The following is a 288,358-nucleotide window of genomic DNA, read 5'->3' on the forward strand; positions in this document are numbered from 1 at the left end:
CTATTTAAAATATGACTGTTATGGCCCGTCAAGGCGAGGCCAGACCACGACATAAAGGGTGATCCATCCCCGTCCAACCCCAAGCAGCACGTCACACACTTAATACTTTGACAGTGATTTATTTACAATGAGTGCAGTTAAACAAAGGAAGGGAGCATATCATAACTTCAGGGTGAACCCAAGGCCAAAACAACAAACAAAAGGTAGCCTAGCTCAGAAATAAATACAACTTACCTACTCAAAAGAACTAAATCAAACGACAATCACTTTCCTCCCTGCCTAACAAAAACAGGAGAAAACTGATCAAACGAAAAGGCGGTCCACCCCTACATGCTCTTACATTAACCAACATAGTGACACAGTGAACAGTCTGCCGGTTGGGTTGGGCCAAGGATTAATGACCTGGCAGTCCCTGGCGGTGTCTTCTTATCCGCTGCCTCCCGGTCCTTAGCCAATCGGTGCGATCCATCCACCCTGGATACACCAATCACGGAGGAGCACCTGCACACTCAAATTTACATATGATAATTACGACAACAGTCGTAACAATGACAAAAGGCTGATTTTTACAGCAGCAAAATGATTGTATCTCTATAGTTTAAACATTTAATAAGCTTTCTGCCTGCACACAGTGGATAGTCAAACAAACTGAATCATCACTAATACATTATTTTATATTTATTACATAATTTTTTTTATTCTCATTGCTTTATTATTATAGCATTAGGAATAAATCATAAGGGAAAGATTCAGGATCAGCACCATGATGCAAACTTGTGGCCATAGTATTCTGGAGAAGGTATAAAATGTCATTGTATGTGTGTGTGTATAGATTTTTTGTGTTACAGTCTTACCCTACCATGACCACCCCTTTCTTTTGCCCTACTTATATTTCAGTTTCAGTTTATTTCCCGCAGTTTTTTTAATCTGTTGCCTTATGGTTCCAAGCGCTGTCACCGATCTTTGGATTTTATTATTACCTCTGATGTCCATCTTTTTTACTATGCATTTGGCAAATACACCTGTAAAATGGAGGCACGCTACAGTTTCTAATGAGTTCAAAGGTACAAGGACCATCTAGCAAAAATAGTCAACTGCAGCCACAAGATGGCAGTAATGTAAAGCATGGGTCCAAACAGCTGAGGAGCTTCATGACAGAGCAATGCCTGAGATAAAAGTAAAGAGATTGATTTACTTTAATACTTCTTAATTAATCAAGGTCTGTTTTTAGATTTGACTCGGCAAGCACTGCCTGCCTTGCTTGTCCTGATGGAAAACCACTGGGTGATGAAGACATGTTACTTATTGGATGACCTCTGATGAATGTGGTCCAGACATTAATGTTCTCCTATGATGACTCTACTTTTTACATTTAATGCCATCATCAATTGAGTATATTTTTTTTTTTTTTGCATTTTTTGTAGCTCATTTTAATTGGCAGCATCAATTAAAGAAGTCCAGACGCTTTTCTTTCCAAGCTTCTTAAACATCATAAATTGAATATTTCTTTTTAATATTTTAGCTAATGATAAGAAGACTGTGTGATTTTAAAAAATAATTAACAAAGTGAGCAAACTGGATTTGCACTGGCATCTTTGTAATGTTATGTTTCATTAGACATAAAACCATCAGAAATATAAAACTGCTAAAGAGCAGAAACTGGCAGGACTGTACAAAAAAATATCACTTTGTGATTGGTGTCAGAACACACAGCTGTTAATCAGATGCAGTGTGGTAACTTATTTTATTTGTTCAGGTGTTACAGAGCGCAGTAATAAACTACACATTAAAAGCCTTCAAGGCCTTGTCATTTCAGAATGTGCATGCATGTGAATCTGAGGATTAAAATGAACTACAAAAAAATGCATAAATTAATAAAATTACACACATTTCACACTAAAACAGCCCAACTACACGTTTCTGTTAAAGCGACTGTGGTGTTGCAGGAAAACACAATGCAACAGTGCCATCTAGTGACTCCTCAGGTTAACAGCACAGTAAAGGGGTCACGTTCAAAGAGTCACTGGCCACTTCTTTACGTACACCTGTTCAACTGCTCATTAATGCAAGTCTCTGATCAGCCAATCACATGGCAGCAACTGAAATCATTTATGCAACTGAACATAGACTCAGCTGTTATTGTCATACATTGTTAGACATGAGTTTAACCAGTGAATGAATGCCACACAGTGCACAGGGACAGTCTACTCAGATAAACCTCCTGAAAGCTTTCATTACTGCTATATATTATTTACTGTTCACAGTTACCGCGTGCTATTTTAGGAGTAACCTGTCTACCTGAGCAGTCATACTTAATTTAAGACGCCCACATGGACCCTGGCAGGTGTCCTGCTGATGACACTGAATACAAACCAAGACCCTTTAGTTTGTTCTGTACACTCCTCTAAAAAGTGAGGCGTTCGCTGTTTGTAATTACAAGTTGGTGTTTGTTGTTTTGTTGGGTGGTAGCAGCATGTGACCTTTTTATTATAGTTCATTAATCCATTTGAAGAGTAAATGAGTAATTTCAGTCTGACGTGTCTGACGTGGTCCAATAGTTCCACAACATCACTACTAATACATGTCACATATTAGTGTTTTAAACAGTAATAATTAAATATATTTGCTGCTGTTACGGATTCAAATATTGGGGATGGATACAAGAGGAAAAACCACAATAACCACACTGGTCCGGCCGGGTTGAGTCAAACGATGATTTTAATGATCACACGCGTGGGAGATGGACACCGTACGCAGACAGCATCAGATCTCAAAATGGTGCAGCATTGATCAACCTCTTATAGCCTCTAGTGGCCCCCACCTTATCATAAAAGCCTAAACATTCACATGCTTTCTCTCACACGGCGCCTAAGCTACGACCTTGGCTCCCTGTTTATCTGCTCCTGCTGAGATGGGGCAGAAAACTCCAGTATGTTCTGTTCTCTTCTAATCAGACAAATAAGGCGATGACTTTCTGCGAACAGTATTTCTTATAACTCAGCAGTATAATGCATCATAAAACAATATCATTCATTCACAATAAATCAGCAGTCTAATGTAATGCAAATCAGTTTAACAAATGCAATAGTTATCAGCTTCTTCTAATTCAGGAGAATAATGCAAACTAAAACTACATAATAATTCACAATCTTTAATTAGGGGTATAACATGGCGTAAAATAATATTATAATCCCACACTCCCCCTGTTGAGCTCTTTAGAATAATGAGCTCACCTACACCCTGTAATCCAGTGTGTTCGGGTTCATTTCTTCTCACTCCTGAGGCCCTTTGTCCCCCTGTTGGGCGAACCATATGTGAGATGACCTCTGTGTTCGCGCAGTTCAGGTGCAAGAAAAACTATTATTACAACACTAGCAGGTACAGATGACACTCTCCAGTTCTCCCACAGCTTTATTTTGGTGCTACCTTATACCTTTCAGACGTACTCAGACTAGAACCTCTGTCCAAGGAGCTATTAGCCTTTATTTTATTGCAGCAGCCACCAGTGTCGTTCAGTTGGGTGATCCTCTGCTCTCCTTTCTTCAACCTCAGGGGTTACACAACCCTTCAGTCGTGGCACAGATCAGGGGATTATTCTGCCCCGATTTCAAACAACGATCTGTGTATCCTCGGGTCCTGTGTGTCCTGTGTATCCTCCAGAAAAAGGAACAGGAACGTGTCCCCCTCTTGCCCAAGAGCCTCTCGAACCTCGTTGGTCTGGTGTTCCTGGATTTCCGCCAATCCCTTCATGGTTATTGCTGTGTTTATGGGATCCATCCTTTAAGGTGACTAATTGGAGCCCAAACACCATGACACCTGGACCCAGTTGGTGTCTCGGCAGTCACCGTGTCTGTCTCCGCTGCAAAGGATCGCTGTATATCTGTGACCTCGTCTGGTGTCTGTTCCTTTCTCTGTAAGAGACAGAAAACCAAAACACCTCTCTGCCTAGCTCTAATAATCTAATGTTGTTATCTACTGACCTTCTAGTGATTCAGAATTGGTTTAGAATATTCAGAATGTCCCAGGGACTTATTCTAATCATACCCTATGTGTGTGTAAGCGTGTATGCATTTAGCCCTCTGCACTCAAAGTCAATACCTGCAATATATCAGTCCGGACCATCACGCCGAACGAAGCTTATGACCTTCAAAAGACCAAGTGCCAACTCATTATAAGCACATTCGCAAGGTGTGTCTGAAAATTATTAAAACCACTCATATTAAGAAAAGACATCAAAAACAAATTAGCCATTTTTAATCCTAACATTTGCCCCCCAAAAATCATGTGTTTGCTTCCGCCTACTGTCCCCCGGTTTCCTCTCCAGTGTGGTACTCAGCTTCTCGTGAACACAGGCATTTTATCTTCTAAACGCTATTCAGTTCATTTCAATGATTAATGCTTAAACATGGAAATAATGATTTATGCTTCTCACTGATTCTCTAAAAAAGTCCGGAAACCTCTTGGGTCACTATTAGCTTAAGTTTTACCATACCTAAGTTATTAAAACACAAATGAAGTCATAAAAATGTTCATATAATCCTTGTTTGATGTTAAAACTCAACTTCCCCCCTTTTTTGACACATTCCCATGTGTCAAATCAACGGAGCTAGAAAAAACAAAAAGTTAGTGACCTCATATCTTAGAAAGTATGAGACCTTCTCCTATCCAGTGTCGGTGCTCCAGTCCTGTCATCCTGTGCCAGGGAATGAAATCAATTTAATTGTCATGTTAGATCTGTTCAACTCCTGGCTCCGCCCAGAGCCTGCGTCCGCAGAATTGCCAAGAAACAAAACCTGTAATAATATGAACTTCACTTCAATATGAACCTGTTGACTACTTCTGAGACAGCAAAGGAAGATTCGCTCCTTCTCGAGGACAGGCACTGACTCCCACTTATCCCCTGGAGCCAACTGTCCCTTATGGAGACACAATATTGCAGCTACAAGGTTTTGCAGATTGTTAAGTTGATCGGTGTGTAAAGCTCTGACTCAGGTATGTAATATTAAATGAATGTTGTGTAATCAACTGCCACTACTTAAACTTAGCAAAAGACATAACTGAATAAAAGATCACAAACAATAGCATATCAGTGTTATGTAAGCGCGTGCGGCCTTCTATGCTCGAAGTCACTCCAGTCCATAGATCAGCCAAACATCGCGCTGACTGTAGCTTTTAACCCTTATTAACTTGAGCACAACTCTATAATGAGCAACAAACTGCAATATGTATAAAAATGATCATGGTTACACCTGCAATGAAAGATCATATGATTATCCTGACACCTGTAAATAGAAGATTAATCTGGGGTTATAACAATCACTGGAACACAAATGTTAGTATAATGTCAAAAGCTTCAATAAATGATTAATTCAATGCTTGTTATATGATTCTGATGCAATAATAATGCTGATGCTAAAATAACAGTAAAACATCCCCTTTTATCCCGTTTATAAACTTCACACATAAATGTTTATAAATGCCTCTTTTAAATTTTACTTCCCCCTGTTTTTCCCTCACTGACCACAGCAGGGGAAACTCTGTTTTGATTCAGCCATGAATGCAGCTCACCTGATTCATCACTGAGCCCCACCTTGACTGGCATCTGACAGGGTGGCGCTGCATACTTTTCCTTTAATGTCACTATTTTCAATCTGTTAATTAGAGTGCTTGAACATGAAGTAGACTGCGTCCACAACAAGTCAATATAGCTGTAAATGTGGCCAATTATCAATCTATTACCAATCAATAACGAAAAATAGCTTTTATTTTATGCATGCTTTTAGTCAACCACTCACCCAGAGGATCTCCAATCTCAGGAAATTCCTTCTCCTCATTTAATGAGTCTGTCCTCCTTCCATGCCCTGGTAACTGGTCCATCCAGAGCTGTATCATCTTGAAATATACATACGACAAGCCAAACCACACCTTGGTCACACCAACCCTTCTCCGCCCTGAAGATGTCCAACGCCATCTTAGTCTGGACTGTCAAAGGTGATTTTAACGCTGACTGTTCCGACAATCCATTTTATAACATTTCCTGGTCAGATTAGCCAATCTCTGCACCAGGGTTTTAACCATTTTGCAATTTTCATTAGTTTTTATTTTTATTTAGTTTCGACATCAGATTTTCAATTTTATATCAGTTGTAATTAGTTTTTACCAATTGTTTGCTAGTTTAGTCTAGTTTTTATTTTCTGAAAATCCTCAGTTTCAGTTTAGTTTTGATTAGTGTCAGTTATAGTTTTAGTTGTGTTTTACAAAAATTAAGTGTAATAAAATCCCAGTTTCATCATATCAGTCATGCTCTTGTGCTTATCCTTGGGTGTTGAGACTATTAACTATTAACTCTTGCAGCACTGTGTGTTCGTAATTTTGGTTCAAGTGAATTGATAAACCTTTTGAAGGCAATTGACTCACACAGTTATGTAGATGTCCCAGTCCTGTTGTCTCGGGATGCATCACGCTGCCTTGTCTGGGGTTAGCTGTTTTCTGGGGATGCGGGTTGAGTGGGGGAGCTCTTTGAGGAGGGGGAGTATGCTCCCCCTTACCTCTTCAAGGTAAGCTTGGTTAGCCTTCTGGTGTAAACTTTTCAAGTGCACTTTAAGGTTTGTGGGTTTTTTCCCTTTAGAAATGTCCTCTTATCCAAAACACAGTCCTATTCAAAGTAATCCCAAATTGGACTCTGGCGCTCTCTCCCGACTTTTCCTGACATGATTCTGCGCGTGGACGGAGCAGCAACACAGACGACTCGACTAACGTACTGCCACCTGCTGGCATAATGAGACGGCAAGAAAAACCTGGAAACTAAACTTCATTTTCACCCTTGACTATTGTAGGACACGCACACATCAATGAAAACTAAACACATTTTGCTATAAATTCAGTTAATTTTAGTTAGTTTTGTGAACACTCATTACAGTTTTAGTTAGTTTTCCTTTTTTGTTTTGATTTTATTTCCGTTAACGAAAATGTTTTTTTCACTTCTAATTTTCATTATTTGATTTGTTTTCCTTAATAATAGTAACCTTGCTCTGCACACTGGAATAAACATAATCAACATGATCAACATTTTACTGCGTGTTAATTCACCATCTTATCGATTCAAATGCTCCATCCTTATGTGGTTTGCGACATTATGTTTATCCACTCTGTCTCTAAATGTTTGAACAATTTTCAAGTTTGGGGTCAAACTTCTTTTACAGGCTGGGTGAATTGTTTGTGGACATTTACTAATCCTAAAGTCAGTACCGTTTTGTCTCAGTATCAAGTCAGTTAAAACTTTTAGTCGTCAGTCCGTCACAGTCCAGTCACATGCATACATCCACACACATTCATACCAGATATTGCTGATAATGGAGTCTCACGCGCAACCTATTCGAGCCTCCCTCACCAGCAAGATGACGTCATCATTTCAAAGGAAAACAGTTCCTTGTTTTTTTGACTGGATTGACTCGCTGCAATCCTTTTAGGCTCAGGACTTCTCATGTGATCAATGTCCCATATAAGTGAATTTCTCCCAAGCCCATTATAATCATGGAGAAAAAATTTGCGACTGTTTTCAGTAAGAATATTTTATAGCGCTTTAAAGTTCAATCTCTCAGGCCTGGATTAAAGAGCTGATTTGTTAAATCAGGAACTCACAAAATACCAAAATATCACCACCGGTGGATCACACCTCTCAGATGTTCTTATTTCAGTGCACTGTAACAAAAGCAAAAACAAATGTAACCAATAAAATACTCATATAATAACAAATACTGGGGCCCATTGCAAACATGTCCAAGCATAAAACCATCTTTCTCTCTCTTAGAGAAAGAAAACAATCCAAACCTCACTGATAAAATCAACCTAGTGTCAAGCAAAACCCAAAAATCAACCAAAACTTCACCAGAAAGTTTTTCTCGCTCCCGGGACAATATTGTGTAGGCATACAGGTATCGTAACTCCTTTTTGCACTGACAAAAACATGTTGGACTTACTTGATTCAATAGTGGACACTGGTTGCACACAAATGTTTTGCTTTGGCAGAAACTTAAACAACTGAGTTAAATCAACACAACCTTTTCATATTCAGTAAACCTGGGCATTTTGTGTTCATAAAACACGATTGAAACATTTCCAGATGGAGTAAGTTGAGTTCCCGGAATATTTTAATCCTTCAATTCTGTCATTTTATTTCAACACTATTCAGAAACTTTTATCCAAATACTACTTGGTCACTTAAATACCACATGTTGTCTTCATATTGCATGCGGTTCAACAAAGTCTAGATCCTGGTTACCATAAAAATTGAAAGGGTCTACAACAACTACCATCCTCCTTCAATTAAATCTCACTCACAACAATGTGGCGCTCCGAAATAAAACTCACACCGTTAATTCATCCTTTTCACTATGTACCACTGCTCCTTATCAGGCTGTGTGAAGCACAGTAAACAATTCAGTGGAGGCCTTGAGCCATAAACAGACATCACGCACAGACATTGTTTTCATAACCAAACTGCTTTAGACCTTGTCCCCCAAATCTACACAAATGCCCTCTGGGTGACATGAAATGCATTTAACCAATAAACAATCAATGGCTTCTTGTTGTTGTAACAGATTCTGTATTTGGATGTTTGTGTGCAGCATTTGTTAGTAAAGCATTCTTCATTGCACAAGCGTGTGCATGTGTGTGGGTGTGGATCACTTCTCAGTGAATTGACTCAGCGCGTGTGTGTGTGTCAATTCTGACTCAATCAACGAGTGCATATGTGTTCATATATGTGTTTCTCTTCATTCTGAGTCAGTGCATGTAGATGTGTGTGTTTGTGTTCATCACTTTCCTGTTCTGGTGTTCTGGGTAAACCACGGCCTGAAGTGTGCCCTGGGGTCCTGCCCTCCTCCATTTCAGTCTGTTTGCATCCATTGGTGCTGCTGCTCAAAGTTCTGTCCATACTGGTTCTGGCCCCAATTGAGGCAGTCCTTTTCTCCAGTGTCCTACCTCTTCTCCTTGTCCAGCTCCTCCTTAACTTGACCCTTTTGCTTCTGTAGCTCCTTCAGGGCTTGCTCCTGCTGTTGGAGCTTTTTCGTCAGGTTTGGCAACCTCTTGCTCCAGCAAGCTCCGGCCTGATTTCAAGTCCTGTGTCTGGGACTCCAAGCCTGACTGATGGGTTCGATTATCAGCCAGCTCCTCCTGAGCCATGCTCAGTTTCTGCTCTGATGCCTTGAGCTCTTACTGAGGGCAGAAACCTCAGAGTCTTTTCCGTACACGTCAGATTGAAGTTTATTGATGTTTCCCTTGCTTTGCTCCACGGCCTTCTGCAGCTCTGCTGTTTGGCTCTTCTCAGAGGTCAGCTCCTGGCCGAGCCCCAACACCTGTGCCTTCAGCTTATTTTCTTCTTGTGCTTTTGTCCATTCTGAGGTGCCTCCTGACCTCAGTTACTCCTCCTGTCTCTGGCACGCCCTTTTTGCTGCCCGATCATCCGTGTTGGTCCGTCACTGTCCTGCACAGTTTTAATGCAGAGTTGTTAAGGTCAGCATTCTTTTGCTCGGCCTCACTTTTCATCCGGGCTTAATGGGCGTCTCGTCACAGCTCTGTCAGCTGAAGCTGTCTGGAAATCTCCCCCGTGTAGTGAAACGGGCCTTGGGTTTAACGCTCTCCGTCTCCGCTGCATGAGATCGTTTTTCCCGCAGCACTGTTGGCATTTGCAGGTTGTTGTTGTGGGTCCAGCTGCTGTAGCACTTGGTCAGGGTCACATCAAAGATGGTAGAGGAGAGAGCAAAGATGGTAGAGGGGAGAGCAGGAGTCCAGGTCAGCCTCGGCCGACAAAGCAGCCTGTAATCAAGCATAAAGAGAAAAAACAAAACAAAAACGGACGAACAGGAAAATGATGTTGTGTTGGCTGTGTTATTCAGAGAGGGGAGAAACAACGGGGCCAAGCCCTGTGTCAGCCTTCTCTCCCCCTTTTTTGTTTTTTCTCACCATATAATCAACTCATAACCCACCAAGCTGACAGGACAACACAGGTACATGTTAAAATTCTTAAGATCATGATTAAAAACCCAAAAATGGAATTTTCTTTCATTCAGTAATCACTTGTATTAATCAATCAGCAGAAAACATGTCACAATTTGACTTTTTCAACCACTAAATTTGTCGTGTCCTCACTGGTTGGTCAGACCAGTGTCTTTTTTTTTTTTTGAAGTTAAGTTGTTGTCCTGCAACCCAGAGAGTTTATTTGTTAGTAGTGGATAAACTTTATCATTTAACAACAGGTGTATGTTAAGTTTCGCTGCTTTAACCTTGCTGGAAAATCTTCACGTGTTTATGAATGTAAGCTGTTTCTTCATTGCGTGTGTATGCGTTTGTAGGTGGGTTAATTTAACTTTTTCTCAAACAAGGCATTTGTTAGGTTTTGTATTGTTGATTCTTGCTTGCGTGTAATTATATTGTCCTCAACGTTCCAGCGAATAGGTTCAAGCTACAAACCTATCAGCATTCCTCTAACACGTGCCTTTCTCATACATTTCTCTACTTGTGTGTGTTTTTGTTTCACCTTTTGTTGTGATGCTCCGGACGCCTTCCCAACCTCCACAAGTCTGTTGGCCCCAATTTTATGTGTTAAAAACTTCCCTTAATTTGTCCTCTAATTCTCTCCTAGCTGCTGTCTTTTCCACAGCTGCTGATTCTTGCTGAGTTTGGTTTCCATTACTATAATTTTGCTTCGGTCGCTGTGCTTGCGGGGGGCAGTTGGTCCAGGCCCGTAGCCACCTGTATTAACACACTGAGAGATTTATTTAATATCATTTGCATCACTGTTAAATAGACCAGCAGGCAACACGCCCACCTTTAGAGTGCAGACTACATGTAGGGCTGGGTATCGTCACTGATTTCTAGAATCGATTCAATTCCGATTCACAAGGTCCCGAATCGATTCGATCCACGATTCGATTTAATTCGATTCGATTCGATTTAAATCTGGGAAATTTTGACAGTCAGAAATATTATGATTCAGATCAGTACATTTACATATTTTCGTATCAATAAAACGGAAGCTGACACACGCAAGACTTTATCAAAGGTGTGAGCATCACAGCAGATGCCTTTGTGTCAAAGTAGCTGAAGATAAAACACAGAAAAACATGAAGGTGATTTTCCTGGCCTGGGATTTTATAAAAATATTCTGTAGTACATCAAAAACGAAAGAAAACCATTAATCAACATATAAACATTACCTCTGACGTTACAGCGGTTTTATTAGAGACACGGCTGAGCGTTTTGCATTTTGAATAATTTTAAAAAGTTTAAATTTGTTCAGTATTGAACAGCAGAAATGAGGTTTTCTTTTCGGAAGAATGTAAAAGGGAAAAAAACAGCGGCCGACAGCGCTGTAAGCAACAGTAGACTTGTGCGTAACAAGCAAGCGAATAATGAAGAAAGGGAAACTGTTCTTGAAGTACAGAGAGAGAGGGAGAGAGAGAGAGAGAGAGAACTGTGCATCGCCGTGGAAGCAAAACAGTAAAAGTCAGAGTGAATTCATGACGATGTTTATGTGAAGCGTTTGGATCTTCTTTTGCTGCTGGTAAGGTCAATATTGTTTGGAGAGACATCAAACTAACAGCTTTAGAATCGGCTCATAAAGGGCGTGAACACAAAGCGCGGACCCGCCGACAGATCAGAATCAGCGAGCTGTCGGCTTTCAGCCCCGACCGTGAGAAAGGCGACATCTCACTGATTCTGATCCGCGGGTCGCGCTGTGTGTTAAAGTCTATGTGCAGAATCCGTCTACCTGCTTTCATTTACTGTCTTAACTGTTTGGTGGTTCTTGAAATTTTGTGAGATGTCACCAGAGATTCTGGCATTTCGGGCAAAATAAATTTATATTAAAAAATCGATTCAGGATTTTAATGAATCGATTTTACGTTATCCAAGCCAGAATCGATTTTAATCGATGAATCGATTATAAAAACCCACCCCTAAATGCAACTGTCATGGTCCTGGGTCGGTGACCCAGCGCTTTTAGTTTGTTATCATTTTCTAGATGATGATGATGATGATGATTGTTTAAGTTCTATGTGTTATATTCGGTCTGCCTCTGAGTCTGCGTCTGTATCTGTCTGTCTATGGTGTCACCCCATCTGTTTGTGAATCTGTCTGTTTAGTTCAATGTCTTGTCTGGTTCCATGTGTCTGAGTTTCCAGTTTTATTGTGAAGGTCTGTGTCGTATGTGAGTGTGCTCAATTTACGTTTCCCCTGTCCCGTCAGCTCAGATTCCTCCCAACTGTGTTGCCCTCCTGTCTCTCATCCCCTGATTACTGGTGTGTGTATTTAAGCCCTGTGTGTTCACCTGCCTGTTGAGAGGGCCAATGTGCTGTTTGTCATCTTGCATATTGAGTTGGTTGGTTCAGCTGCCCATCACCAGATCAACTGCTCATTTGATTCTACTTGGACAAACTGCCCGAAATGTGTTGACAGAGACATTCCAGGGATTTTGAGTCATTCTGCTCTTCAGATGGGTTAACTGCGTTAAAAATGTTAATCAGATTAATCATGATGATGGATTAATCTGCATTAATGAGTTAATTTAGACAGCCCTAGTTCAAATGCATTCATCACAGAAGTTTCTACTTTTATTGTTGTTGATACATTTAATTGATTCCTTAGAAGAAAAGAACATTTGATTCTGATGGTTTTTAAATACTCCTGTTGGGCTGACACTGTTTTCTTGAACCAGTTGTAGCACTGATGTTGCTGTAAAATAGATATATAAGCTGCTGGACTAGTTCATGGTTCTGAGGAGTGATGGAGCAAAGCACAGTGAAGAGACCAGAGCCAGAAACGTTTCAAATGAAAAGCAGCCATCTTTAATAAAACAGAAAAACATCAACACGATCAGTTGAGGTTAAGTAGCTCACACTTATCCTTACATTTGTTCTAAACCCCACAGCTAGGTTGTTTCTTTAAGATTTAGTTTTTTATTTAAGATTCAGAAATCTTCATAATTTACTTGTTTAAGAGATTTTAAGAGAATTCAAGACCAGTCTGTTCTGTGCAGGACTAATAAAGCTAATTTAGTGTTATAAGCTCATCTAACTTGTGCTCATTATTAATCATCCTGACTAATTTCTGTCTTGCACGAGCAATCAAATCTTATCAAAACCCTTTTTGGTGCATTGACCCTTTAACACAAAGTTCCTGTAGAGAAATAAAAATAAATTTACTCGCGTGAGCAGGATTTCTCTCCGAGCACAGAGAGCTACCTGCGAGAGCGTGAAACTGTCAGAGCATGTGTAAAGCAGACACTGCTCTACAAAAAGGTCAAAACCACACAAAAGTGGCATCAACACATAACCCAGTGTTTTTAACAATCGTAGCTCTGGTGTCCAGCCTGCCACCACAAACACTCTGTTCACACTAGGGCAGGGTATCGATTTCCATTTCTATAGCTGATTCGATTCTGATTCACGAGGTCCCGATTCGAGTCGATTCAAGCTCGACTCAAGCTCAATTCAATTTTGACTCCAACCGTCAGAAATATTATAATTATGATCATTTATCAGTACATTTATCCATATTTTTATATCTGTGTATTAAAACAAAGCTGACACTTGCGAGACTTTATCAAAGGTGTAACTGAGGATAAAACACAGAAAAATATGAAGGAGATTTTCCTGGCCTGGCTTTCTACAGCACACAACACTCTTAAAATATTCTGCAGTACAAAAACACAAGAACACCATGAATCAAAATATGAACATTACCTGATGTTGCTGAAGTGAAGCAGAGCAAAGTTACAGAGGTTTTATTAGAGACACATTTTTGTAATTTGGCATAATCTGTAAGAGTTTATATTTCTTCAGTATTGAACAGCAGAAATGAAACTTTCTTGTCAGAGGCCAATTTTGAAAAAACAAAAGCACTGAACACAACTGAAGACTGGTGCGTAATAAACAAGCGAATAATGCAGAAAACAGATTTTTCATGGGAAACTGGTCTCTGAGTTACTGAGAGAATTCGGTTCAATTCATTTTTTATATAGTGTCAAATCACAAAAACAGTCACCTCAAGTAAGTTTTTGGGAGTCCCAACAACTCTAACCAAGTATAACACCATAGTTACTGTCTTAATTCACATGTCATGGTCTGAATAAAGCCCGTGTTTTGTGTGGATAGTTATGCTGCAATCATGGCCAATAATCAGTATACCATACACACATTGCTCCACGTTACGTAAAATATTTTATTTGGTGAAAGTAACGAGGTTAGGATTGTAACAACAAAAAAAACAAAATAAAAAATGAATATTTCTTAAATTCAGTTTATACAACCTTTTTTTTTTTTTTTTTTTTTTGTCCCGTTTGGATCTTTAGCCATCAGAATTGTTGTCTTAAGGCCAAGAAAGATGCCAAGCGGATTTATTTTACCAAGTGGATCATCATGGCCTTGCCATATTGGTCCATTTGATTGACCTTTATTATAATTATGAATTGATTTTATTTTCAGTTGCTACAAACGGGACAGACATGACTGGGGGATAGGACAGGGAGAAAGAATGAAAGAAAGAGAGGGAGAGAAAGAAAACCAAAGGGGAGAAGAGACGGTGAGAAGGGGGGGAAGAAAGAGAAAAAAAAACAAAAAAACCTGGGTCACCTGTATGGAGAAAAAAAAACAGAAGAGAAAGCAAACAACAAAGAGCAACATAATAAATAAAAAACAGCACCATCACAATAAACTAGCTAGCAGTAGGTATCAGTAGATACTAAATAATAAACGATATTGTGCAGCACGCAAGATAAACAGCGCACAATGTGCTTTGAGGCAGCAGCCAAGAAAGCTGTAGTCCGCGTCTGTGAATACCCGTGTGTACACCTGTGTGCATACCTGTGTGGATCAGCATGCTTGCATTCCAAAGGTTTCTCCATGTAACGATCTGCTAGGGAGTGTGGGGAGCCACAGCCCCGTTCTCCAGGGTATGAAGCAGGTATGGAGGAGATCAAAACTCCAGACATCCAGAGGCCCCCAGAGCACAAGAGACCAAGGAAGACCAACAGAGGGGCAGCCGCGCCACTGTCCCAGTAAGAGCTGAGGAGAGTCCCAGATGAGGGCTCACTCAGCAGCCGCGGAGCAGAAGCCAGGGGGAGTTGCAGTGACGCGCCCATGAGCTCCGCCGGCAGCCAGCTGTGCCTGAGTGACCGAGCCCCAAGCTGAGAGGCCGGGGGCACCCCACCTCCGAAGTGGCCCGAGCGAGCCCCAGGCTCCAGGCCCCGATAAGCGGCCGCCAAGGAGTGAGCCGGTGTGTACCCGGACGCCCACCCCCAGACACAAAGAACCACCAACGCACCGACACCTGAGGGAGTCCGCCACTGGCAGGGGAAGTGGTGGTGGGTGGAGATAGGCCTCCAAACCTTGGAGGGCCTGAGATTAGGGCTGAACGATTATGGAAAATAATCTAATTGCGATTTTTTGCCCCAATATTGCGATTGCGATGCGATTATTTTTTAAGGTCTTTGTCTTCTGTATTATTAAACAAAGACAAGCAATACATCATATAGTATGGCCAATACTATATTACATTAATTTTAAACTGTTCTTTCCTGGAAGACAGACCTCTGTTATGATGACATGAGGTGATGCATGAATTGATGACTGACATTTTTATTTAACTTCTTCAATCACAACAGTATATTTGAACATACACAATAGTTTATTTTTAGCTTACAAACATCTGAGCATAAAGTGCTGACAAGGAACCCTGGTGTAAACATTAAAATGAAAGTCAGTACAATGTGCAGATTGCAGAAATATAAATAAAATAAATCAGTGGCTTTACCACACTCAGTTTTTCGACATCTGTGAACTACTAGACAGTCATTAAATTAAAAAATAATATTAAATAAATAAAACTAATAAATAAAAAATACACACATCTTACTGATCTCTGCAGTCAGTAACATTACACATAAGGTGCAAACATAATAACAATTGTGTAAACACACACACAAACACGCCTTTAAATTAAAACTGGCTGAACATCTTGATTATCTGCAGTAAGTAACAGCAACACAGCACAAACTAAAGTGCACAATGAGTATGGCTCAGCTAGCCATAATCATCCTAGCTCACAGGTTTTTTGCTAGGAAGACTAGCATATCTACTTTTGCTGGCTTTAAGGATGAGCGAGTGCAGGTCACTATATTCCCTCCAGTGCTGAACAGACGCTCTGAGGGGGCACTTGTGGCTGGCACACACAGATATTTGCGGGCCATCTTGCACAGTCGTGGAAAGTGAATGTTGTGCACCTTCCACCAGGCTAAGGGATCATCCTCTCCGTCAATGACAGGGGTCAACAGGTAACTATTCAACTCTGCCTCCACGACATCTTCAAGTGGCAGAGGCAAAGCTGAAGAGGCCGCACTGGTTTTAAAAAGACTACCAATAGTCTTCTTTGCCTTTCCCCCAGAGGCCTGTGCACTTGGAGAATTTTGAGCAGTTTCAGTGCGAGACCTCTTCTCCTGCCAGATGGGAAGAGAGACATTAGTTTTGCAGTTAGCTTATTTTTAAATATTATGTGTTTGTGGAAATATAATTTTCAAGGATTTACCTGATTATGTGTACGTCTAGCCGATTCCACCATTTCTGTCTTCAGTCGGGCCTTAATGGCAGGAAGGTTGTCTGCGCTGATGTATTGCGTTTTGAACCTAGGGTCCATGAACGACGCAACATCCAAAAGCTCCTGGGTGTTGAGGTCACTATACTTGTCGTTGAGGTATGCCAGGACCTTGGTTTTAATTGATCTAGTCAGATCAGTGTCCGCAGCATCTTCAGCCAAGACTGATGTTGCCAGAAGATGGAGAACTGGCTTGAGGTAGGAGATGCTCACATACTCTTCTCCAGAAAGAGCATCAGTAAATTCGGAGAGAGGATGCAGTGCCTTATGAATGGACTCCAACACTTCAGCATCCTGCCAGGTTGGGATGAGGGAGCGTGCATGTCGGTCACCTGTCAATACCTGCGATATGGCTTTCATCTGTTCCAGCACTCTGGCAATCATTTTCTCTTTGGACCCCCATCTTGTAGGGCACTCAGTAATGAGAGAGTGCTCAGGAAGCTTAAGCTCCTTCTGTGCCTCAGTGAGAGCTGCCTTTTTCTTCCAACTGTGCGAGAAGTGCCCCACCAACTTCTTGCACAGCCCAATTGCTCTTGATACTCTACCATCTTTGATTGCATTTTCTGGAGGGAAAAAAAATAAAGTAAAAAGTAAAATTAGTGTTAGACATACAATTGCAGTTATGATGCAAGGTTTCACCATTTCTCTCTCTCTCTCTCAAATTCAAAGTTGCTTTATTAGCATGACTATGGGAACAGTGTTGCCAAAGCTATTGTTACATACATCATGACATACAAGAACATAAGACAAAAACAAAAAAGAAAATACATAAGAAGAGGTGGGTACATCAGGGTGGGGTTGACATAACATATCTAGAATTAACAGCAGTAAAGAACAAGATAAATAATAGTGTGGTGTGTTTGTAGGAGAGAGTGATACACAGGCTCGCACATACATGCATGCACACGCACACTCTCTCTCTCTCTCTCTCTCTCTCTCTCACGGCAGTAACTTACCAATAGCAAGATGTAATCTGTGTCCGAAACACTGGAGCCTGGTCCATTCGTTCAGCTGTGCTGCTTTCACCATATTTGACGCGTTGTCCGTCGTTATGCAGACAAGGTTGTCTTCAGGGAGATCCCAACACGCAAGCCCCTCTCTCAGGCCAGCAGCAATGTTTTCCCCTGTGTGGTCTTCGGGGAAGTAGGCCGTTTGTAGGCTGCGAGCTTCGAGGTGGAGGTCTTCGGTAATGTAATGCACCGTCAGACTTTGATAGGGCTCTGCTGTACGGCTTGACCACATGTCTGTTGTCGCCGCAAAAAACTCAACAGCCTTTAACTCCGCTGCGACCCTCCGCCTACATTGCATATGTAGCTCGGGTATTGCAGTCTGACTGAAATACGTGCGGGAGGGCATTCTGTACCTCTTATCCAGTGTAGTTACCAAATTATTGAACCCAGGCTTGGTCACCGTATTGACGGGCATCATGTCTTTCGCGATGCAGTGGATTACTGCTTTGGTGATTTCCACGTGCCGTTTTGAAGTGCGTTCATATGGCGTAACACCGTCAAACAGTTCGGTCAGTGATCCTTGCCGAGTAACGTTACTAGGTTTATTCTGCACACTACTAGATTTTTTAGCCATACATCTACCATACTCTGTTTTGTGCCGAGTCTTAAGGTGCTGGTACAAATTCGTAGTGTTTCCGCGAGATGTAGAAACTCTACCAAGACAGGTTTTACACAGTACCTGACTCTGTGCGACATCATCTGTTTTAAACCCAAAATATTCCCACACGGCTGATGTTCCATTCCTCTTTGGTACTAGCATCCCCGCAGGCTCTGGTTCTGTTGAACCTGAGGCCATTGTGTAGGCTACAGCTTTGCTTGCTAGTTCACTCTCGGTAGACTGTTTCAAAACTTTGCTCCCCGTGTCACGTGACCAGAGTGCAGCCTCTGTGGTTAGACAATCTCGTTTGATCATATCACATGTTTTACTCGCGCATGTCACGTAAACGGAGTATAATCGCAGCGTATAATCGCAGCCTTTGCGGTTAGAAAATTGCACTTGATCATGTCGCGATATTATCGCAAATGCGATATATCGTTCAGCCCTACCTGAGATGTCCCCAGAGATGTCCCCAGAGAGGTGGCGTCTGATACCCAACCTGACATATAGACACAGACGTACAGGCACACACAGGCAAGGCAAGGCAAATTTATTTGTATAGCACAATTCAACAACAAGGTGATTCAAAGTGCTTTACAGAGACATTAGAAACAAAAACAAATAAAAAGCATGATTTAAAATTGATTAAAACAAGCAAACAAACAAACTAACTAAACACACACATTTCACACCTGTTCGCGCGATCTGAACCCTTATTGTAAGGGGAGCTACCAGTCCTTCTGTGGACGAGCTACTTTCTATTTTAAATTCCCTGAATTTAAAACACTCTCTAGACCCAGTCTAGACCCAGTTGGGGAGCTACCCAGAGCTCTAATCCCACACCTGTTCGCGCGATCTGAACCCTTATCGTAAGGGGAGCTACCAGTCCTTCTGTGGACGAGCTACTTTCTATTTTAAATTCCCTGAATTTAAAATACTCTCTAGACCCAGTCTAGACCCAGCTGGGGAGCTACTCAGAGCTCTAAACCCACTTAACAAACAAACAAACAAACAAACAAAACAGTATATAAGATCAAAACAGATAAAATCAGAAATAGATAAGATCAGTAGTTAGTGTAAGTTTTGAAATTTAAGCTTAAAAGTGTGGATTTGGTGCTTTATTCAAATGCAGCTGAGAATAGGTGAGTCTTCAACCTGGATTTAAATAAACTGAGACAGACACAAACATCCATTCCCACCCTCATGCTCTCATATGCACTTACTTACAGTTTATACAACCTGATTGGATCCCTCCATCCTGATGACTGCTGCTGTGGATAATGGACCCAAATCATCCTCTGCATCTCCTACTGGACCTGCAGATAAACACTTCCTTCAACAACTGTTTCAGCTTCACTGACACAAGGATACAGAAAATCTACACCTCACACCACAATCCCTGTACTCAGTTTAGACATAAGATCCTTATTGTGTCATATTATGTATTGATTTATTGAACACTTCACTCTTTGTATTTTTTCTTTCAATGGCTTCATTTAATGTATTTATAAGAGCTCTACAATGTTGTTGTTGTTTTTTGTCTTTTTAATTATTTTTCAAGAAAGTGGACATGATTGACAACTTCGAGGCAGTAGTACCTTAAACATGACTTTGACCAGAATCTGATTTGTGACATGTGACTGTAAATTCTTCTGTGTTGTCACAGTTCAGTGTCATATTATGTCATATCAACAGTTTATATCAGTTTTATTTTTTGATTATTAGCATTTCTGGTCTGTTCGCTGTGATTTTTCTCTTTATTTTTCATTATAATTTCGGTGACATCTCTAACACTGGTCAGCTCATCACATTTCAGTTCATGACAAACTTGAAAGTTGGAGTCTAAAGGTCTAAACTCTTATGCAGGTTTGAGGCCACAGCCCAGGTAGTAAAAGCAGATATCGTGTTTGGTGGTTATTAATTAACTAGAACACCATGACAACATGTGAGCTCTCTAAAAGAACTTTGCTTTCTTGAAGGACTGTAAGGTACAAGCTGTAAAGATGTGACATTTGATGAGTGTAGAAACTTTGCTGAACTGTAACGTGTTCAGAGACATTCAGAGATCCTGTGTCCCTGAACTCGAACTACTTACAGGATGTAGTCAGTTTACAGTAATACAGTCATCTTTGATTGAATCTGGTCAAAGGAAATTAACTTCACTGGTATACATTTAGTTCATAACAACCATATTTTAATGATGTATTATTTGAAAAAATTAAACTTTTGACTTCATGTATTTCAGCTGCATTTTACTCAGAATTATACCCTCATGTTCATGACGGTCAAGAATTTTTCTTTGTTTTGAGTGTGAGAGCAGAGGTCTGGCAGGTTGACAATCTAAACCCTGTGATGAACTTCTGAAACACCACAGCTTCACCTTATTTGTGTCATTTTTATGTTCTATTTAGGTTTCGTTTTTTTTAAAATGAGAAGTCAAAATTTTCTACATTTTTCACTTTGGTGTCGTTTTAAGGAGCACAAACTGAAAACTATCTGAATGACACAGACAGCGCCCTCTGACGGACACAAGTGTTATATGCGTGTTTCAGTTTAACACGTGATCGTGATTCATGAAAATGAAAGTAAATTCCGACACTTTTGAACTGAGCTGAGACGCCATTACAGGGAGTCAGATCTCTGCTGAAAAACACACGTTTGGAGGATTTTAATCAGAAAGTTCAAGAGACACTAATTTGGTGAGTTAAAAATACTTAAAGATCAAATGGCTGAGAGAGCTCTTCTTGAAAATTTCCTGAGCTGCCATGTGTGTTCAGAGACTTTCAGAGATCCTGTGTCTCTGAGCTGCAACCACAGCTTCTGTTCAAGCTGCCTGCAGAAATTCTGGGAACAAACTAAAAACAAAAACTGTCCCATTTGTAAAAGAAAATCTTCAAAGGATGAACCAGGTGTCAACTTTACACTGAAAGAACTTGCTGATTCAGTTGCTGGGAGACAGAAATCTGGATCATCTGAGACAGAAAAGGGAGAGAAGAAATTAACAGTGGTGTGCAGTAAACATGAGGAAGTGCCTAAACTGTTCTGTGTGGACGAGCAGAGAGCTGTGTGTCCTGTGTGTGACTTTTCTCTCCACCAGAGTCACAAAGTGGTTCCTGTAGAAGAAGCAGTCAGTGACCTGAAGGAGCAGCTGAAATCTGACTTAAAGTCTCTGCAGGACAAGAGGAACAAATACAAACAAGTGGAGGAAAAATACAATGAAGTGATTCAACACTCCAAGAAGCAGCTGTTGTCCACAGAGAGGCAGATCAGAGCAGAGTTCAACAAGCTCCAGCAGTTCCTGAAAGAGGAAGAGGAGTCCAGACTGGCAGCTCTGAGGGAGGAAGAGGAGCAGAAGGGGAGGACTATCAGCAGAGAGATGAAGATGATTGAGGAGCAGATCTCCTCTCTGTCAGACAGCATCTCTGCTGTTGAAGAAGAGCTGCAGAAACACAGCGTGCCATTCCTCAGCAGTTATAAAGACACTCAGAGCAGAGCCAGAGCCCAGAGCTCAGTGTCAGATCCACAGCTGGTCTCAGGAGCACTGATAGATGTGGCCAAACACCTGGGCAACCTGTCCTTCAGAGTGTGGGAGAAGATGAAGGAGAAGGTCCACTTCAGTCCTGTCATTCTGGACCCAAACACTGCAAGTCGCTGGCTCTATCTGTCTGATGATCTGACCAGTGTGAGACGTGGAGACACATGGCAGAAGCTTCCTGATAATCCAGAGAGAAACACTAATTATACCAATGTTTTTGGCTCTGAGGGCTTCAGCTCAGGGAAACACAGCTGGGAGGTGGAGGTGGGAGACCATCCTGACTGGGCTTTGGGTTTAGTTAAAGAGTCAGTTGACAGGAAGGGAGAGTGTTCTGCTTCACCAAAATATGGAATCTGGTGTTTAAATCATGGCAGTGGAAAATACACTAATGGTGATGGTCAGACTGTGACAGTGAAGAAGAGTCTCCAGAGGATCAGAGTCCAGCTGGACTATGACAGGGGGGAGGTGTCCTTCTATGACCCTGAAGACATGACTCACATCTACACTCACAGAGACACTTTCACTGAGAAACTCTTCCCACATTTCAGTATTGCAAAGGCAGGAGACGCCAAAACCTCTGATATCAAAATCTGTCAGACTGAGATTTGATTGTAAAGTGATTCTTTATTTTAACTGTTTTTTCAGTACAGCAACAGGGTTAATTTTGGGGAAATTATTAATCACACTGTCTAACTTCATTATCAGGTTTTATTTCATTTTGTTGTTCTAGTGGAACTATTAGCAATTCAATGAAACCAAAGCAAGTTTTTCATGTGAAAATCTTGTGACCCACTCGAGTTTCTGTAAGAAACTTTTACATTTTTTTTCTTGTTTCTTTTAAATTAATATTTTCAGAATATTTCTCATGTTGTTCGTGTAAATATTTTTGATAGTTTTAAAATCTGAATGATGATTTCTTTGCTTTTCAAAGTTGTTGAGTGTGAACAGCAAACTGTGACACTTCTTAAAAGAAGGATTCATGATTAAACATCAGCAAGAGTCAACTTTACAACTACAAGATTTAAATGTCCTGATTATCAGCATCTTGTTTTCAGTTAAATAACATTTGAAAGTAACACGTCTTCTTTAAAGTTTTCCAAATTCAAAGAAATGACTTCTAAGTTGTGACGCTGTCTCATCAGTGTATCTACACTTGATTGAGTTCATTAAAAATGTTATTTCTTGTGTTGTTTTTAACCTTAATCAGAAGCTGACATCTCTCACAGTTTGAAAGATTTCTGGATCTTCTCATGTTTCATAATTAGGTTTTAATTTGATTTTCAAACTTCACTCTCAGCCTCAGTGTTTCAGTGAATCACCTACCTTTGATTTGTACTTCAATGTTATTCTTTAACTGCTCTCTTTGATTATTGAGATCACAAAATGTTTCTGTGAAGTGAAATAAATAAATTCAGTGATTCTGTTGTTGTTGTGTTTGACAGTAAATCAGCTTTTCAGACACAGTCATTAGTTCAGATTCATTTAACTTGGAAACTCACTTTGATTGTTGTGTTTACATTTAACTGACTCCTTAGAATAAAATATTATTTGCTTCTATTAGTTTGTAAATATTCTTGTTGTGCTGAAGCTGTTTTATTGAAACAATCAGCAGATTTTATCAAATCAAGAATTTATTTTAAGCAGCTACATTTTAAATCTTTTTTTCAGACCAACATTCACATTTAACTCCAGACAGAAATCAAATGTGATCATTGATAAACTTTACATTCTCACAGCTAATCTGTATGTTAACTCAGAAAATAGTTTGAATGAACAAAGCTGCAGAGATTTCAGATGAAGGTGCAGCTTTATAATAGTGATGTTTTATTTGTATATTATATTTACGCACAAGATGGAGACAAAGTTCAGATTTTCTTCTCTAGTAAAAATGTTTACACTGTAAACATTTACACTTATCCTATTTTTAAATGTAAATCATTAAATGTTAGAAATGACTTCACTTAACAGATAAACAGAACACTAAGACTGAGCCAAGTTCATCTGTAAATATTTTAAATAAACAAATAAAATGTCTAATCACACTTTCACCTCAGGTCAGTGTCAGTCTGATCAGCTCAAATCCAGAATCCTGCTGCGATAAAGCAAATTGTCTCTTTAGGATCAAATCAAACTGATGCTGCTGATGTGGTCGCTGTAGTGTCTGTAAGTTTGAGTCTTGTGTGTCATCTGCAACACCACACATTCAGAGGGGGAGAGAGGGCAGTACAGGCCTCGACCAACACCCACAAAGCTCTCCTGCGGGGAAAGAATCTGGCCAAAACTCCACTGGTTAAAATGTCTCTGCTCTCTGGTGTCACTGTAGTGCAGAGGCTTCAGAACTAGAATCCTCTGGTTTAAAGATTTCTTCAGCATTAAATAATCCAGTGACAGTTGTCTGTATTTCCACCGCTGCACGCAAACAATAACTGTTAACAATGAATTCAGCAAACTTTATTTTTCAAATTGTAAACAAATACAGTTTAAAACAGCATTTCTGTCGCTGCCACAGAGTAACTCACATTAGGACCCCGTCCTCGTTTGGGCTGTTAAAAGTCAATTTACTCGCGTGAGCAGGATTTCTCTCCAAGCTCAGGGAGCTGCCCGCCAGAGCGTGAAACTGGGTGGGTGTAAAGGAGACACTGCTCTTGTCTGTGATCTCTGGTCTCCCACTCAGAGACACAGGTTCCTGAGTGTCTAGCATTCCTACTGCTATGGGAGGCGCTGAGAACACTCTTCGTGTGAGAGAAAATCTCCTCACGCAAATATGTAGAACCAAATACTGTCAATAATGCAATGTTCTTAAGACTTGTCAGGTAGTCGAGCTTTTTAGTTCAATCAGCTGCATTTCGATGTCTTCTGTGTCCAGCCAGTTTAAGAGAGACACATCCAGCTGCTCATTAAAGCTTTCTGACTTGATCAGAAAAGAAAACATTGGTCCATACACCCGAAAGTCCTGAACATGCACAGTGATTTCTGTCTTGAGTCTTCGGATGTACCCGTGTATTTCCGTGGTGTTAATGCTGCGCTGAGTGGGCAGCACCTGAAGCATGAAGCGCCTCTGTCAGTGCGCCCCAGGGTGGCTGTGGCTACAATGTAGCTGCCATCACCAGTGTGTGAATGTGTGTGTGAATTGGTGGATGACTGGATGTGTAAAGTGCTTTGGGGTCCTTAGGGACTAGTAAAGCGCTATACAAATACAGGCCATTTACTATTTACCTTGGCAGCAAACACAACTTCTGTTAAAGCTGCCTATCTGAAAACAAGCTGACTTGTGATACGTGAACTTGTGAAACACCACAGCTTCATCTTCTTTGTGTCATTTTTTATATTCTGTTTAGCATAAAAACTGGACAGCTGAACATTTTTTACGTTTTGGCTTTTTATGTTTTCGAATGAAGCACAAACTGGAAAACTATCTGAACACTAACAGCGTCCTCTGGTGGACACAAATAATATGTTCGTCTTTCAGCTCAACACGTGACTCCAACTTTATAATATTGGTGTTTTATTCGTATATTATTTTTACTCACAACATGGACACAAAGTTTGTATTTTCATTTACGGAAAAACGGTTTTTTAAACATTTTATTTCCACTTTCTTACATTTTTAAATGTAAATCGTTAAATGTTAGGAATGACTTACCAGGTAAAAAAGAGCATTAAGACTGAGCCGAGTTCATCTGTAAATATTTTTAAATAGACAAATAAAACATCTTTTTCTTGTATTTCCATAAACAGTGGGTCTAAATAAATATTTTGTCAGGAGTTATTAAGAAATGTTGAGTTACTATAATTATCAGAGAAAGATGAGTGATTAACTAAAAGTCAGTAAAACTTCATTTATTCTTTTTGTCAATTGAATCTTTTTTTACCCTGCAGACATGCAAAAACCTGCGATATCAAGTCAGACTGAGATTTCATTATAAAGTCAACATTTTCTTATGAGGGAAAAGTTACAGTGGCAAAGCTTTATCGTAAAAATGTGGTTGTTGTTTTTTTATTTTCTTCTTGTTAGCAAACATATTGTCTATGGTTGATTAATATTTTAATCATCAGCACCTGCAGTGATTTTATTGCTTGTTTGTTTGTTTTTCCTGAAAATCATCTTTCAGACATTTAACCCAGCATGTAGTTTTATTTATTTCAAACTAGTGATGTCAAACGATTCAAATTTGTAATCAGATTAATCACAGGATTGCTGTGGATTAATTTTGATTAATCACAATTAAATATCATTCATTTTTGGTCATGGTCCTTGTGCCTGCCCGGCCAGCCCAGCGCGGCCGCAAGTATTTTTGTTTTATTTTTGTCTCTCTCTTCTCTCCTGCTCTCCCGCCCTTGGCCCACGCACCTGCAGCTGATTACCGATGATTCCTCACAATGTTTGCTGACTCTTCATAAGGCAGGGGCGCTGAGCTACTCCTCGCTGGAATATTGAGTAACTCTACTTAGTATTGACTGGCTCTGTAGAAAGCAATCATTTCCTGTGCGTGCCTACGAGTAACTTTCGTGTTTGTGTGTAGATTTCCCGGAGCTGTGACCCGGGACCCCTGAGTGTGAGTGGAGCTGTTCAGCGTGGAGTTGTGTGTGCGAGGAGCGTGAAGAGTGGAGCGGGTGTGAGGACCTTGTGTTTCCCTACCCTGTGGACCCTTCCCCCCTCGTGTATATAGAGCACCCGGTGTGGTTAATAAAGCTCAGTTAAACTGTGTTTCTCAGTCTGCGCCCGAGTCTGTTCCATTCATCCTGAAATTTTTAGTCGGTATTAATCGCATTTCATTTTGCATGAGCAAACAGACTCAAGAAAAAAGGGAATACATATGCACTTAACATGCTTATTGAACATCTTGAACATTCATGTTAACAAATAACTCTAAACATTTATCAACATCAATGTGGCCCTGTTACTAAGACTAACTTGTTGATAATGTCCGAGAGGAGAGCTGACCGCTTCTTTACAATGTTGCCTGCAACTGAGAACAGTCTACAGTTGTGATTTTTCCCTCAGTTTCCCACTCATGTGCCACTGTTAACAAATGTTCAGCACATGCCTCTGCAAAGTGACGCTCCTCTGTCTTCATTATTCTCAATGCAAATGACTTTAATTCCTATGCAGCAGTAGGTAGATATGCAGTAACACCAAGATAGTTACTGTTACTCACAGAAGTCCAGTAGTCACCTGTCAGGGCGACATGTTTGGCTACAGCTAAACCCTCGTGCTTTTTTTCCTTTTCAGTTTCATAGAGCCCATGAATTTTTGACACTATTGTGCTTCTTGTTGGAGCTTTTTACAAAGCAACTTGCAAAACCTTTGTAAAGCCTGTGTCCTCGGCGATATTAATAGGTCTGCAATTTGTTGCAATCCACTTGGCAATTGTGTCAGTCAAATTGTCCAAGGTAGGTTCACTGAGTCCCGATGCTTCGTGAGTGGTTTGTTGCAAGCTGGGCAACAAAGTGCAGCATCCCCAACTAACGTATGCTTCGGGTTAATGTGATATTTTGAGCTGGAAGTGCTTTGGAGAAAACAAAATTCTTTCCTGCACAAAGCGCATAATACTTTATGTCGCTCGACTGTTCAGTCTTGTTGTTTTTATACTCAGATTTCCCATTGAGAGGGCCAACGTGCTGTTTGTCATCTTGCATATTGAGTTGGTTGGTTCAGCTGCCCGTCACCAGATCAACTGCTCATTTGACTCTACTTGGACAAACTGCCCGAAATGTGTTGACAGAGACATTCCAGGGATTTTGAGTCATTCTGCTCTTCAGATGGGTTAACTGCGTTAAAAATGTTAATCAGATTAATCATGATGATGGATTAACCTGCATTAATGAGTTAATTTAGACAGTTCTAGTTCAAATGCATTCATCACAGAAGTTTCTACTTTTATTGTTGTTTTTACATTTAATTGATTCCTTAGAAGAAAAGAACATTTGATTCTGATGGTTTTTAAATACTCCTGTTGGGCTGACACTGTTTTCTTGAACCAGTTGTAGCACTGATGTTGCTGTAAAATAGATATATAAGCTACTGGACTAGTTCTAGGTTCTGAGGAGTGATGGAGCAAAGCACAGTGAAGAGACCAGAGCCAGAAACGTTTCAAATGAAAAGCAGCCATCTTTAATAAAAACAGAAAAACATCAACATGATCAGTTGATGTTAAGTAGCTCACACTTATCCTTACATTTGTTCTAAACCCCACAGCTAGGTTGTTTCTTTAAGATTTAGTTTTTTATTTAAGAATCAGAAATCTTCATTTTCATAATTTACTTCTTTAAGAGACTTTAAGAGAATTCAAGATCAGTCTGTTCTGTGCAGGACTAATAAAGCTAATTTAGTGTTATAAGCTCATTTAACTTGTGCTCATTATTAATCACCCTGACTAGTTTCTCTCTTGCACGAGCAATCAAATCTTATCAAAACCCTTTTTGGTGCGTTGACCCTTTAACACAAAGTTCCTGTAGAGAAATAAAAATAAATTTACTCGCGTGAGCAGGATGTCTCTCCGAGCACAGAGAGCTACCTGCGAGAGCGTGAAACTGTCACAGCGCGTGTAAAGCAGACACTGCTCTACAAAAAGGTCAAAACCACACAAAAGTGGCATCAACACATAACCCAGTGTTTTTAACAATTGTAGCTCTGGTGTCCAGCCGGCCACCACAAACACTCTGTTCACACTAGGGCAGGGTATCGATTTCTGTTTCTATAACTGATTCGATGCTGATTCACGAGGTCCCGATTTGAGTCGATTCAAGCTCAATTCAATTTTGACTCCAACCGTCAGAAATATTATAATTATGATCATTTATCAGTACATTTATCCATATTTTTATATCTGTGTATTAAAACAAAGCTGACACTTGCGAGACTTTATCAAAGGTGTAACTGAGGATAAAACACAGGAAAATATGAAGGAGATTTTCCTGGCAGTATTCTGCAGTTGAACAAAAACACAAGAACATCATGAATCAAAATATGAACATTACCTGATGTTGCTGAAGTGAAGCAGAGCAAAGTTACAGAGGTTTTATTAGAGACACATTTTTGTAATTTGGCATAATTTGTAAGAGTTTATATTTCTTCAGTATTGAACAACAGAAATGAAACTTTCTTGTCAGAGGCCAATTTTGAAAAAACAAAAGCACTGAACACAACTGAAGACTGGTGCGTAATAAACAAGCGAATAATGCAGAAAACTGATTTTTCATGGGAAACTGGTCTCTGAGTTACTGAGAGAGAGAATTCAGTTCAATTCATTTTTTATATAGTGTCAAATCACAAAAACGGTCACCTCAAGGAAGTTTTTGGGAGTCCCAACAACTCTAACCAAGTATAACACCATAGTTATTGTCTTAATTCACATGTCATGGTCTGAATAAAGCTCGTGTTTTGTGTGGATAGTTATGCTACAATCATGGCCAATAATCGGTATACCATCCTCACGTTGCTCCACGTTACGTAAAATATTTTAATTGGTGAAAGTAACGAGGTTAGGATTGTAAAAAAAGAAAACTGAATATTTTATTAATTCGGTTTATACAACCTGATTGGATCCCTCCATCCTGATGACTGCTGCTGTGGATAATGGACCCAAACCATCCTCTGCATCTCCTACTGGACCTGCAGATAAACACTTCCTTCAACAACTGTTTCAGCTTCACTGACACAAAGATACAGAAAATCTACACCTCACACCACAATCCCTGTACTCAGTTTAGACATAAGATCTTTATTGTGTCATACATGCATTTATAAGACTGCTACAATGTTTTGTTTTGGGGTTTTTTTGTCTTTTTAATTATTTTTCAAGAAAGTGGACGTGATTGACAACTTCGAGGCAGTAGTACCTTAAACATGACTTTGACCAGAATCTGATTTGTGACATGTGACAGTAAATTCTTCTGTGTTGTCACAGTTCAGTGTCATATTATGTCATATCAACAGTTTATATCAGTTTGTTTATTTTTTGATTATTAGCATTTCTGGTCTGTTCGCTGTGATTTTTCTCTTTATTTTTCATTATAATTTCGGTGACATCTCTAACACTGGTCAGTTCATCACATTTCAGTTCATGACAAACTTGAAAATTGGAGTCTAAAGGTCTAAACTCTTATGCAGGTTTGAGGCCACAGACCAGGTAGTAAAAGCAGATATTGTGTTTGGTGGTTATTAATTATCTAGAACACCATGACAACATGTGAATTCTCTAAAAGAACTTTGCTTTTTTGAAGGACTGTAAGGTTCAAGCTGTAAAGATGTGACATTTGATGAGTGTAGAAACTTTCCTGAACTGTAACGTGTTCAGAGACATTCAGAGATCCTGTGTCCCTGAACTCGAACTACTTACAGGATGTAGTCAGTTTACAGTAATACAGTCATCTTTGATTGAATCTGGTCAAAGAAAATTAACTTCACTGGTATACATTTAGTTTATAACAAGCATATTTTAATGATGTATTATTTGAAAAAATAAACTTTTGACTTCATGTATTTCAGCTGCATTTTACTCAGAATTATTGCTTCATGTTCATGAGGGTCAAGAATTTTTCTTTGTTTTGAGTGTGAGAGCAGAGGTCTGGCAGGTTGACAATCTAAACCCTGTGATGAATCCAAATTTATGTCTTTGGCTGCAACGACAACTTTAGTTCAAACTGCAGATAAAAACTCTGAGAACAAGCTGACTTTTCCTACTTGAACTTCTGAAACACCACAGCTTCACCTCCTTTGTGTCATTTTATGTTCTATTTAGGTTTCGTTTTGTTAAAAGGAGAAGTCAAGATTTTCTACATTTTTCACTTTGGTGTCGTTTTAAGGAGCACAAACTGAAAACTATCTGAATGACACACACAGCGCCCTCTGATGGACACAAGTGTTATGTGCGTGTTTCAGTTTAACACGTGATCGTGATTCATGAAAATGAAAGTAAATTCAGACACTTTTGAACTGAGCTGAGACGCCATTACAGAGAGTCAGATCTCTGCTGCAAAACAAACGTTTGGAGGATTTTAATCAGAAAGTTCAAGAGACACTAATTTGGTGAGTTAAAAATACTTAAAGATCAAATGGCTGAGAAACTCGGACTTGTTGAAAATTACCTGAGCTGCCATGTGTGTTCAGAGACTTTCAGTGATCCTGTGTCTCTGAGCTGCAACCACAGCTTCTGTTCAAGCTGCCTGCAGAAATTCTGGAAACAAACTAAAAACAAAAACTGTCCCATTTGTAAAAGAAAATCTTCAAAGGATTGTCCTCATGTCAACTTTGCGCTGAAAGAACTTGCTGATTTGTTTGCTGGGAGACAAAAATCTGGATCATCAACAGTGGTGTGCAGTAAACATGAGGAAGTGCCTAAACTGTTCTGTGTGGATGAGCAGAGAGCTGTGTGTCCTGTGTGTGACTTTCCTCACCACCAGAGTCACAAAGTGGTTCCTGTAGAAGAAGCAGTCAGTGACCTGAAGGAGCAGCTGAAATCTGACTTAAAGTCTCTGCAGGACAAGAGGAACAAATACAAACAAGTGGAGGAAACATACAATGAAATGAGGGAACACATGAAGAAGCAGCTGTTGTCCACAGAGAGGCAGATCAGAGCAGAGTTCAACAAGCTCCAGCAGTTCCTGAAAGAGGAAGAGGAGTCCAGACTGGCAGCTCTGAGGGAGGAAGAGGAGCAGAAGGGGAGGACTATCAGCAGAGAGATGAAGATGATTGAGGAGCAGATCTCCTCTCTGTCAGGCAGCATCTCTGCTGTTGAAGAAGAGCTGCAGAAACACAGCGTGCCATTCCTCAGCAGTTATAAAGACACTCAGAGCAGAGCCAGAGCCCAGAGCTCAGTGTCAGATCCACAGCTGGTCTCAGGAGCACTGATAGATGTGGCCAAACACCTGGGCAACCTGTCCTTCAGAGTGTGGGAGAAGATGAAGGAGAAGGTCCACTTCAGTCCTGTCATTCTGGACCCAAACACTGCAAGTGGCTGTCTCTATCTGTCTGATGATCTGACCAGTGTGAGACATGGAGACACAAAGCAGCAGCTTCCTGATAATCCAGAGAGAAACATTAAGTATTACACTGTTTTTGGCTCTGGAGGCTTGAGCTCAGGGAAACACAGCTGGGAGGTGGAGGTGGGAGACCATCCTGAGTGGACTGTAGGTTTAAGTAAAGAGTCAGTTGACAGGAAGGGAGAGCGTTTTGCTTCACCAACATGTGGAATCTGGTGTTTAATGCATCGCAGTGGAAAATACACTAATAGTGCTGGTCAGACTGTGACAGTGAAGAAGAGTCTCCAGAGGATCAAAGTCCTGCTGGACTATGACAGGGGGGAGGTGTCCTTCTATGACCCTGAAGACATGACTCACATCTACACTCACAGACACACTTTCACTGAGAAACTCTTCCCATATTTTAGTGTTGGAAAGGCAGGAGACGCCAAAACCTCTGATATCAAAATCTGTCAGACTGAGATTTGATTGTAAAGTGATTCTTTATTTTAACTGTTTGGGGGTTTTTTTGTTTCTTTTTGTCTTGTTTTGTTTTTGGGTTTGTTTGTTTTTTTTTTCAGTCCAGCAGCTTAAGTTTAGTGAAATTATTAATCAAACTGTTTAACTTCATTATGAGTTTATTTTATTTTATTTATTAAATGGAACTATCAGCAATTCAATGAAACCAAAGGAACTTTTTCTTGTGAAAATCTGACCCACTCGAGGTTCTGTAAGAAATTTTTGCTTTTAATATTCTTCTTTCTTTTAAATTAATATTTTCACAATATTTTTCATGTTGTTTATGTAAATATTTTATTAATTTTAAAATCTAAATGATGATGATTTCTTTGCTTTTCAAAGTTGTTGAGTGTGAACAGTAAACTGTGACACTTCTTTAAAGAAGGATTAATGATTAAACTTGTGTCACTTCATCAAGAGTCAACTTTAAAACTACAAGATCTAAATTATCCTGAATATCAGCATCTTGTTTTCAGTTAAATAACATTTTATAGTAACATGTCTACTTTACAGTTTTCCAAATTCAAAGAAATGACTTCTAAGTTCTGAAACTGTCTCATCAGCAGGTTAAAAATGTTTAAACAGATAAAATTACAATATGTTTACTGCAGCAGCATCTTCATTTCAGCCGTTTCAGTTGATTATTGAAAATCACAAAATGTCTCTGTGAAGTGAAATAAATCAAATTCAGTGATTCTGTTGTTGTTGTGTTTGACTGTAAATCAGCTTTCAGACACATTCAGTCATTGGTTCAGATTTATTTAACATGAAACTTCACTTTGATTGTTGTGTAAACATTTACTGACTCCTTAGAATAAATGATCATTTACTTCTGTTGGTTTGTAAATACAAACATTCACATGTAACCTCAGCTCTCTTAAACTGCATATCAGAGAAGACTTGTGCAGTTTGCTTTGATGGAGTCACTGATTCTCACTTTGGTCTGATCCTCACAGAAATCAAATGCAAATGTTGATAACGTTTACATTCTCACACCTGTATGTTTATAAACTCTAACATATGTTGTTTAAGAGTAAAAATAAAATTCAGACGTATCCTACAGAAATATTTACACACCGACAGCTGAAAATAGTTTGTATGAACAAAGCTGCAGAGATGTCAGCTGAAGGTCAGATTTTATAATATTTCTTTAAAAACATTTAACGCCTAAACAGGACTGCAAAGCAAATTTTCCTGACATGCTGCCATGTATGTTGTTGTGAGACTTTCGGAGATCCTGTGTCTCTGAGATGCCATCATAGCTTCTGTTTAAGCTGCCTGTGAAGATTCAGGGAAGAAGCTAAAAACAAATTCTGCCCCACTAGCAGCAGGCAGCCACCTCTGATAGTTTGATCTTCTGATGTTTTATAATAAGGCTTTAATTTTATTTTTTACACTTCACTCTGAGTTTCAGTGTTTCAGTGAATCAAAAGTTATTATAACTCTCATTTCTATTTTATTTTTAGCTGACATGTTAGAATATTGATCACAGAACTGTTCAGCAAGTTGCCTCTGTAACGTGAAACAAAAATCAATTTAGGTGATTTTTTGTTGTTGTGGTCCACACTGCACAGAGACAAGCATAAAACACGAGTAGTTTATGGAACAACTTTAGTATTTGACAGGAGAAGTTCACCTTTTGTTCCACCATTCCTGCCTACTGCACACAGTACATGACAAAGAAAACTTATTAGAGCAACTTAGAGGTTTCTGTTTGCCTCATCCGGTGTCACAGAGATCCACTAGCAGACATATTTGAAAGGAATAGAAAAATAGGATTAATAAATAAACACAGTAAGACCAGGGTAAATAACACAGAGGCTTCAATAAGAAGCCAAAACAGTAAGTTCAGATTAAGTGCCGTAACTGGCTATTTATTAAAAACATTACTAAAACTGTATGAAAAATGGGAAAAACATGAGAAGACATATCTGACAACTGCGGGAAGCCAACCAACCCCACTAAACAAACATGTAAACAAATTCTATCACCAGACAAAGTGAGTGAATTCCCAGCATGCCAATAGAATCAAAACATTTCAGAGAATAAAACTATGAATCACTAAGTAAAACAATATATCAGTACAGAAACAATAAAACATTACAATATCTAAAACAACTAATAATAAGTCCAACATTTTGTTGGTCACTTCAAACTACATGAGGAACCCAGCACAGTCAAAGGAAATGGCTACAGGTAGTTTTCACCTATTTATCCACTTGTGCTCTACTTGGTTATTCTTCTGTCTGGAGTGGCTTTGCTACAATCTGGCCCATGACGTCCCAGGCACTATGAAACACTGGGAGGGAGTGTGACTTGATTTATGCAGGGGACAGTGGATCTGAAGTGGTGATTTTCTGTTTTCCTTTAATAACTTTGTCTACCCTGCTAGGCCTTTCCCAGCATGTTGTGAGGTGATTCCAAAATTCCAAAAATTAAAAAATAAATTAAAATAAAAATCTGAAACTGAGATTTCTCTTTAATGTTCAGAAAAAAATGTTGTTGCTTAATAATTATCTCATCCTGCCAATGGACAGCACAACCTTCATGCACACTACTTATAATTTCACCAAAGACTGACTCCTGATGTACTGCAATGAAACCTGATCATGTGGACGCAACTGTGAACAGTTTTGTTCCTGCAAAAACCACAAGATGGAGACAAAGTTGATATTTTCTCAACAGAATCAGAATCAGAATTGCGTTTATTGAACAAGTATATGCTCAAACACATACAAGGAATTTGTTTCCGGTAGATGGTGTCTCTACTGGATCACAACAATATGTAAATGACTCAATACACACACACATCTATTGCAGTCTAGCAGTGTGAAGCAGTGTGAGACTTAGGAGGGAGATGGTGAGGGGAAAGAACATGTTACTGTGTCGGGTGGTCCTGGTCTGCAGGCTTCTATACCGTCTGTCAGAGGGCAGCAGGTCAAAAAGTCTGTGTCCAGGGTGTGAGGGGTCTGTGATGATTTTCCCTGCGTGTTTCCTGGTTCTTGAGAGGTGCAGGTCCTGGGTGGAGGGCAGGGGGCGCCGATGATCTTTTCAGCTGCCTGTACAGTCTGCTGCAGTCTGCACCTCTCCTGTTTAGTGGCTGCACCATACCAGACTGTGATGGAAGAGCACAGGACAGACTCAGTGACTGCAGTGTAGAACTGGATCAGCAGCTCATGTGGAAGACTGTACTTCCCCACTTGTCTGAGGAAGTACATCCTTTGCTGGGTCTTTTTAAGATGTTGGTCTCCCACTTCACCTCCTGGGAGATGGTGGTACCCAGGAACTTGACAAACAGTATTATAACACAATTTAGTTTCACATTTTCATATGTAATATGATTTGCTTCAGTAACCTTAGTTCACAAGTAAAACAAAAAAATCAAGACTAATCTCTGAAAATATTGCAGATACATTCATTAAAACCTTGTACTGTGTCTGAATATGGTAGCGTGGTGGCAAGAAGCAAGAAAGTCCTGAGTTCGAATCCACAAACTGGCTTTTTGTTTGCCTGGGTTTCCACCAACTACTCCCACAGTTAACTGATGATTTCAAATTGCCCGTGGGTGTGAATGAGGGTGAAAACGGTCATTTGTCTCCTTGTGTTGGCCCTGGGGCAGACTAGACTGTCTTGATATGACAGCTGGGATAGGTATTTTGTAACAATCTGTCTGTTTCTGACTTTTATATCACCTTGATTAAAACATGACTGCTCTTTTTTTTTTTTTTTTTTTTTTTTAGCATTTTACACTTTCTCTTTTGGTTCAGTCTTGATTTGGATTTGATCAAAAATGTAAAAAGATTTCTTTATTTTCTATGCATGTTGATGTTGTTGTTAAAGTCATGCTGGGAAAGTGTTTCCTGTGGCAGTTGCTGAAAAACAAAAATGTTGTAAAACTGGTTTAGTATCTGTCAGTTGAAATCCTCCTCAGCAGACTAAAACAACTCAGATTTCTCCATCTTTCTGTCATTTTTATACTTTATTTAAGTAAAAGCAAATCCTGAGAACAACCTAAAAACAAAAACTGTCCAGTTTGTAAAAGAAAATCTTCAAAAGATGTTCTATTTGTCAACTTTGCACTGAAACAACTTGCTGACTCCTTTGCACTGAGACAGAAATCTGAATCATATCTGACAGAAAAAGAAAAAGAAGTGGCGGTGGTTTGCAACATACATCAAAAGGACCAAAACTGTTCTGTGTGGATGAGAAGAGTACTCTGTGTCCTGGCTGTGAGTTTTTGCTCCACCAGAGTCACAAAGTGGTTCCTATAGAAGAAGCAGTCAGTGACCTGAAGGAGCAGCTGAAATCTGACTCTCTCTCTCTGAAGTCTCTGCAGGACAAGAGGAACAAATACAAACAAGTGGAGAAAACATACAATAAAGTGATTCAACACTCCAAGAAGCAGCTGTTGTCCACAGAGAGGCAGATCAGAGCAGAGTTCAACAAGCTCCAGCAGTTCCTGAAAGAGGAAGAGGAGTCCAGACTGGAGGCTCTGAGGGAGGAAGAGCAGCAGAAGGGGAGGACTATCAGCAGAGAGATGAAGATGATTGAGGAGCAGATCTCCTCTCTGTCAGACAGCATCTGTGCTGTTGAAAAAGAGCTGCAGAAACACAGCGTGCCATTCCTCAGCAGTTATAAAGACACTCAGAGCAGAGCCAGAGCCCAGAGCTCAGTGTCAGATCCACAGCTGGTCTCAGGAGCACTGATAGATGTGGCCAAACACCTGGGCAACCTGTCCTTCAGAGTGTGGGAGAAGATGAAGGAGAAGGTCCACTTCAGTCCTGTCATTCTGGACCCAAACACTGCAAGCCCCCGTCTCTATCTGTCTGATGATCTGACCAGTGTGAGATTTGGAGACACAAAGCAGCAGCTTCTCAACAATCCAGAGAGAAACACTCAGTATTTTAATGTTTTTGGCTCTGAGGTTTTTAGCTCAGGGAAACATGGCTGGGATGTGGAGGTGGGAGACCATACTCGCTGGAATATTGGTTTGACTAAAGATTCATCTAACGGGAAGGGAGAGCATTCTGCTTCACCTGAATTTGGAGTCTGGTGTTTGCTATATGGCAGTGGAAAATGCTGTAATGGTTTTGGTCAAGCTATGACAGTGAAGAAGAGTCTCCAAAGGATAAGAATCCAGCTGGACTATGACAGAGGAGAGGTGTCCTTCTATGATGTTGATGGCATGGCTCACATATACACCTACAAAGACACTTTCACTGAGAAACTCTTTCCATATTTGCATATTGGAGAGCCTGGAAGCATAAAAGTCTGTCAGACTGATATTTCCCCCATAGTGAGAAAGATTTTGTAGTATAGTCAGTGTATCATGCTTCTGTGTACTGTATGCACTCATGACAAGTGTACTTAACTGTATGTTTATACACTACATGGACTGCATTAAATACATTTTAAGATGACTGTATGGAGATGGGTTACATTTGTGACTTTTTATATTGAAAATAGTCCGTGACTGATTATATTTTCTTTCATCCCACAAAAGAAATGATTCGTTGCTTTGATTGCTTTTACCCGAAATACTTGAGAAATTAGATATATTTTTGTTTTTTGTTTTTTAAAAAATGTGTTAATGACAATAACTGTAAACAAAAGGAAACTTTCTGTTTATGAAATATACTGAATGTATTTTGATGAGATTTATTACCAGTAGGGGGCTGTCTATGGGGAAATGGTCAGCCAACAAACTGATCTTAGGTTGATAAGTTGGAACAGCACATATCAGATGCTGTCATGGCTACATGATGAGAAAGAACCAGTCTGGGTATCTCTTGCTTCTCTTCCAACAGATTTAACGCCACTTACGGCTGATGAATGTGACATCGCAAGGAAGGATGCGGTAACATTAATTTAAAAAATGACCTATGTTTGCTCGTTATTGAGCTTTTACAGCGTGGCAGGAATTATTTTTAAATAAATACAATTTCTTCCACCTTTGGCTCATTAAATTTTTTTTAAGTAAAAGTCCAATTTATTTCATAATTGTAGAACTGTATCTTATTTTGGAAAAAATAGACGGAAGTTTTACTTTCTCAGTGATGCTGTGATGTAAACAACGACCATTACTTCCGGTTATGGCCGCAGGTATGGTTTTTCCTGATTTCTAAAGCGGTTTGCGGGAAATTAAATTGATTTTTTTGCACACTCTGTTTATTTCATATCACTAATTTTAGAACTAGTATCAGTTTCACGGATATTTTTATGGTTTTTGGTCCTGAGCGCGCTAACAGCTAGTTAAAAAAAACTGACTTGATAGCACATTGTTAAGCTAGTTACGTTTTTCTCGTTTCGACCGTATTTGCAGCAGTTTAAACGCAACTGTCCATTTCTCGCTGTAAACATCAATGCCCAGTAAGTATTCCTTTTTAAAAAATATCCTGCAGAGACTGATATGTTATTTGGTGCGGTGCAGCTTCAAGGGTCGGTGACCCACTCAGCTAAAACACATTTTGGTGCTAAGCTGACCTGTTTTTCGTAAAGCGAAAGGCTGATTTCAGTTACTACATTTTCCCTTCTTGCATGTTCTTACGTGTGCGTTTTCCAAAATGTTTTGGTATTGATTCATTATTTTATGATTTTTCTATTGTCTTCTGCCCGTTTTCAGCTTTGAAAACCTGAATTAAAAATTAAAAACACACCACAGAAAAGTAATGAAATTCTGGTATTATAATGTTCTATTTCTGTTAGGACCTCTACTCAAGGAAGTAAAGGAGACTTTCAAGCAGTGAACTTTGATGGTGATGGATAACCCGACAGCAAATAAGAGCCACATTCCCTGTCCGTCTTGGATGGCCCAGAATGGCTGGTCAGCAGCTTCATCTCAGAACCCGCTCGTCAGCCTTCTCCCCACCTCCTATGAGCACATGCAGGCACCCAATCAGAGTTGTACTAACAACTTGAACACTGTATCTTCCAGAAACAACCCTCATGCTGACATGTATAAAACCTCTCATATTGGCAGCATTCCATCATCCAGCTCGCTGTTTGCCACAGATATCCCAAATCTCTCTCAAGGTATTTCTTTTAATCAGCAAAGCTCTAACCTTTCATCGATCATGGTATCAGCGAACCAAGGAAAAAATGTTACCCCACCAGCTCTTCGACAGTCAAACCAAGGACTTCAACTTTGTGGGCCCCAGGATTTATCTGTTCTCTCATCCCACAATGCCTTCAAGACATTTCAAAATCCAGTATCCAGTCAGGGTTTGTCAAGTGGGATTCAAGGTCTACCCCCCCGCCTGCCGTCATGCAGACAGCATCAAGCTGCTTTTGACGGAGAAAATGTGGAGTCCGCTCATGGTGCAGGAAACACTCAAAGCTATACCTCATCCACCTCTCAGGAGCAGCGTGAGTGGTTACCTTCATCACATTGCAGAGGTAAGCTGTAGCTGCATTACATGCATGTTACAATGTATTTTTTCACATCATATTAATGTAGGTGCACATGCAAGGTTGGATTTAAACTCGGTCCAAAGCAGTGTTTAATATTTTAGTTGGTGCATTAGTTAAGCGGCTTACATAAATGCAAATAGTTGATTAAGTGTTAGGGTTTTGAGGGGTGTTGAATCATATTCTAGCTATCACAGGACAAGAGAACAACACTGTATGACAAAACTAACAAATTAAATTCTTGATTATCTGATATTTAAGGAAAGCATAAAATTCAGAGATTAGGATTAAAAATTAAAGAGTTCAGTTTTGACTAAATCTTCAATTAATTTTTAGGTTTCAGACATATATAGCAGTTGGGGGTCTAATAGATCCACCTGTTTTGTTTTTTGTTTTTGTTTTTTTGGAAGTGTAGATGTTTTTTAAAGTCTTTTAGCTCTTCCTCACTCAGTCTTTAAAAATGTAGCCAAAATGTAGATTATGTTACGTTAGACTGATCTAATTTGTCTGTTGTGGATTGTTATAAAAATTTCAACTAAAAAGTTGACTTTGTTTCGCCTGTCTAAACAAGTGTTTGCAGAACTGTTTAACACTTTGTGTGTTTGTTTTTAACTTTACTGTCTTCTCTTCAGGAGCTGTGAATGACCCTGTCCCAAAAGCAGCTGTTCAAAACACAAATAGATCTACTACGGTGAGGAAAATAACAGCAAATGCAGATGAAACTTCTGCTGTTTGATGGATGATTTGAAGATTTTTGCATTTTTCCACACCTTTTTGCTTTTACAGAGGTTTATATTTTAAGTCACTTTTAACTGTAGCACTGCAGTATGAATCTTGCCTTTTAACCAACATCACGTTAAAGAGCCTTGGAGATTTTAGATGATTACTACTATAACTATTATATTTTGTCCTGTAAAGGTTTTATTATGTCTGCTTTCAGGCCAGCAGTGAAAAGCGGCGTTCAGATGTTTTACAGCAGCGCGCTGAGCTGCTTAAACAACTGGCAGAGATGGATAAACTTGTAAGTGTGTTATGGCATTTTTTTAAATAAAGAAGGTAATTGATGCTTTTAAATAGTTCCCAACAAACATAGTTGAAACCCTGATAGCACATCTCTGGTCAAAATTGTGCGCAGTACAACAACAAAAACAGAACTGTGAAGTGGTGGACATACCGATTCATTTGTTAACTAAGTAGTCACAAACAGATGGGGACACGTTTTCTCCATGTACAATAAGTAGAATTACGAGAGTCTGTTATTGCTATTTGTGTTAACATACATCAGTTTTGTCTCATGTTGCAATATGAACTTAAGTTAGTTCCCCCTGCCCATAATGTCGGTGTCTCCCAGACTGAAAGACGTGGTGTTTAATTTTCTTTCTTGCTAGAAAGTGTAATGATGAAGTTGACATTTTCTCAAAGTCAAAATGTTTGCTGGGTTGTTATCTAGTATTAATACTTTAAAATTATTAAAGAAAATTCTACACAGTTGCTCCCTGCTTACTTCACTTTCCTCCTGTTAAGCTGAAAGCATTGCCATCAGATAACAGCAGCGATGGGCAGTCGTCAGATGATGAGCCACCTCAGTGTGAACAGACTGCTGCAAATTCAAAGGTAACTGCACAATAAATTATGCCTGCACATTCTTTGGGCTTTTCATATGCTGTGTGATTGTCAAGGTTGTTATCACATCATATCACCTTTTAATTATTTCTATTACAGTCGCGTAATTCAGCAAATGGTTCTTCACCTTCATACTATGACGAGGAAAATGATGCTTGTGATACGCCAGAGTCACCTGCAGAATCGCTGGTATTTACCTGCATTTTTCACTTTGTTTATGATATTAAATTTTGCATGCTGATTACAGCATGTTGGATTTTATTATTGTATTACATTATAAATTGTAAATTATCATTAATAATAAAAAGTGAACATAAACCCATGTTTTGGGAAACCGAAAAGGACTTTTATGAAGGGAAAAATGTTAGAGGTTTTTAATTTGTTTATCTTTGTTTTTCGTTGTTGTTTTTGTTTAATCTTAAGTCAAGGAAAAAAAGATTTCTTTTATTTCTTTCAGAAAAAGGAAGTTGTTTCAGACATGTCAGGGGAGGACAATGATGAGGATTACTCACCAGGGAGTGATGAAGAGTTCAAAGAAGGTTCTTCAGATGAATCCAGTCATAGCGATCCAGAGTCCCCCATGAGTGAAGAACCGCACCAAGAAGAGCAGAACTCAAAATCAGAAAATTCTTCTGGAAAGGATAAAGGAGTCACTCCTGTAAAAAGGAAACCTATGATTAGTCAGGCAGAAGCGTCACAAACGCCAGTGTTGCCAGCTGTAAAACGACCAAATTCAAAAGCTCGATTTTATGACAAGAAGAATTACTGCTTGTTTTGCTCCAAGCCGGTGTTAAAACTGTCACGGCATTTTGAGTCAATTCACAGTGACAAACCAGAGGTTGCAGCTGCATTTCAGTATCCCAAACACTCCAAAGAAAGACAAAATATATGGAAAAAATTAACAAATGAAGGAAACTTTGCACATAATAAAAATGTTTTGAAAACAGGAGAGGGAACTCTTGTCGTACGACAAAGACCGAAAGTGCTTGGACAGGCCCGTGACTTTCTTCCTTGTCTTCACTGTCATGGTCTTTTTGTGAAGAGAAACCTGTTCAAACACATGAGGACGTGCCCAGCGAAAAGCAAGATTGAAAAGGATTCAGGTATTGGAAAAAAGCGTATTGCATCAATGTGTGTGCTGGCAACTGTGGACTGTGAAGACCGTGGCATAAGTGATGTCGCTAGGAGCATTCTGAATGAAATGATATATGATGATGTGACGCGAGCTGTCATGGATGACAGGATTCTCTTGCAGTTTGGGGAATACATGTACAATCATTATGGCCGTGATGCGAAAAAGCACCCATATATAAGACAAAACCTTCGTCAGATAGCAAGACTTGTGCTTGAGGCTCAAAAAACGACCCCAATGAAGAAGCTGGAGGACTTCTTTCACCCTTCAAACTTCCAGCGTGTGGTGTCTGCAGTGAACGTCCTGGCAGGCTATGATTCAGAAACCAAAATTTACGCCGCTCCTTCCGTTGCAATCAAGCTTGGCCACAGCCTGCAGAAGACCTGCAGTATTGTTAAGGATAACGCGGTAAAGTCTGGTGATACAAAACAGGCAGAGGCTGCTAAAAACTTCCTCTCTGTGTACCAAAAGAAGTGGACTAAGCTTGTTTCTTCGGCCGCATTAAGAAGTCTCAGAGAAATTAAATCAAAACGAGCAAAGCAGATACCACTTGTTCAAGATATGAAGCGCTTGCATTTCCACTTGGAGAAGGTTCATACTACAGCTGAGAAGAATCTACGAGACAGTCTTTCTACAGAAAATTTTGTCGCTCTGGCCAGAGTCATGCTTTCCCGGATAATCCTCTTCAACAAGAGAAAGCCTCGAGAGGTTGCAACGATTCAGCTGACGGAATTCATGTCACGAACAAAGTCAGATCCGCCTGATGACTTGGACCCGTCTGTCACAGAGTTGGAAAAAACCATGTGTAGGTTCTTCACCAGAGTTGACGTACGTGGGGACTGCGGGAGAAAAGTCCCTGTTTTACTGAAGCCCTCATTTGAGTCAGCTCTGGAGCTTCTAGTGGATTCTCGTGAGGCATGTGGGATCACCAGTAAGAATCCCTTCGTCTTTGCCCGACCAAATGCTCTGTCTAACTACAGGGGGACAGATTGTCTTCAAGGATTTATCAAAGAATGTGGAGCTCAAAACTCTGAAGGTCTGACATCAAAAAATGTCCGCAAACATTTTGCAAAAATGTTACAACTGATGAACCTGGATGAAAATGAAGCCAACCAAATTTTTGGGCCTAATAACAAAATCCAGATCCTGCGGCAGTGCAATGACTCCACACTGGATGATATTGAAATGGATTCTGAAGGTAATAAGGCTTATAAAAAGTAGGCCTACACTACTTTAGACTAATTGGCACTGATTCCTGACTCCCATCACTAGCTAGAAATATAAGAAAAAAGTAAGAAAGTTGGATATTTTTAACTGGTTAAAAAAAACGTACGCCATGAGCTACTCAGTTGTGATTGTTTGCAGAAGGCAACATGCTGAGTGAAGTTATAAAGCTGGAGTCACTCAGTTAAGTTAAAAAAAACAAGTGTGTGTAAATCCTGCAATTTATTTGAAGAAATGTGTGTATACGTGCGAGGATTGCTGAGAGAAAACATCTTTTTGTCTTTAATCCAGCTGACTCGTGGGATCAAAGTGAAGGCAGACCAGCATCTCTTAATCAACAAAAACATGGAGGAAAAAGTGCCAACAAATCTATCAGAGGTAATCATGGTGAACTTTAACAGACTTTCTCTTGTTTCTTTTTCAAAACAGGACAGAAAAAAATAATAAATGGCAGCTAAGTCATTAAAAAATAGCAGGTAATGAAACAGTAAAAGAAGCAAAACATTTGTTAAGCTGTTGTGTTCAAAATGTTCCAAAAGAGGTGCGCTCGTTGGCTTTTTTGCTGTTGATAAACCTGAACCTACAAAACATTCTCACTGTCATCATCTGTCAGATGATTCTGTCCTCGATTATGCTCTCTGCATCCGTGAGTCCGCTCGTGTCCAAGTGACTTAATATTCATGATAAGTTAAAAGGGTCTGTGCAGACGTCCGTGTGCTTTGTGTTTTGTGACTGTGTAGACTCGTCCACAGGGAATTTCCGTTACAGTGCAACAGTAACTTGACACAGAAAAAATCCAGATTACAACAAGCGAAAGTGAAAATGCATTTGGCAAAAAAAAAAAAAGAAAGAAAGTGAAAATGCACAAAACACAGTTTATGTTTGGAGGTTTTACATTTTCAGTGGAAAACAAGTTCTCAGGTTCAAAATGTTAATTAGAATCATTTTACTACTATATTTAAATGTGCAAACATGTTTCAACACATGGCTGAAATATGTTGGAGGTCACTAGAAAGATTTTAACGTGAAATGCATTCAGAAAAAGATTGTCTTACAGGGAATTGCAAACCTTTCTGAAACCCTACACCGTAACCTGATGTCCACCTCCCTTGAAATGTAACTGTAGTCTGGGTCAGTGCAGCCCACAACTCTTCTGATTGGCCAGCTCAGTACTGTTGATTCTTTCTATGCATTTACTGCTTAATATCTAAGCACGTTTGTAAATATGAAAATGTGGGCAAATTGCTCCAATATGAGATTTGACATCGACTGTATCAATAAATAAGTGAGAACTGAGTGATGGTGGAGGCGTAGCAGGAGAGGGTGAGATTCAGAGAGAATCTGTGGAAGAAAACCTGCCACCAAGCAGGTTGATTTCAGTCTGTTACCCCAGTAATTGTCAGAGAGTTTAACTTGGTTCTGTTTCTAGAACAGAAACTCCAGACATTTCCTCTTCTCAGGATTAATGTGAGTTCTCTTTTTTTTTTTTATTCTGTTAGGCTCTAAATGTACACCCAAACACGTATGGGGGGATGCTGAGGTTCGTGCTGTAGAAACACACATGATGCGCTTCATTCAGGAGCACAAAGTGCCCCAGAAGGACGACTGCGTCAAGTGTCTTGAAGCTGAGGCAAAAGCACTGAGGAACCGCACGTGGAAAGGTCTAAAGAACTACGTCCGAAACAGGATCACAACTCTGAAAAGACAAAATGACTCTTCGCAGGATTCTCCGACCAGCTGCAAAAGGCCCAGAGAAGCAGAACCACAGCAAAGTACTGCACATTACCTACAGCTATAGATGTGATATGTTGCTGAAGGCCAAACCTGTTTTTTTGGTTTTTTGTAAATGTCTTCAGCAACCCTCTTTCCTTATTCTTTGCTATTCTTCCTTTGCTTATTCTTTACCTCCTTCTCTCACTCTTCGATCTCTCTGTTCAGCTTTTTTTTTGTATCTGTCTCTTTCACAAAGCCATGAGTGTCTTCCTCTATTAGAATGGCCAACAAAAGCTAATAATTGCCCACCACTTTAACAATACCAGTCTGTTCTTTTTATGAGCACAGCAGTTTTCATCGTGGTGTTGTTTCAAATAATCCAGCTGATTTTTTGAATACTCACAGTTTTATGCTGTACCCTTAAATGCTGTTTTAGGGTACAGATTAGAATCATAGTTGTTGTAAATATTGTATTTGCATGTCTGTGTATATGTGCTGGGATTTCTAAGGTGAACATAGACTTAATTACTTAATTACTTATTTATTTATAGCGAGACAGCCTTCGAGTGGACGACAAGCTGACTCACAGGATCACGATGAAGGTTCTACTGCAGACAGTGGAGAGGCACCTTTTAATCATCAAAAAGCACATGGAGAAACAAGAAGCTCCAGCAAGACTACACGTCCCAAATCTGTCAAATCAGGTGGACATGGTAATAATGGTAGTATTTAAGACTGACACGGTATTTTTAGGTAATATCATGTCATGCTAGCTACTTCCTGAGATGTTTTCATTACCAGACTGTCAGACTTAATTTTACTTACAGTATTTTACGTATTTTACGTACATTAGTAGAATTCAGTTGATCTTTTAGACCTCCATGGTTCTTACTCTGTCATTGCGTGGCTAGCATTTTAGCCCAGGTTTTAGGGATACCTGCTTTTTATCAGTGCAAATTAAATAATTAGATTTTATTTTTGGTTCTGGTCTTGCACACAGATCACAAGGAAGTTCTCAGAAAAATATTCCTATACTCTCTGCCCAAGATGAATTTTAATGTCAGGATCATTGATTTTTTTTCTTTTCTGCATGACAGGTTCCCTTCATAAAACTAAACACACGTGGGAGGAGGCAGAGGTCCACGCTGTAGAAAGACACATGATGAGTTTCATTCAAGGCCACAAGGTGCCTCAGAAAGACGACTGCATAAAGTGTCTTGATGCTGAGCCAAGAGTGCTGAGAAACCGCACGTGGAAAGGTGTAAAGGACTACGTCAGAAACAGGATCACAACCCTACAAAGACAAAGCGGCTTCTCCCTGGATTCACCGAAAAGCAGGAAAAGGCCCAGAAAATCAGCAGAGCCACAGCAGAGTACTGCATATTACTAACCGCTGTAGATTTGATATGATGTTGTTTTCTTCAACATTCCCTCTTAATTGACTTATCTCTCCCCCTACTCTCCCCATTAAGATTCCCAGTAAAAAGTAATAAAGTAATAATTTTCCTTATACGTATATATTTTTTGTCTTCAATACAGTGAGACAGTCTGCAGGTGGAGAACAAGCCAGTTCATGGGATCACAATGACTCCTATGCAGGTGGTGGAACAGAAATGTTTTATGATCAACAAGAAGATGAAGAAACAACAAGCTCCAGCAAAACGAGCAGATCTGTCAAATCCAGTGAGAAAGGTAATAATGGTCACCTTTAATATACTTCCTGTCTATTCATTTCTGTTTGCCTTTGGTTTAGATTGCCTTCATCACAATAATGGGACCGTCACACAAACTTATAATAAATTAATAAAAATACAAGAGTCAAATTAGTAGGCCAACCACCTTTTATGTGTTGCTGAAGGTTCAGGACACCTTACATCTTTCTTCATCTGCCTCGTTCATCTTTGCAATTTTTTGGAATGTTAGCTTTTTACCACGATGAATGAAATAATCACATATTTTGTCAAATAAGATTCAAACTATTTCACAAGTAAACCCACCAGCCTCTAGCAGCACAGTATATTAACACAATCTAGATATGGCGGTCCTACGTGCAGCATTTTAGGTGAAAAGAGCTCATGGAAAATAAACAAATAGTATCCAAAATGGAACAAAGTCTGTGTGTGGAGGATTTTACTTATAGCCCTTCCAGTTCAATATTATATATTTCATAAAAAGTAAAGTAGTCATTTATATTTAACATCTAAAAATAAACGGAATAGGTGTACCCACTTCTTTGTTGGGCATGATGGATGCACTTTCTCAACAAGCAGTCATTAGCATCCGAATGAAACAGTAATCTGGTATTATCTATAAAAACAAGGTGGGCACAAATACAGCAAATAATACATTCAGTTGCATGATAGAAGCATCTACAGATGGCCCCTGACAAAATCATAAAAAGAAATAACCATGAAAAAATAATATATTGTTATGGGTTTTTTTTTCATCCTCATAGGTTTCCACCTTAAAACTAAACACACGTGGGAGGAGGCAGAGGTCCACGCTGTAGAAAGACACATGATGAGTTTCATTCAAGGCCACAAGGTGCCTCAGAAAGACGACTGCATCAGGTGTCTTGATGCTGAGCCAAGAGCGCTGAGAAACCGCACGTGGAAAGGGGTGAAGGACTACGTCAGAAACAGGATCACAACCCTGCAAAGACAAAGTGACTGTTTCCAAGATTCACCAAAAAGCAGGAAAAGGCCCAGAAAATCAGCGGGACAGCAGAGTACTCCACATTACCAACAGCTGTAGATTTGATATGATGTTAATACTCAAACCTGCAACATTTCACATCCTTCAGCCGACTTATTGTTCTTTAGTCTTTCTGTCCATTTGTATATCAGATGTGAGAATATCTTTCCATTATGGTTCTCAGTTTTTGTTTTCTTTTTTTTTATGTTTTATTTTATCAAGTTTGTTTAACAGAGACTGTTCATGAATACTGAAAAATTACTGTTTTATTCACATTTAGATAAAAGGTTTTTTTTATGGTGTTCCTGGGTACTGTGACCAATTTTGAATACAGTATCTGGTTACATTGGTTGGTATACTGGCACATGATGCTTTGTTAAAATAAATGTTCAACAGTAAAGTCTCAAAAATAATATTGTAGCTTTTTTTTTGGCCAGGGGGGCAAAACCTTGTATCTTGATGGCACGTTATTGTACACCAAGAGTGTACAGGAGTGGTAGGAAAATTAGTCATTCAGAATGTTTGAATTTGATCAAATATAACTATAAAAGGTTCATCAAAACAGTATCTTAATTTCTCAAAAAGAAAGTACTTGGTGACAGAACTGCACTGTTCATTCTTAACAGTAACAGAGAGGCATGGTACACCCTTAGTAGGTCGCCAATCTGACACTCATTTAAGCACGTGTTTAGTATTGTAGCTTCTTGTTGGCTGACCTTATTTCATTTACCATATATGTATTTAGTTACTTTTCAGGTTTTCTGGGCATCTTCAGCTGGAAAGAATTAGCAGCTACTTTTAAATTATTTAAATAAATGTGCAATAATCTGAAATTCAGCACAGATGATATAGTATAGAAAACATTTTCATCTAGTCCCATTATATAACTCCAAATTAGTAACCGAATTAAATATGTACGTTTTGGAGGCTTTTACTGTGAAAGGACAAACGGAAACGTGAGACTTTCCAGCGTGATGACGCTTCCATTGCAGTGAGTCTCAGGTGTATAACGGGAACCGGGGATGCTGGAGCTACTATCAAACGCTTACAAAACTACTATTATTGCATTCGTGCATTCTTCTACATTTTAATATAACGTAAAGCATTTCGCTTCCGGTGTAGGGGAGGCGAAAATGAGGACGCAAATGTTCAAGTGCTGCATGCGGAGCCCGCCGTTTCCTTTGATGTCCGAGGGTATTAAGTCTTTTATAACCGAATATGAATTTGTTTCTAGAGTCATTGGTGTTTTATCTCATCGTGTTTGCTTATGTGTACTGTTACTGATCTGTTTCATGATCATTTAGATCCGGTGCTATCCGAAGGACAGCTAGCGGTTATGTAGACTCGACAGTTTCTGCTAAAATTTGCTTAAAAATCATAGAAACTGAACTCATAGCGAAAAATCTGTGTTTTTGAAAATGCAACGTATTCCAAAATCTAACCTGTGTCAGTGGAGAGCGCAGGATCACATTACAACCCTCCTGATATATTTTTCTGTTTTCTCTTTAGGTGACGCCTCCAAAACGAAATACACCTATCAGTGATGGTTATGGAGCATGATGGACGTCCCCTCAGCCAATCAGAGCCAGACACCCTGCCAGCCGTGGGCGGGTCAGAAGGACTGGTCCACAGCTTCACCTCCAAGACACCTCTTTGACCCTCTGCCCAGCTTTCAGCATCTCAACCTGAGGTCTCCTTCTGATTACACTCCTTGCTACAACCACCTCCAGATGTCCAGCTCCAGCTTCCAGAGAGACTTCACTGTATTTTCACCCAATAACAACAATCCTCATAACAGCTTGTTACATGTTAATAACACCGACCACAGTGTGCAGCCAGTCATTCCTGATGTTTCAGCCACGATTCCAGCTGCAAGCCAAGGAGGTAACATGAATGAAGACATTCGTCCTTGTGACACCCAATGGACATCACTTCATTCCCCTCACAACCCTTACCAAGCTGTAGCTCAACATTTCCAGCATCCCTACACACAGCAGGATTCAGTAAATGGACCTCAGTCACCACATCAAAATCATTTGCCCATTAGGCCTCCTTTATATGAAAACGAGAGTCTACAGTGTATACCTCAGCCTGGATTTGAGGGAGCAAATGCCAGATCATCTGCAGTATTTACTCACAATCATGCCTCGCCCACATCTCCCATCGAACAGCAGCCTCAGTGGACACTTCCAGCACACTCTGGAGGTGAGTTCATTAATATTAATCAGATGTCATGTGCTGTAGTGTGAATAAAAATAGACCACTTATTACTATTCTGGATCTCCCCTTTCTCCCCAGAAAACATAAACCAGTTTGTTCCCACTGCAGCTGCACAGGTCAAAAGCTTCACACCTCAGGTGAGGAAACATCTAATATTAAATATGCATATATATAATTCTAATAATTTATAGCAAAATAATTTCTTAGTCTTTAGAACCCCATAAATTTAAGGAAGTTGTTTATAAGTTTCTAACATTATAAGCTAACTTCTTCACGTGTGTTTACTCTGCTGTAAAACTGAGGAACCTTTATTCTTTAGAATCAGAAACTAGGTTGAACATCAGCTCGTGTTGACTCTGTTATCACCTGTGTGTCATCTTAGCTCTGAGAATGAGCTTTTACCTTTCCTCTCTGCAGTCTCTTAACTCTGAATCTCGTTATGGTCTGGACCCAGAGCTACTGCCTAGCGCTGTAAGTTCTTTTATCCTCTTACCTTTCTGTCTTTTCCTAACTAACTCCTGTCTGCTCCTTTAAAGTGAAGAACAATTTTCTCTTCAACTTCTCTCAGGCTTTTAGTCTGAAGGACGATGCATGTTCTCTCCCTAATATGTCTAATTTCCATTAATGTAAAGTATCGTTAACTATTTCTGCTTGTTTCTTTTGCAGCTTAGTATTTATCCTTAATTCCATGCATTTACACGTATATGTCTTTCCTCTGAAATGTTAACATATTCTTGCTTCCACCTCTTGTTTCTCTCTTGGCCTTAGGTGAAGGTGATGACGGAAGACAAGGCTGAGTGGGAGGGGAAGGTTTTTACCTCTGAGCCTTTTTCCAGTCTTCCTCCATTGGCAACTACTTCCTGTATCGTAGAGGACAGAGGTGAACACACACAAAACTGTCTGTATTCCTAAATTTATTTTATCCAGCACTCTGGTTGCAGATGGCATATTCACCAGTGCATCACCATTACTTAAAACCTGCATCCCATCTTTGATCCTCTGTGTGCTTATCTCTGTTGTAGGTAATGCAAGTCCTTTTGCCATCCGCTCCACTTCGTACTGTGTGCCCTGTGAGGGTCAGGCCGCTCTGCTTAGCTGTCTGCCGCTGGGCGCTCTGATCACCCCTCTGGTAAAACAAAGTGCTGAAGAGGTTAGTTTCTCGCTGCTCAGTTTGCTTCATATTCTGTTAAAAATGGAGATGAAGCTACAATACTGTTGCTATAATTAACTAATATGGCATTTAGATATTAGATGCATTAAATGTGTTTGTTTGTTGCCTCTAGAAGCCTCTCCCACTGTGCAAAGAGACAGAGTGTGTTGTGGGCTGTGGGGGGTGTGGAGCTTCCATGTGTCCAGCGATGGGCTGGCAGGATTGTGGTCAAAGGTTTTACTGCCCCTTCTGTGGCAAACTCAGTGAAGGTAAGATTTAACAGAGAGAAGGTAAACTCACAAATACCAAAAATACAAAAAAAAACTATATTTGATTAAATTCAAATACACTAAACTTCATCTATGCAGTAGTTATGTGGTCTGTACAAACACTAAGGGCAGTCGTGTATTCCAGGGGTCAAGCTCAATAATAAAGGAGGCAGAACATTTGTAGTCATTGTCCCAAGGCTCTGGACCTTTAACTCCTTGCTTTCACTTTAAATTAAATTAAATTTGTACTGTCTTTTGTTTCCTTCAATAGTTTGTTTTTTAGCAACTTTTTCTACACTGTACTGTTTATTAACAGAAAAATATTTTGTGTCTTTTTGACCTGAAGACTTTATGGATTTATGGAACGTACTTGTTTGAGTAAAAATACTTAAAATATTGGTGGAATGAAGACAAGTAAGAAGTTTAAAAGCCATTTCAGTGTATTGAACTGCTGTGGACAAACTGAGTGTAGTTTGTTGTATTTTGTTGCTTTTTGTGTAGCTGCAGTTTGTCTGGCTTCTCTTGTGTTTCAGTACCATGGCAGCACTACCAGCCTACCAATGGTGTGAATGGGGTTCGGCTTGATAAGGAGAAGAGGCCTGAACTCAGCACGGGGTCATATGAAATCCTCAATTCTCAGAAGGTTACCCATTTACAGTTTTGTTTGCACGTTGATGATCATTAGCTGCTCTTGAAAACAGGCTTTGTGAAATTTAAGTACAACTGTGACACGCTTGTCATATTGTTTCAGGGGGAAGCTGCTGCACTCCTTCTAGCCATAGATGTGTCTGTCTCAGCACTGAGAGGAGGACACTTGGAATTTGTAACACAACAAATACAAATGCTGCTTAACTCTATGAACAGGTAAAACAGTGTTCAGTAATATTCCTGTGCAATTTTGATAAATCCTGGTTTGTCTTTAAGGTTTCATCCTGTGTGTTTAGGGAGGATGGTGATGCTTTAGATGTCCGTGTTGGTTTGATGACGTATGACAGCAGGATCCACCTCTACGACCTCACTCCTGAACTGTCCCGCCCACACATGCTGGTCATCACAGAGACAGAAGACCTGCAGCTTCCTGTGAGGGAAGGACTTCTGGTGCCCCTCAAAGACTGTATCAGCAGCATCGACAGGTAACAGAGATGCTAACAGTTTTTTCAGATGTATTTTGCCGAGTCTGTATGACGAACTGATGCAGTGGTGCTACTTTGTTCATGTCAGTGTTTCATGTTTCACTCTTTCAAGTAATATTTTATCTTTTATTGGTAGCAAAGCAGGCAATCAGCACAGGCAACCACAACGTTTGAGGTCCATGTTGATAAAAAGCTGTGGAATTTGGCACATTTGTCATGGTTACTCCCCTGATCTCATTCAGTGGCCTTGACCACTGTGGTGCCACAAATGCTGCAGTCACTATAGTGAAAACGCTGGCTGGAGACTATAGAACAGGCAAAATAATTGCAAATGTATGCAATAAACCTGCAATCGTGTTGCCTTTGAAATGATTGCTTCAAACACAGGTACCAGGTGTGCGACCATGTGGGGTCAAGCTGGCATTTACATGCAGGCTGTTTCTGATAATGCAGCAATTAACTTGACCCATCACAAACAGGTGAACTCTGTCTTATTGCCATTTTATTTCTCACCTTTCCTCGTTTACAAAAATTAAACTCATGAGCTGTTTTTATGGCTTAAAAAGGTAGATAATAGCCCTATTACCCTAATAACCCTAACCCATGGTAGACATGTTTTTAGGAAAACAATGCTAGTATGCTAATTACCACAAAACCCTGGCAGGCAGGCGGTTAGGTGTCATTTACATTCAAGTTTGTTAATGCACTTACTTAGAAAGTCACCCAGGAATTTCAAATTGATACCATAAGTGCTAGGAGGCTGATTGGTAGCACTTGCAGAGCACTTGCAGGTGCCACTGTTTTTAAACTCTGATGTAAGTATAGTCTTGTCTTGATGTCTTTTATGAGTTTCACAATCTGTTTGTCTCTGTTCTTCATGCAGCGTGTTACAACTCGTTCCTCAGTTCAACACAGAAGGAACTGACTCCGGTGGAGTTCCCATGGAGCTGCCTGTCAAAGCAGGACTTGCTGTACTACAGGTTTGGCATAACTGCACTAAACTTCATTAGGCTAAATGTCACAATTAAAGGTTTTTCTTTGTGCGATGTGGCTGCATTAAATATTGATAAAATCATAATTGACTGTATTACAAACTAGGGTCTGGGTTGTCCTGGCAAGCTGCTGATCTTCCATACTACCTCTCTGATAGAGACTGGACATACAAGCTCAGGCTTCTTTGGCACCAACAAACCAAAGGTAGACTATCTCAATGCCATAAGGTGTAAACATCTGTGGGTACTAGGGTCGCAATGTAACCGTTGAACTCATCCTTGGTGAATGACCCCTCACCATATGTAAATTTCTTTCTCCTCCCCCTCCCACAGTCCATCTTTCAGCCATCAGAACAGGCCGTGTCAGTGGTCAAGGAGTGCGTCCATCAGGGATGTGGTGTTCATCTGTTTGTCCTCTCTCACCAAGATGTGGGTGGGGCTTGGCCAGGCAACATTCCATATTTGACAGGTGGAGCTCTGCACACTTACAGCCACCTCCAGGTAAATCAGCAGCTTTTCCTACTGTTTTACTGAGAATTCCACAAATGAAATGGTTAAAATCCTGGACGTTGAATAATACTGAATTAAGTGATGGTTGTAAACACCGCAACATCAAACATGGCATATTTATAACCATGAAGGTTGCCACATGGGAGACACAGTAACAAAAATGACACTACACTAAAGTCCAGCTCAATTTAAAGCCTACAGCCTGCAGTTAGTTATCCTAATGGGGTGACAAATTACATTCTGCTTCACTATTACAAATCTTGTTTAAAATGTGTGTAAATACATGTGACAAATTGTGCTTTTTAAACCAAGAATAAAAACGAGTTCTAGATCCTTACATCAGCAGACAAGCAGATGGAACTAGAAAAAAGGCATCCAGAGAAAATTAAAGAGGCCATCAGATTTATCAGTACTGCAGGAGGTCTTTTATCTGTATCTGTATAATGACGATTTGGAAAATGTTTTGTGAGGTCTGGTTGTAAACTGGTATTTTTTTATATGCTCCACAGGGAGAATTGGACAGAGAGCGTTTCAGCACTGATCTAAAGAGGACTGTAGAGACGCACACAGGCTACAAGGCTGAGCTCAGGATATTTGTCAGCAAAGGTGAGATTTATTTCTTAGTTAAGATTTTGCAGGGAGTGCTCTGCAGAAATGCTTCCATTACTTGTACGCGTCTCACTAGATTTACGCGTGTCCGGCTGTTACGGGCTGTTTGTTCCTGGTTCTAACCCTGGACGTGTCACTTTGGCCACCCTCGACACGTGGACCACACTGGCTGTGGAGCTCGCACACACCAGAGCTCTGGATGAGACGAGGGGCGTAGCCATACAGGTGGGTCTGTCATTTAAATCCATTATAGTGACAATTTTAAAGCTTTTTTGCTGATGTAGTTTACAAATAAGGTGATATCGATGTATCGATGAAACGGTAACTGCACATACTGGGAACCAGTTTACATGTTAGCTGTACACTAAACCTGTTTTTTTCCCTTTTGTCCTGTGTGTCAGGTTGTTTTATCTTACACCCTCCAGACAGGAGACCGGAGGACCAGGGTTCACACTCTGACCCTGCGGTGCTCACGTCAGCTACAGGACACCTTTCGTCACTACCAGGCTCAAACACTACTCACCTTCTACTGCAAGAAGAGTAAGGAGTTTGCACTGTTCACGGGTAGACTGTTAGAGCTGTCTTTGATCTTTTCTAACTTTATAACAATATAAATTATATTGTGTGACAAAATCTGCCTACACACAAGTTAAAGGAAGGAGTCCTGCTGGGATTTCTGCTCTACTTTCATGTAATATGAAGACTCAGAGAGCAGCAGCCTTCTGTCACTCGATAAACAGAACAGGAGCAGAGAGCAACACCAAGGAAACGAAAGTCAGATTAAACAGCTTTCTGCTTTTTAAGACGAATAAATAACTAAATCCTTAAAGTGAACAAATATTCAAATACTAAAATATTTAGGTGAGTCAATCCTAAACATAATGAAAATTGCATGAAAACCTGAAATTAATCAATATACAATTATCTGCGCTCAATAATCTGTAATATTTTTTAATATTATTATTAATAAAAATATGACGTCATTAAAACCACCTATCTCGTGCTATTAATCATCTGTTTACCAGTTTTATTTGGGGTTTTTGTAAGTCTGTGCAATAGTAAGTTTATCTCTTTAAAAGCTTATAGATGCAGCTTTACAGTCTCTCATGTGGCATCTTGGTAAAATTATTCACTCGCCCCTGTAAAGTGATGGCATTTACACTGAGGTCTGAATGAAGCTTGATGTAAAGATTCTGAGGTATTGATGTTGTCTTCTCTTCTTTTAATAAAGGCACCAACATCCTCATAAATATTAACATCTGAAGCTACCAAATGATATTCAAATGATGCCTTCGTTCTGTCTGGTCAGTGTACTGTGCAGTACAGGAGCGCCCCCTGCAGGAGCTGAGGGAGGAGCTGCAGACGGAGGTTACGGAAGCGCTGGCGTCCTATCGAAAACACTGCTGCTCTGCTTCAGTGTCCGCGGGGCAGGTGAGAACATTGCGTACACATGTCCCGCTTTTTATGGTTTTATTATATTGCACATAGTTGAATTGTTTTGAATCTTGCTGACCATACGTACTGCACTGTGTGCGTCCTGTAGCTGGTTCTTCCTCAGTATCTGCGAGCTCTTCCTGTTTACATCAACAGCCTGAGGAAGAGTGAAGTGCTGCTGCCAGGCTTGAGGAGCTCCATCCATCAGCGCCTGCAGCAGCGCTGCCAGGTGCTGCGCATGGACACCTGCAGCACTGCCACACACTTCTACCCTCTGCTGCTGCCTCTGGTCAGTGCCATCAACACATGGGAGTTTGTCTTACATGTCTTTATTCTGTTAAATAAAGGTGTTCTTGATCAGAGTGACGCTAATATGTCAGGATAAAGTTGTGATAAAGTAACTTCAAAATAGTGTCAGATGCTCATTTGGATGAAGCAGAGAGAAATGGTTAGAATTTAAAATAGCAACGCTATGTATTTAGTAAGTGATTGCTCCTTTAAATAGTCACCATTAGCTTAGCCTTTGCACCATTGGACAGTTCCACTTCTGCCATTTTGAGCTTTGAAGACTTTTACTAAATTCAGCTTTTCACTCCTCCGTCACCTGCAGCCTTTATCAACTGACAGCTCCAACCTTCCAAAACCAGAGGAGGCACTGCGCTGCTCTGCAGCTAGCCTGGAGCCCAGAGGTCTTTATTTGGTTCATACACCCCTCACGCTGCTGCTATGGGTGGGCACCCAAGTCCCAGCATGCACACTGGTTGAGCTCTTCAACACCAGCTGTTTTTCATCCCTGCCCTCTGGAGAGGTGAGGATTGAGGAAAGATATGGATGCATAGAAGAGATTATGTCAGATTTTAGTGGCATTTAAATTTTCTTTCTTTATGATGATAAATATAGTTATTACTTTATTGTAAATAAACTGTGATCACTATAATAACTGATTTACAGAGCAGAGCTTTGTTATTTTGATGGAAAGGGTCACAGAGGTCTACCATAATGTAATTTCTGCTCTCATTTTTGATGTACTCATTAAAATGAGTCATATTTAATAACATTACATTTTCAAAAACAACTTCATTACAATAACATATACACAGAAAACACTATGCATTTATGAGGGCATGGAGATAAAAGATAAGAGGCACACCGTACAGTCGCTTCCCACATCAACACCACATGAATCGGATGAATGATTTATTTTCTGCAGTTACAGCAGAGACTAAAGCGCTGCAGTCGTCGTGCATAAACAGGCAAACATGAACTAAAGGGACTGAAGCTGGCTGCTTATTTGAGTGAAATTAAATGTATCAAGGGAGGTTGCTGCAGAGGCAATGCTTTTTCAGTTTTACATCTTCACTGTTTTATTTCATTCTGACCGCTGAACCCTCGCTCTGCTGCCCCCCTGGACACTAAAATTACCGTCAACATTTCAGCTAGTTTTATAGTCGGGCAATATTTCTCCCATGGAGGTGATCACAAGTCAAAAACCTCTGAGCATGCAGCTTTCTAATCCTGCAACCACCTCACAGAGAGTGAAGAATGGGGTATCTGTTATAAGAGCGCAGAGAAGATGAATAGAGATGCACACCGTGTGGTCACTTACTGGTGGAGCAGCACATAAAGCAGAGATTTTTTAGCCCATTGTGACCATGGAGGCCATTAAAGCAAAGCAGCCATCGTGTTAAAAAATAAACTAAATGCACTTAAACTGGAAGCGCGTCTGATCATCAGAGATTACTCCAGAAACAAATGCCATTCAGTGTAACATGAATGCTTGTCTAACCAGAGCTCACAGCATAATCATCTGGGTTGGGATGCACGCTCAATAATCCGAGTAAAACCCAGGAAAGTTGATTCTGTTTATCTGCAGCTCTTTCACTCATCCGAGTGACTTCTTCAGTCTCAGCTGACTGCAGGTTTCACAGTCTTTTAAACAGTACAGCTGCATAACAACCGAGACTATCACCACTGACTAACAATGAGCCATGAGCTCAGTCTCTTTAAACGTATACTTTCCCGTCAATTCAGAGTTATCGAATCACATGACAGAGAAAGCAAGTCGAAAAAACTCCACACAGAAGGGCCCAGCTGTAACGTTAAATGTATGATTTAGCGTCTTTTCTGATAATTGAACTTGTCTGGACTCCACCAAAGAACCACCTAAGTTTCCTGATCCTGCGAGCTCGTTTCTTCTGGAGGAAATCCTGAAGCATGAGCGTCGTCCACACCAAGGTGCAGCTGCTTCACTCTATAAAACTTAGTGGCCACAGATGCACTCCAGGACCTTGAGGGAGGATTCAGCAGTGTCATGTTGGATGTTAGGAGTAAGATAGACCACTGATGCTGCGAGCACTGTTTCTGACAGTCCTGCTTGTTTATTTAGAGGTGCACTAGCTCACCATCAGTGTTAGTGAGCCTTTTGGTCATAGTTTGCATGACTGAATTAACAAACAGTAAGGCCATCATTCTGTAATCATTTTAATATGTGTGTGTGGGGGAGGGAGTTTAACTGTCCTACTCTGTTGAGTCAGTAGATGTTAGTCAAAAGTGGCCAGAGTAAAAAAACAAAACACAAAAGCCCATAAAACTGTTAAATCTCAGCTCTTTTAGTAAAAAAAGAAAATGCAAGTACATAAAGTGATGATTGCTTTTGTTTGTAACAAAGTGCTATAAAAACACACCTATGAAAATGTCATCCACAAAGCAGTTTATGTGGAATGAGAAGTTCTTTTTAAAAAAAAATATTTTTCAGGTGTTTCTTTTTAATTTTTGTTCCATTTTTTCCTCCAGACCAAGCTGCCAGTTCTGGAAAACCATCTGTCCATCAGTATCCGATCCCTGATCAACACACTGAACTCAGGGGCATCGTGCACCCGCAAGGTGAGCGGCTGTGTCAACTGCAGCTGAAGGCTGAGTTTATTTGTTTAGACAGCATCACCCCAGTATGATGACCTTATGTTACACATCTGCTGTCATCTCAGCGAGTTCAGTCCACATCTGTTCCCAGCTCTCATTTGAGCTATAAACCTGCACGCTGAGATACACTGCTTCTTTCAGGAATGGTGATGCTGTTTTGTACAGAATCAGTCAGGCAACAGTTTTGTAGAGGCTTATTTATTATCTGGAACATAAACTCCTCTGGAGAAGGTGAGTTATGTATCAGCTGCAAGCTGAAATCTTGCAAGAAAGTTTCCCTGCAGAGCCCGATGCCTTCTTCACAGCAGCACCCTGTGATTTCAGGTCATAGACACAGACGGGGTTAGCTGCAGAAACTCGTGTTTTGAGTCTTGGTGTGTATATGTAATGCAGCTGTGTACAGATTAGCACGACTTAAGACCGGAGACGCTTTCGAAAGCGTAACCTCCTGCGTATCGTTCTTTTTCAGCTGTGGGTGGTAAAGCAGGGCGACAGTTGCGAGGAGGCCCTGCAGCGCCACCTTGTGGAAGACAAGAGCCCCAATGGAGGCGCGTCCTACGCAGACTTCCTCTACCATCTCCATGTCAACTCTGTCCGCCTGCTGCAGTGACACACACACATATTTACAGATGTGGATACAACGTCTTTAACACAAGACGAAACCACAGAGTATCCACCTCAAACAACAACCACAGGAGGATCAAAGCTCTCATACAGTAATGTAATCGAGTAATGAGGAAAGTCTATAGTCAGATATATAAGGAATGCATGGAGACATTTCAAATGATGCAATATTTGATCTGTTGAAGGACTGCTGTGATATTATTTATGTTTGTGTGACTTCTTTTGTTTTGAATGGACTGTTCATTTATTCCTCTATCGTGGAAAGTCTCTAATCTTTGCCTGAGATTTTTGTGTACGTGTGTCTCAGTGTGTGTGCGATGCCCAGAATGTGTTTCTGTGTGAGAAATATGTCCAATAAATAAATGAACTCAGTCAAGAAGGGAAGTTTCAGGTGTCATCTTGCAGCAGCAGATTCATTTGTGGCCAAAGGGGCAACTGTCTAATGAGTCCACGTGGCTGATAACATTAATTCACAGCAATTATGTTGCTACAAGCAACACTCAAGCATGTTGCTGAAGCATGGGCGAGGGGCTGCGGGGGGCACGTGTAGTTTGACTCACTCTGTGAGGTTGTAGTTGAGCCCTGGGTGCTTTGAGCTAAATGCCAACAATTGCTCATTGGCTCTCAACAGAAAATGTGTAAAAAAAAAAAAAGTTTCAGGTTTCTTTCATAAAGTGCATTGGACCAACAAACCATGGTGGTGCTACTGCAAAGAATACGAGAACAACGGAGTTTTCTCAGAAAACAGCAAATATAAACCTTGTGATTTGGGTGAAACTACACAGTGTCATAGAATTACTGAAGGTATTGTCTTCGTATATTTTGGGAACTGTAAATTTACCTCGTCCACGAGTCATTCTTTGAAATATCTGAGATTACTTATTTCAGACCAACACCTCTTGTAATCTCTTCTTGTGAGGAAAGGTTTTATTGACAGAAGTGCTTAAGTAGAAAGGTGCTTATTTTTAAATAACCTATGAAGATTTGATCTCATAACGACAGAGTTTAAAAGGTCAGTGCTGTAATAATATTTGTCCTGCAGCGAATGGTTTCTTTCAGAGGTAATCTGATTACCAGCAGCCATCTGGGCCTGCATCAAACTCTGTCTCATTCTTAGTCCTCGTGTCTCTGATCTCACAGCTTTTATTTTTAGATCTTGTTACCTTCTTATCCTCCCAGATTCTCACGATTAATCAGTTATTTTTTTGTGTGCATTTCTCTGAAGAGTATTTGTTTCTGTTCTAGCCCATTTCAGGCTTTGCCGGCCAATTTCACAATGTCCTCTGTCCAGGTCTTGAGTCCAGCTCATTAAGAAAAGACGCAGATAGAACATTCAACATTCATTATTAGTCCGCGTGTCCTTCCAAGAAATCTGCTAACTGCTGAGTTGATGTCTGTAGTTTTTATTGGCAGTGTGTAGGCTTTTCACGCATTTTGGGTAGAGCTCAGATCAGTGAAACCATTTTCACTAAAGAGGATGTGGACCTCAGGAGTAGAGGTTAAACTGCAACCAGTCATTGTCCAACACTATCTGAAATGAAACTTGACTTCTTGGGAGAGTCCAGACGGTGATGAGGGACAAAAGCTGTGGATAATCTGAATCCTCACAAATAAGTAAAATAAACAAAATTTAAAATAAAAACAATGTGGTAAAGAAGGTATTCAGATCCTTTACCTAAGTTAAAGTGCCAAAACTGCGCTTTAGAAATAAGCTATAAAATATATACTGAGGTAGAACACTTTAGTAAAAGTACTTTTACATACGCTTAACATTAAAGTAGCCAGTACTAAATACAGTTTTGCACTTTTTCATACTTAATGAGTTTTTATTATATTTCCTGCACAGCTGTGTCCATTACTTGACACATATTTGTTGTTTTGAGGAAGTCACGAAGATGCTGATGTAACTCTTCCTCAAACTTGAAGAGAAAACTTTTATTTACTGCACACATAGCGGCACGTTTTGACAACAGAAACAAGCTCTCTCATATTTGCCCCTATTTGGAAATACGCACCAAGCTGGCGGGAGGTGTGTTCGATTACGTTGTCGCGCTTGCCGTTGGACTGTTTGTCCACCAGAGAGCGACAAAGAGTCGAAGCTCCGCTGCCGCTCAGGAAGCCGCGAACCAACTCAAGTTGACTGCGTCAATTTAGCCGAGCTGATCAGCACGAGACCGGAAATTCATTATTGCTGTTTTCATAATAGAATCCAACATCGTTTCTTAGACGAAAATAAAGACGGATGCACTCATTTGGATAAGATAGGTGAACTATGACATTTAATTACTAATCTTCACAAAGGTGCATGAATAAAATTATTAGATTTAAGGATAAATTATATGCTGCCCAGCTCTGTTTTCTGTCACTTTGCATGCAGCTAAAAAATAGTCCTGATGTGGTGGCATGACCAAAGCGATGGTGAGAGGAGTGGTTTATGCACACACGTCGATATAGAGACTATACTGAGCGCCTCCAAATATTAATGAATGACAATACAAAATAATACCAAATACAAAATTTCTAACTTATTTTTTTTAGATAAAGAATGAGGAAATGTAGGCTGTGCATCATCTTCAAGTATTTCAAAGATTGAACATCACATATTCAAATTGCTCCAAATACACACTTAAATGCATGCAGAGAGAATATAGCTGTATTGCTGATTTTAACCACCAGGAGCATTACAACCCCAAGATAATCTTTGCTGTCAGGACTTAGTATCAAAATATATAGTCAGTACTCTTTTCTGATTTTCAGTAAAAAAAAAAAAAAGGAAACAGTGACGATAACGTTATGGTATTACAACTTTTATCATATTATATAATGGTATTATTTTCTAAAGGCAAATTTGCATTTTCTCTTATTTTCTCACTATAATGCACATTTTTTCAAAAAGCCTCAAAATTATTTTTTGTAAGTAATGAATTTCTGATCAGTTCTTCCTGCTGGAAAAGGGTCCATGTGGTTATATAGCCTAGCCCTTAGCCAGGCTTATCCCACTTTTCGGGTGAGCTTTAATATTTTAGGTGAACCAGTCAATAGTCAGTAGCAATGTTTAAAAATCAAATAACTCTGGGCACTCTTCTTTTTCAAATAGCTAAAATGCTTTTATTCTCATAAGACTGTAAAATAACATGAAAAAAAATAATTTCAGCATACAATCCATTTCATGGAAACAATGGCTGTTTGCTAGTGATACTTTCCATTTGTGCTTTTCCACCGACTGGAATCTTCCACTTGTGGTAATATACCAATAGGAATCATCAGCTTGGAAAATGTGTAGGAATCAAAAAATATGTTAACTTCTAAAAAGCTTTTAGCTGATTGAAAATGCTGCTGAAAGAGTGCTAACAAACACTGGAAAGAGAAGTCATGGTTCTCCCAATATTAGCTTCTCTTCATTTTCTCCCTTTTAAATCCTTTTTTTCCACATCGTGCCAATTTATCCTAACAGTGCTCTTTGCTCTTGCACTGCAGACTTACATGTGGCTCCTAGAGTTTCCAAAAATAGAACAGAAGACAGAGCCTTCACCTCTCCTCTGGATCCAGCTCCCAGTTTGGGCTCGGGAAAAAGACAGACCGTCTCTATTTTTAAGATTAGACCTTTTTTTTTCTATATAACCTTATTAGAGGTGAACCAGGTTAGTGTAAAACATCCTTTAATTTTTCTTTCCTGTCTCTTTGCTATTCTACTTTATATTCTTTCCCCCCTCGCCCTCAGCTGGTTACATATATGGGTGCTGAACACGGTTCTCTGTTGGCATTATATTGACAGACAGCTAAGGATAGTTTGATCGCCTGCAGAGAGCATTTGTTGCCAGATGGAGGCTGTGTCCAAAGTATATGGTACAACTGGTCTTGCTGTCTCTCTTGTTCTGTTGTTGGTCCATCAGCCACAGAAACTGATTGTTAAAACAATGGATTACTGTATTTTTTTTGTCTATCTTTGATGTTTTTTCATGTTTCTTCCAATCACGGAGGACTCTGGAATGGGGGAAAACCTGATTCCTCTCCCTGCTCTGGTTCCACCTTTCAACAAATAAGTATTCAGACTACAAACACCACTACACACTGTTGTGTTTTCAGAGAACTGCATGGGAGTATGTTGGAAAAATACCTACTCAAACAGACACAACCACAAAACGATACCCCTTCCTGACTCTTCGGTCCGTCCGAAGGAGTCTTCCTGTTAAAAGGGAGTTCTTCCTGCACACCAGGAAGAACTGTAGTATTTTAGGGTCTTCATAAATAATATTATGAACAGCATTAACATAAACAATTTAATTGTTTCTGTGGTACTGGTGACATAACCACCTGAGCCCTATGGTCCTGTTTTGGATGCATGGGATGCAACAGGTCTATGCAGAGCAGAATGATGAGGTGTATAAGGTGCAGAAAACCCAAATGTAATGTTCTCCTCTGAGGGTGAAGGGACACAGGAAGTAGCAGTAGAGCATTTTTTCCCTTTATAGACAGGTTAGCAGTGAAGACTAGACAGGGAACAGAGTAAGAGACACAGCAAAGAACTGGGGTCAAACTTCAACCTTGTTTTAACTATAGGACATATGAGTACCTGCTCAACCAGTGAGCTAAACTGGTGCCCAAATATGGGACATTTAAAATCTCTGCCAGACTGCTTCCAAACAGCAGCAGAGACAAAAAAAACCCCAAAACAAAACATTGTGACACTGTAGCCAAAGTGCTTGCTCATAGGGGTCATATGATTGTTGGGTTTTTCTCTGTATGTATTATTGTAGGGTCTACCTTACAATATAAAGCTCCTTGCGACTATTGTTGTTGTGATTTGGCGCTGTATAAATAAAACTGAATTGAACTGAATTGAATCCTGGAAACATTCTTTCTCAAATAATTTTTAATGGAAATATAGCTGAGTATAATATCATTTAACTCATGCAAATACTCCAGTCAGTTTGTTCTTACCATTGCATGAACTGGCATCTTGTTTAAAAAATGTATATAAAACCAACTTTATGCATTTAGTTGGCTGGTCAGGGAAAAAATGCTAAGGCAGTGCTTAGGCTAAATAAATGGCCGTTTAATAGAAAACCAAAGGTTGCAACTTTTTCTTTTTTGAACGTAGACAATGTCAAAGCTTTTATTGTGAAAATCGCAAAAGGAAGTGGCATGTCGTAGCTCAACTGGCTTGTTTATAGGAGCGCAGAGCGCGGTAGCTGTCAGAGAGAGGGAGGGAGAGAGAAAGAGAGATAGAGTGAACACCCACCCAGGCTTCCTCGGCTCTTTATATCAAACCCTCCGTCACTCGGCGCCTCCTAAAAGGCACTTCTCCGCTCCACCGGCCGTCTCGCTGTTGGGCGGACCTGCACTTTTTTTACGCACATTCAGCCCGAACTAACCGCGAATCTTCGGAGTTCATTAACAAGAAGAAGCGAGAGACAGGGGAGAGACATGGCCACGACAACCTGTACGCGATTCACAGATGAATATCAGCTGTACGAGGAGCTGGGGAAGTGAGTATCTGTCGCTGTTTCTCTGTCAAAATTGACGTATTTATTATTTTAGTTGTGCATGTTTGCGGTACAGCTGTCTGCTAGAAAGTGTAGTGTAGTTGAAATGTAGGAGGAGGGCAGGTTTCCAGGCAGTGCAGAGCTGAGCGAGTCTGCAGGCCAGCAGTGTTGAGCGTGTGCGCGCTCTGATGGTGCGCGTGTGTGTGCGCCTTTTCGGGGATGACAGCTCTCAAAGTACACCCCCCCTCTCTCTGTTTAAGCTCACCAAGTGTTTTGTTTGTTTCCTGATCATCACGAGAAACGGACGTCAGAGGCAACAATATTTGCAAAAACGTTGCAACGTTTTTGACGAGTTCGCTCGTTTCACGGTGAAACACGGAGAAACGTGGGGTGTCAGCAGAGTCCTGTGGTGTAACCATTTGAACCACAGATGAAAAGAAGACATCTGCGGTTTATGGAAAGTGCAGTTGCACGCTTTTTTTTTCTTTTTTGAAGACGGAGAGTCGAAGTTTACAGAGAAAAACTAAGGGTTTCACATATGACAGTTGCGGGTATGACCAAATATCAAATTCCTGTCTTCTGCAAAGCTATGCAATAAATATCCGATCAGAAAACCCTTTAAGACTGCATCTCGATTGACCATTTTGTCCTGTTTTATTGCATTGGTTTGAAGTGTGTGTGCTTTACTAACCTTTATATGAACAAACAGCCTTTTTTCCCTAGAAGACATTTTTTTTGCAGCACTATGGTGGCAGATTACACCAGCTAAGATATTCTGCAGTGCAGCAGCAAGCAAAAAAAAAAAAAAAAATACTGTAGGAAAAAACAATCATATGGCAGTGCATATGCAAAATATATTCTAGGTACTATTGTTGTTGTGGAAAGTTTTGATACCATAGGGAATTAAAAGTACTAAATACGGAAACTGAACTCATATTGTTTCATTATTTGTGTAACTAAATACTTCTGTGTATAATAACAGATGGAGGGAAGGGAATAGGTATGTAATATGTCTGAACCTAATCTTTGAACATGACACACGGTGTGTAGTGTGTAGCCCTTAAAAGGGCTGGGCAGTTCATTAAATGTTATTTTAAGTTATGGTTGTGGTGTCCCGTAATTATAAAAAACAAATTATTCGTGATTTAAAAAAAAAATACAAATTAATTGTTTTGCATCGATGCTCTCATTTTCTAGTCATTTAATGACCCAACACACACTTTCCTGTCCAGCAGTGGCTGTTGCTTCTTCCCAGAAGCATGTTTAGTTTAGTTGTTATGTATCAATTTTGTTGTTCGTATTTAATTGGAATTCTACACACCAGCCACTTTGTTAGGTACACTTGTTCACCTGCCCAAATGTTTAATCAGCCAATCACATGGCAGCTACTTGAATTACGCTTGAAGTTGAAACTGGGCATAGTCACCTCTAGGGTTTACAGAAGATGGTCCGAATAAGAGAAAATATCTAGTGAACGGGATTCCTCTGGATGAAAATGCTTTGTTGATGCCTGAGGGCAGAAGAGAATGAACAAGTGCTTTTGAGTTGACAGAAAGGCTACAGCAACTCAAATGACCGCTTGTTACAACCTCTGAACCTTGGAACGCACAACATGTTGGACTCGAAGTAGATGGGCAGACACAGAGTTCCAGTCTAACCAGCTAAGAAGAGGAAACTGAGGCTACAGTTCACAACTGACTGGAAAACTTCTGGCTGGTCTGATGAGTCTCAGTTTCTCTTGTAACATTCAGACGTTAGGTTTAGAATTTGGTGTAAACAACATGGAAGCATGGATCCATCCCGACTCATATTAACAGTTCAGTAATTGTGTAATGGAGCAGGGGCATATTTTCTTGGCATACTCTGGGCACCTTAGTACCATCTGAGCATCCTTTAAATGCCACAGGCTATCTGAGTATTGTTGCTGACCACTTCCACCACTCTGGGACCACAGTGTACCCATCTTCTGACAGCTGCTTCCAGCAGGATGGTGCACCATGTCAGTGCAGCTCAGATAATTTCAAACTGCTTTCTTGAATGTGACGATGAGCTGAGTGTGGTCAAATGGCCTCCACAGCCACCAGATCAGAATCCAAGATAGCTCCATTGGGATGTGGTGGAGCGGGGGATTTGCATCATTGATGTCCACCTGTGATGCCACCGTGACCAAAATATCTGAGGACTGTTTCCACCACCTTGTCTAATCTATGCCACCAAGAATTAAGGCAGTTCTGAAGGCTGAAGGGATTCAATTTGGTTAATCAGTACTCATTTTAAATAATCACAATTTAATCACGATGATTATGAGAGATAAAAAAAATTAATATAGAGGCAAACAAAACTTTTGGTGATTTCATTACAGTAGGTGATCTACACTTGGCACGGGGCAAAGGAGTAAAGGGGACAATTTCAAATCATCCTTCTGTGTCTATTGTTTACTTTGTTGCTGCAGCCCGTCATGCATCTTGTACTGGCATTATTTGATTATCATTCATATCACTCGTTATGTACTGCTAGCTTGATTTGCCTAATGCTGTTTATTCAGCCACCACAGTGATGACAACTTCAATGAGAACACAGAAACAGCCAAGTTATCTGGAGTGAAGTGCAGTTAATGTTGTGTTAGCTTTGTGGCTCTGACAGAATAGAGACTGAACTATGCTGTCATTGAGGAACACTGGAAAAGACCCTAGTGCAGGGCTGTCAAACATAAGGCCTGGGGACCAGAATTGGTCGGACAAAGACTTTAATTTTTTATTTTTTTTTTTTTTACAATAGATCCACAGGTAAAAACAAAACTGCATTTCTTTCATTTAAGTGGTGCTGACAGATTTATTTAATTTACTACAGCAGCATTTCTTTATGATGTTGAAAAATTGAGATGTGCTGTTGAAATTGCACTTCGTTTTCTTATGTTAAGATCTCTCAGTGAATAAATGTTTAGTTAATCTTCTTTACACAGACAGAAAGGGGAGTTTCACTGGTCTGGCCCACTTACGATCAAAGTGGGCTGTATGTGGCCCTCGATGTAAAATGAGTTTGACGTCCCTGCTCTAATGTAATCCACCTCCGTGTTCCAAAGATTATATAATGAAAGATATTTTTCTTTAAGTTTTATTAGCTGTTGCATGATGATGTATAAACATGGAAATCGTGTTTTTCTTGGACTTTGTTGGCTTGAATCTTTAATCTATTTAAAAACAATGGAAAACGAGCCATGTTAAAGTATTCTTTTAATCTATTACGTGTTGTCCTAGATTTATATTATTTACAGGCCTGTGGAAAGATAGCATGATTATTCATAGGTGCGGAGAGACTTTTTAAACATGACGGCATAGTACTATTTTGTACATTTGGAGTGTTAACAGGTGTTTGTGACAGCTCATTTGATGTCTCTCTTCAAAGGCTGGTAAAATACGCACCTAATATGCAAATATGTCAAGAAAAAGTCAAGATTCATTGAAGGATTAATAAAAGGAACTGAAAAGATGCGTCACTAGAAGCCTTTGATTTTGAATATTTACATTCAGTCCTTGCTAACTTAACTGCCATCTTTTTGAGCCAGTTTTATCTGTGATTGATAATGAGAAACAGAAAGTTAGATAAAAAGCATATCTGGTATTTTACCATATCGTGGTGATGATGGGTTTTACAAAGCACACTTAATGCAGGGACTTGTAGCAGAGAGGTAAATTAGTGATTAGTTTATATGAATATTTTTAAGTCATGAATCTAGGTCGCCATTTCAATTTCATGCACTGCAACTGCTGTGAAGCTAATCTAGCCACGGCTGCCATCCATAGTGAAGTGCAATCTATGAATTCTTCAGAGTCTTCACTTACAGGAGGGGAGTGTATATACTCAAGTCCTGTTTCCTTGGTGGGTTATTGTTATTGAGCGAGCATAAATAGACAGAGTCATCGTCTATGTGACTGACTGCTTGTAGAAGACACGGGGCTCAGACTAATTTACAACACTGCATCCTTCCCATTCTCTTTTCATCCCATAAGTAATAAATACTGTTCGCAGGGATCATTATGCCAGCGTAGCTCCAATGCCTCCTGAACCCTATGAGATTTCATTCTATGGTGCCGGCTGTTGATTTGGAAAAGAAAAAAGACATTACAAAGACTGTAACTTATCAAATGCATTGGTTTCGCTGTGTTGAGATAAATCTCAACTTCTACCAGAAACTACCGGCTTTGAAGCTCTGGGTGCATGAGGGACTAAGCTGCACCCCCCGGTATGCAAAAAGCTTTTTCTGTAGGCCCATCTTATTATTCACCCAGGCACCTAAAGCTTGGAGGAAGGAGTGCAGGTGTGAGTGGCTTGGCATCCTTACGGTAACACTCTCTGGAACTTTGTAATACTAATCCAACATCTGAGGAGAGCTAATGATTGTGTGCTCACTCTCTGCTGGTGTCACTTTCTTAGCAGGACTTGTGACATTTAAGCTCGGTCCTTTTGCTTTAGTGTGCTTAGCCCGTTTGTTACAAATATTGCCAGGCTTGTTTTAATAGAAACACCACAGCACCGATTGAGGTGTGCTGAACACTGGCTCCTGGTTAGATAATGCTTCTGTGTTTGTTCTTGCACAGAAGTAATGCACATCATTGCTTAAATTGGTCAAATTGATCTCAATTAGAACACAGATAACAAGCTAAACAGCTTGAAGAACAATAACGTGAACAATCGCAGAGGCTTGAGTGTAGCTTGTGTTTGTCCTTCTGCTGCACAGCTGCTAAAAAGAAGTCTGTAACAGCACAAAGGCTTTTGAAAGACTTTTGAAGACTTTTTAAACAAATTTTTTGTTGTTTGTCTCAGTTAGGCTTGAAACCTAAGTATAGATTTACACATCATACAGTATTTAATTCTTCCACATCAGAGGGAGACTGTAACAGCATACCAGAAGCTCAAACTTATCCAGTTACAAAACCCTTCACTTCTGCAGGCACCAGTGTTTTTCCCTCAAAAATAGTTTAGGCATGTTTAAATCTCTCCATGTCAACTTTCTGGATGTCAGACCACAGTCGTGATTCATGACCTGTTACCCCATTTAACCGTCTATGTGTGTTAAAGCATATTTAGTCCAGACGTTAGATACTTACCTCATGGAGTATGAACTTTCCAAGCACAGCTGTGGAGTTTGGTGTCAGTAGCATATGTGTTTGTTTGTGTGTGTGACTAGTGAGTTTTTTGCTTCAGGCGAGTTGATTCTTTATCAGAATTCTGATTGACAGTAATGACCTTGACGTTGGGGCATTAAATGCACTTCAGCTTGTTGTTGAAAAAGTGATGAAATGCCCTTTGTATTCTAGAGTTTGTGCCTTTTATATAGAAGTTTACCCCAGTGTCAGGTCAGCTGGCCTTCACCTTTGGCACTGACTTTGTTGGCTGTCTGTAACTATCCCAGTGTGAAGGCTGACTAGTGGCACCATTCAACATCAGACTGTTTCACACCCAACTAAATCAAAACCAAGGCTGGACAGGACTGTGTAGTCTTGTCCAGCCTTGGTTTGTATAAGTATATTCAAACATTTGTTTTTGGTTGAGCGTTTATTGAAATTAATGGTTATATTTTGCAGAAATGCATAGATGTAATAGCAAAATTTGGCTTTGGACACTAAAACGAAGGTTTAGATGAGTTGGCAGTAATTCAGCTTTCATTCAGTTTAATTTGATTTATATAACTCCAAATCACAACAACAGTTGTCTAAAGGCACTTTATATTATAAGGTAAAGACCCTTCAATAACACAATACAGTATTATGATTTGATTTTGTGTTTGACTAAACGTGCCTAAACAATACTGAACTTTTGAATCTGGTATGTCAAATATATTGTGTGTTAATTTATACTGGTGGATCTAAAAGGAAAAAAACAAATTCTAAACATCTGTGACGGCGCAGTGAAAAACATTCAGGTATTGGGGCGACATGTGCTGTCCTACAGATGGTCGTTCTCTTTTTCGCTCTCTCTCATTTTTAAAATGTATTATCATTAGTTTTGAGGGGAATATTCTGCTTATTTACTTTTTGCTATTTATTTATTTATTTATTTTGGATTAAAGTAAGACCGACAGTATTTGAAGGTACAAAACATAAGGTGCAAAGACATCATGCTTAAATGTCACAATAGGAGACCTGCCCATAGTCCAGACCTGTCACCCACTGAAAACATTTGGTACATTACAAAACAAAGAAATAAAACATATAACGCAGGAATAAGAACACAAACTACACCAGCAGGTCTCTATGGGTTCCAGGTACAAGACAGTTGGAAACACGGTTGTAAGTGAAACAAATTTTAAGCTTTATGTCCTGACAAAAAGAAAATCATATTCATGCATATCAAACAACATAATATTGATATTGATATATCCGTGATGGGCTAGTGTTGGCTGATAATATGGGCTATGTGACTCTACATCTAATGTGTTTGAGAGACCAGTTTAGCTCTTACATTTTACCAATTTACCTTTCGACATCCCACATGTGTTCGCATTACTTGTATCCTGACTGGAGATCTCATGGGATCTTATTAACTAAGCAGCAAAGTGTTTAATGTGTCCACGGTGAACATGAAAAGTGTTATCAGTTCTGTTATGTTCTGAGTCTGAAAAATGCTCATTCTGCAAAGTTGTGTGCAAATTTGTTCACTCAGCAAAACCTTCACCATGCTCATTATTATCCAAGGTCCATAACCACTCAAGAATTTGCAAGAGAACAATGGTCTCAACTTGTTAATTTATGATAAAGAAATGAAGTGTTGTTTCAGCTGTTAGTTATTTTTTTTCTGATAGAGTTGTCCTATGATAACCATGCATGAAATGTTAGTCAATGGGTTTTTTTTCTGTGTTTTCCAGGGGAGCATTTTCAGTGGTGCGCAGATGTGTTAAGCTGTGCACAGGACAGGAGTATGCTGCTAAAATAATCAACACCAAAAAGTTATCTGCAAGAGGTGAGCACAACTTATTTCAGTGTTATATCACATATGCATCCAGTTCTATTGAATCACAGCTTTCATGGGAGCCAAAGTGTGATCTCAAACAACACCACTGTTTCGATATTTAACTGTTAATTCATGAGCTAAAAGTACAATTTGCAACCATTCAAAAATGACTAAGTTGTTCATAGCTTCTCTGTCCCAGTGGTCACCACCCCCACCTGTAGTGTAGACAGTTATATAAGCAAAATGTAGCAGCAAAATTTGGTTTCCTTCTCAGATGCCACTTCATAGGACAAACTTTTAATTTCTTATAAATCATGTCTGTTTATAAGAAATGGAGGAAGCTGGAAAAGCCCTAGCAGCAGTAGAAACAGCACTGGTATGGTGATGTGACAGTCATACAGTAGGTTTGCTCAACACTGGTTCACCTTTTACACTACCCTGTTTCTGAGTTGTGTTGAGGAACCCCTGGAGAACAAATTGTAGAGTATTGTTCGTGTGCCCTATATACGACTGCAGGAAAGATCGTGGCAGTAATTGTCTTTAAATCAAGTCCAAAGAGTTCAACGTAAATCAGTCAGGACCATTAAAGTCGAAGCTATTTTCAGCTGCAGTAATTTCTATTTAGCTGTATGCGCTATTCTGGGATCTTCCTGCCCTCTACATGCATACATGCAAATGTGAAAAGCAAAGGCGGGCAGAAGAGAAGTAAAACTCAGCACAGCAGAGAACAGAGCAGGCATCACTGATAACCAACCCTATACACACTACTTATCTTGAAACCATCTTGTTTAGTTGTTTAGCTGCAATTCATATTCTGCTGCATGTGTTGCAGGATAATATGGGCGTATCAATAAATCAGTCAGTCTTCAAATACTGGCTTGTATAATAATGTAAAGTGAAAAGGTTTTTCTATATATTGGGATTTTGTTTCTTCTGAATAACATAGACTCTGTAACCACCGTAATTAGTGTCACATGCTACTCAGCCAGTAATGACTTAAGCCAAAGCCAAGGCTAAATGCCTTTGCCACCAAAGCCAGTCGAGCACCACTGTGGTCGCCGTGGCAATTTACACCACCACTTGCCCAGTGTAAATCTCCTGCTGCCCTTGCAGCCTCGTAACTGGAGAACCACTGCCGTGGCCCTGCCAGGTGGCACCACACTGTCACTTGACTGTTACCCTGCCTTGACATACGCTCACCAACGGATTGTGTGTTAAAATGTTGAGTGTGGTAGAAAAGGCATCTTAACAGGCATGAAGCAGAGGGCTTGATCCTGAAATGTCTGTCCTTATCTGCCTTCTCTCCCAAATGTTACCCTCAGTTCGGCTTGTCAGTTTGTAGATGTTAATTTTCTTACCAAACCATTGTTAAAGTATCAGTGCCGTATGCAGACAATTTAAAAAAATTATACTTTGTGTGTTCACGATTATGTGAGCTTCTTAAAGGTCAGGCTCCTGGGTATAAAATTCAATAATAATGTTTGAAAATATTAGACTTGAATGTTTATATAGTCAGGTTAAACTCATGTGTGTTCATCTCCTTTACTAGGCAGACACTTGGAAACAGTGCAGTGTAATAAATAAATGAGATGATGTTGTGATGCACTTTTAGCATTGTATTTCAGCATACTATTTCCAGCTCCAGCAGGCATCAGACACAAATGAGCATTGCTACTGTCACTCATAACTCATAACATTTTGTGCAGTGAAATTACAAATGTGTTTCTGATTTCAAACATTACGAGGGTGGTAGAGGGTATATGATCTGAGCATCTGTATTTATCTTTCTTACTAAGCCGTAACGAAAATATAGTCTAATATTAAACTTTGCAGACAAGCTTTTTATAAAAATTTAAGTTTCTATGAAAAATAGAAGTCGACTGCAACAAACATTGTTCTAATTGTGGTGTCACATTATTCTTGACAGTAATTGTATCTCATTTTTTGCCTGCATTTTATTGCATTGTGCAGCATTTAATGAGATTAAACCCATCCTAGATTATCCGGCCTCTATTAACTGCAAGAGGCTAGCAGTTAATTCTAGAGATTGGTTTAATGAGACTTAAAGTTACACATACACAGACACACAGAGTATAAATACACTTCCTATAGATTATGCTATCATTGGACTTCTGCATAATTTCACTCCAGCTGCTTTATCGGGCAGTGCAGCTGCTTTCCACCATTTTTCAGAGGCACAGTGTAATCTCTCTGCTTCAACATTTGATAGGGTGACTGATCTGACCTGACTGAGCGGTGCACGAGGCCCGTGCTGCGCTCCTTACTAATGGATGAGCCATGTTCTGTGAAATAGCAGGGCTATGCTAGAGCCAACAGAGCTGCTGCATACTACTTCTACTCAAAGTCCTTTTTATAGCTCCATGACCTTTGTGACATGGGCTGCTGCTGCATTCACGCTTTATGGCAGCCCTGATGGCTTGCTGCTCTACTTTATAAGTGGGATTTGGTTTAGGCCTTTTATGATGTTGTAATATTTCTCAGGCAGCAGGTAGGGTCGGTGAGTTTACAGCCCTGGTTTCACCAACTTAAGAGGAGCGTTTGTTTAGGATCAGCAGATGGAGATGGTAGCTGAGGGGAGGGTGGGGTCATCAGAGCAAAGGCACCCCAGGCATTTGGCAGCTGAGGGCCATGCGCCTGTACGCCTACATGCCTTTAGCACGGGATACTCATCTGACTCTCCCTCTCTTTCTCTCAGACACACACGGGCAGATATTCAGACAGCCACAGCAGAGAAGCAGTGTCTGAGATGCAGGCAGTCAACTGGACAGTGAACTCTATCAAGAAACTATTAGTTACAACCAAAAAGTGTCACAATTCGTTGGTTGTTGTAGTCATAACACTTGGTTCACACACTGAACATTCAAATTTATGAATAGAGTAGTAGTCGGGCTTCTCATTACATCTTCCCACCACCCCACCCTGCCGTTCCCTTTTCCAGCCGACAAACGGTTAATGCCAATCCAACACATGTCAACAGGAAATATAGGGCAGGTCTGCTGGGCAAGGCTTCCAGCCAATCATAGGACTTGTTTATTGGCAATGATCTCTGGACAGTGGATGCCAGAGGTTCCTGTATGGCCATGTAATTATATCATGATAGAGTAGAGCTTGTGTGTCTGTGTGTGTGTGTGGGGGGGGGGGGTTGATGTTCACCTGCAATGCAGTAGAAGTGATCTGACCTGGTTTTGGCCAGTGAGCTTTGTGTCAATGTCACATAACCAGGGCAGATATAGTCAACTAAAGTGATGAGACTTAAACCCGAGTGTGAAATCAAATCACTGTGGCTGCAATTACAAATGTAAATAATTCAAGATGTGTTGGTACTTTTTCTGTCAATTCACACTCTGTTTATATGGAAGTATTTCACCCATTATGTAATTATGTAATGTCATGTAATGAGATTACAAGTTCAGGTGTTTCACTGGAAAAATGATGCTTTCTTAATCATATTACTCTCAGGAGTCCACTTAGATTTCTATATACATGCAGCCCCTCTGCACCACCACTGTCATGCTTCACCTTAAACTCAGAGGCTGCTTTTTGATGCTGTGCTTCTGTAGGATCTATAGGATATAGGAAACCTTTCAATCCCCACTCCACATTTCCCTGCTGGTAGGGCTCACGCTGTTACGAGTCAAGTGTTCCGAACAGTGGTTATATCTGGCTGTCTTTGTGGCTGTCTTTTTACATCTCCTCCCTCTCTAGAGACTTAAGTCCTCACTGGTGATGATTAACCCAAATATATTCCTCTCCTCTGCTCTCTTCTCCTTCAGCATGAAGATTCCCACTGATTTCACTGAATGTTGTCCTTGGGTTATCCTACTCTGTGCATGTGTTCTTGTCCTTGCCTTTCTTCCTTACCCCACTCCCTGGTCTCATTTCTTATTTACCCTGCTGCTTCTGACTGACCGGCACTTTGAAAGACTCATTAAATGAATATTTTAAGCAGGCTGCACTAAAAGAGCCGCACGGCCACAGTTGCTGACAGTCAAGTAATTACAGTGAGAACCACACAAGGAAGTTCTCATTTGATCTTGTTTGTGTGTCATGTTTTTACAAAAGAGTACTTTTTTTTTTTTTAAACCCCAGAGCGAATGCATTTTGGACCAGCTTTTACGTTTTCAGCATATAACTGTAAACTGCAATAATTAATTAAAGTCCAGAAACAAGTGTAATGTTGGACACGTTTCAAGATACGTGTTTAGGGTTTTTCTGACTAGAAATGGGCCTTTGGGAGTGAAAGGGTGGGGGTTGGAGCGCCTTACTTAACAGAAATCAGTGCATTTTATATTAGGTGGAGGGCCAAAAAGGCCTTTTTTTTCTTTTCTCTGTGGAATAAAAATTCTTGGTGTTTTAAATGAGTGCCGTTATGCTCACGTCCTGCTCCGTGTTTTTATTCTGACTCTACTGGAGTAGCTATGCACAACTCAGATTTCACAGTAATCTTCATTTATCTTATAATTGGTTGTTTCTTTATCTGAAACGAGTTGTCTCAAATCTTTCGTCCGTTCCTTTTGGTTAACTTTCTTTGAAAACTCGCCACATGTATTTACATCACCAACAGCCTAAAGCCTGTTAATAAAAGGCAGCATTGTTCTGTTCTTTTATCTTATTTATGCCAGATTATGATCCTATTATCTAAATGACAGAGCAGGACTAGTCTGAAGGCCAGGCAACGTTTTTCCAATATTTTATTGTTTAGTTTTGGCCATCCAATCGAACTGTAGCATCAGTGTCCTATTCTTAGCAGACAGGAGTGGTGTCTAATGTGGATTTCTGCTGCTGTAGGCTTTATGCTTCTGTTATAACTTGTTGTGCATTCAGAGAAACCCTACAGGTGGTATTGCGGGAAAAATCCCAGAAGATCATCAGATTCTGAAATGAGACCAGTCTGTCTGGCACCATTTGAACAATGACATGTTCAAAGTCACTTAAATCACCTTTCTTACTCATTTTAATGCTCGGTTTGGTCTTCTTCACCAAGCTTGTCTGAGTGCGCTGAGTTTCGGCCATGTGATTGGCTCATTTGCATTAATGAGCAGTTGAGCAAAAGATGAAATTAAGAGTGAGAATATATTAAAATTGTAACTAGATAACAAAAATGCACATGATAATCTTCTTATATGATCTGCCACTACATCAGCTGTCCCTACTTAGAATAGTTTCTACCTAGCTAAATACGTAAACACAATTATGAAAACAAATGGAGCTCTCGGCCTTACAGTAAATCTATTTAAGTAAATGTTTAGTGTTGCAGTAGCTCTGGCAAATCTCCCACCATTTATACATGAGAGAAGGTACCTTTTATAAACCGGGTTTTTAACTGTCAGTTACATATCAGTTTTATTCTGATATACTACATGCAATACGTAAATAAAATTACATTAATCTCCATAGTTCTTGTTAAACTACGCTGACCCCTCATATGCAGTACTAAAAATACTGTCGTACAGTTGAACCTGATAGCTGACTTCTTCTTTGGTACACATACACACACACACACACCACAAGGTTATCACACACACTGCAGACTGTATAGACAGTTATCAGTTGTGTCCTCTTTTATGCAGGGCAGTTGAGAAGAGCATCTGTTATGAGTGTTCTGCCATGGGAAGGTCATCTGTCATACACAATTTTTTGCTGTAGTGTTATCTGCCGGTCTGATAAAGCTCTGATAAAAGACCTGATAAAAGACCATGTTCATTTCAGGGGAGGTCGTGTATCTCATCCTCAGTTATCCTCCATCTGTAAATCATATGATGAGTTTTTTTTTTTTTAATTACCTCACCTCACAATGCCAAATGAGTTTTAAGCAGAAACAAGGCAAGAAAAAAAGCCCAGTAATGACATATGTGTTATATTTCAATAGATCTTTCAATACTTGATATCACAATATTAATAATAAAACTGTCCCACGTAGATGATGGATTGATAACAAAGGCACAGATGGTAGACGATAGATGATGCACCACAGCAGCTACTGTGAGCCAATTCTGTACTTGCAGAGTAATATTAGCAGATGCCACTGATAGAATGAAATGCGATGCGAGTGCCCATGACAAGTTTTCCAACACTTGACATTAGTATGACAGATAACATCTGGGAGTGCTAAACACAAGCTGAGAGTTGGTAGTTTTTAAGAGTCAGTCAGATACAGTTCAACTGCAGTGAAAGCTTGCACGATCGCGCAGGAATGATAGCCTTATTTAAAGTGCTAATTTGCAATAGGTCTCTCCCAGTAAATCACAAACATTGTAATCGGTGTGTTTCTGAGTAGGTCAGATGTGAATCCATGTTTTGAAAAGATGAAATTCAGTCCCATTAAAATGCAGTTTGTTACACATGGACAAACAAATAAATGGGAAAAAAATATTCAGTGAGTTCATAGCCTCAAACAAAAACCAAATGTGAAGAATAAATGACTAGAGTTAAAAAGAAAAAAAAAAGTAGCAGGCAGTGATTAGCGGTGTCTTATTGTTTCAACAGAAAGACAGCAACCAGGCTTTGTGCATATTAAACGTCCTTGTATTTTTTCTCTCCTTCCTTTTTCCTCCTCCTCTCCTGTCCCCCTTCAACACTCCTCCACTCCTTTCTCCGCCTCACTCCTCTCATCTTCTGAGACTATAATCACCACGCTTACACTTCACTGTCACTCCACAGTGCCAGTGTGAATGTGTGCACTTGAGTTTTGCCAGTCTGTGTTCTCTTAAACTCGTACAGATTGTACGCGTGTGGGTGCAACCTATGCATATGTACGTTTGTGCTGACAGTCACGCTTTGTGGATCCGGTGATCCACCCCCTGTGTGTACGTGTGTCTGTATGTGTGTGTGCTTTATATGCCTGCTGTGACTTGCACGATAACCCTGTAATGCATGTTGGTTAGCATCAGTAATCTGTTATGTAAAGGGACATGCTGATGTAAATATTTTAGCTGCATACATACATAGTGTGTCTTGAAGTATATATGCTCATATATTTGTACTTCCACTCACAGTAAATTACACCCACCGATCACTTCGTTAGTTGCACCTTGCTATGATCCTCTTTTCTCTTCAGAACTGGCTTAGAGTCAGAGATTTTGGTCTGTGTTGACATGTCAGCATCACACATTTCCAGCAGATATTTTCATCTGAGCATCCACGATTGAACTCTGCTGTTCCACCCATCGACGTAACTTTGTACTGAACATGGGAGGGGTCAAGATCTCTGTCTAAATAAATAAATACATCTGGATAAAGATGATTAAACATGCAACTATTTTGCTGGTAATACCTGAAAAGAGTAAAGAAAATCAAGAGCCTATTTATGCAAGATCATTCACAATTTTATTGGGGGGGTTATATTGGTTGGGTCTGATTATTGGGGGGTCATAACCCTCTAACCCCCCTGGAAATTACGCCCCTGGTTCCACCACAACCCAAAGATGCACTATTGGATTGATTCAGTTCAGGTGAAGGAAACCACCAGACATGATTTCAGCTTCGTGACACTGTATTTTATCCTTAAAGTAGCCATCAGAAGATGTGTAGATAGCGGTCATAAAAGAATAAACATGGTCAGCAGCAGTAGTTGGTATGCTCTGGTGTCAAAATGCTGCTCAGCCAGTACTGAAGCTCAGAAAATATCCCTATAAAATAATTCCCACATCATTTCTTTATTGATATAACACATCCACTGTGGAACCACTGTTTCATGTTGTTTGCACCAAATGTTGCACAGACACACCAGGCAACAAATTTTAGTCTCAAAGTAGTTTTCTTTGCAAACAGGAACGGCAGGCAGTGTGGTCTTCTGCTCCTTCCTGCATTCAGAGATGCTCTTCTGCATATCTTGGTTGTAATAAGTGGTTATTTGAATTACTATTCTCTTCCTTCTGGGTGGAAGAATTATGGCTATGCTCCTTTGAAGTCTGGGAGTAACAAGGTATCTTCTCCTAGTGAACCGCTGCTCATTTTCTCTTTACGGGACCAGTCTTTGTAAACCCCAGAGTTGGTTGTGTGGGAAAATCCCAGTAGATCACGAGTTTCTGAAATATTCAAAGTTCAAAGCCACTTAAACATAATATATTAAATTTATGTTGCATTATGGAGAAAAATGTAACACACACACAAAAATTCAGCAACATTATTTAAATTCAGTTTGGTGTTTTATAATTTGAACAACTTGTATTTTTGCTAAATATTCATGCTCAGTTTTTACATAGACTCTTGAATTCATGGACACGAAAAATGCTTTGTATGGATGGATATTTATTTGATCTTTTTGACCTTTTTTTTTTTCATTTTTCATTCATTTTTATTTATTTATTTATTTTTTGTGCAGTTTTATGTTTAAGGAAATATTGTTTTTCTTGTGCTCTAAATGACCAGAAAACAGTTATGTTGTCAGTCACCAATACAGAAACTTGCTGAATCTTGTGGGCCTTAGTGAAGATCACCCATTAAACTATGGAGTAAAACAAGAATGTGTTTTTTTTTTTTTTTTTAATTATCGTATGTAGCACTGGAATCCACCTTGAGCCTTCTTAGTTTAAAACTTGGAAGAACAACACGCCTTATTATGTTTCACTTTTTCCATATTTTACACCCACTGGGTTCCTTTGCGTTCTCTTCGTCCTTTGTGACATGAAACCATTTTCTAAACTGTTTTTGACACATTTGACTTTATCGTCCTAAAAAGCCTTCTACAATATAGATATAACATATTTATAACCCAAGTTTAACAATAACTCTGACATACCTCTCTCTCTTTTGTTGCGCCTCAGATCACCAGAAGCTGGAGCGAGAGGCTCGTATTTGTCGTCTGTTGAAACACCCCAACATCGGTGAGGACACGCTTTTCTTATTTTCAACCCACTGAAAATAATTTGAAAATAATTTAAATGAGTTTGAATCCATTTAAAAGTAAAGACCAGTTTAGATTTGATTAACAGTCTTTTATTCCTGATACAGAACAATTTCTTTTTTTTGCCAAAACACACACTTAACATTTTTTATTAAAAGATCCAATAGAAGTATATAGTTTTATTCATTTGTTGTTTAAACCGAGCCCTGTATTGCCAGAAGCTCCTACCCTATTGTAAACACATATGACGTAAGACTCAATTATTTCGACTCCCTGTGGTTTCTACCCCACGCGCACTCTCACTATCTCTTTATCTCACCTTTTTCCTTTTTAAAAAAAAAACAACCAAAAACTTAAAATGCAGCAGTCATCCCCAGTGTTTTTCAGAAACTCTTTGAATAACCATCATAGCTTGAATGCTCCAGCTACACAGAGCCCAGGTATCACTTTATCTCTCTCAATCTCTCTTTTTTTCTCTCGCAGTTCGTCTTCATGACAGTATATCAGAGGAGGGCTTCCACTACCTCCTGTTTGACTTGTAAGTCATCGTCATCGTCGTCATCCTCTCCTCTCTGCTCCTCCTCATCCCTTTTCATCTTCTGCCCCCCTTTTCTTTTAGCTGCTGCCTCTCAGTTTTCCCAGCTCTTCCATATACATATACAATTGCATAACTCTCTCTTATATTTGCCCCACCACCACTGCCACTATCACCACCCACGCTATCCACATCTATCTCTCAGCAATTCCCTCTAGTTTCCATGGTAACGGTGTGGGAAGGGGGGATGAAGTGAAGGAGGATTGGGGGGGAAGGGGGGAGCTGTAGAAAATAAGAACTGAAGTAGGAATCCTTGATTTGAAGCATTTATAACCACACACCACCATCACTACCTCCTCCTTCCACTCCAACCATTCCAGCTTTCCTAAATAAATGTGTGTGTGTCTGTGTGTGTGTGTGTGTGTGTTGTCTGCTTTTACAGGGTGACCGGAGGTGAACTATTTGAGGACATCGTAGCCAGAGAGTATTACAGTGAGGCCGATGCCAGGTAGGAGCGCAGCCTTCACTCCTGTATGTGGGGCTTCTCTTTGCCCTTAAATGGTCTTTGTCCTCTGTTGTCTTCTTGTCTGTTTTTTTTTTTTCTTTGATTGTACATGTTCTTCCTCTTCTTTTGTGACTCTGCTCTACTCTTCCTTCCCCTCTTGGTCTCACTGTCCTCTCCTCTTACTACTTGCTCTGTGTTGTCTTATCTTGTCCCCTGTTTTCTGCCCCTTACACTGCATGTGTTGCTGTTCACTTCTGTTCTTTCTCTGTATTTTACTGTCTTCTTTTGTATCTTCTTGCCTTTTCTATTCTGTTAGTGGTCTTCCTTCCACTTCCTGTTTTCATTGCTATACTACTACCACCGCCACTTTCTTTGTTCTTTTCATCTTTATCCCCCCTTTGTTTGTTATATTTCTCCTCTGTCCTTTGCCTCTTCCTTTACATCAGAGTACTTCACCTCTCACACTGACACAGGACTACCTTTAAGACCAGACTGAGGTTTGACCACTATAGGTTTTCAGTACCAAATCACACACAGTAAATTGTGGTGACTAAGATACTTGTATTTTTGTCACCTATGGTTAGGGTCGAAGTTGCAAACACATGCATAACGCAAGATATGTGTTAAGATGTTTATATAACTACAAAATATCTGCGCAATAACAATAACTGTTGTTGCATTGATATAACATCCTTAAAAACACAGTTTACCAAGTTTTTGGATAAAAAAGCAAAACATTCTTTTGTTTTCTTTTGCTTCTTTCTTCTGTGAACTTGTTATTATGGAGCTGATTTTTCTGCTAAGTGGCTTAAAGTCGGACCCAGACGTGCTCAGCAAAATCCTAAATCAGTACTAAAGCATACAGAGAGCAGGTGGACACAAACCAGCTATGGGTTTAGACACTTGCCACAGGACGGAGTTCTGTCTCTGTTTAGTTACAGCTGTTTGTTACAGCCATACATTAAACTCCAGCTGACAACACAGCCATCAAACATGACATGATGCATGTTTGACATCAAAGTTTAGAAAAACATTTCATTTGCCTTTTAAAGGTGATCAGTCGGCACAGAATAGAGAAGTGGCTTAATTTGGGACTCACTCGAAGTCATCTTTAACCTATTCAGGTCTATACAAACAAAATCTAGGCAGTTTTTTTTATTGCATTTCATATTATTTTAACATAAATGTATAAATCTTAATGTCTTTCAAAACATTTTCTTAAATTAAATCAAAAGCCGTCTGTGTGAGTAACCTCTCAAAATGCACCATCGAGTCTTATAAGGAAAACAGGAAAAAAAAATGAAGCCAGAAAAAAGTGGTGTTTGTTGTAAACCTACAAATGGGCTGCAAAGCGTAAAACGTGTCACAGCAAGAAGCTCTCGGCACAAGTGTTTTGATGAATACGTCGTTCGATTTTTTTGTTCTCAAAAAGAAAATAAATAATTTCACTTGAAGTGCAGCGTGTGGTGCTAAAATAGCCTCAAAAGCAGTAATTATTTTCTGGCACAGGAAAATCGAAACCCCAAGATAATGACAGCCTTTGCTACAAAGAACATAAAACTGCATTGTATCTCTCACATAATAGGTTGCTGGTGTTTGTAACTATGTGTAGAACTCTAATTGGTCAAACCTCAGGTATTTTTCTTTCAATGATTCAAATAGCTTAGCTGGTGTGGATCTTCAGGGTACACCTTTACACTCTTATGTTGCTCATTCATGTTCCTCACATGCTTTTCCTTTATACACTGAGAAATATGAAAACAAGAATATAAGCATGACCCTGTCCACCTCGTGCGTGTGCGCGTCCTACCTACTTTCTTGCTTTTCTCTTTCTTTCTCTTTTGCTTCCGTCCCCCACTTTACTTTCTTTTTCACCCCCCCTCCCCCTTCCCCCACAGCCACCCATGCCGTTTTATATCTCACACCCACCACTCATGCTGACTCATCGACACACATACACACAGTTTGCTTTTTAACCAATGGCGGAAGAGGAAATGGAGTGGGGGGGTGGACAGACAATAGGCTGAGAGAAGAGTGAGAGAGATGCTTGAAACTGACAGTTGTGATGTGGGTGTTAGTCCATTCAGCAACATTAAAAGCAGAACTGAATAGTCTGCTGTTGTAGAAAATCACACCAGTTTGGCACAGTAAATGGCCAATTTCAGCCCAAGTCTCCACTCAGAGTTTGACTTAGTTTGTTTAAAGTGCTTTTACTCTTTAGCATCGACTGTGTAACTGATGGAAAAGGCGAACTTTTATTTTCTGAGGTTTCTTCGAGTTAACGAGGATGGTGAGGGTTCAGGTAATCATGAAACTTTGTTTCTTTGATATCCTTGGGTAAAACATCCCCGACCAGTGAGCTGTTTACACACTTTACTGTCATTGTTTGATTTGTAAGTCAGGAATCATCATCATCAAGTTCAGTAACTCTTGTTAATATTTTCCATTAAAGTAAGCTGCACTGTTCTTCCCTGACACCATATATCTCAATCTATATGTCAGTTAAACCACAGTAATCGTGTTATTTTTAATCACGCTATGCTCCATCAACAGGTAAATCAACCCTGATATGGCCTGGTCCTTACGGTCATTAATTTTAGCACTGGGTCCAAGATTAGCTCATAAGATGGACTGGATATGCATTGTCGTCTTTGTGGGTGAATTGTTTTGTTTTTCAGGAAAACATTCATATAGATGTCAGCTGCTAATGTCAGCAGTTACAACAGGTGGCTAAGAGGCACTTATATCACTCACAGCAGAAAGGTCATAACCCACAGTGCTCTGTAATTTGTTCACTTTAATGCAAATGTACCCACTCACAAGTCTAAAATATAAGAGATTTTTTTAAAATCTTTATCTCAAGAAACGATTTATGCTTCCAACAAACGTAAATGTGGTTTCGCTGTTTCAAATGCATCTAAGATTCTCTGCTTTTCAGAAACTTACAGTACGATAGAAATTGTATGAAAAGGCAAACACCTTACTTACTGTCATTACGATGGTCATATATATAAAGCAATACAGATATCCTATAAATATCCATGCAGGCACTTCCTGACTTTTTTGTTGGTGCTTATCAAATAAAATTGATAAAGGGGATGGAAACAGTATTTGCAGTGAAATAGAACGAACACACAAGACGGCAAATCCAAGAACTAACTTGTTAAGATGGCATATTGAATTATTATCAGATAATAACGATAACATACATACTCATGCGGATTACAAGTGAATTAAAAGTATACATAATTACTGCCTTCTGCCTTTTTAGTGGTTTTCTTTACTCAGTTACACAGAATTTGTGATGAATATCTTGTCTCATCACAGAATCATTTTATATCGCGATACCACTCAAACCGTAATAGTATCATCTTGTGAGATTTTCTGATTCTCACGCATACTATAATTTATGTAATGAGGGTGATAGCATATCCGAGACATACAGAGAGAGATCTGCTATATATAAATCTGACTTTCATTCACTAAATTACCATTTTGATGGTGTCAGAGAAAAGAATGATGAAATACTAGATGTAGCTCTGTCGTGATGGTGCTTCTAAATTCAACAGGGGTGATTTTTCTTTTTTTCATTCTGGATTAAATGTTGTCTTTCTACTGGGCATTTTCCATCAGAGGCTACTGTCTCATTTATTGCATACTGGCATCTCACTGCGTGTGTGATGCTTTTAAACTAATAAAACAAAATGCACTTTATTTATTTTAGTGGCCAAGTAAAGGCAGCTGAACTATACTTCCATAACAGGATATAAAGAAATGTTCTTGTATATGTTTTGGAATTTGTAATCTGTTTTGACAGCAGCGATGCAGTGGTTTACTCTTTATGTGTAGGCCGCCAGGCACCTGCTTTATCCTACAGTACACATAAACCCTACAGCATTTGCCACCCACCTTGCAACCCTTGAAATGTTCATTCCTTGCTCATGCACACATACACACACGGACTCACTTTCCTTTCCCCTCCTTTCTGAATGTCACTCATTCAGGCCAGTACCCCCCCTCCCCACCTCCCCCCTCCACCTACCACCCCCACCCCAGTCCTCCCCCCTCGCTCCCTTGGAGACCAGCAAGAAGTGGGACTTTAATTAGCTACGATAATTAGTCTCACAGACCCCAAACTGTGCAGCATAACACCTTGTCGCCCCCCGTCAGAATCGAGTTTCTCTTAAGCAGCGTTTGATTGGATCGAGGCCATCGTGCTTTATTTGATTACAAATAAAGCTGCATTCAGGAATATTTAGGGAGCAGGAGCTGTGGCACACAAACATTGTTGATTTATTAAGTTGTTTTACGGTTAAGGTTAGCAAACCATTTTCCCCACACACTTTCTGAAACATCTTAAAAGTAAAAAATATATAAGGTGTGGGTCATGGATTAATATATTTCCAGATGACAATGCCAGGATTCTTTGGTCTTAGGTTGTGAGAGTGGTTTACAGAGCATGAGGCATCATTTTTATACATGGATTGGCCACCAAAGAGCCCAGACCTTAACTTCTATTGAGAATCTTCTGGATGTGCTGAAGTAGATTTTAGGGGCTTAGTAAAAAAAATAACACAACTCTGCATGGAAATCAATATTAAAAAAGCTTAAAAGTAGTGCAGTGAAATGTTGTTTTTTTTTCTTTTCTTTTGACCAGGCAGATTATGTGAGCTTTTTATACCAGCCAGCAGTTTAGTGAAACTCTCCGTGGAGTGAAATCGGATGCACATGCTCAGACTGTGCAGCCTGAGATTAAGAGATTCAGTTTAGTGTTTAATCTAGATTTGTTCCTGTCATAAGAAGGTAAGTTTAGTCCTGATTTGTAGATCAGCGTTGGACTACGCATCCTCACACCACCCCACAGCATTAGACATTAAATATATTGTGAACTTTGATTCTGTCTTGTCTTTAATATGCAAAACATTGCTCTGAGAATTTACTTTCTGCTTGGCTACAGTGATGCACTGCCACGAATGGTTTGCGCTTTAGTTTCCATGGTGAAGTATTTTGAAAGGTTGTTTTGTTTGTTCTTACTTGTTTTTTTTTTTCATCCTCATCTTTATGTAGCACAAAAAACATGGCAGCCAATCTATTTTTTCTATGATCCTCTTTTAAAAAAAACATTTTAACCATGCTCACAAGAGAAAGCACGGTGTAGTTTGAAAGCATCTCAGGCATATGAGAGGTACAGAAGGTGCCCCACGCTTGACACATTCACTGATGCTGTATTTGATTTTCCTCTGAGTGTCACTTCAACTTCCTGCAGAGAACAGTGGGACGTTATAGCTGAAAGTGCTGAGCAAGTCACATTTTTTTTTAGCCAGTAAGATGAGCGTTGCACTCCCCCCCCCTCTTTGCCCCGCCAGGAGTCCATAAACAATCACTCGGAATGACAAAATGGTTTTGGACAGTGAGATATTAGAGGCATGCACAAATGGATAAACAAAGGAGCAGCATGGAGACGCTCCCCTATTTCTAAATGCCATACTCAGTGGGTTTCTGTCAGGCCAAACACTGTGTCCACGCAGGCATGCAGTAAACTTTCAAATCACTGTCACTTTATATTAACTGACAGTCCAAACAGCAGCATCAGGAAGTGTGAAAAAGCAAATATAGAGCAGGTTATATTGAAGAGAAGAAGCCAGACGGTGTGGTGTTCTGTGCAGGTCTTCACCTCTTATCTGAGTAAGTCACAGGCATGTCCTTCCTGAAACAGTCAAACACAAATAGTTATCATAACCACTTAATGATAACTGTTAACTTTGTGACTCATAAAACATCTTTATCTGTGCTGTACACCCACCTATGCTTTTCTGCGGTGCTGCTGTTAAGTCCTTACTCTAGGGTGGATTTACTACATGTAGCGCCCTTTCTTGTTTCGTCAACCATTCAACTATCATGTATAGAATCTGGAAAACCTTTTAAAACATTTTTTTAACATTACATGGAAAACCAATACATGCTTTTAATAGATTAAAATTACACTAACTGCTACTGCAAAGTAACTTTCCTTGATTGTTATGAATAAATATTATATGTTTACTTTGTTTACTTTTACTATCTGACTCTTTGTCAGATGGATTGTTCACAAGTTAAAGTACACTAACAAAAATATAACCGATTATTATTCAACAGACTCTGGCTGCATTATGCTCACTATATTATATATTTTCAGCTGTATATATCTGATTATCCCTCCAAACAAGACCAAAAACCACCTATTAGTGACGTGTCAACATCTTTTTGTCTTATCTAATTGGAGATTAAGTATCAGAATTTCAGGAGTGGGACCACACCTCCAAACACGCACCTTCTGGTTCTTATCTATATAGGTTCCCCCAGTTCTAAAAGCTGTTCATTCTCGTGTATGTGCCCCACCCTCCCTGACCTTTTCAATTCTTTAACTTCTTCACTTCTATTTAGTACATGGGGACCGGCCAGTCCTGGGAGCTGCTGCCACTCCCCTTCGAGGCCTTCCCCAAACTGCGGCTCAATTAATGTCCAAACCATTCACCTTTTACCTACTAAAATGCTGTCAAACCTAAAATGAGGATGTGGACCCAGCTAGTGAAATGCCTACAAAATGTTTTTATTTTACTGATTTTATTTTTAAGGAAAATACATTTTAAGTAAATATTAATGTGTAAATCTGCAGGGTACCATCTAGCTTTTCTGTATTTAATATATCATAACATCTAACTCTTGATGTTGGGTGGCTCCAGGTGCCACACGAATGGAGTTTGGAAACCACTGAGCTCCCGTTTAGTATGCTGCGGGTTAGAAATCATTTAACACAAGAGCTCAGGTCAGGAACTTGTGACTAGGGTTAAATTTTAAACAGTGCTGCACCGCTCTTTGATGCTGATGATGGTCAGTTGGTTCATTTTGAAGTTCACTGCAGCAACGGTGCAATGCTGAGCCTGCAGCTTTTTTTTTAAGTTACTCTTTAAGATTAGAAAAAAGCATTATATTACATCTTCTAAATGCCTTTACTTTACATACTCAGGTTTCTTTTTTGAAACGCATTAAATGTAATGGTAGGATTACCATGTGGCTGCAGATTGCTTCCAGGATCAGGAAATTAGTGCAGTCAGTAGGATTTACTATAACAGAAATATGCCTTTTGGTGTTGACGAGTATCAAATCATAAGGTGTGTGTGTGTGTGTGTGTGTGTGTGTGTGTGTGTGTGTGTGTGTGTGTGTGTGTGTGTGTCTGAGCAAGCATGCACATACGTACTGTATATCTCTGATTCTCTCTCTCAGGCCTCCCACTCATTAGACACTGTGTGGGTGTGGATCCTGCAGGCTGCCTGTCTCCTTGCGCCTGCTATTAGTCACATATTCTGCACATTAAACTCTCTCATTGCACTAAGCCTACATGCACACACATTAAAATACAAACGCACACACATTATAGCGAGTTAGTTTCATGTGTCTCTCTGCAGTGCACACGCATGGTGATGTGTTTTCCTTTTAGTGATGGAAAAATAGCCTGACAACAGCCCACCAGTCTTCTATGATTCAGTTTCATCCTATACATAAGTGTTCCATTTCTCTTATGTATTATTATCATTTTCTTTCTCCTCTGCAGAACATTTTTATCTTCACTTTCAAAACCTGTCATCTTTTTTCATTTCCTCCTCTCCTCTCCTTTCCTCTCCTCTGTCAGTGTTTGATGTGTTTTTTGTCTGCCAGGTTGTTCTGCTGTGGCTGCCCCTGTCTCTCATCATGTTTAAAGAAGCAAAACGAAACGTTTTTGTCTCCTCCACCTGCATTCACTCACCCATCCCTCTCCTTCCACCTCTGTCTGCATCAATCTCTCTTGCCTTCTCCTTTCTCCCTCCCACCTGTTACATGACCTCTCTTCCTCCTCCTAACCTGCCCTGTTCTCATCTTTCATTTTGTCTTTTCTCTGTCACTCATTTGGCATCCCTCTTTCTTCTCCTCCACTCCTTCTCTATCATTTCTCCACCTTCACCCCTCTCTATACATTCCTACGGTCCATCCATCTCCATCCATCCTTTCACTCCCCTCTCCACTCCCACCGTCCCTCCTCTCTCTGTTTTGTCTTCACAGTCACTGTATCCATCAGATTCTAGAAAGTGTCCATCACATTCACCAACATGACATAGTGCACAGGGACCTGAAGGTTAGTAAAAGTAGAGAAGCATCTGCATCCCTCACCCTCCTAACGTCCCCTTCCCCCCATCCTTTTGCTTGCTTCCTTCGTTTCTTTTCTCCTTCCTTCCTCCTCAATCTCGTCAGTTCGTGGTGTCGTTCCTGTCAGTTACTGGTCTGATGTCCGCCTGTCCGACTTGTCTCTTGGTATGCTGTTTACGTTTTGCTGTCTTATTGCGTCGTGTTTTAAATTTTAATTGGAGGACCCTGGCCTACCTCACTCACCCTCCCTGATCCATCTGCCCTCCCCTTTCTTTTCAACCTTTTTTTTTTTTCTTTTTACAGCGCCCACATAACAAAAGCTCCTGTTGCACTGACTGACAGCCAGATCTATTAATGAATGCACTTCAACAAATGTACACACAGTCACCTGCAGCAAGCACACAACTTTCTGCAGGTGCAATAAATATCCAGGCCATGAAACCATCAATTTCTCCCCACCAGGCTCGTTAGGAAAAATCTACAGCTATATTTACTGTGTTCTTCATTGATTTTTTTTTCTCTTTTTCTTCCTTCTTAATCTTCTCTTCCTTTAAAATGCCGACTTCTCTTGTATTGATCCCTGAATTTTCAGGACAGCCTCATTTAACCCCTTTATAGAGGTGTTACGGGATCTTAGGCTCGAAGACACACAGCAAAATAGGAGCCGAGATTATAAAACAAAGAATATTTTCCTTAATATTTTTGATTTTCTTATTAGATATTCAATCTGTCTCTTCCTGACGTCACCGTAGTCAGACTCAAAGTAGCTCTAATATAATAAAATGAAACCTTAGGATGCTGCTATAATATTACTCGTATGATAATATTAAAACATCAGAGATATCACAAATTAAACCCACTTAAGCAAACTCATTTTAAACACAATTTCATTCTGATATGAAGTCTTAAAGGTGATTTCATAAACAAGTGTAGTGCCTTAAAAAAAGCTTTTATTCTAGACCTTCAGCCGTACAGTACGATGCAGGAGTTATTATTATTAATATTACCGCTCATTCAATCTCAGGTAATAGATATCAGTGCAGTATACTATGATATTTAGTCTAACAAGACATACATCGCTGTAGAATGAAACACTGAATTCATTGTATTTTAAAATGAGGATTTATGGTTATGCATCCGTGTCCATTTGCATAGTTCTCAGGCTATGCTGAGAGAAGGATTATGGGAATTCAAGAGTGTAAAGGCTCTGGAGACAGACTTGTATGGTCCTTCAGTAAGCCAACAGTGTGCCAAAGGTGTGCAATTCACTGCGTGGGTTGAATGGTGATTATTTGAAAATCTAAAGGAGGAATACTGAAGAGCTGACAAAGGCACGGTATGAACAAGAATAGTCCCATTACACTGCCTCTAAGTGGCTGTGAAAAATCTACAACTTGTAGATGTTGATCTATGAATCTCTGCAGGAAAAGACCAACAATCAGTGCAACAGTGCAGTGAGATCTCCACACGGTTGAGTCTACCTGTGGATATAAAAACAAAAAGGAAGAAAAGATGTTGTTTTCTTTGCTCTTTCCCTTGGACACCTGTTAGAGTCGCTGTCAAACATTGCCTTTTTGGGGGAGAGTTAGAGATTAGACTTTAAAAATGTAAACACTGCAACATTGAATGTTGGTGTTAAATGATAATATGTTAAGGAATTTATTAGCATTGCTGATGTTAAAGTAGTAGTGGCAATGGCAATGTGTATTGCTGCCTATAGACTGGAGCATTTAGGGTATCTGATTGCTGTTTTGAGCTCATGTTTCTCAGGTTTAGACAACAGTACAATACTGCACCTTTAATTCAAGGCACAGAAGCAAAAATAATTCTGACCAGCTTATAATTCATCAAACGCCTGCTTGAAAATGTACAATTTAAACCACAAGTGAAACATTGTTTTTGTTGTCACGTACTGTCATAGTAATGTTTTCTATCTAGAACCACAACACAAAAAAACAAGCACAAATTATTCCTGTCCTTTGGTGCATCTGCTGCTGTGATCTGTCGACCTAATTATTCACTTCCTCTTTGAAGAATATTGTAAATTGGACTAACTTGTTAGTTTGCAGCAGAACTACAAGCAAATGTGGCTTGTTAGAGCAGATTGTATTGCTTATCCACAAAGTGTACAGAAAGCCATATGTGTTGTCTTACAGTTAAACAAAGTTTGGCTGTGTTTGTTTCTGAATCCAGGATAATACTATATGCAAAAACTCCAACTTTATATTGATGTTAAATACAAATGCGCACACATATATTCTGTTTGATGCACAAGGATGGCTTGACGAAAGAAGATCTGTTCTCAATTCCAAGTTGTAACATACTAACACTTGCTCAGGACCTGTAGGTATCATATAGCATGCTGGTTACTCGCGTACAGTCATTTTACAAAGTGCAGGGCAGTGCTATTGAGCCAGTAGTCTGTAGTGCTCTGCTTCTGTTGTCACTGCGAGTAACATAAAAACAAAAGAAATGCAAATGGGAGAAGTTTGCTTTAAAACACGTACTTAACACTATGAAAGGGTGTATTTTTACCCAGTAAAATACCCAATAAACACTTGTGATTTGTACCATCTGGCACACCACCTACCTCTCAAAGCGAACTTTTGTAGTTTTCATTGTTGCTTCACTCTAAAAATGACGCTAAAGGGGTTTCCCTTGTAGTAGGAGTCTGTATATGATGTTTCAGTGACCTGAAATAAATGCTGCAGAATGCCTGCAAAAATTGGGCATGACTTGCATGACATGACCACTCCTAACAATACCCAATTCAGGAGTGCTTGGGTTCATGTGGTTTTGCTTACTGGACGCTCAAACACACATACAGACAAGTAAGAGAGCTCAACAGCTGACAAAAGTGTTGGAGGAAGCTTGAAATGTGCATATGCACACAGTCTCTCATTTTGAATTGCTTACATACCAACATATTTATCCATGAACATGAATACAAAAGAGCACAGACACATTTCATGGAGAGAAGTTGTTTTAGCCTTGACCGCACGTTTACAGCCACATGCTGGTGTGACCTGCCTAGTATTTATTCACTGGGAGACCTTTAGAAACAAGACACAGGATTCTAATTTATAGCCCTGAACTTTACAGTCTTGCCAGTCCATCGCTCTCTCTTTCTCTCTCTGTTTCTGTCTCTCCCTGTCTCTTATTTCTCTCATGTTATAATATTTCACAGACTGGCCCGACTCGTGCTTTATTGCACTCTATGGCTGTAATTCAGCCTTCGAGGTTTAACATGACTGCAGTATCAAAACATCTCCCTCATTACAGCTCAGTTTCTGATAGTTGAAATCTTCAGCTGCTGCTATACTGATTTTTTTTCTTTCATTGTTTATTTGCAAGAACTTACTGAAAATTTAATTTGCCTACCTGTGCAAGTACGCTTTCACACTGTTGCACTGTTTACAGCATCTGGGATTGAATAAAACATCAGATAGCATTTAAAAAAATACTTGACTTGGTTCCGACTTCTCTTACACATATCCGGTTTCCAGGATTTTAACCGTATAAATAATGGAGACTTAAAGGCTGCACGCAAGAAATAATCCATCCGGCTGTGGTTACTAAAGGAGTTTGTGTAACGGAAAATCCCACAAACACGATAATGATGATGCTTGTGGTCTTCAGTTCAGTTTTTTTTTTAATGCAACTAACTTCAAAATAAATGCCATCTGTAAGCTATTTTTTAAATGTTTGGTACATCTCGCACCAGTCAAAATTAATTCTTGAGGATGACCTTGAGAGTAGTGGAGAGAAAAATCCAGGATGTGTGACAAATTATTTGTTGATTAATTGCCAAGCCATTAGAACATACTGTCCTCAAACTAACGAAATAAAAAATGTTTAGAAAGAAAAATGAGGCCAGCTAATTTCTGTCTGACTTTTCAACAAACATCATTTCTTAACCCTTGGCAAGTAAATTCCCTTTGTGAAGCTTTGAGCTTCTCTGTGCTGAGAAATTAATAATTCATGCTTTTTCCGACTTTTGAATGCTTTGAAATATAGGAAAGGTATTTTCTTCTCATAATGTATTTATTACTCTGTATTATCGACAAGGATCAAGTGGTTTTTTTTTCCAATGAAGGGAGTTCATTTTCACCTTCTGACTGGCTGCACAGTGGTAAAAAAAGGTGCAAAAGCATTTTCATAGTCGCTTTAACGATGCCACAGAAAATATGCTTTAGTTTCATTTCCCAAGTATTAGTGGTGAGAACAAGTGAGCCCAACTTTTCAATATTTCCACTGCCTTCACACTGAAAACAAGCCTGGTTTCAAATGTAAGCAGCTGCTTAGTAGGACGTGACACAGGTGAGGTGGTGAAATATAACTCAGGGTTAAATGAATCAGTGACGTTGAAATGCCATACTGCTTTGGAAAGATATCTCTGTCTTACTTGTTTTTCTTTTTTCTCATTTTGCAAGAACTGTCAGACAATAGAAATGAAACTTTCTTATTAGAAAATAATCCCCCCGCTAGTTTTAATGCTTTTCAATAATGACTCAATTTTTTTCATTTTGAATGAGAAATCAGGGTTGTTAGTAGAGACAAAAGCCCTTTCCCTTTGCACCCTCAAATACTGGTAACTGAATCTAGTAGATGTTGCATTACATTTCTAATAATACCATTTTTTTTTTTTTTTTTTTATAATAGTAAACCTGGAATTTTGTTTCTCTCCTCAAAAGAATTTCTGTTTAAAAATAAATAAACAAATGAAAGGTGGAAAAACGTTGTCAGTGCACAGGAAGCATATATGCACGGTCACAGCAAAACATTTCCAACAGTACATTTGTGAGTGTGTATTACTGCGGCTCTGCATTAATTCACACCTCACCCTGCTGAGGAATATCATCTAATTTCTGCATACACTCACACCTCGATCGCCCCTCAGCGTCCCTTGTACAGTTTTTGGCTTTATTTTTAGTGTCTGGAGGCTTGCTGACACCAGAATGACTACTCTTGTCAGCATAGGCCAGCTAGACTGGCAGTAGACATGGCATTGATCCCAGACACATCTTGTTATTAATTGCACAATGACTCACTCCTTCCCTTACCTCCTTCATCAACGCTTTCTGTAGCCCCCCTTGGCCAGCCATTTCCTCACACCCCTCTTTCATCACTCAAAGCCTGCTGGCTAGTTCATGGAGGGAGGTGGGGTATTGAGAATCCGCCCTTAGCCAACAGTAAATGTGTTTCTTAGATTGGGTTGTCATCTACCAAGAATAGACCACCTAAGACAAAGATCATAGGCTGTATCCATTGGTTATTTGCAGATTAAACTGACTCAAAGGAGTCTTCTGTTGCATACCTCTGACCTTGCAGTCCACAGAGTCAAACTCATGGCTACAGCCAGCCCCCAAAAACTTCACTAATGAAGGTCAATGATGACGTCTGATATGCTGGAAGGTGTTTGTTTCACAGCCACAGTCGCCACCTAAAACTTAGGTCACCTTTTAAGTGAGAAGCTCACCAGAGATGAGCAAGCCTGAGCAATCCATTTTTTAGTCTTGCAGTCTAAGAAATTAATGTTATAGTAGGTATTATGCCGGGTTCAGCCTATATGATATCAGCCTAGTTATGGCCACAGCACAGGGGCGTCAGTTTGGGTAAAGCGTGAAAAGGGTTGATTATTCAGCAAGACCTGACTGATAGTCAGTCAGTCATTTTGTCTTGTGTAGTGTGTCATAATGGACAAAAAACATTCTTGCATCTGGACACTAGGTTGGTATATGTGTTATGATTGGACATGATGTGATCATGTGACCAGCAACATGTAATTTAAGAAGCTGTTATTGTCTGATGAAGAGCAGGAGTGGTAGATATCATCAGACATTAAAAAAGACTAAATTGGAGTCTTGCAGCATGCATGCTGTTTTTATGGACACTTCAAGATGTCCACTTTTAACTTCTGTGATGTTGACCAAAAGTAGCACAGAGAGATCCACCAGCCATTAAACCATTTATTTATTTTTTCCCAGCTGTGTGTAGCTACACCTGTAAACATCACAAAATGAAAGAGGAAGTGGAATAATGCCAGCTGGCCACTATCACATACACTGTGGCAGTGGTTGCCATTGTCGGTTTACATTCTTTGCTTGGAAATAGCCAGCTCCTCCTTCCTGATGACATCATGCGCAATTTGTAAGAGAGCCAGCATGATCGATAGTGGAGCAGTCTACGGTGTCTCTCGGTCAAACAGATGCAAGACTTTATAATCACCTCAAACAATCACAAATATTGTGTAGTCTGAGCTCGGCATCACATTTGGATCCAGTGGAAATTTGCAAAACTGAACCCTGATTGGCCAGTAAAAGGTCAAAGCAACAGAAGAGCCCTTGCTACCTCTTTTCTAACCCTCTTACCTTCCATAACACCCCCACTCCTCACCTCACACCCTACTCCCTTGGCCTGTGCACGCGAGTGAAGCGCTGCTGAGACTAACATGAGCCCCCTCCTTGGTGTTTGCATGCAGTCATTGCATCCAGCAGATCCTGGAGGCGGTGCTTCACTGCCATCAAATGGGCGTGGTGCACCGGGACCTGAAGGTGAGTAATTAGGATCACCTTGCTGTCCCTTGAGAGTTATATATTCGTGTCGGGGGGGTTGTGGGTGTGTTATTTGTCTGGTCTGGTTTGTCTGATTTATTATTGACAGACTGTCTGTATTATTTGTTGATGTAATGTCGCTTGCAAAGCCTCCTGCCTTCTGATCTAACTGTAAAACATATAGTATTTACTCAGATTTAGGTAAAAGCTTTTGCCCCCAGTCAGCGCTCCAACAGCCCCTTTAGGCTTTGTGGTGATGACTGAGGGACTGTTAAATGCTTTTTCCAGCTTTTGTCTGGCTCTCTTCTGTCGTACGCAGCCTCCAGCTCTCTGCAGTCACCTTCTTGTTGTATAAACATGACTTTCCCTGGTGTAAGAGGATTTTAGACATGCACGCAAGTCACTCCACCTGACCTGCACCTTCTCTCTCTGTAACCTTTTTGGAGCAGGAATTTGTCATTTACACAGCTGTCCCATTTTTATCGATGGATCCATCTAAGTTCTACCAAGAGGATACTTAATCTGATCTCTGGTTCATTTACCAGATAGAGATGGATGTGAACTATTGATTATCAGGCACCCTGTGAGGTTTAGATTGACTTAAACGTGACAGCTCATTTTTTGTAAAGGCCCGTTAATTAACTTGTAGTGTTCTGAAGTTTGCCTGTGTTAGCTGACTGCCAGCTAGTTCAGTCCATTTTAGAGCTGGAAACAGTTAATGCATTTTCACATTGTTCTCACTGCTCTCAGGGATTTTTTTTCTTTTCTCAAGATGCCTTTTAGTTTTCCAAAGCAACACCTTAAATATAAACCATGTGTGAATAAGCATCAGAATAGAAACAAGTCTTTTACCTGTTTGTATTTTGCATTTGCATGCTTTTATGTTGCATCTTGTTTTACGTGATGCACCTCTGCTGTCCAGTAGACCTTTATGCAAATGTCAGGCATTCCAGTAAAGGCGTGTTGTGTTTATCAGAACTGTTGTGGCTCATGTCTTTATTTAGCTGACACACCTATCTGGTTTCACACCCGAGCGTTGGAGAGTGTTTCATGCAGTAGGTCATAGTGTGATGGCTGAGGACAGTCTGAGTCACAAGAACCCTCAAATTGGGAAAATGGGATACAGAAAATGTCGGCAACACACTGTGCACTTTCACGTGTGTGCCCCAAAAACCCATATCTATGTACAGACTGTAAAGCAGATGCTATATAGTGTTTTTGACATCTCAGAAATTAAATGTGTACTGATCCCAAGACTATATGTCTATGTTGCTGGAAACCTCAGCAACAAAAGTAATGAAGGTAACAGGTCTTATAAGATGCATTAATTAAACTGTATCAAACTTAATTACTTGGGTATATAAGACATAACCTTGTTATTTTACTCTTGGATGACTGTTTTTTATGCTGCTAGTTTTTAAACCATCTATAAGATAAGGGTTTGCGTGTCTAGTGCAAAAAAAATCTGTACATATTAATCTCTTTAAGCATTTATGTCACTGTAAAATGAAATGGGAGCAATTTTCCTTCCACACCAGAGCAACATATTTGAAATGGTGTGCTTTCTTATTAGAGGTCTACATCCGTGCTGCTTTATCTAATGGCAGGAATGCCACAGCATCTCCAGATTCTCTACAGGCAAAGAAATAAAAGGGAGAAGAGAAAGCCTGGAATCATACCATTTAAAACACCCACTCATGACCTGCTCTTCAATACAGATTTTTCTGTCAGCTGTATTCTGTCCTTTTCTGCCCTCCTCAACCAAACCAGTTGCTAGTCATCTGTGTGCTGAGCTGTGTGTAGATGTCCAAGTGTATGTGTGCGCTGAAGAGATGGAAAAGGAAGCTGTGCCTCTCCCAAATGCTGATGGTGATTGCTGCTGTTATGTCTGAACGTTTGGCCTGCTTGTTTTGCATCACATTTATGCACCTTTTTGATGGAAGCGGATGCTTCATCGTGAATTCCGCCCACATCCGTTTTCACGGATTATCTTAGTGCTGCAGTGTTGGCAAGTTCTAACTCCCCATTTACAAAAGAGTAAAGCCTAACGAAGTGGTAGAGCCGGGAGAATGTGATGACACAAGGTAGGCTCAGAGCCTTCGGATTACTGCTTCACTCACTCAGTCGCTCTCTTTTACTTATGGCCTCAAAGACTGTGAAAGAACACTTTCAACAATCTGTGCTTCAAATACACAGTATGCCTCTAAACATATTAGGAGAGGGAACAGATAGAGGAAGGCAGAGGATGTGAAAACGCATGCTGCTGCATTGCAGGGGAGTCAGTGACAGAAATGCAGTCTAAATATATTGTCCTCATTCTCATAAAGTTTAGATTAGTGTTGCTGTCTACTATTTAAGGAAACAACTACAGCGACTAATTGGACGAGCAGAGTAACTTAACAGGTGGAGTTAAACGAACAGAGGGAAGGACTTAACTGTTTCTGTCTCAGATTCAGTGTACAGGTTGGTGCGCAAAGCCTAGTATTATCAAGCCTCTGGTTATCGGCTGAAATAACACAGTATGTCTATGGACGTCAATGGAAAAGTTACTGTATTTCCCACCAGAGTGCTTTATTTGACATTCAAGATTGTCAGTTGCTTTTACGTAGGCACTGATTAAGTGAGATTGAGAGAGATGTAGTGAGTGAAAGTGAAAAAGAACAGGGACCAGTGGGGATTGCAGCCCATTATTAGAGCCCTCCTCTGACAGAGAATAATGAGGCTGACTGTATTATCTGGGCCACAGAGATGGAGACTACAGGGCCACAGCTCATCACATGAGCCTGGGACTAAAAAACACTGAAAACCAACAGAGTCACTACAGAAATGCGGACTAACCTTTATTGTATAATTTCCATGCATGTTGTTGAAATAACATCTGTTTCTGTGTGTGCGTGTGTGTGTGTGGGCGTGCACGCACTGGAAAAAAGTGAGAAACTGTCCAAACTTTTGCATGCATGCTTAGCTATGTGCCTGCAACTCTTTCTCCCTACTAGGACAGTTTATTTGTTTTGTACCCAATCCTCCATTTCAAAGTCTTAATGCCAATGTTGTTGTTTTTTTGTCCTCTTTCCCTCTTCAGCCAGAGAACCTGCTCCTGGCAAGCAAGTGTAAGAATGCTGCAGTGAAACTGGCCGACTTTGGCCTCGCCATTGAGGTGCAGGGGGATCAGCAGGCCTGGTTCGGTGGGTACAGTCACATCTGCATTTTAACCCATAAGCTATTGATGGGCTCACAGTGACCGCAGTGATAGAAACGTAGACTGGTAATGAAAGATACATTTAGCTTCCAGTTCTGAAAAAGCCACTGAACAGAGGCATTTGCACAAGTCAGTCTGGCAATATCAAGATTAGTAGTGCTGATACACCCGTACTGATCAGTGAGTGTGTCTGTGGCATTTCTCAAGGAAGAGATTAGCCAGTGCTTCACAATCAACTCATCTTAAATCCTCAAGATTTCAGTCCTGTTTGGACCAATAGGTCATATCTTACTGAAGATTATGTTGCTTCCTATATAAGCTGATCCACAGATAGCACCAACACAGTCTATTGCCTTGAGCATGTCAATCAATTGTTTGGGGGGGGGTTTTTCTGCAGGATTTGCTGGCACACCGGGGTATCTGTCCCCTGAGGTTTTGAGGAAGGAGGCATATGGCAAACCTGTGGACATCTGGGCCTGTGGTGAGTTGTTCAGAGAAATATACACAAGGCACATATGGTATTTCCTAGATGATAAAAACTGAGAAACAAACTGTCTGAAATCCAGTTTCTAACAAAATGTGCATTTTGTGTGTTTGTGTGTGTGTCTGTGTACTTGTTTGTCCATGTGTTTTTGTGTGTGTCTCAGGGGTGATCCTCTACATCCTGCTGGTGGGCTACCCTCCTTTCTGGGACGAGGACCAGCACAAGCTGTACCAGCAGATCAAGGCTGGGGCTTATGATGTGAGTCTCCTCTCCCGCTCTCTCATTTCTCCCTTCCTGCTGTAATGCCCTCCCCTCCCCTCCCACTGCCCTCTTTCCTTTTTGGCTGCTATTACATAACTCAGTCACCTCATTCATATTTCAGGGGGTGCAAGGGAATGAGCCTCACCTTAGAACACATTGCATGGAGATCAGATTGAGCTCCATGTCAGACAGAGATAGTGAGAGAGAGAGAGAGAGAGAGTCTTCCTGAGTCTGGCAGTGATTCTGGGCTCATAGGACACAGTGTTTATGCCTAAACACAACGGGACCTGATGGGTTGAGAATTTCTTAACAAATTGCTTGGGGCTGTGTTGGACTGGCCTTTTGGTATCGTTAAACAACACATCCGCAGGGAGCCTGAGTGGCTGTAATGTTGGATGGACATCTACTGGCAACATCCTGAGGTCATGTGTGGTCAGGGAGCTGGGTTGTTTGTTAGTCCCTCTGTGTTTCTCTGCTCTGCAGATTTCCAACAAAGACATGTAAGCTATAAGTAAAGCTGCTATTTTAACACATCGGGGTGTGTTACATACAAAGTTGCATTTCAGAATTGTAATATATTCTAGATGCACTGCAAGGAGGGTAAGCCACAGAAGTTTCATTGCTGAACAGTCTGGATGTTCACAGTGCTGTGTTGAAGTATTTTAGTGGAAGGTTGACTGGAACAGAAAAGTTTGGATAGGAAAAGGTGCACAAGGATGACCGTAGCCTTGAGGATTTTCACGTAAAGTCAATTCCTCGAAAAAAGAGCTACAGCGGTCACATTTCTTATATCAAGTCTCTTCTGAACCAGAAGTATCTTATCTGGGTTAAAGAGAAGAAGAACCGGGCTGTTGCTCAGTCGTCTAAAGTCCTAATTTCAGATAAAAGTAAATTTTGCATTTTGTTTGAAAATCTTCCATCTGCTGACAAGCTTCATGGAGATGCTGGTTTTCTTATTCAGCAGGACCTGGCACCCCCCCTCAGTCCCAAAAGTATTAACATGACCAAGTTGTTACTGTGTTCAACTGGCCAGCCAACTGGTCTGACCTGAACCCCACAGAGAATCTCTGAAGATGAGGGGAAGGCTGCGATCAAAGCAGCCTTAGTAGTGCCACAGCCTGATTGCTTACATGCCTCGCCGCTTTTATTTATGGTAAAGGAGCTTGAACAAAGTCTTGAGTATATCAGTTAACTAATTAAATTGGACATTTTTGATTTTTTTTTTTTATCTTAATGAAATGTTTACTGGTGTTTACTGTGCTTTATTTTTTTTATCTATTTTTATTTATTTACTTTTATTTACTTTTACTTATTTGTTTGTTTTACTGGTTTTCTGTTATTCACGACCTATAAACTGTAACCATCAGAATGGAAACAAAGAAGGGTTGAAATATTTCACTTTTTTATTGAGTGTCGTATTTATGGAAATGAGGTTTTTTTTTTTATTTAATAATGAAGAAACTGCACTTTTTCAGTATATTCAAATTTTTGAGCTACACATCTAAGCAGTACAGCAAACACACGTTCACTCTGTCAAACGAGAGAACGAACGTTGGTTCATCTACATGCATTAAATTTTGTAGTCACACTGTAAAAAAGCATGCCTGAAAATTAGAAGATTTGTACATGGTACAGGTGAAATACTTACAGAGACATAACATCAAAGAAAATAACTACATAAAGTCATGATAAAAGGCCAAGGCATAGTTAGATTTGCTATTTAAAATCTACTGACTGCAGCATAGATTTAGGAAGGATGTAAGATTGCCATAAACAGCTGGAAATGAGAAGGTAGTCAGAACCACTAAATGTTTAAAGAAGATGAGCCTGAGCTGAGGAGAGCAGCAGAAAGACAGCTTAGAACAGAGCAGGCATCAGTAACGGCACTTATTAAGACAGAAAGGGGAAGAAAAGAAGAAGCTGGGGTAGAGGTGGGTTGCAAAGCAGCCTACAGTGCTAAGGATATGGTAACTTAGAGAGCCAATTGGATAAATAGAGATAAACACAGATATGTGTTAATTTTCAGATGGTGATTATGAAGGATAATTTTGCTCCCCTTATGTGAGGTGTTTAGATGAAGATAGGCAGCAGGTGTAATATGAAAATATGTTTTAATCCATTTAAAGACTATCTAAGGACATTCTATATCCTCTCTGTGAATGTGAGATTTATGTTTTCTCTGCCTCTAGTTCCCATCCCCAGAGTGGGACACAGTCACCCCAGAGGCCAAAAACCTGATCAACCAGATGCTGACGATCAACCCAGCCAAGAGGATCACTGCTCAAGAGGCCCTCAAGCACCCATGGGTCTGCGTAAGTGTCCTCTGCTTGATAGACAAGCAGACAAAAGTTATTTGTACACATCTGGAGTACACTACTGGGTGCCTTAAATGTAAATCTAAAGAAGGCAGACAATGTTCTTTTTATCTTTTTCTTCTCCCTAAATATAATTCTGTATTTGTCACCCTCTTCCTCTACCCACCCCACCCCTCTTCTTCCGTCTCTTCTTCCTTTTCTCAGCAACGATCCACAGTGGCATCTATGATGCACAGACAGGAGACCGTGGAGTGCCTGAAGAAATTCAATGCCAGGAGGAAACTCAAGGTCTGTTCGCATACTCACCCTATTACACTTCTTCCCCTTCTGCTCTAATAAGCTCTCAGTCCTTCTGCTGCTGTCCTCACTCACTTTTATTACCCCATTACTTTAGGGTTCACCAAAGTGATTCAAGAAAACATAAGTGGGTTTAATTGGCCTGCAGTATAAAATATAGCATTTGCTTCATCTATATGATATTTACATATGCAAAGTCATTTCAAATTTAGATTCAGTGTTATGCATGGTTTCCCTTTTACACTGATTTATTGCTTAGATTTTGTGTGGACGTAACAGCTTAGCCATTGGAGCATGACACTGTTACCCTGCTGCTTTTGGCCACTCTTGGCATGGCTTAAATACCAGCACATGGCAAGCTGAAGTGCAGGTGGCTGCAGGCAAATGTTGCACCATTCAACTAACATGCCAACAGCGTCAAACAATTGTCTCAGGCTTTTCACATTTAAAGTCAAGTGGCAAGGTTAGATGTTTTGCTACATAGTGAACAGAAACTGCAAAACACAACAAAAAATATAAGAAAATCAAAGCATGCACAGTATGAAAAGAGGACAAAATGTACAGACAATCAATCTGTGATTTAGTGCATTTAAATAAAAACGAACACAATAACAAATTTTAATTGAATAAATCCAATTCCAGGTTTATGCTAAAATTTAGCATACTATGATTAACTTATGGTCTTCTGGATACTTCCTAAAGCAGGGACATGTTTTATGTGTTAGTGGTCAATAGAAAAAATCTACAATAACCTTTCTGCACACTTAATTTTTGCCGTCTCAAGTCAAACCAATCTACTGTTTTTAGCTTTTAGAAACTCTAGTCCATGACAGGAGGCCAATCGCAAAGAGTTGATATCCAGATTTAACAAGTCCACACAGGAAATAAGAAGGGAGGCCCAAAGCTGATGCATTTCAAGCTGAGAGAGTGGGTTTTAAATTGTGTGTCGAGCCAAAATTCAAAATTGACTTCTTTTTAGTGTACATTGTCTGGTGAGGGGCTAAAAAACTGAGAGTGAGAGAGTGGAGAGCATCAAGAGGAGGGCTGTTTATTTTCAAGCTTTTTTGTGTGTACTTTGTTTTTTAAGTCTTTTTTTTCTAGATTTTACTCTAGTGTAGCTTTAATTTTTTGTAATATGTTGCATAAAATCATTTAGAGATGCAAAAATCTCCTAGACATTTACTGCCTGTTCTTTTCTCTTTAATTCTGAATTTGAGCTGGATGTTTCAGATGTGGACTTCATATCTATTTCTGACCTTTTAGACATTTGTTACTGCCACTCTATTCGCTCTGATTACAGGGAGCGAGAGATGTGTCATGTGTTATCTATTCTGATATTAGGCATATCATCATCCCATCGTCTGTTTGAAATTCCAAACCATTTTTGAAAAGTTTTCGCCTCCAGTTTGAGATGATTTCTCCAGAGAAAAAAAAGTGCTAAGACGAGCTGCTTTCCTCATTGTTCTTTGTTTTTTCTCTCTTCTGTTTTTTTGCTTGTCCTTTGTCTCCTGTCTTTGTATCTCACACATTTTTGTTTGACTAGGACAATACTGCAGAACATTTTCGTGTGCCAGGCTATTATACGGACTCACTTTGCAGTCATGCTGCATTTTATCAAGTAGTTTTTTTGCTGTTGATTTTCATAGCCTGGCCTTGTTGTCAGCGCTTTAGATGTGAGTAGGTCTGAGTGGGTTACATGTGCAGCTTGGTATTCTTTGTTATTGTGGAGGAAAGTTTTTTTTTTTCTTCTCTCTCTATAATTTGAATCTTAATTTGGGGTTATATCTTTATTGGTGATGAATTACTGTGTGTATTTTACACTCCACATTTAAGAAATCATTTATAAATCAAACACGAATAGTGGCCTCTTTCAATTGACTTTTACCCCTCAGCTGTTAAAGACTAATGGGGTATTATTGTCACCCTGCTGGGCGGGTGGTGTAGACACCTAATTTTGAGAGACAGGAGGCTGAGGGGTAGCACTGAAAGCTTCCAGTGTGACTTTCACCTGCTGCAAATCAGGATTGTTCCAAATGAAGACAGTTTTATTGATTCAAGCGGCAAATATAACACTTTAATCACCTGAATGTTGGTTAAATGATGGCTGTGACCAATCAATTGCTAGCAGAAGAGGGGAAAAATGGGTTTTAATTTCCATAAAAATACCAAAATCATTAAGTTTATGTCCTTTTGTTTTCTTCTCAGGGGGCCATTCTTACTACCATGCTGGTTTCTCGAAATTTCTCCGGTAAGTGCTTCTTGAATCCTCCATTTTTGTAAACCTACCATTCATATCTGTGAACCAACACCTGCCGGTATTAAAATTACTCCACCTAAGAACTTGACTTATCCTGTGTATTCACTATTGATCTCTGGTGCCTTCCACCACACATCTTTTCAGCCACAAACAAATTACTGTGTTTCCCACAGAATTACATTCTGTCTGTGAAAATATAGCCAGAGGATGGGGTGGGGGATCTGGTTAGGGTATGTAAGAAAAAGTAGGCTGTCCTAAAGTCTCTGTTTCAGATGCAAAGCTATTGTAGTAGAGCCTAGGAAGAAAATTGATTGGCAAAAAAAAAACCCTGTAAATTATGCTCTATATACAGTTTGTGACAATTAAATAAAGGACCGATAATTGGCTCGGTCTCCAGTAAATCACTCATTAAGTAGACTAACTCCACCTTAAACTGTATTTGGCGAGCGTAGCTGTAGTTTTGCTCTGCAGCACTGATGAACTGCAATGTAGTGGCACGTGAACTACTCTACTCACTTTGGGTTCTGGTTAGAGTGACCCTACATTAACAGCAGATCCCTGGAGTGGATATATGTCGGTGGAGTTGGAGTGTGTGTGGAGAAAAACCTCTGAAGAGGTAGCTTAACAATATCAAGGGCTGTCACATCAGTGACCTGGTCAGCCTGCCGGTATGGAAATATGAGACAGGCTAAAGCCATTAGTATCTGGTTAGCAATGACAAAACTTTTAAACTGTGAAAGGAAGTGTGAAAAGATTGTCCACTAGTAAACTGGCAGCTGGTGTCATTCTCCCGGACAGGTGAAAAAGAAAACACATTGCTAGTTGTTATTTTATGTCAGTGCAGCCCACTCGAGTAAGGTATTTCTGTGGGAAACTCAGTTTTTATTTCTTACAGTGAGAAAAGCAAAGCAGGTAAAATGAGGCTTTTGATGTTTAAAAAAATGGTGGCATGCACCTGGTAAGCACAGGTAAATGTAAATATTTAATGACAGACTCATTTGTCTCTTTTTCAAGAGTTATATTTTACATAAAGATTAAAGAGCATGCTTTCAGATTCACATTTCCATTTCATTTCGATGCAGCTTCAGTGTTTCCCTTGGTTTTCTTGTGTATGTAGCTGTTAACATGTAATGCAGGATGTTTTTATGAAAAGAGCTGTTTTTATGTGATATTTTTCCAATAATTTCACATTTTAAAACCACATTTAGTCTAATAACAACAGCTGCACATTGTTTCTTCGCTGCTCTCACGTCCCGATGTCCTGAGAATATTTTCACACTCTGTAAATATGAGGTACAACACCTAAGACCATTTCAACCTGACATTACATTAACATTTAATGACAGTTTTTCAGCTACAGGAAGTGAATCACCCACAGCAGAATCTTAAAGTACAGCAACAATAGTTGGAAAATGATTCAGTCATTCTGTGTGTGTCTTTTGCACCACGCTGAACTGGAACAACAAAATGTGGGGAAACACTGAATTGATCCGCAAGCTGTTGATGTCTGTGTACTTGTCTTTGTATTTGTTTATATCTCTGTAATAATAACTTTATTGAAGTTTTACATGATCTTGAATCTGTGCTTTAATTCAAGCAACATGGTGTACTTTAGCACTCCCTCTTCCCCTCCCAAACTTTGGGAAATTAATTTTTCAAACTGAGAATTTTTTTTTTTTTTTACCTACGATGTATTAAATGCAGTAGATGGTTAAATAGGAACTTACTAGGTTGATTTTTATTGGCACTGTTGTGGTCTATGAAACGGGAGCTCATCTACTGTACAATGACAAAATATTTTGTCATTTACTGTGTATGAACGTTCTAGTGCTTTAATGCATTCAGGGTAATCGCTTTGGAAGAATTATACCCACGGAGTCTTCATTCTTGTACAAATGTGTATTTTGCATATATAAATGTGTGTATACGTCTGTCTATAAGCATGCTGCTTTAGTAAACATGACTCACAGCAGCTGATTTAACACTGCAAGCATCGGCATGGGAAGCAGTCTGAATATCCACTAAACAATCAGTCAATTCTTAAATCCCCCCACACATACACACATTGACCCAGGTGTGTGGCCTGCCTGTGCGACCGCTCTCAGAGACCTTTTTTCCTACCATTTTTCCTCTTGTGAGAAAGCAGTACTCAAATATAAGAGTAGGTCAGCAGGTGAATGAGTCAGAGAGAAAATGAGACAGAGTTAAAAAAGTAAAAAGTCAGAGATAGGCTTTCAGAGAAAGATAGCTGTGGCACATTACATCAAGGCAGGATCCAACGTCAGTGCTTTATGCAATGGCTTGCTGTATTTTCAGCATATATTATGAATCATGTGTTACACAAATCAGTTTCAGTGTCTGTGCTGGTACAGAGGTGGTTCTATTTCTCATCACATTTCAATGTGTAACGTACCAAATAAAGATGCTGTCAGGAAAAGATGATGTTTTTTAGTTTAGTTTTAAAAGCACAGACGCTACAAATCTAACACAAACTAACTGCGGCTTGATTCTGCATCATCATTGCCATCATCATCCTAACATTAACACTCTTCTCAGGTATTCTTTGAGACAAATGGCAAGATTTAAAGTGTCCCACATGGAAGTAAAGATTTGTGTCACTGCCTGATGTTTTTCTGTGGATTCTTCTGTCAAAGCAGCGACTCCGTTTATAAAAATGCTTTCAGTGGTCTGTGTATATAAATTAATCCTCCTTCTAAACTAATGAGCCCCCGTGTGTCTCCGCCCCTTTTGTTCCTCACCTGTTATTTCCTTCCCCCACCCTACCTGCCTACCTCCTGTTGTATCCGACTCCTCGTCAATCACCTTCTTACTAAATATCACTCCACCCTTTCTCCATCTTACCCCTTGTTCCTCTTTCACCCTTTTCTCACATCCCTTTCCTCCTGGCTTTGTAACTCTTTCTTCACGTGTGACTGGGTATTTGACTTTTAACAGTGGGCAGCAGGCAGACCACCGCTCCAGCCTCTGTCACTGCAGCTGCAGCAGCTGTGGCTGCAGCCGCCGGCACCACAGCAGGGCTGGTGGAACAAGGTATCACGGTGGCTCACCCAGGGCATGCCACCCCTCCCACCCTGCCCCTTGTCTGCACCTGTCTTTGACTCTTTGAACTTCTTCTTCTTCTGTTTTCCCTTTACTCAATCTTCTCTGCTACCCCTCCCTCCTTTCCGAGCATGGGAGTTCAGAGCATGATGGCTGACAACATTGCTAACTACACCTCCCCTCATCTCAACAGCTGCAGTATTAGCTATGCTTCCAGCTAACTATTACCGTGTTTTACATACGACAAATGAAAGAAATTTAAGCTTTTTCCTTTTCACATCTATTATGTTAATAATTTTTAATGTGAAAGAGTTTTGCTTCTAAAACATGTCTTTAAAATACTCATTTAGTTTCTTTTTGATAACCTGTTATTGGACATTTATACAAATTAATGACTATTTAATAGATTTTTAATTACAGATACAATATTTGCATATTCTATTTTCAAAAGATTGCAGTACATTTAAAAAATCCTGTCACTTTAAAAATAAGCTGAAGAAGCTGTATAGCAATAATGATATATTTTTACACATAACAATATATTCTTATAAAAATGACTGGAATTTTACAAACTTTAGTAGCACTGACAACACCAAATGTTTCCATATGACACCAAACGTGACATTTTTAAAACCAATTTACAGTCAATGTGCACTATATGCTTTTTTTTCCCCAATGTAAAAGAAAGATACCCAACTTTTAATTTAAGCTAAATTAATTAATAAAACAAGGATTTTTACTTACATACAATGTTAAGATTTTTAGTTATAAAAGTTTAATTGGCGAGCGCTTGAGATGCCCCATATCCTTTTCTAGAGGATCCTGAAACACATAACATAGGATCATATTAATACATATTTAAAAATATCATTAGAAATGCACTGACACAAGAACAACTAGCAGAGTAATATTAAAACAAACACATACGTTCTCTCCCACTATACAAACCCACACCTTCTGTGTCTGCTGGTAGTGAAAACGCGTAAGAAATAAAATAAATAGTCCAACATTATGACTAACTCTGTCTACTCCAAGTATGTTAAAAAGAATGAATATAAGGCCTATTTAATGTTTTAATGTAAGTTTCTTTTAATGTAACTGGGAAGTATTAATGGTGATCTGATCTATTGGTTTATACATATGTCTCTTCTTGATGTTAAAAACACCACTAACTTTAAATTTAATTTGGTAAGAAAGACTGAAAACATTTTTGTTTAATGAGAAAACCAGAAATTAATTTCCGCAAGATAACTAAATATTACAGCTTCCGTCTTTTTCAATCTATGTTTAGGCTTTTAAATTTGAAAAGGACATAAAGAGTGGAAGCCCAGCTACTGCTGTCATTTACTATGTCAGCACATCTCTCATCTCCTGTCTGGGATTTGATAGTTGCTTCAGAGCCCATCACTGCTCTGTCATTACCACACACCCCTGTTCATCGTATTATCTTCATCTCTGCACAGAGTCACCGAGCATGGCCCAAACGCACTGCTGTCCTGTCTCTCAGTTTCTCTTTTTTTCTCCACTCTTTTCCTGCCATCTCAGTTGTGCCATCTCTGTCATCACTCAGTTTTACCCCATTTCCTTTTTCTGTATTCTGGCATTTTTACTTCTCTGGACATTGTTGATTCTTGAGTCATCCAATACTTTTCCACAACTTCACCAGTTTCACTCCCACTTTCCCTGTTTCCTCAAATGTCACATCTTACCTTTCCCCTCACTCTTCTTTCCCTTTCTCTTCTTTTCTCTGTCTGACAATGACACTGGAAAGTTCACCCCTGTAACTTTAAGGATGGAACTGCCTGAGAGCTGTCGGTGAATGCTGCATGGGGCACTGGACTGGTGCATGCGCTGCAACACAAAGGGACTCTGGTGCATGATGAACACTGTAAATGATGCAAGGCTGGGCTTGTTTTCATGAAGTCGAAGCCTTTTAAAGTTGTTGTGTTTTTTTTTAAGATAAGTCCCGTATTAGTACTTATTCAGTAATTGTGTTGTGAACTGAGCTGTAGGTTTTACAGTCCAGTTTCGTATGTAGCTGTATTGCTGTAACATGTAGTCATTGGTCGTTGGACCAATGTTTTAATTGTAAATGTTGGAGCCTTGTTGTTTTACTTTTCAGACTGAATGTAAGGCTTTGTTTTAGACAACCAGATCTAATTAAAGTCTGTTAACTTCAGCTTAATTTTTCAGTGGTGAAACTGAAAAGTGCTTTCCAAAAAAAATGCCTATTTGTAGTCCTGTAAACTAACCAATCACATTTGAGCAATATTTAGTTGCCTGTACATAACAGCCCACGTTGAGAGCAAGAAGTATTTTCCAGAATCCAAAAACAAGAAATCTTGAACCATCTACATCTGCCCTATCCAGGTATCCTGACTAAGAAAAACTCCAAAAACTTTACAAGGCTAAGTTCACGGGTTCCCAGATTGCAGTTGGCACATGCATTTCTGGATAGTTTAGACCAGATAGCAGTAATTGTTTGGCCTAACCTTGGCACATGCTTGCATGATGCTTTGGTCTACATGTGGCCTTGACTCAGGCATTAACTTGTGGCTCCTTTAACTCAGTCACAACTCAACCACATATTGGTTTGTTCTCAGGTGTGCTGTGGTATTTTTTTCCCCCACATCAGACCACAGAAGACTCACCATAACCTATTTCAAGCCCACTATGTGGTGAATCAACACAGTGGTCATGTTTTAAGAAGTTATGCAAGGCAAGACAAAAAAAGACTTCGTCTGTCTAAACATATTAAGACAAGAAAATGATAAAACTCTGCAATGGCTGTATCAAGTGGTTCAGGTTGACCTAGCTGCCAAACAGCTGCACATCCAGCTGATGCACAACAACCTAAGCAACTCCTATGAGCTTTATATCTTCCCTCCTGACAAATGTAACTTAGCTTGTAGCTTCAGCAACCACTTCAAGAAAAATGTCTATCTTACTTCCTCTTTTATTTAAAAGATGTTAAGTCTGTTAAATTGAAATGTAAGCTTAAAAGCCTCCCTTCACAGACCACAGATCACCTAAATTTTTTACCGTATTGTTCCTTGATGCCATTGTGCATCGGGGAATGCTCATAAGCTTCTTATCACTGTACATTTGCTTAGTAGGGTGCCCGTTTATGAACAGCAAAGAACTTCATGTGACAATCTAGCATTGAGCTAAGGAGACAGAAACAGTGGCTGTGTCCTTGTTTCTATAATCTACTGGGACACCACCGTCCTCTCTGTGTCCCTCAGCCTCCACGAGACTCCGATCAAATATTTATAGTGGACTGCCTCTCCATATCAGCCTCACTTTGCCTCACTGGATTACTAGAGGCCTTGTTCTTTTACACGTATTCATACATTAAAAGTACAAGTAAAATCTACTCAAACTCACTCCAACATCCTGCAGGACAGCAGCGGACAGTCTTTTAATCTGTCCTGGACTGTGTTATATGAAGAAGATATTGAGGGGCTCTTCATTATAGGCATATCTCTCCATTAGCTTATTCCGTTATGTGGGACTTCATGTGAATCAATGCCCATCCCTGCTTTGTTCTTGCAGTGGTCCATCTTGCATGATTTTAATAGAAATTTATTAGTGATGCCTTTGATTTAATCTCTTCCTCCTCTCTCTTCTTGCTTCATGTGTAATTTGTGGCAAGGTAAGGAGCACCCCTTGCTTCTAAACCTTTGGGTTGAACTAAGCTAACGTTGGCTCTTTTCAGATTTCCACAGCTATGCCTGGAACTTAAAGACATTTTTGGAAGATCCAGTTTGACTGAAAAATGTCACTTTGGAAAGCACATTTGAATACCTTCATCACTTCCACTCATGTTCTCCTTACTCTTCCTCTCTGCTCTCATATCCTCTCATTCTCTGCTAAGCCATCAGAGAATACGAGAGAATGAACTTGACACTATTTCTGACCCCATTTCTTCTCCTCAGTAACAACCGGCCTTTGGAAGGAGACTGAGGAAGAACAGCACAACAATTAAACATGCACATTCATGCCTTCCTCACATCCCTCCAGATTACAAAGTGCTTATTTATCACTTCCTATTGCTCCCTTTTTGGCTGCTGAATATGCAAACCTCACTTCAAGCACAATATACTGAATCACTGAGGCAGAAAAGAAAAAATAAGATGTAGTGTGCACACCCTATCTTCCATGTATTTTTCTCTCTTGATCTTTATCTTAATGGCTATTTCAAATGTGCTCTTATAAGGATACAGTTTAAATTTGGCATGGCCTGCAGTGGTCTTTGAAGTGACCGCTCTCTGTTTGGACTTCTGCTCCCCCAAAGAAATCAGCACACAGTCCGAATTCTCATCGACTTGAAGCTTCTGATCACTCAGTGTAGCTGCTTTGGTACATGTTTTGAAATGGAAGTGGGGAAATCAAACAGGAGGTTGATGTTCAGAGAAAGAGGAATGAGGGAGAGAGGGAAGGAAAGAGGAAAAAGCAAAAAGAAAAGAAAAAACAGCCAGACTGCCATAAATAGTGTTTTATGTAACATGGCTGGATACTGATGTGATTGCATCTGATTAGACTTGAAGCTGCACTCAGGCTCTTAGCAAAAAGTCACAGCAAGCATCTATGGAAGTAACACTGAGAGGAATCTGGCTTTTTAACTCCCAGGTGATCACAGCTAGATTATTTACTATAAGATAGGCACACTATGGCAGTGATAATGTAAACATCTTTGTACAAGGTAACCTGTATGAGATCTATGTATAGCACTGACATCTATACTAAAGCAAAACAATATTTCTGAGAATCTTTTTTTTTTTTTTCAAAAACAACCCAATTTAAGCATGTTTAAATATATTTTATTTGCCTTTTGAGAAGGTAGATTTGTGCCTTCTATATCATGCTCTAGCTATTGTCTTCAGGAGTAATTAAACTAACTGAGTTAAGTGTTCACTTTGGTAAATTAAGACACCGCAGACAGAAAATAATGTTCCTATTGTAAAATAATAATGATGATCAAAATAGGAACTCTAGAAGTCATAACTATGCTCTCCTGAAGTCATTTTTCTATCCTTGTGTTGGTGTTTACAGCTGTAAAATACCAACAAGCAAGAAAGTGCATTTTGGTACCAACTTTAAAGCTGTTGAATTGCACTAATTTGCACGTCCAATCTCATCATCTGGTGTCGTGTTAGTGTTAATCCTCTGTCCACATCCCCACAGATGCAGCCACAGGCTCCACTGACCAGCAAGCCAGAGTCTGGCTCTTACTTTGGAGCCCTCTGGGTGAACATGTAGCTATCTAATGCAATCAGACCACCTTACTTTCTGGGCATTAGCAGTGCAGTCACAGTAAATGCCCTGCGGACTGTCTTCTGTTGACTACACGCACTTTCCACTGTTGTAAAGGATTATGGGTATTATGCTCATCAGTGGACTTTTTCTATAGTATCGTTCTTTCTTTCCTGCTTTCCTCCCTCACCCCCTCGTTCATTACCCCTCATTAGAGAGCAGACTGAACACTAATCCTCCTTTGGGCCTCTGTGGAGTTCTTTAAGGCAGGGCTTATTGTTGGGTTTATGGCTGCCGTGTGAGGCAGCCATCTTTACTTTGACTTCCTCATGGCTTCAGGGAGACTTTAGCCTGAGAATTCATGTGAAACAATGCAAATGGAGAGTATTTTTATTTCACTGACAACAGCGTCTTTGTGCCAACTATTCTTAAGACAAACTGATGTGAAAATTCCATATTCGGAAAATTTCTAGTCTGTCTGCTTGTAGCCTGTTTGAGTGGCTCGGGGACTACAGCGGGCTGGCTTATAATTGAAAGGTTGGTAGTTCAATTCCCTGGCTCCTCCGCTTTATATGCCAACTTCTCTTTGGGAGCAATACTGTTCCCAAGGAGACAGTGAGATTTGTGTGGCTGTTTAAAAGCATAGAACTACAGCTACAGCCGCCTGGTTCAACTCAGCTGTTCATCGAAGCGGTCACACCCCAACCCTGAAGCCTTAACAAATGAATGAGTAAAAACAAAACCCAAAAACCTCCCATCAAACAGTTGCTGTCAAGGGGGAAACTATACATAAAGCCCCAAACTGTTTTTTACCAGGCTGTAAGCACATTGTTGACTAATATAATGGTGGGCATTTAACATAAGAGTCAGTGGGGATTGACTGGTATTTAAAGCCAGCCTCAATGACCATCTTTAAGTACTGGTTTTTCTGCACTGGCTTAACTTTTCACCCTGCCACTTTGCAGTTTGACTACCTTAACATTAGTATTACACATCTTTGAGTTGTTGTACATTTGTAGTTCTATGTAAGCCTTATTAAGAAAGGTTGGTTTTAACTTTACTTTTCAGGCAGTCAAAGAATTCAGTTTTACAGGTAAATCCTGTTATGAAATTGGGGGGGGGGGGGGAAAGATCAAGGCAAGTTGTTTGACTAATAGATGAATCAATATACTCATACTGTATCCATCTGTAGACTCTAGTAAATTCAGGAGGTTGTAGTTGTTTAGCTTTGAGTCATTTTGTAAAAACACTTTTTTTTTTAAGTTCAGTGTGCAAAAGGTTCCCTTTCTCTTTCAGCCTCAGGCAACCTTTACTTATCATTACTCAAAATAGACTATTACTACTAAGGTCAGTAAAGAACATTATTTCAGTCAAATCCAGATTATCTCTGAAGGCTTCAATGTAGGTTAAGGTTGTAGCTCATACCAAGACTCACTGAGAAACATGGAGTTGCTATTGCTCAGCTACACCTTTAACTGGTTGTTTTTCCCTGTTTGTCATTGCAGCAGCCAAGACTTTGCTCAACAAAAAGGCAGATGTCAAGGTAAGGGGCACGCTCTTACTTCTCTACCTATCTCCTTCCTTGACTTTTCCTCCTTCCTTACATTTTCTGGGCTAGAAACTCTGCTTCTTCTTCCTCTTCCCCATTTTTTTTCTGCTCGATTGTTCATTTCTTTCTTAATCTTGCTAGTCTCACTTTTGCCTACAATGTCTTTCTTGTCATGTATGTTCTGTCATTGGATGTTTGTCTAGTGTTACATGTAAAAGTTGTGTTTTTTGGCTTGAGGTGTTGTGTATCAGAATGAGAGCTGCTGGATTTTTAAGTTATTATCTAATTATTTTATTAAAGTAAGTGGCCCGTTCTGAATACACATCTGTACACACATCTGGATGTGTGTCTACATGTATGCGAGTCTGTGTGTGCTATGCGTATCAGCCTTCATGCCACTTGCCAGTGCACAAGCCTCGAGTAGCGCATCCTCCTGAAAGGACCTCTTATTTTGATTTAGCATTATTTAGCTCAGTGCCACCTCTCCATCTCCATTATTAAATCTAACCATCTGTCAGCCCTTCACATTTTGTTTTTTTCATCACTTCCTCTCTCTCATCCCTCCATTTCTGCCTTTTGCTCCTCTTTCAATGCTTCTTTTTCCTCCTCACCCCATCTGGTCTTTAACCCCACATTCCTGTTCATCCATTTAATGAAGATCTCTCACATCCCACGCTCTCACATGCACACGCTGCAGTAGCACATCCCACACACAGCTATCATGAATGTGTCTGTGTGCGCCACGTACATGCAACGTGCTATTCATGCTTCTCAGCATTATACATTATATTAGGCAAAGGTTTGGGCACATGCACGTGGACATGGAGGTATGTGTGTGTTTGTAAGACTGTGTGTGTGTGTGTGTGTGTGTGTGTGTGTGTGTGTGTGTGTGTGTGTGTGTGTGTGTGTGTGTGTGTGAAAACATCCCATTTGTTTATCAGCTTGAAAAGAGACTGAACGTGCAAACGGGGCTGTGAGCATGCCTGCACACAAGTGTGCGTAAGCGTGGGTGTCCATGCGTGTTACACTCATGCGCAGCATCGAGTGTCCATGCGTGTGTGTATGTATGGATTTGGTGTGAGTGTGTGTGCGTGAATGTGTCCCCCCCCCTCCCGTTCCTCCCTGCACAGTCGGTTCAGCAGGGAATGTGACTCCGGTTCCAGGAATAGCTGCCAGTCTGGACCCTGGAAACTCAGACGACAGAAATAGACGCTTACTTCCACTGCGGCGCACTCATTGCCTAGCAACAGGCTCCCCACACACTCGCCCCAAACCATTTCTAAAGGCGTCTTCTTCATTTGCTGCCGTCCCTGCTTGCCTCCTTTTTCTCCCTCTTCTCTTGTTTCTTCTTATAATCTCCAAATGTCCTTTTGTTCCTTTTGAAACTCTGAGCTCCTCTCATGGTCTTCTCCTCTTCCTGCTTTTTCTCCCGCTGGCTCATTAATGCCTAATGACACCTGACGCTTTTCAGTTGTAGCACCTGTCCAGTGCAAGCAAGCGGTCTCTCTCTGGCACTGGTTGCCCACCACCTTTCACCTCCTTCGACGCCAGCTACTGCTCAGAGGAACCAACATATTCTGCATTTTAAACAGTGTTGTTATATGACACACTGTTTATCCTTATTAAGTTTACACTAGTTATTATATACACAATGTGCAGATTTCTTTAGATTAAAAGCTGCAAAACAGTTTTAGATGAATGTAAAATAACAACATTGAGAACATTTATTTTGGTCTCCGATAAATTATTGATGCATTAATGCAACATGTAACAACAAAATTCAAGCCAGTTGTGATTTTAAATTTAAGATGAAGTCTGGGAAAACACTTACATAATAAATCTTGCAGTTCCTTGTCATGCTATTTTCTTACCGTGCCATCTTCCCTTTCACTGTCCCCGAAGCAATAGGTTGAATTTTTGCCTTCTGACTCTTCCATGAGCTGACTCCTCTTCTAATTTTCTCTCTCTGATGGCCTTCACTTCAACCACTGCTCCTTTCACTTCTTTGAAGGAGCTGCTCCTCCTTTTGCCTTTTCTAAGCTGTATAGGAACTTCTCTTCACTTGCCATCAAAGTGTACAGCTTTTGGTTTATGCTGACAAGTTCTATTTTGCTCTTTGTTTTTTAATTTCATTTTTTTTGACAGTACACTCACTTGTTGTTTTTTTGGTTACTTTATTTTCCTCCCCATCCCTCCTTCTTCTACCATCTGCTCATCCATCAATAAATCCATCCATCAATTGCCTGAGGACAGAAACGCAAGTCCAGCTCTACTGTCCAGTATATGGTGAGCATGCTATTTATGCATTTTGCCATGTCACTTCTTTTTTTGTTCCATCCCTTATGGTCTCCTTTCTTCCTTCTGTGTAATAGATTTGAGACTCCCTTCCTTCACTAACTTATTATTCTGTGGCACAGTGGGTGCCGATTCATAAATCATTTTTATTCAACAGCAGTCAGATGTCATGTAGGCACTTCTTGTTAAAAATGCTCTGGTGTACACGAGGTAATGCATTTTACATGACGGCAACAGCAGCACCTTGTTAGGAACTACTAGAGCTGGGCGATATGAGATTTTTTCATATCACGATATGTTTTTTTCATTTCAGGCGATAACGATATCTATCACGATATAAGCCAAATAACTATATTTGTAAGATTTAAATGTGCCGTTGCTCGCAAGTAAAATGTGAAATAATCAGCAGCTTGTTTTTAAATATTTATTTCCCATAATAAGTTCAACAGGGTAGATGTACTTAAGGAACATGAGACTTTTTCAGATAAATAAAGGCAAATATTGCAAACTACACAAAAGACAGCCGCTAAAGCATTTAAGTTTCAAAATGGAACAAATGAAACAGACTAAATTGTCAATTCCACTTAGAAACAAAGTATTAATTCTAAAAATAAATCTTAGTTTGTTTTACAGAAGAACAGACAAAACTGACTAACTTTTGTCAATATCAAATAAACAGAACTAAAAGGAAATTCTCAATCTCTCCTTGTTGTATAGCTGAGCTTTTCAAACAGTTTTAACAGTTACTTTAGTCTGACAAAAGCCGAATGACGAATTAGCGCTTCCAGTCAGAGACCGAGGCTACGTCCACACGTACACGGGTATTTTTGAAAACGGAGATTTTCCGTTTTCGTTTTAAAAAATAATCCCGTCCACACATAAAGGCAGAAATGAAGGAAAACGCTGCTATGAACATGCCAAAGCAGCAGGTGGCGCTAGATTCCTAACCGTGCAGAAATGTTGGCCAATCAGAAGTCTAGAAGCCTCGGCGGGAAAAAGTAAACAAAGCTGGGGCATAGAAGCAGAACCGAGTCGTATGTGTGGAGGGACAGTAACTGTGTGTATATGTAAGCATTTAAACACTGCAGAGAGTAGAATTAACAGTAACAGTATTGTAGAAATTCATTTCACCGAAACAATAACGTGGCGCACAGTGTGACGCATGCACCAGTTTATTGTATTTCCAGACTTGCTTTCGGCACAATTTACAGTGCACGCTACTCTGTTTTTTGTCAGACTTGAAATAGCCGAAATACCTTCCCACTACGGAACTTCTATGGCTCTTCCGTTCGACAATCTCTCCGGCATTGGAACCATCATCTGTTTTCTCTAGTCGGCACACTCATTTCCTCCATTATGCGCTGGCTCCATTACCCGCTGGCTGCTTCCCAAACAAACACACGTGCGGCTTGGCACTTGTGTTGTACGTAACAAGTCACGCGACGTGAAGCTGCGGCTGTGATTGGTTCGGCTCTGCGCTACTTAATTTGGATCGGCCGACCTTTTTTTTTTTTTTTTTTTTTTTTCTAAAGAGGACAAGAGCGGCGAGGTCTATCGCGATAGCTTAATTTCTCTATCGAGTAAAAGTTATATCGCGATAGATATCGTTATCGTTCTATCGCCCAGCTCTAGACAGCGTATACAGAAAGTTATATTTCATTGACAGAAAAAACCAGGCACAAGTCACAGCAATGGTCTCGCTTGATTGACAGGCCGGGATGATCGTTGCAAAGTACGGCGTCACGAGAATACTCTGAAAACGTAATGGAAGCAGGGTGTTTTAGTTCCATCAGAGTTACTCCAGGGATGTTGCTCCAGATCTGTCAGGCACACACTTTTAGAACGGAGCCAGTACTTGTAGTTTTGAGACAGAGCCCTTGAGTTTAACAAGGTGCATACTTCAAACAAGAGTAAAAGTATAATTATTTAATCCTCCACCTCTAAGAACGCTATAGTTTTCACCTACTACGCTGAATCTGTAACCTATGCTGACCATTCACAGAGCAGATGCTGCAGCAGCCGGGCAGCATATGAAATTCCATAAAAAAAACATGTTGAATATTAAATATTGTTTAATAAGGGTTTCATCCAGTGTGTTACAAGCCCAGCAGCCCACCTGGCCTAAGGTGACTCCCCACGAGGCTCCGGAGTTAAGTTAGCTCAGGACTCTTATTAACCTACTGTTCCTGTTAGCTATACTTCCATCTATTCAAAAACAACTTAGGGAAAAAAACTATAATAGGATTACAAATGAATAAAGAACCAGGCAAATATCAGAACCTAATACTGTTCAGCTGATATTCATGCACTAATGTCCAGTAATTACTGATTACAGTAGGCTAGGTCATTGATTGCTGTGGCTCGGTTCTCTCTCGCTGTTACAGGCTGTAAACGGGAAATCAACTCCTCACTTGACTCGTTACCCACGGTGTTTGCAGAGGCCAACATGCATGTGCATCAGAATTGGCCATTGCAGCGGCTCAGCATACTTTACTGTAGATAAACATTAGTGTGCTATTTTTCCAGTGTACTACTCACAGTGTATCAATGTATTTACTGCCACATTAACCTGTGAACATTGCTATATGAGGCTTGAGCAGAATATACAGTATGTGGTTCACATATGCCACTGAGTTCTCCTCTGCAAATGTAAAAATAGACCAGTCTTTTACTTTTAAGCAAGGCGCGCATGTTCCTTTTACACAGAAATGGGTCAAAAAGTGTTCCAGTTTTTAAATTAAGCTTCTGGTATACTGGAAATGACTCCAGCGTGTGCACTTATTTTGTCAGTACCAGCTTGACTTTAGACAGTCTTAGGTAGCGTTTAGATGTTTACTTATTTGTTTTAAACAAACTTGGGAGAAAAAAGCAGGTTTATAGCACAGTACTGCATCCAAACGCTAAAGACACGATCACAAAACAACAGCCTGGCTTTGCCTGACTAAACACAACATGCAGTACATGCAGTACAAAAGTCTGATCTAGGGCACATACACTCTGTGAATGGTCCATGTACCCTACATGTTCAGTGTCATACTTGGAGGATTTAAAATGAAACAGGAATTTGCATAAGAATATTAAACCACACAGAATTACTAGTTTCAGTTCACTTATTTCTGACCCCTAACTTCTTGCCCTGCCGTTACGCAGAAGGAACCTTTTTTTCCTCTCTGATCTTCTGATCTGGCTCATCCTTTACCACACTTGTCATCTCTTCTGCACCTTTCCCTCCTTTGTTCTTCCTGTACCCATCCTGGAAACCTCGTGTGGATACTTTAACCCCCTTTTAACCCTCATCTATGGTTATAATTGTCTGTGATCACTCCTGATGTCCGGTGTTCTGTTTCATAATTTAGAAATGATCTAATGGACATTTTGCTTTCAAGATGACAATGATTGGCAGTCGTCTCCACAACTGGCGAGCCGTAGCACTGCTGTCATCATTCCTTCTTTTTTTTCTTTTTTTTCTTTCAATGCCTCCCTGAAGTGTTAGCAGTTTTCTCTCCACAAACACACATGACGTAAATGCTAAGGCCCCGAGTTGATACTGCAAACACGCTCTGACTAAGACGGCTCACGATGGTATCGTTGCTTTGAGGAATGCATTTCATCGTCACAAAGGCAGCGGAGTGACAGCCACTTTGTTTGGTGTAATTTGTGTGTGAGTGTGGAGATTTGTTTGGGAGTGGCTGTGTGTGGGTTACTGTATGGGTGCTTAAAATTTCTATATGTCAGCTTATTGTCAGCTAACACCAGCTTTTACTTGCTGTTTAGTGCGTGCTTGCATTATGTGGTGTTTTCGCACCATATGTGTGCTGGCATCCTCTCCTCTTCTCTCTCCTCTCCTCTCCTCTCGTCTCCTCTGAGTAAGCCCAGTGGCTTAAAAAATTCATATTATGGTAAACATACACACCCACAACCACACACACATCAGTCTTCATCTTTCCATCTTGAAAGTCAGTGTTAAAGAGTCACCATTACAGTCACTCTGATTCAGCACTGCTGCAGCACCAAGATTACCAAACATTTTGTTTTATTGAATCTTCTGGGCTTGTTTAAAATGTGCACTTTTAAATTCTCATATATTGTGCTTATCTAATTAATGTTAGGTGGAATCATTCACTAGCTTGGCAGCACACCAACATCATGCCATATCTTAGCCAAGTCTTAATAGGGGATTAGGTAATCCTCCTGATTACTTAAGACCTCTTGAAATTTCACTTACAAGCAAGATTGCTTGCATTTTACTGTATCAACTCACATAATTACCATTGACGTAATTGTAGCTTATTCACTGTCACACCCAGGGCTTGATCCTTTGTAGGGTTTAAACTGGATATTTCCCCCCCAGCAGGATTACAAATGTAATGTAGATTCAATGCAAAAATAATTTAGATCAATCTACGCTCCAAAGAGCCGGCCGCTCTTTGATGTTTGATCTTCAAAAGAGCATTTCATCCAGGCTTCTAAAGGTGATTCACTACGGCCAAACGGCACGTCTTGATGTGGAATCCCAAGCAGGGGAAGTCACTTGTGACATCACGATGATGTCAGAGTACCCCTCAGCCCGTGGTGTCACCTGAGAATTACAGATCAGTCTTGAGAGTGAACGTTTTAGGATAATCCCTTCACAGTTGCTGCGTCTGCCTGCCACCTTCAGGCCTCACTGGGATGCACACCTACATGTATCCTACTACTTTGCTCTGATCCGCACGGTACAAATTAAATAAATGTAACACAGAACAGCAGATAAATTCTGAACGATGAATATCAAAATGTTGCATTGAGTTTTTACTGAATGAAAAGACAAATCCTAACTCTTTACCTTACATGAGAGCCACTAAGGTGAGACCCTCAAAGTTGATTCTGTCAAAGAGACATATATGTGCTAATTCCAAAAACACACGAGCACAAGCATGGACCCACACTCACAAGCCCACCTCTTGCTGTTGTTAACACTCTTGTTGTGTCTCCTCCTTTTCCTTACCTTTCCTTTCCTTTCCTGCACAGCCCCAGACAAACAGCACCAAAAACAGCATAGTCACCAGCCCCAAAGGAAACATCCCTTCACCCGCTCTGGTATTTATCTCCTAACCCGCCCTTCACCTGTGTGTTTGTGTGTGCCCGACTTCCCGCCGCCCTTATGTCCTTTAAGACCCTTACCTTCACCCTATCCCACACCTTTTCCTTCACCTTTGTGTGTTTTTCTTTTCTGTCCATTCTTGTTGGTTTTGTTTGGTCTTTATCGAGCCACTGAGATGGCCAAAGCAGTCGGGTAGGTCGTAAACCAGCAGTCGTGTCAGGAAGCATTTTCCCACGGCAGTTGGGAATGCTTTGTGACTTGGACTCGGGTTGATAGTCTACCGCCATGTTGTTTTCTCTGTCAGTGTAAGTTTGCCAAAGACAAATAGACAACCAGTGCCTGCAGGGACTGTCACTGCGATTTACCCCCTTCCTCCTGTATTGAAGCTGTCCCCCACCGTGTCAGTCCAAAGGTCTGCAGATTGTCCTTCCAGCGAAAAAAATTCCACCCGTGGATTTTAGAGAATTCCTCTGTAAAATTGGCTGATGTTTTGGAATAAAAACCTGTAAGCTAAAAAGGCCCACAGTATTCAGTCTTGTTTGTCAGCTTGTTAGAAAAAACATGTTTGAACTAAATCCAGCTACTCTCTTGCCTATGGATTTGTCTTTTATGTCAAAAAATGATGTTAAGTCCATTGTCAAATAGTTGGGAAAATTCAGCGATATTGCGAGTGAGGTTTTCTTACGGAACAGAAATGGGGAGTTCTAGTTTCCCTTTGGGAATCTTTATTGTTCTGATTACTATATATACACAGGGCAGCAGTTTGGCTTTATGTTCTAGAGGGCACTCTAGTAATCTCACCAAAGTAGATACAGTAGGATGCAAAGGTTTGGGCAACCTTGTTAATAGACATTATTTTCCTGTATAAATTGTTGGTTGTTACAATAAAAAATGTCAGTTAAATATATCATATAGGAGACACACACAGTGACATTTGGGAAGTGAAATGAAGTTTATTGGATTTATAGAAAGTGTGCAATAATTGTTTAAACAAAATCAGGCAGGTGCATAAATTTGGGCACCACAAAAAAAGAAATGAAATCGATATTTAGTAGAGCCGCCATTGGCAGAAATTACAGCCTCTAAACGCTTCCTGTAGCTTCCAATGAGAGTCTGAATTGTGGTTGAAGGTATTTTGGACCATTCCTCTTTACAAAACATCTCTAGTTCATTCAGGTTTGATGGCTTCCGAGCATGGACAGCTCTCTTTAACTCACACCACAGATTTTCAATAATATTCAGGTCAGGTAGATGTTTTTCTTGGAATGCTGTGTTCTTTTTCCTTTATGCATAACACCCTTGTTATGCCCAAATAACTCTATTTTAGTTTATTTTAGTTTCATCAGTCCACAGCACCTTATTCCAGAATGAAGAGTTGTTTTGAGACCCCCCCCCCCCCATGTTGCTACTCTTCAGAGAAAATTAAAAGAGGAGGGAAACTTACAATTGTCCCCTTTAAATACTCTTTCTCATTATTGGATTCACCTGTGTATGTAGGTCAGGGGTCACTGAGCTTACCAAGCCAATTTTAGGTCCAATAATTAGTTCTAAAGGTTTTAGAATCAATAAAATGACAACAGTGCCAAAATTTTGTTTAAACAATTATTGCACACTTTCTGTAAATCCAATAAACTTCATTTCACTTCTCAAATATCACTGTGTGTTTCTCCTATACGATATATTTAACTGACATTTTTTATTGTAACAACCAACGATTTATACAGGAAAATAATGTCTATTAACAAGGTTGCCCAAACTTTTGCATCCCACTGTATATAACACAGCAGTAAGTGAGCCAGTTCCATTTAGCATCATGTGTAGCTATATGAGCTTTTTTTTTTTTTTCCACAACAGAACGTTTTTCTTTTTGCCAATGTGTGTGTTTCTGTTTGACTACATGTGATGCTAACTTTAGCACTCTGCTTGGCACATGTACAATGACTCACATTCAGGGTTTGAATGGAAGTTCACATTTACGTGTTTCAAAGTCTTTGTGGTAGTGTGGGTTCAAGCATGGAGGACAGGTGTTTATTGCTGATCCTTGAAGGGAATAGAAAGTAGGAGGGCGGCTGCAATAATCGCACTGTTACCAGGGACTTCATCTAGTTTGTGTTCAGCCATTTGGTGCATTATCTCCTTAATTACAGCAGGGGACTGACATTCTTCCCACCTGGAAGCAGTAGGCAGGTGGTAGTAAATCCACATGAATATATGTTTATATATATGAATACATTAGTGCTTCGTTTAAATGAATTCCATCTAGAGTGAAAAAGGGGAAATCATTTAATTAGCTGCACAGCAAAAGCATCCCTAGTAAAGCATCAGTGTTAATGTGGGGTCAACAGGGACGTGTCACCATCGAACCCTTCCCCCATCTGATGATGCCATCAGCACGTGTCCCCCCCCTAATCTGCAAACCCCAGGTACTTTGTTCTCACTCATCGTCTTGTCCCACGTTGCCACCGGTGTCTGTTGCCCTAGGAGATGGTTGCCTTGACAACACCACTATCATCACCAGGGAGACAGCTGATGATTGGTCATCACAGAGGTGTCACTTCCTGGCGGGGGAGCTACACAGGATATTCTACATCGAGTGACAGCTCCTAGTAGAGGGAGAAAATATCTCTGTCTCCAGTCTGAGTCATCAGCAATCAGTGGCTACTGTGTGAACTTGAGAGGAGGCAAGCCTTTGAGGGTTTCAAGACAAAGGTCAAGTACTGGTGTAAATGTGGTAAAACTATAACTGTTATAGCAAAAAGTGGCAAAGAAAGAGTACAGCTTTGTACCTCATGTGGTGATTTGCAAGCTGCAGTACAAGTGCTAAAGGAGATACTTCTGCAGTATCGAGGTGGTACGTGGACAGAATTGCACAGTGAATATGAAAAACAAAACAAAATTGCAGTGTAATTTAGGGTTTTTTGTTTTTTGGTGGATTTGAACAGCTTTTATCAGAAGATAGCATTGATAAACAGCAGAAAGTGAGACTCTAGATAAAAGCACTTTCATGGATTCAAATAAAGTAATTGCGAATTTTATTAATTACCAGATGAAATAATAGAAAATAGTCCAGATAAATTACTGAAATTGCAAATTAGAAAATGGAAAAATATATAGTAATGAATGATTTTTTATAAGGAAACTGTATGGCAAGCAGTTAAACTTAATTCTATATAGAGTATGTAGAAATATACTGAACTAGTTTGCTGAAATGATTGATAAAAAGTTGCAATTCATTAGCTAGACGTAACTACAAGCAAAATGGTTAAAATAGCCAAAAGTATAAATTAATAAGTAAAATTACTAGATTAAAAGTGTACATTGAAATTGTTAGCTAAAATAAGCGATTGGAAGTGGTCCCTGCACATAATGAGTAGTGTTTAAATGGAGACTATGCCTATACCTAAATGGTCATCATTCAGAAATGGTAAGCTAAATGCTTTGAGTAACTGGTGAGGTGAGAGTGGTTTGGGTCTGCCTGACAGGGTTTTGGGGTATGTCAGATAAAAGATAAAACTTGGGAACCACTACCTTGCTGTACTTTAAGAGACAGCTTAGTTTCAGCATGAAGTTTAGTGTTGGTAGCAGCAAAATTAGCATGACAAATTGTTATATGGCTAATCCTGTTGAGTGATTGAGCCATTTCTTTGCACATAGTCCTGAACAACAATAGCTGTTTCTGATTAAATTCCATTTCAAAAAGGACCCTGAAATGATGCCAGCGTCTGCCCGGCAGTGATCGCCGTTTCTGTTGAGACGAGTGTGAAAGAACAGAATGACCCGTTTTTCATCTTGTGGGGCATCTGAGTCTTTCTGCTGGGTATGCCAATGTTTTGCAAGATGTTGAGGCCATTTTCTTTTAATCTGTCACATTATATTTTATGCATATTGTATGAGCTGGCTGATTTTTTTGTCATTATGCCTTTGTCCCTTTCGATTTGCTATTTCTGTGTTTTGGCATGCATTTCCATCTTTTCAGGCATAGAAAGCAGTTTGAAATTATGCATGCACAGCAAGGTGGTGCAGAAATAAGGAGTACCCATGTAAACAAAAGCCTAGATAAGTTAAAGTTCAAAAAGATGTCACAGCTTTGAGTGCAACTTCATGCCATCTCTTCCCTTAGGCTGTGTACTTACTCCGTGTATGTGTGTATTTGCACTTGTATTACTTATGTTGTGGGGACATATGTAGAGCTGTTTATATTACGGGGACTCGCCTCCGTTTTGAGATTTTAAAAAACAGGTCATCAGATTTTAGTGTAAGGATGTAGGATAAAATGATGGTCGCAGTAGTTGGGGCGCAGTGTGGGTCAAGTCTTCAGGAAAAGAAGAACAGTCAGTGTAATGTCCTCTGAAGTGATGCAAAAAAACACTGTGTGTGTGTGTGAATTTGCGTGAGCACTGATGTGCCCATTGCAGATTAATTTGTGTGTGTGTGTGCGTGTGCGTGTGTGTGTGTGTGTGTGTGCGTGTGCGTGTGCGTGTGTGTGTGTGTGTGTGTGTGTGTGTACAGGCAACAGAACTGACTCCAAATTACAGTCTTCAGTTCATCCACCCACTCTATGACTTTGGAGGATTCTCCCCCTCTTTCTGCCATCCTTAACAAGCACTTTCTCTTCATACAACATTCATGTCACTCTTTCTGGTACACTTGGTTCATTTATATTTACGTTTATGTCAAATTCTGCTCTCTTCCTTTCCCTCCCTCTCTTTCTCTTCCACTTTTTCTTTACTTGCTCTCTTTTATTTCATCTTCCTTCATCTCCCCTCCTCATTTTCCTCTTCCTCCAGGAACCTCAGACAACTGTCATCCATAATCCGGTGGACAGGACAAAGGTATACGTCATTCCCCAGTCCAGACCTCTTCTTTCTCCTGCTCTGTCATTCTCCTCCTCTTCCTTACCTTCTCCTCTCCTTTGATATTTTTTTTCATGCTGCATCTGTGCGAGTGCAACATGGCTTTGTGCACTTGTCTATGTGTGTAACTAAATATTAATCTCAGATAAAAGTCTGTCTGAAGGGAACAGGTGCTAGGTAGCGAATGTTGTTTACCCCAACAACCAAACTTGTGTTAGTCTGCCACCAAGGGGGACCTCAACACACGCATGTATTAGGATTAAGGGAATTCTAACTATACTTAATGTCTATTCAAGTGAGAATAGTGGCAGTCCTTATAAGCTTAGATGTCATGTTTGAGCTCAGATGTTATATTTTAGCCAATGAATGGAACCTGAGACTGGTGTCTTTGGATCTTTAAGACTGTTATATTCAGCATTCAGCATTGTAATTTATTTATATATATGATATAGGTAAAACTTTTTATTTGCATTATACTGACTGATGGTGTCTCGTTGTACCCTCTCTTACTGTCATATAATCTCTTAAAAGTTGCTGGTGTAACCAGTGTGAATGTGTATGTGTTTATAGCTTGTGCATGAACATGCATGCCTTTGCAGTAAGATCACTTCCTCATAGGCATGACTGAGGTGTTTTTCCTGAGTTGTTTTACCCAAAGTGAGAAGTAGCAGAACTTTGTTTGAAAGAGATATTCATGTTTTTTAATAAAGCGCAGTGATCTTTTGATTGTGGGTCAGTTATATGTGTGAAATACAGTACATGACTTTGAATTCTCACTCTCCAAGCTCAAACAGAGGCTATGCAGGAAGGTGATGAAAGTATGTGGAAGATTAGTCTTCAGTGCAGTTTATGTTTTCACACCCGCCTGGTTTAAAGAAGCACACTTGACCTCTTTAGCACTTACTCACTCAGCTCTGTCCATCTGGTAAGTTAAGTTTGATAGATTCTGGACTTTGTGAGCCAACAATAAAGAGGAGTCGAGATCAAGTAAATGCGAGGCTTCAATATGTGACCCGAGAAATGAATGTCGCATAAAAGAACAAAGAAAATAAATTCACCATATTTACACAATGAATAGTTTTCAAAGGAGGGTCAAACAAAACGAATAAGATGCAGAATGTTACAGGAAACATCTCAATGATTCAAACCAAAGAAAACAAACTGTAGGCGTAATCACACTTTTAATTATATTTCAAATAGTTGACAATCCTTTCCACACTTCTTTCCTTCGCATTCACATGAAAACAGTTTTTCTTTTCGCTCTTCCTCTCCGGTCAGGCCACCAGCTGCTCTTTAAAAGGCTATGTATGAAACCACTTTGGTGCTTTGTGCTCGTGAGGCTGTTAGCACACGTGCATGCTTCTAATGAGGTCACAGAGTCTCTCAACTCTTCATGCAGGGGAATTTAGGCCCATTTAATCTTCTAATTGGAAATGAGAAACTCCTCCTCTGGCAAAAGCCTAAGAAGAGGGAGACAGCCAGCCAGGCAGGCAAGCAGGCAGACGGGTAGATGATTAGATTTGAGGGATGCAGCCCCTGATTAAGATGACAACATATCGCCCTGTGAGAATCTGTTCTGTCTACTAGCGTTATTGAAATGGAAAGCAGTTTCTGTCAGTTTTAGCATGATATAAGTGCTCCCACTGAAGCAAAGGCATCATTTGTCCACTTGGTGCAGTACACAGATAGGACGAAGCTGCATGAGTAGAAGAAAAGAGGTTTGAGTGTAAAAAGGTTAAATATAGACTGACACTTTTAAGTTTTTGAATTGTTAATGCAAAAATAAGTAAACAAATAATAGTTACAAAGGCTGGATGATAGTAACTAACGTATTTGCAGTTCGATTTTGTGTTTTGCTTATGAACTAAATCCACAGTAAGTAACTGGTCTTGGTGTATTTTACGCTGTTTTGGGTTTGTAAAGACATGACATGGCAACATAGGGTGCCCCCTGCTGGCCAGTCTTGTGTCTGTGTACATCAAGTCTCATTGCCCTTCTTGTGACGTCCCTCTTCATGTGCATTCAGCGCGAATGTGTGCCCTGTCATGGCCGAACCTTAGCTAACTGTTTATCTCTGATCTCCAGGAATCGTCGGACAGCAGCAACACCACTGTGGAGGACGAAGATGTGAAAGGTAAGACTGCAAATAAAAGGAGAAGCTGTTTGCTCCGAATGAAAAGTCACAACACTCCAGGGGTCTTGACCAGTTTTGGATCATCACTTGACATTTCCAGGCTTTTGTTTGTCACTGCAGTCAGTCAGTGAACAACTTGTGTGACAGCTGAACTTAATGTGCATCTAGTAATCAAAAATTTCAGGAGCCAGAAAAGTAAGTTTTTAAACAACAGAAACACTAAAACTGTTCATTACAAGTCGATGACAACCGTGTGACAGCGCACTTTAATGGAATATGTTGGAGATTTGGCTGATTGCCTTTCAGTTGTTAAGTTCTCAGCTTTATAATGGTGGATTTTGACAGGCTCTGTTATTGCTCTTTAGTTGCTGGGAAAATGGATTCTCCTTGCGGTGAAAGCTGCTCTTTGTTACTGACATAATTGTACCTGAATGAATGCCTCTTTATGAAATTGCTACAATTTTTAAAAGCTTAAAAATTACAGTCAAATGTACTGAGGGTCTAGGGAGGCTCTTAATACTTACATGCTCTGCTTTGCATGAGCTTCTCTTGTTTATTAGACTGTGTTATCACGAGCCTTGGGGCAGAAATTTTTTTTTTTGATGCCAACTGTTGACAAACTCTCATGCGACCGGCTTTGTCTTCATAGTGGCTTCGAGTGGAATGAAGAGCGTAATGACTGGATTTATTTAAAATTCTGTTGCTTTGCAGAAGGCTAAGCAGCACATGCTATATGTACTAAAAGGGTTATTGTTTAAAAAGAGTCCTAGATGCACATCATGTGTGGTGCACATGCAGTAGATGAGCTCTAATTTAGTCATCTGGCTCACGTCTAACCTCTTACTGATTCCTCACGGAGCTCTATAACGAAGACATGTATGGTTATGATTGTGAGACGAGGGCTGTGAAATGTAAGAGGCCTTGTAATGCTGTTGTGGTTTGGCTCAAAAGTGTTTGGCTGAAATCTTAATACTGAGGAGCACACACCCCTTAAATACCAACATGCCTGTGTGGGGTGTCAGCTTTTGGAGCTGTGTAGTTGTGGCTGTGTGTGCGTGTGTCACTTGGCTAGTGTTGCGAGAGAGGAAAAAAACACTCTTTCAAAGGCGTATCGCACATATCAGCAAATAACTCCACAAAGTGTTTTTGTGTCTAGCCTTTTGTGTCCACTCGGTGTGTGTTTTTCTCTTGTGTTACTGTGAAAGCATAATTTCAGCTTATCTATACCAACACACTCAAACACCCCTGTTCTCCACATCTCAGCTGAGTACAATGCATCTAAATCGGGTCATGAATGTCTCATTTTGGTGCCAAGCATACAGAACAGGATGTGCGCTTCCATCTCCTCCTCCTCATCGTCCTCCTCCTCCTCCCTATAGAGGTTTTGCTGCTATGTCACAAATTCCCTAGCAACCGCAGAAGAGCCATCATGTAGGTCTCGTAGAAAAAAAATGTTGGAAACAGTACTCCAAATGCTTTTATTATAGTTGCTTATTACCTCTGCCAAGGAAGCGATGTGATCAGGGCGTTTGCCAGCACAAAACTTGCTCCAACTTGCTGGATTTGAATTAAAATTTTAGCACCAAGTTGGGAGTGATTAGTGTTTCGAGTTAATGCATCCTAAAAGTTTTTCAAAAGAAGATTTAACCTTTTCTTCATATATTCAAAAAGACCTATTAAGTTGAAATAAGAAAAGTTGGGAGACATTATCTCGATGTTCTAGAGGAAATATCAAAAATTGATCCTGATCCAGATATCCTCCTGGAGTCAGGAGATCGGTTCATACAGAGGTGTGCAGTTTAGGATTCATGTTACTTTGATGGCTCTGAAGTCAATTAATGTGTTGTACTAAATGATACATGAAACTAATTTATTATTGAGACCATAAAATCAGTAGAAATGTGTTTATTGAAGTCATAAATCAAGCGAGAAGTAATTTTATCGTACATTTCTCCAGTCACTCTTTTTATAAACAGAGGTGTAGCACCCTGCTGGCTGTCAAGAAGGGTGCAGGTTTAGTCTTTTTAATCTATCGGTTTTTAAAAAAAAAATTGATGCAGTTCCAGTCAATTTGGTCTTTTGGCGCTTTGATTAATTTGTCTGAAATCTTTCAGTGAACTGATTGGAAGTGTTTCTGTACTGCACCTTAGTCAAATTGTCATCCAATGTCAAATGATGTGCCTAAACGTTAGCATTAAAACAAACGTTATGAAGGTAGGGCATCTTGACAGAACATTGTATCGCCTGGAAAAACTTTATGCACAAAGGAAGTACTGTATACTACTGTACTTTTCCTGCATCATCCCCCTACTCTAAATTGGAGCGCCACCACCCCACCCCTCTGGCACAAGTGGAGGGGGCTAGGACACCTTTGGATGGAAGTCTGGGCTAAAGGGAGAGGTGTCTAAACTTAGCACCAGTGGCAGGAAACCGAGACGGAGCTCCCGGAGAGGTGTTAAAGACAAACCGCTCGGCTAGCGCCACCCTTGGATAGCAATAGTTTGAGGGCTCTTAGGGAGCTAACACTCAGATTGCTCAGAGAAAACTACAAGAACCAGGTGAGTGTGGCGTGTTTGGTTGGAGTAGTTTGTCTCTCGCTTGGCTTTATAGGATCTTCTTGTGAGGTCAGTGCTCGACAGCTGGCTTGTAACCCAACACCTGCACTGGCCTTCAGAGCATCTGAGTACATATCTGTTTTGTTAGCCTCAATAAGTCTGTAGAAGCGAATATGTTGCATGCAGCTTTCTGAGGGCTGATTGCTGTTTTCAGTCATTAATTTACATGTTTTTGTGTTAGAATTTGAAGGGTTATTGGGTGTTAATTTAATAATCCCAGTATTCTTCTTATTTGACATCTGTTGAATTAACTGTCCATCGCTGGAATATTTATGCTCTGCACTTCCGAGATATCGCTTGTCAGTCACCTACTGTTGGTTGCACACTGACAGATTTTTCTTGGTTTCCCCTCATTATACTTGGTTTCTGTACTTAGCACAACTAATTTTAGTGATAACAGAAAAATGTCAAAATTACTGTTGCAGAAGGTGTGGATTGTTTAATAGTTGGTCTGTGAATTTCATGTAATTGTGTTTGAGTGGGTGTACTTCCAGTGGCAGCAAATTCCTTGTTTCCCTGCAGGGGCCTTTTCTTTCCCTCTATTTGTCAATGAGTTGTTCGCGTGCCAGCTGATTAAACAGACAAGCGATAATGAGTAACATCCAACTCTCTCTCATTATCATCATGGCCATCACTGTTGTCATCATTCGTCCTCTGCTTACTGGCAAGACTCCCATTGAAGTCTCAGTAAAACCTCTCATGCAGCGGCAGCCGCAGTTGTAAATCCTGCCAAAATGGAGTCATTAACTGAGATAACGAGAAAAAAGCTTCTTTTTTTCCCTCTTTTTTTTTTTTTTTCCCTCTTGTTCAATCTATTGACAGACTGCTGTGCCAAATAGTAGCAGTAATTTTTCTGAAAAAGTAAAGACAGACTGCGCTCATCACATTCATCTGCCCCCTTCATGCCATCTCATATGTAGTTCCAACCGTTCCTCACTGGGACATTTCTGTTTTTGTGTGCAAAGTATGAATATGGCTCTCATCTCTCTTGTGATTGGTGTCACTATATATATATGTGTGTGTGTGTGTGTGTGTGTGTGTGTGTGTGTGTGTGTGTGTGTGTGTGTTAGGGAAGAGCTTAGACAACAGCTCGCTTAAGGCGCAGTCCAGCACGAGCTCCCAACCCGATAGCTCTCACAGCTCCTCAGCTGCTGTGCACTGTAAGTCAGCATGGCCGCCAAATGCCTATAACGCATTCAAAAAGTTGACTAAATCACTTTCTGCGTGTTTTGCTTGTATTAAAAACAGTCCTCGCTTATATTAAAAGCATGCATCTGCTGCTGTGTAGAGCCACTAAATCCCTGCAACGCCTTGACTTAGAAAGCCTTGTCTCTATTTCTGCATCAGTCTGAAATTAACAACTTAAATACAGAAAAGGGAAAAGTTCTATAAACCACCAGAGTGCTCTGTAGCATATCGCTCCTCTACCGTCCCTTCCTCCCACCTTGTGCCACCTACACCACATAGGATTAGGACAACTCTTTGTCTCCCTCAATTGGATGTTCATGGAATAACAACACAGTGCGACTGCTTTCCAGTTCTTGGCATGAACCCTGTCTTATGTTTCTTTCACTGTCTTTGTTTGAGTTTAACTTTGTCTTGAAGAGCTCTGATAATGTAGTCAGCACCGTAGCGCTACATCAAATGATGTGTCATTTGATATATTCATGTAAATAAATATAGATCTTTTTTTTTTTCACATTAGTCTGAGAGGACTGCTTGTCTTAGTGCTCTCCTAGACAAACTTTCATTCGTGCGGTTACATTTAAGTGTCATTCCTCATGTTCCTCCGTTCCTAAATTCAGCTGCCGCAAAGTTCGCTGACCTGCTGGGCTCAGTGCGTAGGGGATCAGGGCCCGTAGCTGACGGAGAAGGGAGAGCCAACACTCCACCTCCCTCTGCCCTCTCTGCCCCCTCCCCTCCACACACCCCGGTAGTCCCCATGCAGAGTAAGTAGAAAAGAGCGACAACAGACAGAGAAAACTAAATGAGAAATATATGTATAAGTTAGCATCTTCCTCTTGCTCTCATTTATTGCCAAGATGATGCATGAAAAGATGCACTGATACTGATCTGATTTTCATGTGCTATTTTGGGAAAGATGAGGAGGAATTAAAACTGCTGTTTTTTCACAGCTGTTTTCTGGATATTTCTGTAGTCCCTTTAACAGTTTTAAAAATAACCTTTATAGTTGCAGGAGAGATATAAATAAAGCTTATCCGTCTAAAGCGACCTCAAAATGCAGTCTCAAAATATATGTAGTGCAAATGGGGTTTTTTAATTTAAAAATGTCAATATTTATTGCATAATCATCACATAGTATTACTTTTGTATCCTGACATGTTTTTAGTTCAGTGTTACATTGTTTTAAATTTGAGCTTTCTTACATTTCACACATTTAATTAATTATTTAAATAAATGTGCACTTTAACATGTCAGACTGATGATAAATCATTCTTAAGACTTTATATGTAATCTTGCCGTACAAAGGCAGCTAAACCTTGCAGATCTATGATGGTCTATCTATGATTACCTGTAAAATTACTCTGCATAATTTAAGTTCACTGTACTGTTATAGTGAACTATAGTTCCTGAAGGGATTTCCTTGTTTATTCATTCCTCTCTTCTCCTTGTCTCTACCACCTTCTGACAATGTTTTTAATCTGTTTCTATGCGTTCCTCCTTCACCCATCCATCCATCCATCCATCTTGCCTGGACTGCACTCAGTGTCTCGGCTCACAGACCTGGTAAGCAGCGTTCGCAGGGCGCCGGCAGCCCCTGCGCCCGAAGTCGATGCTGTGCCGGCGCCGGTACCTAGTGCCAGGCCTACCCCTCCACATGCACACACCACTTCCCCACCTCCCCCTCACACCCCCTCCAGCCCTCCCCTGTCTTCCTCCCAGAGTGAGTACTTAGTGAGCCAAACCCCAACCCTGCGCATGGTATCCAGTCAGGAGCCCTTATCAAATGACGTGTTAGGATTTCACAGGGCGCCTGTTTGGTAGTTTGTGTTCTGATTGTGCGAACAGGTGTATATGGAGTGAAGTACTTTGTGTTTAATGTGATGCACTTTACTTCTGAGCCTTATTAACCTCCTGTGTGCTGCTCCACAGAGAGCACCGCTAACAGCACAGAGGATCTGTGTGTGTTGACTCACTGTTATGCCCTTAAATATATAGGTGACACGGTTTGTGGTGATGTAAAGAGAAGCCTGGTGTGTGCTCATGTTAAGGTGTGTTTGACAGTGTCCAGGATCACATGATCACCCGGCCTCTTGTATGTGTCTCTGTGGCGTGTATGAATTAACCTGCTGCTGCTACATTTTGCTCATTGATTTATTTTCTCAGTTTTTCTAGCGTAGCTGGTGCGCTAACTGCCTTTGCCTGAGCATCTGTTTGGTGTAAATGAGTTAAAACTGTGTTTAAATGACCTGAAGTTAAATGAGCTAACATTGATGGCTCTTGTGTTTGCCTCTGAATAACTTTTGCTCGTACATGTTCACTGCAGCACGCAAGCAAGAAATTATCAAGATAACCGAACAGCTGATAGAGGCCATCAACAACGGAGACTTTGAGGCATACGCGTGAGTCTCTTTTTGTATGTACTAGGTAGTTTCTGTGGTTTAAAGTTAGTGTTTGGCATCTTTAAAATGCGCTCATGTGTGCTCTTCAGTAAGATCTGCGACCCTGGACTGACTTCATTTGAGCCGGAGGCCCTGGGCAACCTGGTAGAGGGAATGGATTTCCACAGATTCTACTTTGAGAACCGTAAGATTAATAGATACATTTGATGAAAAGCATATTTGCCTAAACCACAAACCGAGATTAATACAGACGAATGCTCCACGGCAGCGCTTACATTTACACTTGGATGAGTGTGTACTGGTAACACAATATATGCTTTTGTATGTTTACCTACTTTTTTCCTGCTTCCTGGTATTGTGAATTAATTTCCATTGATATAACTAAATTGAATCATCAGTAGTAACACTGGTCCTGTCATTATTGTAGTTGTGCCATCGTATTTGATGACGTTGTCCTCATCATCCTTTCAGTTTTGGCTAAGAACAGCAAGCCGATCCACACCACCATCCTGAACCCCCATGTGCACCTGATCGGCGAGGATGCAGCCTGCATCGCCTACATCCGCCTGACTCAGTTTGTTGACGGCCAGGGTCGGCCGCGGTCCAGCCAGTCAGAGGAGACTCGTGTCTGGCATCGCAGAGACAGCAAGTGGCAGAACATCCACTTCCACTGCTCAGGCGCACCAGCTGCGCCACTCCAGTAAGGTATGGACTGAGTAAACTGAAAGCAGAAGGATTTGTTCCAGTTCCATGTGTATTTTCTTGGACCTTACCAGTGTACCTTTACATGATTGATAGTTTAAGTTAAAAAAGGATTTTTTTAAAAACTGCATCTTGGTGCACCTCCTGGGCTCTGAATCAAGCTGTTTCTCTTACTCTAAGCCAAATTCCTTGTGATTGGCTGCCCCTCATAAACGTAAAGTTTAAACAGTAGATGCTCACAGCTCTCATTGACACTCTCTTTGAAATAATGCAGAGCCAAGAGCAGAAGAAAAGTATTGAGTACTCAAAGTATTCCTGAGCTTTTTGCTCACCTGTTATACGCTGAACCTGTTATGCCAAAGTGAATTGATATCAGCACCCACCTCTGTATATTTTCAACTGGAAATAAAGAAAAAGACCCTTAATCAGTTTGCTATGAACAGCTCTTTATATAACCAGACTGATTTTTTTTTAATCCTTGGGTGCATTTTGGTTTGTTCTCTTTGATTGTTTATACTGTTTAATAGTAGAAAGGGTAAGCATGTGAGAATCCACATCATATCAGATTTACCGATGTGCAAACTAATTGCAGTGGTGTGATGTGTGCTGCTTTCTGCACGCTCTGTCCAGGCAGCTCTCTCTCTGGAGTATTTTCATTAGTGTGAACACATCCAAAGCAGGCTAATTCCTGCTGTGGGCTACACATTATGTGAGAAAGGACAAAATATTCCAACCTGATTCTCCTAAAATTTATAAACATTCTTGTGTCGAAACTGCAAGATGTGCATGCTTGTTAGTCGCCTTTCAATTGCACAGCTTCCTGGAACAAAGTGTGATGATTAGGGCTGCTCGATTATGGCAAAAATGATAATCACGATTATTTTCACTGAAATTGAGATCACGATTATTTGACGATATTTATTTAACCCTTTAAGACCTACTATAGAACCAAGTCCACCAGAGCTTATATTATTTTTATTTATTTTTTTTACATGCTGTAGTGCCATTTGTGGGAGCATTTCAAGTTGCTATACATCAATACAACTGTTATAGCCCATATTTTAATAATATGTATGCATTAAGTGCATAGTAATTACATAAATTGCAAAAAAGTGCAATAAACTACAAAAAAAATTGAAAATCGCTTTTGTTTTGTTTACATATATTTCTACTTGGAGAAATTTAAGAGGTTTATCCCTCAAAACTTTAAATACAATAAAGTTGCAAAAAATAGTTTACAACAACAGGAAATTTATTTTGAGTGTCTTCATAGTTTTATTTTGGACATACACCAATTTTTATATACTGCAGGAAAAACAAAAAACAATCCTATGATGCAAATTTGCAAAGAAAACAGCAGGTGCACTCCTCCTTGAATCGCTACCTTATCGTGGTGGAGGGGTTTGTGTGTCCCAGGGATCCCAGGGGCTATGTTGTCTGGGGGCTTTTGCCCCCTGGTAGGGTCTCCCATGGCAAACTGGTCCTGGGTGAGGGACCAGACAAAGAGCGATTCAGAAGACCCCCATGAAAAGAAAATCGAGGGAACAGTTTACCCTGCCCGGGATAGGGTTACCGGGGCCCCGCCCTGGAGCCAGGCCCGGGGAGGGTGTCCGAGGGCGAGCGTCTGGTGGCCGGGCCTTAGTCCATGGGGCCCGGCCGGGCACAGCCCGAAGAGGAGACATGGGCCCATCCTCCCGCAGGCCCACCACCCGCAGGAGGCGCCATAGGGGTCGGGTGCATTGTGAGCTGGGTGGCGGCCAGGAGCGGAGGCCCTGGCGGACCGACCCCCGGCTGCCAAGACTGGCAATAGGGACATGGAATGTCACCTCTCTGGTGGGGAAGGAGCCTGAGTTGGTGCGTGAGGTTGAGAGGTACCGGCTAGATATAGTTGGGCTCACCTCTACGCATTGTCTGGGCTCTGGAACCAGTCTCCTGGAGAGGGGCTGGACTCTGTCTCAGTCTGGAGTTGCCTTTGGTGAGAGGCGGCGGGCTGGGGTGGGTATTCTTATATCCCCTCGGCTTGCTGCCGGTACGTTGGGGTTTTTCCCGGTGGACGAGAGGGTTTGTTCCCTGCGCCTTAGGGTCGGGGAACGGGTCCTGACTGTCATCTGCGCTTATGCGCCGAGTGGCAGTTCGGAGTACCCAGCCTTCTTAGAGTCCCTGGGGGGGCTGCTGGAAGGTGCTCCACCTGGAGACTCTGTTGTCCTGCTGGGAGACTTCAATGCTCACGTGGGTAACGACAGCGAGACCTGGAGGGGCGTGATTGGGAGGAACGGCCTCCCTGATCTGAACCCGAGCGGTGCTTTGTTATTGGACTTCTGTGCTAATCACAGTTTGGCCATAACGAACACCCTGTTCGAACATAAGAGTGTCCATAAGTGCACGTGGCACCAGGACGCTCTAGGCCGTAGGTCGATGATCGATTTTGTAATCGTATCACCAGACCTGCGACCATATGTTCTGGACACTCGGGTAAAGAGAGGGGCTGAGCTGTCAACTGATCACCACCTGGTGGTGAGTTGGATCAGGTGGCGGGGGAGGACGCTGGACAGACCTGGTGCACCTAAACGCGTAGTGAGGGTGTGCTGGGAACGTCTAGCAGAGGCCCCAGTCCGCGAGATCTTCAACGCACACCTCCGGCAGAGCTTCAACAGCATTCCGAGGGAGACTGGGGACATTGAGTCCGAATGGACCATGTTCAGCGTCTCCATTGCCGAAGCTGCTGCATTGAGCTGCGGCCGCAAGGTGGTTGGTGCCTGCCGTGGTGGTAATCCCCGAACCAAATGGTGGACACCAGAGGTGAAGGGAGCCACCAGGCTGAAGAAGGAGGCCTATCGGGCTTGGTTAGCCTGTGGGACTCCGGAGGCAGCCGACAGGTATCGACAGGCCAAGCGGAATGCGGCTCGGGCAGTGGCTGAAGCAAAAACTCGGGTGTGGGAGGAGTTCGGAGAGGCCATGGAAAAAGACTTTCGGACTGCCTCGAAGAGATTCTGGCAAACCGTCAGGCGTCTCAGGAGGGGAAAGCGGTGCTCTACCTGCACTGTGTATAGTGCTGGCGGAGCGCTGTTGACCTCGACTGAGAAAATTGTCGGGCGGTGGAAGGAATACTTCGAGGACCTCCTTAATCCCACTGACACGTCTTCCGGGGAGGAAGCAGAGTCTGGGGATGAGGGGTGTGACCCACCGATTTCCGGGGGCGAGGTCACTGAGGCAGTTAAACAACTCCTTGGTGGCAGAGCCCCTGGTGTCGATGAGGTCCGCCCCGAGTTCCTGAAGGCTCTGGACGTTGTAGGGCTGTCTTGGTTGACACGTCTCTGCAATGTTGCGTGGAGATCAGGGGCAGTACCTGTGGACTGGCAGACCGGGGTGGTGGTCCCCATCTTCAAGAAGGGGGACCGGAGGGTGTGTTCCAACTACAGGGGGATCACACTCCTCAGCCTCCCCGGGAAAGTCTATGCCAGGGTGCTGGAGAGGAGGGTTCGTCCGCTAGTCGAACCTCGGATACAGGAGGAACAATGCGGTTTTCGTCCTGGTCGCGGAACACTGGACCAGCTCTTTGTCCTCTCGAGGATACTTGAGGGTGCATGGGAGTTTGCCCAACCAGTCTACATGTGTTTTGTGGACCTGGAGAAGGCATTCGACCGTGTCCCTCGGGGCGTCCTGTGGGAGGTGTTGCGCGAGTATGGGGTGTCTGGCCCATTGCTACGGGCCATTCAATCCCTATACAACCGTTGCAAGAGCTTGGTTCGCATTGCCGGCAATAAGTCGGACTCGTTCCCGGTGGGTGATGGGCTCCGCCAGGGCTGCCCTTTGTCTCCGGTTCTGTTCATAATTTTTATGGACAGGATTTCTAGGCGCAGCCAAGTGGCGGAGGGCTTTCGCTTTGGTGGCCTCAGAATCTCATCTCTGATTTTTGCGGATGATGTGGTTCTGTTGGCTTCATCGGGTGAGGGCCTCCAGCTCGCACTGGAGCGGTTCGCAGCCGAGTGTAACGCAGCGGGAATGAGGATCAGCACCTCCAAATCTGAGGCCATGGTTCTCAGCCGGAAAAGGGTGGAGTGCCCACTCCGGGTCGGGGATGAGTTCCTGCCCCAAGTGGAGGAGTTCAAGTATCTCGGGGTCTTGTTCGCGAGTGATGGGAGAAGGGAGCTGGAGATCGACAGACGGATTGGGGCTGCGGCTGCAGTAATGCGGACGCTGCACCGGTCAGTCGTGGTGAAGAGGGAGCTGAGTGTAAAAGCGAAGCTCTCAATTTACCGGTCGATCTACGTCCCTACCCTCACCTATGGCCACGAGCTGTGGGTAGTGACCGAAAGAACGAGATCGCGGATACAAGCGGCGGAAATGAGCTTCCTCCGAAGGGTGGCTGGCCTCTCCCTTAGAGATAGGGTGGGAAGTTCGGCCATCCGGGAGGGGCTTAGAGTAGAGCAGCTGCTGCTCCACATCGAAAGGAGCCAGCTGAGGTGGTTCGGGCATCTGGCAAGGATGCCCCCTGGGCGCCTCCTGGGCGAGGTGTTCCAGGCATGTCCCACCGGGAGGAGGCCCCGGGGCAGACCCAGGACACGCTGGAGAGATTATATCTCTCGGCTGGCCTGGGAACGCCTTGGTATTCCCCCGGACAAGCTGGAGGAGGTGGCTGGGGAGAGGGAGGTCTGGACCTCTTTGCTTAGGCTGCTACCCCCGCGACCCGACCTCGGATAAGCGGATGAAGATGGATGGATGGATGAACAGCAGGTGCATCATTTCACTGTGGGAAGTGTTACGAACAGCTGATAGGAACGGCAAAACGTGTTTCTGGAATATTATGTTTTTGTTCCTGCAAGCGCTTTTTATGCAATTTTTGCAAAGCTATATGTGGAACGAAACCGTGACCGAGGACAAGCTGATGGCATCAGATGTAAGTACAACTCCTCCGGTTTCATATGCAAAACAAATTATTGCGCTAGCTTACACGGTTCAGGTTCTACAGGGATTTAAAAATAGTTACGCAAAACGGAGCGTGCAGCTCTGACCGGCTTTAAAGGGTTAACAATGACTTTAAAAAATAATATAAAATAGTGTGCAACACCACTGAAGTTTGTTTTGTTTTTTTAAACTCTCTTTTCAACCAACGGCAGTCACTCTCCTCTCCAAATAACTTCTGCTTAGCTTTCCGAGCTTCCCTCGGGTCCTCTTAATCAGCGGTCTCCAACCTTTTTTGCGCCACGGACCGGTTTATGCCCGACAATATGAGGGAGGGGCTAATAATCGGCTCAGTCATTTTTAATGATCGTTGAAAGCCCAGATCGTAATCGTGATTAAAATTCGATTAATTGAGCAGCCCTAGTGTGATGTTCGATTGGATCAATGTGGCAATAGTAGTAACAGGCTGGTGCATTCACTAATAACACGTGGGCATCGTGTGTGCTGCCTCCTGTGTGCTATATCCATATATTATTCAGGGCAGATGCATCAGAAGTGGCTATTTCCTGTTGTGTGCTACATGTGAGAAACAGCTGAGGAAAATATTCCAGCTCGATTCGACTAACAGTTGTTATGAATCCACTAAATCCATTTACCAGTGTTTTAAAGCCATTTTTTAAATTATGTATGTGTGTGACACTTTGATTTGTGTAATTATTTAATGTTCAGGGTGTTTTTGTTGTTGTTTTTCCTTCTCAGGGTTAAGTGCTGTAGTTTCATCTGTCAGGAGTGCTCTGCTGGAGAGAGGAGGAGGCAGAGGAGGAGGATGAGGAAGGGGTGAAAGAACACGTCCAGTAGTGGTCTGGGAGCTCTTTGTCCTCCAACAACAAACTGGACGCCCGGCCTCAACCCCCTCCCAGCATGCATCTCTTCTTTTACTACTACTGCCCCCTGTTTGTCACCTGTCCTACCACACCTTCTGACAACCGTCGAACAGCAGCAGCGTCCTTCATCCCTCACGACTTCCTCTTCTTCCCTCCGGCACGCTGGGTGTTTGATGGGGGTGGGGGTGTTTTTCAGCACTGGGTGTGATTCCTTCCTGTGGTCTTTTGTGACACCAACCCTCTTGTCCTCCTGTGAATCCACACTTGTGTGACATAAACACTGCACTGGAAATACAGTATGTAAAGTTTTAAGTAAAATCTATTATCATTACTCTATTATTATGATTATTATTATAATTATTATTACACATTTGCAATTGTATATGTAATTTGTATAATTCAGAATTCTTGATGCCAGTGGTTTTTAGAGTTAAAGAAAATCGTTTTTTCTCTATCTTTTTAAGGAAGCATGTCCCCCTGCCCCATATTTACAGTGGCTGTTTTTTATTGTGGCTATTAAGTGGAAAATGATATTGGCAGTTTTTGTAATTTGCTTCTTGTATGTTAGCTATAACAGTGTGCCCAAACTCATGGTTAACATGTTTTTGATTGTGCGTTTGCAGTTTTATTTTTTAATGTTATTTTAATTGTATTTTCTTTTTTGTTCTTTTTTTCTTTTTTCTTTTCTTTTTTTTTTTTTTCTTGGGAAGGGGTGCGTCTGATGGGCGTCCATGTAGAGATCGAGCCCTGAAGTGTGTGTATGGGTGTGCTGAGTAAGTGCATGTTAGTCCAGTCACGATAAGTCGGTACAGTTGGAGGAACTTGTTGTTTCTCCCTTGCTGCAAAGTAAAAGACAGGAGAACAGGTTTGCTTAACTGGGCTTCAAATCAAAGCAAACAGCATGCAGCAGGAGTGCTACTTTCCAACACCGGTGACGCCCTGATCTCTAAATGTCTGAGCTGATGGGTGTAAAACGAAGCAGTAACAAGAACATGGACATGAAGAGGTTTGTCTCTGTGACCAGGATGCTTGATTCTAGAGTGATGTATCAAGCTGTTGTAAGAAAAATGTGTCACGGTGAAACCTCTGCTCCAATGAAGGCTATTCATTGCTGGTATTTGAAAAAACACAGATGATTAGGAATGGTTATAAAGTAACTGAAGCTGAGTACATCATACTGCCTGTTGCCTCTTAGGTTGTTATAAATAATTTCTTTTGATGGGATAATTTGGCTTCTTTCAGGTGAATTATGTGAGGCATTTATTCACATTCAGTATATTACTTATACTAGATCGAGGTCAGCAGGCGGCTAGCTTGGTGAAGCAGGGAGGAGTACTTTTATAGAGGCTGTATTGTACTGGGCTCGATTAACAGCAAAACCCAGTTAAAATGAATTAAAGTTTGCATTATAATTTAGAATATTTCCCAAAAGCTCAAAAATCAAAAAAAAAATTAATTTGCTGCACAACAAATAATAATAATGTTCCTGCGACTGAAACTTTACAGTGTTGAAGAAACGCTTGTAGAGTTTCAGGAGAATAACTCACGGCAAGAAACTCAATGTGAATTGGAACAAAGTGCTGTACTAACTTAAATTATTTATGGATTTCAAGACTTTCAAACAGGTTAGAAAGGACCACAATTTATTAAACGATATCAGATATATGTATTTCATCTTATAGTGACCATCTTGTGAAGGTGAATGTGTTTTGTTATAACCAATAATGAATCAGATATGCTGAATATTATTATAGCGTACAGATAATTTCTTCTGAAATAGTCTGGTCAGGGTTGCTTTGACGTGCTGTTTCCTAAACCTTGCTTCTCTCACGAATCTCTGTGAATGCTGGTTCAGCCTTCACCCCACCTGGAGATGGTTTTATTTTCTGGTCAGTGGTGCAGAAAAGGTGTTTGGCGGAGAGATGGGATGTTGGGCGAGTCCTGCTGTTTGCTAGGCGACAGCTGAATATCAGAGCTCTGTGGTCTTTTCTGAACGTGTGAGGTATTTTTAAGTTCCAAAAATGTCGGTGAAAAACAGCAGGTCCTTTTTTCCCCACTCAAAATGACAAAAGCAGTCAGCACATTGAAGAAAGGATCCCGGTAGATGTTTGAGCTTTCTCACTTCCAGAGCCACAGCACAGCACGCTGGTGCTGCAGCTTGGTCTAAACGAAGCACACGCAGATCAGCGTAACGCCCATATCAGCGATGAAGAATGAAGGCTGCGTTTGGCTGGGCGTGTGCATTTTGCTAGTCTTTTGCCACAGGTGCAATATTTATGTGAGTGTGTCTGCACGCATGTACATTGGTTGCTTTCAGTGTGTATTCTTTACAAGCCTGGGAGGATATTTTGGAAGTGTGTGCCGTGTGGATGATGAAATGAGAAGGCTTTTTTTTTTTCGGAGGGCACATCAGTCCCCTGCCTTCAGCCCAGGACTGTTTTCATCTGCTTTCTTTCATGTGTTTTTTTTTTTCTTTTTTTCATGCTTTTACTCTGTTATTTTGGTTTGTTTGTGTTACAGTAAAGTGTTATCAGCTTTTTATGATATAAAGTGCTTGTGCCAGAGGTGGCAGGACTGAACGGATGGACTTTGCAGCACTGAAAACTGATTTTGTGGAGGTTTGACTTTTCATCAGCTCCACTTTACTTTGCTCATCCACCATTGGCTGCCTTCACATTTGTCTCGCCCCTATTGGTCAGACCAAGATAGAAAAAGACCGCTCAGTCGTCTTGGTGAACAGTCCTCAGGTTTTAATTTATTTTGAATATTTATTTATTTATTGTAGTCGACATTTTTACTGTGCTTTTTTTTTTTTCTTTTCCTGTTGTACAAATCATGCACTTGTGCAAGTGCTGTCTGCAGTTGTTTAAAGAGACGATGCTTCATGTATAAACATGACTGCTTTTAAATGGATAGTACACCCAATCTGCATTCTGCATGTGTTTTTGTGTAACGACCAACATGGTGGAAATGACTTTTGCTTTTTCTGCTGTTTTTCTTCTGCAGATTTACATTTTTTGCTGTTTTACGTTGTCCATTTTTTCCTTCTACTTAATGTCATTACCACTTTTACAGAGTGGGATACATGTTTGCTTTGAAATTCATATGATACAGGACTGTATTTTGTGTGAACTGTCCCACCCAACACTTCGCCTTTTTGATAAGATGGTGAAGATTTTGTCAGATTAACGTTTTGTTTTTTTTCTTGCAGTAAACAACAGAGATGTTGTATCATACTTGTGTCTCATCTAGTAATGATGTTCATGTCTAGTTCAGCCTGTTCTAATACTCAAAGGTCAAAGGTTACCTTTGACCACACATATGTGCGTGACCGTGCTAACATGACCCCCTCCCTCCAGAAAAAGAAGAAAAAGCAGCATGTACAGTACAAAGGTGTCGTTCTTCTGTTCTTCTTTGTGTGTTTCTAAACTTTAAAATCATGATGAGATTCACATATTTAAAATGAGTTCACAGTATTACACAACTGCAACTAACAAGCAGAGTAGCTGGCCTTTTTTTCTTTGCATGACAGTCAATAGGACACTTGTTTTTACTTGTTTTTTGGTGTTTTTCTTTTTATTTGGGTTCATTTTCTACTGAATGCTGGTATACTCGACCTTTCTCTCTCTATTTTCTCAGCTTTTTAAGTGCATATAACTATTTTTGTCTCCAGATGATATAATGAAGATGATTGTAATGATAAGGAATATTATATATAGATTATAGAACTGAGGATGACTATGAGGAAGTTGACAGTTATGATGATGATGATGATGTGATGATGATTATTTGGCATGCTTCTCTATGGGGCTCTGTGTTGCCAGTGCAGACTGGCTGCCTTTTGTACATAGCTGAGTGACCGTCAGCACCAAGAGTCACTGCTGCTTCAAAGAGTAAAGATGCTCCAGCAGGGGGCGCTGTCACACAAAATAAAGCACAAACACACACTGAGGCAGCTTGATGCTTCTAATGTAGCTGCAGAATAACTTTAGATCAAACAGACAATCCAGTCAGAGACATCAGCAGTTCATCAGTGTAGAAGAAGAACCAGCTTCCATTCAGATTATTGATCAGGGCTGCACAGTTAGGACTGAAATGACACTGATGCCTCTAATAAATCATCATCTGTAAGAATCATCAAAGGTGAAATAAGGAACAGTGATTCATTGTGCAGCCCTGCATATAAACTACATGAAGTGTCCTCCTCTTGAGGCCACTGTGAGCTCTGCTGCCTTCCTGTTATTTAGTCAGATGAAGCATCACTGAGATGAGCTGGAGCCACTCTGAACTTCTGCCATCTTCTTTTTACAGTCGCTGACTGAGCTGCACTGACAACACTGAGCCGGCTTCTCTTCATAGGGTGTCTTTCACTCTTTCCCCACTCTCTCTGTTTCCAACCTTGTTCCATCATTTCTCTGCAGTTGGCTCTTTCTACTTTTCCTTTGTCTCTTTTTGTCACTTTGGTTTTCTTCTGTATAATAATATTAATCCTCTAGTTCTCTGATTCTTCTGATTATTGCTCTGTTCTCTTACATGCTTCACGTGTTTCTCTAACTTCAATAAAATGTGTTAAGGTGTTATCAATAAAATGACAGTTTAAATAGAAAGTTCAGCGTCCTTCTGTGTTTACAGACACATCAGACAGGCTTTGATGTATTTTACTGACAGAAAAAAAAACAGGAGATTAATGAACTTGTTTTGCTGATATTTTCACAATATTTGTTCATCAGGAGAAAAACTTGAACTCCACAGTTAATAAGACTAATTAGTATCAAATACAAATACAGAGGAAATGTTCTCAGCTTCAGTATTTGTATCAAGACTTGCCTGATGAGGTTTTCAAATGTTCAGTGTTTTCATTATAACATCTTCAGTGAGTTTTGTAAATCCTCCATGCAACAATAATAATTAAAAAGACTCAAATTGCTTTCAAATACAGCAGGTGTCCAAAAAAGGAGAAAAAAAACGTTATTTTTAGTGTTTCAGCCACTGAAACAACCAAAAGATGAACTAGTCAAATTGTTATTTAAATGGTTTTTGATCACTTTTAGTCGCTCCAAATCACAGTGACTAACAGAAAAGTTTCAGATCAGGCTTCTCAGATTTCTGCCTGCAGGCCTGTAGTGACGGCTCTTGACCTTAAATGACAAGAAATGAACACATGACTGTTCTGTGTTTCAGTCATCAGCAGTTCATGTTGTACATTTCAGTTACTCCAAGAGATATTTTAGTGTTTTCTCACATAGAAAGAAATTGATGGAATTGATTAAAGATTGAAAGATGAAACAAATACATTCACAATAATTTACACAAAAATTTAAAATAAATCAAAGGAAAGAAATTCACTGAGATCTCACTGAACTACAATGAAAAGTTCTAAAAGCCTAAAACAGGTTATTATCAGTTGTTTTGGCATCTCCTGCTTTTCCAATATTACACAAATCTCAGTGAAAGTGTCTCTGTGAGTGCAGATGTGAGTCATGTCTTCAGGGTCATAGAAGGACACCTCCCCCCTGTCATAGTCCAGCTGGACTCTGATCCTCTGGAGACTCTTCTTCACTGTCACAGTCTGACCAACAACATCAGGGCTGCACAGTGGGGACTAAAATGGCACTGATGCCTCTAATAAATCATCATTCTGTTTGAATTATCAACGATTAAATAATAAACACAGGTTTTTTGTGCAGCCCTACACACAAACTACATGAAGTTTCCTCCTCTTACTTTTCCTTTTGTCTCTTATTGCTACTTTAGATTTCTTCTGTATAATAATATTAATCCTTAAATTCTCTGATTCTTCAGATTATTGCTTTATTCTCTTAGGTGATGCACGTGTTTCTCTAACTTCAACAAGATGTGTTAATGTGTTACCAATAAAAGGACAGTTTGAATACAGTAAGAATTAAACAATAAAAATTAAGAGATCAAATTTTCTTCTATGTTTAAACACAAATCAAAACGCAGCCAGACTTTGATATTTTTATTGACAGAAAATAATCCAGGAAATCAGTGAACTCATGTTTCCGACATTTTCATCATATCTGCTCTGCAGGTGAAAAACAGGAAATCCACAGTTAACAAGACCAAATGCTGAATGTGCTGATGTGATCTGGAATATGAAGTGAGAGTTCACAGAAACACACTGGAACAAACAGCAGCTCCAACTGTACAAATGTTCAACAATTATGAAATAAATGCTTTGGGTCAGTCAGTAGCAAAGAAAACAGTGTCTGTATCTGACAAAGCAATTTACACAGAACTTAGGAACAATAATGAACTTTAGTTTGTATGAATACAACTGAATAAATGTCAGACAGTCAACATTATTCTGCAATGACACATTTTAAAGAAAAACATGGCTGAATTATTATGACAACCTACACAGTTTGGTTTATTTTGCAACATAATGGAGAACATGCTATAAGAAACACATTTAAATGAAGCAAATCACTTAAATGAATCACTGACAGTTAAGTTTTAAAAGATGACATTAGGATTATTTAAGTCAAGTCTATCATTTTGAAACCATTAAAACACAAATTGTCACGATGCTGTTATTAGCTGATATGGATCTAAATAACTGATGAAGGAAAGGAAAGTGACATTTATCAGTGCTTGTTCATCAATGTCTGACACATGGAAGTTTGTTCAACTTCGCACTGTTTAAATGTGTAAAAACTGTTTCATGAACACCCAATGACTTGAAACTGCTATATATTTGTCAAAAAAGGAAAAAATCAACCAAAAAAAGAACAAATAAATATAAAGTTTTAAGGACCTTCAAACTGAATTTGCAAGAAAACAAAGCAAAAATTACTTTTATCCTTTAATTTTACTGTGTTTTGAAAATGATTTTTATCACATTGTATAAAATGCTTCAGATACAAATCTTTCTTTCTGCAATTTCTTACCTAAAAAATAAAAACAGGAGTTGCCTAAATTGAAAAACAAACAACCACAAAACAAGCTGTAACTAAAAGGATGAGACAAGAGAAAAAAAGTTCACAGAAACGTCGTTGCAGTTTTCAGAGAAATCTCAGTCTGACAGATTTTGATATCAGAGGTTTTGGCATTTCCTGCCTTTCCAATACCAAAATATGGGAAGAGTTTCTCAGTGAAAGTGTGTCTGTGAGTGCAGATGTGAGTCATGTCTTCAGGGTCATAGAAGGACACCTCCCCCCTGTCATAGTCCAGCTGGACTCTGATCCTCTGGAGACTCTTCTTCACTCTCACAGTCCGATCAACAACATTGATATATTTTCCACTGTTATGCAATAAACACCAGATTCCATATTCTGTTGAAGAAAAACACTCTCCCTTCCTGTCAACTGACTCTTTAACTAAACCCACAGTCCAGCCAGGATGGTCTCCCACCTCCACCTCCCAGCTGTGTTTCCCTGAGCTGAAACCCTCAGAGCCAAAAACAGTGGGATACTTAGTGTTTCTCTCTGGATGATCAGGAAGCTGCTGCTTTGTGTCTCCACGCCTCACACTGGTCAGATCATCAGACAGATAGAGATAGGGGTTTGCAGTGTTTGGGTCCAGAATGACAGGACTGAAGTGGACCTTCTCCTTCATCTTCTCCCACACTCTGAAGGACAGGTTGCCCAGGTGTTTGGCCACATCTATCAGTGCTCCTGAGACCAGCTGTGGATCTGACACTGAGCTCTGGGCTCTGGCTCTGCTCTGAGTGTCTTTATAACTGCTGAGGAATGGCACGCTGTGTTTCTGCAGCTCTTCTTCAACAGCAGAGATGCTGTCTGACAGAGAGGAGATCTGCTCCTCAATCATCTTCATCTCTCTGCTGATAGTCCTCCCCTTCTGCTCCTCTTCCTCCCTCAGAGCTGTCAGTCTGGACTCCTCTTCCTCTTTCAGGAACTGCTGGAGCTTGTTGAACTCTGCTCTGATCTGCCTCTCTGTGGACAACAGCTGCTTCTTCATGTGTTCCCTCACTTCATTGTATGTTTCCTCCACTTGTTTGTATTTGTTCCTCTTGTCCTGCAGAGACTTTAAGTCAGATTTCAGCTGCTCCTTCAGGTCACTGACTGCTTCTTCTACAGGAACCACTTTGTGACTCTGGTGGAGAGAAAAGTCACACACAGGACACACAGCTCTGTCTTCATCCTCACAGTACCAGTAAGGGACGTCTGGATGTTTATCACACACCACCTCCTCCTTCTCTTCCTCCTTCTCGTTTTCTGTCTCAGGTGAGCTCTCACTCTGCCCCTTAGCAAAGGAGTCAGCAAGTTCTTTGAGAGCAACGTTTATAGATGCTTCATCCTTTGAAGATTTTCTTTTACAAATGGGACAGTTTTTGTTTTTAGTTTGTTCCCAGAATTTCTGCAGGCAGCTTGAACAGAAGCTGTGGCCGCAGCTCAGAGACACAGGATCTCTGAAAGTCTCTGAACACACGTGGCAGCTCAAGTAACCTTCTAAAAGCAATTTCTCAGCCATCCCTGATAATTTACAGATTACTTAAAGGACAAGACTCACCGAAATACAGTCACTCTGACTTTTGAACAAAATTGTATTCGTCAGTACAGATCCCAGCCTTTACTGTAATGCGTTCCCGGGTGATCGTGAAAGTGAGTCTTTAGGTTTCATTTACTCTCTTATGGGTGGAGCTGATATCAATGACCCCGCCATTTTACTCTGTCACCACTAGATGGCGCAGTTTTTCAGAGTGTTAAAGAAATACTGCATCAGACATGCTCATACCTGTCTGTGTCTGTGAACTTGTGCAGAAATACTGTTCAGTTGTGCTGCTGTTTTAAAGGCAGGTTAGACACTGAGCAGGTCAACAATCTGTGGCAGGGTTAAAAAAGTAGAGACAGACAGACAATTTTGGATCATCAGTTAACCTAACCTGCATGTGTTTGAACTGTGGGAGGAAGCCAGATTACTCGGACTGAACCCACAGAGACAGAGGAACAACATCTAAGCTGCAGAGAAAACCCCCACCCTGAATAAACCCAGGAACATGTTGTTGTGAGGTGACAGGACTCACCACTGCATCACTCTTCACTAGGATTAATCTGAAAATGTTCTAAACAACATGCAGTGGTAGGTAAACTCTAAAGAGTGCTGTGACATTATTATTATTTTTTATTTTTTTGCCAAACCAGCATTTTATCCAAATAAAGGTTTAAAGACCAATAATTTATTATTTGGGAAAGATGCATCACTTCAAAGTATTCAATTCAATTCAAAGTAATATCTTTAAACTGGACTTACTGTCCAGTACAACCTTCAGGTAACATGAAAATATTATGTTTAAATTTTCTGTCAAAGACATTTATCTATACAATATAGAATAGAAGGTCCCGTGATGACGTAACTGCCTTCATCACCTGGATATCTGGGAAGATGAACCAGTCCTTTCACTTGTGACACCACCATGAAACTGCAGTTTCTCTTTACATGTCTAATCCTTGTAGCCAATTTAGATACCAACAAGTCAGATGAGGCATCACTGAGATGAGCTGGAGACACTGTAAACATCTGCCATCTTCTTTCTCCAGCCAGTGACAACACGGAGTCAGCTTCTCTTCTTAGGGTGTCTTTCACTCTTTCCCCCACTGCCTCTGTTTCCAACCTTAGTGCATCATTTCTCTGCAGTTGGCTCTTTCTACTTTTGTTATGTCTCTTTTTTTCATTGTGGCGGGGCCTGATCTGCAGTGCCGCTGCAGGTGAGGCAGACACATCAAAGCGGCATCCACAATCACGCCTCTCCGGCATAAACCAATGAACTGAGTCCAGAGTGAATGTTGTTGTTGTGTATGTGTGGCTGGCAGCAGGGAAGCTGCAGCTGCGGGGTGTTGTGACAGCAACCGTGCAATAAAAGTGGTTAAAGATGCTGAAAAGCATAAGTGTGTCATCGGGTCTGTCGTGTGTTGTTTACTTCCACCTCATTTTTGAAGAAATCTCATCGGACACATTTTGATATCAGAGGTTTTGGTGTCTCCTGCTTCTCCAACCTCAAAAAATGGGAAGAGTTTCTCAGTGAAAGTGTCTCTGTGAGTGTAGATCAGAGTCATGTCTTCAGGGTCATAGAAGGACACCTCCCCCCTGTCATAGTCTTTCCCTTTGTCTCTTATTGTCATGTTGGGTTTCTTCTGTATAATAATATTAATCCTCTAGTTCTCTGATTCTTCTGATTATTGCTCTGTTCTCTTACATGCTTCACGTGTTTCTCTAACTTCAATAAAATGTGTTAAGGTGTTATCAATAAAATGACAGTTTAAATAGAAAGTTCAGCGTCCTTCTGTGTTTACAGACACATCAGACAGGCTTTGATGTATTTAACTGACAGAAAAAAAAACAGGAGATTAATGAACTTGTTTTGCTGATATTTTCACAATATTTGTTCATCAGGAGAAAAACTTGAACTCCACAGTTAATAAGACTAATTAGTATCAAATACAAATACAGAGGAAATGTTCTCAGCTTCAGTATTTGTATCAAGACTTGCCTGATGAGGTTTTCAAATGTTCAGTGTTTTCATTATAACATCTTCAGTGAGTTTTGTAAATCCTCCATGCAACAATAATAATTAAAAAGACTCAAATTGCTTTCAAATACAGCAGGTGTCCAAAAAAGGAGAAAAAAAACGTTATTTTTAGTGTTTCAGCCACTGAAACAACCAAAAGATGAACTAGTCAAATTGTTATTTAAATGGTTTTTGATCACTTTTAGTCGCTCCAAATCACAGTGACTAACAGAAAAGTTTCAGATCAGGCTTCTCAGATTTCTGCCTGCAGGCCTGTAGTGACGGCTCTTGACCTTAAATGACAAGAAATGAACACATGACTGTTCTGTGTTTCAGTCATCAGCAGTTCATGTTGTACATTTGTTACTCCAAGAGATATTTTAGTGTTTTCTCACATAGAAAGAAATTGATGGAATTGATTAAAGATTGAAAGATGAAACAAATACATTCACAATAATTTACACAAAAATGTAAAATGAACCAAAGGAAAGAAATTCACTGAGATCTCACTGAACTACAATGAAAAGTTCTAAAAGTCTAAAACAGGTTATTATCAGTTGTTTTGGCATCTCCTGCTTTTCCAATATTACACGAATCTCAGTGAAAGTGTCTCTGTGAGTGCAGATGTGAGTCATGTCTTCAGGGTCATAGAAGGACACCTCCCCCCTGTCATAGTCCAGCTGGACTCTGATCCTCTGGAGACTCTTCTTCACTGTCACAGTCTGACCAACAACATCAGGGCTGCACAGTGGGGACTAAAATGGCACTGATGCCTCTAATAAATCATCATTCTGTTTGAATTATCAACGATTAAATAATAAACACAGGTTTTTTGTGCAGCCCTACACACAAACTACATGAAGTTTCCTCCTCTTACTTTTCCTTTTGTCTCTTATTGCTACTTTAGATTTCTTCTGTATAATAATATTAATCCTTAAATTCTCTGATTCTTCAGATTATTGCTTTATTCTCTTAGGTGATGCACGTGTTTCTCTTAACTTCAACAAGATGTGTTAATGTGTTACCAATAAAAGGACAGTTTGAATACAGTAAGAATTAAACAATAAAAATTAAGAGATCAAATTTTCTTCTATGTTTATACACAAATCAAAACGCAGCCAGACTTTGATATTTTTATTGACAGAAAATAATCCAGGAAATCAGTGAACTCATGTTTCCGACATTTTCATCATATCTGCTCTGCAGGTGTAAAACAGGAAATCCACAGTTAACAAGACCAAATGCTGAATGTGCTGATGTGATCTGGAATATGAAGTGAGAGTTCACAGAAACACACTGGAACAAACAGCAGCTCCAACTGTACAAATGTTCAACAATTATGAAATAAATGCTTTGGGTCAGTCAGTAGCAAAGAAAACAGTGTCTGTATCTGACAAAGCAATTTACACAGAACTTAGGAACAATAATGAACTTTAGTTTGTATGAATACAACTGAATAAATGTCAGACAGTCAACATTATTCTGCAATGACACATTTTAAAGAAAAACATGGCTGAATTATTATGACAACCTACACAGTTTGGTTTATTTTGCAACATAATGGAGAACATGCTATAAGAAACACATTTAAATGAAGCAAATCACTTAAATGAATCACTGACAGTTAAGTTTTAAAAGATGACATTAGGATTATTTAAGTCAAGTCTATTTATCATTTTGAAACCATTAAAACACAAATTGTCACGATGCTGTTATTAGCTGATATGGATCTAAATAACTGATGAAGGAAAGGAAAGTGACATTTATCAGTGCTTGTTCATCAATGTCTGACACATGGAAGTTTGTTCAACTTCGCACTGTTTAGCTGTTTAAAAACTGTTTCATGAACACCCAATGACTTGAAACTGCTATATATTTGTCAAAAAAGGAAAAAATCAACCAAAAAAAAGAACAAATAAATATAAAGTTTTAAGGACCTTCAAACTGAATTTGCAAGAAAACAAAGCAAAAATTACTTTTATCCTTTAATTTTACTGTGTTTTGAAAATGATTTTTATCACATTGTATAAAATGCTTCAGATACAAATCTTTCTTTCTGCAATTTCTTACCTAAAAAATAAAAACAGGAGTTGCCTAAATTGAAAAACAAACAACCACAAAACAAGCTGTAACTAAAAGGATGAGACAAGAGAAAAAAAGTTCACAGAGACGTCGTTGCAGTTTTCAGAGAAATCTCAGTCTGACAGATTTTGATATCAGAGGTTTTGGCATTTCCTGCCTTTCCAATACTGAAAAATGGGAAGAGTTTCTCAGTGAAAGTGTCTCTGTGAGTGCAGATGTGAGTCATGTCTTCAGGGTCATAGAAGGACACCTCCCCCCTGTCATAGTCCAGCTGGACTCTGATCCTCTGGAGACTCTTCTTCACTCTCACAGTCCGATCAACAACATTGATATATTTTCCACTGTTATGCAATAAACACCAGATTCCATATTCTGTTGAAGAAAAACACTCTCCCTTCCTGTCAACTGACTCTTTAACTAAACCCACAGTCCAGCCAGGATGGTCTCCCACCTCCACCTCCCAGCTGTGTTTCCCTGAGCTGAAACCCTCAGAGCCAAAAACAGTGGGATACTTAGTGTTTCTCTCTGGATTATCAGGAAGCTGCTGCTTTGTGTCTCCACGCCTCACACTGGTCAGATCATCAGACAGATAGAGATAGGGGTTTGCAGTGTTTGGGTCCAGAATGACAGGACTGAAGTGGACCTTCTCCTTCATCTTCTCCCACACTCTGAAGGACAGGTTGCCCAGGTGTTTGGCCACATCTATCAGTGCTCCTGAGACCAGCTGTGGATCTGACACTGAGCTCTGGGCTCTGGCTCTGCTCTGAGTGTCTTTATAACTGCTGAGGAATGGCACGCTGTGTTTCTGCAGCTCTTCTTCAACAGCACAGATGCTGTCTGACAGAGAGGAGATCTGCTCCTCAATCATCTTCATCTCTCTGCTGATAGTCCTCCCCTTCTGCTCACCTTCCTCCCTCAGAGCTGCCAGTCTGGACTCCTCTTCCTCTTTCAGGAACTGCTGGAGCTTGTTGAACTCTGCTCTGATCTGCCTCTCTGTGGACAACAGCTGCTTCTTGGAGTGTTGAATCACTTCATTGTATGTTTCCTCCACTTGTTTGTATTTGTTCCTCTTGTCCTGCAGAGACTTTAAGTCAGATTTCAGCTGCTCCTTCAGGTCACTGACTGCTTCTTCTACAGGAACCACTTTGTGACTCTGGTGGAGAGAAAAGTCACACACAGGACACACAGCTCTGTCTTCATCCTCACAGTACCAGTAAGGGACGTCTGGATGTTTATCACACACCACCTCCTCCTTCTCTTCCTCCTTCTCGTTTTCTGTCTCAGGTGAGCTCTCACTCTGCCCCTTAGCAAAGGAGTCAGCAAGTTCTTTCAGAGCAAAATTCATAGATGGTTCATCCTTTGAAGATTTTCTTTTACAAATGGGACAGTTTTTGTTTTTAGTTTGTTCCCAGAATTTCTGCAGGCAGCTTGAACAGAAGCTGTGGCTGCAGCTCAGAGACACAGGATCTCTGAAAGTCTCTGAACACACATGGCAGCTCAAGTAACCTTCTAAAAGCAATTTCTCAGCCATCCCTGATAATTTACAGATTACTTAAAGGACAAGACTCACCGAAATACAGTCACTCTGACTTTTGAACAAAATTGTATTCGTCAGTACAGATCCCAGCCTTTACTGTAATGCGTTCCCGGGTGATCGTGAAAGTGAGTCTTTAGGTTTCATTTACTCTCTTATGGGTGGAGCTGATATCAATGACCCCGCCATTTCACTCTGTCACCACTAGATGGCGCAGTTTTTCAGAGTGTTAAAGAAATACTGCATCAGACATGCTCATACCTGTCTGTGTCTGTGAACTTGTGCAGAAATACTGTTCAGTTGTGCTGCTGTTTTAAAGGCAGGTTAGACACTGAGCAGGTCAACAATCTGTGGCAGGGTTAAAAAAGTAGAGACAGACAGACAATTTTGGATCATCAGTTAACCTAACCTGCATGTGTTTGAACTGTGGGAGGAAGCCAGATTACTCGGACTGAACCCACAGAGACAGAGGAACAACATCTAAGCTGCAGAGAAAACCCCCACCCTGAATAAACCCAGGAACATGTTGTTGTGAGGTGACAGGACTCACCACTGCATCACTCTTCACTAGGATTAATCTGAAAATGTTCTAAACAACATGCAGTGGTAGGTAAACTCTAAAGAGTGCTGTGACATTATTATTATTATTTTTTTTTTTTGCCAAACCAGCATTTTATCCAAATAAAGGTTTAAAGACCAATAATTTATTATTTGGGAAAGATGCATCACTTCAAAGTATTCAATTCAATTCAATTCAAAGTAATATCTTTAAACTGGACTTACTGTCCAGTACAACCTTCAGGTAACATGAAAATATTATGTTTAAATTTTCTGTCAAAGACATTTATCTATACAATATAGAATAGAAGGTCCCGTGATGACGTAACTGCCTTCATCACCTGGATATCTGGGAAGATGAACCAGTCCTTTCACTTGTGACACCACCATGAAACTGCAGTTTCTCTTTACATGTCTAATCCTTGTAGCCAATTTAGATACCAACAAGTCAGATGAGGCATCACTGAGATGAGCTGGAGACACTGTAAACATCTGCCATCTTCTTTCTCCAGCCAGTGACAACACGGAGTCAGCTTCTCTTCTTAGGGTGTCTTTCACTCTTTCCCCCACTGCCTCTGTTTCCAACCTTAGTGCATCATTTCTCTGCAGTTGGCTCTTTCTACTTTTGTTATGTCTCTTTTTTTCATTGTGGCGGGGCCTGATCTGCAGTGCCGCTGCAGGTGAGGCAGACACATCAAAGCGGCATCCACAATCACGCCTCTCCGGCATAAACCAATGAACTGAGTCCAGAGTGAATGTTGTTGTTGTGTATGTGTGGCTGGCAGCAGGGAAGCTGCAGCTGCGGGGTGTTGTGACAGCAACCGTGCAATAAAAGTGGTTAAAGATGCTGAAAAGCATAAGTGTGTCATCGGGTCTGTCGTGGGTTGTTTACTTCCACCTCATTTTTGAAGAAATCTCATCGGACACATTTTGATATCAGAGGTTTTGGTGTCTCCTGCTTCTCCAACCTCAAAAAATGGGAAGAGTTTCTCAGTGAAAGTGTCTCTGTGAGTGTAGATCAGAGTCATGTCTTCAGGGTCATAGAAGGACACCTCCCCCCTGTCATAGTCTTTCCCTTTGTCTCTTATTGTCATGTTGGGTTTCTTCTGTATAATAATATTAATCCTCTAGTTCTCTGATTCTGTGGGAACAACACGCAGGGAAAATCATCACAGACCCCTCACACCCTGGACACAGACTTTTTGACCTGCTGCCCTCTGACAGACGGTACAGAAGCCTGCAGACCAGGACCACCCGACACAGGAACATATTCTTTCCCCTCACCATCTCCCTCCTAAGTCTCACACTGCTTCACACTGCTAGACTGCAATAGATGTGTGTGTGTATTGAGTCATTTACATATTGTTGTGATCCGGTAGAGACACCATCTACCGGAAACAAATTCCTTGTATGTGTTTGAGCATATACTTGTTCAATAAACGCAATTCTGATTCTGATTCTGTTGAGAAAATATCAACTTTGTCTCCATCTTGTGGTTTTTGCAGGAACAAAACTGTTCACAGTTGCGGCCACATGATCAGGTTTCATTGCAGTACATCCGGAGTCAGTCTTTGGTGAAATTATAAGTAGTGTGCATGAAGGTTGTGCTGTCCATTGGCAGGATGAGATAATTATTAAGCAACAACATTTTTTTTCTGAACATTAAAGAGAAATCTCAGTTTCAGATTTTTATTTTATTTTATTTTTTTAATTTTTGGAATTTTGGAATCACCTCACAACATGCTGGGAAAGGCCTAGCAGGGTAGACAATGTTATTAAAGGAAAACAGAAAATCACCACTTCAGATCCATTGTCCCCTGCATAAATCAAGTCATGCTCCCTCCCAGTGTTTCATAGTGCCTGGGACGTCATGGGCCAGATTGTAGCAAAGCCACTCCAGACAGAAGAATAACCAAGTAGATCACACGTGGATAAATAGGTGAAAACTACCTGTAGCCATTTCCTTTGACTGTTCTGGGTTCCTCATGTAGTTTGAAGTGACCAACAAAATGTTGGACTTATTATTAGTTGTTTTAGATATTGTAATGTTTTATTGTTTCTGTACTGATATTGTTTTACTTAGTGATTCATAGTTTTATTCTCTGAAATGTTTTGATTCTATTGGCATGCTGGGAATTCACTCACTTTGTCTGGTGATAGAATTTGTTTACATGTTTGTTTAGTGGGGTTGGTTGGCTTCCTGCAGTTGTCAGATATGTCTTCTCATGTTTTTCCCATTTTTCATACAGTTTTAGTAATGTTTTTAATAAATAGCCAGTTACGGCACTTAATCTGCACTTACTGTTTTGGCTTCTTATTGAAGCCTCTGTGTCATTTACCCTGGTCTTACTGTTTTTATTTATTTATCCTATTTTTCTATTCCTTTCAAATGTGTCTGCTAGTGGATCTCTGTGACACCGGATGAGGCAAACAGAAACCTCTAAGTTGCTCTAATAAGTTTTGTTTGTCATGTACTGTGTGCAGTAGGCAGGAATGGTGGAACAAAAGGTGAACTTCTCCTGTCAAATACTAAAGTTGTTCCATAAACTACTTGTGTTTTATGCTTGTTTCTGTGCAGTGTGGACCACAACAACACAAAATCACCTAAATTGATTTTTGTTTCACGTTACAGAGGCAACTTGCTGAACAGTTCTGTGATCAATATTCTAACATGTCAGCTAAAAATAAAATAGGAATGAGAGTTATAATAACTTTTGATTCACTGAAACACTGAAACTCAGAGTGAAGTGTAAAAAATAAAATTAAAGCCTTATTATAAAACATTTTGTGAACGACAGATGGTGTAACCCTGGGCACATCACTGTGAAAGAACAACTCTGCAGCAGAGACATTGAGCTGTTAGCCGTTAGCATGCGTCCGTACTATCTGCCCTGGGAATTCTCGCATGTTATCGCAATAACAGCGTATGTCCCCCCCTCGGCCAACGCGGATGCAGCCTGTGACACTCTCCACTCAGTGGTCAGCAGACTGCAAACACAATCTCCGAGAGCCCTTCTCATAATATCAGGGGACTTCAATCATGCCTCTTTGGACTCCACACTGCCCACCTTCACCCAGTATGTGACCTGCTCAACCAGAGACAATAAAACACTGGACTTACTGTATGCCAATGCTGAAGAGGCATACAGTTCATCACCTCTCCCTCCACTGGGCAAATCTGACCACAACCTGGTGCACCTTGTCCCTGTGTATGAGCCCTTAGTGCGCAGGGAGCCACCAGCCACCCGCACAGTGCAGAGATGGTCAGAGGAGAGCGAGGAGGCTCTTAAGGACTGTTTTGAGTCGACTGTGTGGGAGGTGATCTGTGACGACCATGGAGAGGACATCGACAGCCTTACTACATGCATTACTGACTATATTAATTTCTGTGTGGATAACACCGTACCTACCAGGACTGTACGGTGTTTCTCCAACAACAAACCTTGGATTACCCCAGAAATTAAAGCTGTCCTCAAGCAGAAGAGGAGGGCCTTCAAATCCAAAGACAAAGAGGAGTTGAAAAGGGTGCAGAGAGAGTTGAGGGGACTGATAAGGAATGGGAAGGACAGCTACAGGCAGAAGATGGAGAACCAGCTTCAACAAAACAACGTTGGTGAAGTCTGGAGAGGCCTCAGAACCATCTCAGGCCACAAACAGCAGAACTCTCTGCCTGGGAGGGATGTGAGGTGGGCAAATGAACTGAATCATTTCTTCAACAGATTTGATTCAACCATGAGACAGTCTACAACATCGGCTGCAGACTCACCCACCCCCACTGCTGCTGTTCCACCTCTGACACCTCAGACACTTCACACCTCCTCTATTCACCCTGCTCACTCCTCCCCACCCCCAACAACAGCATCCAATACACACTCAACACAAGGCTCCAGCCTGTCTCTCTCAACCACCCAGGTTAGGAGGGAACTGAGGAGGATTAATGGCAAGAAGGCAGCGGGCCCAGATGGCATCAGCTCGAGGGTCGTCAGGTCCTGCGCGGACCAACTGTGTGGGGTGATGGAGCACCTCTTCAACCTGAGCCTGAGGTTGGGAAGAGTCCCACAGCTCTGGAAAACCTCCTGTGTTGTACCAGTGCCAAAGACTTCACGCCCCAAGGACCTCAACAGCTACAGGCCGGTGGCTCTGACATCCCACCTGATGAAGACCCTGGAGCAGTTGGTCCTGGCTCAGCTTCGGCGCCTAACAAGCTCATCACTGGACCCACTTCAGTTTGCCTACCAGCCTGGCATTGGAGCGGATGATGCCGTCATTCACCTCCTACATCGTTCCCTCGCTCACCTGGAGACCGCTGGAAGCACTGTGAGAATCATGTTCTTTGATTTCTCCAGTGCCTTCAACACTATTCTTCCCTCGGTTCTGAAGGACAAGCTGGAGAACTCTGGAGTGGACCATCACCTCACTACCTGGATTTTGGACTACCTCACCGACCGACCACAGTATGTGAGGACTCAGGGCTGTGTGTCGGACAGGGTCGTCTGCAGTACGGGGGCCCCACAGGGAACGGTTCTGGCTCCGTTCCTCTTCACCATCTACACTGCAGACTTCTCCCACAATTCCACCCAGTGCTTCCTGCAGAAGTTCTCTGATGACTCTGCAATAGTCGGCCTCATCACTGATGGGGACGACAAGGAGTACAGAGGACTGACTCAAGACTTTGTGGACTGGTGCCAGCTGAACTACCTCCAGATCAACGCCAGTAAAACCAAGGAGCTGGTGGTAGACTTCCGCAGGCACAAGCATTCTCCACTGCAACCACTGAACATCCAAGGTATGGACATTGAGGCTGTGGACAGCTACAGGTACCTTGGTGTTCATCTGAACAATAGACTGGACTGGACTCATAACTCAGACGCCCTCTACAGGAAAGGGCAGAGCAGGCTGTACCTGCTGCGGAGACTCAGGTCGTTTGGGGTGGAGGGCCCACTCCTGAAGACCTTCTATGACTCTGTGGTGGCTTCTGCTATCTTTTATGGTGTGGTCTGCTGGGGCGGCAGCATCTCTGCTGGGGACAGGAAGAGACTGAACAGGGTGATCCGAAGGGCCAGCTCTGTTCTAGGATGCCCTCTGGACCCAGTGGAGGTGGTGAGTGACAGGAGAACGGCGGCTAAGCTGTCATCCCTGTTGGACAACGTCTCCCACCCCATGCAGCAGACTGTGACAGCACTGAGCAGCTCCTTCAGTGGGAGACTGCGGCACCCACGGTGTGGGACGGAGAGATTTCGCAGGTCTTTCCTCCCCACTGCTGTCAGACTCCACAACAAAGACTTTAACTGAACAAACACACACATCCACACATGTGCAATAACACTAAGTGCAATAATCTTTTCTGGCATCGTTGTATTTTTACTCAGTTGTATATAGCATTCGTATTCTATTTTTATCTTATTGTATATTTTTATTCTATTTTATTCTACTGTATATAGTATATTATTTTATTCTATTCTGTACAGCTGTGTACTGTATTTATTCTTATTGTATTCTAATTTTTGCGTCATAACTTTTGCACTGTCCACTTCCTGCTGTGACAAAACAAATTTCCCACGTGTGGGACTAATAAAGGTTATCTTATCTTATCTTATCTTATCTTATCAGAAGATCAAACTATCAGAGATGGCTGCCTGCTGCTAGTGGGGCAGAATTTGTTTTTAGCTTCTTCCCTGAATCTTCACAGGCAGCTTAAACAGAAGCTATGATGGCATCTCAGAGACACAGGATCTCCGAAAGTCTCACAACAACATACATGGCAGCATGTCAGGAAAATTTGCTTTGCAGTCCTGTTTAGGCGTTAAATGTTTTTAAAGAAATATTATAAAATCTGACCTTCAGCTGACATCTCTGCAGGTTTGTTCATACAAACTATTTTCAGCTCTGTCGGTGTGTAAATATTTCTGTAGGATACGTCTGAATTTTATTTTACTCTTAAACAACATATGTTAGAGTTTATAAACATACAGGTGTGAGAATGTAAACGTTATCAACATTTGCATTTGATTTCTGTGAGGATCAGACCAAAGTGAGAATCAGTGACTCCATCAAAGCAAACTGCACAAGTCTTCTCTGATATGCAGTTTAAGAGAGCTGAGGTTACATGTGAATGTTTGTATTTACAAACCAACAGAAGTAAATGATCATTTATTCTAAGGAGTCAGTAAATGTTTACACAACAATCAAAGTGAAGTTTCATGTTAAATAAATCTGAACCAATGACTGAATGTGTCTGAAAGCTGATTTATAGTCAAACACAACAACAACAGAATCACTGAATTTGATTTATTTCACTTCACAGAGACATTTAGTGTTTTTCAATAATCAACTGAAATGAAGATGCTGCTGAAGTAAACATATTGTACAACCCCCGCCTTTGAACAGAGGCGGGGGTTTACGACACAAACTCTCTGCCATCTATAATCCAGTTTTGAGATCCCTTCCCAGACGCCTTAACGCCCACTCACATCCTGGGCCATCTGACCTCAGGAATTCGCATGATAAGGTGGGGCCAGGTTTCACAATGAACCCACCCGAAACTCTGGCTGATTGGAGCCCACACCCAGTTTCACACCTTGGCTCAGGCGATTAGAGGATCATCAGGGGGTCCTTTTGTCCCTCTGTGGGGGGTCACTCCCACTAGGTTTAATCTGGGACTCTCCACCATTTGACCTTAGAACTGAAGAAGCTTCTCGGATGAGAGGTGAAATGTCTTCAAGTAACGAAGTCCAGACGCTTTTCTTTGCAAGCTCCTTTGACTAAACATATTGTAATTTTATCTGTTTAAACATTTTTAACCTGCTGATGAGACAGTTTCAGAACTTAGAAGTCATTTCTCTGAATTTGGAAAACTGTAAAGTAGACGTGTTACTATAAAATGTTATTTAACTGAAAACAAGATGCTGATATTCAGGAAAATTAAGATCTTGTAGTTGTAAAGTTGACTCTTGCTGATATGACACAAGTTTAATCATTAATCCGTCTTTAAAGAAGTGTCACAGTTTACTGTTCACACTCAACAACTTTGAAAAGCAAGGAAATCATCATCATTTAGATTTTAAAAGTTAAAAAAATATTTACATAAACAACACGAGAAATATTGTGAAAATATTAATTTAAAAGAAACAAAAATATTAAAAGCAAAGATCTCTTACAGAAACTCGAGTGGGTCAGATTTTCACATGAAAAAGTTCCTTTGGTTTCATTGAATCAATAAAATACAAAAAAAACCTCATAATGAAGTTAGACAGTTTGATTAATAATTTCCCTAAAATTAAGCTGCTGGACTGAAAGACCCCCCCCCCCCCCCCCCCCCCCAAAAAAAAAAAAACAAAAAAACAAAAAACCCAAGACAAAAAACCCCCCATTTAAGATAAAGAATCACTTTACAATCAAATCTCAGTTTGACAGATTTTGATATCAGAGGTTTTGGCGTCTCCTGCCTCTCCAATATAAAAATATGGGAAGAGTTTCTCAGTGAAAGTGTGTCTGTGAGTGTAGATGTGAGTCATGTCTTTAGGTTCATAGAAGGACACCTCCCCCCTGTCATAGTCCAGCTGGACTCTGATCCTCTGGAGGCTCTTCTTCACTCTCACAGTCCGACCAACACCATTATTGTATTTTCCACTGGCATACCATAAACACCAGATTCCATATTTTGGTGAAACAGAACGCTGTCCCTTCCTGTCAACTGACTCTTTAACTAAACCAACAATCCACCAAGGATGGTCTCCCACCTCCACCTCCCAGCTGTGTTTCCCTGAGCTGAAGCCCTCAGAGCCAAAAACATTGGCATGCTTAGTGTTTCTCTCTGGATTATCAGGAAACTGCTGCCATGTGTCTCCAAATCTCACACTGGTCAGATCATCAGACAGATAGAGAACTGGGTTTGCAGTGTTTGGGTCCAGAATGACAGGACTGAAGTGGACCTTCTCCTTCATCTTCTCCCACACTCTGAAGGACAGGTTGCCCAGGTGTTTGGCCACATCTATCAGTGCTCCTGAGACCAGCTGTGGATCTGACACTGAGCTCTGGGCTCTGGCTCTGCTCTGAGTGTCTTTATAACTGCTGAGGAATGGCACGCTGTGTTTCTGCAGCTCTTCTTCAACAGCACAGATGCTGTCTGACAGAGAGGAGATCTGCTCCTCAATCATCTTCATCTCTCTGCTGATAGTCCTCCCCTTCTGCTCCTCTTCCTCCCTCAGAGCTGCCAGTCTGGACTCCTCTTCCTCTTTCAGGAACTGCTGGAGCTTGTTGAACTCTGCTCTGATCTGCCTCTCTGTGGACAACAGCTGCTTCTTCATGTGTTCCCTCACTTCATTGTATGTTTCCTCCACTTGTTTGTATTTGTTCCTCTTGTCCTGCAGAGACTTTAAGTCAGATTTCAGCTGCTCCTTCAGGTCACTGACTGCTTCTTCTACAGGAACCACTTTGTGACTCTGGTGGAGAGAAAACTCACACACAGGACACACAGCTCTGTCTTCATCCTCACAGTACCAGTAAGGGACGTCTGGATGTTTATCACACACCACCTCCTCCTTCTCTTCCTCCTTCTCGTTTTCTGTCTCAGGTGAGCTCTCACTCTGCCCCTTAGCAAAGGAGTCAGCAAGTTCTTTGAGAGCAACGTTTATAGATGGTTCATCCTTTGAAGATTTTCTTTTACAAATGGGACAGTTTTTGTTTTTAGTTTGTTCCCAGAATTTCTGCAGGCAGCTTGAACAGAAGCTGTGGCCGCAGCTCAGAGACACAGGATCTCTGAAAGTCTCTGAACACACATGGCAGCTCAAGTAACCTTCTAAAAGCAATTTCTCAGCCATCCCTGATAATTTACAGATTACTTAAAGGACAAGACTCACCGAAATACAGTCACTCTGACTTTTGAACAAAATTGTATTCGTCAGTACAGATCCCAGCCTTTACTGTAATGCGTTCCCGGGTGATCGTGAAAGTGAGTCTTTAGGTTTCATTTACTCTCTTATGGGTGGAGCTGATATCAATGACCCCGCCATTTCACTCTGTCACCACTAGATGGCGCAGTTTTTCAGAGTGTTAAAGAAATACTGCATCAGACATGCTCATACCTGTCTGTGTCTGTGAACTTGTGCAGAAATACTGTTCAGTTGTGCTGCTGTTTTAAAGGCAGGTTAGACACTGAGCAGGTCAACAATCTGTGGCAGGGTTAAAAAAGTAGAGACAGACAGACAATTTTGGATCATCAGTTAACCTAACCTGCATGTGTTTGAACTGTGGGAGGAAGCCAGATTACTCGGACTGAACCCACAGAGACAGAGGAACAACATCTAAGCTGCAGAGAAAACCCCCACCCTGAATAAACCCAGGAACATGTTGTTGTGAGGTGACAGGACTCACCACTGCATCACTCTTCACTAGGATTAATCTGAAAATGTTCTAAACAACATGCAGTGGTAGGTAAACTCTAAAGAGTGCTGTGACATTATTATTATTATTTTTTATTTTTTTGCCAAACCAGCATTTTATCCAAATAAAGGTTTAAAGACCAATAATTTATTATTTGGGAAAGATGCATCACTTCAAAGTATTCAATTCAATTCAAAGTAATATCTTTAAACTGGACTTACTGTCCAGTACAACCTTCAGGTAACATGAAAATATTATGTTTAAATTTTCTGTCAAAGACATTTATCTATACAATATAGAATAGAAGGTCCCGTGATGACGTAACTGCCTTCATCACCTGGATATCTGGGAAGATGAACCAGTCCTTTCACTTGTGACACCACCATGAAACTGCAGTTTCTCTTTACATGTCTAATCCTTGTAGCCAATTTAGATACCAACAAGTCAGATGAGGCATCACTGAGATGAGCTGGAGACACTGTAAACATCTGCCATCTTCTTTCTCCAGCCAGTGACAACACGGAGTCAGCTTCTCTTCTTAGGGTGTCTTTCACTCTTTCCCCCACTGCCTCTGTTTCCAACCTTAGTGCATCATTTCTCTGCAGTTGGCTCTTTCTACTTTTGTTATGTCTCTTTTTTTCATTGTGGCGGGGCCTGATCTGCAGTGCCGCTGCAGGTGAGGCAGACACATCAAAGCGGCATCCACAATCACGCCTCTCCGGCATAAACCAATGAACTGAGTCCAGAGTGAATGTTGTTGTTGTGTATGTGTGGCTGGCAGCAGGGAAGCTGCAGCTGCGGGGTGTTGTGACAGCAACCGTGCAATAAAAGTGGTTAAAGATGCTGAAAAGCATAAGTGTGTCATCGGGTCTGTCGTGGGTTGTTTACTTCCACCTCATTTTTGAAGAAATCTCATCGGACACATTTTGATATCAGAGGTTTTGGTGTCTCCTGCTTCTCCAACCTCAAAAAATGGGAAGAGTTTCTCAGTGAAAGTGTCTCTGTGAGTGTAGATCAGAGTCATGTCTTCAGGGTCATAGAAGGACACCTCCCCCCTGTCATAGTCCAGCTGGACTCTGATCCTCTGGAGACTCTTCTTCACTGTCACAGTCTGACCAACAACATCAGGGCTGCACAGTGGGGACTAAAATGGCACTGATGCCTCTAATAAATCATCATTCTGTTTGAATTATCAACGATTAAATAATAAACACAGGTTTTTTGTACAGCCCTACACACAAACTACATGAAGTTTCCTCCTCTTACTTTTCCTTTTGTCTCTTATTGCTACTTTAGATTTCTTCTGTATAATAATATTAATCCTTAAATTCTCTGATTCTTCAGATTATTGCTTTATTCTCTTAGGTGATGCACGTGTTTCTCTTAACTTCAACAAGATGTGTTAATGTGTTACCAATAAAAGGACAGTTTGAATACAGTAAGAATTAAACAATAAAAATTAAGAGATCAAATTTTCTTCTATGTTTATACACAAATCAAAACGCAGCCAGACTTTGATATTTTTATTGACAGAAAATAATCCAGGAAATCAGTGAACTCATGTTTCCGACATTTTCATCATATCTGCTCTGCAGGTGTAAAACAGGAAATCCACAGTTAACAAGACCAAATGCTGAATGTGCTGATGTGATCTGGAATATGAAGTGAGAGTTCACAGAAACACACTGGAACAAACAGCAGCTCCAACTGTACAAATGTTCAACAATTATGAAATAAATGCTTTGGGTCAGTCAGTAGCAAAGAAAACAGTGTCTGTATCTGACAAAGCAATTTACACAGAACTTAGGAACAATAATGAACTTTAGTTTGTATGAATACAACTGAATAAATGTCAGACAGTCAACATTATTCTGCAATGACACATTTTAAAGAAAAACATGGCTGAATTATTATGACAACCTACACAGTTTGGTTTATTTTGCAACATAATGGAGAACATGCTATAAGAAACACATTTAAATGAAGCAAATCACTTAAATGAATCACTGACAGTTAAGTTTTAAAAGATGACATTAGGATTATTTAAGTCAAGTCTATTTATCATTTTGAAACCATTAAAACACAAATTGTCACGATGCTGTTATTAGCTGATATGGATCTAAATAACTGATGAAGGAAAGGAAAGTGACATTTATCAGTGCTTGTTCATCAATGTCTGACACATGGAAGTATGTTCAACTTCGCACTGTTTAAATGTGTAAAAACTGTTTCATGAACACCCAATGACTTGAAACTGCTATATATTTGTCAAAAAAGGAAAAGATCAACCAAAAAAAGAACAAATAAATATAAAGTTTTAAGGACCTTCAAACTGAATTTGCAAGAAAACAAAGCAAAAATTACTTTTATCCTTTAATTTTACTGTGTTTTGAAAATGATTTTTATCACATTGTATAAAATGCTTCAGATACAAATCTTTCTTTCTGCAATTTCTTACCTAAAAAATAAAAACAGGAGTTGCCTAAATTGAAAAACAAACAACCACAAAACAAGCTGTAACTAAAAGGATGAGACAAGAGAAAAAAAGTTCACAGAGACGTCGTTGCAGTTTTCAGAGAAATCTCAGTCTGACAGATTTTGATATCAGAGGTTTTGGCATTTCCTGCCTTTCCAATACTGAAAAATGGGAAGAGTTTCTCAGTGAAAGTGTCTCTGTGAGTGCAGATGTGAGTCATGTCTTCAGGGTCATAGAAGGACACCTCCCCCCTGTCATAGTCCAGCTGGACTCTGATCCTCTGGAGACTCTTCTTCACTCTCACAGTCCGATCAACAACATTGATATATTTTCCACTGTTATGCAATAAACACCAGATTCCATATTCTGTTGAAGCAAAACACTCTCCCTTCCTGTCAACTGACTCTTTAACTAAACCCACAGTCCAGCCAGGATGGTCTCCCACCTCCACCTCCCAGCTGTGTTTCCCTGAGCTGAAGCCCTCAGAGCCAAAAACAGTGGGATACTTAGTGTTTCTCTCTGGATTATCAGGAAGCTGCTGCTTTGTGTCTCCATTCCTCACACTGGTCAGATCATCAGACAGATAGAGACAGCAGTTTGCAGTGTTTGGGTCCAGAATGACAGGACTGAAGTGGACCTTCTCCTTCATCTTCTCCCACACTCTGAAGGACAGGTTGCCCAGGTGTTTGGCCACATCTATCAGTGCTCCTGAGACCAGCTGTGGATCTGACACTGAGCTCTGGGCTCTGGCTCTGCTCTGAGTGTCTTTATAACTGCTGAGGAATGGCACGCTGTGTTTCTGCAGCTCTTCTTCAACAGCAGAGATGCTGTCTGACAGAGAGGAGATCTGCTCCTCAATCATCTTCATCTCTCTGCTGATAGTCCTCCCCTTCTGCTCCTCTTCCTCCCTCAGAGCTGCCAGTCTGGACTCCTCTTCCTCTTTCAGGAACTGCTGGAGCTTGTTGAACTCTGCTCTGATCTGCCTCTCTGTGGACAACAGCTGCTTCTTGGAGTGTTGAATCACTTCATTGTATGTTTCCTCCACTTGTTTGTATTTGTTCATCTTGTCCTGCAGAGACTTTAAGTCAGATTTCAGCTGCTCCTTCAGGTCACTGACTGCTTCTTCTACAGGAACCACTTTGTGAGTCTGGTGGAGAGAAAACTCACACACAGGACACACAGCTCTGTCTTCATCCTCACAGTACCAGTAAGGGACGTCTGGATGTTTATCACACACCACCTCCTCCTTCTCGTTTTCTGCCTCAGGTGAGCTCTCACTGTGTTTCTTAGCAAAGGAGTCAGCAAGTTCTTTGAGAGAAACGTTTATAGATGGTTCATCCTTTGAAGATTTTCTTTTACAAATGGGACAGTTTTTGTTTTTAGTTTGTTCCCAGAATTTCTGCAGGCAGCTTGAACAGAAGCTGTGGCCGCAGCTCAGAGACACAGGATCTCTGAAAGTCTCTGAACACACATGGCAACTCAGATAGTTTTCAAAAAGTGCGACTTTCTCTGCCATTTTCCAGGGTTTGGTTTCAATGACTCACCGAAATACGACCTCTTTGCTTGATAATGCCGCCAAATTGTGCTCTTCGGTACAGAGCGCAGGTTTTAATGTGAAGGCGTCTCCAGCGTGGTCGACAATGAGTTTAAGTTTCATTTACTCTGTTAGGGGCGGAGCTGATAGTAATGGACTTGCTATTTTATTACATTCTCACTAGATGGCGCTGTGTCTGTGATATAGATGTTGAATACACCACCAGACTACCGCCGATAGTCTCTATGCTTCAGAGAGAAATGTGACTGAACCAACATTAATATGCGTCGCTTTTTAAATTCTGGTTTGAACTTGGGCTGCACTGAGCTGTCATTAATAAATGCTTCTCTTGGGGACGGTCATTGATCCTCTGGAGACTCTTCGTCACTCTTAGAGTCTGATAAACAACATCAGTGTATTTTCCACTCTCATAATTTAAACACCAGATTCCAGTTTCTGGTGAAATGAATGATTCATTCTTGTCAGCTGACACTTTTATTAAACCCACACTCCACTCAGGATGGTCTCCCACCTCCCAGCTGTGTTTCCCTGAGCTGAAGCCCTCAGAGCCAAAAACGTCGGGATACTTAATGTTTTTCTGTGGATTGTCAGAAATCTGCTGTTTTTTTAAATCCAAGTCTCACACTGATCAGATCATCAGACAGATAGCGACAACAGTGTGCAGTGTTTGGGTCCAGAATGACAGGACTGAAGTGGACCTTTTCCTTCATCTTCTCCCACTCTCTGAAGGACACGTTGATAGAATATGATACTCATTTACACAAAAATTAAAAATAAACCAAAAATAAAAACCAAAAAACAGAAAATTACTGAGATCTCACTGAACTATGATGAAAACTCCCTTAGACTGTTTTGGCATCTCCTGCTTTCCAAATATTAAACGTGTCTCAGTGAAAGTGTCTCTGTGAGTGTAGATGTGAGTCATGTCTTCAGGGTCACAGTCTGACCAACAACATCTGTATGTTGTCTATTGTTATATTAGAAACACCAAATGTCTAACTTTGGTAAAGCAGGATATTCTTCCTTCCTGTTAACTAAGCCTGTAATTCTATTAACTTTTATTTATATGATGCTAAATCAGAACAACATTCGCCTTAAGAAGTTTTATACTGTAAGGGAAAGACCCTACAATAATACCAAGAAAACAGAGAAAATCCCAACAGTCGTATGACTCTCTATGATTTTGGGCTTTGGCAACAGTGGGAAGGAAAAACTCCCCTTTAGCAGGAAGAAGCCTCCAGCAGAACCAAGTTCAGGGAGTGGGCAGCCATCTGCCACTTGTAGTCAAAGTAAAAACAAATAAAGGAACAAACATAATCAAACAGAAAGTCCAGTCAGAGACATCCGCAGTTCATCAGAAATTGAACAGAGACTGTTTGTGCAGCCCTGCACATAAACTACATGAAGTGTCCTCCTCTTACTTTCCTTTTATCTCTTATTGACACTTTTGGATTTCTTCTGTATAACACTATTAATCCTCTCGTTCTGTTTCCTCAGATTAGATGCTTTATTCTCTTATATGCTACACGTGTTTCACTAACTTCAAGAAAATGTGTTAAGGTGTTATCAATAAAATGACAGTTTAAATAGAAAGTTCAGCGTCTTTCTGTGTTTACAGACACATCAGACAGGCTTTGATGTATTTATTGACGGAAAATAATCCAGGAAATCAGTGAACTCGTGTTTCCAACATTTTCATCACATTTGCTCTGCAGGTGTAAAACAGGAAATCCACAGTTAACGAGACGAAATCCTGAATGTGCTGATGTGATCTGGAATATGAAGTGAGAGTTCACAGAAACACACTGGAACAAACAGCAGCTCCAACTGTACAAATGTTCAACAATTATGAAATAAATGCTTTGGGTCAGTCAGTAGCAAAGAAAACAGTGTCTGTATCTGACAAAGCAATTTACACAGAACTTAGGAACAATAATGAACTTTAGTTTGTATGAATACAACTGAATAAATGTCAGACAGTCAACATTATTCTGCAATGACACATTTTAAAGAAAAACATGGCTGAATTATTATGACAACCTACACAGTTTGGTTTATTTTGCAACATAATGGAGAACATGCTATAAGAAACACATTTAAATGAAGCAAATCACTTAAATGAATCACTGACAGTTAAGTATTAAAAGGAGACATTAGAAGCACAAATTGTCACGATGCTGTCATTAGCTGATATGGATCTAAATAACTGATAAAGGTAAAGAAAGTGACATTTATCAGAGCTTGTTTATCAATGTCACATCTATTTTATACTGATTAAATGTTTAAAAACAGTTTCATGAACACTTAATGGCTTTAAACACCTTCAAACTGAATTTGCAACAAAACAAAAAATATTACATTTATGATTTTGTTTTACTCTGTGTTTTGAAAATAATTTGTATCTTATTGTATAAATTGCTTCAGGTGCTAAATTTTTCTTTCTGAAATTTCTCTCATAAAAAATAACAACAGGAGTAGCCGAAATTGAAAAACAAACAACCACAAAACAAGCTGTAACAAACAACGAGAAAGTTTGAAACAAGAGAAAAGAAAAAAGAATTCACAGAGACGTCGTTGCAGTTTTCAGAGAAATCTCAGTCTCACAGATTTTGATATCAGAGGTTTTGGCGTCTCCTGCTTCTCCAACCTCAAAAAATGGGAAGAGTTTCTCAGTGAAAGTGTCTCTGTGGGTGCAGATGTGAGTCATGTCTTCAGGGTCATAGAAGGACACCTCCCCCCTGTCATAGTCCAGCTGGACTCTGATCCTCTGGAGACTCTTCTTCACTGTCACAGTCTGACCAACACCATTAGTGTATTCTCCACTGCGGTACAGTAAACACCAGTTTCCATATTTTGGTGAAGCAAAACACTCTCCCTTCCTGTCAACTGACTCTTTAACTAAACCCACATTCCAGTCAGGATGGTCTCCCACCTCCACCTCCCAGCTGTGTTTCCCTGAGCTGAAGCCCTCAGAGCCAAAAACATCATTATACTTAATGTTTCTCTCTGGATTATCAGGAAGCTGCTGATTTGTGTCTCCTTGTCTCACACTGGTCAGATCATCAGACAGATAGAGCCAGCAGTTTGCAGTGTTTGGGTCCATAATGACAGGACTGAAGTGGACCTTCTCCTTCATCTTCTCCCACACTCTGAAGGACAGGTTGCCCAGGTGTTTGGCCACATCTATCAGTGCTCCTGAGACCAGCTGTGGATCTGACACTGAGCTCTGGCTCTGCTCTGAGTGTCTTTATAACTGCTGAGGAATGGCACGCTGTGTTTCTGCAGCTCTTCTTCAACAGCAGAGATGCTGTCTGACAGAGAGGAGATCTGCTCCTCAATCATCTTCATCTCTCTGCTGATAGTCCTCCCCTTCTGCTCCTCTTCCTCCCTCAGAGCTGCCAGTCTGGACTCCTCTTCCTCTTTCAGGAACTGCTGGAGCTTGTTGAACTCTGCTCTGATCTGCCTCTCTGTGGACAACAGCTGCTTCTTCATGTGTTCCCTCATTTCATTGTATGTTTTCTCCACTTGTTTGTATTTGTTCCTCTTGTCCTGCAGAGACTTTAAGTCAGATTTCAGCTGCTCCTTCAGGTCACTGACTGCTTCTTCTACAGGAACCACTTTGTGACTCTGGTGGAGAGAAAAGTCACACACAGGACACACAGCTCTGTCTTCATCCTCACAGTACCAGTAAGGGACGTCTGGATGTTTATCACACACCACCTCCTCCTTCTCTTCCTCCTTTTCTTTTTCTGTCTCACATGAGCTCTCACTGTGTGTCTTAGCAAAGGAGTCAGCAAGTTCTTTCAGAGCAAAATTCATGGATGCTTCATCCTTTGAAGATTTTCTTTTACAAATGGGACAGTTTTTGTTTTTAGTTTGTTCCCAGAATTTCTGCAGGCAGCTTGAACAGAAGCTGTGGCTGCAGCTCAGAGACACAGGATCTCTGAAAGTCTCTGAACACACATGGCAACTCAAGTAACCTAAAAGCAATTTCTCAGCCATCCCTGATAATTTACAGATTACTTAAAGGAAAAGACTCACCGAAATACAGTCACTCTGACTTTTGAACTAAATTGTATTCGTCCGTACAGATCCCAGCCTTTACTGTAATGCGTTCCCGGGTGATCGTCGAAGTGAATCTTTAGGTTTCATTTACTCTGTTATGGGTGGAGCTGATATCAATCACCCTGACATTTCACTCTGTCACAGTCTGGTGCAGTTTCTCACGGTGTTAAAGAAATTCTGCATCAGACATGCTGATAGCCTCTCTGTGTCAGTGAAGTTGTGCAGAAATACTGATCATTCACGCTGCTGTTTTAAAGACAGGTTACTCGGCAGATCAACAATCTGTGCCAGGGTTAACAAATAGAGATAGTTAGTTAACCTAACTTGCATGTGTTTGAACTCCCTTCCAATCCACTCCGTTCAGTCCGACCTCGCCTCGTATCTGCTCCTCCTGGAATCAGAAAGACAAAGAAGAAAAACAACCCTATGTAGCCTTGATCATCTAATATTATCCCTCAGCTGATTTTAAGGCCCAGTTCAGGGCATCTTGTTTGGACTTCCTGACCTAGAAAGACTTATTCTAACCATTATCAGTGTATGTGTAAGCATGCAGCAAAAAAGGAACCTCAAGCGATCTACATCCACGTCAATATTTCAGCACAGGCATAGCGCCTCAAAACACAGAGAGCCAACTCATTCATGAGCACATTTGCATTGTGTATAAATAGAATAATTAAAACAGCTTTATCAAATAATTTAAATAAATAATCAAGGATTTACAACCCTAACAGGTGACAGGACTCACCACTGCATCACTCTTCACTAGGATTAATGTGAAAATGTTCTAAACAACATGCAGTAGGTAAACTGGTAAAGTGTGAGGTGGCATGATTTCTTTTTTTCCCAAACCAGCATTTTATCCAAACAAAGGTGAAAGATGCACCAGTTATCAGTTTAATATCTTATTCTCTGTTCTGAGAATATATCAAACAACCAAGCCTGAAACTGATCAGATAATTTTTAGAGACTTTATTCCGCCTAAATGCTTTTTCTCAGTTTATAGTGTGTTTGATTTCCCTGTTCATTAGAAATCATTAATAAGAAAAGAACATTTGTTACATTATAGCTCTTAGTATGTACTTTGTGTCATCCGCTTCATTAAGGTGGCAGTTACTTTTTTCAGGGTGAGCAGCTTTGTTGTATCGCACTCATGTTTCATTCCATAAAAATGTTTGTCTAGTTCAGCCTGTTCTAATACTGCACGGTAAAAGATTACCTGAAGGCATTTCTGCATGCTAATGCTAAACAAACATGACCTGAACTGAATGTTGTAAAGTGCATGTAATTATTTTTAACACAGCATGAAATAATACAGATAATGATAGGGATGTTTTTGTTAATATATATTACTTTGATAACTACTGTTGACAGTAATAACAATGATGATGTGATAAATATTATTTCTCATCCTTTTTCTACATATCTGAGTAAAGTAAGAGTGCACCAACTGTACTACTTCATCCACCATCTTTGATGTTGCAAAAGTCTCAGAGAAATGTAAAACTAGAACTGTTTCAGTACCATCTCTTCTTGTCATGACGTCTCTCCTGCTGCCCAGGACCTGATGTATCAGTCTTTAGGGATGCCTCAGTCTACCCTGCAACAGTACAAATCACATCATAGAATATGCGCATGTGCTGCCTACACTACCACTGGGAAACCATGATCTTCAGCAGGCCTGGGAATCAATGACCTGGTCCACTCACTCACTCTTCTCTATACAATACAGAACAGAAGCTCCCATGATGACGTAACTGCCTTTGTCAGCTGGATGCCTGTGAAAAATAACCAGTCCTTTCACTTGTGACACCACCATGAAACCTCAGTTTCTCTTTACATGTCTAATCCTTGTAGCCGATTTAGATACCAACAAGTCAGATGAGGCATCAATGAAATGAGCTGGAGACACTCTAAACTTCTGCGATCTTCTTTCTCCAGTCAGTGACAACACTGAGACGACTTCTCTTCATTCACTCTGTCCCCCACTGCCTTTGTTTTAGGGCTGAACGATATATCGCATTTGCGATAATATCGCGACATGATCAAGTGCAATTTTCTAACCGCAAAGGCTGCGATTATACGCTGCGATTATACTCCGTTTACGTGACATGCGCGAGTAAAACATGTGATATGATCAAACGAGATTGTCTAACCACAGAGGCTGCACTCTGGTCACGTGACACGGGGAGCAAAGTTTTGAAACAGTCTACCGAGAGTGAACTAGCAAGCAAAGCTGTAGCCTACACAATGGCCTCAGGTTCAACAGAACCAGAGCCTGCGGGGATGCTAGTACCAAAGAGGAATGGAACATCAGCCGTGTGGGAATATTTTGGGTTTAAAACAGATGATGTCGCACAGAGTCAAGTACTGTGTAAAACCTGTCTTGGTAGAGTTTCTACATCTCGCGGAAACACTACGAATTTGTACCAGCACCTTAAGACTCGGCACAAAACAGAGTATGGTAGATGTATGGCTAAAAAATCTAGTAGTGTGCAGAATAAACCTAGTAACGTTACTCGGCAAGGATCACTGACCGAACTGTTTGACGGTGTTACGCCATATGAACGCACTTCAAAACGGCACGTGGAAATCACCAAAGCAGTAACCCACTGCATCGCGAAAGACATGATGCCCGTCAATACGGTGACCAAGCCTGGGTTCAATAATTTGGTAACTACACTGGATAAGAGGTACAGAATGCCCTCCCGCACGTATTTCAGTCAGACTGCAATACCCGAGCTACATATGCAATGTAGGCGGAGGGTCGCAGCGGAGTTAAAGGCTGTTGAGTTTTTTGCGGCGACAACAGACATGTGGTCAAGCCGTACAGCAGAGCCCTATCAAAGTCTGACGGTGCATTACATTACCGAAGACCTCCACCTCGAAGCTCGCAGCCTACAAACGGCCTACTTCCCCGAAGACCACACAGGGGAAAACATTGCTGCTGGCCTGAGAGAGGGGCTTGCGTGTTGGGATCTCCCTGAAGACAACCTTGTCTGCATAACGACGGACAACGCGTCAAATATGGTGAAAGCAGCACAGCTGAACGAATGGACCAGGCTCCAGTGTTTCGGACACAGATTACATCTTGCTATTGGTAAGTTACTGCCGTGAGAGAGAGAGAGAGAGAGAGAGAGTGTGCGTGTGCATGCATGTATGTGCGAGCCTGTGTATCACTCTCTCCTACAAACACACCACACTATTATTTATCTTGTTCTTTACTGCTGTTAATTCTAGATATGTTATGTCAACCCCACCCTGATGTACCCACCTCTTCTTATGTATTTTCTTTTTTGTTTTTGTCTTATGGTCTTATGTTCTTGTATGTCATGATGTATGTAACAATAGCTTTGGCAACACTGTTCCCATAGTCATGCTAATAAAGCAACTTTGAATTTGAGAGAGAGAGAGAGAAATGGTGAAACCTTGCATCATAACTGCAATTGTATGTCTAACACTAATTTTACTTTTTACTTTATTTTTTTTTTCCCTCCAGAAAATGCAATCAAAGATGGTAGAGTATCAAGAGCAATTGGGCTGTGCAAGAAGTTGGTGGGGCACTTCTCGCACAGTTGGAAGAAAAAGGCAGCTCTCACTGAGGCACAGAAGGAGCTTAAGCTTCCTGAGCACTCTCTCATTACTGAGTGCCCTACAAGATGGGGGTCCAAAGAGAAAATGATTGCCAGAGTGCTGGAACAGATGAAAGCCATATCGCAGGTATTGACAGGTGACCGACATGCACGCTCCCTCATCCCAACCTGGCAGGATGCTGAAGTGTTGGAGTCCATTCATAAGGCACTGCATCCTCTCTCCGAATTTACTGATGCTCTTTCTGGAGAAGAGTATGTGAGCATCTCCTACCTCAAGCCAGTTCTCCATCTTCTGGCAACATCAGTCTTGGCTGAAGATGCTGCGGACACTGATCTGACTAGATCAATTAAAACCAAGGTCCTGGCATACCTCAACGACAAGTATAGTGACCTCAACACCCAGGAGCTTTTGGATGTTGCGTCGTTCATGGACCCTAGGTTCAAAACGCAATACATCAGCGCAGACAACCTTCCTGCCATTAAGGCCCGACTGAAGACAGAAACGGTGGAATCGGCTAGACGTACATATAATCAGGTAAATCCTTGAAAATTATATTTCCACAAACACATAATATTTAAAAATAAGCTAACTGCAAAACTAATGTCTCTCTTCCCATCTGGCAGGAGAAGAGGTCTCGCACTGAAACTGCTCAAAATTCTCCAAGTGCACAGGCCTCTGGGGGAAAGGCAAAGAAGACTATTGGTAGTCTTTTTAAAACCAGTGCGGCCTCTTCAGCTTTGCCTCTGCCACTTGAAGATGTCGTGGAGGCAGAGTTGAATAGTTACCTGTTGACCCCTGTCATTGACGGAGAGGATGATCCCTTAGCCTGGTGGAAGGTGCACAACATTCACTTTCCACGACTGTGCAAGATGGCCCGCAAATATCTGTGTGTGCCAGCCACAAGTGCCCCCTCAGAGCGTCTGTTCAGCACTGGAGGGAATATAGTGACCTGCACTCGCTCATCCTTAAAGCCAGCAAAAGTAGATATGCTAGTCTTCCTAGCAAAAAACCTGTGAGCTAGGATGATTATGGCTAGCTGAGCCATACTCATTGTGCACTTTAGTTTGTGCTGTGTTGCTGTTACTTACTGCAGATAATCAAGATGTTCAGCCAGTTTTAATTTAAAGGCGTGTTTGTGTGTGTGTTTACACAATTGTTATTATGTTTGCACCTTATGTGTAATGTTACTGACTGCAGAGATCAGTAAGATGTGTGTATTTTTTATTTATTAGTTTTATTTATTTAATATTATTTTTTAATTTAATGACTGTCTAGTAGTTCACAGATGTCGAAAAACTGAGTGTGGTAAAGCCACTGATTTATTTTATTTATATTTCTGCAATCTGCACATTGTACTGACTTTCATTTTAATGTTTACACCAGGGTTCCTTGTCAGCACTTTATGCTCAGATGTTTGTAAGCTAAAAATAAACTATTGTGTATGTTCAAATATACTGTTGTGATTGAAGAAGTTAAATAAAAATGTCAGTCATCAATTCATGCATCACCTCATGTCATCATAACAGAGGTCTGTCTTCCAGGAAAGAACAGTTTAAAATTAATGTAATATAGTATTGGCCATACTATATGATGTATTGCTTGTCTTTGTTTAATAATACAGAAGACAAAGACCTTAAAAAATAATCGCATATCGCATCGCAATCGCAATATTGGGGCAAAAAATCGCAATTAGATTATTTTCCATAATCGTTCAGCCCTACTTTGTTTCCAATCTTATTGCATCATTTCTCTGGAGTTGGCTCTTTCTACTTTTGTTATGTCTCTTTATGTCATTGTGGTGGGGCCTGATCTGCGGTGCCGCTGCAGGTGAGGCGGACGCAGCTGAGTGGCATCCACAATCACACCTCTCCAGCATAAAACAATGAATTGAGTCCGGACTGAATGTTGTTGTTGTGTTCGTGTGGCTGGCAGCAGGGAAGCTGCAGCTGAGGTATGCTGTGACAGCAAATGTGCAATAAAAGTGGTTAAAGATGCTGAAAAGCACAAATGTGTCATCGGGTCTGTCGTAGGTCGTTTACAGTCATGTTTGGTTTCTTCTTTATGATATTATTAATGTTATACTTCTCACTCTGTGGATTTTTGCCCACATGTAACTTCCAGAAAATATGTCAGTAAAATAAAATAGAAAATTCTTCTGAGTTTACAGTCACATAAAAGAGCAGCCAGGCTTTGATATTTTGATTGAGAGAAAACTCAGGATTTTGTCACAGTAACTGTGATCATCCTGATCAAACATAATAATGCTCTTTATAATTTTCTAAGCTTTTGGTAAAAATAAACATTTGAAAAATCATCGACAAAAACAACAATATATATTTTAGCATTAAAATATGATTTCAGTTAAAGAGGATGTTTACTTTCATGAATGAACCATTACAGAAACATAATCTTACACAGGTGGTGCTCTTTTTTTCTTTTTTCTCACTTTCACCTCATTTTCAAAGAAATCTCATCGGACACATTTTGATATCAGTGGTTTTGGCATCTTCTGCAAAATGGGTCAAAAGAAGGACTTGACAGGCTCAAAAAAGTAAAAAATAGTGAGATATCTTGCAGAGGGATGCAGCAGTCTCAAAATTGCAAAGCTTCTGAAGCGTGATCATCAAACAATCAAGCGTTTCATTCAAAATAGTCAACAGGGTCGCAAGAAGCGTGTGGAAAAACCAAGGCGCAAAATAACTGTCCATGAACTGAGAAAAGTCAAGCGTGCAGCTGCTAAGATGCCACTTGCCACCAGTTTGGCCATATTTCAGAGCTGCAACATCACTGGAGTGCCCAAAAGCACAAGGTGTGCAATACTCAGAGACATGGCCAAGGTAAGAAAGGCTGAAAGACGACCACCACTGAACAAGACACACAAGCTGAAACGTCAAGACTGGGCCAAGAAATATCTCAAGACTGGTTTTTCTAAGGTTTTATGGACTGATGAAATGAGAGTGAGTCTTGATGGGCCAGATGGATGGGCCCGTGGCTGGATTGGTAAAGGGCAGAGAGCTCCAGTCCGACTCAGACGCCAGCAAGGTGGAGGTGGAGTACTGGTTTGGGCTGGTATCATCAAAGATGAGCTTGTGGGGCCTTTTCGGGTTGAGGATGGAGTCAAGCTCAACTCCCAGTCCTACTGCCAGTTTCTGGAAGACACCTTCTTCCTCTCTGAACAGTGTCTGAGAGGCTGTGGTTGCTGCTGCACGCAATGTTGATGGTGAACAGATCAAAACACTGACAGAATCCATGGATGGCAGGCTTTTGAGTGTCCTTGCAAAGAAAGGTGGCTATATTGGTCGCTGATTTGTTTTTGTTTTGTTTTTGAATGTCAGAAATGTATATTTGTGAATGTGGAGATGTTATATTGGTTTCACTGGTAAAAATAAATAATTGAAATGGGTATATATTTGTTTTTTGTTAAGTTGCCTAATAATTATGCACAGTAATAGTCACCTGCACACACAGATATCCCCCTAAAATAGCTAAAACTAAAAACAAACTTAAAACTACTTCCAAAAACATTCAGCTTTGATATTAATGAGTTTTTTGGGTTCATTGAGAACATGGTTGTTGTTCAATAATAAGATTATTCCTCAAAAATACAACTTGCCTAATAATTCTGCACTCCCTGTAGTAAATCACAGCATTCACCACTTCTTTGACAGATTTGTGACATCGGAGGTTTTCACATCGATAACCTGAGTTCTTTTACTCTTTTTTCAGCTTCAGATGGTCACCGTCTGTAAGACCTACTTTATCAGAGGCACTTCAATGAGTGAATGAGCTTCAGCAAGGGTGCTACTCAAAGGGATGGTGAGTCTTTGTGTCAGTGAGTCATCTGCTAATTAGAGAGTCAGCAGTTCAATCCTGTCTCCTCCTCCTGCAAGATACTGAACCCTGATTTTACCCTGATGACTGTGTGTGCATGTTAGGATTAAAGTGCACAGGATAGAGTGTGAATGGGTAAGTGAGGCTTCTAGTAAAATGTACTTCAAATTTGAAAATATAATACAAAAGTACCATGTAAGTACCAGTCCATTTACAAAATAAAGCACAATCACACACTGGTGGCAGATTGATGGTACTAATGTAACTACACAATAACTTAAGTGTCAAATCAAACAGACAATCCAGTCAGAGACATCAGCAGTTCATCAGTGTAAAGAAGAACCAGTTTCCATTCAGATTATTGATCAGGTCTGCACAGTTAGGACTGAAATGGCACTGATGTCATTTAACATAATAGATCAGGAATCGACATGATTGATTGTGCTGCCCTTCATTAGTGTAGCGGTATGTATATATATGAAACAATCATCTGCAACCATGCAGCTGCACTGCTTTTTAAAGTTGAGCTGCATGTGAGGATAGAAAGAACAGACACAGAAACCACATCCTGAAGAATGACCAATAAATGGACCTTCCCATAGAGATTAAGATTAATAAAATTCTATTCTATTCTACATCAGTGACCTGCATGTAAAAGAAAGATGTGTCCGGGAGAGAAGCCAGCACCACTGAGTCTTGTATTTAGAAGAGACTTTTTCTATGGCCTGTGAAACCACCAACTGAATAACTCTGTGGACACACAACTTCTCCCCATGTTCTGTGTTTTCGTGTTGACTCCGCCCTTCTCAGCGCTCTGATTCACCTCCTGTATTTCTAATGAGGAGGACTCTGGGGTTGCCGTGTCTTCTATCTCCGTCTTAGCCTCCGCTAATTCTTTTCTCTGCGTGTCCAGTTTGTTCTGCATTTCTTTTGTGTCCTTCACCAGTTTCTGATCTTCCAGGACTTTCTCTTTTTCTTCCTCCAGATTTTCTGTCTGTGTTTTCTGATTCCACTGAGTTTCTTTCAGAGGGGCCTCGTGTTTCTGAAGCTTTGCGAGCTCGGCAGACAGGCCGTCCTTCTCCTGTTTCAGGATCAGGATTTCACTGTCCCTCTGCCTAAGCTGCTCTTTCAGACGGTTCATCTCAAGGTCAAAGATGCTGGTCTTTTCCTGATCTGAACAAGTCTGTTCCTCTTTTTCTTCCTCAGCTTGGATCCCATATTGTTCCAGCTTGGTAGCATCAGTGAAATTTGGGCCAACAGCTGTTTGACTTGCTGTCTGGCTGTCTTTGAATCCTCTTTTAAAAGTTGATTTTCCGACAGAGTGTTTCGAAAGGCTTCCTAACCTGAGTAAGTTTGTCCAGAACACTTTCCCAGCCAACATTTATATGTGGGGCCCATATGGTTTGGAAATGGGCTGAAAAATGGGCCCCATATAGGATTGTCCACAGGTTCCGTAATGGCCCCATGTTAAATGCCCATATAGGTGCTATGTTGGTAAAATCTGGGAACTAATGGGCCCCAACTGGGCAAAGTACACAGAAACCCCCCCGGGCCCATCTTTCAAGCTTTTTGTGGGTACCATGTGGGCACCACAAAGACTAAAAAGTGGGTTTTAAGTGTGATTGTCCGCGGGTTCCATAATGGCCCCATTTTATAAGCCCATCTCGGTGTTATATTGGTAGAATCTGGGAACTAAATGGACCCCAACTAGGCAAAGTACATAGAAATCCATCCGGGCCCCATCTTTCAAGTTTTTTGTGGGTACAACACGAGCTAAAAAGTTGGAATGGCATTATCATTGGGTTCTGTAGTTGCATCTTACTTCTAGTTTGAATTGGCTAATTTATGGCACTGGGTGGGCCCCATGTAGCAAAACAGTCACAAAATCAATTTATCAGACGGCCAATACGACACCAAATATATTAAAGCTGACCGCAAACAAAAACAAGTTTGTAAATAAAACCATTTCAAAAATCACGAGGGTAAACAAAACAACATTTTTCACATTTATTTTGTCCAACAACTGTGACTTTACGTAACTGTATTCCAAAGTGCGTAAACTTTTAAAAATTACACAGCCTTTGTACGTGCTATGGAGTTTTTACGTGTTTTGGGGTTTGTACGTGCTTTGTCTCTAGCAGGCACCATAAATATACTTTTATTTATTCACTCCACATAAAATCTTTAACCCTTAGATGCACACGTGGGGTCAAAAATGACCCCACAGGTTGTTTTTCTTCAAAATCTTTAAAATGAAAAGTTGTAATATATTCATATTCCAGGTACTCCTCATAAAATATGTTTGTAACATGAAGCCATTTCTATTTTTATTTATTTTTTCATTAATTTAAAAAAAAAAAATGCAGTTTTTGTATCACTACCCCACTCCTCCACAAGTGGGGTCGAAAATGACCCCAAGCAGTTCCTATGGAATCTTCTATGAAACCTTCATTGTTAGCACGAAATAAAGAGGATCTCGTACATTTACGAGCATTTAATTTCCTGGATTTAATGGTTTAAAAGTTTAATAGATCTTTGAATATAAAATTGAGTCCATTATTAGCAAAAATAATTTTAAAAAGAGCAAAAAAAAATGCTTAATAAATAATAATTTTTTTAAACTTAAGCTTTGTAATTGTAGCAGATTTCATTATGTCTGTAATTTTTTATTTAGCCCCACAGTAGTAAAAGCCATAAATGGGAGTTAGATTTATTACTAGTATTTTACACAGCATTCAGCTATAGTAACATGTTTTGCATTTTCCTACTTCACCGAACAGCTGCACTCTCTTAATAAATTAATAACCAAACATTTCTCAATAACCAATAACTAGATGGAACAGCACAGTATCTAAGAGAGAGATCAGACAGTGTTTGAGCTAAAGAAGCTGTGTGCTTCTTTTGGGGGCTTTTTGCACACTGATCCACCACTGTTTTCCTATAGTACAACGCATATCTGGTAACATTACCGTAAACGTGACCAGTAGGGTCAGGTTCAGATCAGAAAACCGTTTCAGCTGCAGGCATCTACTGCTGTAATTTAAACAATCACTTCATACGCCTCATGTTTTACACCCCTATAAGGTGAGCTTGCTATACTGCACATGAATATTACGTTACATGGCATGACTAGCTCATGTTCAAACATTTAAGATATTGTTCAGTCATTTTGTTTACTGGATAGTGCATAATGGCCAAGTTACGTGAGTGGGAATCCAGTAAAGCCAAAAAAAGAATAATTTTTTTTAAGATAAGATAAGATACCTTTATTAGTCCCACAAGGGGAAATTTCATGTTAATTAATTACAAATACCTTATAGGAAAACCCAAGAAAAGGTTGCAGAAGTACAGAAAAAAACTGCCGTGTACGTTACAGTATGTAAATTCAAAAACTGTAGAGAGAGAATGGCGGAATGAAAACAGAATAAGAAAAGATGAACTTTATTGAGTAGAATATAGGCAGTAAGAGTTTAGTAATTAACTTTTAATTATGTTTGCCAAAGACAATGACAGTAAATTAACCCAATTCTACTTGCTAGCTAAAGATGTTATGCTTCTCCCCCTGAGGGACTAGTAAAAGCGCTATACAAATACAGGCCATTTACCATTTATACCGTTTAGGACAACTATAGAAAGTTAAAATAATCATTGATGAAAACTTATCAAACTTTGAGTATTTAGCTTTGTCATAGTTTTCGATTCTTTGGTATCCTTTTGTCCTCCACGTTCTCAAACACCAGGGAGAGAAAAGGCCGCAACTGACGAAAGACCGCAAAGACCAGTTTTGCCAACTCCTCAGTAAGGAAAATCGCTATCGGTTGTCCTAAAAGTAGCTAGAAGTCGCTAAATGACGTCATTGCCTAATTTGCATAATTGGTCATGCTAATCTAATTGTAACCTATGTTGTTGGAGAGAGAAATAACATCGTGGAAGAGACATAAAGTGAGTAAAAAACGTCCTAAATGCATTTAGAGTTTATTTAGAACTACAAATTAAATGTCTTTTAGCAATTATTGGTTTTTTTTATGTCACAATTCCAACCCTGCTCCTTTACCCGGGCTTGGACCGTCAAAAGTGACCCGAAATAGGCACTCTGGTGGAGTTACTTTGTGTGTGTGTTTATAAGTAGTTTTAAACCTTGTGATCCACAAAACAGCATAAGAGTAAAAGAAGAACTGACTGCGTTACAGCACCCGCTGCTTGTTGAGAGTAAAAGCGATACGCGCTTTCACGTCTTTTTAGAGACTTTTTTTTTAGAAAAAAAGTCGCTAAGGGGTCTGAAAACTCGCTAAATATAGCGACAAAGTCGCTAAGTTGGCAACACTGGGGAAGACTAGACGCTAGGCGGTGCAATCTGCTCCTCCCTCTTTTTAAACGAGCCAATTCGATTGTTCAGTGATGACGTGATGAATCCTACTTCCAGGCCTAAAGTAGTCTGCATTTAATATGGCTTTTGTGTTGAGTGCTTTTCAGACATGGACCCGCAGGAGCCCCAAAGTGAGCCAATGGAGAGAATAGATGAGCGCCTCGAGCTTGTCATAGAGCAAAATATAAGGCTTTATGACAAGATGGACATCATTCAAAAGGAGTTGAATGAACATGAGATGAGGCATGAGGAAGCATCACAGAGTGATTTTGGCAACTTTGTGAGCTTCGTAGGTCTAGGTCTTGCCATAACGAGCACCATTCTCGTTGCATTTTTCGGCAAGTTGCCTCATTAACCTTCAGTTCCGCGACTGAGCGGAACTGTCAATAAATAAATGAATGCATCAAAAAATTGAAAAATATGGCTTTTGTGTTGTTAACTCATTCACTGCCATTGACGTCTATAGACGTCAATTGAAAAACTTACGACGTCAATGGCAGTGAATGAGTTAACTCATTCACTGCCATTGACGTCTATAGACGTCAATTGAAAAACTTAAGTTGACTGCCATTGACGTCTATAGACGTCAATTGAAAAACTTACGTTGACTCGACGTCAATGGCAGTGAATGAGTTAACTCATTCACTGCCATTGACGTCTATAGACGTCAATTGAAAAACTTACGTTGACTGCCATTGACGTCTATAGACGTCAATTGAAAAACTTACGACGTCAATGGCAGTGAATGAGTTAACTCATTCACTGCCATTGACGTCTATAGACGTCAATTGAAAAACTTACGTTGACTGCCATAGACGTCAATGGCTATAGAAATAAATGTTTCACTATGTACATTTTATTTTTTCATATATTTGTAAATAAATTGTTTTGATAAAACATAACCTTTCTCAGTGTTATTTCTGTTTTATAGAAGTGAAAAACTATGTTATATGTTAGAGGTGTCACAAAGCAAGAAATATTAGTGTCAAAGGCACTTTTCTGCTTGAAATGTATTTTTCACAAAAAGCTCGTTTTCTCCCTTTTTTTGGTCAAAACAGGCATTTTTGGTGGAACCCACCTCTCTTCTACAGCTGATTACTAAAGAATGGAAAATGGTAGAAACAAGCTTTTTTTATGGATGAAAGAAGAGTCTGTTCTTCATTTTGGTAGGTTCAGCGTTTATATGATCATAACACACAGTTTTCTGTGGCTCTTCAAAAATGAGTAAAAATGCTCAAAAACCCTGGCAGTGGGGAGTTACCTGATTTGAAAATGGCTGGCAGTGAATGAGTTAACATGTTTATTGTTATGTATTTTCTTCTATTTAATCTCAAAAAGCTCCTAAAACAGTCAGTGATCACTGTTGACCTCCCTCGGCTTTTATTACCGCAAATCATTTATTTAAGCTCAGTTTTTAAAACCTTAGGGTGTAACTACAGCCCATCCCATGCAGCAGTATATGAATGACTAACTTCGTATTGTGGATGGATTATCTCAGTTGTTCTCCTGGCTGAAGTTTGGTCCTTTTACAGCATCCTGCCATGCGATTACATTTGTTCCTGACCACCGAGAACACTCACGTTAACTTTTATCGAGTGGAAAAAAGTTAGCTTGTTTATATTATGCTAACATAGCTGTGTTGCTAGCGGTCACGTAGCACATCATTATATACCAGCTAGCCCACTTCAATAACCCTACAAACATCACTGCTGTTTAGTTTTCTGTCTTCATTTAAGCTGGAAGTGATAACAGAGCTGTATGTTTTAATTTGTTTCCAAAACCCAGCAGTCAGGACATGCTATATTGTGTTTAGATAGAAGCTAGCGAGCTAACTCCCTGCTAACTTCTAACTCCGTTAAATGTCATAAATTCTGTTTTCATGGATGCCTGGATGTTAAACTCAATTGTTACACCTGGTAGAGCAGAACGCTGATCATTTTATTAAAGATGAAAGACTTTAGACAGTTTTTCAACTCTCAGTAATGCCATAGTGATCGTTTGATATATGGACCTGCAGCGGAGTTTAGGTCCAGACACGGCTAGTGATGTCAGACTGAACAACCGGATAGGAGCTGCTCACATTAAAAACAACTTTAGTTAAAAAGTAATTTTACACCTGATACAAACATTTTAGAAGTCAAACAATACACAAGTTTAAAAGAAAAAAAATATTTTTAAGTTGTTTTTTTTTTAGCATAAGGATGGTTAATATGTTTAGAAAATTAATATTATATAATATTTGTCAAATAATTGTCACCCAAATCAACATCATAATAAAAATATAATTAATAAAATATATAATAATGATGATAATAATAATAACAACAGAAACAGTTTACATAAAAGCTCTTTTAACATTAGACTGCTTTTGAAAAGTGTCAGTAGTGTCAATGCACCATAAGGACAAGGGAGTTACACAGTTGAAGTGTGACTGCTTGAAAGACCCCATTCCCTCTCCTACAGCCTGAGTGTCATCACGATCTTTCTTGTCTATTGGAGTATTGGGCATGACAATTGTTTTTTCGGTTTTTCGTATTAAACTGAATTCCAGGTTTTTAAAGATGTTAAATTGAATAACCTTGACATTATTGGTATTTTGGATATTAGTGATAAATCTGGCACCAGGGCAATCTTCTGTTGTGCTGTGCAAGTTGACTGTTGTTTCCTGTGAAATATCAACTGGCATTTCCGTGTTACGGTCAACTGTGTTAGAGGTCTGTGCAAGTTCAGGAGCTGTCTCTCTGTCTCCATTGAGGCCACTGTTGTTGTGCTAGTGACAGCAGTGTCCTGGCAAAACCTCATTTCTGCACCTGCCGACAGTGAGCATAAGGCAATGACATTATCTACAAAATTACACAGCCTTTGTAGATGCTATGGAGTTTTTACGTGTTTTGGAATTTTTACGTGTTTTGGGGTTTGTACGTGCTTTGTCTCTAGCAGGCACCATAAATATACTTTTATTTATTCACTCCACATAAAATCTAATAAATAAATCATATAATAGAAAAACCAACTATTTACATTTCAACTTTTAACTATTTAAATTTTCAGGGGTTTTTTTTATTATTAATTTTTATTTCCTTTTGTCTAGTGGTTTGGTGCTGTTTCTCAACTCAAAATGTCCTGTTGTAATTGGACATTTTGAGTTAAGAAACAGCACCAAACCCCAACAACACTTCCCTCATGGTGCTTTATATTGTAAGGTCAAGACCCTACAATAATGCACAAAAACTCCAACCCCCTAGAGCAAGCACTTTGGCGACAGTGGGAAGGAAAAACTCACTTTTAAAAGAGAGAAACCTCCGGCAGAACCAGGCTCTGGGATGGGGTGGCCATCTGCCTCGGCCAGTTGGTGATGAGGGAAGGAAGTTGGGAAGAGAAGAGTACGGTAGTTATTTTTTAACCACTCTGGTTTTAAAATTAAATTTAGATTGCCCAATGTAAATGCATATTTTAAGCCAGTTTCAGAGCTTTGTCACGTAATCACATGCACGTTTCAGTTCAATTTTAGCGTGCACATGAGAAAGCCCTAAGGATGATATTTTGGCTCCTCAGTTTGGCATGTGTTTTGAAGGTTTTGACGATTGCTTCATCAGCCACTGGGTTGTTTGACTTCATTAAGAAGACTAGAGAAGGCCACCTGTCATGGAGTTCGTTGTACACCGTCAGGCTGAGCTGTTCAATGTTCTCTAAGGACATTTTGTAGGTTTTGGACAAGATTTTGTCCCAGACCTTATGGGAAAGCCTCTGTATAATGAAATCTGATGTTCCTGGATGCTATGTCGCTGTCTCATTTTCTTGGCTCATGGCGTGCATTACCAGATCTTTAGTGAAATTTTTCACCACTTCTTTGTACTCTTCCCTGTTTTTAGAGACACTGAGTACTCGTCTTGGTAAAGCCAAAAGGTGTTTGGTGAAGGTTGGGACTGTGATATTATCAAGTTGTTCCCTCAGATAAAAAATCAGATACTTTTCCTTGCAGTTGTGTGTTTGGCACAGATCCTTGAGAATGGCCTTGTCTATCTTTTTCAGCCATTTTGTGGATATGTCCAAATGTTTCAGCCCAATTTCAGGCCAGATTCTCTCAATCAGGCGATCGCTGATGCAGTCAGGAGTCAGGCGCTCTGTGAAGAGCTTGTATTTAGAAGAGACTTTTTCTATGGCCTGTGAAACCACCAACTGAATAACTCTGTGGACACACAACTTCTCCCCCATGTTCTGTGTTTTCGTGTTGACTCCGCCCTTCTCAGCGCTCTGATTCACCTCCTGTATTTCTAATGAGGAGGACTCTGGGGTTGCCGTGTCTTCTATCTCCGTCTTAGCCTCCGCTAATTCTTTTCTCTGCGTGTCCAGTTTGTTCTGCATTTCTTTTGTGTCCTTCACCAGTTTCTGATCTTCCAGGACTTTCTCTTTTTCTTCCTCCAGATTTTCTGTCTGTGTTTTCTGATTCCACTGAGTTTCTTTCAGAGGGGCCTCGTGTTTCTGAAGCTTTGCGAGCTCGGCAGACAGACCGTCCTTCTCCTGTTTCAGGATCAGGATTTCACTGTCCCTCTGCCTAAGCTGCTCTTTCAGACGGTTCATCTCAAGGTCAAAGATGCTGGTCTTTTCCTGATCTGAACAAGTCTGTTCCTCTTTTTCTTCTCCAGCTTGGATCCCATATTGTTCCAGCTTGGTACGCATCAGTGAAATTTGGGCCAACAGCTGTTTGACTTGCTGTCTGGCTGTCTTTGAATCCTCTTTTAAAAGTTGATTTTCCGACAGAGTGTTTCGAAAGGCTTTCCTAACCTGAGTAAGTTTGTCCAGAACACTTTTTGGCAGAGTGCACCTAATTTTTTCTTCCTTGCCTTTCTGAAGCTGTGCAAGCTCAGCAGACAGACTGTCCTTGTCCTGTTTGAGGATCAGGATTTCGCTGTCCCTCTGCCTAAGCTGCTCTTCCAGACGGTTCATCTCAAGGTCAAAGATGCTGGTCTTTTCCTGATCTGAACAAGCCTGAGCCCCTTTTTTGTTAGTGGTGCTCCTCATTTGCACTTTGCGTGACACTGACTCATCAGTGAGTTCTCCAGCTTGGATCTCATATTGGTCCAGCTTGGCACGCATCAGTGAAATTTGGCCGCCCATAAAGAACAGGCTGTCAGATTTTCTGACGTCATGGCCCCGTTCTCTTGGCTTTCATGTTTGAAACAGGCTCCGCCCTCCACAACGTTCCATATTGGCTCATTGAAAATAGATCCCGCCCACAAAGAACAGGCTGCCAGAGTTTTACAATTAAATTCATATTTAGAAATAATAAAATAGAAATTATTGAAAAATATATTCATTTAAATTTATTATGATTCATCCCTCTTCATTTACCCGAAAACCATTTTCACCACTTACTCAAAAGCCCTTCTCTGTGGTAGAAAACCTTTATTTTCCATGCTCACTTCACTTCCATCCGCCTCTATCACGTCTTTTGCCCACTCCGAGATTATTGCCTGTGCCCCTGTTGCTTACTCATAATAAGGTAGAAAGGAGAGTATTTCAAACCAGCAGGTGACCTGATCTATTAATGTTTTCGACACACAGTTTACTTCTATCTGCACAATTTTTAACAATGAAAAAATTATATCTTCATTTTCTTTGTTGAAATAAGCTGAACTCTCTTGTGTTTAGAAAAGAATGCAAATTTTTAAATCAACCTTAAAACCAACCACACAGATAAAAGCTATTTGCTGTTTTAATAACGTTTAATTGCCACTGTATGAGCTTATCTTGTGTTGCATCCTTGAGAGAGAGACCTGCTGCTGCCTCCTTCCTTTGGCTCCTTGTTTGTCTTTATCTGAGCATCACTTTTGCCTCCACTATGACGCCCCTCGTAGCAACATTTAACTTTCAAGGCAGATAAAAAAAAAAGTCTCAGTTTTGAGCGTAATCAGCTCTTAGTTATTCTGACCTCACCATAGCGCCATATGTTCAACACGACGTCTGTGTGCAGGTTCATGACCAAGGAATTAATTGTGGATTTTAGGAATACCGGGAAACCCTTGACCCCTTTGACACTCAAGGGGTCAACGTGGACATTGTGGAGGACTATAAATATCTCGGAGTACACATAAACAATAAATTTGACTCGGTCAAAAACACCACTGCACTTTACAGGAAGGGCCAGTGTCGTCTCTATTTTCTGAGGCGGCTGAGGTCCTTCATCTGTCGGACAATGCTCAGAAATTTCTATGAGTCTGTTGTGGCCAGAGCTATCCTCTATGCTGTTGCATGCTGGGGCAGCAGGTTGAGCATTGCTGATGCCAACAGACTCAATAAACTGATCCACAAGGCCAGTAATGTTGTGGGTATGGAGCTTGACTCTCTTAAGGCGGTGTCAGAGAGGTGAATGTTGTCCAAGATAAAGACAATGTTGGACAATACCTCCCACCCACTCCATGACATGCTGGCTAGCCACAGGAGCACGTTCAGTGAGAGACTGAGATTACCAAAAAGCGCCACTGAACGACACAGGAAATCATTCCTGCCTGTGGCCATCTCCCTGTACAACTCCTCCATCTAACACACTGTAAACACTGCAATAGTTACATCCTTTTGCACATGCTCCTTCCTGCTTGGTAATGTTGCTGTCTATTTTCTGGATATATTTATTTTTTAGTTTTTTTCACACTGAGCAGCTGACATGTTGTACTGCACTCATGTCTCATCCCATAAACCAGTTTCATCCTGCTCTAAAAAAAACAGTCAATGCTTTTACTTGTATTTTTCTTTTTATTTGGGTTCATTTTTTTTCACTGAATGCTGGTATACTCGACCTTTCTCTCTCTATTTTCTCAGCTCTTTAAGTGCATATAACTATTTTTGTCTCCAGATGATATAATGAAGATGATTATAATGATAAGGAATATTATACACGGGTGATCACACCCACAAACTACACCCTTTTTGGCTCCTACCTCAAAGCACACTGTGTTCTGTTGATCTTATGTGCTGCACAATAATGTTTAATATTTAGTATTTACTGTCATATTCCCATATATCATTGTGATGTTGTTTATTCTATTACTCTTGTTCTCTTCTGCTTGTTTTCTTTTTTCTTTCTCAGCAGGTGATCCAGGTGATTGATATATGCATTTTTTTTTCTCTGCCCGTTCTGTTGGTTTTTGTCTTTTGCCCTTCTCCCCCGTCCCTCTTCTCAGCTGTTTCTCTTTCCCTCTTTCTTTCTCCCCTTCTTTCCCCCAGTCAAGTCTGTCCCGTATTCAGTAAGTGAAAATAAAATAAACAAAAAAAAAAAACAATAAAAGGTGAATCAAATGGACCATTACGGCAAGGCTGGGATGGTCAATTTGGTAAAGTAAATCCGTTGGGCATCTTTCTTTGCCTTTAGACAACAATTCTGATGGCAAAAGAGCCAAACGGGACAGGCAAAAAAAAAAAAAAAAAGATAAGGAATATTATATATAGATTATAGAACTGAGGATGACTATGAGGAAGTTGACAGTTATGATGATGATGTGATGATGATTATTTGGCATGCTTCTCTATGGGGCTCTGTGTTGCCAGTGCAGACTGGCTGCCTTTTGTACATAGCTGAGTGACCGTCAGCACCAAGAGTCACTGCTGCTTCAAAGAGTAATGATGCTCCAGCAGGGGGCGCTGTCACACAAAATAAAGCACAAACGCACACTGACGGCAGCTTGATGCTTCTAATGTAGCTGCAGAATAACTTTAGATCAAACAGACAATCCAGTCAGAGACATCAGCAGTTCATCAGTGTAGAAGAAGAACCAGCTTCCATTCAGATTATTGATCAGAGCTGCACAGTTAGGACTCAAATGACTAAAATGATTCATTGTGCAGCCCTGCATATAAACTACATGAAGTGTCCTCCTCTTGAGGCCACTGTGAGCTCTGCTGCCTTCCTGTTATTTAGTCAGATGAAGCATCACTGAGATGAGCTGGAGCCACTCTGAACTTCTGCCATCTTCTTTTTACAGTCACTGACTGAGCTGCACTGACAACACTGAGCCGGCTTCTCTTCATAGGGTGTCTTTCACTCTTTCCCCACTCTCTCTGTTTCCAACCTTGTTCCATCATTTCTCTGCAGTTGGCTCTTTCTACTTTCCCTTTGTCTCTTTTTGTCACTTTGGGTTTCTTCTGTATAATAATATTAATCCTCTAGTTCTCTGATTCTTCTGATTATTGCTCTGTTCTCTTACGTGCTTCACGTGTTTCTCTAACTTCAATAAAATGTGTTAAGGTGTTATCAATAAAATGACAGTTTAAATAGAAAGTTCAGCGTCCTTCTGTGTTTACAGACACATCAGACTGCAGACAGGCTGTGATATACAGGGAGTGCAGAATTATTAGGCAAATGAGTATTTTGTCCACATCATCCTCTTCATGCATGTTGTCTTACTCCAAGCTGTATAGGCTCGAAAGCCTACTACCAATTAAGCATATTAGGTGATGTGCATCGCTGTAATGAGAAGGGGTGTGGTCTAATGACATCAACACCCTATATCAGGTGTGCATAATTATTAGGCAACGTCCTTTCCTTTGGCAAAATGGGTCAAAAGAAGGACTTGACAGGCTCAGAAAAGTCAAAAATAGTGAGATATCTTGCAGAGGGATGCAGCAGTCTCAAAATTGCAAAGCTTCTGAAGCGTGATCATCGAACAATCAAGCGTTTCATTCAAAATAGTCAACAGAAGCGTGTGGAAAAACCAAGGCGCAAAATAACTGCCCATGAACTGAGAAAAGTCAAGCGTGCAGCTGCCAAGATGCCACTTGCCACCAGTTTGGCCATATTTCAGAGCTGCAACATCACTGGAGTGCCCAAAAGCACAAGGTGTGCAATACTCAGAGACATGGCCAAGGTAAGAAAGGCTGAAAGACGTCCACCACTGAACAAGACACACAAGCTGAAACGTCAAGACTGGGCCAAGAAATATCTCAAGACTGATTTTTCTAAGGTTTTATGGACTGATGAAATGAGAGCGAGTCTTGATGGGCCAGATGGATGGGCCCATGGCTGGATTGGTAAAGGGCAGAGAGCTCCAGTCCGACTCAGACGCCAGCAAGGTGGAGGTGGAGTACTGGTTTGGGCTGGTATCATCAAAGATGAGTTTGTGGGGCCTTTTCGGGTTGAGAATGGAGTCAAGCTCAACTCCCAGTCCTACTGCCAGTTTCTGGAAGACACCTTCTTCAAGCAGTGGTACAGGAAGAAGTCTGCATCCTTCAAGAAAAACATGATTTTCATGCAGGACAATGCTCCATCACACGCGTGTCCAAGTACTCCACAGCATGGCTGGCAAGAAAGGGTATAAAAGAAGAAAAACTAATGACATGGCCTCCTTGTTCACCTGATCTGAACCCCATTGAGAACCTGTGGTCCATCATCAAATGTGAGATTTACAAGGAGGGAAAACAGTACACCTCTCTGAACAGTGTCTGGGAGGCTGTGGTTGCTGCTGCACGCAATGTTGATGGTGAACAGGTCAAAACACTGACAGGATCCATGGATGGCAGGCTTTTGAGTGTCCTTGCAAAGAAAGGTGGCTATATTGGTCGCTGATTTGTTTTTGTTTTGTTTTTGAATGTCAGAAATGTATATTTGTGAATGTGGAGATGTTATATTGGTTTCACTGGTAAAAATAAATAATTGAAATGGGTATATATTTGTTTTTTGTTAAGTTGCCTAATAATTCTGCACAGTACTAGTCACCTGCACACACAGATATCCCCCTAAAATAGCTAAAACTAAAAACAAACTAAAAACTACTTCCAAAAACATTCAGCTTTGATATTAATGAGTTTTTTGGGTTCATTGAGAACATGGTTGTTGTTCAATAATAAAATTATTCCTCAAAAATACGACTTGCCTAATAATTCTGCACTCCCTGTATTTAACTGACAGAAAAAAACAGGAGATTAATGAACTTGTTTTTCTGATATTTTCACAATTTTTGTTCATCAGGAGAAAAACTTGAACTCCACAGTTAATAAGACTAATTAGTATCAAATACAAATACAGAGGAAATGTTCTCAGCTTCAGTATTTGTATCAAGACTTGCCTGATGAGGTTTTCAAATGTTCAGTGTTTTCATTATAACATCTTCAGTGAGTTTTGTAAATCCTCCATGCAACAATAATAATTAAAAAGACTCAAATTGCTTTCAAATACAGCAGGTGTCCAAAAAAAGGAGAAAAACATTATTTTTAGTGTTTCAGCCACTGAAACAACCAAAAGATGAACTAGTCAAATTGTTATTTAAATGGTTTTTGATCAGTTTTAGTCGCTCCAAATCACAGTGACTAACAGAAAAGTTTCAGATCAGGCTTCTCAGATTTCTGCCTGCAGGCCTGTAGTGACGGCTCTTGACCTTAAATGACAAGAAATGAACACATGACTGTTCTGTGTTTCAGTCATCAGCAGTTCATGTTGTACATTTCATTTACTCCAAGAGATATTTTAGTGTTTTCTCACATAGAAAGAAATTGATGGAATTGATCAAAGATTGAAAGATGAAACAAATACATTCACAATAATTTACACAAAAATGTAAAATGAACCAAAGGAAAGAAATTCACTGAGATCTCACTGAACTACAATGAAAAGTTCTAAAAGTCTAAAACAGGTTATTATCAGTTGTTTTGGCATCTCCTGCTTTTCCAATATTACACAAATCTCAGTGAAAGTGTCTCTGTGAGTGCAGATGTGAGTCATGTCTTCAGGGTCATAGAAGGACACCTCCCCCCTGTCATAGTCCAGCTGGACTCTGATCCTCTGGAGACTCTTCTTCACTGTCACAGTCTGACCAACAACATCAGGGCTGCACAGTGGGGACTAAAATGGCACTGATGCCTCTAATAAATCATCATTCTGTTTGAATTATCAACGATTAAATAATAAACACTGTTTTTTGTGCAGCCCTACACATAAACTACATGAAGTTTCCTCCTCTTACTTTCCCCTTTGTCTCTTATTGACACTTTAGATTTCTTCTGTATAATAATATTAATCCTTAAATTCTCTGATTCTTCAGATTATTGCTTTATTCTCTTAGGTGATGCACGTGTTTCTCTAACTTCAACAAGATGTGTTAATGTGTTACCAATAAAAGGACAGTTTGAATACAGTAAGAATTAAACAATAAAAATTAAGAGATCAAATTTTCTTCTATGTTTAAACACAAATCAAAACGCAGCCAGACTTTGATATTTTTATTGACAGAAAATAATCCAGGAAATCAGTGAACTCGTGTTTCTGACATTTTCATCACATTTGCTCTGCAGGTGAAAAACAGGAAATCCACAGTTAACAAGACCAAATCCTAAATGTGCTGATGTGATCTGGAATATGAAGTGAGAGTTCACAGAAACACACTGGAACAAACAGCAGCTCCAACTGTACAAATGTTCAACAATTATGAAATAAATGCTTTGGGTCAGTCAGTAGCAAAGAAAACAGTGTCTGTATCTGACAAAGCAATTTACACAGAACTTAGGAACAATAATGAACTTTAGTTTGTATGAATACAACTGAATAAATGTCAGACAGTCAACATTATTCTGCAATGACACATTTTAAAGTAAAACATGGCTGAATTATTACACCAATGTACACAGTTTGGTTTATTTTGCAACATAATGGAGAACATGCTATAAGAAACACATTTAAATGAAGCAAATCACTTAAATGAATCACTGACAGTTAAGTATTAAAAGATGACATTAGGATTATTTATGAGTCAAGTCTATTTATCATTTGGAAACCATTAAAACACAAATTGTCACGATGCTGTTATTAGCTGATATGGATCTAAATAACTGATGAAGGAAAGGAAAGTGACATTTATCAGTGCTTGTTCATCAATGTCTGACACATGGAAGTATGTTCAACTTCGCACTGTTTAAATGTGTAAAAACTGTTTCATGAACACCCAATGACTTGAAACTGCTATATATTTGTCAAAAAAGGAAAAAATCAACCAAAAAAAGAACAAATAAATATAAAGTTTTAAGGACCTTCAAACTGAATTTGCAAGAAAACAAAGCAAAAATTACTTTTATCCTTTAATTTTACTGTGTTTTGAAAATGATTTTTATCACATTGTATAAAATGCTTCAGATACAAATCTTTCTTTCTGCAATTTCTTACCTAAAAAATAAAAACAGGAGTTGCCTAAATTGAAAAACAAACAACCACAAAACAAGCTGTAACTAAAAGGATGAGACAAGAGAAAAAAAGTTCACAGAGACGTCGTTGCAGTTTTCAGAGAAATCTCAGTCTGACAGATTTTGATATCAGAGGTTTTGGTGTCTCCTGCCTTTCCAATATTAAAAAATGGGAAGAGTTTCTCAGTGAAAGTGTCTCTGTGAGTGCAGATGGGAGTCATGTCTTCAGGGTCATAGAAGGACACCTCCCCCCTGTCATAGTCCAGCTGGACTCTGATCCTCTGGAGACTCTTCTTCAGTGTCACAGTCTGACCAACAACATTGATATATTTTCCACTGTTATGCAATAAACACCAGATTCCATATTCTGTTGAAGCAAAACGCTCTCCCTTCCTGTCAACTGACTCTTTAACTAAACCCACAGTCCAGCCAGGATGGTCTCCCACCTCCACCTCCCAGCTGTGTTTCCCTGAGCTGAAGCCCTCAGAGCCAAAAACAGTGGTATAATTAGTGTTTCTCTCTGGATTATCAGGAAGCTGCTGCCATGTGTCTCCTTGTCTCACACTGGTCAGATCATCAGACAGATAGAGCCAGCAGTTTGCAGTGTTTGGGTCCAGAATGACAGGACTGAAGTGGACCTTCTCCTTCATCTTCTCCCACACTCTGAAGGACAGGTTGCCCAGGTGTTTGGCCACATCTATCAGTGCTCCTGAGACCAGCTGTGGATCTGACACTGAGCTCTGGGCTCTGGCTCTGCTCTGAGTGTCTTTATAACTGCTGAGGAATGGCACGCTGTGTTTCTGCAGCTCTTCTTCAACAGCAGAGATGCTGTCTGACAGAGAGGAGATCTGCTCCTCAATCATCTTCATCTCTCTGCTGATAGTCCTCCCCTTCTGCTCCTCTTCCTCCCTCAGAGCTGCCAGTCTGGACTCCTCTTCCTCTTTCAGGAACTGCTGGAGCTTGTTGAACTCTGCTCTGATCTGCCTCTCTGTGGACAACAGCTGCTTCTTCATGTGTTCCCTCACTTCATTGTATGTTTCCTCCACTTGTTTGTATTTGTTCCTCTTGTCCTGCAGAGACTTTAAGTCAGATTTCAGCTGCTCCTTCAGGTCACTGACTGCTTCTTCTACAGGAACCACTTTGTGAGTCTGGTGGAGAGAAAACTCACACACAGGACACACAGCTCTCTGCTCGTCCACACAGAACAGTTTGGCCTCATCTTGATGTTTTCCACATGCCACCAATAATTCATTTTTGCCTTTTTCTGTCTCAGATAATCCAGATTTTTGTTTCTCAGCAAATGAATCAGCAAGTTCTTTCAGAGCAAAGTTTACAAGTGGATGAGCCTTTGAAGATTTTCTTTTACAAATGGGACAGTTTGTGTTTTTAGTTTGTTCCCAGAATTTCTGCAGGCAGCTTGAACAGAAGCTGTGGTTGCAGCTCAGAGACACAGGATCTCTGAAAGTCTCTGAACACACATGGCAGCTCAGGAAATTTTCCAAGAGTTCCTCAGCCATCTCAGCTGGTTTGCAGATGTTCTTAAATATTCAAACTTACCAAAATACAGCCGCTGACTAGTATTCCAGGTAATTTGTCTTGTTCAGTACAGAATGTACTAATGTAATGGCGTCTTCGCTCTGAACGGCAAAACGTGTCTCTTAGTTTCATTTACGCAGAGGTGGAGCAGGTAACTACACTGAACCTGGTATTTGACTTTGTTCCCACTAGATGGTGTAGTTGCTATGTTGTCAACCAGACTACAAAATACTGGTAGCTCCTGAAGAGAAATGGAGACTTAAACTGTGAGTCTGTTGTTTATTTCAGCAGCTTTGCTCGATACAGTCAGACGTAAACAAAAGAGCACATTAAACACTATTAACAGAAACATTTTGATTTCACTATATGATGCTAAAATGATTAAATACAATGCATGCATTTGGTAAAATTGTCAAGTGGTTCTATCAGAAGAGAAACTCAGTGAGGGAGCCAAGGTAGTAGAGAAACTGTTGCTAAAATACAATTTATTTACCACATAAAACAAGCAATAAAACAATCCTTACCAGGGACAACAAATTTAAATATGTTAAAACGATGAAACTAAAAAGTTTCAATCGCCTCAGCCGATCAATTAGAACCGCTAAAAGTCCAACAAAGATCTATTAAAATCCAAAAGCTGGCAGCGTCCTCACCACTACCTCGCTCCGGTGAGCCCGAATGGGCAGAGCTCTTAACTGTACTTGACACGCGTGACTAGTATCTCGCCGTCCAACGATGTATGACGCGATACTATCGCGTCACCTCTTCACTCTTCGCCGACGGTGTTTCTTTCCGTTTTCGTCTCCAGTTGGACCGCCGCCAGGCACTCTTATTGGTCTGTTTGTGGCGCGAATGCGAACTGTGATTTGTCAAACGCGCAATCCTTCCAGGGCATGAACTCTCACAGGTGTGTGATAGGGGAGGTGGGGAGTCTCCCGGAAACAAGTCAACAAATGTCACAATAAAAGCATGCAATAAAACTGCAAGAGTACCACCCTTCACATTATTAAAAGATTAAAAATAATAAAATACAGCTACACATTCAAAATAAGACAACATTTAAAACACCACTCTTTCCCAGGATGACAAAATGATATTTACTTTAAAGGCCTGCGGTTTTAGGCTGAAGTCAGCGTTTTCTTCTCTGCACAAATGAGCAAAATTCAAATTTCAAGGGGCTCGAATTAATAAATACTGACTACCTGTCCAGTCATACACATAAACTACATGAAGTGTTGTCCTCTTAATTTGAGCATGAACTCCGCTGCCTTCCTGTCATTTAGTCAGATGAAGCATCACTGAACTCTGAACGTCTGCTGTCTGCTATCTCCAGTCACTGCCTGAGCCGCACGGACATCACTGAGACGTCCGCTCTTCACAGGGTGTCTTTCCAAACTTACTCCATCATTTCTGTTCAGGTGCCTTTTTCTAGTTTCCCTTTTCTCTTTTTATCACTTTAGTTTTCTTCCTCTATGTCTCTGTTTTTTCTGATTATTGTGGTGTTATTTATCAAATTATAATTCAGTATGAAATTCTGTTTTTGAAGAAATATCAGACTGTAGCCAGGAGTTTATATTTTTTATTGATAGAAAACTCAAGAGATCAATAAACTCATGATTTTGACATTTTGTCATATTTGCAATACCTGCATTTACAAAAAAACAAAACAAAACAGGAAATCCACAGTTAACACAACAAAATCCTGAATGTGCTGATGTGTTGTTTCACATCTGGAATATGAAGTGGGAGTTTCCAGAAACACACTGGGACAAACAGCAGCTCCAACTGTACAAATTTTACAGATTTATGAAATAAATGTTGCTGTTCAGCCATCAATGTGCATCCACAGTTAGGTAACTCTGCATCCCAGTGTTACATTTATGTTGTATTAAAACAGAGACAAATAGAGATCCAGATTTTTTTGTATGAAGAAAACAGAAAAATATACAGAAGATTTTGAGACAGTAATCTGCACTGATGTACAGCAGAATACATTTTGCATTAAAGTCCACAATTGGATTTGTTTTGCACAGTAACACATAGTGTGTTATTACAATAACAAGAAAAAATAACATAATTTCCCGAATGCTTTAAAACAGAGATTAGAGTCTAATAAAAAAATATTTAAGTGTTCACTTGAATCTCTTAAAGCGCTGCTATAATTGGGAGACACTGACTTTGGTAAATGATATCAAAATATCATAAAATATCATCGTAGTTACAGATATTTATCTGAATCATCATATGTTTGGAAATATATAAATGTTTAAAAATTATTGGATGAAAAAGTAAGAGATTTTAAACAGAGAGGGGCAAATACCAAAATCAAAGAAAGTGACATTGATATCAGCGTCCAGGATCATTGTTATCAATCTCATATTAAGTGGATGATATTTGAAACCAACTGTTAAATAATATTGCATAGTCTCAAAAACCACAAACTACATTCATGACTTTGTTTAATATAAAATATTATAATGTATAATAATTTTAGACCTCCTTCAAGTTTTCAATCAAATCTCAGTCTGACAGATTTTGATATAAGATGTTTTTCGACTTCCATCCCCTCCAAAACTGAAATATGGGAAGAGTTTCTCAGTGAAAGTGTCTCTGTGGGTGTAGATCAGAGTCATGTCTTCAGGGTCATAGAAGGACACCTCCCCCCTGTCATAGTCCAGCTGGACTCTGATCCTCTGGAGACTCTTCTTCAGTGTGAGAGTCTGACCGTCACGGTTAAAGTATTTTCCACTACAATACAATAAACACCAGAATCCACAGTCTGGTGAGCCAAAAGACATCCCCTTCCTGTCAAGTGACTCTTTAGCTAAACCTACAAAATAGCTAGGATGGTCTCCCACCTCCACGTCCCAGCTGTGTTTCCCTGAGCTGAAACTCTCATAACCAAAAACAGTTATGTAATAAGTGTTTCTCTCTGGATTATCAGGAAGCTGCTGCTTTGTGTCTCCTTGTCTCACACTGGTCAGATCATCAGACAGATAGAGACAGCAGTTTGCAGTGTTTGGGTCCAGAATGACAGGACTGAAGTGGACCTTCTCCTTCATCTTCTCCCACACTCTGAAGGACAGGTTGCCCAGGTGTTTGGCCACATCTATCAGTGCTCCTGAGACCAGCTGTGGATCTGACACTGAGCTCTGGGCTCTGGCTCTGCTCTGAGTGTCTTTATAACTGCTGAGGAATGGCACGCTGTGTTTCTGCAGCTCTTCTTCAACAGCAGAGATGCTGTCTGACAGAGAGGAGATCTGCTCCTCAATCATCTTCATCTCTCTGCTGATAGTCCTCCCCTTCTGCTCCTCTTCCTCCCTCAGAGCTGCCAGTCTGGACTCCTCTTCCTCTTTCAGGAACTGCTGGAGCTTGTTGAACTCTGCTCTGATCTGCCTCTCTGTGGACAACAGCTGCTTCTTCATGTGTTCCCTCACTTCATTGTATGTTTCCTCCACTTGTTTGTATTTGTTCCTCTTGTCCTGCAGAGACTTTAAGTCAGATTTCAGCTGCTCCTTCAGGTCACTGACTGCTTCTTCTACAGGAACCACTTTGTGAGTCTGGTGGTGAGGAAACTCACACACGGTACACACAGCTCTCTGCTCGTCCACACAGAACAGTTTAGATTCTTTTTGGTGTTGATTGCAAGACATTTCCACCATCTTCTTTTCTTTTACTGTCTCGGATAATTGAGCTGTATTTATCCCATCATACTTATCAGCCACTTCATTCTGATCAAAGTTGGCCAGATGGGTAAGAGAGTGCATTTGATCTTCCATGTGGTTTGAGGGTCTCCTTTTACAAATAGGACAGATTTTGTTTTTGACTTGTTCTCAAAATTGTTGCAGGCAGCTCGAATAGAATCTGTGGTTACGGATCAGAGACACAGCATCTTTGAAAATCTAAGAACACAAAGTGGATTAAAGTGCAAAAGAAAATAAGTCTTTTTCTGCATTTTCTCTGTTTTCAAATGAGAAACTCACCAAATCAAAATTCCTCGCAGTTTTCCTCCTACTGTCCACCAAGTAAGTACAGACTGGTAACAGACACCAAACCCTGTAATGACTACTTGGTTTCAACAGTCTCTTCAAATTTCATCTAAATCATTCATTGGTTGATTATTAACTGCATTGTGCTAGCTTTTACTACCCCTATGGAGAATGGGATCTGTCCCGAAACAACCATAAACTAACCTACTGACTCAAAACTCTCGGGAATCTTATTTTGGGGATAAAATTATTACTTTTTTAGTTTAAGTTATTTGTGTTTTCCAAGCAAATGTCAAACATTTGTTTACATTATAAATCTCCTCTTTTATTTTAGATTGCAGCTCTTTCTTTGGATGTTGCTTCACAGCTTTTATTGTCCTCCTGTTGCAGCCTTGATGTCAACAGTTATTACCTTGTGTATTCTTATAGACAAAGGAGTTCTTCATACTTCCCTGTGGTTTATGATTTTCTTTTATTTTTTTGCAATAAGTCATTGTATAGGCTCAGTTCCAAAAAAGGCCAAATTCCAATGTACAAACTTTTTTTAAACTTACATTTATTTTTAAAAACAAATATTTTTATTTTTAAAACAGATTTTAAAGTTGGAGGTTTTTGCATCTTTTGCCTCCAAATATGAAAATAATGGAAGTGTTTCTTTAAATGCAGGTCTGAGCCCTGTTTTCAATTGATATTTGTCCTTTTATGTTCACAGACACATCAAACTGGAGCCAGGCTTCTCAGTTTTTTCCCATCTGACATATGAAGTGAGAGTTTAAAGAAACAGCAGCTCCAACCAAACAAATGTTTAAGGATTACTAAAGTAATGTTAGTACTGAATCGTTATAACAGACGTCCATCTAGATTCTAGATGGTTAATCAGCAGAAAATCACTTATCATTAAAAAAATAAAAGATTAAAAAAAAATAAAGGTTGATTAGCTTCCACTTGGATTTAACCCCACCAGCATGGACCTCTCTGTATGGTATTTGCATATTCTCCATGTCCAGAGTCTCTCGTCCCATAACAGCTCAGATAGGCAGCAGTCCCCACCAGCCGCCCACATGGATAAATGGAAGAAAACGGATGGATGTTCTGAGATTTTAAAAACCACAGAAAAGAAATATTTGTGAAAGTCAGATTTTATTACATTTTTTCTAATCTGTTGGATTCCATTGCTAACTCCAGTATTAGTACTCATTAACTGATTACACTTAAATGTAACCTGATGCCTTTCAGTGCATGTGTGGCTGAAGAGCCCTAATTTTTTAAATTATTATTAGAAAACGGATATAGAGCTTGAGCACTGTTCATCAGATACATTACATTTCCATGTTTGTTTCCACCAACTCTAGATTTGCCCAGAATTTTTAAAGAGAAACACAAAAACATCAAAAAAACATTTATTGACTGAGAAAATCAGCGATCAGCGATTCTCTTTTTTCAAATGAAACCTTAAACTCTGCCAAGGAAACACAGTTCAGTAACAGATGCCAAGCCCTGCATTGGTTTCAAAAATACTCTACTTGATACTCAGATTTCATGTGGATTTTTTATCAGTTAGTTATTAGCTGGATTCTGCTGTCTTATATTACCTTTAGGCAGAACAGGATGCAGCTGAAACATGTATCATGGACTTCAAACCCTGGAGATTTTTCTTGCTATCATTTGATCAAATTATTTTTACTTCATAAGCCATTTGTGTTTTTCAAGCTCACTGTCAAACATGAGCTTCATTTATGTCATAAATCTCCCCTTTGACTTTGGTTTATGGTTCTTTCGTTGGACTTTGCTTCACAGCTTTTATTGTCCTCCTGCAGCTTTGATCTCAACATGTATTACATTGTGTATTGTAAGAGAACCAGGGATTTCTCATGTACTTCACTGTGGTTTATGACTTTATTTTGATTCATTTTTTACAATGAATGTTTGTATGGTGGTGGCGATTTTACTACATTGCTGTTTGTTCATGTCTGTACAGTAGTACAGAAATGTAGTAGCAGCTTAATAACCTCCTGACTGAAATGTGAGGAGTAAATGCTAAAATCCCCCAAACAACCTCAAGCGGTTTTTTTTAGTATATGCAGGACTATATTGTGAAAATCAGTACAAATATTGTTTACATTAAAGACTTTTTGTTGAAATTCATTTTGTGGATCTATTTTACAAATTTGGAGAATGAAAAAAATACATTAAATATTTAGCATCTCATTTTATTCTTTGTGGTTATGAGGATCATTATTTTGCATGCTGTTCTATGGGTTTCTTATGTACATAGCTGAGAGGAGATGAGACACATTCGCTGCTGTTTCACTGACCCTGGATGTTAATGCTGCGCAACATGTAACTGCACAATAACTTTGGTGTCAGATCAAACAGACCAGCCAGTCAGTCAAGTTTTTTTAAGCTTGGAATAAAACAAAACAGCTTCCATTCAGATGAAATAGCACAAATACCTTTAATGAATCCCACAAAACAAAAAAGATTTTGATTGTACTAACAAAACCAAATAAATATATACAGAATGCAGTACAGCCAGTACTGATATACGTATTAAACAGACAACAGATGAATTAGTATTTGGTCCATTTACACAGTAGCACATTATATTGTATTTAAAATTGTAAAAATGTATTTTCCCTAACTGAATGATTTGACAGTGAGCTCTGAATAACTAACCTGACCAAAACATCAGCAGCAAAAGTCCAAAGCTCCAGGGCTACAACAGTTAACTCACCTAAAAGCTGTCTTGAAATGAGCCCCCCATTATGTTACAGCTGGCTTGAAATTGAATTGAACTAAATGATTTTAATTTAGCCACACTGGAGGGTTTTCGTGCATGAATGATCTGTTTAAGGTCATCACAAACCAGCTCAATCCGATTTATTTCTGCACTCTGACTAGGATACTCCAAAACCTTCCTTTTATTCACTTATTCATTTATTATTTGCATCATTTAAAGGTGGACTTGCTTGTTTTGTATCCTTCTGCATAATCCAAGTGAATTTAAATTTCAGAGCACTGATGGCCGGACATTTTCCTTCGGGATTCTGAATTTCCAGGATTTAAATAGTAGATAGCTAAATTCATGGTTTCACTAATTACAGCAAGTTATCCAGATCCTGAAGCAGAAAAGTACCCTCTATCCCTCTATGACTCTTAATATGATATATGTTTTATGAAGTGCCGTTAATTTTATGGCAGATACAAAGGAATGTGAACCTTCCAAGAAGTTCAACTTTTATCTCATCAGTCAACAGAATTTTTTCTTAAAAACACACAGCAAGATGTATTTTGGGAAATGTGAGATGAGCTTTTGTGTTTGTTTTGGTCAGCAGTAGTTTTCACTTTGGAAGTCTCCTATGCCATTTTTTAACCCAGTCTCTTTCTTATTGTTGAATCATGAACTCTGATATTAACTGTCTGCAATTCTTTGTTCTGGATTCTTTTGTGATCTCCTGGAGTGATTTTGGTAGGCTGGCCACGACTGGGAAAGTTCACCACTGTTGTAGGTTTTCTCCATTTGTGGATATTGGCTCACAGCGTGGTTCACTGGGGTCCCAAGGTCTCATAATTGGCTCCTTCCAGACTGACAGATGTCAGTGAGTTTGTTTCTCATCTCTTCTTGAGGGTCTTTATATTTTGGCATGAAGTTTAATGAACCATTAAATCACTGTTAATGGTTGGTTCATTCTTCATAATAGATTGCATGTAATCAAAAGTATCAATAAATGTTAAATGTCAGAAACAAAACAAAGTAAGATGAAGGTTTTCAACAGCTTTCTTCTTCATGAAACCAATTTGTTTGAACTTGGTATTTCCCTTCTTGGATAATTAAGAATTACATTCATGATTTGTGGCATTATTCCATCCTTTTTGAAAATCTTGTTTACATTTTAAAAATAAATCTAACCAACATTTACCAACAGTTTACAAAATAAACAGATATAATAATCACCACAAGTTAAATATCAAACCAAAACAGAAACACTCCCCTCAACTTTACAATGAAATGTTAGTTGGACAAATTTTGATATCAGAGGTTTTGGCATCTCCTTTTTCCCCCACGTTAAAATATGGGAAGAGTTTCTCAGTGAAAGTGTCTCTGTGAGTGTAGATGTGAGTCATGTCTTCAGGGTCATAGAAGGACACCTCCCCCCTGTCATAGTCCAGCTGGACTCTGATCCTCTGGAGACTCTTCTTCACTGTCACAGTCTGACCAGCACCATTGGTGTACTCCCCACTGTGATGTGTTAAACACCAGACTCCATATTCTGGTGAAACAAATGGCTCATTTTTGTCAACTGACTCTTTAACTAAACCCACAATCCACAAAGGATGTTCTCCCACCTCCACGTCCCAGCTGTGTTTCCCTGAGCTGAAGCCCTCAGATCCAAAAACAGTATGATACTTTGTGTATCTCTCTGGATTATCAGGAAGCTGCTGCTTTGTGTCTCGACGTCTCACACTGGTCAGATCCTCAGACAGACAGAGAATGGGGTGTGCAGTGTTTGGGTCCAGAATGACAGGACTGAAGTGGACCTTCTCCTTCATCTTCTCCCACACTCTGAAGGACAGGTTGCCCAGGTGTTTGGCCACATCTATCAGTGCTCCTGAGACCAGCTGTGGATCTGACACTGAGCTCTGGGCTCTGGCTCTGCTCTGAGTGTCTTTATAACTGCTGAGGAATGGCACGCTGTGTTTCTGCAGCTCTTCTTCAACAGCAGAGATGCTGTCTGACAGAGAGGAGATCTGCTCCTCAATCATCTTCATCTCTCTGCTGATAGTCCTCCCCTTCTGCTCCTCTTCCTCCCTCAGAGCTGCCAGTCTGGACTCCTCTTCCTCTTTCAGGAACTGCTGGAGCTTGTTGAACTCTGCTCTGATCTGCCTCTCTGTGGACAACAGCTGCTTCGTGGAGTGTTGAATCACTTCATTGTATGTTTCCTCCACTTGTTTGTATTTGTTCCTCTTGTCCTGCAGAGACTTTAAGTCAGATTTCAGCTGCTCCTTCAGGTCACTGACTGCTTCTTCTACAGGAACCACTTTGTGAGTCTGGTGGAGAGAAAACTCACACACAGGACACACAACTCTCTGCTCGTCCACACAGAACAGTTTAGGCTCTTCCTCATGCTTACTGCACACCACTGTTAATTTCTTCTCTCCTTTTTCTGTCTCAGATGATCCAGATTTCTGTCTCCCAGCAAATGAGTCAGCAAGTTCTTTCAGAGCAAAGTTCACATAAGGATAATCCTTTGAAGATTTTCTTTTACAAATGGGACAGTTTTTGTTTTGAGTTTGTTCCCAGAATTTCTGCAGGCAGCTTGAACAGAAGCTGTGGCTGCAGCTCAGAGACACAGGATCTCTGAAAGTCTCTGAACACACATGGCAGCTCAGGAAATTTTCCAAAAGTCTGACTTTCTCAGCCATTTGATCTTTAAGTATTATTAACTCACCAAATTAATGTTTCTTGAACTTTCTGATTAAAATCCTCCAAACGTGTGTTCTTAGCAGAGATCTGACTCCCTGTAATGGCGTCTCAGCTCTGTTTAAAAGTGTCGAAATTTACTTTCATTTTCACGAATCAAAGTGACGTGGTAAACTGAAATGTGCATATAATATTTGTATTCGCTAGAGGGCGCTGTCACAGTAATTCAGATAGTTTCCAGGTTGTGCTTCACAAAAAACAAAAGAGTGAAAATTGAAAAATCGTTGACTTCTCAAAGTGTTTTTTTTTAACTAAACAGATATTTCAATAAGGAGAAGGAACTGAAGATGATTTATTATATAAGAATTCAACTATGCTATGTTGTGATTAGACTACGACAGCCCATCAGGATGAAAGCAGGATGAAATCCCAGCTGTGACAGGAACCAGCCGGTGTCTTTTGTCCTCTGTGTGCTGCTGTGATGAAATGAGTCATGCTAGATACATTTATAAAAATGTACATGATTGAAACTGATGAGTGTAATGTTTTGTTAGAGTGAGAATTCACTAACTTTGAAGCAGAGTTGAGTTCAGACATTTAGCATGAACCAAACTGCTCTGGTGAGTTTGTATTGATGCACATTCATTTTAGTGCTGTGCCTTGTTATACCTCAGCAAAATGTTAGAATACCTGCTGTGATGTTTATAGTCAAAGGAAGAAGCTATGGTACAGACCCTTAGTACCATCATCACTTTTCTGCCCCTTATCTGGTTACATAAACAAATTTTAAAAAATATGAATAAAGTATAAAAAGTGTCACAAAGACTATGGCTCAGGGCAGACTGACTAAACAAATACTTTGTTTGCTTCTCCAACATGTCAGCAGGTCTGTCCTCAGGACTAATAAACAACATTCAGTCTGCAAAGAGGATAAAAAAAAGTTTTATTCGTTTTTAATTAATAATCTACCTTCCTGCTCTCTTAATAATCTTACTGACTTTAAATTTCCAAACGCATAACAAATGATGTATTTAGAGCCAAAGTTTATGGAAATACTAAAGAAAAAAATGTTTTATTTGTGTATTTGCAGTTTTTAGAGATGAACTGACAAAAGTGTTTTTGCTTTACTTATTGAGTAACGGCACAACTAACATGTAATGAGTCATATATAATAAAAATGTGAGAAAGTGGAAATAAAATGTTGGAAAAACATTTTTACCAGAGAAGAAAATATGAACTTTGTCTTGTGAGTAAATATAATATACAAATAAATACCAATATTATAAAGTTGGAGCTTCATCAAACATCTCTGCAGCTTTAAATTTACTGTTACACAACATAAGTTAGAGTTTATAAAGATGCAGATCAGGTGTGAGAATGTTCACTTTATCCATGATTACATTTGATTTCTGCCTGGTAATGTTTCACACTGAGGATCAGACCAAAGTGAGATCAGTGACTCCATCAAAGCAAACTGCACAAGTCTTCTCTGATATGCAGTTTAAGAGAGTTGAGGTTAAATGTGAATGCAGGTCTGAAAATAAAAATAAAAATTTTAAATGTAGTTGCTTAAAATAAACAGAATTTTATAAAATCTGATTATGATTATTTCAAGAAAACAGCTTCAGCACAACAAGAATATTTACAAACCAACAGAAGCAAATAATCTTTTATTCTAAGGAGTCAGTTAAATATAAAAAGAACAATGAAAGTGAGTTTCCATGTTAAATAAAACTAAACTAATGACTGAATGTGTCTAAAAAGCTGATTTTCAGTCAAACACAACAACAACAGAATCACTGAATTTGATTTATTTCACTTCACAGACACATTTTGTGATTTTCAATAATCAAAGAAACCAGTTAAAGAATAACATTGAAGTTTCAAAATCAAATTTTAAACCTGATTATAAATCATCAGAAGATCCAGAAATCATTCAAACGTTAAGCGACGTCTGCTGCTGATTGCAGTTAAAAATAACAGAAGAAAGACGATTTTTAATCCAATCAATCTTAGTTACACTGATGAGACAGTTTCAGAACTTAGAAGTCATTTCTTTGAATTTGGAAAACTTTAAAGTAGACATGTTTCTATAAAATGTTATTTAACTGAAAAAAAGATGCTGACAGGATAATTTAGATCTTGTAGTTTTAAAGTTGACTCTTGCTGATGTGACACAAGTTTAATCATTAATCCTTCTTTGAAGAAGTGTCACAGTTTACTGTTCACACTCAACAACTTTGAAAAGCAAAGAAATCATCATTCAGATTTTAAAATTATCAAAATATTCACATGAACAACATCAGAAATAGTCTGAAAATATTAATTTAAAAGAAACAAGAATATAAAAAGCAAAAGTTTTTTTTACAGAAACTCGAGTGGCTCACAAGATTTTTTTTTTTTTTTTTGCCTGTCCCATTTGGTTCTTTAGCCATCAGAATTGTTGTCTGAAGACCAACAAGGATACCCAATGGATTTACTTTGCCAAATGGATCATCGTGGCATTGCCGTATTGGTCCATTTGGTCGATCTTTGTTTTTATTATTTATTATATTTTATTTTCAGATGTTACAGACGGGACAGACATGAGTGAGGGATAGGAAAGGAAGAAAGAAAGAGGAAGGAAAGGAAAAACAGAAGGGGAGAGGGACAGTGAGACAGGGGGGGAGAAAAAAAAATCTCCTGGATCACCTGTTGAGAGAAAAATAGAAAACAAGCAAAAAAAACAAAGCAACATACTAAACACAACACCATCGCATTAATCTAGCTAAGTGTAAACAGCAGTAAATACTAAATATTCAATGTTGTTGTGCAGCACACAGGACAGATGTGCTTCGAAGTAGCGGCCAAGAAAGGTGTAATTTGGGTCTACGAGCAGTGAACACCCGTGTGCATACCTGTGTGGATCAGCGTGCTTGTATTCCAAAGGTTTCTCCATGTAACGATCTGCTAGGGAGTGTGGGGGGGCCACAGCCCCGTCCTCCAGGGTGTGAAGCAGGTATGGAGGAGATCAAAACTCCAGATATCCAGAGGCCCCCAGAACACAAGAGACCATGGAAGACCAACAGAGGGGCAGCCGCGCCACTGTTCCAGTAAGAGCTGAGGAGAGTCCCAGATGAGGGTTCACTCAGCAGCCGCGGAGCAGAAGCCAGGGGGAGTTGCAGTGACGCGCCCATGAGCTCCGCCGGCCCCCAGCTGTGCCTGAGTGACCGAGCCCCAGGCCGAGAGGCCGGGGGCACCCCACCTCCGAAGGGGCCCGAGCGAGCCCCAGGCCCCAGGCCCCGATAAGCGGCCGCCAAGGAGTGAGCCGGTGTGTACCTGGACACCCACCCCCAGACACAAAGAACCACCAACGCACCGACACCTGAGGGAGTCCGCCACCGGCAGGGGAAGTGGTGGTAGGTGGAGATAGGCCTCCAAACCTTGGAGGGCCTGAGGTGTCCCCAGAGAGGTGGCGTCTGATACCCAACCTGACATATAGACACAGACATACAGGCACACACAGACACAAACATTCATTCCCACCCTCATGCTCTCATGTGCACTTACTCCACACTCAACCAACGTGGAGACAGACATAAAGAGACGCTGTACACACGATCACACTCCCCAAGCGTACTCTACAAACCGGGTCTAGGTACCCTTGCCCCTGGAGGGGGGAACTGCACCCAGACCCAGGTGGTGTTTCCCTTTTCCCTGCGGTGGGGAGAGGCAGACCACCCCGACTCCGTAGCAGCAGGGAGGCCCCACACCCCAGACCGCAGTCGGACGGCCAACTCCTCCTCCTAGCCCCCCCGCTCCAGCAGGTCGCAGAGAACGGGGGTGGGAGAAGACTCCAAACCTCCCTCCACCCGCTCATTGTAGTGTTGATGCATGTGTGTTCTAAGGTGCAATTAAAACCCAGGAGGGCATGGAGCTACCTGCCAAGGAGCAGCAGGTAAGCGCATAGTCCCTCCTGATAGCCCTTAATGTCTAAGTGTATTTAAAATTGAGAGGTGGGCAACGACGCCAGGGGTGAGGTGTACACCCTGATGGTAATTTGGACTCCGTGATTGTTCCCACCCCCAAGATCCTAAATGTATGTGTAATGAGAGTGTGAATAATGTGAATGTCTAAGTTGTGGGATAAAATTGAGGCAGAGGCAGCCAGAAGGGGACAGAAGGGGGGGTAGCCTCCTCTGCACCCTGGTGACATACCCCTACTCCAAGGCCCTGCATGTGTGGGTGGTTGTGGTGGAGCGGGAAGAGGGAGGCAGCTGGAGATGGGGAGGGAAGGAAGGGAGGGGCAGGTAACCCCTCCCTGGGGCCAGCTCCCCCGCTGACCCCAGTAGGCACTCCCATACTCCGCGACCCGCCAGGGAAAGGGGGCCCAGGCCCAACCAGACCGGGGCCCAGTGCAGCAGCGCCCCCCGGCCCCACAGAGCCCGGGACAGTCCACCCAACCCCACCACAGAGAAAACTGCACCCACCCCACCATCCACTCATCTTCCAGACTACATAAGACAGTAAACGCCCAGGCTGAGATCTTCCTCCACCTCTCCTGTATCTCCCCCTCCTGCAGAGAGAGTTCCTGAAGAGAGGAGAGCTCCTGCAAGATGTGACCATCTCCCCCACCAGTTGAAGATCCCCCCAGGTGGCTCGACGCACCGGCGGCACCCTGCTCCAGGGCTGGGCCCCCATGCACCCACCCGCCCACAACCCCGGCAACACACCAACCAGGACCCAAGCCCCCAAGGCCCGGCCCGGGCCCCAGCCCAGAGACGGAGCGCCCCCAGAACCTCACGCCCATCCCGGACCCACCCAGGGCCAGCCAGGCTACCAGGTCAGTAACCCACGTCCATCAGCACAGACCCTCCCCTAGCCCCGCTGCACGCAGCCGCGAGGAAACAGCTCACAAGATTTTCACTTGAAAAAGTTTCTTTGGTTTTCAATGAATTGCTAATAGTTTCATTAATTCAACAAAATAAAATAAAACCTGATAATGAAGTTAAACAATGTGATTAATAATTTCACTAAAATTAAGCTGCTGCTGGACTTAAAAAACAAACATAGAAACAAACAACAACAAAAGAACAAAACAGTTAAAATAAAGACTCGCTTTACAATCAAATCTCAGTCTGACAGATTTTGATATCAGAGGTTTTGGCGTCTCCAACATTTCCAACACTGAAATATGGGAAGAGTTTCTCAGTGAAAGTGTCTCTGTGAGTGTAGATGTGAGTCATGTCTTCAGGGTCATAGAAGGACACCTCCCCCCTGTCATAGTCCAGCTGGACTCTGATCCTCTGGAGGCTCTTCTTCAGTGTGAGAGTCTGACCGTCACGGTTAAAGTATTTTCCACTACAATACAATAAACACCAGAATCCACAGTCTGGTGAGCCAAAAGACATCCCCTTCCTGTCAAGTGACTCTTTAGCTAAACCTACAAAATAGCTAGGATGGTCTCCCACCTCCACGTCCCAGCTGTGTTTCCCTGAGCTGAAACTCTCATAACCAAAAACAGTTATGTAATAAGTGTTTCTCTCTGGATTATCAGGAAGCTGCTGCTTTGTGTCTCCTTGTCTCACACTGGTCAGATCATCAGACAGATAGAGACAGCAGTTTGCAGTGTTTGGGTCCAGAATGACAGGACTGAAGTGGACCTTCTCCTTCATCTTCTCCCACACTCTGAAGGACAGGTTGCCCAGGTGTTTGGCCACATCTATCAGTGCTCCTGAGACCAGCTGTGGATCTGACACTGAGCTCTGGGCTCTGGCTCTGCTCTGAGTGTCTTTATAACTGCTGAGGAATGGCACGCTGTGTTTCTGCAGCTCTTCTTCAACAGCAGAGATGCTGTCTGACAGAGAGGAGATCTGCTCCTCAATCATCTTCATCTCTCTGCTGATAGTCCTCCCCTTCTGCTCCTCTTCCTCCCTCAGAGCTGCCAGTCTGGACTCCTCTTCCTCTTTCAGGAACTGCTGGAGCTTCTTGAACTCTGCTCTGATCTGCCTCTCTGTGGACAACAGCTGCTTCTTCATGTGTTCCCTCACTTCATTGTATGTTTCCTCCACTTGTTTGTATTTGTTCCTCTTGTCCTGCAGAGACTTTAAGTCAGATTTCAGCTGCTCCTTCAGGTCACTGACTGCTTCTTCTACAGGAACCACTTTGTGAGTCTGGTGGTGAGGAAACTCACACACGGTACACACAGCTCTCTGCTCGTCCACACAGAACAGTTTAGATTCTTTTTGGTGTTGATTGCAAGACATTTCCACCATCTTCTTTTCTTTTACTGTCTCGGATAATCGAGCTGTATTTATCCCATCATACTTATCAGCCACTTCATTCTGATCAAAGTTGGGCAGATGGGTAAGAGAGTGCATTTGATCTTCCATGTGGTTTGAGGGTCTCCTTTTACAAATAGGACAGATTTTGTTTTTGACTTGTTCTCAAAATTGTTGCAGGCAGCTTGAATAGAATCTGTGGTTACAGATCAGAGACACAGCATCTTTGAAAATCTAAGAACACAAAGTGGATTAAAGTGCAAAAGAAAATAAGTCTTTTTCTGCATTTTCTCTGTTTTCAAATGAGAAACTCACCAAATCAAAATTCCTCGCAATTTTCCTCCTACTGTCCACCAAGTAAGTACAGACTGGTAACAGACACCAAACCCTGTAATGACTACTTGGTTTCAACAGTCTCTTCAAATTTCATCTAAATCATTCATTGGTTGATTATTAACTGCATTGTGCTAGCTTTTACTACCCCTATGGAGAATGGGATCTGTCCCGAAACAACCATAAACTAACCTACTGACTCAAAACTCTCAGGAATCTTATTTTGGGGATAAAATTATTACTTTTTTAGTTTAAGTTATTTGTGTTTTCCAAGCAAATGTCAAACATTTGTTTACATTATAAATCTCCTCTTTTATTTTAGATTGCAGCTCTTTCTTTGGATGTTGCTTCACAGCTTTTATTGTCCTCCTGTTGCAGCCTTGATGTCAACAGTTATTACCTTGTGTATTCTTATAGACAAAGGAGTTCTTCATACTTCCCTGTGGTTTATGATTTTCTTTTATTTTTTTGCAATAAGTCATTGTATAGGCTCAGTTCCAAAAAAGGCCAAATTCCAATGTACAAACTTTTTTTAAACTTACATTTATTTTTAAAAACAAATATTTTTATTTTTAAAACAGATTTTAAAGTTGGAGGTTTTTGCATCTTTTGCCTCCAAATATGAAAATAATGGAAGTGTTTCTTTAAATGCAGGTCTGAGCCCTGTTTTCAATTGATATTTGTCCTTTTATGTTCACAGACACATCAAACTGGAGCCAGGCTTCTCAGTTTTTTCCCATCTGACATATGAAGTGAGAGTTTAAAGAAACAGCAGCTCCAACCGAACAAATGTTTAGGGATTACTAAAGTAATGTTAGTACTGAATCGTTATAACAGACATCCATCTAGATTTTAGATGGTTAATCAGTAGAAAATCACTTATCATTAAAAAATAAAAGATTAAAAAAAATAAAGGTTGATTAGCTTCCACTTGGATTTAACCCCACCAGCATGGACCTCTCTGTATGGTATTTGCATATTCTCCATGTCCAGAGTCTCTCGTCCCATAAAAGCTCAGATAGGCAGCAGTCCCCACCATCCGCCCACATGGATAAATGGAAGAAAACAGATGGATGTTCTGAGATTTTAAAAACCACAGAAAACAAATATTTGTGAAAGTCAGATTTTATTACATTTTTTCTAATCTGTTGGATTCCATTGCTAACTCCAGTATTGGTACTCATTAACAGTGTTGGGAAGGTTACTTTTAAAATGTATTCCATTACAGAATACAGAATACATGCCCCAAAATGTATTCTGTAACGTATTCCGTTACGTTACTCAATGACAGTAACGTATTCTGAATACTTTGGATTACTTAATATATTATCATGCTTTTTACAACAACGTGAATGTACTATTGCTGTGTGATTTATTACTATTACTGAAGGTCCGCGACTCCGAACTGTAGTAAAGGGACCTCTGACTAATACGGCGGGGTCCCTGTCGGCTCGTAGCCGAAAAATAGCTTTACTTTGTTGTGTGGGTCAACTTTTCTTGTGAGAGACAGAGAGAGGCGTTGAAAGGCTGCTCCAACGGAACTTATTGTTTTCGGAGGAAAACACGAACACAGTGTACAGTCGAGTCTTAATAGCTTACTTACAACTGAAGTGGTTATTATTATATTTACATGCTTCCAGCTCCCGTTTTTGCTCGATGACAACTCGTACCTTTCCACTCCCCTTTTTCTCCCTCCTCGCGCTCACAGACCCATAACGTGTATGGCAGTCCATTCTCCCTGCAGCACGGACTACACTGCCCATGATGCTACATTCTTTAGAGCTATGCTTGTAGCATTCTGCCTGTTAGCTTAGCACAACAACAACAACGAAAAGGCGCTCTCTCACCCAGGAAACACACAGTCGCAGAGAGAGAGAGAGAGAGAGAGAGCGTCGCCCTGTAACCATGGCAACCGTAACGCTGCCGCCTGGAACAACAGAACGTAGCTGTCAAACAAAACCCAAACAGTCCTGACCCGCGACAAAATGAAACAGGAAAGTACCGCAGTGTAATCCGTTTATTTCAACAAAGTAACTGTATTCTGAATACCACCTTTTTAAACGGTAACTGTAACGGAATACAGTTACTCATATTTTGTATTTTAAATACGTAACGGCGGTACATGTATTCCGTTACTCCCCAACACTGCTCATTAACTGATTACACTTAAATGTAACTTGATGCCTTTCAGTGCATGTGTGGCTGAAGAGCCCTAATTTTTTAAATTATTATTAGAAAACGGATATAGAGCTTGAGCACTGTTCATCAGATACATTACATTTCCATGTTTGTTTCCACCAACTCTAGATTTGCCCAGAATTTTTAAAGAGAAACACAAAAACATCAAAAAAACATTTATTGACTGAGAAAATCAGCGATCAGCGATTCTCTTTTTTCAAATGAAACCTTAAACTCTGCCAAGGAAACACAGTTCAGTAACAGATGCCAAGCCCTGCATTGGTTTCAAAATACTCTACTTGATACTCAGATTTCATGTGGATTTTTTATCAGTTAGTTATTAGCTGGATTCTGCTGTCTTATATTACCTTTAGGCAGAACAGGATGCAGCTGAAACATGTATCATGGACTTCAAACCCTGGAGATTTTTCTTGCTATCATTTGATCAAATTATTTTTACTTCATAAGCCATTTGTGTTTTTCAAGCTCACTGTCAAACATGAGCTTCATTTATGTCATAAATCTCCCCTTTGACTTTGGTTTATGGTTCTTTCGTTGGACTTTGCTTCACAGCTTTTATTGTCCTCCTGCAGCTTTGATCTCAACATGTATTACATTGTGTATTGTAAGAGAACCAGGGATTTCTCATGTACTTCACTGTGGTTTATGACTTTATTTTGATTCATTTTTTACAATGAATGTTTGTATGGTGGTGGCGATTTTACTACATTGCTGTTTGTTCATGTCTGTACAGTAGTACAGAAATGTAGTAGCAGCTTAATAACCTCCTGACTGAAATGTGAGGAGTAAATGCTAAAATCCCCCAAACAACCTCAAGCGGTTTTTTTTAGTATATGCAGGACTATATTGTGAAAATCAGTACAAATATTGTTTACATTAAAGACTTTTTGTTGAAATTCATTTTGTGGATCTATTTTACAAATTTGGAGAATGAAAAAAATACATTAAATATTTAGCATCTCATTTTATTCTTTGTGGTTATGAGGATCATTATTTTGCATGCTGTTCTATGGGTTTCTTATGTACATAGCTGAGAGGAGATGAGACACATTCGCTGCTGTTTCACTGACCCTGGATGTTAATGCTGCGCAACATGTAACTGCACAATAACTTTGGTGTCAGATCAAACAGACCAGCCAGTCAGTCAAGTTTTTTTAAGCTTGGAATAAAACAAAACAGCTTCCATTCAGATGAAATAGCACAAATACCTTTAATGAATCCCACAAAACAAAAAAGATTTTGATTGTACTAACAAAACCAAATAAATATATACAGAATGCAGTACAGCCAGTACTGATATACGTATTAAACAGACAACAGATGAATTAGTATTTGGTCCATTTACACAGTAGCACATTATATTGTATTTAAAATTGTAAAAATTTATTTTCCCTAACTGAATGATTTGACAGTGAGCTCTGAATAACTAACCTGGCCAAAACATCAGCAGCAAAAGTCCAAAGCTCCAGGGCTACAACAGTTAACTCACCTAAAAGCTGTCTTGAAATGAGCCCCCCATTATGTTACAGCTGGCTTGAAATTGAATTGAACTAAATGATTTTAATTTAGCCACACTGGAGGGTTTTCGTGCATGAATGATCTGTTTAAGGTCATCACAAACCAGCTCAATCCGATTTATTTCTGCACTCTGACTAGGATACTCCAAAACCTTCCTTTTATTCACTTATTCATTTATTATTTGCATCATTTAAAGGTGGACTTGCTTGTTTTGTATCCTTCTGCATAATCCAAGTGAATTTAAATTTCAGAGCACTGATGGCCGGACATTTTCCTTCGGGATTCTGAATTTCCAGGATTTAAATAGTAGATAGCTAAATTCATGGTTTCACTAATTACAGCAAGTTATCCAGATCCTGAAGCAGAAAAGTACCCTCTATCCCTCTATGACTCTTAATATGATATATGTTTTATGAAGTGCCGTTAATTTTATGGCAGATACAAAGGAATGTGAACCTTCCAAGAAGTTCAACTTTTATCTCATCAGTCAACAGACTTTTTTCTTAAAAACACACAGCAAGATGTATTTTGGGAAATGTGAGATGAGCTTTTGTGTTTGTTTTGGTCAGCAGTAGTTTTCACTTTGGAAGTCTCCTATGCCATTTTTTAACCCAGTCTCTTTCTTATTGTTGAATCATGAACTCTGATATTAACTGTCTGCAATTCTTTGTTCTGGATTCTTTTGTGATCTCCTGGAGTGATTTTGGTAGGCTGGCCACGACTGGGAAAGTTCACCACTGTTGTAGGTTTTCTCCATTTGTGGATATTGGCTCACAGCGTGGTTCACTGGGGTCCCAAGGTCTCATAATTGGCTCCTTCCAGACTGACAGATGTCAGTGAGTTTGTTTCTCATCTCTTCTTGAGGGTCTTTATATTTTGGCATGAAGTTTAATGAACCATTAAATCACTGTTAATGGTTGGTTCATTCTTCATAATAGATTGCATGTAATCAAAAGTATCAATAAATGTTAAATGTCAGAAACAAAACAAAGTAAGATGAAGGTTTTCAACAGCTTTCTTCTTCATGAAACCAATTTGTTTGAACTTGGTATTTCCCTTCTTGGATAATTAAGAATTACATTCATGATTTGCGGCATTATTCCATCCTTTTTGAAAATCTTGTTTAGATTTTAAAAATAAATCTAACCAACATTTACCAATAGTTTACAAAATAAACAGATATAATAATCACCACAAATTAAATATCAAACCAAAACAGAAACACTCCCCTCAACTTTACAATGAAATGTTAGTTGGACAGATTTTGATATCAGAGGTTTTGGCATCTCCTTTTTCCCCCACGTTAAAAAATGGGAAGAGTTTCTCAGTGAAAGTGTCTCTGTGAGTGCAGATCAGAGTCATGTCTTCAGGGTCATAGAAGGACACCTCCCTCCTGTCATAGTCCAGCTGGACTCTGATCCTCTGGAGACTCTTCTTCACTTGTAGAGGCTGACCATCGCCATTAGTGTATTTTCCACTTTGATGTGTTAAACACCGGAATCCACAGGTTGGCGAAACAGATGACGCATTTTTGTCAACTGACTCTTTAACTAAACCCACATTCCAGACAGGATGGTCTCCCACTTCCACGTCCCAGCTGTGTTTCCCTGAGCTGAAGCCCTCAGATCCAAAAACAGTGGCACCATAAGTGTTTCTCTCTGGATTATCAGGAAGTTGCTGCTTTGTGTCTCCACGTCTCACACTGGTCAGATCATCAGACAGATAGAGCCAGCAGTTTGCAGTGTTTGGGTCCAGAATGACAGGACTGAAGTGGACCTTCTCCTTCATCTTCTCCCACACTCTGAAGGACAGGTTGCCCAGGTGTTTGGCCACATCTATCAGTGCTCCTGAGACCAGCTGTGGATCTGACACTGAGCTCTGGGCTCTGGCTCTGCTCTGAGTGTCTTTATAACTGCTGAGGAATGGCACGCTGTGTTTCTGCAGCTCTTCTTCAACAGCACAGATGCTGTCTGACAGAGAGGAGATCTGCTCCTCAATCATCTTCATCTCTCTGCTGATAGTCCTCCCCTTCTGCTCCTCTTCCTCCCTCAGAGCTGCCAGTCTGGACTCCTCTTCCTCTTTCAGGAACTGCTGGAGCTTCTTGAACTCTGCTCTGATCTGCCTCTCTGTGGACAACAGCTGCTTCTTCGTGTGTTCCCTCATTTCATTGTATGTTTCCTCCACTTGTTTGTATTTGTTCCTCTTGTCCTGCAGAGACTTTAAGTCAGATTTCAGCTGCTCCTTCAGGTCACTGACTGCTTCTTCTACAGGAACCACTTTGTGACTCTGGTGGAGAGAAAAGTCACACACAGGACACACAGCTCTGTCTTCATCCTCACAGTACCAGTAAGGGACATCTGGATGTTTATCACACACCACCTCCTCCTTCTCTTCCTCCTTCTCGTTTTCTGTCTCAGGTGAGCTCTCACTCTGCCTCTTAGCAAAGGAGTCAGCAAGTTCTTTGAGAGCAAAGATCATGGATGGTTCATCTCTTGAAGATTTTCTTTTACAAATGGGACAGTTTTTGTTTGTAGTTTGTTCCCAGAATTTCTGCAGGCAGCTTGAACAGAAGCTGTGGCCGCAGCTCAGAGACACAGGATCTCTGAAAGTCTCTGAACACACATGGCAGCTCAGGGAATTTTCAAAAAGTGCGACTTTCTCCGCCATTTCGTAATTTTTTTTTATGACTCACCGAAATACGACCTCTTTGCCTGATAATGTCGCCAAATTGTGCTCTTCGGTACAGATCGCAGGTTTTAATGTAATGGCCTCCAGTGTATCGAAACTCATTTCAGTTTCATTTACTCTGTTGTGGGCGGAGCTGACAGTAACGGACTTGCTATATTCCCACTAGATGGCGCCATTTCTGTGTTACAGATTTTGAATACACCACCAAACTTCCTCTGATGCTTCAGAAAAAACATTTAGCTGAACCAACATGAATATGCGTCGTTGTTTAAATTCTGGTTTGAGTTTAGGCTGCTCCGACCTACCTCTGTACACCAAGGATCGACATTCAAGTATAGCGTTATTCATGTTATTCATGGCACAGCAGTTAAAAAAGGGCAAACAATTCTATATTAATACATTAATATTTCAATATATTACTGTAATATATATTATAATGACATAATCGTCCACAAAGAACAACTACACACGACCATTTAATTCTCTCGCTTTTCTGTCTCACATGATGCTTTGTCTCCCAGCAAAGAATTTCTTTCAGTGTAAAGTTCCTTCCTGGAAAATCAAGATTTCTTTTCACACATGGGACAGTTTTTTCCCCAGTTGCCAGAATTTTTTATATAATATTTATTATTCCAGTAAAACTCATACTAAGATTCATAATATCAGGAGACAGGACTGATAAACTGGTCAAACTGAACACAACATCCAGATAACATGTAATAATGTACAGTCCCAATCAAAAGTTTAAGATCACTTGAAAAATGGCAAAAAATATTATTTTACATGGTTGGATCTTAACAAGGCTTCAAGTAGAGCTTCAACTTACAACAAGAAGAAATGGGAGTGAGACAAAACATTTGGGCATTTAAAAAAAAACGGAAACAGGCAGTTTTACAGTTGATCCAAAGTTTAGGACCACATGCCTTTAAATGTAAAAATTTGAATTTATTGTCATTATCTTTCAGGTCACTGTTATGATGTTCTAATGGCAAAGGCAAAAAAAAAAAAGTTCCCTTTTTGAATGTGGTCAGGTTGTTGAACTGCATAGGTACGATCTCTCGCAGTGTGCCATTGCTGCTGAGGTGGTACAAAGTAAGACAGTCATTTTGAATTTCTTAAATGACTATGAGAGTTATGAGACAAAAAAAATGTCAAGTGGAAGACCCACAAAAATTTCACCAGCACTGCAGTGGCGTGTCTAGAAAATTTTTGTTGGGGGGGCCAGGTAGGGGCACAGATTTGGAGAAGGGTGGCAGATAATGTTTAAAAAAAAATTCTACCAACCGTTAACCATAATTCAATAATCCTATAAACCTAATAACCAAATGCACTTTTAACTCTTATTAGAATGAGATTTTAACCACTACGGTGCAAAGTTTTTAGATACTGCGTTGATAAAGTACAAGAGATGCAATCAGTGCTTTGTCAGTGTTTACTCAGCAGTCAAGGACAACAATATTTGCATAGTATTTTTACTGACATATAGTGCACATATGTTTTGGGCAAAAACATTTTTGAATATTAAAATACGAACATTTGTAACAAACAATTGACAAATTAGCCAATGCCAATGTAAAACTTTATCTGCCTATTAAAAAAAGAAGATAATCTTCTCACAAACTGGTGTTTGATTTTGAAACAGGAAAAAAGTGGGGAAACAAATGAAAAGACGAACATTTGAATAAAACCTGAAAGCAAGTAAATACTTTCTATGCTGCCTTATGGTAAACTTTGGTAATATTGATAAAGAACAACACTGGCTGATGATGAAATACAGTCAGCTGGCATGGTGACACTGCCAGTATTAACCTGCAGGGCTGGACTGGGACAAAAAAATTGGGCATTTTCACTACAGATTGGCCCACCAGGTAGTAAAGCCATAAAGACTTTGACTGAAAACAAACCCTGTTGTGACAGTGATGTACAGTCTTTTTGGTATATGTATGATTTCTATACATTTTACGTCAGATAAAAACTTTGGTTGTACGATTTAGATAATTATTTAATAAAAGTGAGATATTTTAAATGAGAATAAGAAAGAAAAGTATTTCTTTGTGCCCACCTTTCCCTGTTAATGCCCTACCTGGCCCCCTGGCAAAACTTTCCTAGATCCGCCCCTGCACAGTTACCAGCTGTCAGCTACTTAGAAAAGGATCCTGGTGTTATTTGTCTCTCAGAAACAGTTCATAACTTCCCTTCAACTCATTCATGTCACCTAAAAGGTAAACCTGTTTCTCCATCACCTGTTCAGCTCTGATGATTCAGTAAGGACATCTCCTGGTTTCATCTTCATGTTTCCCTCTCACCACATATCCAAACCGACATCATGACCAGCAGCTTTACAGCTGTGGCTCCAGCAAACATCAGCTGATACTAGAAATTAATATTAAATAAATTCTAACAACAGCTGATCAAGCTTAAACGTGCTGCTGTTGTTTAGCGCAATATCTGCTGGTTTCCTCTTTCTGGCGCAAAGTGAGCGATAAATAAATGAGAGAGAAAAGCCGATCAGCTGATCATTGATCAGTTTAATGATTGAAGTAGCAACAGGAGAGGGAGGGGGAGAGAATGAGAGAAGAGGCAGCTGTGCAGCATAAAGACAGAATAACTCCAGCTTTGTGTCTTTTTTCCATTCTAGCTAAAGTTCGGGACAAACTGCGTCTCTTCTCAGCTCAATACGAAACGTGTAATATTTTCTCTGAATGAGGGACCATTCCATTTTTTTTAAGGAGCCGTTGGCAACTCTACTAACTTTATGAATAAAATAAAGTTCACTATCAGTAACATCATAGCACCCACCCAGCTGTATATAAACTCCGTCAAGCTGGCTAGAACGCAGTATGAGTTATTGCAACCGACAGTAAAAAGTCAGCACAATGAAAATAAACTCCACCTAAACTTGGTTTATATCTGACCCAGATAGACTGCAGGTCATACTTACCTGAAGTTCAGTTCACCTGACACTCGGACTGGCGGCTGCCTCGGGGCTCTCCTCCTGCCTCCCCTTCCCTCATCCACCTGCTGGCCTCTGTGGAAGCCCCGTCATAGCCACCACCAAACAACTGAGTTATTTTTACACATCGACCTGCATCTGGCCAATCCACCACCTTTCATTGTTCATGCCATTACAAAAAAAATAAAAAATAAGTCACCGGGCATATGCCCGGTATGCCCGATGGCCAGTCCAGCTATGTTAACCTGCAACCAAATCTGCAGCTCCATACAGCAATGTTACGACTTAGATTATATCTTATAACTCATAACTCTTATGTTAGCTCCCCTCTGTAGCATACTGTCTGAAATATTCCACGGCTGCAATAATTCTTTAAGTGTTATTTTTTTCCTTGGTATTCTAATTTCACCGAAGTTTACTAAACTCAACAAACTTAATATTACTTACCAGGACATTTATTCTGTCCTCATTTTCTTTCACCGAAAAATTGTTTCCTGCAGTGCCGTCTTTCGTGCTTGGCTCTCCTACCTTTGCTAACGTGATGCGCATAGCGCAGAAGCCGATGCTGCATTCACTTACACTCGGATATCTGAGCTTCACCGTGAAAACATAATCGGACATTTGATATTTGATTGAAGTTTATTGTTTTGCCTTTGGGGTGGCACCTGGGGTGGCCAGTCTGGTTGGGGGGGTGGCCTGTGCCCCCCCAGGCCACCCCGCTGGACACGCCTTTGCAACACTGAGCCGAAGGATCCAATTGTCATGCACTGTGTGCGGCAGGCAGGTAGGGGAGACCCAATGTGCAGACTCCAGGAGGTGAAAAGTGCCATCAAAAAAACGTTATTGCTGGAAACACGCAAAGCTAACAAAATACAAAACAAATTACTGTGTGGCAGAACACACAATATGGCATGAGGGAGATCACAACACAGACCAAGAAACACACAGGGCTTAAATACACACAGGGATAACGAGAGGATGGGGAACAGGTCCTCAGTGGCCGTTTGACACCCCTGCACGTCCTGAAGCCCTATTGTTCCACTGAAGGAAAAAGCACCCCTGACCATTATGGCGCCCTGTCCACTGTGGTGATTAGAAAACATCTCAGGTGGAATCTGCTTGTCATGCCAGTAAAGTTGGAAGCCATCAGGACCATCAAGGTTAAATGTTTACTCATCAGAGAATAAAACTTTCTTCCACCTTTCAATGTCCCATGTTTGATGCTCTCTTGCAAAGTCCAAACAGTTATTTCTGTGACGTTTAAGGAGACAAGGCCTTTGAAGAGGTTTTTTGTTTTTGAAGCCCTTCAGTCTCAGATGCCGTCTGATGGTTATGGGGCTGCAGTTGGCACCAGTAATGGCCTTAATTTTAGTCGAGGATCATCCAGTGTCTTGATGGACAGCCAATTGGTGTTAGGGTGCCTGGGTGGTCCACCCAGTGTGTTATGGTCCAGGTGAGTGCTGGTGTTTTTCCATTGTACCTGTTTTTCCACCTTGGGGCGGAGCCGTGGTGTCTACACGCATTGGCGACACCTGTGTGTAATAGGTCTGTGATGATATAAGACCAGCACTCACAATCACTCTTTGTGAGATCATCTGCTAACTGCTGTTAGTGAGGGCTGCCACAGTCAATATGTTTAGTTATTGTTGCGCTGACAGTGTTTCTCAACTTAAATGATTATTGGAAATTCATTATTAATGGAAAACACTCTGTCCTTTGATTTTACTAGTACTTTTGTCAGAACTAGGTGGGGCTGAAAACCTGTGCAATGTTCCCATCAGACTTTGGCTTTTGGTTTATTGTGAACAAATGTGGAAAACCTACTTTGTCACAACACAGATACCTGTGATGAAAATAATGAATGTAAAGTGAATTTCAAATTCATTTTGATAAAATGTTTGGTTTTAGTTTTAGTACTGACAGCTTTAATATCCTGATCTTTGCTGTATGCAGCATCTTAATAAACAACAGACTCCTCATGTATTTCCCTTTAGTTTGTGTTACTAATTTATTTCCCAGTTGTATAAATTGGATGATTTTCTATGTGCTCCCCTCATTACTTTTTTTTAAAAGTGAATTTAACATACACTAACTTCTCACTGTGTTTATTGCCTGGTAATATATGATCCAATATAGGCATTCTTTGCTTTTTAAAAACCAACCAAAAGTTTTAAGGCCTAAGTGCTTCCAAGCTTCTCATATGCAGTGCATGTATGGATAAAAACTACTTCTAAACAAAAAATAACTTAAAGTACATTTTACCAAGAAACAAGAAATGAAAAAACTCTAAATGTTAACAAACTGATGGTGAATTTACCCCTAAAACAATCTGTAAGGGAAGTGTTAGCTTTGGTTTACCTGGTGGATATAAACACAGAGAAATGATGTCCACACAAATTCAGATGAGTTTTTGCTAATTAAATATAAGCAAGAAATGAGCATTAGTAAATCAGCCTTGATATTGTTTAGGTGGTCAGACTGCTTTATATGCGTGCACAAGCTTGTTCTTGTTCCACAGCAGTAAAGCACCATTCTTCATCCGTCTTTCTCCAGTGTTGTCACCACTTGCTTCTTATATTTGAAATATCCTTTTCAATCGACTCGCTACATATCTCTTTGTTTGATTTACAGTGTTTGTGTTTTTATGGTCTGGAGCTCCATTCAGCAAAGTTGAGAGTACTCAAATTAGCTTCCCTGGAGGAAAACTGACACCACATCTTCTTAACAGCCCAGGGTGCAATTTGATTCATTAACAATTTAAAAACTGTAACACTCCCTATGAAGAGCCTTTAATACTGATAGATATCTAATACTATTGTGGTTGCTTTATCAAAATATAACCCGTCCTGTTTGAACAATCACCACATAAATTATGCTATAAATCAAGTGTTTAAACCATGAAGTCACTGATTCATTAAATGAATATTCATGTACAACTGCAAGAGAAATAAGGCAGAGTAAGTCTTCCACAAAAATTTGTGTTTGTAAAATAAAGTATTTTACTTGAAATACACAAGTACATAAGAGAGAATTTACAAAGCAAAATGTTCACAAAAACATAACAAAATATGCATAAATAATATAGAAAAAGGACAAGAAGAGGTGGGGTCATTTCAAAAGTGCCTTCAGATTCCTCAGTTAAGCCAGCTTCACCAGTCTCTCACTGGCCTCCCACAGCTTTTTGGCCACACCTGCATCTTTTGCAAAAGGACGGAGCACTGCAGGTCGGCAGTCGACGAAGTACCCCCCGCTGTGTTTGGCAGCTTCATCTGACACGGCACAGTAGATGACAGTCTGAGCTCCAATCTCACACGGCACAAAAAACATCCACATGATCACCTGCATCAGCATCCGGAACAGGAAAGAGTAGTGGCATGTCCAGCTGCTTTGCACAAAACCTGGAGTAACATAAAAATCCAAGATATGAGGATAATTATTAAATTTTTAGGTCTTTAAATAGTTGAATGACACAAGTTTGTATTTTTGCCTCTGTACATCACTACAATGGATCAAACAGTCAAGATGCGGTGGAAGAGTTTGGTACTGTTAATTTCAGCTGTCATGCTTGGTACCATTTTTTTCCTCATCCAGGTAATTAAATAAAACGAAAAATCATAATCTCCTATACTGCTATTCTCTCTAAATGGTTTCGTGAGCAAAGGTGGATCTGACTGAAAAACCATGGATTATGCTCATGTCAAACGTGATTCATTAATAACACGGCAGACCCAAACGGTTATCCCAAAGGAAACCCTGCTTTATTGCCTTCTCTGACTCTAAAGACACCATAATTTAAAAAAAATCAACTGCATGTTTCATTCAGTAAGTTGTGAAACTTGCACTTGAAACCTCAACAGATTGTTCAAGTCATAGATCAAGAAAGGTGAAAAGTTTTTTCTCAAAGACTAAGCACTTCTTTTTGCAACCAGGAGTCGCCCCCTGCTGGCTATGAGAAACAATGCAGATTTAACTACATCCAACATTGGTCTCACTTTTCAAAACCAGAAGAGACTTCCCAAATATTGTATAAAAAGGAAGGGGAGAGGGGTTTTTTTGTTTTGTTTTTTTTTTACAGTAAAACTGCAAGCTCTGTTAGGAAAATGTACCTCTTGAAGGATAAAGATGGAAGGGTAAAACAAAATCTATTTATAATTTTTAACCATTCTACCTCAAGGCAAATTATAGAAAGAAGACATAATAAAAACTAATTAAAGAGAACTGTTGATAAAAGATTTTTACCAGGGTGCACAGCATATGAAGTCACTCCTTTCCCGTCAGTGATGCGAGCCAGTTCCTGACTGAAGTAGATATTAGCCAGCTTGCTGCGGCAGTAGGTGAAGAAGGGAAGCAAGTTGTAATTGAGGTCCTGGAAGTCCAATTTCTGGTATTTGTAAGTGGAGCATGTGAGGGTCACCACCCGGCTGGGGGCACACTCCTTCAGGCGAGGAAGAAGCAGGTTGGCTAGAAGGAAGTGCCCCAAGTGGTTGACGCCAAAACACATGCTGAAGCCATCATCCGTCCAGTCAAGGATGCTGGGCATGCCTGCACAAAGAGAAAGAAAGAGATCAAAAAACAATGAGATGGTGAGGCAGGAAACAGGTGACTATAAAATCCTGCTTTTTTTTTTTTGGTTCCATACAGTGTAGCTACAACACAGATGTTTACGACAATGTGTGCTGGGAAGCATCTGTAGTTTTAAAGTAAAACTATCAGTCTACAGTCTCAATAAGCTTCTGCTGTCACTGCAAACTTTTCTATGCAGGATTCTGCACAACATCAGCAGCTTGCTTGTTTTGGATCCGACATGGAAAAACAAACCTAAATAGTGTAAGCTAATCAACTCCAATCAAATGTGATTTATTAAAAGGAAATAGTTCCTATTCTATATATTGCTTTTGATATTGTTTCATAGATCAAGAGACCTAAATGTGGTTGACACACTCACCTGCATTATTGATCAGGATATCAAGCCTCTTCTCTTTCTGGAGAAAGTTCTTACAGAATTCCCTCACTGAGCGCAGGTTGGCCAGATCCAGCTCCATGTGAAGGACGTTCAGACTGTGACTCTTTAACTTGATCTCTCTGACGGCCGTCTCGGCCTTGTCCGGGTCTCTGCAAGCGATGACGACACGGGCGCCTCTCAGTGCCAAGGCAACAGCGGTCTCCTTACCTATACCTGAATTACCACCTAGGAAAAATGATAAGCACTAATATATAAATGTCCTATGTGAAATCTATTACTGTAACCCTGCTTGGAATAATCTAAGTTTTATTGTAATATTATTTAGTATTTTGACTTCTATTAAAAACTTAAACCCCACTAACACTGCATCAACAACAAAGCTTACTAAAGGTGTGTGCTGCCCCACACATTTACCTGTTATAAGAACTGTTTTACCATCAAGTCTTTTCAGGTCGGTGAAATATCTCCTCTTTTTCATCCATTTCAGAATGAAGAAAAAAACTAAAGATGCGAGAATTGTGTAGAAAACATACATTTCCCAGCGAGCAGTCTCACCGACACTGACGTCTTTAATACAACCAGCTGATGATGCTGCTAGCTGGTTAGCTTGTTAGCTAGATGACTGAGCGCAAAGTCGCATTTCCCCCCGTTATTCCGACATTTGGGTTCGTTGTCGCGGTAAACGTAGGAGACAGTAGATGAAGCAGGGCGAATTTCAGACACAAATATAGCTTAATTCAATACAACAATTCAATGCTGCCCATTTCGAGTCATTTGCAGGAAGATGCGAGGTGTGCGCATGCGCGAACCGCTCGCCCTAAAATCTCGCGAGTGTATGCGTGGATAAACCCATATGTTAGTGGAGTGAACCAAACGAGTTAACGGTTAAAGTTGTAACTTTAAATAGCTGAAAATGAAATTAAATACGTGACAGTGCGAGTTTTGGAAAGAATATATACATTTTGTTGGTTTCCTGTAGGAAAAATAAATAAAAACGTCAGACCTTAGCGTCTGTTAATCAGTACCTCGTGATTTAGAACTGTTACTAAAGTCGAATACTTAATTTTGTTTGCTACCTCAAATGACCTTTGGCAGACTTTCAGCCAAAGATGGTGTAACACAGGCAGGAGCGTGAACGTTATTTTGTTGTCCAAGCTAAAGATGAGGGGAAACTGTAAGATATTTTGTCTCAGTGGGCTTCTTATTGTTTTCTCATATAACACAGCTGGTAAGTCATTTTCAAAGTTTTTCATTAGACAGATAATCAGAAATTATGCGCACCCTGTAATGGAATGCGGCTGTGCTGTTGTAATATAAAGTCGATATATATTTTGAGGTATGAAGTGCAAATATTTTTTGTTACTATTCATTAGGTCAAACGTGCAGGGGACGCTGTGGAGATGTACTGGAGAAGTGCTCCTGCCATGATACCTGTATGTCTTTGATGAGCTGCTGTGCAGACTACAATCAGTCCTGTTTCCAGGTGATCCCTTATTCCAGCTCCATGCTGGGCGGAAAAGCGCTCAGGATCCTCGGATTGGACCTTCATCCCCATGGGCAGCTTCTCTGCAGGTGTGTTTTTGTAGTATAAGAGTGTAATTTTAAGGTCAGAGATATTTTACTAGGATTTAGATGGCATTGTGGGTAATTAGCCAGATCTCAGCAAACTGATGGGAAATGTGGGGCGGAAAGTGCTTTACCTGTGCTGAAAGGTGGTCTAAGATGTTAACATAGCTTACTAAACTGTGAAGGTGAAAGGTTTGGCGTTTATGTTTATACACTAAGCATGAACGGAAGCTAAGGTTTGTAGTCAGATTTCACTAGTCTCTCTATATTTGTGTTTTCCATCTGAATCACACAGTTCTTGTTACTAATAAATTGTGTTCTTTTTTTTTTCAGGTTTAAAGGTGAAATTTTACGTGATGGATTTATTGATGCTGAGGGCCGTGCATACTGTATTTCTCCTCTATTGTATGAGACAGGTTGGATACCATTTGATGTCTCAACAGATGGTATTAAGTTTGACAGATCTGCACAGTATTTCTCAGGTAAGCTGCTGAAATATAAAGCTGTTTATTAGGGGTGCAACGATACACAAAATTCACGGTTCGGTTCGGTACTTTGGTGTCACGGTTCGATATTTTTTCGATACAAAAAAATGTTCATGCCTTTTTAATTTGTCATTTATTAAAATTATATATATATATTTTAACTCAAAAGTACAGTTTTTAAATTTAATGTTGCTGAAACAAAAGTAATTAAAAAAATAAATATATCTCAGGGCTCTCAAAATTTCAAAATCCCTGGTAGCCCTTCGGGCAGGGACTCTTCAGTTTTTGGTAGCCCAAAATAAATGTAAGTAGCCCGAATAAAAAAGAGAGCAATTTTTTGATTGATGTTTTGTTTCCTTTACAATATTATATATTAAAGTATAATATTGTAAAGGAAACAAAACATTAATCAAAAAATGTTGAAAAACAAATTACAACATTGTACAAAAATTACAATCATCAACTCAAATACTTGGTTCTAATTGAACAGAAATTTCTATGAACTTGTAAGAACTGTGTAGGACATGAATCAGTCTGTGTCAGATCCTGAATTTGAAATTTCCACTGAAGTCACGGGTAAGAGACAAGTGGAACCAAGATCTAGGCCATTTGCTTTTTGAAGTTTGCAAAGACTGCTAAATTTTGCCAGTGGTAGTTCACTCTTTGCAACATAGTACGCTGTTCTAAACAGATTTTTCAGGTTTATTTTTAGTATGTTATTTGCAATTGGTGTTTGTTCTGGGAAAGATATTGCAGACTGAGCAATAATGCATTTCTTGCATTTCTCATGGGTTCTAATGGGGGCCTTTCTTAAAATGACTGGTCCCAGTAACAAAGGCGCTTGTCGACTCAGAAATCGAGAGAAAACCAACAACACATCCGGCAGAACATTATGTTATTTACACGGGTGCACATAAGTGGTCCGCATGTGCGCATTCGCTGTCAAAATAAAAGACGCGCACCAGATAAGAAGTTGCAACGCGCGTTTGCGTCCATATAAAAAGCACTGTTTTTGTCCGCTAGAGTGGGATTTTCACGGCACATTCCACACCACATCTCTGTGCGTTCATCATTTGTTTGAAGCCAGCTCACCTCCTGCAACCACTTTTCCGAGAATACGTGCTTCTTTTGTGGTTCGGACTCCTTCTGACATTTGTTTGGAGGTGGAGGAAGACCAAAGTAATTGCTTAAAGGAGCTTGCTTCTTCGACATCTTTAAGAGTTCTAAACTTAAAGAGTCTGTCCTCCTCCAGAAAATCTTATGTATGCAAACACGCGTTGCAACTTCATATCTTGTGCGCGTCTTTTTTTTTTTTTTTTTTTTTGACAGCGAATGCGCACCTGCGGACCACTTATGTGCAGCCCCGGTTATATAGCTCATCATATCGCAGCCACAGAAATTATTTTGTCCATGAAACCATAAAGCTGCACTTTCTTTTTGCCTTATAGTCTGATTTGTCATAACTTTTCCGTTTTGTGGTAAGCTTTTCTTTGGCTGTCACTTCTTCACCCTGACCTGTCTTATTTGGCTCAGCAGAACTAAAATATATGTCCTGCTGCTTTTACACACACACACACACACACACACACACACACACACACACACACACACACACACACACACACATAACGCTCAGCGATTCTCTGCGCGATCAACCTCTCACATGTTTAAGCTGCGGGAGATTTCACTTGTCATGTTTGCATAGTAAGCTAACGATTGATAAGACGATGTCAGAGGAATTGGTGCGCAAATTATCATCACTCACCAATCAGTACTGTCGCTCTCTATACACAGTTAGCGCGATTGCAAAGTGAAAGCAAAAAACAAGCGCAAATTCAAACGCGATTTCAATATGTCACATATTGACAATGGCTCGCCGATGCCAATGACATAATTACCCAGCTACATTTCCGAAAGAATGCAAAATCATTGGCATATATTTTTCCTTCCTACAATAGCCCAACGGGCAGGGCAGAGATAGATTTTGGTAGCCCGACTGGAAAAATCGCTAGCTCCGGGATGTCGGGCTAGCGATTTTGCAAGCCCTGTATCTGATTCAGGAATCACTCATCTTTGGAAAAGAGAGTTTATTACAGAGAAATGGCTCTTTCCAAAATAAAAGCAATACTATATGCTTCTCCTGGGCTATATTCTCAGCAGCATAATGTAGTGGGTCAGGGCTGTTCGGGGTTCTGTTTGTACAGTTATGTTTTCTTTATGTTGCCATAGTGACGGGTGACCCCTCTCGCTGCGACGGTTTGTCCTTCCGGGGTCAGAGGGCGCCCTGTGTGTTGTTGTTGTTGCTGCTGTGCGGTTGCCGCGCTGAACAGTTAGCTAGCGGCAGTGTTCTTCTGTAGATGTCAATAAACAGCTGTGCTCACTGGCTAGCTCACGGGAAGCAAGACCAACCTTGTTTGAGAATCATGTGCTAACGGCTGTCTAGGGTAAAGTTTGTAGCATGCATGCTTGTTGTGTTTGTCTGCTTCCACTTCTCCTAGCACTAGGATGATGTCAGCGTAAATGTGCAGTCATATTCGTTGTGTTCCCACTAGTGCTGTCAGCGTTAATGTCATTGAAATGAAGTTAACGCCACAACACGGCAAATCTCCGTTAATGAGCTATCCCTGATCGCCCAGTGTGTGGGGCTAGATGGCCAACACGTTAACGAGCTAACTGCGCTAACACACTAGTTCCCACCCATGTAATTGAGCATTGCGTGGCACATCCAACATACTGTTTTACTTTAGTCCATGACACGCTTACCTTCAGGGTCATGTATCTGATTGAGGAATCACTCATCTTTGGAAAAGAGAGTTTATTACAGAGAAATGGCTCTTTCCAAAATAAAAGCAATACTATACGCTTGTCCTGGGCTATATTCTCAGCAGCATAACGTAGAGGGTCAGGGCTGTTCGAGGTTCTGTTTGTACAGTTATGTTTTGTTTATGGTGCCATAGTGATGGGTGACCCCTGCGACGGTGTGTCCTTCCGGGGTCAGAGGGCGCCCTGTGTGTTGTTGTTGTTGCTGTGCTGAGCAGTTAGCTAGCGGCAGTGTTCTTCTGCAGATGTCAATAAACGGCTGTGCTCCCTGGCTAGCTCACGGGAAGCAAGACTGCCTTCAAAAAGGGACTCATAATGATTGTTTTTCATGCTTTGATTTGCCACAACATGGCAAATCATGTGCTAACGGCTGTCTAAATGACTCGGGTAAAGTTTATAGCATGCATGCTTGTTGTTTTTGTCTGCTTCCACTTGTCTTTGCACTAGGATGATGTTGGCATAAATGTGCAGTCATATTTGTTGTGTTCCCACTAGTGCTGTCAGCGTTGTGTCGTTGAAATGATGTTAACGCCACAACATGGCAAATCTCCGTTAATGAGCTATCCCTGATCGCCCAGTGCGTGGGGCTAGACGGCCAACACGTTAACGAGCTAACTGCGCTAACGCACTAGTTCCCACCCATGTAATTGAGCATTGCGTGGCACATCCAACATACTGTTTTACTTTAGTCAATGACACGCTTACCTTCAGGGTCATGTATCTGATTCAGGAATCACTCATCTTTGGAAAAGAGAGTTTATTACAGAGAAATGGCTCTTTCCAAAATAAAAGCAATACTATATGCTTCTCCTGGGCTATATTGTCAGCAGCATAATGTAGCGGGTCAGGGCTGTTCGGGGTTCTGTTTGTACAGTTATGTTTTCTTTATGTTGCCATAGTGACGGGTGACCCCTCTCGCTGCGACGGTTTGTCCTTCCGGGGTCAGAGGGCGCCCTGTGTGTTGTTGTTGTTGTTGTTGCTGCTGTGCGGTTGCCGCACTGAACAGTTAGCTAGCGGCAGTGTTCATCTGTAGATGTCAATAAACGGCTGTGCTCCCTGGCTAGCTCACAGGAAGCAAGACCAAACGACACCTCCGTCTCCTCCTTGTTTGAGAATCATGTGCTAACGGCTGTCTAAATGACTCGGGTAAAGTTTGTAGCATGCATGCTTGTTGTTTTTGTCTGCTTCCACTTCTCCTAGCACTAGGATGATGTCGGCGTAAATGTGCAGTCATATTCGTTGTGTTCCCACTAGTGCTGTCAGCGTTAATGTCATTGAAATGAAGTTAACGCCACAACACGGCAAATCTCCGTTAATGAGCTATCCCTGATCGCCCAGTGTGTGGGGCTAGACGGCCAACACGTTAACGAGCTAACTGCGCTAACACACTAGTTCCCACCCATGTAATTGAGCATTGCGTGGCACATCCAACATACTGTTTTACTTTAGTCCATGACACGCTTACCTTCAGGGTCATGTATCTGATTCAGGAATCACTCATCTTTGGAAAAGAGAGTTTATTACAGAGAAATGGCTCTTTCCAAAATAAAAGCAATACTATACGCTTCTCCTGGGCTATATTCTCAGCAGCATAATGTAGAGGGTCAGGGCTGTTCGAGGTTCTGTTTGTACAGTTATGTTTTGTTTATGTTGCCATAGTGACGGGTGACCCCTGCGACGGTGTGTCCTTCCGGGGTCAGAGGGCGCCCTGTGTGTTGTTGTTGTTGCTGTGCGGTTGCCGCGATGAGCAGTTAGCTAGCGGCAGTGTTCTTCTGCAGATGTCAATAAACGGCTGTGCTCCCTGGCTAGCTCACGGGAAGCAAGACTGCCTTCAAAAAGGGACTCATAATGATTGTTTTTCATGCTTTGATTTGGCATGATTTGCCACAACATGGCAAATCATGTGCTAACGGCTGTCTAAATGACTCGGGTAAAGTTTGTAGCATGCATGCTTGTTGTTTTTGTCTGCTTCCACTTGTCTTTGCACTAGGATGATGTCGGCGGCGTAAATGTGCAGTCATATTTGTTGTGTTCCCACTAGTGCTGTCAGCATTAATGTCATTGAAATGAAGTTAACGCCACAACACGGCAAATCTCCGTTAATGAGCTATCCCTGATCGCCCAGTGCATGGGGCTAGACGGCCAGCACGTTAATGAGCTAACTGCGCTAACACACTAGTTCCCACCCATGTAATTGAGCATTGCGTGGCACATCCAACATACTGTTTTACTTTAGTCCATGACACGCTTACCTTCAGGGTCATGTATCTGATTCAGGAATCACTCATCTTTGGAAAAGAGAGTTTATTACAGAGAAATGGCTCTTTCCAAAATAAAAGCAATACTATATGCTTCTCCTGGGCTATATTGTCAGCAGCATAATGTAGCGGGTCAGGGCTGTTCGGGGTTCTGTTTGTACAGTTATGTTTTCTTTATGTTGCCATAGTGACGGGTGACCCCTCTCGCTGCCACGGTTTGTCCTTCCGGGGTCAGAGGGCGCCCTGTGTGTTGTTGTTGTTGTTGTTGCTGCTGTGCGGTTGCCGCACTGAACAGTTAGCTAGCGGCAGTGTTCATCTGTAGATGTCAATAAACGGCTGTGCTCCCTGGCTAGCTCACAGGAAGCAAGACCAAACGACACCTCCGTCTCCTCCTTGTTTGAGAATCATGTGCTAACGGCTGTCTAAATGACTCGGGTAAAGTTTGTAGCATGCATGCTTGTTGTTTTTGTCTGCTTCCACTTCTCCTAGCACTAGGATGATGTCGGCGTAAATGTGCAGTCATATTCGTTGTGTTCCCACTAGTGCTGTCAGCGTTAATGTCATTGAAATGAAGTTAACGCCACAACACGGCAAATCTCCGTTAATGAGCTATCCCTGATCGCCCAGTGTGTGGGGCTAGACGGCCAACACGTTAACGAGCTAACTGCGCTAACACACTAGTTCCCACCCATGTAATTGAGCATTGCGTGGCACATCCAACATACTGTTTTACTTTAGTCCATGACACGCTTACCTTCAGGGTCATGTATCTGATTCAGGAATCACTCATCTTTGGAAAAGAGAGTTTATTACAGAGAAATGGCTCTTTCCAAAATAAAAGCAATACTATACGCTTCTCCTGGGCTATATTCTCAGCAGCATAATGTAGAGGGTCAGGGCTGTTCGAGGTTCTGTTTGTACAGTTATGTTTTGTTTATGTTGCCATAGTGATGGGTGACCCCTGCGACGGTGTGTCCTTCCGGGGTCAGAGGGCGCCCTGTGTGTTGTTGTTGTTGCTGTGCGGTTGCCGCGATGAGCAGTTAGCTAGCGGCAGTGTTCTTCTGCAGATGTCAATAAACGGCTGTGCTCCCTGGCTAGCTCACGGGAAGCAAGACTGCCTTCAAAAAGGGACTCATAATGATTGTTTTTCATGCTTTGATTTGGCATGATTTGCCACAACATGGCAAATCATGTGCTAACGGCTGTCTAAATGACTCGGGTAAAGTTTGTAGCATGCATGCTTGTTGTTTTTGTCTGCTTCCACTTGTCTTTGCACTAGGATGATGTCGGCGGTGTAAATGTGCAGTCATATTTGTTGTGTTCCCACTAGTGCTGTCAGCATTAATGTCATTGAAATGAAGTTAACGCCACAACACGGAAAATCTCCGTTAATGAGCTATCCCTGATCGCCCAGTGCATGGGGCTAGACGGCCAGCACGTTAACGAGCTAACTGCGCTAACACACTAGTTCCCACCCATGTAATTGAGCATTGCGTGGCACATCCAACATACTGTTTTACTTTAGTCCATGACACGCTTACCTTCAGGGTCATGTATCTGATTCAGGAATCACTCATCTTTGGAAAAGAGAGTTTATTACAGAGAAATGGCTCTTTCCAAAATAAAAGCAATACTATACGCTTGTCCTGGGCTATATTGTCAGCAGCATAATGTAGCGGGTCAGGGCTGTTCGGGGTTCTGTTTGTACAGTTATGTTTTGTTTATGTTGCCATAGTGACGGGTGACCCCTCTCGCTACATCACATGAAAACCAAAATAATTCCAAACGCCAGATCTGAATGAGGGTGGGGGAGGTTCAATTTGCCATGTTGCAAGGAGAGCTTAACTTCTGTCTCGCTAGTTTGCCCTGCGCTCTTCCTTCTGACAATGCTGTCTGTGTTGAACGCTCAGTGGATCTGTGCTTGACAGTGCAGCCTAGGCGGAGTAGTCGAACGCAGATTCACTGAGCGCTCAACACAGACAGCATCGTCAGAAGGAAAGTTGATAAAATAAATTACAAATTTTGTATTGTTCGATACATATGCGTACCGAACCGAAAGCACTGTATCGAACGGTTCAATATCGATACGAGTATCGTTGCACCCCTACTGTTTATGTCCTGTCTCTAAACTGATCGATATCTAAACCTTTTGGGGTATTAACTGTCTATTAGGTTGATTTAGAAACTATAGAAAATATTTTAAGTGCTATTTAAAGAAGACTTCATTGCAGATACAGTATTTTAATTCCCACTTCCCCAACTAGATATTGGCCAGTGTGAAAAAATTAAATAATATAGACCCATTTTGCAATTATTCATGCTGCTTCCAATACATTATTAAAACTGTTGCTACAACTTGTGAATTACAATTAAATTTGTTGTGTTTAACTATCAGTCCATCCAAGTAAAGCAGATCCTGCTTATAAAGTTACCCTGGGGAATGCAACGCAGTGGCAATACTACGGCACGCCGAATGTGGCAGGACGACTTGAGTTCACTTGGAATAGTTCTTTGATCAGTGCAGAGAAGGTCAACATAGAGCTGTGGGGTTACAGAGAGTTTAAAGCAAAAGAAGAGACAAATGCATCAGCCCTTTTAGAGGCAGAGCTGCGGTATCTGTATTCTCTTGGAAGAAATCTGACCAACACTGGTGCCTTCAGCTTCATCCCTGAGCCCAAAGAGGACTACTCTGACTGGGAGTTGGGCAATATCCGCATTACTGCGAGTTCTAACGTGGAAGGAGCAAGGTATCTATAATACATATCAGGCATTGGACATGTCATATTTAAACATTATTTTGTCCCATATTTGTAAAATCTTGCTATAATGCTAACAATTTTGCATCCTTTTCATAGTTGTTAAAATTCTAGGAATAAGGTGAAAAAATGTGAACTGAAACTATTATGATAATTTCAATTTCTGTATTGTTATTCTTGCATGACTCCCAGGTCAAAATAACCTTTGTTGTTATACTGGCCATCATTTGCCATGACAGCTCCTCAGTCTTTAAGGCCATCTTAAGGCTTTCTTCTGATTGGCAGCCCCTCACAGGCAAAAGATTTGAGCAGCAAGTGGAAGTGGCTTCTGTACTTACAACCAAAGCTCTGTGACTGAAATGGAGAAGAACATTGTCTGAAACAAAGAGGCTTAGCCTTTTTTTTGCTCAAACTTACGCTGACCTCAGTGTTCAAAACTGTGGCCACATTTATTATTAGCATCCACCACTGGAACAGTGTATTTATGAACATGGATGACAATAAGAGGTTCATCTTAAACGTATAGTTTTATATCTGTCAGATATCAGAAAGAGGTTATTTGGATTTAATCTGATCATAAAATGTGCCTGGCTTTAAAAACTTAGATTTAAGGTGACTGTCTTTGTAATAACCAAAGTTTTTATTTAAGGTTTGACATTTGGATTGTTTGTAAACCTTGTCTACAACCCTTCATCATTGCAAATGTCTGCTAGCATCTGAAACGCGAGGATCTACTACTGTTTTCTGTTTTTATTTGTACCAAAATCACAGTTTTGTTTATAACACAGAGATGTACAAGGCCTCTGGAGTGGAGGCCACGTGTTGGCCTGGCACCTGGAGCAGGCTTTCAGAGAAAACTCTGCAGCCTGGGCACACAATAAGTGTCTGAAATGGGATGTGCTGGAGGAAAACCTGCCAAACTTCCTGAATGAACTCATCGACTGTCCTTGCACAGTGGCTCAGGCCCGAGCAGATACAGGCAGGTTTCATGTGAGTACATGTACCTCAGCGAATCCTCAAATAATATCTGTACAGATTGTGTGTCACATGGTCAGATACAGTAGAGCATAAGACTCCTGTACTGGATTGCCTTTCTTCAGTTGTTCTAGACTGAAGTCTACATACCCTTACCCTTAGTAAAAGTATATTTACATCATGTCCTTAGGGATTAATAAAGGATTCTGATTTACAGCTTAAAAAATCCCAACTAAGAACCTTTACTGTTCTGAACTGTTTTTAAAAGGAAGCTGTTCTTTAGTATTCTCAGGGTTACGGTTAGTAAGGCTAATAAGGGTGGAAATTAAAAAGATAGCATGGATTTTGGATTTTGTTCTCCTCTGTCTTTTTGAAAATATTTCTAATCTTGTTCTGTTAAATTGTCAGTCTGGCTGATTTGTGCCTCTGTAGTGGACTGCGAGGGTAACATTGTCAAGGCCTGTTAAAGATTTACACCGGTCATTGTTATTTATTTTCCATCCATTTTGCCGTTTCAGACTGATTATAGTTGTGACATTGAGAGGGGAAGTGTGTGCACTTACCACCCAGGTTGTGTCCACTGTGTCCGAGCAATTCATGCCAGGTAGGCGTGGCATAATCAAGAAAAAATCAAGTTTTTAAAAATGTAAAATTGAAATACGCTTTTCCTTTTTATTGCGATTTTTGTTTTATCATTTGTAGTCCTATCCATGGATCAGGGCAGCAGTGCTGCTATGACAGCACAGGTTCTCTGGTGCTGACTGGAGACTCAGTTGGTGGAAGCACCCCAGACAGGGCTCACGACTGGGGCTCGCCACCCTACATTAAACCCCCACGGGTGCCAGGGTATTCCCACTGGCTTTATGATGTCATGAGCTTCTATTATTGCTGCCTGTGGTCCCCACACTGCCATATATACTTAAAACGTCGACCTTCAAGTGGGTGTCAAAACTACCGACCACCAAGAGCAGGTGAGACGACTCTTCAGTCAAGTCATATGTCTTTATTTAATTCATAGATGGGAATGAAAAGCGGGTATCAAGACCTGATAAAACCGTTTTTATTTGAGTCTTATATCAGAATTATTGACTAGTTAATTTTGTTGTTTAACTTCAGTAAGTAAGTCAGCTATATAAAAATGTGTCTTATACTGCATACTGCAGTAGTAAGTATCTTTTTTTTAAAAAGTCAAACATCCTCATTTATTGCTAAAATAAATAGGCCCACACTGAGTGTTTGTTAATCTTTATCCAAATACTTCTGTCTTCCTTGAACCTTATAATATATTCTGCAAACGGTCATTAGAGCAGCAGGTTACATAAGATTGGTTTGCAGGTAAAGTAAATGAATGACAGAATATTGCTGAGAGTTAAAATGTGAAAAACAAAAAACTGACTCCATCTCATGAGTTTAAAAACAACATCGCAACCTCTATGTTGATATTAGAAAAGCTCTGCGAGAGATGAGAAATAATTATGTTTGTGGGCATCGCTGCTTTTTTCTCAATGCCTCGCAGGTGTCGTCCTCGGGGATCCACATTTCATAACGTTCGATGGCCTTAGGTACACTTTCAATGGCAAAGGAGAATATTACCTTGTGTCGTCACCAGCAAAAGGCCTGAGTGTTCAGGCCAGAACAGAACAGGTGAAACTTAAGAACGGTGAGTCCACGTTTGAGGTGAATGGCCTGTCTGAATCCACTCTTTGATCCCCATGGTGTGCCTCTGGAATTTGCCCACGCATGCTGACCTTAACATCGCGTGACGCATTCTGTCTTGTTTTGCATGCACTGTTCCTCTTAATGTTTTACACACTGAGAGGAAGCAAACTAAGCCCCTAGTTTAAGAGAATGCACTAGTGCTACAAAATGACAGCCTTGTTTTTTTACTCAGTGCTTCTTAGAGTCAGATGTGTTGAAGAAGAACAGATGTTAGCTTCGCTCGTTAGAATTTTTTCCAAGTCATTATATAAGAGCCATGGGCCAAGTGACTTGGAAAGCCAGATGCCATTAATAGTCCCCTCATTAGATCAATGTAGACAAACATCTGGATTATTTGAAACGGCAGAGACTTAAAGTCAACCTTTATTTCTTTTTTCTTTTTTTTTTAAATACATTTATATTATTACTCTGGTTACAAATAAGAGTTAGTAAGAGCCAAAATCTAAGGCCCTCCTGAAACGCACCATGTTTTTTTTTTCTACTCTTGGCCCTGTCTGATGTCATTAAGAGGGACTGTCCCAAATAGGGTTCTAATATCTTAAGCACAGAGTTCTGACTGTGACCACAGGAGCAGAAAAAATTGCTTGTTTCTGGCAGAGGATGAAACGAGTGTTTGTACCGAGACCCAGCATAAGATAAACAAGGAGCTGTAAATTATGTTAATTGAATGATAGGTCCCCTTTTATGTTGACTTCAGAGTACATAATGCATATTTAAAATGTAATTATGTCCAAAAACAAGGTACTTTGGCCAAAGCCACACGGCTGTCGTCAGTGGCTATGAAACAGGATGCATCAGATGTCATTGAGGTGCGTGTAGCAGGGGCCCATCTTCAGGTGCTGAGGAACCAAAACATCCTACCATTCACTGAACAGAGATGGATGGACCTACATGGTGAGGTGCTTTAGATTCTCCTGACTTGGTTAAAGCTCCGATAAAAATCGTTACACTTTTATTACCCAAAGTTACATCAAAAGAAGGATCTTAATTATTAACAAAGTAACTTTAATAAAATAAAAACTCTGATTTTGGAGGTGATCTTTTGTGATTTCCTGTCATTACTGTGCATTCCTCCAACAGTTTATTCACTGCTTTTTGTTCTCATACTTTTCTCATGTTTTCTTGCTTACATTTTAAGGTTTGCCTGTTATGTGATGCAAAGCCTGCAGACAGTTATTGTTTAGGATGATAAAACACAAGTTTTTTATAATTTAAACCATGCCTTGTGTTGCTTTAACTATAGTGGCATCACTATAGTCACAAAATGTGACTTATACATATTTTAGTTGCTCAGTTTTTTGTTTTATTGTTACATTTATTAAACTGGAACCGTTTGTTATAAACTCATGGATGAATCTATGTTTTCTAGGAGTGTATGTGTTCAGCCCCAGTCCTGGGAATGTGACTGTAATCTTTTCCTCCGGTGTTGGCGTGGAGGTTTGTCTGTATGAAGGAACCATGGCTGTGACCATGCTGCTTCCAGGAGAGTTTTACAACCACACCCAGGGTCTCCTTGGCTCAATGAACTCTGACCCGTCAGATGATCTGACCATCCAACTCGGAGAAGTCATCTCCTCAGCTGATGCCACGTTGGAAGAAATCTTTACCTTTGGAGCCAGCTGTAAGTAAGAGAGCCTGTTGTTTGTGAAACAGCAGAAAATCAATCACATTGAGCAAACGCTGACAACCAGTTATCAATCGAAAACACTAAATATGCTTATGAATCATTTTGTTTTTGCGAGCTCTTTTCTGTGTTTACAAAGGCAAAAGGAATTTAATGATTTGCTAATAATCCCCACATCAAATGGGTTTTTTTGGCGTTTTAATAAAAGGACTCAATTTATGATAAATGTTTTGAGAGTGCACAGAAGGAGAACATGCATGTTTTAAGTTAGCCTTAATAGATTTTAGAGAGTGAACAAGTAAAAGCACATAAATTGGTGCTTTTCAATTGTTACAGATCCTTAAAAACTAGTGAACAGCTGACATACAATTAACCGTTTAACTGATTTCATGTGCTGTTTTAACTGAAACAGACACTCAAAACAAAACGACAGCATGTATTTGACTCTGCTCTGGGTTTTTTTCTTGCTTACATATTGTGTACTTCTAATTCTTTACTTTTCATACCACATTCTAGAAAATAATCAGTTTCATCCAAGGTTTAAAAATAGTTGTTTTTTTATTCAGAGATATGTCCCCTATATGTAACAGACCTTTAGTTTCACCATTTATAAGCCGTTTTGTTAAGTCCAAACCTAAATGACAGTGTGTAGTAATTTCACAAATATACTTGTATGGTTTTTGTTTTTTAACCAATGAAAATATTGTGTGTTTCTGCCCATAGGGAACATTTCAAAGAATTCCTCCCTTTTCACATATGATTCAGAGCACCTTTTGGATATGTATAATATCCCACCGAGCCATGACCCCACTTTTGTTCCAGCTTTTTCTCTACCCGAGAGCCTTGATGACCCTTTGGTGGCAGACATGTTGACGATGTGTTATGGAGAAGGTTCACAGTTTTGTAAATATGATACCCTGACGACTCGGGACCTCACAGTGGGAAATGCCACACTCAAGGCCTACCAGAAACACCAAGCCCTACTGCACGCCCTGAAACCAGGTACCACAGGAAATAAGAGGAAGCCTATTCATATGTAGTTTGTGATTACATGTTTATTCTTACTGTTTCATTTTAAATAAAACTGAGTATCTGAACAACACTGAACACCAGTGTTGTTACGTAGAAAGGATTATACATCACATTATGCCATAAGAAAACCTAATAAGAGAAAATATTAGTTTTGGAAATTGTTTTATAGTTATACGTCTGAAAATAACCCTTTTTAACCTTTTCTTTAATACTTGGCAGAGCACAATGAAATAATAGTTTAGTGTGTTATTCTTCCTTAGTGGTGTCTTGTGGCTGGCTTCCCACACCAAGGAATGGGTGGAAGAACGGGACTGATTACCTGGAGGGGAGCACTCTAAGCTTCGCCTGCAACAAAGGCTACATAATGTATGGATCTGCAGAGCGCACCTGTCTGGGTGATGGGACCTGGACAGGAGATCAGCCCTTCTGTATTACAGGTACGCTCTAAAAGTAAAGCCATAATAAACAAGAAGCTCTCTGAGAACGCAAATCTCTGCCGAGGCAGGGCACTCTGTGGGCAGTATTCACCTTTAGTCGAATTGAAATTGTATAAATTTCTTGTTTTTATACACACTTTAAGAAGTTTATAATTTAAAATAAATCTAATTTTGATGGATTTGATGGTAAAATGAGTTCAGCAGATATGAATGTGAGAAAAGGAGCAATAATATGAACGCATATGATCCAGTACTATATAACTATTGCAGACATTATTAATGAAAATCTCTCTTCCAAGTGATTAATGAGCTGTTTTTTTTTTAAGACAAACAAGTGTGTTGATGATCTGAACAGAATCACGTGCATTTGATCAATTTTTTTTATGTCTTTAAAGATGGGAGATGGTGGATATTTCAAAACAGTTCCCATTGGCAACAGAGTTCAGTGCCACATGTCTGAAAAACATTTAGAAAAAAAAGAAGTCTCACTTTCTTTGTGATAGACTCCATATCTCAAACTCTTTGTAACTCCCTGCCGGCTGAGTCTTGTAGCATGATGTATACTGTCATTGGCACTGAAGTATAATATAATTTAGACTGGAGGGAAAAATGTGAACGCTGTAATTTCTCTGTCAGTTTAAACTTACACGTTTTGTGCTCCACAATTGGTAGCAGCTTCCTCTTGAAATTGAGATGACTGGTGAATCTCTTTCTTGTCATGCAGTCTTTTGGACAGCAAAGATTACATAGACTTGGCTCGCGGTTGCTCATGCAGACCTTCAGTAACAAAGCTATAAACGTCTGAACTTGAACGGGCTCGGCTTTGTGTCTGTGAATTAGAACCACCTGGAACCATCTAATGCTTTCATTCATCACCTCATCTAAGAACTCAAAATGAGTATTGTAGTTTTAAGCTGATGCCATCAGATGGCAGTATTTCCAATTGAATACTCTTAGTGTGGTCAGTACCAGTTCTCCCAGTATGTTAAGATTCGTACAGCATCAGAATTCATTTTGCAGCCTGATAACCAGAATGTTTTTTTTTTCTGGTAACTTTAACAGAGTTTTTATTTTCTATGCTCTGAAAAAAGCCTCACACATATGCACAGCCAAGCTGCTTCCAATTAAAATCATTTTAATAACCTTTTTTTTTTTTCCTTTTTGTTTTGCCTTTTTTGGCTCTACAGATGAGACAAATGTGTGAGCAACAGTTTATCTCACAAATATATATATTCACGCAGTATGCCCTGTTTGTTTGCATACTGCTTGTAATGCATGTACTTTCTGTAGTATGTGTTCAGTATATTCTTTGTAACATCAGTCGCAGAGTTTATGGAAGTAAAAAGAAAGTGAGCTGGAACGCAGGCCCAGTATAATGTGTTTGTGACAGAGCGGGTTAATGCCTCGTTTTGTGGAAATAAATGGTTGATTTTAAGAAAACAACTGGTAATGACATAGTAATTATTTGTATTGCAGTTAAATTAAGATTTGATGAAATGGTGCATCTGAGAAGTGATGAAGCAGAGAATCGAAAGCGCTTAACTTCTCATCCACCTCTGCTTTCGTCCTTTCGTGGCCTCACTCCTGCCCTCCATCCTTTCCTCGTTATAACCACAAACACAGACTTCCTCTTGATAGTGATCGGGGATAAATGAGCTTCACTGAAAAGATTTGGAGTCCCTTGTAACAAACAGCTTGGTACAGCTGGATACAATTGATCCAAACTCAATTATTAGCATATTGGTTTCATAACGTGGTTATCTAGAGCAGAACTGTTTAGAAATGTTTGTTATTAAGCCTGGTGATATCTCTTTGTTTTTCTCTACATCTGTTATTTTGCTTTCTTTTCACAGTGATCTCCTTTCTGACTTTTTTGCTAAGGTTTCATCTTAATTATTATTACATTATGCATAATTGGAAAATACCATGCATATCCCTTTTCTGACTACTTGAACTTGCGCGACTGTGATGGATGAGACTCCTGCGGTGTGTCAAAAACTCAATTTGAATTTTATTTGGGAGAAGAAGAAGAACTTTTGGGCCTTCAATTGTCACAGTTAGGATTGGTGGTGAGCAAAGATTGTGGGCGAAGAGCACAGTAGTGCTACTGACCTCTGGGGAGCGAAGTCATGCTGCGAAAGCTTGCAAATGTTGGAAAAAATGACAAGAATTCTCCCGGTCAGGCTCCTGACCTGATGAGCTGCCTGTGGCCTTAGACACTGTGAACTTTTCCACTGCTGAAAAACTGCTGGGTCATTGCAGTAGAGCGGTGATGTTCATCAACACTAATGTCAAGTTAGTTTGAAACAGGCTTTATACTTTGTTGAAGTTTTGGACACATTCCTGCTATACTTCTCATCTCTTTATGGGCGCAGAGTGCTCATAAAGGCCACGTGGTTTTATTTGTTTTTATGGTGCGAGATGTGGAAATTGTTGATTGTAGCTTGTGCTGTCTCTCTGACAGATAGGTGCACAAATAAACAGTCATATTCTGTGAGGTAGTGCTTTAATGTGACCGTTCTACACGGGCGTACACACATACACACACAAAGGTGGGCCTTTTTAGCCTTGTGGAAAATGATTATATTTGCTGTGGCACTCTCGTTACACAAATCAGAGCTAACAACTGCAAACATGACCTGAGGTTCGGAATGGCAGGTGTTGCATGAGCTGTTACCTCCGCCATTCGAATGTGACCTCTAACCAAGTAAACATACTAAATACAGACAGAGCTGGAGACGCCCTGGTGGATCTCGCCTCCTCCCCTTAAATGAATCGCTGCAGCACGATGTGCAGGCTGAACAGTTGCAGAATTGGAGTCACAGCTGAGATGAAAAGGCTGTGCCGCTGAACAACAAATGTGACCACATCCAGTTTGACTTCTTCTCTGAGTCACTTTAATGAGTTGCTGCTGAAATGTTGCCTGCTATCAGCAGAGGTGACAGTAAGTCCTTTCCATCAAAAGTGGATCTCTGTATGAATTTTCCCATCACTAAAATCCCCAGCTATTTGAGATGGATGCTGTACTTGTCGGCGTGCTTTTTTAGCCATTTTAGAGTTTAGGTAGTGGTGGTGCAGTGTGTTGTGAGGATAATGTTAATATCTTCTGCTAGAAAGATGGGAGTGTTGGAGAAGTGAAGGTGGAGTTTGGACTGAAAGTCCTCTGAGTGCTTTTGATCTCACGACTGACAGGGCTGTGAGAGACTTACAAGGTCCTAGAGCTTACTAGCATTGCTGTGCCTTGTCACGGTCTTCTGAAAAACAATACCCCTGGTTGAGTATCAAATGCATACCAATAACAGGTTTGGCCCACCTTAATGGCCTTATAATATTAATACAGTTTCTTGCGTAGAGGGGAAGAAAGTGATTAAAGGGAAGGTGACAGCTGCCAGAAGGGGATCGAGCAATTTTCATAGGGAGTAGTGACGTGGGTTGCAAGACAAAGCCTCACTCAATTTACTCGCTGTGGTTCTCTCTTAGATTCCCCTGAGATAGTGCAGCTGAGCATTGAGAGAGAGGCAAAAGTGGTTGGTAAATTCAGGTTGCGTAGGAGAATGAGAATTGAAATGCCAACCAGGGACAGCTCGAGACCTTAAAACCAGTCATGTTGCTCACATTTTAGTGTCTTGCTTGTGGCCATTTCTGTCACTGAAAGTCTCTAGTTGATAAATTCCACTTAGCAGGCTTTTTCACCTCTGTTATATTTTAATTTTGAGTTCAAGTTACATTTAATTCAAATTAATTCAACATTCAATTAAAAATGAACACAAGAATGTGAAGTCAGCAGTGTTGAATGTTGAAACATTTGACATGTGTTGTTTCACACTGTGCTGAGCAAGATTAGAAGAATTGCAGCAAGTACTTCATATGACCTTCAAACCGCATTTTTCTAACTGTTAGTATCATACGCAGTAGAAAAGATGGACGTGTACTATTGCATTACCCAGTGGTTTGTAAAGTCCTGTTACAAAACCACAGTTTCATTATTTTCACCTCAGCCATCTTGATATATAGAAACCAGATGTGATGAGTGCGGGGTGGATCTGACTGTGAAACTTCAGTTATTGATTTGTGACTGGCAAGTGACGAGCAGAGATGGGCAGTAACGCATTCCGATTACTTTTTTCAAGTAACGAGTAAAATAAGGGATTACTATTGCAAAAACGGTAATTAGATTACTGTTACTTTCCCGTAAGCACGCTGCGTTACTAAAACCGTGATTTTTTTTTTTTTTTTTGCGAGAATGTCTCATGACAGTGACGTAAGCGAGTGCGACGTTCGTGACAACAGCTGTGTGCAGATCAACAATGGATAATATATTGAGTGCGGGAGAGAGTATGAGCGTGCAGCGTTTAAAGCGTGGAAGTACTGACCTTACTTTGAGTTTGATTCCATAAAAAGTGACAAAAACATTAGTGTCCGTTGTGCGTGGGAAGAAAACTTCTTTTTACAGCGAAAAAACCTCCCCAAAACTTCCAAGCAAGCACCGAGTGCGCTACGACGTAATGGGGAATTCACAGAGAAACTTGCGGATTCTTCAACTGACCGCTGCGGCACACCTGCACCAGGGTAAACCTCCGCCTACCCCGCTCCAGCTTTACAGGTGAAAATAGAGCAACAGGACCGCTAGTGTTTGATTTTATTTATTTTCTGCTGTGTTTTACTTGCAAAAGAGACTTTTCCATTTGATTACATTTTGTATGATGGATTATGCAGAACTGGGCTGAAAAATCTATTGCTTTATCACCTATTCAGGTTGTAAATCGTGTTTTTAAAAGTAATTAATTACTTTTGAAAATGAGTAATCAGTAAAGTAACGGGATTACTTTTTTGGGGAAGTAATTAGTTACTGATTACTTTTTCAAGTAACTTGACCGACACTGGTGACGAGTCCACCAGCATGAACAGATAAGCCTCTTATGACTTATGAAGTCTGATTTTTTTCTTTTAGAATGTAATGTGTGCTTTCACCTGCTGTTTTTAGTATTTGATGGACAAATAAAATCTCATACTTGAGTTATTGAAACTCTAGTCACCAAAACAGGTTAATAATTATTTTAAAAAACAGTGATTCTTCTTTAGATCTAATGAAAACCTCTTTGGAGATCGCCATTATGCATGAAAAACCCAGACAAAGGAAAACAACAGAACCATTTCTGTTTCGTTTGTGTGTTCAAGGCTTTATTTTCAAAGGAGATTTTGTACCAATCTGTATTGTTACTCTGTAGCCACTGATTTGTGCAATCAACATCTACTTCACAAGCTACTCTACTTTTTCTGCTAAGTAGAGAAAAAAATGGGCAAGAAACGAGTACAAATGCAAGAAATTGAGGAGTGGATGTAACACAAATATATTTAAAAAATTCTGTGTTAAAACATACACATATGCTGTAGATGTCGATGCAACTACAACTACAACTGCTGTAATTTTGTGTTCAAAATCACATTTTTAAATGCCAGATGATTGACAAGCAGTGTTGTTAGTTAGCGCCTACCTTACTTTTTGTCAGTGCGGTGATGCAATGCAGGTTTTTTTTGTTTTTAATTTTGTACAGGGAACCTATAATGACAAAAGTTTCAATCATATACATGTTTCAGATTCCAAGAATATTTGCACCTGTCAGAATAACAAGAACAAGAAACGTCTTTGCTATTACCAAGGAGAGAAAAGTCAACAGAACGATTTTGAGATGGTATCAGCAATGACAGAAAAAAAAGGAAAACCCAGAAACTTATCTCTATGTTAAGAAAAGCTTTATGCATTAAGAACATAGCTCAAGGGTGTCCGGGTGTGTTAGCGACTAGCAATTTCTTTCAGAGATAAAGACAAAGGAGTGCATTTTAATCAGTCCAAGCCATTATGAACTCATAAATATTCTGAGGTTGAATTGATAATATGTAACATATAATTTCATCTGTTTTCACTGTAGGATAGGTGAAGCAGGTGAGGGATACTCTCTGTCAAACCCTGTGGTATTTATCATGTGTTTATTTCATCTCAGTGGAAATGTGATGCTTTCAACCTGAGTGCTGTTGCTCACTGTGGGTTTATTATTTGATCAGTGAAGTTTGAGTGGACTAACCAGATTGATTTTAATGGTAAAGATTATTACTATACTGGGAGCATGTGGAGGACTAGCATTCAGTCGTTGTGCAGACGTTTGATGTCAGTCCTGCTGCATCCAGATCTGATCCATTGATATTAACACAGAGTAGTTTAGAAGCTTGTGAAGCTATTAGTACATTGTCAGTGTGCATCTCGGTGTAGTTCTTTATTAGCTTTAGTTGTGCCTTGGTTTTTTGTGTTTTGTTTTTTTTTTCACACAGCTGAGGTTATTTTTAAGGACCAGCATCACACTTAACATGTGCTCAAATGAAGACTCAAATAGAAAGTCGTATAGTTCATTTGTGCTTGCCAATTCCCAAAGGAACATTTTAGATTTTTTTTAATTTAATCACAGTATCACCTAAACAAGTGCGCACAATTTAGAGTCAAGTTATTTTTTTAAGCCAGGTTTATCATTTTAGTTTTGTTTAAGCCCGTTGGTATGTTTAAAAACTGCTACACTGCCTAGTAACTGTTGCTTTCTGGCTAATTGGCCAATCATACTTTTTTAAAATATTTTATGAATTGGTTTAGATGAGAAAATACCTGCGATTTGTTTTTTATATGAATGGCATACATAACAAAGTGATTCGTTAGAACAAAATGAAACAACAATAAGCTTTCTAATATGAGCACAGTGTTTGCCTGTTTAGCACAAAGGAAATTGTCAAATCTGATGATTCTCTTTGGTTCATATTCACTTTATACTGACTCACCATGCCCATGTTAAAATTCATAGGACAGTCTTTTTAATTCTGTACTTTATGTGTCTGTAGACCACTTGGCACTGTCCACTTGGTGCATTTATTCTTGTCTTGCTGTTACAACGGTTACTAACCCCTTCATTCTAGTTATTGTAATAAAATGTTTTGTATATCCAGTTAAATAATAAAGATCAAGGCTTCAGCATTTTAGCGTATTTTCCTGTTGTCATTTTCCTCTGTATACATACTGTCATCAGTTCCCTGCTGTAAAAATAAATACACTTTTTCAGTGTTAATATTACCAAAGTCTTTGTAGATTAAGTGTGCCTGATATGTCACCACAATGTTGAAGAACCAAACTGTCAAAAAGCAAGTGGGGGACTTTTATATTCAGTGTACCAGTTGGATGAATAATAGATTTTTAACACTGTGAGCAAAATTTATGTTGTGTGGGGAAAGAGTACTTTCTTTTTCTTTTTCACCCAAAATCACCCTGAGCCTGACACTATTTATAGTGCTCACCAGACTTATTTGTCTGGTGAGCACTATAAATAAATCTTGTACTACTTAATAACCATTTATGCCTCTGTGTGTGCTTCCTCGGCCACTCAACCAGTCCTTGGACACATAAACGTTCACTATATATGTAACAGTTTAGCCCAAAAAAGGACTTTTAGTCATTCATCATTTGTCACTGTTTATAAAGTTTCTAAGCTTGTGCTGAGATCTTAAAACAAGCTCACTGTTTTACAAACTCTTGATGTTGTTGATACTCCAAATAATAAAGCTGCGATGGGTGCATGACTGTTCTGAAGGATAAATAGTTTATAGCAGTGTTTAACTACATTCTTGTGATTTCTCACAGACGATAAAGTGGGCTTTGTTCTCGGTGCTGTTGGTTCCCTCTTAGCACTCGTCACTGTGGGAATAATAATCAGTCTACAAAACAGGAAACAAAAAAGGTGAGATGCTCATGATTTGCTACACATGAAAATCAATATTTTTGTGCTTATGCCACTAAAAGTAATATAGGACACAAGAAATATAAAAAAGGTATGGCAGTGTTAGGAGTCACAGTGCTCTTCACAGCATTAGCAGCAGTTCTGCTGCAGCTTGATTTTCTGTTTCTCTTAATTAGATTTTTTTTTATGAAAAGATGAATTCTCATTTTTTCACTGGATTCTTTTTGATTTGAGAGGTACAGTGTTGGTATCCACCAAGTTTTATTATGTGTTACAACAGTAAGTTTATGTTTATAGTGTGAAAAAAAGGTAAGATTACTTCACTAAAAAGTAAGAGTAAATGGAAGAGCATGTTTCTACTCTACCAGTATTCAGACTTTATTCTTGATGTCTGATTAATTAATTTGTATTGTAGTTCCTAAATATTCCTTTCTATTGTCTCTGAGTCTATTTAGAGTTCTTGATTTCTTTCTTCTTTTTCTGTGTCCAATCTGTTCTAGCGTCCGTGTTCTGTCTTCAGTGTCATCATGTTTGTTTACCTTCAGTCTTGCTAGTCTGTTATCTCTGTGTTTACTCCTTCCCTGAAGCTAGTTTTGAGTCTGGAATCTGGGGCTGTGTCCCAATTCAGGGTCTGCACGCTTGAAGTACGCGCACTACGCATACTACGTACGGTGCGTACTATAAGTACGAGAAGTGCGGAAGTGAGAGGCTTGTGAAATGGGACGGTATACGCTTCGTCGCGCTTTTCAGGTTGCCTAGCAACCATGATACTAACCGCGAGACACGTTACATACAGCTTTGTTTGACAGAAATGAAGGAGAAAAATGTTTTGTTGGTCATTCATTTTTGTCATGACATCACGACACACCGTCGCAGCGAGAGGGCGTCACCCGTCACTATGGCAACATAAACAAAACATAACTGTACAAACAGAACCCCGAACAGCCCTGACCCGCTACAATATGCTGCTGAGAATATAGCCCAGAAGAAGCGTATAGTATAGCTTTTATTTTGGAAAGAGCCATTTCTCTGTAATAATCTCTCTTTTCCAAAGATGAGTGATTCCTCAATCAGATACAGGGCTCGCAAAATCGCTAGCCCGACGTCCCGGGGCTAGCGATTTTTCCAGTCGGGCTACCAAAATCTATCTCTGCCCTGCCCGTCGGGCTATTGTAGGAAGGAAAAATATATGCCAATGATTTTGCATTCTTTCGGAAATGTAGCTGGGTAATTATGTCATTGGCATCGGTGAGCCACTGTCAATATGTGACATATTGAAATCGCGTTTGAATTTGCGCTTGTTTTTTGCTTTCACTTTGCAATCGCGCGAACTGTGTATAGAGAGCGACAGCACTGATCTGTGAGTGATGATAATTTGTGCACCAATTCCTCTGACATAGTCTTATTAATCGTTAGCTTACTATGCAAACATGACAAGTGAAATCTCCCGCAGCTTAAACATGTGAGAGGTTGATCGCGCAGAGAATCGCTGACCGTTATGTGTGTGTGTGTGTGTGTGTGTGTGTGTGTGTGTGTGTGTAAAAGCAGCAGGATTTATATTTTAGTTCTGCTGAGCCAAATAAGACAGGTCAGGGTGAAGAAGTGACAGCCAAAGAAAAGCTTACCACAAAACGGAAAAGTTATGACAAATCAGACTATAAGGCAAAAAGAAAGTGCAGCTTTATGGTTTCATGGACAAAAGAATTTCTGTGGCTGCGATATGATGAGCTATATAACCGGGCTGCACATAAGTGGTCCGCAGGTGCGCATTCGCTGTCAAAATTTAAAAAAAAACGCGCACAAGATATGAAGTTGCAACGCGTGTTTGTATACATAAGATTTTCTGGAGGAGGACAGACATTTGTTTAGAACTCTTAAAGATGTCGAAGAAGCTCCTTTAAGCAATTACTTTGGTGTTCCTCCACCTCCAAACATGTCAGAAGGAGTCCGAACCACAAAAGAAGCACGTATTCTCGGAAAAGTGGTTGCAGGAGGTGAGCTGGCTTCAAACAAATGATGAACGCACAGAGATGTGGTGCAGAATGTGCCGTGAAAATCCCACTCTAGCGGACAAAAACAGTGCTTTTTATATGGACGCAAACGCGCGTTGCAACTTCTTATCTGGTGCGCGTCTTTTATTTTGACAGCGAATGCGCACATGCGGACCACTTATGTGCACCCGTGTAAATAACATGATGTTCTGCCGGGTGTGTTGTTGGTTTTCTCTCGATTTCTGAGTCGACAAGCGCCTTTGTTACTGGGACCTGTCATTTTAAGAAAAGCCCCCATTAGAACCCATGAGAAATGCAAGAAATGCATTATTGCTCAGTCTGCAATATCTTTCCCAGAACAAACACCAATTGCAATAACATACTAAAAATAAACCTGAAAAATCTGTTTAGAACAGCGTACTATGTTGCAAAGAGTGAACTACCACTGGCAAAATTTAGCAGTCTTTGCAAACTTCAAAAAGCAAATGGCCTAGATCTTGGTTCCACTTGTCTCTTACCCGTGACTTCAGTGGAAATTTCAAATTCAGGATCTGACACAGACTGATTCAAGTCCTACACAGTTCTTACAAGTTCATAGAAATTTCTGTTCAATTAGAACCAAGTATTTGAGTTGATGATTGTAATTTTTGTACAATGTTGTAATTTGTTTTTCAACATTTTTTGATTAATGTTTTGTTTCCTTTACAATATTATACTTTAATGTATAATATTGTAACGGAAACAAAACAGGAAACAAAACATCAATCAAAAGAGTGCTCTCTTTTTTATTCGGGCTACTTAAATTTATTTTGGGCTACCAAAAACTGAAGAGTCCCTGCCCGAAGGGCTACCAGAGATTTTGAAATTTTGACAACCCAGAGATATATTTATTTTTTAAATTACTTTTGTTTCAGCAACATTAAATTTAAAAACTGTACTTTTGAGTTAAAATATATATTTATAATTTTAATAAATGACAAATTAAAAAGGCATGAACATTTTTTTTGTATCGAAAAAATATCGAACCGTGACACCAAAGTATCGAACCGAACCGAACCGTGAATTTTGTGTATCGTTGCACCCCTTATCTATCTATCTATCTATCTATCTATCTATCTATCTATCTATCTATCTATCTATCTATCTATCTATCTATCTATCTATCTATCTATCTATCTATCTATCTATCTATCTATCTATCTATCTATCTATCTATCTATCTATCTATCTATCTATCTATCTATCTATCTATCTATCTATCTATCTATCTATCTATCTATCTATCTATCTATCTATCTATCTATCTATCTATCTATCTATCTATCTATCTATCTATCTATCTATCTATCTGTCTGTCTGTCTGTCTGTCTGTCTGTCTGTCTGTCTGTCTGTCTGTCTGTCTGTCTGTCTGTCTGTCTGTCTGTCTGTCTGTCTGTCTGTCTGTCTGTCTGTCTGTCTGTCTGTCTGTCTGTCTGTCTGTCTGTCTGTCTGTCTGTCTGTCTGTCTGTCTGTCTGTCTGTCTGTCTGTCTGTCTGTCTGTCTGTCTGTCTGTCTGTCTGTCTGTCTGTCTGTCTGTCTGTCTGTCTGTCTGTCTGTCTGTCTGTCTGTCTGTCTGTCTGTCTGTCTGTCTGTCTGTCTGTCTGTCTGTCTGTCTGTCTGTCTGTCTGTCTGTCTGTCTGTCTGTCTGTCTGTCTGTCTGTCTGTCTGTAATTATTAAACATTCGCACATAAATAAGTTACGTCATATTCACTACTTTTGACAGTTCACTCTTCGGCCGCTCCATCTTATTAGGGAAATGCCATATACATAAATGTAAATTTCAAAACTCAACCCCATCATTTCATTTGTTTTTGATTGAAATCGAATATTACTTAAACTCTCTTAAATTAACTTCCAATAAAAAAGGTTTATCATTGATTGAAATTCATTCAGAAAGGTTTAACGAATGAGCTGTCACAACTTTCAAGTACAAAGTTGTTATGAAGTCTGTCACATTTCCCCCCTTTTTCTTTTTTTTCTCCTTTATTTATTTATCCTTCTTATTTCATTGTACTGTATATTGTTACTCTTATTTGCCTTGTATGTCTACTGTACAAACTGAACTGGAATGACTGACTGTTCACTTTATAATTTCAATAAAGTTTGGGGGGGAAAAAAACAACCTCTTCGGCCGCTCGCTTCTGCCGTATTTTGCGGCAAAATTATCCACACCCACCGCTGCGCTATGAATTGTGGGATATATGGGACCACGAAGCGTGCACCGGACCACGCTTGATATTTGGGGAAATCGACGGCGCATTTGGAGTATGCATTTGAAGTACACTTCGAATTGGGACAGCCGTCGTCGCGTGGCGGTGACGTAACCGCACTTAAAATGCGTACTTCAAGCGTGCAGACCCTGAATTGGGACACAGCCTGGGTTTCTCTGTCTGTTGGTTTCCTGTCTTATTTTGATAGTCTCTCATCCTGTGAGCACTGAGTTAAGTTCTGTTTGCCCTGTTTCATTAGTCTAATTTAGTTCACCTTCCTGATTACCTCATGTGTATATTTAAGCCCTTAGTTTCCTTCTGTCCTTGTTGTGATCTCTTCAATCTCCGTCCGGTTGCCCTCACACACCCATTCATACAACCACTTTCTTATCTGTGCTTTTTCTGCCTAACATTTGCATATATTCATACTGTCGGAGAGCAACTTGTGGTTAGTATTTTGCCAAAGGATATTTAGTATGCAGACGTGGATAGAATCACCATGACCTGTGCTACCTGCTGAGGTACAGCCACTTCTCAGGCATGCAGCATGTCCCCTTTATCACCACATCATGGGACCAGATGGCATTGTTGTTTCATAAATACACAGGATAATAATTTATTTTTTTCTGTCAAGGTTGCACAATAATTGTGTCCACTGTATTTTACCAACTGAATACTTTAAATTTGCACTTGCAGTAAATTTAATATAGCCTGAGCCTGAGACCCTGCATTCTCAAATGGGGCTTTTGGTTTTTCAACACCTTGTAGTTGATTGTGCTCTATAGTGTTTTATATTTGTTAAGCCATGTAAGGAAATTCTGACTTTCTGTCCTAAGAGAAAGCTTGGTTTGTATACTTATCAGATCCAAGTAATCACAAGCTGACAGCAGAAAGCAAAACTTGGCTCTCATGATGATAATGCAGAGAAAACACTGCAGCTGATCAGTAAGATAAAATTACACTAATAGCAGATAACATACAGAATACATGCATGCATGTCTAAAAACTATGGTTATCTCTGATCTGTGTCTCTCTTTCTGTGTGAAGCAGCAATGCCAAGGTCTCCTCAGGTCAGGCACACTGTGAATTAAGACATAACTATTGCCTTGTTTTTGTTTGGTAGGCCTCCAGCCATAGCCACCCATATATCTTTCACTCAGTCTTTGATGAGATTATATGTTTGAAGTTGGAAGTTCTTGTCATCTTGTGCAAACTGGTACATAGCTAGAGGTCCTCTTTCCCTCTCATTTCCTCCCAAGTCACCTTTTTGCTGTGCTAGCAGAGACATACAGATGCAATGAATCCCACCTGCTTATTTGATATTCAGCATGTCCCAGCCTCCTAAACGTTACTCATAAATTTTCTTTCTGATCTGATCAAACCCATATACCCTGCAGAATCATGCAGTCCAGAGAAACAAGAGGCTAATAGTAGTGCTTGCTCCTGGGCATATACAAGCAAATTAAAGGCCTGTTTTATGGCCTCGTAGATTTCATTTGGGCTTTCCCCCACTATAACTATGGCAAGGGAGGGGAAAAAAGATGGATATTGGGAGTCAAGAGCCGCCTCCCGCTTCCAGCATCACTTGGGGCAGCGACTTGATGAAACTACTAGGTTTATAAGTCATAAGGGCAGGGAGCGCGCACACCTGCCCTCTCTTCTTGAAGTCTTGATCATAGGAGGCCAGGTGCAAAAAGATATGATGAGTGTCAAAAGGTCTGCAGATGTGAGTCAGGTGATCTCACACATACAGCATGCTGGTACACATACTGCAATTGGAGACCTAAGGTGCATACACACTAGAAAAAATACAAGTACGCTTTGAAAATTATGCAAACTTAAATTGATTGGTTAGAATTCCTTTTTATTGAAACGAGCGGAATTTTAAATGATGTACAAAATACTGAGCCAAAGTAACTGACCATGGCTTAATTTATCCATCAGTAGAGAGTTTTCTCACTGAAAACAATTAATCACTACAAGTCTCATCCATGGTGGCCTGTTGTTATAGCCAAGCCATAACCCTGTTCTTTACCACACAAACATTAAAAACCACATCACATATCCAGCACGCTCACACTATTAAATTAGTGATTTGAAGTTAAACATTAACAGTCCTATGGGTCTTAGCACTCACCCATGTGGAACTGTCAAAATAGTCAAGTATATGTTATTAAACAACTAATTCTCAAAAAAGCGCAGAAAACTTTTAAGTAAATCAAATTATAAAACTAATAGAAATTAGGTTTAATTAAACATTTAATTTAAGGACACAGATTGTTTGTTTTATAGCAAATACTACTAATAATATAAAGTTTTTCCATATACAGTAGCCCAAGTGTGTTGAGACACCTTATACATTCACATGCATGAAAAGTCTCCTACGGACAAGTGCAGACACATCGATTCCTCTTCAACATCTGAAGCATATCAGGATGGAAGTAGCTGGGGTCTTACCGTATTTCAGCTCATGTCTGGGTTGTGTGTCTGGAGGAAAGAAGCAGTGAAACTACACAGCTCTGTGTGTGCATGAGGCTATGTGTGTTTGTGTATACAAAGCTCGCAGAGCTCCTGAGCCTCTGTTCCATGTGTCTTAGACCTGCAGGGGTACTTTCCGCATCTAGGGTTACTTTGCAGGTTTCAACAGGTTGACTGGCAGCTCACCACAGTAGTAGGAAAGTCATTACACCATATGATGTGAGTCTGTGTTTGTGTGTCTGTGTGTGTGTGTACTGTGATGTCTTCTCCACTTCTGCTTTATGACACATCAAAAAGGTAGAGGGGTGTTTGTCTGAATGTGGAAAAGGGTTCAGAATAGATTTAAGGATTGATGTGGGAAGCACATTTAGAAAAGAGAAGTAAACCGTCTCAACACCAAATTGTAGGAAACTCTGGTGTCTCACTTATGCATCTGAAAATATGACTTAAAAATAGCTCTGAATTTGGGAGGTTTCTTCTCTGCTTCTCATCATGAAATTTTAATCACAATCCAAATGTTGACATATCTAAAATGACTGTCAGTATCCCATTAGGTGCACCTTGCTACTATCTGGCCTTTAAGTCTGACATCATTAGCCGTTTCTGGGTCCAAACTCCTCTTCAGGTCCCAAAGTCAAACGAACACTGCCACATGTCTGAGAGTTACAAACTGTATAAATTCTTTCACCTTTAATAAAATGATCAGTGTGGCTGCTCTACCAGGTGTAACAATGAAGTTTAACATCCAGGCATCCATGAAAACAGAATTTATTCAATTTAACAGAGTTAGAAATTAGCAGGAAGTTAGCTCGCTAGTTTCCACCTCAACATAATATACCACGTTCTGACTGAGAGATTTCTGAAAAATTAAGACGTACAGCTCTGCTATGCTATCACTGCCGGCATAAATGAAGACAAAACTAAACAGCAGTGACGTTTGTAGGGTTACTGAAGTTGGGCTAGCTGGTATATAATGATGTGGTGGCTAGCTACACAGCTGTGTTAGCATAATATAAACACATTAGCACAGTGAAGCTGGAGGATGAATGCTAACTTTTTTCCACTCGATAAAAGTTAGGGACAAATGGAATCGCATGGCAGGATGCTGTAAATGGACCAAACTTCAGTCAGGAGAACAACTGAGATAATCCATCCACAATACGAAGTTAGTCATTAACATACTGCTGCATGGGCTGCGCTGTAGTTACATCGTAAGGTTTTAAAGACTGAGCTTTAAAATGAATAGTGGTAATAAAAACCGAGAGAGGCCGACAGTGATCACTGACTTTTTTAGGGACTTGTTCAGATTAAATATAACAAGATACAAAGCATTAAAACATGTTAAAAACACAGCAGCCTCAATAAATGCAGAGTAGTTTGGATCCAGAAGCATATGTCATCACCGAATTGTGTCAGGACTGCCATATTTTCTGTGGCATAATTAAACAAAGAGTTGGAAACATTTATTTGAGATTTTGCTGTAAATTGACATCATACTATCACACAGTTGGTGCAGATTTGTCAGCTATGCAAATCTCTTGCTCCAGCACATCTCAAAGGTTTGACTGAGGTCAGTTGACCGTGGAAGTCATTTAAGTTCAGTGAACTCACTGTCATGTTTAAGAAACCAGTTTGAGATTATTTCAGCTTGGTTCGTGACATGTTACGTATGATGGAAGCAGCCATTACAAATGTGTCCCTGAAGGGATGGACACAGTCAGGAACAATACTCGGGTAGGCTGTGGCATTTAAACAATGCTCAGCTGGTACTAAGGGTCCCATTATAATTTCTGTGCAGTGCCTCACACATCACACCATAAACCAAAGTTGATGTCAAACTGCTTGTCGCTAGCTCCCAATTTAGAAGGTCTTGCACCCCTGGATTGTGGTAACCCCTGCGTTGTGCAACCACAGCAGGTATACTAGGCCTTAAGAGGCCCGAAGTATGCCAAGAAATGTATGCCAAGGTCTCTCACACCACTACACAACTACTGCTACTAGTGTGAACTATTGATACAAGGCAAGATGGATCCATGCTTTCATGTTTTTCACACAAGCTTTTCACCCTACTGTCTGAATGTTGCAGCAGACCATGCACTTTTCCAATCTTCTATTTTCCAGTTTTGGTAAGCCTGTATAAAGTTAAGCCTCAGCTTCCTGTCTTTATCTGACAGCAATGGCACTCGGCGTGGTCTTCTGCTGCTGTAGCCCATCTTCTTTAAAGTTCCAAATGTTGTGCATTCAGAGATGCTCTTCTGCATCCTTGGATTGAAAAGAGTAGTTATTTGAGTTGCTGTTGTCTTTCTGTCATTTTGGAAGCTCCATTGTTCTGATGCTCGGCTTAAATTTCAGCAGGTCTGCATGACTAAACACACTAAGTTGCTGCTGAAAAGATATTTGCAGTTTATCACGTGTACCTAACAAAGTGAAGGGTGAGTGTTTGTGTTCTTTTAGATTACAAAAAAATTGCTCAGATATTGCCAGCGCAGATGCTGAAATAACTTACTGATCTAACCCTGAATAACTACCGAAGTATGAATGATGATCTGTGAATAGGACTTAAAGGATGGGTTACTATTTTATCAGATCTCCCTTAAAACAATACTCATCCACTCAACATCCACGTTTTTAAAACTAGGTTTAATCTTTCTGTTCTTCAGAAAACAGTTCTTTCGTAATGCCCTTCCAGTCATTGTGGGATCAAATCCAGTCTTTTTAGTACACGTTTCCTTCTTTTCATCAAGTTCAAATGATCCCAATGAGCCCTAATGTCAAAAACCACCTAATGCTTTACTACTGTAGTTTATGTACCACAGAAGGCATAGTACAGTTTCCTTTCAACATTTATTTCCTTGTTTTGCAAGTTTTATAAAAGCTGCTTAATAAAACACCGTCAATAAGAGCAATAAAATGCTTTTATTATGAGCCGAGTTGAAAATAATGCTTGCCCTGCTGCAAGGTCACCACACAATTTACTCGCAGTTAGTTTTGATTAAACAAGTGTTCTCTATTACTTCTACTACTCCCATGAAGCTGCAGGAGAAACAGTCTGGAGGGCAATGTTTTTCCCCCCACAGGTAACTTTGGAAAGATGACAATGATCATCTTTGAAATAACAACACACCCAAAAGGGATTTAGGATGAAAATGTGTGTTTTTCTTGTTTGTTAGTTGCTTTTCAGGTCTCACTGTTTAATTTTTTTTTTTAACAGTTTGTTCAGTGACTACCTCTTTTATCTGTATTTCCAGAGAAAGGAAAGACAAACCAATCCAGATGGTGAACCAACAGCAGCCTTGCTAAACTCTCAAAGTCCTTTTGAATTATGGATCAACCATATCAGCAATGGCCACAAATATGTTCAGAGCTGAGCATTTGGAAACCAACACACACAGTTGCACTACAGAATAGGACGGCGCTCTTCTCTTGACCTGTTGACCTTATCAAGAAAACCTCAGGCGTTAGGCTTTCAGTCTGTTGTTTGGCCTCGTGTTTTTCTTCTTGTTTAGGTTGGAAAACCTCCAGGTTGTGGTAAATGGTGCATGGGGTGACGATTGAGGGAACTGAAGAAAAGGAAAAATGCCATGATTGTTTTTATATCCCAGTTTTGCATGACTGAACGCCTGATCTTTGCTAGAGAGAGAGAACTGTGTAAACACTACATGGACATATCATCATTACAATCAACACTCCCTTCTCCCGTTCAGTTTAAAATAGGACCAGATGTGTTCAGACTCATGTCAAATGTGAAGTGAACCTGACCAGTTTTTGGTTGAAAAACTTTGAACTCTGTTCAGCCTACGTGTGGGCTGGTAGCCTTCAGTCAAACGAAGGGCTTTGCTGAGTGACTGAGCCAGAGAAATCCGCAAATGTTACATAAAGGTCAACTTTTTGCACTCTGTCAACACTTGCTTTCTGAATCTTTGTGTACACGGAAGACGTTTGCCTTCAATGCTTTAAGAAGCTCTGTGAATTGTGGTTAATGTTTTTGAAATGTTGCCTTTAAACTAAACTAAAACCTTACCATATTTTAACCGTAAACTGAAAATAATGCAAAGAAAGAAGCTTATTTTTATGCCAAATCCTTTAATGTGAACTTCTCCCACTGGAAATCTTTGAACTACATTATATATCTGTATTTGAAAACAATGATCGAGTATCTATAACTCACATAAAAAATCAATAAATCTAATGTTGTCCCATGGTTTTCTAGTTGTTTCTCCTTTATATGTGTACACTACTGTTTAGAGCTCAGAAATAAAAGAATCGTCCATATTCGCCCCAGCAGCATGCCTCATCGGACAGACCGTCATCTCATGTTACCCCACGGTCTTCTCCTCCACTTTGAACCTGACTGGCTTCTCCTTTTCCAAAACAAAGCCCTTTGGGGGGGTAAAAGGAAACACAGTGACAGGGTCCCCTGTGGCTGATCTCTGCGAGTGATAGGTGGGGGTCCAGCTGGGGTAGAAGAAGGGTTTCTGTTGAAGGCTAATTGAAATAACCTGGCCTTCTGCACATGGAAGGCTTTGAAGTTTTTGCTGCATGTGAACGCTGTTTCCCGAATAGCAGTTGTGCAATGATGTATCTATTACTAGCTCCTGCAAACCCTGGCTATTACCGCTCTGCTATCCCTCAAGGACCCTATCGTTTTTCACATAAAGTCACATTAATGTTTCCTAAAAGCATAAATAAGTACACATGTTCCAACTTCCTCGACTTTGTTACCTGGTAACAGGTGCTGATACTCTTACAAAGGTCAAGTAAACCTCCCAGTGTGTCGATGTCTGGGGTCTTTCTGCACTATCAGCTCGGATTTGACTCACTTGCTGTATAATCTCCTAACTGGGTGCAAATTTCCCTCCTTTCATGTGTCAGTCAGTGCTTACAAGAGAGGCAATGGAGCAAGCCTGTTTGCAGAGTCAGATGCTGATTAATTGCGTATGGATGAAAGTAGAGGTTTTTCATCTCAGTGGGGGCCTGTTCTAACCCTCAGTGTTTACAGTCGCTTAACATCTCAATAACCCGCCGTAATTAGTTCAATCATATTCAAACACAAGTAAATGCTAATGCACTCTGTGCAAGCTTGTTGCTTTCACGTGGGACTTTTCCCATTTCTCAGATCTGCTCTACATCCCTAGATTATGAGGAAAGACTACTGAAGTGGCTTTTGGATGAGGCTTTTGTTTTGGGTGTGCTTTTTGTTTCATGTCAACTGCAGCTTTGCAGGTGTGCTTTGTCCCTTAACTTCTAATGCCTCGTAGCTGAACAGCACCTTCTGATGTTCTCCTAATTTTAAGGCGTACGTTGAAATAAAGATTGATTTTGGGATTAAGGTGTTTGCCCAAACACAGAGTTTTGTCACTGGCAACGTGAACACTTTACGTCGAAAAGAAGATTTTGGAAAAGTCGTCTAATCCTAAGATGGATAAAAACAAAAGCTTTGCTTTTTATATTGCAGTTATACTATATTTTTACATTGTCTTTTTACAAACATGACAAAATCCTAAAACCAACAGGCAATTAACAGACTAATTAAAAATCATCTTACTATCAGTAATTTACTTGCATCTGTATGTAGCACAACCACACAAAAGCTTGAGGTCAATTGGAAAGGCCCGTGATTTTGAAGGAATTATTCTTGTTTTTATGTAATATATTTAATATATTATAATTATAATTATAATAAAAATATATCAGAAATGTTGTAAATGCCAAAACTGTATAATGGGGTCTATAGTTTCAGGCCTCTGTGAAGTAGTTGATTCTCAAATCTAGAGAGTGAAGTCCCAGTTTTGTTTATCAGTTGTGCACCAGTGCCTCCCACTTCTATTGCTATTCTGGTTGGAACCAGTTTGTGCTGTTTTATGGAAGGTGTAGTATACACAGTTGTAAGAAGTCTTTTTTTGGACAGTTTTCCACATGAAATAGCATCCCCTTTTTTGGCCCCCATATGAAGAGTATATACAGTATATCAGCGGTCCCCAACCTTATTTGCGCCACGGACCGGTTTGTGCCCGACAATATTTTCACGGACCGGCCTTTAAGGAGTTGCAGATAAATACAACAAAATAAAACTAGTACCGGTACCAAAAAAAAGACGATTTATTCATAACACACGTAAAAAGACCCAGGAAAACCGAGTTAGTTTGTTACGATAACAAAATAACGCTAAAAACCGATAAAAACCCAGATAACCATACATTTCACTCTCGTCTCTACTCTCGTGGCCCGGTACCAAATGACTCACAGACCGGTACCAGTCCGTGGCCTGGGGGTTGGGGACCGCTGCAGTATATGGCCATCACTATGGCCATCTATGGACAGTAGTTTATGTAAAATCATTAGAATTTTTTTTTCCTAATTATAATTAGAAAACAATATTATTACATGGAAAATTTTGCATTAGATATCACAATGTTCTACTTGAAAACAAAAATGGTGGTTGCTGAAAACAGGCTACTGTGCACCTCAACAGGCTGATTGGTGAGCCACAGCTGAACCCAGCATCTTTGTATATCAGACATTGGCAATTGGCAGTTGGCTGGTTCAGTTTGCACAGTGAGATTCATGTTTACTTCCACATGAAGGCTTCATGTAAAGAAGCCCAAATGCCATCTCGGCAACAGTTTTATAGTCAGATGAGACAAAGATTGAGCTTTTTGGTCGCAAAGACAAGATACAGTGGGGCAAAAAAGTATTTAGTCAGCCACCGATTGTGCAAGTTCCCCCACCTAAAATGATGACAGAGGTCAGTAATTTGCACCAGAGGTACACTTCAACTGTGAGAGACAGAATGTGAAAAAAAAATCCATGAATCCACATGGTAGGATTTGTAAAGAATTTATTCGTAAATCAGGGTGGAAAATAAGTATTTGGTCAATAACAAAAATACAACTCAATACTTTGTAACATAACCTTTGTTGGCAATAACAGAGGTCAAACGTTTACTATAGGTCTTTACCAGGTTTGCACACACAGTAGCTGGTATTTTGGCCCATTCCTCCATGCAGATCTTCTCGAGAGCAGTGATGTTTTGGGGCTGTCGCCGAGCAACACGGACTTTCAACTCCCACCACAGATTTTCTATGGGGTTGAGGTCTGGAGACTGGCTAGGCCACTCCAGGACTTTCAAATGCTTCTTACGGAGCCACTCCTTCGTTGCCCGGGCGGTGTGTTTTGGATCATTGTCATGTTGGAAGACCCAGCCTCGTTTCATCTTCAAAGTTCTCACTGATGGAAGGAGGTTTTGGCTCAAAATCTCACGATACATGGCCCCATTCATTCTGTCCTTAACACGGATCAGTCGTCCTGTCCCCTTGGCAGAAAAACAGCCCCATAGCATGATGTTTCCACCCCCATGCTTCACAGTAGGTATGGTGTTCTTGGGATGCAACTCAGTATTCTTCTTCCTCCAAACACGACGAGTTGAGTTTATACCAAAAAGTTCTACTTTGGTTCCATCTGACCACATGACATTCTCCCAATCCTCTGCTGTATCATCCATGTGCTCTCTGGCAAACTTCAGACGGGCCTGGACATGCACTGGCTTCAGCAGCGGAACACGTCTGGCACTGCGGGATGTGATTCCCTGCCGTTGTAGTGTGTTACTGATGGTGACCTTTGTTACTTTGGTCCCAGCTCTCTGCAGGTCATTCACCAGGTCCCCCCGTGTGGTTCTGGGATCTTTGCTCACCGTTCTCATGATCATTTTGACCCCACGGGATGAGATCTTGCGTGGAGCCCCAGATCGAGGGAGATTATCAGTGGTCTTGTATGTCTTCCATTTTCTGATGATTGCTCCCACAGTTGATTTTTTCACACCAAGCTGCTTGCCTATTGTAGATTCACTCTTCCCAGTCTGGTGCAGGTCTACAATACTTTTCCTGGTGTCCTTCGAAAGCTCTTTGGTCTTGGCCATGGCGGAGTTTGGAGTCTGACTGTTTGAGGCTGTGGACAGGTGTCTTTTATACAGATGATGAGTTCAAACAGGTGCCATTCATACAGGTAACGAGTGGGGGACAGAAAAGCTTCGTACAGAAGACGTTACAGGTCTGTGAGAGCCGGAGATTTTCCTTGTTTGAGGTGACCAAATACTTATTTTCCACCCTGATTTATGAATAAATTCTTTACAAATCCTACCATGTGAATTCATGGATTTTTTTTTCACATTCTGTCTCTCACAGTTGAAGTGTACCTCTGGTGCAAATTACTGACCTCTGTCATCATTTTAAGTGGGGGAACTTGCACAATCGGTGGCTGACTAAATACTTTTTTGCCCCACTGTACATGTTTGGAGGAGTAAGGTGAAGCCTCGACATCTAAGAACAGTGTACCAGCTGTCAAGCAACTGTCTTGCTCTGGTGCTGTTTTGCTGCCAGTGGTAGTGGTAAATTGTACAAAGGATATGAAATAATGAAGGAGTATTACCTCGAAATTCTTCAACTTCACCTCAAATCAGGAGCTAGATGGTTGAAATTTTGACACAATTTGGTGTTCCAGCAGGACAATCATCGCATATAAAATAGGCTGACCATAAACTCCTGGAATAATGGCCTTTTGAAAACCGCTGACGTCAACCCTATTGAAAAGATTTATGCCCTTGAAGAGTGTAAATGTCTGACCAAGACTACAAGTTGACATATTGTTAACCTTGATTTCTTAGGGATGATTTGACAAAGATTTTATACTAAATGCAATTTGTGATGTAAGGCTTGACACTTGCCATAATCCATAGCACGGGGGGGAATAGATGAATAATTGCAAATGTTACAGCACTGCAACAAAAAAAGGGTAAACATGATGCATATCAGACATTTTATGCATAAAAGAAACCCATCTTAAAACTATATTTTAATTTTACAAAACCAGAGTACTTTTTTTCCATAAAAATATCCCCAATTTAATGCTTCTCACGAGCTAATTTCTTTGTTATTGAACACTCTGAGTTTTATTTTCAGCTAATTTAGTTTTGGCTTGATGTTCTTTTCCAATTTCCTGTGATTTGCTTCAGTGCTGTGGGTCTAAAGATTCTTAATAAATATCCACAACGTTAATTTACTTGGATCTTAAGCAATTTTACCATCTTATCAGAGCTGTGACTACTAGAATACCAAGAAGATGGAATCCATAGTGAAGCTGACTAAAATAGCCCAAAGCTGAACCCTTAGCTTCTGTATCGACTCAAAGAGATGAGTCTTCAAACTACTCTGGACATTAACACTCAGTATAACTTTATCACTCGTAGCCCAGCTGCTATAACCCCCCACCCCCTAAATCATCTGTCATCAACATCTGAGGCTAAACTTCATCCCCTGAGGCACTATGAGCCACTCAGCAACCAGTGGCCGCTAGGACCCATGGCTCATTTTTCAGTGGAGTCAGTGCTTTTTATAATGGAGCACGTCATTCTCTCAGGCCACAATAAAGGCAGATACCTCACTTTACTACACCACAGATGAGCGTAGCAGAGCAAAAGAGAACCAGTATGCCCGATCCACCCTTACAGATGTTTGTCGTATGCTATGCCCAGCACAGGAAGCCATTAAACAGCGAATCAATCAACGGGATCTGTGGAAACTGGGGGGGGACAAACCTCCATGGAAAGCTTGTGGACGGGCACATTGCCAAGGGAGTGAGATGCACTACGCAGCTTGTACCAAATATAAATTCATTGCAGGCTCTTGGAAACACGTGTTTTCATAAATACGAAAGCTGGGTGGAAGCGATTTCCTGATTTTTGAGGGATTCAAATGCAAAGCGGTGGAAGGCATCAACAAAAGAAAAGTGCGAGGAGAAAATAAATAAAGATTGTTGGTGTTCACTTTCTATTTGCCCAGAGGGGGAAAAAAATCAAAGCTTATTCTCTTGCTAAGAAATCATTTTGGCGCTCATAATCCTCAAACAACATCCCGTTCCGATTTCTCTACTGAAAGAAATAGCAACCATTTTCAAAATAAACTTTTATGCTCAGATGTATTGTTCTCATGAATAAAGATGTACGCCCTGGTATTTCTTCATGGTGTGCAAAGATGCAGTTGTTCTTTGTGCTGCCTGTTTGTTTATGAATAAGTTCAGCCCTTGCAGATATGAATTCGTTTGTCCTGTGACCAACTTCAGTCCTTTCCCTATCTCTATTCACCAAGCATGAAAAGCTGCCTGCACACTTTGTGATTTCTTTCCATCTGTGTTGATTAGATCCTACTTACAGCCACATGGTTTAATGTTGTGTGGTCTACTCAGAACCAAACTGAGAACGACATCACGTTTGTAGGTTTAGGTTGTTAGTTGTAAAAGAATATTAGTTTATGAGTTTAAATGAGGATTTGTACAATACTATACTTTATCAATCTTTTCTAAGCATAGGCACACTCCAGATGACATCAAATATACAAATGGCTGCTGGACTCGTTGCTTTTCTTGTACCTGGGATCATTCTTCATGACTCTGCCACATGTTTGGGTTCCTTTTCAAGCTGAGTCAGATGATCTGATGGTTTGTGAGATGGATATTCTGCATGCTATGCTTTTCACAGTATATATTCATTCCAGGTTTCTTTTTTTGCCCATTTATATTTCTAAATCTTTGATTTATTGTCACGTGTCACTGGCAGGCATTAAAATACTGGCGTCAGTCCGGGGCAGAACCTCCAAGCTCTAGATATACAGTAATCTGTCAAAGGATAACTTTATCCCTATATGCCCAAGTCCCAGTATGTAAAGCTGAGTCAGTAATTCCCTGACTATAGATTTATGATAGCACCTGTCTGTTAGCACAGATCAAAATGTTTCAAAGTAAACTGTTCCAGCAGGCATGGGAATTCCCATCAAATCCAGCTCCAGAATCCCCCAGATCATCAAGAACTTTGTTCTTGCCATTAGAGATAAAGCTTTGCAATCCTCGCCAACCATTACACTTAATGATCTGCTTAAGTAGCCACGTTACGCCAAACCCAATTCCAAGAAGAAAGACAACTTCAAAAGGCACATATTCCTCCATGCTTGGTTTGTTTTTTCCTCCTTTTTTCTCGTTATCATGCGCTGTGGAACTTGTACGATGAATAGATATGATAAAGAAAGAATTAAAAGTCTGTTTTGTGCATGTGCATGTTTCCCTCTAAGGATTTTTGTGTGTGTCTCTGAGTGGGTGTGCACGTAGTCTGAAACCGTGTGAGTCGTAGTACAGAGACACCACACACATGCACTGGAGATATCTTTCGAATGAAACCATGCCAGTAGAGACGAAGGCAAGCCTGGGCTGGTATCTTTTTTTTTTTTTTTCTACATTTACTGTCATTAATCAAAAACATCTAAATATTCAGTGCTTCAAGCACAAGTGCTTTTTCACTATCATTTAACCTGGTGCAACCAGCTTGACCGACTTCTATTGAGTCTACTGAGTGCATGAAATGATTCATTCACAATTGTTTATGCTCACTTTCAAGACACTGTCGCACTCTGTTTTGTATCTGTTTAGCCCACATTCAGAGGCCCTGGAGGCAGATTTTGTTTACTGTCTAGGCGCACTTGCTTGTGATGTCTCTGGATGTTCTGCTCTGTTTGTGTCTGGATATACCTGCTTATGGATGTGCGATAAATATCACCGGGGCTTTGAAGGTCCTTTATTTTTCTCTCTGTCTCATTATGAATTCTTATTGCTGTGATTCACTATTTTCTCTCTCTTCCTCAGTGCGTCCAAACTCACAAGGTCAAAGATCTCATAAGTATTCATGTCACTGCTGCACTACTCTAATCTATGTCTATAAACTTTAGGAATTCAGCACTCGCATTTTTTTATTCACACATAACTTTGAGGATTGAAAGAGAATTAATTAAAAACTTTTAACTGCAAAACTAAAAGAATTGTTTAATTAATATATTTTGCTAATCAGCTAATTGTTTCCTTTAAGCAAAAAATGGCAGACTGCCTAGTTCCCCTGTTTATCAAATATATTCTTTGTCTCATCAGAACACTATTATTTTGTTTTACTATAGTCTCATGAAATAATAACTTTTTAAATTTTTATTTATTACTTTTTCACTAAAAAGAATAACAAAACACTTATTGCCTATTTTGAATAGAATATTTATCAATGCAATGTCTTAATTTTCTGTGGGGTTTTTTTTGCATTATACACCATATATTCAGCCCTAGATAAAGGTATTCTATATCAAGCTTACCAAACACACCACGTTCTATGTGGCAAATTGTACACTCACCAGAGGCTTTGAGGTGTCGAACCCTCTGTTGGCTTTTAAACCATAATAGTATCACAGAGTTCCTGCAGATTTGTTGGCTACGTGTCCAACATACAAATTTCACATTCAACCACATCCTAAAGGTGCTCTATTGAGACCTGGTTACCACTGAGGCCATTTGAGCAGCAATCATTTGAGCTTCGGAACATGTCTCAGTAACCTGCAGTCTTGGGCAGATGAGTAGAGTGTGGACATAAATGGATGGATATGGTCAGCAACAATAGTCAGGTAGTCTGTGGCATTTAAATGATGCTCAGTTGGCACTGAGTGGCTCAAAGTGTGCCAAGAAAATATCCCCCACACAGTTACACCACCACCGCTGATACAACAAACACTGGATCGATGATTTCATGATGGCTGCACCAAATTTTTCACCCTTCCATTTTTTCATGTTGGAACCAAAATCGAGACTTATCAAAGCAGACGATCTTTTCTCGATCTTCTGTTGTCCAGTTTTGGTAAGTCCATGTGATTTGTAATCTAAGTTTCCTCTTCTCAGCTGATAGAAGTGCCACTCAGTGTGGTCTTCTGCTGCTGCAGCCGATCTACTTCAGTGCTCTGATGGTTTGTGCGTTCAAAGATGCTTTTCTGCATACTTTGGTTGTAATGAGTAATTATTTGAGTTACTGTTGCCATCCTGTCAGCTCCAAACAGTATGAGCATCTCTGCCTCTGACATTAAGAAGATAGAAAGCTACCACTTACTAGATATGCTCTCTTACTTTGACCTCCGTAAATCCTAGAGACAGTTCTGCTGCAAATGTCTAACAGATAAACAGTAACAAATCAGGTCGATTTCTAGCTAACCAGCTAAAAATAAATAAAGAAAAAACAACTATATGTGCTGCTAAAGATTTATCGGGGAACACAATATATGATCCTGGAAGAATAAACAACATTTTTAGGGATTTCTATGAAACTTTATACTCACCACAAATAAACCCATCTAAAAATGAAATTGATCTGTTTCTTGACAACGTAACTCTTCCAAAATTACTAGACAGTCAAGCAATGGAATTGGATTCGCCACTGACGCCAAGTGAACTCCAGGAAGCCCTGATAAGTATGCCCAATAATAAGGCTCCAGGTCCAGACGGCTTCCCTGCAGAATTCTACAAAGAATTCTGGACAATTTTGGCACCAGTATTCCACAGCATGTTGCAGGAAATCGAGGAAAAGGGCAGACTACCACCAAATATGAATTCTGCCAACATTAGTCTCCTGCTAAAACCAGGCAAAGACCCTTTATTTCCCTCAAGCTATCGTCCAATTTCTCTTTTAAATGTAGACCTTAAAATAATCTGCAAAGCTCTCTCAAAGAGATTAGAGAAAATGACCCCCCTCTTAATTCATCCTGACCAAACTGGTTTCATAAAAGGTCGGCACTCCTCAACAAACACTCGTAGATTACTTAATTTAATAGACTACTCATACGATAAAAACATCGAAGCCATAATATTATCTCTAGATGCAGAAAAAGCATTTGACAGAGTTAATTGGAAATTTTTATTCGCAACTTTACACAAATTTGGTTTTGGAAACTCTTTCATAAACTGGATAAGAATATTATACAATTCCCCAACGGCTCGTATCAGAACAAATGACCAGACATCCTCCAGCTTCTGTCTCCTGAGGGGCACCAGACAGGGATGCCCACTCTCCCCCTCACTTTTTGCAATTTTTATCGAACCTCTAGCAGCAGCATTTAGACAGGCTACAACAATTAAGGGCATAAAATGTAAGAACATAGAACATAAAATCAGTCTCTATGCGGATGATGTGTTGCTTTTTCTGCAAAACACACAAACCAACCTCTCTGAGGTAATTACTTTAATAAACTGGTTTTCAAGAGTTTCAGATTATTCAATTAACTGGCCAAAATCTACAGTTCTCCCCATTAACTGCTCCTTCCATAATTCTTCCTCTGCCCCACTGCAATCCGGAAATATTAAATATTTAGGTATTAATGTCTCTCCTAAGCTTTCAGACTTAACTAAACTAAACCACATCCCACTTCTAAAGAAAGTAGAAGGCGATCTGACTAGATGGAAATCTTTACCCATATCACTCATGGGAAGGGTCGCCACTATAAAAATGATGATCTTGCCAAAAATAAATTACTTATTTTTGATGATCCCTAACAAACCATCACAAGATTGGTTCAGATCTCTGGATTCATATATTTCCAAATTCCTTTGGAAAGATAAACCCCCGCGTATTAGCTTAAAAACGCTACAAAGAACCAAGGATAGAGGAGGATTAGATCTGCCTAATTTTCACCAATACTTCTTAGCCAACAGGCTTCAGTTCATCTCAGAATGGTTAAAACATACCTTCTTAGTTGAGCCCTGGCTAGATGTTGAACAGGCACTATGCAAGGATCTAGAGATTTCAGACCTACCATTTATTAGCTCAAACATCAAAAGACATGAATGCTTTAAAAGTATCAACATCAGCTTTTCTCTAACAGCATGGTGGGAGTTTCTAAAAATAACGGAGTCTTCATTAATCCCATGCAAACGTACACCTATCTGGAATAACCCTGACATATTACAAAACAATAATATGATTAATTTCCCAGAATGGAGTTGTAAAGGAATTAAATACTTAGAACATATATTAGAGGGAACAGAATTTATTCCATTTGACAGACTAGTTGAACAATATGGGATCAACAAGACAAGGTTTTTAGAATATCAACAAATTAAATCCATAGTAAAAAAGAAATTTAACCTCAGTCAAGTTGAATTACAAACACCACTAAGTGCGGCACATTTTCTTACTCTTAAATCCCCCAAATTATTATCTAAAATATACAGAACACTTTCTAAATTAGATGAATCAATATCCCTTCCTACTGCAAAGTGGGAAGCAGATTTATCAGTCAACCTAGACCAAAACTTCTGGTCTCAGATTTGCTTAAAAACTTTTAAATTAATTAAAAATCCCAGTCTGCAATTAATACAATACAAAATACTTCATAGAGTGCACTATACAGGTCATCGGATGTTTAAGATGGGCTTTACATCTTCCAACAACTGCTCACACTGTCAAGGCAATACACCAGACAATTACATCCACGCTCTTTGGTTCTGTCCACCAGTGCAAAAGTTTTGGCGCGAGATATGTGAAGACTTATCAAAGTGTCTGAAATGTAACATTCCAACTTCCCCCTTAGTGTGTTTGTTGGGCAGCTTAGATAATGTCACTTCAGAAAAGAATATAGCCCATATGATCTTCACTGCCCTATGCATAGCCAAGAAAACAGTCCTCATGAACTGGAAAAATAAAAATAATCTTAATTCTAACCAATATAGAAATTATCTATTAGATTACATTAGTCTTGACACAGCCTCTGCCACCACATCAGATCAATTGCTCTGGGCCCCTTTTATCAGCTCCATCACCTAGTGGGGGTGGGGGGTCATAGTTTGGTCCCGCCTTCACTGTTGTGATTGGTGAGGGGGTAGGGACAGGCTTAGGGCGTCGGGGGGTTCCCCGGAGGCATCTTCCTTGGGGGGCTCAACCCGGGGTAGCGGTCACGTCCGGTTGAGGGCTCTGTTGGCTCTCAGGTGACCGTTTCCTCGCGGCTGCGTGCAGCGGGGCTAGGGGAGGGTCTGTGCTGACGGACGTGGGTTACTGACCTGGCAACCTGGCTGCCCCTGGGTGGGTCCGGGATGGGCGTGAGGTTCTGGGGGTGCTCCGTCTCTGGGCGGGGGCCCGGGCCGGACCTCGGGGGCTCGGGTCTTGGTTGGTGTGTTGCCGGGGTTGTGGGCGGGTGGGTGCATGGGGGCCCGGCCCTGGAGCAGGGTGCCGCCGGTGCATCGAGCCGCCTGGGGGGCTCTTCAACTGGTGGGGGGGATGGTCACATCTGGCAGGAGCTTTCTTCTCTCAGGAACTCTCTGCAGGAGGGGGAGATACAGGAGAGGTGGAGGAAGATCTCAGCCTGGGCGTTTACCGTCTTATGTAGTCTGGAAGATGTGTGGTTGGTGGGGTGGGTGCAGTTTTCTCTGTGGTGGGGTTGGGTGGACTGTCCAGGGCTCTGTGGAGCCGGGGGGCGCTACTGCACTGGGCCCCGGTCTGATGGGCCTGGGCCCCCCTTCCCTGGCGGGTCGCGGAGGGTGGGAGTGCCTACTGGGGTCAGCGGGGGAGCTGGCCCCAGGGAGGGGTTACCTGCCCCTCCCTTCCTTCCCTCCCCATCTCCAGCTGCCTCCCTCTTCCCGCTCCTCCACAACCACCCACACATGCAGGGCCTTGGAGTGGGGGTATGTCACCAGGGTGCAGAGGAGGCTACCCCCCCCCCTGTCCCCTTCTGGCTGCCTCTGCCTCAATTTTATCCCACAACTTAGACATTCACATTATTCACACTCTCATTACACATACATATAGGATCTTGGGGGTGGGCACAATCACGGAGTCCAAATCACCATCAGGGTGTATACCTCACCCCTGACGTCGTTGCCCACCTCTCAATTTTAAATACACTTAGTCATTGAGGGCTAGCAGGAGGGACCATGCGCTTACCTGCTGCTCCTTGGCAGGTAGCTCCATGCCCTCCTGGGTTTTAATTGCACCTTAGAACACATATGCATCAACACTACAATGAGCGGGTGGAGGGAGGTTTGGAGTCTTCTCCCACCCCCATTCTCTGCGGCCTGCTGGAGCGGGGGGGCTAGTAGGAGGAGTTGGCCGTCCGACTGCGGTCTGGGGTGTGGGGCCTCCCTGCTGCTGCGGAGTCGGGGTGGTCTGCCTCTCCCCACCGCAGGGAAAAGGGTAACACCACCTGGGTCTGGGTGCAATTCCCCCCTCCAGGGGCAAGGGTACCTAGACCCGGTTTGTAGAGTACGCTTGGGGAGTGTGATTGTGTGTACAGCGTCTCTTTATGTCTGTCTCCACGTTGGTTGAGTGTGGAGTGAGTGCATATGAGAGCATGAGGGTGGGAATGGATGTTTGTGTCTGTGTGTGCCTGTATGTCTGTGTCTATATGTCAGGTTGGGTATCAGACGCCACCTCTCTGGGGACACCTCAGGCCCTCCAAGGTTTGGAGGCCTATCTCCACCCACCACCACTTCCCCTGCCGGTGGCGGACTCCCTCAGGTGTCGGTGTGTTGGTGGTTCTTTGTGTCTGGGGGTGGGCGTCCGGGTACACACCGGCTCACTCCTTGGCGGCCGCTTGTCGGGGCCTGGGGCCTGGGGCTCGCTCGGGCCCCTTTGGAGGTGGGGTGCCCCCGGCCTCTCGGCCTAGGGCTCGGTCACTCAGGCGCAGCTGGGGGCCGGCGGAGCTCACGGGCGCGTCACTGCAACCCCCCCTGGCTTCTGCTCCGCGGCTGCTGAGTGAGCCCTCATCTGGGACTCTCCTCAGCTCTTACTGGAACAGTGGCGCGGCTGCCCCTCTGTTGGTCCTCCATGGTCTCTTGTGTTCTGGGGGCCTCTGGATGTCTGGAGTTTTGATCTCCTCCATACCCGCTTCACACCCTGGAGGACGGGGCTGTGGCCCCCCCACACTCCCTAGCAGATCATTACATGGAGAAACCTTTGGAATGCAAGCATGCTGATCCACACAGGTATGCACACATGGGTATTCACAGACGCGGACTAAAGCTTTCTTGGCTGCTGCCTCAAAGCACACTGTGCGCTGTCTATCTTGCGTGCTGCACAATATCGTTTATTACTTAGTAAATACTGATATCTATGACTAGCTAGTTTATTGTGATGGTGCTTTGTTTTCTCTATTATTATGTTGCTCTTTGTTGTTTGCTGTCTCCTCTGTTTGTTTGTTTGTTTGTTTGTTTGTTTTTTCTCCATACAGGTGACCCAGGGGTTTTTTTTTTTTTTTTTTGTCTCTCTTCCCCCCCCTTCTCACCGTCTCTTCTCCCCTTGGGTTTTCTTTCTTTCTCTCCCCCTCTCTCTCTCATTCATTCCCCCTGTCCTATTTATTAAAAAAAAAAAAAAAAAAAAAAAAATGACAAAGGATGAACTGAAGCTCTGCCATCACGTAATGTCGCATACTGCTGTTTCTGATGTCATTTAAAAAAAAAAAAAAAAAAAAAAAAAAAAAAGAAGATAGAAAGCTACCACTTACTAGATATGCTCTCTTACTTTGACCTCCGTAAATCCTAGAGACAGTTCTGCTGCAAATGTCTAACAGATAAACAGTTTCTGAAACACACCAGCATGTCTGGCATCAACAACTATGCATGTTCACAACTACTGGAATCACTTTACTTCCCCATTCTGATGCTGGGTGTAAATGTCTACAAGCCTAAATGCACTAAGTTGCTACTGTGTGACTGGCTGATTACATATTGGTGTTAAAGAGCAGTTGAGTAGGTGTACCTAACAAAGTGGCCGGTGAGTCTACGTGTCTCTCTACATAGACTCTGAAGAGAAATTCATTTAAAATGAGCTTTTAAGGAAATGTTTGATATTTTGGGAAATGGGTTTATTTTATTTTTCCCCCTTGTGCTTTAAATTAAAGAGAATTGATTCCACATTTTTTTCCAGTAAATATGTTGCTGGAGCCAGCAGCTGGCTAACTTAGCGCATAGACTGAAGCCAGAAAGGAAACACAGTAAAAAACAAAACAAATGATTAATATGAAAAACCACTGTATTCTGGAGTTTACTGGATGTACTTTATGATCATTTCTTAGAACTTCAAGCAGCAGAACCTCCAAACCTATTAGTCCTGACTACAACTCAGTTTCACTTTGCAAGCAAGGATTTGACATGCTTTGTGAACTGACTGTTCATGGATTGCATGTAAGAATGCCGTTTCGTTTCAATTTGTGACTACGATGTAATGGGAGACCAACCAAACAACAGCACAACATGGCATATTAACAGTGACCGTGCCGGGGTCGGGTTGGCCTTGTTTATATGCTGAAGCCATAAACCTGTAAACATAGATTTGTCTTTGCACTCTGAGACCTGTAACGAGGCTCATGAGTGTTGTCATTGTAGTTATGTGACTCTACAGACCTTTGTTTCTGTTTTCCCATGGCCATAAAGTGTTTAGTTGCGGAATTAAATGTGACATCAAGACCCTTGCCATCATCCTTTTGTGTAGCTTGTGTAAACGCTGTAGCCATACCATGTTTTGGAACCTCAAAGTGTGTTTCTCAGAAGTTTACATTATGCATATGGTGGACTGTGTTGCCTGGTTTGCATACCCTGCTTAGGTGACATGAAAAACCTATCCATCACAGCATGTTTGCAATTGGCCCTCAATATATGCCACAAAGGTAAACTGCTGGAACTGTTTGTGCTCAAAATGAGGATTTGAATTAATGCTGATTCAGGCCTGGTGACCACTTTTTGAAATCCTTTGAAGAATCTTTCACAAGTCTACAAAGAAACCAGAATTAAAGGGAGTCTGTGTAGACTTTTAGGTTTCACATGAGCAGTCCCAATGATAAATTGTGTTTTGTTGTTTAGAAGCTAAATTTGAGCTTTAGTGCCATGGCTTTGGACCTGTATGCTCCATAAGTTCTTGAGATAAATAAGAGATACCGCAGATATGCTCAGTTTTCCATTAGCTTCTCTTCCTCTGTGTCTTCCTGTGAATCAGATTTTCTGTCACTGTCAGCCCACAATAAAGATGTATCACAAATGAATGCTCTGATTAGGGACTTTATAGCAGGAAGTCCGGAACAATTGGCCAACGAGCTTCTGGCTCTTTCCCTAGTCTATGATGAGTTGGAGGAATGATGATAATAACAACCGTGATGTCCTTATCTACACTGTTTTTATCATTTATCCTACTCAGTAAGAGTATAACAATTCTCCAAATCCACTGTTTATTTCATACCACTGTCTTTAATTTCGACAGAGGACATAAATAAGAAAAAATTAGCAGGAAAAAAAACAGAATTGTTACACCTCTACGAATCTTCATAATCAGGGTTAGGGTTATCTATCTATCTATCTATCTATCTATCTATCTATCTATCTATCTATCTATCTATCTATCTATCTATCTATCTATCTATCTATCTATCTATCTATCTATCTATCTATCTATCTATCTATCTATCTATCTATCTATCGATCGATCGATCGATCGATAAGATACATAGATAAGATACATAGATAAGATACATAGATAAGATACATAGATAAGATACATAGATAAGATACATAGATAGGAGAAGTGCTAAATTGGCTTGTTTCAGACAGCGAATGAAGTGAACGGCTGTACCAAGGCCCAATTTGAGATAAATAAAGGTTACTTTGAACTATGACTCATGCAAAGACACTCATCAAAATATGGACCTAGAAAGGAGCATTATAGGTTTCTTTTAACTTTGGGACCACGTGTGTTAGATCAGTGATGAGGAGGAAAGACATTAGCAATAATCTTAGAGAATTATAGCACAGTTATTGCTGCACACTAATCTGGAAAGGTTTTTATAGCCATTTCCAAACAATTTGAAGTCCATCATTCAGCAGTGAGAAAGATTAATCATAACATTCAAGATAGTTACCAATTCTTCCAGGAGTGGACGTCCCTACAAATTCACAGAAATGTCAGACCATAAAGTGCTCATAGAAACTGCAAAAGACCCAGAGCTACGGGCCTCACTTAGCATGTTAACTGTTAAAATTCATGACAGTGTAATTAGAAAAATACTGAGCAAGAATGGCTTGTTTGGAAGGGTTGCCAGGAGAAAGCCTCTTGAAGGGTATGGCAGTATGGCTTAGATTTGCAAAGTTGCATCTAAACAAACCACAAGACTTCTGGAACAATTTCCTTTGGACAGACGAGACCACGGAGATATTTGGCTGTAAATGCAAAAAGCCACATTTGGTGGAAACCAAGCAGCATATCAACACAAACTCCTCGTGCCAACTATTAAGCACATACACCTCACATTCAGCAACCGGCGAAAAAACTGAAATAACAACTGGATTTTCCTGAAATCCAAAAAAGAGACTTTTGTTTTTCTCTTTTATGTCTGTGCTTGATTATGGTGATGTGATTTATATGCATGTGTCCTCACAGTGCTTACACATGCTGAATTCTGTCTGTCATGGAGCACTGAGATTCATTACCATCTTTAAAGCTCTTACTGACCACTTTTGTTGCATGTTCAGATTAGGTGGTCTGTTTTTCATGTCCTTGACTCGACCACTGATATATTGTTATTTATAAGGCTGCTTTTGATTTGCCCCCATCTCACTAACGGAGCTACATTCATTAAAAAATGATTGTCATAAAGTAGGTCCCAAGATTAATTCCTACTCTGTCCACCAGTGCATAGAGTATTCTAGAGTCAAATGTGAGGCCATCTGTTTGACAGCTAAACTTTAACCGAAACTGGGTCATGCAACATGACAATGCTCCCAAGCACAGCAGCAAATCTACAACAGAATGGCTGAAAAAGAAAAGGTGAGGCAATGGCCCAGTCAAATTCCAGACCGGCAGGACTGCAAGAGAGCTGTGCATAAACAAATGTCTGCAAACCTCAATTAAACTGAAACAACATTGTAAAGAAGGGAGGGCCAAAATTGACTTCAAGTTATTGCTGCTAAATGTGGATCTACAAGCTGGTTAATCATGAGGCGTACTTAATTTTTTATACACTGCATCTGTGTTTCGCACAGAGTAACATATCAAGTATTGTTGTTCGTCTCAGCGTGTATTTACCTAATTTTAACACTTAGTAAGGCCCAGATAATTTTTTATTGTTTCCTGATGTACAAAACCTTAGAAATAAAACTAAATTGAATTGAATTGAATTGAATTGACAGAGAGTGTAGCTCATTTTTATACAGCAATAAGGTAATTTTATGTTTGAGTTTACAACTCATTCTGATAGCCACCAGAAACCAAAACTTTGGTTGGTTTATGCTTTAAATTAAAAAATCTGCTTTCATTGGTTCAGTTTTAGTGTGTTAATCCAATAATAAACAAAACAATGTTTTAGAGGATTGTTTTTTTGGTTTGTCTAACTCATAGATTTTCATTTATGTCTGTTGTACTTTAATAGGCTGTATGTAATACAAATTTGTGGCTTGGTAGAGCTCTACTCTCAGCAATTAAAAATATTTTTACTGTTTTTTTAAAGAATTATTTTTCTGCTGTTTCTCTGCACCACTGCTGTTGTTGCCACCCTTTCCCCAGTAAATTGTCTTGCATCACCAAATAAATCCATCACTTTTTATGGGATTTCCGAAAAAAGAAATGATCACTTATGCAGGAACCAGGGTCTGGTTTACAAGAGTTGAAATGCTTTAGGTTTGGTTTTTGGTTTGGTTATAAAAGTTTTTGAGGCCTCCAATGTGTTTGGCCAGTGAGCCTGATAGACAAGGTGCAAGAAACATGAATGATGTGCATTCATTGTGCCTAAAAAATGAGTCCTGGGTTGCAGCGTCACCAGGTCATTTTGTTTTTGTGCTCGGAGTTTATCCACTGAGGGAGGGGCAGCCTCCCTGAGCAAAACAAGTGGCCTGGTCTGATGAGTTTCCATTTCGCTGCAACATTTGCATGATGGGATCCAAATTTAGTATAAACAACATGAAAGCATTGATATATCCTGCTTTGCATCAACAGTTTAGGCTGCTGGTGACGTAATCATGTGGAGAATATTTTGAACTCCATAGTACCAAATGAGTATTGTTTAACCAGCAAAGTCTTTTATTACCACAGTGTACTCGTACTGTGATGGTGGCTAACATCATGTCACCTACCTCAAACTAGTTTTTTGAACATGATAATGAGTTCACTGTACTCAAATGGCAACAGTCAAAAGTTCTCAGTCCAAACAAGTGCCTTTGTCATGTGGTGGAACAGGAAATTCACATTGTGGATATGCAGGCAAAAAAATCTGCAACAACTGCTGCAACGTGCTGTCATGTTGGAATGGACCAAAATGTCAGAGGAACGTTTCCAGCACTGTGTTGAATCTATGCCATGAAGAATTAAGGCAGTTCTGAAGGCAAAAGGGGGTCCAACCCAGTTCTAGCAATGTGTACCTAATGTAGTGGCTGATTGTTTGTGGTTGAGTTGGCTGAGGAGCTCAGAAGGTAAAACAGGTGATCTGTTAATTGGAAGCTTTGTATTTCAGTAGCTTGCTGTGCTGGTCTGTGTGCCAAAGTATTCTTGGGTGAAATGATGAACCCCAAGTTGCCCTCAGATGCAGACAGAAAAGAACTTAGGCATAAAAAATGCTTTTATGAATGTGTGAATGAGTTGAAAGTTGAAAAGTGCTATATAAGAATGAGTCTATTAACCCAAATTATATATGTAAAATGAAATAAATGAATATAATTTAATTTGTATGTTATGTTATAGAAACCTGTTCCGTCTTTCTTTCTCTGCTTCTATGACTGTTTCTTCTTCTCCTCTTTTTGTCTCTCTTTTAAAGCAGATATAGCTGAAAGATGTTACAATAAACATTCCAGAGGGTGTCACCCACCCGGAGACTAATTAGAGACCTGGGAGGCTGAGCAAGATGGATGACTGCTGTGTGTGTCAGTGAAGAGAGGCGGAGGAGGAGGGGCCGTGCTGCTACAGCGGCTGATGGTTATATGCAGGTGGCTGGATATAAACAGTGGCTTTTATCTTGGCTTTGAACACGGGTAAGCTCAGGGGCCTGTACAGGTGTGTACGCAGGGCATGAGAGTTGAGAGAAGATGGTGGTTGGGGAGTCGTTACTGGTTCAGAAAAGGCCAGAGGCAGTCATTTGTCAAAGAGAGCCCACTTTGGCGGATCTTTGCTGGGGTCATAGAGTGCCACAGTAATGTGTGTTGTGTTGTGTGTGTGCAACCACTAATGATGTGGATCATATAGACACTGATGTGGCCATGTGGGGAGGGGGGAGGGGGGGTGTTGGCCAGGTCGCACAGACTTCAAACAACAACCAGATGCTTTGGTTGAGTAATCGCATTGACTCACTGTGTCCCCCATAGGACTAGACAAAAGGAGTTGTGCGTCAATGTGTGTGCCAGGGTGTTTTGTTTTTAATTAGTGTAATGAGCCAGGCGATGGCAGAGATTATTTTGGCACTGAGGAGAATGATCCCGACAGCAAACAGTGACTCAGTGTTGATGTCAAAGAGGGAGAAAAAATATCTTTCTTCTTGTCACGTTGCAGCCAAAAAGAAAAAAAAACGGAGGAGTTTTTGTTCATAAGGGTGCGAGACGCACGTCCCAGTTCTCCTTAATTTTAGCCTCAGAAGTGTTGCCTGTCCCTGCTGGGATGTGCTAGTTTTTAAGATTAATCCATCAAATTACATTCGAGTTTTCTTTCTTAGGAGATAGCTTTAGTTATGGATATACAGATAGTTCAGGTATTCTTGTGATTTTTCTGGCGTGGGTGTTGAAAAAAGTCCTATTGCAACAATAATGTGTGATCCAAGCAATAATAATATAAATCACTCTGGTTAGTGTCCCCTTTAACCATTTTCAACTTTCCCGGATCATTTTTATACCTGATAATTCCTTTTAGTGATAGTCTTGATTATTTTGGTAATAGCCTCATCTGATCATCTTTAAATGTTCTCAACACCCAAGAAACAATCCAAAGATACAATACAGACCAGTGATTTTGTTATTACTAATGTGATTGGTTGAATTACAATTATGGTAATCAAAACAATCCATCCATTCGCTTATCAGAGTCGCAGGGGTGCTGGAGCCTATCCCAGTCGTCTTAGGGCGAGAGGCGGGGTAGACTGTGGACAGGTCGCCAGTCTGGCGCAGGGCTAACACATAGACAACCATTCGCACCCACACCTATGGGCAATTTAGAGTTTCCAATTAACTGCATGTTTTTGGACTGTGGGAGGAAGCCAGAGTACCCGGGGAGAACCCACGCAAACACGGGGAGAACATGCAAACTCCACACATCTGATGGTGGAATTGAACTCAGGACCGTCTTGCTGTGAGGCAACAGTGCTAACCACAATGACACCGTGCTGCTCACTATCTCAAGAAATCGGAACATCAAACTTTAGGTAGCAGCAGAAATGTCAGAACCAGCAAACTCTGTATGGGCCATTTGTGACCCAGGGGCTCTATATAATATGGTTCTCTGAAATGCCAAGAGCAAAAGCCTAGATGGAGAAATAATATTCAGCTACAAAAGAAAGAAATGTGACATTAAGATTCAGGGCTAGGCACTCGTGTTTACCCAAGAGAGAACAAGGACATGACATAGTCTTGGCCCCGAATTTGTGAATTCAAAGCATCTTGGCCAACTTCTTATTCAGCTATGCATAACTTCGCATTGGCAGGCAGGTCAGGGATGCTGAAGTACTTTCTAATACATCTCAGTGGATTATTCTTGCTGTGACCTCCAGCCCCCATCCTGTATAACTCAACAGTCAGGACACATAGCAGGGTGAGGGGCTCTGCTGCAGCCACCCATGCTAAAAATCCATACACGTGATACTGGAAGAAACGTACCTAAAGGAAAACAATCAGAATTCCTAAAGGGCAAAATGCCAAAAATATGGATGATAACTAAATAAATAAGTGTGAATGAGATGTGTGGAAGTGCCAGCTTATTTCTGAAGACGGCAAAAAGGGAGAACAGAATTACAGTAACTCCAGCAGACCACAAGGAATGTGGCCGGGCAGCATGTACAGACAAGCCCAGCATGCAATCAGACACACGGACTCACATGCACACACACACACACACACACACACACACACACACACACACACACACACACACACACACACACACACACAGATACAAAGAAGACAAAGGAAGCCTTGCTACTTAAACTGCACAGCATCTCAGACTGATAGCGCCAATTCACATTCATTTTCACATGGACAGGATGTTTTCTTTTATCCCACTGGCACAAAATCTGTTTGTGTGAGGATAAACACATAACACACCATATTTAAAATAATAAACACAATTTTGTTCTCATAATTGCAGAAAAAACTGTTTATGGCCTCACTGGCATTCCAAAGAAATTGCCATCTGATATTATCTAAGCCCTAAATTGTAAATAAATACTATCTGGCTGAACTGACAGCACAAAAACAGCCGTCATGTCTTTAAGGACATTTGGAGTAATAATAACAATAAAAGCCAGAGGAAGATTTTAGTGAACCTGGTCATGTGCTTTAGTTAAGAAAATGAGGCTAGGTTGGAAATGTAAATCCATATAGAGTCTAACAAATCTGAACTTCTCAAGCAAGAGGAGATAGAGAGAAACAGAAACTGCATAATGACAATTTCAGGGCAGCAGTAAGTTCATGAACGGTTGGATGATGCAACAATTTAAAGGAAATAAACAGATGAATAGTTCCAAAGAAGAAAAAATGTGTTTTTTAAGGCTTAAGTGAGAGTCCTGGCATTACCCCAGTTGAAATGGTGTGGTCAGAAGAGGGCTGTTCAGTCTAGACATCCAACAAATCTTAATGAACTGTAACAGTTTCACGAGGAATGGTCCAAACTTCCTCCTCAGAAACTGCTATAGCAAATTCTAAATGGAGGCGGGTGCTGATAAAGGCTCTACAGGTTTGAAGGGTATTGAAAAGCTACAAACTTTTCTGTCCTACAATGTTAACCCCTTTCACATTTTGCTTCTCAAGACATTCAAAATCGGTGGTTATGGATGAACACAATAGTACATTAATTAGTCAGAAGATAGCTACACATTTTATTAATTGACTGGAATAATTAAGACTATAGAGTAAGTATAAAGTAGCAGACGTGTACAGTACTTGAGTTCGACTGCCACAGGTGAATATTTTAGGTTTAGGTTTAGATATAATATTCCTTAAATATGTCAGACTAAAAGCTGGCTGTTCTACAGTAATGCAATTCAAACAAACAAACAAAAAAGTCACAGTCATAGCAAACGTCCAACGTAGTTAAATTCTAAGAACTTCCTTTCTCCTAAACAGTCCCAGTCTTTGAATTTAAAACAAGTTAAGCTTTTACCAGCAAGCATCTCAAGGCCACACAGTCGCATTTGTCCAAAGGGCACACGTCATGCTAGATTACTTTCCCAGAACACCCCTTCTCAACCCAGTCTTTTTTGGCCAAATAAATGTTGAGCTTTCCCACCCCCCTTTCAGCATGGCGGAATCATACTACTTTTAGTCTAACGGGCTGCTTTTTGGGCTTGAAAGCGTGTTCTCAGTGCTTCATGGTGATTGCTGTTAAACACGTGAGGGTGCTGTTTCTCACGAGGTCAGACTGACTGACTGTAATGTAATAATAAAGGGCCGAGAAGTGCTCACAGTGGGCTTGTACACTCAGTGCACCTGTTTCTATTAGTGAATAGGGCTGGACAAGCTTCGGTGGAGATATG

At 40.4% G+C, this 288,358-nt stretch overlaps 14 protein-coding genes and 2 pseudogenes across 44 annotated transcripts in view; 7 read left to right on the forward strand and 9 right to left on the reverse strand.

Annotated features, from left to right (window-relative positions):
* Positions 1 to 15,401: 15,401 nt before the first annotated feature.
* On the reverse strand, positions 15,402 to 18,047 carry LOC309719402 (E3 SUMO-protein ligase ZBED1-like). Its single transcript, XM_082555516.1, has 3 exons — positions 17,604 to 18,047; positions 16,582 to 17,210; positions 15,402 to 16,492 (listed from the first exon to the last, which is right to left on the reverse strand). Exons 1-3 carry the CDS (start codon positions 18,001 to 18,003, stop codon positions 16,100 to 16,102), a joined length of 1,422 nt encoding a protein of 473 aa, XP_082411642.1. The 5' UTR covers positions 18,004 to 18,047; the 3' UTR covers positions 15,402 to 16,099.
* Positions 18,048 to 20,760: 2,713 nt separating this feature from the next.
* LOC309719403 (nuclear factor 7, brain-like) lies at positions 20,761 to 22,593 on the forward strand. The gene has a single exon (XM_082555517.1). The coding sequence runs from the start codon at positions 20,981 to 20,983 to the stop codon at positions 22,397 to 22,399; it is 1,419 nt and encodes a 472-aa protein (XP_082411643.1). The 5' UTR covers positions 20,761 to 20,980; the 3' UTR covers positions 22,400 to 22,593.
* Positions 22,594 to 30,800: 8,207 nt separating this feature from the next.
* Positions 30,801 to 48,478, forward strand: LOC309719391 (uncharacterized protein). Of its 5 annotated transcripts, XM_082555480.1 has the most exons (14): positions 38,357 to 38,374; positions 38,595 to 38,641; positions 38,978 to 39,667; positions 40,312 to 40,370; positions 40,620 to 40,700; positions 41,204 to 41,293; positions 41,402 to 41,491; positions 41,760 to 43,632; positions 43,950 to 44,036; positions 45,158 to 45,430; positions 45,923 to 46,084; positions 46,469 to 46,744; positions 46,911 to 47,063; positions 47,827 to 48,478. In XM_082555480.1, exons 3-14 carry the CDS (start codon positions 39,025 to 39,027, stop codon positions 48,123 to 48,125), a joined length of 4,086 nt encoding a protein of 1,361 aa, XP_082411606.1. In that variant the 5' UTR covers positions 38,357 to 38,374; positions 38,595 to 38,641; positions 38,978 to 39,024; the 3' UTR covers positions 48,126 to 48,478. The 5 variants fall into 5 exon arrangements, with proteins under 5 accessions (XP_082411608.1, XP_082411609.1, XP_082411607.1 ...); XM_082555482.1 differs by lacking the exons at positions 38,357 to 38,374; positions 38,595 to 38,641 and adding an exon at positions 30,801 to 30,821; XM_082555483.1 differs by lacking the exons at positions 38,357 to 38,374; positions 38,595 to 38,641 and adding an exon at positions 38,013 to 38,129.
* Positions 30,828 to 37,811, forward strand: LOC309719519 (zinc-binding protein A33-like; annotated as a pseudogene). The gene is made up of 3 exons: positions 30,828 to 32,240; positions 32,335 to 32,352; positions 36,278 to 37,811. The product of its transcript is annotated as a zinc-binding protein A33-like (transcript).
* A 549-nt stretch (positions 48,479 to 49,027) lies between the features above and the next one.
* LOC309718299 (protein transport protein Sec24C) lies at positions 49,028 to 60,304 on the forward strand. The gene is made up of 21 exons (XM_082553387.1): positions 49,028 to 49,259; positions 49,575 to 50,270; positions 50,364 to 50,422; positions 50,703 to 50,756; positions 51,054 to 51,165; positions 51,308 to 51,435; positions 51,569 to 51,704; positions 52,238 to 52,347; positions 52,456 to 52,568; positions 52,649 to 52,837; positions 53,721 to 53,817; positions 53,936 to 54,034; positions 54,163 to 54,330; positions 54,849 to 54,945; positions 55,025 to 55,173; positions 55,350 to 55,488; positions 56,258 to 56,379; positions 56,492 to 56,671; positions 56,993 to 57,190; positions 59,176 to 59,265; positions 59,771 to 60,304. Exons 2-21 carry the CDS (start codon positions 49,622 to 49,624, stop codon positions 59,909 to 59,911), a joined length of 3,030 nt encoding a protein of 1,009 aa, XP_082409513.1. The 5' UTR covers positions 49,028 to 49,259; positions 49,575 to 49,621; the 3' UTR covers positions 59,912 to 60,304.
* Positions 60,305 to 65,104: 4,800 nt separating this feature from the next.
* On the forward strand, positions 65,105 to 147,319 carry camk2b1 (calcium/calmodulin-dependent protein kinase (CaM kinase) II beta 1). 21 transcript variants are annotated; one of them, XM_082555500.1, is made up of 22 exons: positions 65,105 to 65,414; positions 72,277 to 72,371; positions 81,149 to 81,208; positions 81,712 to 81,766; positions 82,206 to 82,271; positions 96,910 to 96,982; positions 100,065 to 100,167; positions 100,579 to 100,662; positions 100,829 to 100,923; positions 103,116 to 103,238; positions 103,446 to 103,529; positions 105,744 to 105,786; positions 108,751 to 108,846; positions 115,620 to 115,654; positions 117,914 to 117,946; positions 122,966 to 123,034; positions 127,826 to 127,870; positions 129,977 to 130,025; positions 136,149 to 136,224; positions 136,314 to 136,408; positions 136,696 to 136,929; positions 142,588 to 147,319. In XM_082555500.1, the coding sequence occupies exons 1-21, from the start codon at positions 65,353 to 65,355 to the stop codon at positions 136,926 to 136,928; spliced, it is 1,674 nt and encodes a 557-aa protein (XP_082411626.1). In that variant the 5' UTR covers positions 65,105 to 65,352; the 3' UTR covers position 136,929; positions 142,588 to 147,319. The 21 variants fall into 21 exon arrangements, with proteins under 21 accessions (XP_082411626.1, XP_082411628.1, XP_082411615.1 ...); XM_082555502.1 differs by lacking the exon at positions 108,751 to 108,846 and having other exon boundaries at positions 115,617 to 115,654; XM_082555489.1 differs by lacking the exons at positions 96,910 to 96,982; positions 108,751 to 108,846; positions 122,966 to 123,034 and adding an exon at positions 90,345 to 90,417 and having other exon boundaries at positions 115,617 to 115,654.
* Positions 147,320 to 149,230: 1,911 nt separating this feature from the next.
* On the reverse strand, positions 149,231 to 151,332 carry LOC309719394 (E3 ubiquitin-protein ligase TRIM7-like). The gene has a single exon (XM_082555509.1). It carries the CDS (start codon positions 151,164 to 151,166, stop codon positions 149,715 to 149,717), a length of 1,452 nt encoding a protein of 483 aa, XP_082411635.1. The 5' UTR covers positions 151,167 to 151,332; the 3' UTR covers positions 149,231 to 149,714.
* A 2,988-nt stretch (positions 151,333 to 154,320) lies between these two features.
* On the reverse strand, positions 154,321 to 157,339 carry LOC309719395 (nuclear factor 7, ovary-like). The gene has a single exon (XM_082555510.1). It carries the CDS (start codon positions 156,812 to 156,814, stop codon positions 155,363 to 155,365), a length of 1,452 nt encoding a protein of 483 aa, XP_082411636.1. The 5' UTR covers positions 156,815 to 157,339; the 3' UTR covers positions 154,321 to 155,362.
* A 7,365-nt stretch (positions 157,340 to 164,704) lies between these two features.
* LOC309719401 (nuclear factor 7, brain-like) lies at positions 164,705 to 166,385 on the reverse strand. The gene has a single exon (XM_082555515.1). The coding sequence runs from the start codon at positions 166,192 to 166,194 to the stop codon at positions 164,770 to 164,772; it is 1,425 nt and encodes a 474-aa protein (XP_082411641.1). The 5' UTR covers positions 166,195 to 166,385; the 3' UTR covers positions 164,705 to 164,769.
* A 1,879-nt stretch (positions 166,386 to 168,264) lies between these two features.
* LOC309719397 (E3 ubiquitin-protein ligase TRIM35-like) lies at positions 168,265 to 171,004 on the reverse strand. Its single transcript, XM_082555511.1, has one exon. It carries the CDS (start codon positions 170,746 to 170,748, stop codon positions 169,306 to 169,308), a length of 1,443 nt encoding a protein of 480 aa, XP_082411637.1. The 5' UTR covers positions 170,749 to 171,004; the 3' UTR covers positions 168,265 to 169,305.
* Positions 171,005 to 172,409: 1,405 nt separating this feature from the next.
* Positions 172,410 to 176,852, reverse strand: LOC309719396 (E3 ubiquitin-protein ligase TRIM35-like; annotated as a pseudogene). The gene is made up of 2 exons (XR_014280719.1): positions 176,374 to 176,852; positions 172,410 to 175,243 (listed from the first exon to the last, which is right to left on the reverse strand). The product of XR_014280719.1 is annotated as an E3 ubiquitin-protein ligase TRIM35-like (transcript).
* An 86-nt stretch (positions 176,853 to 176,938) lies between these two features.
* Positions 176,939 to 182,229, forward strand: LOC309719494 (E3 SUMO-protein ligase ZBED1-like; the record flags this gene model as incomplete). Its single annotated transcript, XM_082555648.1, has 4 exons — positions 176,939 to 177,949; positions 178,349 to 178,977; positions 179,067 to 179,279; positions 182,170 to 182,229. The coding sequence occupies exons 1-4, from the start codon at positions 176,983 to 176,985 to the stop codon at positions 182,227 to 182,229; spliced, it is 1,869 nt and encodes a 622-aa protein (XP_082411774.1). The 5' UTR covers positions 176,939 to 176,982.
* A 15,604-nt stretch (positions 182,230 to 197,833) lies between these two features.
* On the reverse strand, positions 197,834 to 209,869 carry LOC309719495 (uncharacterized protein). The gene is made up of 3 exons (XM_082555649.1): positions 208,331 to 209,869; positions 202,869 to 204,133; positions 197,834 to 200,324 (listed from the first exon to the last, which is right to left on the reverse strand). The coding sequence occupies exons 1-3, from the start codon at positions 209,749 to 209,751 to the stop codon at positions 198,877 to 198,879; spliced, it is 4,134 nt and encodes a 1,377-aa protein (XP_082411775.1). The 5' UTR covers positions 209,752 to 209,869; the 3' UTR covers positions 197,834 to 198,876.
* Positions 209,870 to 214,838: 4,969 nt separating this feature from the next.
* On the reverse strand, positions 214,839 to 222,862 carry LOC309719399 (nuclear factor 7, brain-like). Its single transcript, XM_082555513.1, has 2 exons — positions 222,336 to 222,862; positions 214,839 to 215,891 (listed from the first exon to the last, which is right to left on the reverse strand). Exons 1-2 carry the CDS (start codon positions 222,723 to 222,725, stop codon positions 214,854 to 214,856), a joined length of 1,428 nt encoding a protein of 475 aa, XP_082411639.1. The 5' UTR covers positions 222,726 to 222,862; the 3' UTR covers positions 214,839 to 214,853.
* Positions 222,863 to 228,674: 5,812 nt separating this feature from the next.
* Positions 228,675 to 231,197, reverse strand: LOC309718393 (retinol dehydrogenase 14; the record flags this gene model as incomplete). Its single annotated transcript, XM_082553567.1, has 4 exons — positions 228,675 to 229,097; positions 229,939 to 230,241; positions 230,645 to 230,887; positions 231,077 to 231,197. 4 exons carry the CDS (start codon positions 231,195 to 231,197, stop codon positions 228,838 to 228,840), a joined length of 927 nt encoding a protein of 308 aa, XP_082409693.1. The 3' UTR covers positions 228,675 to 228,837.
* A 609-nt stretch (positions 231,198 to 231,806) lies between these two features.
* The window catches only part of LOC309718391 (sushi domain-containing protein 2-like), a 120,992-nt gene continuing 64,440 nt past the window's right edge, over positions 231,807 to 288,358 (forward strand). For 3 of the 5 annotated variants that reach the window (XM_082553558.1, XM_082553559.1, XM_082553560.1), the window contains exons 1-12: positions 231,807 to 231,890; positions 232,036 to 232,234; positions 232,562 to 232,710; positions 240,187 to 240,538; positions 241,336 to 241,537; positions 242,041 to 242,126; positions 242,225 to 242,493; positions 243,039 to 243,182; positions 243,983 to 244,135; positions 244,611 to 244,862; positions 245,589 to 245,867; positions 246,158 to 246,334. In XM_082553558.1, coding sequence (XP_082409684.1) covers positions 231,824 to 231,890; positions 232,036 to 232,234; positions 232,562 to 232,710; positions 240,187 to 240,538; positions 241,336 to 241,537; positions 242,041 to 242,126; positions 242,225 to 242,493; positions 243,039 to 243,182; positions 243,983 to 244,135; positions 244,611 to 244,862; positions 245,589 to 245,867; positions 246,158 to 246,334 — 2,329 coding nt within the window. In that variant the 5' untranslated portion in view covers positions 231,807 to 231,823. Of the gene's footprint in view, positions 231,891 to 232,035; positions 232,235 to 232,561; positions 232,711 to 235,700; positions 239,011 to 240,186; positions 240,539 to 241,335; positions 241,538 to 242,040; positions 242,127 to 242,224; positions 242,494 to 243,038; positions 243,183 to 243,982; positions 244,136 to 244,610; positions 244,863 to 245,588; positions 245,868 to 246,157; positions 246,335 to 288,358 lie in introns of those variants that run through there. The other 2 variants (XM_082553561.1, XM_082553562.1) reach the window with 2 other exon arrangements.

Source organism: Aulonocara stuartgranti, assembly GCF_965226115.1.
Source record: "Aulonocara stuartgranti genome assembly, chromosome: 12".
NCBI classification, from domain to species: domain Eukaryota; kingdom Metazoa; phylum Chordata; class Actinopteri; order Cichliformes; family Cichlidae; genus Aulonocara; species Aulonocara stuartgranti.

Excerpts from the sequence above, each read along its gene's own strand:
- LOC309719402 (XM_082555516.1), bottom strand. The coding sequence starts at position 18,003 with ATGCCCTCCCGCACGTATTTCAGTCAGACTGCAATACCCGAGCTACAT. Across the intron at positions 17,211-17,603 it reads CAGATTACATCTTGCTATTG|AAAATGCAATCAAAGATGGT; the intron begins GTAAGTTACTGC and ends TTTTCCCTCCAG. Across the intron at positions 16,493-16,581 it reads CTAGACGTACACATAATCAG|GAGAAGAGGTCTCGCACTGA; the intron begins GTAAATCCTTGA and ends CCCATCTGGCAG.
- LOC309719403 (XM_082555517.1), top strand. The coding sequence starts at position 20,981 with ATGGCTGAGAGAGCTCTTCTTGAAAATTTCCTGAGCTGCCATGTGTGT.
- LOC309719391 (XM_082555482.1), top strand. The coding sequence starts at position 39,025 with ATGGTGATGGATAACCCGACAGCAAATAAGAGCCACATTCCCTGTCCG. Across the intron at positions 39,668-40,311 it reads ACCTTCATCACATTGCAGAG|GAGCTGTGAATGACCCTGTC; the intron begins GTAAGCTGTAGC and ends TCTTCTCTTCAG. Across the intron at positions 40,701-41,203 it reads TGGCAGAGATGGATAAACTT|CTGAAAGCATTGCCATCAGA; the intron begins GTAAGTGTGTTA and ends CCTCCTGTTAAG.
- LOC309718299 (XM_082553387.1), top strand. The coding sequence starts at position 49,622 with ATGATGGACGTCCCCTCAGCCAATCAGAGCCAGACACCCTGCCAGCCG. Across the intron at positions 50,423-50,702 it reads TCAAAAGCTTCACACCTCAG|TCTCTTAACTCTGAATCTCG; the intron begins GTGAGGAAACAT and ends TCCTCTCTGCAG. Across the intron at positions 56,672-56,992 it reads ACCCTCTGCTGCTGCCTCTG|CCTTTATCAACTGACAGCTC; the intron begins GTCAGTGCCATC and ends CGTCACCTGCAG.
- camk2b1 (XM_082555500.1), top strand. The coding sequence starts at position 65,353 with ATGGCCACGACAACCTGTACGCGATTCACAGATGAATATCAGCTGTAC. Across the intron at positions 65,415-72,276 it reads CTGTACGAGGAGCTGGGGAA|GGGAGCATTTTCAGTGGTGC; the intron begins GTGAGTATCTGT and ends TGTGTTTTCCAG. Across the intron at positions 127,871-129,976 it reads ATCCGGTGGACAGGACAAAG|GAATCGTCGGACAGCAGCAA; the intron begins GTATACGTCATT and ends TCTGATCTCCAG.
- LOC309719394 (XM_082555509.1), bottom strand. The coding sequence starts at position 151,166 with ATGGCTGAGAAATTGCTTTTAGAAGGTTACTTGAGCTGCCACGTGTGT.
- LOC309719395 (XM_082555510.1), bottom strand. The coding sequence starts at position 156,814 with ATGGCTGAGAAATTGCTTTTAGAAGGTTACTTGAGCTGCCATGTGTGT.
- LOC309719401 (XM_082555515.1), bottom strand. The coding sequence starts at position 166,194 with ATGGCTGAGAAATTGCTTTTAGAAGGTTACTTGAGCTGCCATGTGTGT.
- LOC309719397 (XM_082555511.1), bottom strand. The coding sequence starts at position 170,748 with ATGGCAGAGAAAGTCGCACTTTTTGAAAACTATCTGAGTTGCCATGTG.
- LOC309719495 (XM_082555649.1), bottom strand. The coding sequence starts at position 209,751 with ATGGCTGAGAAAGTCAGACTTTTGGAAAATTTCCTGAGCTGCCATGTG. Across the intron at positions 204,134-208,330 it reads TGTCCAACTAACATTTCATT|GAGACCCTCAAACCACATGG; the intron begins GTAAAGTTGAGG and ends TATTTGTAAAAG. Across the intron at positions 200,325-202,868 it reads AACATCTTATATCAAAATCT|CTGAGATGGCTGAGGAACTC; the intron begins GTCAGACTGAGA and ends TCTGCAAACCAG.
- LOC309719399 (XM_082555513.1), bottom strand. The coding sequence starts at position 222,725 with ATGGCGGAGAAAGTCGCACTTTTTGAAAATTCCCTGAGCTGCCATGTG. Across the intron at positions 215,892-222,335 it reads CTCTCCACCAGAGTCACAAA|GTGGTTCCTGTAGAAGAAGC; the intron begins GTGGTTCCTGTA and ends CAGACTCACAAA.